Below are 242,500 nucleotides of genomic sequence, written 5' to 3' on the forward strand. Positions count from 1 at the left end.
GCGTGGTCACACACACTCACAGTCACACACACACAGTCACACACACACACACACACACACACTCACAGTCACACACACTTAGTCGCAGTCTAAAGCCCATCACACACCGTCTGCGGCGCGACGCATTGCCACGCGGCGCCGCCTGGAAAATAGAACTGTGTTCTATCGGTGCGCCGGGCGACGCTGCGGACGGAGCCGGTGTGTGGTGGGCTACACACACACATGCGCGGTCACACACACACTCACAGTCACACACACACACACATGCGTGGTCACACACACGCGCGTGCAGTCGCGGTCACACACACATGCACGCACAGTCACACACACACATGCACGGACACACACACGCGGACACACACGCGCGGGCACACACACATACACGCGCGTGCGCGCAGTCGCGCACAGTCACGCGCGCGCATTCGCGGTCACACACACATGCGTGGTCACACACCCACGCACGCATGGTCACACACAAATGGTAAATGGTGCATTTATATAGCGCCTTTATCCAAGGCGCTTTACAGAGATTGTGCATTACATTCACCCATTCACACACACATTCATACACCGATGGCAGCAGAAACCATGCAAGGCACCAACCAGCACATCGGGAACAATTATGGGTACAGAACCCCTAATTGTTCTTGCTCAAGGACACTTCGACCATCTGGGGACCCCCACAATCATCTGGGGGACCCCCACAATCATCTGGGGGACCCCCATAACCATCTGGGGACCCCCAAAAAATAATCTGGGGGACCCTCATAACCATCTGGGGGACCCCCACAACCATCTGGGGACCCCCACAACCATCTGGGGACCCCCACAACCATCTGGGGACCCCCCACACAACCATCTGGGGACCCCCCACAACCATCTGGGGACCCCCCACAACCATCTGGGGACCCCAACCAACCATCTAGGAACCCCCAGGGGATTCATGGTGGGAGGAGTTGCCTAGTTCAGGTATGCAGTGATAGGTCAGGCTAGAGGGGGTTAAAACAATGGGTGAAAGTGGTTGGTGAAGAGGAGAGCCTGAAGAAAAAGGAAGTGACACACTGACAGTGGGCAGAGAGAGACTAGCCTAGACAGAGACAGACAGAGACTCTGTACGTGTCTGTCTCTATGTTTATGTGTCTGTCTTTATGTGTACGTGTCTGTCTCTATGTGAACGTGTCTGTCTCTATGTGAACGTGTCTGTCTCTATGTGTACGTGTCTGTCTCTATGTGTACGTGTCTGTCTCTATGTGAACGTGTCTGTCTTCTATGTGTACGTGTCTGTCTCTATGTGTACGTGTCTGTCTCTATGTGTACGTGTCTGTCTCTATGTGTACGTGTCTGTCTCTATGTGTACGTGTCTGTCTCTATGTGTACGTGTCTGTCTCTATGTGTACGTGTCTGTCTCTCTGTGTACGTGTCTGTCTCTATGTGTACGTGTCTGTCTCTCTGTGTACGTGTCTGTCTCTATGTGTACGTGTCTGTCTCTATGTGTCTGTCTCTATGTGTACGTGTCTGTCTCTATGTGTACGTGTCTGTCTCTATGTGTACGTGTCTGTCTCTAGGTGTACGTGTCTGTCTCTCTGTGTACGTGTCTGTCTCTCTGTGTACGTGTCTGTCTCTATGTGTACGTGTCTGTCTCTCTGTGTACGTGTCTGTCTCTATGTGTACGTGTCTGTCTCTATGTGTCTGTCTCTATGTGTACGTGTCTGTCTCTATGTGTACGTGTCTGTCTCTATGTGTACGTGTCTGTCTCTCTGTGTACGTGTCTGTCTCTCTGTGTACGTGTCTGTCTCTCTGTGAACGTGTCTGTCTCTCTGTGTACGTGTCTGTCTCTATGTGTACGTGTCTGTCTCTCTGTGTACGTGTCTGTCTCTATGTGTACGTGTCTGTCTCTATGTGTACGTGTCTGTCTCTATGTGTACGTGTCTGTCTCTCTGTGTACGTGTCTGTCTCTCTGTGTACGTGTCTGTCTCTCTGTGTACGTGTCTGTCTCTCTGTGTACGTGTCTGTCTCTCTGTGTACGTGTCTGTCTCTATGTGTACGTGTCTGTCTCTATGTGTACGTGTCTGTCTCTATGTGTACGTGTCTGTCTCTATGTGTACGTGTCTGTCTCTATGTGTGTCTGTCTCTATGTGTACGTGTCTGTCTCTATGTGTACGTGTCTGTCTCTATGTGTACGTGTCTGTCTCTATGTGTACGTGTCTGTCTCTATGTGTACGTGTCTGTCTCTATGTGTACGTGTCTGTCTCTATGTGTACGTGTCTGTCTCTATGTGTACGTGTCTGTCTTCTATGTGTACGTGTCTGTCTCTATGTGTACGTGTCTGTCTCTATGTGTACGTGTCTGTCTCTATGTGTACGTGTCTGTCTCTATGTGTACGTGTCTGTCTCTATGTGTACGTGTCTGTCTCTATGTGTACGTGTCTGTCTCTCTGTGTACGTGTCTGTCTCTATGTGTACGTGTCTGTCTCTATGTGTACGTGTCTGTCTCTATGTGTACGTGTCTGTCTCTATGTGTACGTGTCTGTCTCTCTGTGTACGTGTCTGTCTCTATGTGTACGTGTCTGTCTCTATGTGTACGTGTCTGTCTCTATGTGTACGTGTCTGTCTTCTATGTGTACGTGTCTGTCTCTATGTGTACGTGTCTGTCTTCTATGTGTACGTGTCTGTCTCTATGTGTACGTGTCTGTCTCTATGTGTACGTGTCTGTCTCTATGTGTACGTGTCTGTCTCTATGTGTACGTGTCTGTCTCTATGTGTACGTGTCTGTCTCTATGTGTACGTGTCTGTCTCTCTGTGTACGTGTCTGTCTCTATGTGTACGTGTCTGTCTCTATGTGTACGTGTCTGTCTCTATGTGTACGTGTCTGTCTCTATGTGTACGTGTCTACGCAGCTAAGCTTAGCTATATACATCTCCTTACAACCGTACTCTACCGGATTTTCAATGAGAGTGGAGTGGTTGTTGTACTTTTTTGCGCATTTATGACAAAATATAATAATCGGCTCGATTATTAACTTTTACCACCGATACCGATATTAATAAAAAACATGAATATCGAAGCCGATAATCGGCCGTGGCCGATTATCGGTCGATCACTAATCTTGATGGTGTTAAGGACCAGGCCAAGAGCACAGAGTAGAGAGCACAAGAGTTTTCAGGACAACATCAACCAAGTATACAACAGTGTATAAAATGTTAACGTGTGATGTTGACACAGACAGACAGATACTCACGTTTTGAAATGAGTGTAGAATTAAACCCATCTTCTCCTCCATGTTTCACTCTGTAGGAAGTAGAACAACAATGCATCAATGTCTGACTGTCTAACACAACGTCTCCACTAGCTGACACTACAGTGTTTCACTCTGTAGGAAGTAGAACAACAGTGCATCAATGTCTGACTGTCTAACACAACGTCTCCACTAACTGACACTACAGTGTTTCACTCTGTAGGAAGTAGAACAACAATGCATCAATGTCTGACTGTCTAACACAACGTCTCCACTAGCTGACACTACAGTGTTTCACTCTGTAGGAAGTAGAACAACAATGCATCAATGTCTGACTGTCTAACACAACGTCTCCACTAGCTGACACTACAGTGTTTCACTCTGTAGGAAGTAGAACAACAATGCATCAATGTCTGACTGTCTAACACAACGTCTCCACTAGCTGACACTGCAGTGTTTCACTCTGTAGGAAGTAGAACAACAATGCATCAATGTCTGACTGTCTAACACAACGTCTCCGCTAGCTGACACTACAGTGTTTCACTCTGTAGGAAGTAGAACAACAATGCATCAATGTCTGACTGTCTAACACAACGTCTCCACTAGCTGACACTGCAGTGTTTCACTCTGTAGGAAGTAGAACAACAATGCATCAATGTCTAACTGTCTAACACAACGTCTCCACTAGTTGACACTACAGTGTTTCTCCTATCATTATCTTGGCCCTGAAGCTCACCCAGACATACTCACTGCTGCCCAGTTTGGATCTCATCACCTCCTCAGACTCCACCTTAACCCCTATAGCACTCCATTCTCCTTTTATACCTTCTTGATGCAATTTTACTATGCACATATCTTGGATATGTCTTGTTCTTAATTTAGATTATTTTTGTTGTTTAGAGTACACATTTTTAGAGTTTCTTTGAGGCACTGCATTGTTCTCTCTGCATGCATGACGTTGTGTCAGAGTGAATACACTGTAAAGGGAAACACTGCACTGTCCAACATGGACACAGCCCAAGTCTACTCACTTGCAGTTCTCCAGGACTGAATCATTCACCACGTTGAGGCTCAGGTCCAACTCTCTTAGGGAGGGATTAGAGCTTACAGCTGAGGCCAGAGCTTCACAGCATCTCTCTGACAAGAAGCACTGAGCCAGTCTGAAACACCAGATGGAAACATGAATGAATGAATGAATGAATGAATGAATGAATGAATGAATGAATGACACATTTATAATATGCATTATTACTGGATTTAAAACCTGCTTAAAGGACTCTCATGTCCCACTTGGGGTGCCTTCACACCTGGATGTTTTAGTTCCATTAAAACAAACCCTGAACCCCCAACATAATCATATTTGAACTGGGACCCCCCAAAAGACTTATATATTGAACTGGGACCCCCAAAATACTTATATATTGAACTGGGACCCCCCAAAAGACTTATATATTGAACTGGGACCCCCCCAAAATACTTATATATTGAACTGGGACCCCCAAAAGACTTATATATTGAACTGGGACCCCCAAAAGACTTATATATTGAACTGGGACCCCCCAAAATACTTATATATTGAACTGGGACCCCCCAAAATACTTATATATTGAACTGGGACCCCCCATCCTTGTAAGCATTAAATTAAAGGTGTAGTGAAATAGCCTTTTGTGCATTTTATTTTGAAGTTTCAGCCTCAGATGGCAGGATCTTAGTTTCTGAACCAATCAGAGCGTTGCATCCCTCCAGTCTATGGGGACGTAGGTCCGTCTCATGCACGACCACGTGCACGCACATGCACAGTGTTTTGTTTACAAGTGACAGAGAGACCTGCAGCAAAGCTAGGGGGTTATCTCTAACCTGTACACATGACCATATACATTATGTTAGCGTGATGATTAAGTTTAAAACGAGTCTGGATGTCATCTTGAATGAGATTAAAAACGGAAGATTTCTGTAATCAGTAGCAGCTGTGTTTGGACGGACGCGCAGGAATGGGACTCAAACGGGTGAGCTTCATTTGTATTGGCTTTCATTGATGTGTATCTCTACACGTCATCAGTCATCACGTTTTAGTTTTAATGAAGTAATTACATTTTTATTTGTATGGACTTTTGATATAAAAACACACACAAATGAGACTTTCGGCATGCATCCATTGTTAGGTATGCCAATATGATGACCACGGATATGCTCTAAAAGTGTTTCACTACACCTTTAATGTGAAAATATTACCAAACTACAAGCTCACAACACCTCACAGTGAGCTTGCAGGTCGGCTATTTTCACGATGTTTGGCTCTTTCCTCCGTAATATTAGTATTATTATAATATAATTTAGAAGGTCGATAACTGTGGCGTAGCTACAACGGGTCGCAAGTCAAAAATAGCCGATCTACAACTCCTCTACGCGTTGTGAGAAACTCTGTTATATGATGAAGTAGCCGATATTCGCCTTAAAGGGATATTACACTTTTAACCCATTCTGACCTGAGATCAGATTCTAAAAATGTCTTCTACATCCTGACAGTTTTCATTCTGACCTGAGATCAGATTCTAAAAATGTCTTCTATGTCAGTCGCTCTTCGATTTTTCAAAAATAGCTAAAGCATAACACCAAAATGGGTTCCCGCCTAAAACGGGTGAAACATGTTTGGGGTACTTTAACATCTACTCAGGGACATAGGCTTGGGTTAACATGATATCAAGCTCATTCAAACATTCTCACCACAGCATTCATATTATATTCACATAATACAGTACATAATGAAACAGAGGTGATCAAAATATGGTAAATGTATCTTACTTTAGAACTTCCAGTCTACAGTGTGGGCTCTTCAGTGAAGCACAGAGTCCTGAGTCCTGCAGGTCGTTTTCACTGAGGTCCAATTCTCTCAAATGGGAAGGATTAGAGCTGAGAGCTGAAGACACAGCTTCAACGTCTGTCTTTCTGAGTTTACAGCCAGCAAGTCTGTGAATGCAGATTAAAAAAGATATTATAAAAACAGATGATACCTAAACAATTATTTGAACTGAGGACACAATACCCTGACAAGCAAGAATTGTAGGCATTTCATTTAGTTTGACTCGGCTGCACAGATACATGTTGTGTTTGCGTCTTCCGTAATATTCTCCATTTTACCAAATTGGTTTTAAAAATATTTTAAAAGTCATTACATTGAAATGTGCAGATACTATTCTGTATACACTTAAACTGTATGTTGGTGTGTTTACTGTTGAGTGAGAAACCACACTAGTTGCACATTAAGCTAATCATCTGGGGACCCCCTTGGGGGTCCCGACCCTCAGTTTGGGAACCACAGGCCTAGACTAATATAATGATATTTGATTGGTACAGTAGGTAGATGCAGGATATTGATTATGTGTTGATCTGTTGCGTACTTCGGTAAAGCTTGATAACTGTGGCGTAGCTACAACGGGTCGCACGTATAAAATAGACAATCATACGAGCTCACAAGCGTTGCGTCCTCGACGCGTTGTGAGTTTGTACATCAGCTGTTTATGGTGTGTAATCCAGTTGTATGACGAAGTAGCTCAGAAGCTTATACATTTGCCTTAAAGGATTAATAGACTTATTACTTAAACATATTTGGGTAATTTTAACATCTACTCAGGCCCATAAGCTTGGGTTACCTGCATGATATCAAGCTTATTAATATTCTCACCACAGCAATCATATTATATTCACATAACACAGTACATAATAAAACAGAAGTGATCAAAATAAATGTGGTAAATGTATCTTACTTTAGAACTTCCAGTCTACAGTGTGGGCTCTTCAGTGAAGCACAGAGTCCTGAGTCCTGCAGGTCGTTTTCACTGAGGTCCAATTCTCTCAAATGGGAAGGATTAGAGCTGAGAGCTGAAGACACAGCTTCAACGTCTGTCTTTCTGAGTTCACAGCCAGCAAGTCTGTGAATGCAGATTAAATAAGAGAAATCAAAACAAATTATACCTAAATAATCATATCTGAACTAGGGAGACCCCTACCTGACAAGTACTTGGAATTATAGGCATTGCTTTCAGTTTCACTGATACATATTATGAAAATAGCCAAACTACAAGCTCACAATGCCTCACAGTGAGCTTGTAGATCAGCTATTTTCACAATGTTTGCGACTTTCTTCTGTAATATTTGACAATTTGGTTTTAAAAATGTTTTAAAAGTGATTTAATTGTACCTTAAATCCAAACCAAAGGGTCGGGTCGGGACAAAACCTTTTCTTTCTTTTTGTTTTTACATCAACCACACCAATGCAACTCAATGAGTTTCATTGGTGTGGTTTATCTTAAAAAAAAAACACTTTGTCCCGACCCGACCCTTTGGTGTGGTTTGGGCTTTAGAAATGTACAGATACTCTGTATACTGTACACTTATACTGTGGTTTGTCTACTTTTCAGTGAGAAAACAATGCTGCACATTAAGATAATCCTCTGGGGACCCCCTTGGGGGTCCAGACCCTCAGTTTGGGAACCACAGACCTAGACTAATATAATGATAATTGATTAGTACTGTAGGTAATGCAGACTATTGATTATGTATTAATGCGTACCACGGTAAAGCTCGATAACTGTGGCGTAGCTACAAGGGGTTGAACGTCGAAAATAGCCGATCTGCAAGCTCACAAGTGTTGTGCCCTCGACGCGCTGTGATTCAATTCAGTTCAATTCTATTAAAGTGTCGACTCACAATAAGTTGTCTCAAGACACTTTACATGTAGAGCAGAGAACCAACATAGATCCCACCCTGAGCATTAAGACATTTGGAGACAGTGAGCTTGTAGATCAGCTATTTTCGGTGCGCAACCACGTTGTATGTCGAAGTAGCCTACAATACATTTGCCTTAAAGGGATATTACACGTTCAATATCAAGCTTATTAATTCATTCTCACCACAGCATTCATATTATATTCACATAATACAGTACATAATAAAACAGAAATGATCAAATTAGATGTGGTAAATGTATCTTACTTTAGAACTTCCAGTCTACAGTGTGGGCTCTTCAGTGAAGCACAGAGTCCTGAGCCTTTCAGGTGGTTTTCACTGAGGTCCAATTCTCTCAAATGGGAAGGATTAGAGCTGAGAGCTGAAGACACAGCTTCAATGTCTGTCTTTCTGAGTTTACAACCAGCAAGTCTGTGAATGCAGATTAAATAAGAGATTATAAAAACAAATTATACCTAAAAAAAATATTTGAACTGAGGACCCAATACCCTGACAAGCAAGAATTGTAGGCATTTCATTTAGTTTGACTCGGCTGCACAGATACCGTAATATTCGCCAATTTACCAAATTGGTTTTAAAAATGTTTTAAAAGTAATTAAATTGTACCTTTAGAAATGTGCAGATACTAGTCTGTACACTTAAACTGTATGTTGGTGTGTTTACTGTTGAGTGAGAAACCACACTAGTTGCACATTAAGCTAATCATCTGGGGACCCCCTTGGGGGTCCAGACCCTCACTTTGTGAACCACGGGCCTAGACTAATATAGCGATATTTGATTGGTACAGTAGGTATATGCAGGATATTAATTATGTGTTGATCTGTTGCGTACTTCGGTAAACCTTGATAACTGTGGCGTAGCTACAACGGGTCGCACGTATAAAATAGACAATCATACGAGCTCACAAGCGTTGCGTCCTCGACGCGTTGTGAGTTTGTGCATCAACTGTTTATGGTGTGTAATCCAGTTGTATGACGAAGTAGCTCAGAAGCTTATACATTTGCCTTAAAGGATTAATACACTTTCAAACATATTTGGGTAATTTTAACATCTACTCAGGCCCATAAGCTTGGGTTACCTGCATGATATCAAGATTATTAATATTCTCACCACAGCAATCATATATATTCACATAATACAGTACATAATAATCAAAATAAATGTGGTAAATGTATCTTACTTTAGAACTTCCAGTCTACAGTGTGGGCTCTTCAGTGAAGCACAGAGTCCTGAGTCCTGCAGGTCGTTTTCACAAAGGTCCAATTCTCTCAAATGGGAAGGATTAGAGCTGAGAGCTGAAGACACAGCTTCAACGTCTGTCTTTCTGAGTTTACAGCCAGCAAGTCTGTGAATGCAGATTAAATAAGAGATTATAAAAACAAATGATACCTAAACAATTATTTGAACTGAGGACCCAATACCCTGACAAGCAAGAATTGTAGGCATTTCATTTAGTTTGACTCGGCTGCACAGATACATGTTGTCTTTTCGTCTTCCGTAATATTCGCCAATTTACCAAATTGGTTTTAAAAATATTTTAAAAGTCATTACATTGAAATGTGCAGATACTAGTCTGTATACACTTAAACTGTATGTTGGTGTGTTTACTGTTGAGTGAGAAACCACACTAGTTGCACATTAAGCTAATCATCTGGGGACCCGCTTGGGGGTCCAGACCCTCAGTTTGGGAACCACAGGCCTAGACTAATATAATGATATTTGATTGGTACAGTAGGTAGATGCAGGATATTGATTATGTGTTGATCTGTTGCGTACCTCGGTAAAGCTTGATAACTGTGGCGTAGCTACAACGGGTCGCATGTATAAAATAGACAATCTACAAGCTCACAAGCGTTGCGTCATCGACGCGTTCAACTTGTGAGCTCAGCTGTTTATGGTGTGTAATCCAGTTGTATGACGAAGTAGCTCAGAAGTTTATACATTTGCCTCAAAGGATTACACTTTCAAACATATTTTGAAAGTGGCCCATAAGCTTGGGTTACCTGCATGATATCAAGCTTATAAATATTCTCACCACAGTATTCATATTATATTCACATAATACAGTGCATAATAAACAGAAGTGATTAAAATGAATGCGGTAAATGTATCTTACTTTAGAACTTCCAGTCTACAGTGTGGGCTCTTCAGTGAAGCACAGAGCAGCTCCACTAGTCCTGAGTCCTGCAGGTCATTTTCACTGAGGTCCAATTCTCTCAAATGGGAAGGATTGGAGCTGAGAGCTGAAGACACAACTTCAACGTCTGTCTTTCTGAGTTTACAGCCAACAAGTCTGTGAATGCAGATTAAATAAGAGAACAAATGATACCTAGTTCACTGTCATTGAAATTAACTAAAACATCTCCTATCTAGTTATCCAGAGATATAGACACCACTTGACAACACAGAATGACTGTACAGAGGAAGATTTTGATATCAAAGACTTCAACCAGCAGTTGAAGGAGTGAAATGAAGACTGAACAACAACATTGCATATTTACTGCCTAAACGGTGTAAAGCTTTACAAACAAGCTGCTGGAGACCAGCATTCAGTCTCTATTTCTATTCCAGGTCTCCTCAAGCTGGGCCACAGATGTAGGCTTTACTGTTAGTTTGAATTTACCCCAATATTATATTATTGCATAACCTACAATATTATAACATTTCATAACCTACACAATGTTATAAGTCCAGTGTTGTTTTGGCAGCATTGATTTTAGTTTTAGTCATAGTCTCTTGAATAGCTTTCATTTAGTTTTAGTGACATATTAGTCACCTGGAATGTTTTAGTTTTTAGTCTAGTTTTAGTCGACTAAATGTCATAAGATTTTAGTCGACTAATTCTACAGTTGATTTAGTCGACTAAAATGTATTGTGGCGGGCCTTGATGCCGTCATAATGACAGATTTTTGCTGAAAATAGTCGCTCTACAAGCTCACAACAGGTCGCAGCATTGTGAGCTTGTATAAGAATTAGGAAAGAATTATCCAATGTGGTACTTTTTTCTTTTCTTTTTTGTTAACCCAAGAAAAGGAAATGAGCAGCTCCAAACGTTGCATCAAACATATGCACAGATATAAGAAGTGTCTTATATTATTAATATTGATCCTTTTCACAAGCAACAACTGTTAACTTATGCTCCTTTAACGGAGTAATTAAAATAACCATGGCAGTTAAAATATCATTATTGAATCTGGAGCTTAGACAAACTATGTTGCTTATAACTTAAGTTGTCCATGGATATTCAGCCATTATACAGCATTGATAATTTAATTCGCCAGCTACTACACTTAGGACAACATTATCTTTAAATTATTGCCAGGATGTGTGTTGTGCACCTTCATGCTAGACAGATGATGACACACACATGGTCCCTGGAGGATGAACCCTACAGATCATATCACACACATGGTCCCATGGAGGATGGACCCTACAGATCATATCACACACATGGTCCCATGGAGGATGGACCCTCACCCTACAGATCATATCACACACATGGTCCCTGGAGGATGGACCCTACAGATGATATCACACACATGGTCCCATGGAAGATGGACCCTACAGATCATATCACACACATGGTCCCATGGAGGATGGACCCTACAGATCATATCACACACATGGTCCCTGGAGGATGGACCCTACAGATCATATCACACACATGGTCCCTGGAGGATGGACCCTACAGATCATATCACACACATTGTCCCTGGAGGATGGACCCTACAGATCATATCACACACATGGTCCCTGGAGGATGGAGGATTAAGTGACTCCATGGCCTTTCCCTCTAGGTCAACTTTGTACCACTTTCAAAAGCTTTGGCTGCTTTTTATATTACATCGCATCGAGGGACTCCCTTTGATAATTAACCAGACCTACAAGCTGTCAATGTGTTGCGATGCAAAGCATTGTATGCTTATAGATCTGTGAGTGACACCTTTCAACTTGTTCTACTGAGTGCTTTCACCACAGTGAAGCGGATTTAACGTTGGGTATTTTGGCTGTCTTTTATGGTGTTAAAAGGGGCGTGGAACAATGCAGAACAATGCAGACAATACAGACAATACCACTAATCACTATTTGAAATGCAGACACCTTTTATGCCAACCTTCATTTATAATTATAGTGTTAACTGTAATGGCATTAATGGCATGTTTCTATTCACTTGACTACTAACCGAGCCTTTCTGCAGTTCCTCACAGCTGGGATCAGTCTCCTTCGCCCCTCCTCTGATGTGTTGTATTTGTCCAGGTCCAACTCTTCCAGAACCTCCTCTGACATCTGCAGCATGAGGGCCAGAGCTGAACACTGGGTCTCAGACAGTTTCTCTGTTCTGTTCTCTGACTTCAGGAACTGTTGGATCTCCTGATGTAGTGAGTGGTCGTTCATCACCATCAGACAGTTTGGGAACCACAGACCTAGACTAATAGAGTGATAATAGATTAGTACAGTCGGTAGATGCAGACTATTGATTACGTATTAATGCGTACCACGGTAAAGCTCGATAACTGTGGCGTAGCTACAAGGGGTTGAACGTCGAAAATAGCCGATCTGCAAGCTCACAAGTGTTGTGTCCTCGACGCGCTGTGATTCAATTCAGTTCAATTTTATTAAAGTGTCGACTCACAACAAGTTGTCTCAAGACATTTTACATGTAGAGCAGAGAACCAACATAGATCTCACCCTGAGCATTAAGACATTTGGAGACAGTGAGCTTGTAGATCAGCTATTTTCAGTGCGCAACCATGTTGTATGTCGAAGTAGCCTATACATTTACCTTAAAGGGATATTACACGTTCAATATCAAGCTTATTAATACATTCTCACCACAGCATTCATATTATATTCACATAATACAGTACATAATAAAACAGAAGTGATCAAAATAAATGTGGTAAATGTATCTTACTTTAGAACTTCCAGTCTACAGTGTGGGCTCTTCAGTGAAGCACAGAGCAGCTCCACTAGTCCTGAGTCCTGCAGGTCGTTTTCACTGAGGTCCAATTCTCTCAAATGGGAAGGATTAGAGCTGAGAGCTGAAGCCACAACTTCAACGTCTGTCTTTCTGAGTTTACAGCCAGCAAGTCTGTGAATGCAGATTAAATAAGAGATTATAAAAATAAATGATACCTAGTTCACTGTCATTGAAGTTAACTAAAACATCTCCTATCTAGTCATCCAGAGATATAGACACCACTTGACAACACAGAATGTCTGTACGGTCTGTACAGAGGAAGATAGACATTTTTATATCAAAGACTTCAACCAGCAGTTGAAGGAGTGAAATGAAGACTGAACAACAACATTGGATATTTACTGACTAAACGTTGTAAAAGCTTTACAAACAAGCTGCTGGAGACCAGCATTCAGTCTCTATTTCTATTCCCTGTCTCCTCAAGCTGGGCCACAGATGAGGCTTTACTGTTAGTTTGAATTTACCCCAATATTATAATATTGCATAACCTACAATATTATAACATTTCATAACCTACACAATGTTATAAGTCCAGTGTTGTTTTGGCAGCATTGATTTTAGTTTTAGTCATAGTCTCTTGAATAGCTTTCATTTAGTTTTAGTGACATATTAGTCACCTGGAATGTTTTAGTTTTTAGTCTAGTTTTAGTCGACTAAATGTCATAAGATTTTAGTCGACTAATTCTACAGTTGATTTAGTCGACTAAAATGTATTGTGGCGGGCCTTGATGCCGTCATAATGACAGATTTTTGCTGAAAATAGTCGCTCTACAAGCTCACAACAGGTCGCAGCATTGTGAGCTTGTATAAGAATTAGGAAAGAATTATCCAATGTGGTACTTTTTTCTTTTCTTTTTTGTTAACCCAAGAAAAGGAAATGAGCAGCTCCAAACGTTGCATCAAACATATGCACAGATATAAGAAGTGTCTTATATTATTAATATTGATCATTTTCACAAGCAACAACTGTTAACTTATGCTCCTTTAACGGAGTAATTAAAATAACCATGGCAGTTAAAATATCATTATTGAATCTGGAGCTTAGACAAACTATGTTGCTTATAACTTAAGTTGTCCATGGATATTCAGCCATTATACAGCATTGATAATTTCATTCGCCAGCTACTACACTTAGGACAACATTATCTTTAAATTATTGCCAGGATGTGTGTTGTGCACCTTCATGCTAGACAGATGATGACACACACATGGTCCCTGGAGGATGGACCCTACAGATCATATCACACACATGGTCCCTGGAGGATGGACCCTACAGATCATATCACACACATGGTCCCATGGAGGATGGACCCTACAGATCATATCACACACATGGTCCCTGGAGGATGGACCCTACAGATCATATCACACACATGGTCCCATGGAGGATGGACCCTACAGATCATATCACACACATGGTCCCATGGAGGATGGACCCTACAGATCATATCACACAGCATGGTCCCTGGAGGATGGACCCTACAGATCATATCACACACATTGTCCCTGGAGGATGGACCCTACAGATCATATCACACACATGGTCCCATGGAGGATGGACCCTACAGATCATATCACACACATGGTCCCTGGAGGATGGACCCTACAGATCATATCACACAGCATGGTCCCTGGAGGATGGACCCTACAGATCATATCACACACATGGTCCCTGGAGGATGGAGGATTAAGTGACTCCATGGCCTTTCCCTCTAGGTCAACTTTGTACCACTTTCAAAAGCTTTGGCTGCTTTTTATATTACATCACATCGAGGGACTCCCTTTGATAATTAACCAGACCTACAAGCTGTCAATGTGTTGCGATCCAAAGCGGGGTGCGCACGTTTTTCCGACACCCCAATAATCCGACAGGCAATAGTCCGACATGTGTCGGACCATTGTCCCCCATTCCGGCTTTTTACTCCAATGGTTAGACATGTCATTACCCGACAGAAGTTCTAGCAATAGTCCGAAAACCATAGGTTAGACGGGACAATAGTCCGACGCGGGAAACAGTAGATAAAGCGAAAATAGCTGATCCGCAAGCTCAACTTGCATCCCACGATGCTGAGCGTGTGTTCCAGTTTCAACTTCATTGAGCGTGGCCAGCGCCGCTGTGTGGGTGTGTGTGTGTGCGTGAGTGCGTTCGTGTGTGTGTACGCGTGCATGTGTGTGTGCGCGTGTGTGTGAGTGCGTGCGTGCGAACTTCGAGACTAGTTGTATGTCCGCCTGACAGTAGTGCATTACATTGTATTTTGATTTGAAATAAATAATGATGAATTGATGTACTGTTGTCTGTTGCTTGTGTGTGTGTGTGTGTGTGTGTGTGTGTGTGTGTGTGTGTGTGTCAGTGTGTGTGTTTTTTAGACAATAGACCACTTAGCACTTGATTTAACTATGAAAGAAATAAAGACTATTTAACTATGAAAGAAATAAAGACATGAAGGATATTGTCAAGGGGTTGGCAATGATTGACACACTTAATTGTTAGTAGAGATGATTATGGACGTGTCCTCCCTATAAGATACCATGACTCTCCCTCTGAATGAAAATGAAAATGTAACCTGAAAGTGACGACAAGAAGCAGATAAAATTGGAACTGGAAAATCAAAAATGAAGCTGTTAAATGTATCTATCTATCTATCTAGTAGGGGGTGGGGTGTAGGGATGGTGGTTCATTTTTGTTTATTCGCTTAAGGAGGGTATTATAGGTCTATATATTTTTAGGGTTAATTAGTAGGATTTTTTATTTCATTCAGAGGAGAGTCATGGTATTTTATTTATACTTTTATAGTGAAACATACATTTCATCCAGGGCGTACCCATTTTGACCCAAGTGTGTCAATCAGTGCCAACCCCTTGACGATATCCTTCATCGTCTTCATTTCTTTCATAGTTAAATCAAGTGCTAAGTAAGTGGTCTATTGTCTAAAAACACACACACACACACACACACACACAACAGTAGACTACATCTATTCATCATTATTTATTTCAAATCAAAATACAATGTAATGCACCACTGTCAGGCGGACATACAACTCGTCTCGAAGTTTGCACGCACGCGCGCATGCGACACACACACACACACACACACACACACACACACACACACACACACACACATGAAGGGGTTCCACTCCCGCCTCAATCTCTCTCTCTCTCTCTCTAAGCGCCGTGCACCTTTCTGACATAACAGTAGAAACGGCGTCAGTGGCGGAACAACATTGGGCCGGGCCGGGGGGTGAGACAGCACGACCGGGCCTCACCGAACCAGACTCCCAACAGCACCCCCCCCCCCCCCCGAACTTAAGAAAAAATAATTACGTTAACAGTTGCTGCTGAGCTGATCACAGTCACAGTCACAGATAGAGGCCGGGAAAGTGTTATATTTGGTTGATCGCGTCAATGCAATGCACACACGAGAGAGAGAGAGACGTAGATGTGTGTGATGAGCTGATCACAGTCACAGATAGAGGGAAAGTGTTATATTTGGTTGATCGCGTCTGTGTCTGTGACATTGCGCAGCAATGCACACACGAGAGAGAGAGAGAGAGAGAGAGAGAGAGAGAGACGTAGAGAGAGAGACGTAGAGAGAGAGAGACGTATGAGAGAGAGAGAGAGAGAGAGAGAGAGGTGCTGCGTGTTAAAAAATAAATAGGCTACTACTCATCTTTGTGTTCTGTTTCACCTTATTGCTGAGTGATCGCACACAGGGAAAAGCAACAAGAAGGGGTTTAGAATCGAAACAGTCCGTTGTGGAGAAAAGGAAGTCCACACATATGCACTCCTAAATTCTCACAGCGTGATTAGCCTACTAATGAGTGACAGGTGCTGCCACTGTTGTAGCCCTGGGCCGCTAGACCTTGGTAAAAGTCTATTATCGTAGCTGGGAAGCGTCTCAGGTCCCCAGCTTCTCTATAAAATGCACTATTTTAATCATTAAATAAAATTAATCCAACCAGATCGGCGCAGGCAAAACCCGAAAATGCCATAGTAGAAGAAATGACTGCCTGGTAAAATGCAGGGTACATTGCGTTATTAAGATGGCACAAAGTGTATTTTAGAGAAGCTGGGGACCTGAGACGCTTCCCAGATACGAAAATAGACTTTTAATAGACTAGCAGGCTTTGTGTTGGTGAGTAGTTACGTGGTTTTGTTTATTTGCTGGGTTTTGAAAACCCGCGCACGGGAGTGAGAATATCACCAGAGGGCTGCGGAAGGGACTTCCACAGGGCGTCAGAGAGAGACTTGCACTTTTGGAGCGTGGCTGGGATGTCTGTTGGAGAGAGTGTGAGACAGACTCCACGGTGCTTGTACAGTCCAGCGCAGTACATTCTCATCAGACATGATATTTTGCTAAAGTGTAGGCTATTATAGGCTATATAAGCTCTGTATCTGGTTAATTGCGGGATTCGTGGGGGCCCGCTGGTTTTATCAGTCGTGAGTGACTGTGTAAAAAAATCGTCAATCGATCATCTGACAGCCCGGGCCCCCCGGAGGTCCGGGCCGGGGTGTGACCACCCCCCTCACCCCCCCGGTAGCTCCGCCCCTGAACGGCGTTGTGCTGTTTGTCTGTCTTCCGTGTCGGACTATTGGCTTGTCTGATCTATGATTGTCGGACCATTGCTAAAACCTTTGTCGGGGGAATGTTATGTCAGACTGTTGGGGTGAAAAAGGGGGAATTTCTATGGTCGGTATATTGGATTGTCGGAATAATGACGTGTCGGAATTTTGGCTGTCGGACTATTGGTTGTCGGACTCCCGGTATGTCGGAAAAAAGACCTGTACCCTACAAAGCATTGTATGCTTATAGATCTGTGAGTGACACCTTTCAACTTGTTCTACTGAGTGCTTTCACCACAGTGAAGCGGATTTAACGTTGGGTATTTTGGCTGTCTTTTATGGTGTTAAAAGGGGCGTGGAACAATGCAGAACAATGCAGACAATACAGACAATACCACTGATCACTATTTGAAATGCAGACACCTTTTATGCCAACCTTCATTTATAATTATAGTGTTAACTGTAATGGCATTAATGGCATGTTTCTATTCACTTGACTACTAACCGAGCCTTTCTGCAGTTCCTCACAGCTGGGATCAGTCTCCTTCGCCCCTCCTCTGATGTGTTGTATTTGTCCAGGTCCAACTCTTCCAGAACCTCCTCTGACATCTGCAGCATGACGGCCAGAGCTGAACACTGGGTCTCAGAAAGTTTCTCTGTTCTGTTCTCTGACTTCAGGAACTGTTGGATCTTCTGATGTAGTGAGTGGTCGTTCATCTCCATCAGACAGTTTGGGAACCACAGACCTAGACTAATAGAGTGATAATAGATTAGTACAGTCGGTAGATGCAGACTATTGATTATGTATTAATGCGTACCACGGTAAAGCTCGATAACTGTGGCGTAGCTACAAGGGGTTGAACGTCGAAAATAGCCGATCTGCAAGCTCACAAGTGTTGTGTCCTCGACACGCTGTGATTCAATTCAGTTCAATTTTATTAAAGTGTCGACTCACAACAAGTTGTCTCAAGACATTTTACATGTAGAGCAGAGAACCAACATAGATCCCACCCTGAGCATTAAGACATTTGGAGACAGTGAGCTTGTAGATCAGCTATTTTCGGTGCGCAACCATGTTGTATGTCGAAGTAGCCTACAATAATAATAATACAGTACATAATAAAACGATAGTTACGTATGTAACTACGGTTCTATGAGTCCCGAATGACCGCCAGAGGCGGTGCTTTAAGCACTGAATACGTCCCTTCGCGCATGCGCAGTCGAGTATTTTATACCAACAATGTCAATTTTGACCCCGTGATGACCCCCGGAGTAGTCTATATCTTCCGGCAGTCACCTGGGGCTCAGTCCCTACAGAATCTTCTCGCGAGAACATGAGGATTCTGAGTGACAAGAGTGCCTCTGGCGGTCATTCGGGACTCATAGAACCGTAGTTACATACATAACTATCGTTCTATTTCGTCCCTGCTAACCGCCAGAGGCGGTGCTTTAAGCACTGAATGACTTATACCAGCCAAGTCACGAGGAATCCTGATTACAAACCTCAAAGGGTAGAACCGGAGGATTCGGGGAAGAGGACCACGTCCAATGGGTGGGGAGTGGCCACATTCACCCTGTAGAATCTTGAGAAAGTGCCTGCCGAAGCCCATTTGGCGGCGGCACAAATGTCCTCCAAGGGCACCCCTCTCATGGCAGCCCATGATGTGGAAATGCTCCTTGTAGAGTGGCACCGTACACCTGATGGTACGGGGAGGTTACTTACCTCATAGGCGTGGCTGATTGTGTCTACAATCCAGTGGGACAGGCGCTGCTTGGAGAGAGCGCCGCCTTTGTTCACACCACTATGGCAAAGGAATAGCTGCTCTGCCCGCCTGATGCGTGCAGTAGCTTCAATGTAGGCTCTCAGAGCCCGGACTGGGCACAACAGCTCCAGTTTGTCTGTCCCCTCTCCAGGTGGGGGGTTAAATCGAGCCAGCCTGATAGGCTGGTTGAGGTGAGCCTGCGACAGCACCTTCGGGAGGAATGCTATGTTTGGCCACAGCGTGACCCCCGAGCCGTCTGCGTTCCACCTCAGACATGAGTCACTGACTGACAGAGCGTGCAGTTCACTGACGCGCTTTGCCGATGTAATGGCCAGGAGAAGGGATGTCTTGTATGACGCCCACTTCACCTCGGCCTGTGCCAAGGGTTCGAAGGGAGGCCCGCACAGGGCGTCCAGTACCCGGTTAAGGTCCCATGACGGAGCTCTCGGAGCTCTCGGGGGATGCAACCTCCGAGCCCCTCTCAGGAAGAGGGACACCAGGTTGTGGCTCCCTACTGTGCGGTCGTTAATTGTCACATGGCGGCAGGATATTGCTGCCACGTAATCCTTCAAGGTAGAGGGGGACCGGCCCTTACCTAGTAGGGATTGCAGGAACTCCAGGATTTTGGGTACAGGGCAGTGTACTGGGTCTTCGCCCAGATCCCTACACCAGCTGGAAAACAGCTTCCACCTGTTGTCGTACTGTAGCCTGGTGGACGGCGCTCTGGCGTTCAGTATGGTGTGTCTCACCGGGCTGCTCAGCAGTGGCTCCGGCCCCTGAGCGGCCAGACGCACAGCTGGAGGCGTTGTGGGCATGGGTGCCAGATCCGGCCTCCCAGCTGCGACAGTAGGTCCCTCCTGTCGGGGAGGCGCCAAAGCGTTCCGTGATAGAGGCTGTGGAGCAGGGGGAACCATGTCCTCCCTGGCCAGAAAGGGGCCACCAGCAGGATGGTGTGACCCTCCTGAACGACCCTCTGGAGACCTGAGCGTACCAGAGGAAGTGGTGGAAATGCATAGAGCAGCTCCTGTGGCCAGGGGTGCGCCAGTGCGTCCAGGCCTAGAGGACTGACGGTTTCCGCTAGGGAAAACCAGCGAGGGCAGTGGGTTGACTCCCCTGAAGCGAAGAGGTCCACCTGTGCTCTCCCGAAGCGGGCCCAGATGGTGTGCACCACATCCGGATGGAGGCGCCATTCCCCTGACGGGGGCTTCTGGCGGGAGAGGAAGTCTGCGAGGTGGTTCCGCTCCCCTGGTATGTGCACCGCCCGTAGGCTGGTGAGACGGGGGGCCGCCAAGTCAGCAGGTCTGTGGACACCTCTAGTAGTCGTGCAGACTTGGTTCCGCCCTGGTGATTGATGTGGAATACGGTTGAGGTGTTGTCTGACCGTATGAGTATGTGCCTGCCTCTCAAGTATGGCAGGAAGCGTTGTAGGGCCAGGTGCACCGCACGTAGCTCCAGCACATTTATGTGGTCTCGGCGATCTTCCGCCGACCACTGGTTGCGAGCTGTCCTGCTCTGCCACACCGCACCCCAGCCCAGGAGGCAAGCGTCGGTGGTGACGATCTCCCTGCGAGAGGGAATGGACCCCATAGGGACCCCCCTCGACAGGTACACCCTGTCTCTCCATGGGGCTAGGGCGAGTAGACACTGTTGTGACACGGTTATCTTCTTGTGTCTGTGTCGCTCGGCATCCAACTGAAAACTGTTCAGCCACCTCTGCAGGGGGCGCAGTCGCAGCAAACCCAGGGGGACAACGGCCGCCACGGACGTCAGTTTGCCCAAGAGGCGGAGGAATGTGATGAGCGACAGCCGACTGCCTCTCCGGAACATGGGAAGAAACTTTATAATGTCGTCCACCCGGCGTGAGGACGGACAGGCTTTCATCGTTATGGTGTGTAACGCCAGACCAATAAATGTTGTGGTTTGGGATGGGATCAGGCAACTTTTTTCCACATTTACCTTTAACCCCAGCCGGGCTGCATGGGACAGGAGACGTGCTGTGTCCTCGGCTACCAGCGCCTGGGATGGCGCGCAGATCAGCCAGTCGTCGAGGTATGGAAGGATCTTGACGCCCTGCGATTGGAGAGGCGCCAGCGCCGCTGCCACACACCTCGTGAATACTCTCGGAGAGAGGGAGAGCCCGAACGGCAGAACTCTGAACTGCCAGTGGCGGCCTCGATAGGCAAACCGCAGGAACTGGCGGTGTTGCCGAGCAATGGGGACATGAAAATATGCGTCCTTTAGGTCCACTGATGTGAACCATTCCCTGTGGGCGATGGATTGCAGGACGTCCCTTGAGGTCAACATGTGGAACGGAATGACCTTCATGTATTTGTTTAGCACCCTCAGGTCTAAGACGGGGCGAAAACCGCCTGTCTTCTTTGGCACTAGGAAGTATGTTGAGTAGAACCCCCTGGGGTGCTCCCGGGGGTCTATTGCTTCGATGGCGCCCTTGGCCAGGAGGGTGGACAGCTCCTGGTCTAGGGCAAGGGCCTTTGCCGGGTCGGCTATAGTGGTCATTCTGACCCGGCCGGCTGTGGGGGGCCAGCGTCGGAACTGAAGCTTGTACCCGTGGGTTAAGGTGGCAATCACCCACGTGTCCGAAGCTTGAGCAGCCCAGTACCTGAGCTGCTGAGGTGTAAAGTATCCGACGGCCGGCCGCGTGGTCTCAGCGTCTGCCCCCCCGGCCCCTAGGGGCCCTGGGGGGGGGTCCGCCAGGGCCCGGGGCACGAAACTGCCTAGTAGAGAGCCGGCCAGGGTTATGGCCCTGCCTCTGTTCAGTCCACTGGGAAGTGCGCTGGCCCCAAGTGGGGGCCTGTGGCAGGCGAGCTCGGGTGGCGGCCGAGGGGCCTCTGATCCTGTTGGGAGGCCCCTCTGGGGGAGGCATGCGCTGTCGCCTCAGGCTTGACAGCTGCTCCTTGTCCTCCCTGGCCCGGATTGTGCGGTCCAGTGCTTCCCGCGCAGCTGGGCCGAATATCGCTCCCGGCACCACTGGGAGGCCGCGCAGGGTTGCCCTGGTCTTCTCAGTCAGGTTGGCCTGAGAGAGCCAGACTTGGCGCCGCGCCTGAACGAGAGTGGACATCATCCGTCCCAGCTCTCTTGACATGAGGCCAAATGCCTCCAGTGATGCGTCGCAGAGGGTGTTGGCGTCTGCGGGCTCTGCGCTCGCGTTGTTCGCCTGCAGAGATGCAGAGAGGGCGAGCATGAGGTGTGACAGGGAGTTGGAGATCCTCCCGGCACGGGCTCCTGCATCATAAGCCCTTATGAGGAGGTCATCGGTGGTCCTGCACTGGGGTCGGGGGCACCTGGTGTCCTGCCGTAGCGCCTCGTCGGGGGCGACTACTAAGGAAGCGATGCAGGGCTCCACAGCCGGCATGCGCTGCAGGCCGACTCCTTCCGGGTTGTCCATGGCCGCGAGGGCACGCCCATCGGCAGAGAGACGAGAACAAGCCTTCGAGTCTCTCCAGAAAGTGTGAAGCTCCTTCAGAAAGTCCTCCGAGTGAGGAACGGTAAAGCTAGAGGGGGCTGGCTTGTTCTTGAAAAAACGGCTTGACGGGGCTGACTCCGCCTGCTGCGGTCCAGCCAGGCTCTGATGATCAAGAGCCATGTACAGGGCGGCCCTCATGGAGCCGCCAGCCGTCTCAGTCAGACCGGTCTGGGCTGATGAGTACGAGCCCTGCTCAGAGGCCTCGGAAGCCGCCTCTGCCCCATCCGCCTCACTTTCATCATAGTCATGGAAGTGGGTGGCTGAGGTCGCCAGGGACAGTGTGTCAGGGTCCTGACCCTCAGGGATCAGGTGTGGCATCGGCGGAGTGGGTGGTTCTACGTCCTCCGGCTGGATCTCGGGCTGACGGGCCATGAACATGGCCCTCATTAGGGCCAGGTCGGCAGACATCTGGTCGACCTTAGATGATAGCCTATGGTCAGGCCCCGCCCTTCTCTTGGAAGCAGGGGTCGAGGTAGCAGGTGTGGTGGATCGACGCTTGGAAGCCCTGGTCTGGCGTTGAGTTAGCATGCCCAATGGGGGGAGCTCACCTTCCACCTTCTCCACCTGTGCCAACCTGGCTATCCTCACCTCCCGGGGCATGATGGTGCAGTTCATGCATGGGTTGTCGCCGAGTGCCTCCCTCAGATGTTGGGGGCCAAGACACCCAGGGCAGAGGTCATGCCCATCCTCTGGCCGCAGAGGAGCCTGGCAGGAGGTGCACAGGTGGTGGCGGGGTTCGTCCATCGGTAACCCGCAGATGTAGCCCAGAGCGCGGACGCTAGTGGTTGCTAGGGGTGGAGCCGTATGCTGGAGGGAGGGAGCGCGGACGCTGCCTGTGCCAGCAGAGGCTACTGTTGGCTGTGCTAAAGGCCGCTTAGCTGGAGGAAGGGGGCGCGCACGCCACCTATGCCGGCTAAGGGGTGCTTTAACAGCGATAGAACAGTGTATATAATATATAATTATAATAATAATACAATATATATAATATATAATTATATACAGTATATAATAATAATATAAATATATAATTATATATAGTATATAATAATAATAATACAACATATAGTTACATATATCTAATTTAACAAACAACAACCTATAAAGAGGCAGTGACTCTATGCCGAAATTAAAGTACACTCTTGAAAACAGTGACGACCAAATCAGTCAAGCTAATTCACATACTGAAGTACCCTCCAGATACGCCAAACTTAAACTATAAGCTTAATAGTATAGCATTAAATAAGTACACTACAGTACACAGAATGAGTGTTACTCGAGTTGCACCGTGCTGCGGCGTGCCGCGTCGCAGACACGGGCTAAACAGAAAATAAACAAACAATAAGCAATGTCGGCTGACGTGCTGGGAGCGGGCAGCGCTATGCTTGCCGTCACTAGCACTGCAGCATAGCATACAATTCAATTAAATTCATGCATTGGAATCAAACAGTGTAAGCTGGCAAAGAGACCCGAACTTATCCGTTCAGCTTTGACCAGTGCTGAACGGGACGCTATCAGGTCACCGATCGTAGCACGCAACCGTGTGTGTGGCAGGGAAGCAGCGCGCACGCAGCCTATGCGCACAGGGGTTGTTTGCTTACCTTTGTTAGTTCGTTCCCACGGGGAAAGGAAGATGTAAAGTCGATGATAAGAGTCGCAGTTCCTGGAGGGCGAACGCGCGCGTCGCTACTCCGACCAATAATGGTCACGGGACTACCAGCGACTCAATAGTTCTGTAACAATGCAGTTCAATTCTGCTGTAGAACTCTGTACTGTGTACAACTTGCGCAGCGAGAAGAAATTAGGGACTGAGCCCCAGGTGACTGCCGGAAGATATAGACTACTCCGGGGGTCATCACGGGGTCAAAATTTACATTGTTGGTATAAAATACTCGACTGCGCATGCGCGAAGGGACGTATTCAGTGCTTAAAGCACCGCCTCTGGCGGTTAGCAGGGACGAAATAGAACAGAAGTGATCAAAATAAATGTGGTAAATGTATCTTACTTTAGAACTTCCAGTCTACAGTGTGGGCTCTTCAGTGAAGCACAGAGTCCTGAGTCCTGCAGGTCGATTTCACTGAGGTCCAATTCTCTCAAATGGGAAGGATTAGAGCTGAGAGCTGAAGACACATCTTCAACGTCTGTCTTTCTGAGTTTACAGCCAGCAAGTCTGTGAATGATGATTAAATAAGAGATTATCAAAACAAATTATACCTAAATAATCATATCTGAACTTGGGAGACCCCTACCTGACAAGTACTTGGAATTAAAGGCATTACTTTCAGTTTCACTGATACATATTATGAAAATAGCCAAACTACAATCTCACAATGCCTCACAGTGAGCTTGTAGATCAGCTATTTTCACAATGTTTGCGACTTTCTTCCGTAATATTTGACAATTTGGTTTTAAAAATGTTTTAAAAGTAATTTAATTATACCTTAAAGCCTAAACCACACCAAAGGGTCGGGTCGGGACAAAACCTTTTCTTTCTTTTTGTTTTTACATCAACCACACCAATGCAACTCAAAGAGTTTCATTGGTGTGGTTTATCTTTAAAAAAAAACACGTTGTCCCGACCCAACCCTTTGGTGTGGTTTGGGCTTTAGAAATGTACAGATACTCTGTATACTGTACACTTATACTGTGGTTTGTCTACTGTTCAGTGAGAAAACAATGCTGCACATTAAGCTAATCATCTGGGGACCCCCTGAAAAACTTTACAGCCAGCAAGTCTGTGAATGCAGATTAAATAAGATATTATAAAAATGATACCTAAACAATTATTTGAACTGAGGACCCAATAACCTGACAAGCAAGAACTGTAGGCATTTAATTTAGTTTGACTCGGCTGCACAGATACATGTTGTGTTTGCGTCTTCCGTAATATTCGCCAATTTACCAAATTGGTTTTAAAAATATTTTAAAAGTCATTACATTGAAATGTGCAGATACTATTCTGTATACACTTAAACTGTATGTTGGTGTGTTTACTGTTGAGTGAGAAACCACACTAGTTGCACATTAAGCTAATCATCTGGGGACCCCCTTGGGGGTCCCGACCCTCAGTTTGGGAACCACAGGCCTAGACTAATATAATGATATTTGATTGGTACAGTAGGTAGATGCAGGATATTGATTATGTGTTGATCTGTTGCGTACTTCGGTAAAGCTTGATAACTGTGGCGTAGCTACAACGGGTCGCATGTATAAAATTGACAATCTACAAGCTCACAAGCGTTGCGTCCTCGACGCGTTCAACTTGTGAGCTCAGCTGTTTATGGTGTGTAATCCAGTTGTATGACGAAGTAGCTCAGAAGTTTATACATTTGCCTCAAAGGATTACACTTTCAAACATATTTTGAAAGTGGCCCATAAGCTTGGGTTACCTGCATGATATCAAGCTTATAAATATTCTCACCACAGCAATCATATTATATTCACATAATACAGTACATAATAAAACAGAAGTGATCAAAATAAATGTGGTAAATGTATCTTACTTTAGAACTTCCAGTCTACAGTGTGGGCTCTTCAGTGAAGCACAGAGTCCTGAGTCCTGCAGGTCGTTTTCACTGAGGTCCAATTCTCTCAAATGGGAAGGATTAGAGCTGAGAGCTGAAGCCACAACTTCAACGTCTGTCTTTCTGAGTTTACAGCCAGCAAGTCTGTGAATGCAGATTAAATAAGAGATTATAAAAATAAATGATACCTAGTTCACTGTCATTGAAGTTAACTAAAACATCTCCTATCTAGTCATCCAGAGATATAGACACCACTTGACAACACAGAATGTCTGTACGGTCTGTACAGAGGAAGATAGACATTTTTATATCAAAGACTTCAACCAGCAGTTGAAGGAGTGAAATGAAGACTGAACAACAACATTGGATATTTACTGACTAAACGTTGTAAAAGCTTTACAAACAAGCTGCTGGAGACCAGCATTCAGTCTCTATTTCTATTCCCTGTCTCCTCAAGCTGGGCCACAGATGAGGCTTTACTGTTAGTTTGAATTTACCCCAATATTATAATATTGCATAACCTACAATATTATAACATTTCATAACCTACACAATGTTATAAGTCCAGTGTTGTTTTGGCAGCATTGATTTTAGTTTTAGTCATAGTCTCTTGAATAGCTTTCATTTAGTTTTAGTGACATATTAGTCACCTGGAATGTTTTAGTTTTTAGTCTAGTTTTAGTCGACTAAATGTCATAAGATTTTAGTCGACTAATTCTACAGTTGATTTAGTCGACTAAAATGTATTGTGGCGGGCCTTGATGCCGTCATAATGACAGATTTTTGCTGAAAATAGTCGCTCTACAAGCTCACAACAGGTCGCAGCATTGTGAGCTTGTATAAGAATTAGGAAAGAATTATCCAATGTGGTACTTTTTTCTTTTCTTTTTTGTTAACCCAAGAAAAGGAAATGAGCAGCTCCAAACGTTGCATCAAACATATGCACAGATATAAGAAGTGTCTTATATTATTAATATTGATCCTTTTCACAAGCAACAACTGTTAACTTATGCTCCTTTAACGGAGTAATTAAAATAACCATGGCAGTTAAAATATCATTATTGAATCTGGAGCTTAGACAAACTATGTTGCTTATAACTTAAGTTGTCCATGGATATTCAGCCATTATACAGCATTGATAATTTCATTCGCCAGCTACTACACTTAGGACAACATTATCTTTAAATTATTGCCAGGATGTGTGTTGTGCACCTTCATGCTAGACAGATGATGACACACACATGGTCCCTGGGGGATGGACCCTACAGATCATATCACACACATGGTCCCATGGAGGATGGACCCTACAGATCATATCACACACATGGTCCCATGGAGGATGGACCCTACAGATCATATCACACACATGGTCCCTGGAGGATGGACCCTACAGATCATATCACACAGCATGGTCCCTGGAGGATGGACCCTACAGATCATATCACACACATGGTCCCTGGAGGATAGACCCTACAGATCATATCACACACATGGTCCCTGGAGGATGGAGGATTAAGTGACTCCATGGCCTTTCCCTCTAGGTCAACTTTGTACCACTTTGTACACCTTTTATGCCAACCTTCATTTATAATTATAGTGTTAACTGTAATGGCATTTATGGCATGTTTCTATTCACTTGACTACTAACCGAGCCTTTCTGCAGTTCCTCACAGCTGGGATCAGTCTCCTTCGCCCCTCCTCTGATGTGTTGTATTTGTCCAGGTCAAACTCTTCCAGAACCTCCTCTGACATCTGCAGCATGACGGCCAGAGCTGAACACTGGGTCTCAGAAAGTTTCTCTGTTCTGTTCTCTGACTTCAGGAACTGTTGGATCTCCTGATGTAATGATTGGTCGTTCATCTCCATCAGACAGTGGAAGATGTTGATACATCTGTCAGGAGAGACATCATCACGAGTTAACATCTCCTTCAGGTTCTGGATGGCTTTCTGGATCTCTTCTGGACTGTTCTCTCTCTGACCCAGCAGGCCTCCTAACAGACTTTTCTTTGTCTGACCCAGCAGGCCTCCTAACAGACTTTGGTTGGACTCCAGTGAGAGGCCATGAAGGAACCGAACAAGTAGGTCCAGGTGGCCATTTTTACTCTTCAGGGATTTTTCCATAGCAGCTTTCAGGAAGTCGGAGAGGGAGCTCTTACCTCTGTATTTTTCATCTTCCAGGAATGTCTTCAGTACCTTCATGTTCTTCTGTGTGAAACAGTGGTACAGGTAGACTGCAGCCATAAACTCCTGGATGCTCAGATGAACAAAGCTGTAGACCTTTTTCTGAAACAGCACACTCTCTGTTTTGAAGATCTGTGTGACCACTCCTGAGTACAGCGAGGCGTCTTTCACATCAAGACCACACTCTTCCAGGTCTTCTTGGTAGAACATGATGCTACTTTTCTTCAGATGTCTAAATGCCAGCATGCCCAGGTTCAGAAGAACTTTCCTGTCAGTCTTAGTGAGCTGCTGTTGAGTCCCCTTTTCTTTTGCTTTCTTTTTGACATCATGAGTCTCATCATACTTCTGATTCTTCCTGTTTGTCAGAGCCAACAGGAAGTGGCAGCACATCTCAGTCAGGGTCTTGGGCAGCTGTCCAATGGTGGTGTGTGTCCTCAACATGTCCAGCAGAACGGTAGCAATGATCCAACAGAAGAGTGGGATGTAACACATGATGTGGAGGCTCCTCGATGTCTTCAAGTGTGAGAGGACTCTGTCGGCCAGCTTCTCTTCACTGAATCTCTTCCTGAAGTACTTCTCCTTCTGGGGGTCTGTGAACCCTCGCACTTCTGTCACCATGTCAACACATGCAGGAGGGATCCGATTGGCTGCTGCAGGTCTGGTGGTTATCCAGAGGAGGGCCGAGGGGAGCAGATTCCTCTTGATGAGGTTCGTCAACAGAGCATCCACCGATGATGTCACTGTGACATCAGAGATGATTTCATTTGTGTCGAAGTGCAACGGAGACCTGCTTTCATCGAGGCCATCGAAGATGAAGCAAACTTTCCAGGCAGCGAGCTGCTCTGCTGTGACCTTCTTTAATGTTGGGTGGAAATCATGGATCAGGTTGAGAAGGCTGTACTGCTTATCTCTGACCAAGTTCAGCTCCCGGAATGAAAAGGGAACCACGAGATCTATATCTTGATTCTCCAAACCTCTTGCCCAGTCCAGAAGAAACTTGCGCACAGAGAATGTTTTTCCAATGCCAGCGATGCCTTCGGTCAGAACGCTTGTGCTGGGTGTCTTTCTGCCAGGGAGGAGGATCTTAAAGATTTCACAGCAGTTGATTGCATCGTCATGGAAGGTCTTCATGTTGGAAGCTGTTTCAAGCTGTATCACCTCATGTTGGCGATTAACCCCTTCACTCTCTCCCACTGAGATGTAGAGCTCTGAGTAGGTGCCGGTGACGGAGGTTCCAGACTCTTCCGTCATGTCGTCTTTCACTTCATCAAGACTGTTCACACTGTCCTTATAATCGTTCAAAATACTGACATCTGAAATGAGAAGAACATTTATGTTTTAAACATTGAGGTTAATTTATAACTTTACATGTATACAGCACACATTAATATTAAATACCTCCAGAAACTATGCAATTTGTTCAGAAAAACAGGCAAAAGTAACAACACAAGATCAGTTGTTTTTGTCCAGCTGTTGAGTTGATAGTTGTTCAGCTTCATTATATGCACTTGGATATAATTGATACAGACAATAATTATTTGAACATTTAGTCTATGATTTCAATTTATAAGCATGCATTTTCAATGAGTGCACATTCTTACTTTGTCCACCTGTGTTTTGACTGGGTGTCTTCAGTCCAGTTGTGGTTTGACTGGGTGTCTTCAGTCCAGGTGTTGTTTGACTGGGTGTGGTGAGTCCAGGTGTGGTATGACTGCAGTGCCAGAGACACACACACACACACACACACACACACACACACACACACGTGTCAACATATGCACGTGAAACCTGGTATATTCTTCGTCGTACAACATGGTGTTGAATGCTGAAAATAGCAGATTTACAAGCTCACAACGTGTCACGTCCACCACACGTTGTGAGCAGCTAGTTTCAGCACATGGAAATATGCAGGCTGAGCCGTTTAGAAACTTTCCCCTTCACAATAAAAGCACATCAGCTTTCACATTCATTCCATATAAAGGAAGAGTGGGCACGTGGGCACCTCAGTGTTAAATATCCTTATTGGCCATTAGGTTGAACATGCCCATGCAGAAGGGTGGGCACCTCAGTGTTAAATATCCTTATTGGCCATTAGGTTGAACATGCCCATTTCTGTTTCATATAGCCAAATGATAATAACGAAAATGCACTATAGGTTAATTCATTATAATAATGTCCTATAGAATGTGTGTGAGTGAGAAATATTCCATGTTATGTGCTTAATTTAAGGCATTTATGCTTTAGCCAAGAAAACCTTTGCTAGCCTTGGTGATAAGGTCATACAAAGAAAAAGTTGGTGCTACCTAATTTGTGGTGGCGCTACCAACTGAAAAGGTAGGTGGCACCAGTGCTACCTGTGAAAAGTTAGTCTGGAGCCCTGACTGTAACAGTTATCTCCTTAAAGGCCCAATGTCACGCCCCTCGGGGGATAAGAACGGCTATCCAACAATGCTATCATGATAACGACGTCATAGTGCCGATTAACTTTCCCCATCGACTTCTATGCGGGCTCGCCGGGCTTGCTGGCAGTAGTAGCATAGCAACTTATGCTACTATTTTGGTGTCACATTTAGCTTCATACTGGGTGAAAGTCTCATTCAAAAAAATTCGCTCGGAAATCTTAGTTACAATGACATTGAGTTGACATGTTTTTTGTTTTAGGGTAACTGTTGCATAATCGCAATTTCGCACTCGAGCCATGCCCCGGCGATCTAGCTCTCTGTCTCCCCCGCTGACATGCCCTCAACCACGGCTAAGTTCAGCCTGCTGCGGAGCCCTGCTCACAGGTTGAGTAGCAGCACTGCACCGGGCTAAAATGCATATCAGTCTTCAAATATCCTATGTACCACAACATTGTTCAAGTACGTGTGTTTATGCTTATTCATTGTAATAATCAATATCGCTATGATGATTTATCGCCGCGCATGTAGTCTAGCCCGTCTCAGATGCCCCCTCTCACCGCCGGCGGTACTGAGCCTAGTCTTCTGGTCATGCAGGCTGCAGTGCAGGCTGTTCATAGCACACACACACAGCACGCAGTGAACTGGGCTGTGTGTGTGTGTGTGTGAGAGAGAGAGAGAGAGAGAGAGAGAGAGAGAGAGAGAGAGAGAAAAAGAGAGCCCCCCTCCCCACTCGGCTCGGACAACCAGGCCGATAATTCATCATAGCGATATTGATTATTACAATGAATACAAACAAACACACGTATAGTTCACTTGAACAATGTTGTGGTAACTGACTACGGTATTACAGTGGGTGTACAGTCAGCCTGCAGCTGAGAGGGGAAGAAAGAAAGGGAAGAGAACAGTAGTCGCGCTGCGGGGCTCAGGGCTCTACTCAGAACGGGCAGACAGGGTTGTTGGTGGCCGGGGGAACGTGGGACTCGAGTCCGAAATTTGCACTTGTGCTGCAGTTCCCCTAAAAAACCCCACGCCAACCTCAATTGCATTCTTTCGGGCGGGAGTTTCGGGCGAAAAAATATATTTTTTCAATTACATTTATAACCAATATGACGCTAAATGTACCGTCAAAAACGCTAGCCTGACCTAGTAGCCACTTGTTGCTAGCGCCGTAGCCCATCGCGAACGCTTTCAAACTGTTTTCAGTCAGACCACGTGATGTACTGTACCACCCATATTCATTTTGGGGCATGTCATTGGACCTTTAACACATTCCGACCAGGATTACTGCATGTTTTACCTACCCTAGGACACGGGGAGAACATGTGAGGGTACCTACCCTAGGGGACACGGGGAGAACATGTGAGGGTACCTACCCTAGGGGACACGGGGAGAACATGTGAGGGTACCTACCCTAGGGGACACGGGGAGAACATGTGAGGGTACCTACCCTAGGGGACACGGGGGAGAACATGTGAGGGTACCTATACCCTAGGGGACACAGGGAGAACATGTGAGGGTACCTACCCTAGGGGACACGGGGAGAACATGTGAGGGTACCTACCCTAGGGGACACGGGTAGAACAAGTGCGTTGCCAGGGCAACCAGACACGCTGTCAGACAGACGACGCCTCGGGCAGCTGGGCCCGCCCTCGGCCTCGTAGTAGGGAATGTCTACGTGCCAAACCTCCCCCTCCGCCAGATTGAGACGATGGAACGACCACACCCAAATCAGCCATCGGCCACACCCGCAGTATAAAAGGAAGATTCAGTTCTGAGTCTGACAGCGGCTGGTTCACACACACGCTCACGGAGGCACGCACAGCAAATACCGTCGGGGGGGTAAGAAGACACACACACTTCAACCACCACCCATTCATGTATGTGTATATTCCTGCATGTGTTGACTGTCACTCTCCTCTCACCACAGGCTCTTAGGAACGGTCCAGGAAACGACAGAGCGACGGAGACTATCGGACTGTACGATTAAAACAATAAAGGAACAGGAGTTCCATTTCCACACATCTCGCTGCGGGAGGAAGGCAGCCCCGCCACAGCGACGGTGAAACCTCTATAATAAAGGTCGGAAAGAAACCTGTTATTATTAATATTATATTGAGCACTGTCTGGAAATACAGTCGCTCATTTGATTTGCCGAGAACGGCATGAAGATGTATGCTCTATCGGAGCTGAACCCCCGCTATCGGGAGAGAAGACCCGCTACAGTTAAAGATAAAGACTGATGACGTCACCCGAAGCAAGGGAACCCCGCCCTGTCTATCGTGTTAAACAGAGCCCTCCAGTGAGGAGCGTGCTATCAGAGACCGTATATACTGAATTGAAATCTAATGCTCTTTTCTCATCCTCCTCCTCCAGGCTGAGGAAAACGCCTGTGGAACAGACATTTGTGTGGAATATAATTTGCCCAGAAACCTACGTGGGGTTTCTCCTTCTGCCTATAATATAATTTCCTTGTTGATTAAAAAAAAAGCCATTGAATCTGCTACAATTCCCTGTCCCGCCTGGTCCTTGGTCGCAGACATTCCACAGTACCTACCCTAGGGACACGGGGAGAACATGTGAGGGTACCTACCCTAGGGACACGGGGAGAACATGTGAGGGTACCTACCCTAGGGGACACAGTGAGAACATGTGAGGGTACTATACCCTAGGGGACACGGGGAGAACATGTGAGGGTACCAACCCTAGGGGACACGGGGAGAACATGTGAGGGTACTGTACCCTAGGGGACACCGGGAGAACATGTGAGGGTACTATAGGGGAAACAGTGAGAACATGTGAGGGTACTATACCCTAGGGGACACGGGGAGAACATGTGAGGGTACCAACCCTAGGGGACACGGGGAGAACATGTGAGGGTACCAACCCTAGGGGACACGGGGAGAACATGTGAGGGTACTATACCCTAGGGGAAACGGGGAGAACATACAAACTGTCCCCCCTCTTGGTTTTATTTTTGATAAAGATTTTAAACTTAATAAACAAATCAGCTCCGTCGTTAAAACTCTCTACTTCCAAATTCCAATCATCGCCACGGTCAAATCCTACCTCCCCCTAAAAACAGCTGGAGATGGTTATCCATGCTTTGATTTCATCAAAAATAGATTATTGCAACTCTTTGTATATTGGCATCGACCAGGCATCACTCAGCCGTTTACAGCTAGTGCAGAACACAGCTGCCCGCCATCTCACCGTCAGTATAAAATATGTTATAGTGTATTGCATAAGAAGAAGAGACTGGAGCAGCACGGACATTTAGAGCCTTTTATTTAGGTGCTGAGTATACAAACGACTAACGTTGCGGTCTTCATCAGAGTCATGACTCTGATGAAGACCGCAAGGTCGAAACGTTAGTCGTTTGTATACTCAGCACCTAAATAAAAGGCTCTAAATGTCCGTGCTGCTCCAGTCTCTTCTCCTTATGCAACTCATGATGTCCTTGCACCTGTGAAGCACCGGATCAGCTGTTTCAGGCTTGAGGCGCGTTGGTAGACTCCCTTTATGTTATAGTGTATATTGTATATAGTGTTATAGTGTATATTGTATAGTGTTATAGTGTATATTGTATAGTGTTACAGTGTTATAGTGTTGTATATATTTATAGGAGGGTTGACATACTGTGAATCAGGAGGTCCAGGTTCGTTACTGAATTCAGGAGGATTTCCTTTGGACCTGTCACTCTTCACAGACAGAAGGCTGGGAGTTGGAGACTCTGCTCTGTGGTAGACACTTCTGGAATCATACAAACAGAAATAACAATACATAAACAACAGAGACAGTGAATAATACTACTAGAAATAATACTAAGTAAATAACAGACAGTAATTAGCATAACAGTAGCTTGTATTCCATGTAGTACAAACGGTGCAATGGAATGATTTGCCCAAGGAGATAAAGACAAGTGCCTCTCTAAACACTTAAAATTTAGGTCAGGATTGAGAAGGCATTTTTAGAATCCTGAATGGGTCTGTTGAATTAAACAATTGTAACAGTTATCTCCTTAACACATTCCGACCAGGATTACTACATGTTTTTGTGAGGGTACCTGCCGTAGGGGACACTGGGAGAACACGTGAGGGTACCTACCCTAGGGGACTCGGGGAGAACATGTGAGGGTACTATACCCTAGGGGACTCGGGGAGAACATGTGAGGGTACTGTACCCTAGGGGACACTGGGAGAACATGTGAGGGTACTATAGGGGAAACAGTGAGAACATGTGAGGGTACTATACCCTAGGGGACACGGGGAGAACATGTGAGGGTACCAACCCTAGGGGACACGGGGAGAACATGTGAGGGTACCAACCCTAGGGGACACGGGGAGAACATGTGAGGGTACCAACCCTAGAGGACACGGGGAGAACATGTGAGGGTACTATACCCTAGGGGAAACGGGGAGAACATACAAACTGTCCCCCCTCTTGGTTTTATTTTTGATGAAGATTTTAAACTTAATAAACAAATCAGCTCCGTCGTTAAAACTCTCTTCTTCCAAATTCCAATCATCGCCACGGTCAAATCCTACCTCCCCCTAAAAACAGCTGGAGATGGTTATCCATGCTTTGATTTCATCAAGAATAGATTATTGCAACTCTTTGTATATTGGCATCGACCAGGCATCACTCAGCCGTTTACAGCTAGTGCAGAACACAGCTGCCCGCCATCTCACCGTCAGTATAAAATATGTTATAGTGTATTGCATAAGAAGAAGAGACTGGAGCAGCACGGACATTTAGAGCCTTTTATTTAGGTGCTGAGTATACAAACGACTAACGTTGCGGTCTTCATCAGAGTCATGACTCTGATGAAGACCGCAAGGTCGAAACGTTAGTCGTTTGTATACTCAGCACCTAAATAAAAGGCTCTAAATGTCCGTGCTGCTCCAGTCTCTTCTCCTTATGCAACTCATGATGTCCTTGCACCTGTGAAGCACCGGATCAGCTGTTTCAGGCTTGAGGCGCGTTGGTAGACTCCCTTTATGTTATAGTGTATATTGTATATAGTGTTATAGTGTATATTGTATAGTGTTATAGTGTATATTGTATAGTGTTACAGTGTTATAGTGTTGTATATATTTATAGGAGGGTTGACATACTGTGAATCAGGAGGTCCAGGTTCGTTACTGAATTCAGGAGGATTTCCTTTGGACCTGTCACTCTTCACAGACAGAAGGCTGGGAGTTGGAGACTCTGCTCTGTGGTAGACACTTCTGGAATCATACAAACAGAAATAACAATACATAAACAACAGAGACAGTGAATAATACTACTAGAAATAATACTAAGTAAATAACAGACAGTAATTAGCATAACAGTAGCTTGTATTCCATGTAGTACAAACGGTGCAATGGAATGATTTGCCCAAGGAGATAAAGACAAGTGCCTCTCTAAACACTTAAAATTTAGGTCAGGATTGAGAAGGCATTTTTAGAATCCTGAATGGGTCTGTTGAATTAAACAATTGTAACAGTTATCTCCTTAACACATTCCGACCAGGATTACTGCATGTTTTTGTGAGGGTACCTGCCGTAGGGGACACGGGGAGAACACGTGAGGGTACCTACCCTAGGGGACTCGGGGAGAACATGTGAGGGTACCTACCCTAGGGGACACTGGGAGAACATGTGAGGGTACTATAGGGGAAACAGTGAGAACATGTGAGGGTACTATACCCTAGGGGACACGGGGAGAACATGTGAGGGTACCAACCCTAGGGGACACGGGGAGAACATGTGAGGGTACCAACCCTAGGGGACACGGGGAGAACATGTGAGGGTACTATACCCTAGGGGAAACGGGGAGAACATACAAACTGTCCCCCCTCTTGGTTTTATTTTTGATAAAGATTTTAAACTTAATAAACAAATCAGCTCCGTCGTTAAAACTCTCTTCTTCCAAATTCCAATCATCGCCACGGTCAAATCCTACCTCCCCCTAAAAACAGCTGGAGATGGTTATCCATGCTTTGATTTCATCAAGAATAGATTATTGCAACTCTTTGTATATTGGCATCGACCAGGCATCACTCAGCCGTTTACAGCTAGTGCAGAACACAGCTGCCCGCCATCTCACCGTCAGTATAAAATATGTTATAGTGTATTGCATAAGAAGAAGAGACTGGAGCAGCACGGACATTTAGAGCCTTTTATTTAGGTGCTGAGTATACAAACGACTAACGTTGCGGTCTTCATCAGAGTCATGACTCTGATGAAGACCGCAAGGTCGAAACGTTAGTCGTTTGTATACTCAGCACCTAAATAAAAGGCTCTAAATGTCCGTGCTGCTCCAGTCTCTTCTCCTTATGCAACTCATGATGTCCTTGCACCTGTGAAGCACCGGATCAGCTGTTTCAGGCTTGAGGCGCGTTGGTAGACTCCCTTTATGTTATAGTGTATATTGTATATAGTGTTATAGTGTATATTGTATAGTGTTATAGTGTATATTGTATAGTGTTACAGTGTTATAGTGTTGTATATATTTATAGGAGGGTTGACATACTGTGAATCAGGAGGTCCAGGTTCGTTACTGAATTCAGGAGGATTTCCTTTGGACCTGTCACTCTTCACAGACAGAAGGCTGGGAGTTGGAGACTCTGCTCTGTGGTAGACACTTCTGGAATCATACAAACAGAAATAACAATACATAAACAACAGAGACAGTGAATAATACTACTAGAAATAATACTAAGTAAATAACAGACAGTAATTAGCATAACAGTAGCTTGTATTCCATGTAGTACAAACGGTGCAATGGAATGATTTGCCCAAGGAGATAAAGACAAGTGCCTCTCTAAACACTTAAAATTTAGGTCAGGATTGAGAAGGCATTTTTAGAATCCTGAATGGGTCTGTTGAATTAAACAATTGTAACAGTTATCTCCTTAACACATTCCGACCAGGATTACTGCATGTTTTTGTGAGGGTACCTGCCGTAGGGGACACGGGGAGAACACGTGAGGGTACCTACCCTAGGGGACTCGGGGAGAACATGTGAGGGTACCTACCCTAGGGGACACTGGGAGAACATGTGAGGGTACTATAGGGGAAACAGTGAGAACATGTGAGGGTACTATACCCTAGGGGACACGGGGAGAACATGTGAGGGTACCAACCCTAGGGGACACGGGGAGAACATGTGAGGGTACCAACCCTAGGGGACACGGGGAGAACATGTGAGGGTACTATACCCTAGGGGAAACGGGGAGAACATACAAACTGTCCCCCCTCTTGGTTTTATTTTTGATAAAGATTTTAAACTTAATAAACAAATCAGCTCCGTCGTTAAAACTCTCTTCTTCCAAATTCCAATCATCGCCACGGTCAAATCCTACCTCCCCCTAAAAACAGCTGGAGATGGTTATCCATGCTTTGATTTCATCAAGAATAGATTATTGCAACTCTTTGTATATTGGCATCGACCAGGCATCACTCAGCCGTTTACAGCTAGTGCAGAACACAGCTGCCCGCCATCTCACCGTCAGTATAAAATATGTTATAGTGTATTGCATAAGAAGAAGAGACTGGAGCAGCACGGACATTTAGAGCCTTTTATTTAGGTGCTGAGTATACAAACGACTAACGTTGCGGTCTTCATCAGAGTCATGACTCTGATGAAGACCGCAAGGTCGAAACGTTAGTCGTTTGTATACTCAGCACCTAAATAAAAGGCTCTAAATGTCCGTGCTGCTCCAGTCTCTTCTCCTTATGCAACTCATGATGTCCTTGCACCTGTGAAGCACCGGATCAGCTGTTTCAGGCTTGAGGCGCGTTGGTAGACTCCCTTTATGTTATAGTGTATATTGTATATAGTGTTATAGTGTATATTGTATAGTGTTATAGTGTATATTGTATAGTGTTACAGTGTTATAGTGTTGTATATATTTATAGGAGGGTTGACATACTGTGAATCAGGAGGTCCAGGTTCGTTACTGAATTCAGGAGGATTTCCTTTGGACCTGTCACTCTTCACAGACAGAAGGCTGGGAGTTGGAGACTCTGCTCTGTGGTAGACACTTCTGGAATCATACAAACAGAAATAACAATACATAAACAACAGAGACAGTGAATAATACTACTAGAAATAATACTAAGTAAATAACAGACAGTAATTAGCATAACAGTAGCTTGTATTCCATGTAGTACAAACGGTGCAATGGAATGATTTGCCCAAGGAGATAAAGACAAGTGCCTCTCTAAACACTTAAAATTTAGGTCAGGATTGAGAAGGCATTTTTAGAATCCTGAATGGGTCTGTTGAATTAAACAATTGTAACAGTTATCTCCTTAACACATTCCGACCAGGATTACTGCATGTTTTTGTGAGGGTACCTGCCGTAGGGGACACAGGGAGAACACGTGAGGGTACCTACCCTAGGGGACTCGGGGAGAACATGTGAGGGTACTGTAACCTAGGGGACACTGGGAGAACATGTGAGGGTACTATAGGGGAAACAGTGAGAACATGTGAGGGTACTATACCCTAGGGGACACGGGGAGAACATGTGAGGGTACCAACCCTAGGGGACACGGGGAGAACATGTGAGGGTACCAACCCTAGGGGACACGGGGAGAACATGTGAGGGTACTATACCCTAGGGGAAACGGGGAGAACATACAAACTGTCCCCCCTCTTGGTTTTATTTTTGATAAAGATTTTAAACTTAATAAACAAATCAGCTCCGTCGTTAAAACTCTCTTCTTCCAAATTCCAATCATCGCCACGGTCAAATCCTACCTCCCCCTAAAAACAGCTGGAGATGGTTATCCATGCTTTGATTTCATCAAGAATAGATTATTGCAACTCTTTGTATATTGGCATCGACCAGGCATCACTCAGCCGTTTACAGCTAGTGCAGAACACAGCTGCCCGCCATCTCACCGTCAGTATAAAATATGTTATAGTGTATTGCATAAGAAGAAGAGACTGGAGCAGCACGGACATTTAGAGCCTTTTATTTAGGTGCTGAGTATACAAACGACTAACGTTGCGGTCTTCATCAGAGTCATGACTCTGATGAAGACCGCAAGGTCGAAACGTTAGTCGTTTGTATACTCAGCACCTAAATAAAAGGCTCTAAATGTCCGTGCTGCTCCAGTCTCTTCTCCTTATGCAACTCATGATGTCCTTGCACCTGTGAAGCACCGGATCAGCTGTTTCAGGCTTGAGGCGCGTTGGTAGACTCCCTTTATGTTATAGTGTATATTGTATATAGTGTTATAGTGTATATTGTATAGTGTTATAGTGTATATTGTATAGTGTTACAGTGTTATAGTGTTGTATATATTTATAGGAGGGTTGACATACTGTGAATCAGGAGGTCCAGGTTCGTTACTGAATTCAGGAGGATTTCCTTTGGACCTGTCACTCTTCACAGACAGAAGGCTGGGAGTTGGAGACTCTGCTCTGTGGTAGACACTTCTGGAATCATACAAACAGAAATAACAATACATAAACAACAGAGACAGTGAATAATACTACTAGAAATAATACTAAGTAAATAACAGACAGTAATTAGCATAACAGTAGCTTGTATTCCATGTAGTACAAACGGTGCAATGGAATGATTTGCCCAAGGAGATAAAGACAAGTGCCTCTCTAAACACTTAAAATTTAGGTCAGGATTGAGAAGGCATTTTTAGAATCCTGAATGGGTCTGTTGAATTAAACAATTGTAACAGTTATCTCCTTAACACATTCCGACCAGGATTACTGCATGTTTTTGTGAGGGTACCTGCCGTAGGGGACACGGGGAGAACACGTGAGGGTACCTACCCTAGGGGACTCGGGGAGAACATGTGAGGGTACTGTACCCTAGGGGACACTGGGAGAACATGTGAGGGTACTATAGGGGAAACAGTGAGAACATGTGAGGGTACTATACCCTAGGGGACACGGGGAGAACATGTGAGGGTACCAACCCTAGGGGACACAGGGAGAACATGTGAGGGTACCAACCCTAGGGGACACGGGAAGAACATGTGAGGGTACTATACCCTAGGGGAAACGGGGAGAACATACAAACTGTCCCCCCTCTTGGTTTTATTTTTGATAAAGATTTTAAACTTAATAAACAAATCAGCTCCGTCGTTAAAACTCTCTTCTTCCAAATTCCAATCATCGCCACGGTCAAATCCTACCTCCCCCTAAAAACAGCTGGAGATGGTTATCCATGCTTTGATTTCATCAAGAATAGATTATTGCAACTCTTTGTATATTGGCATCGACCAGGCATCACTCAGCCGTTTACAGCTAGTGCAGAACACAGCTGCCCGCCATCTCACCGTCAGTATAAAATATGTTATAGTGTATTGCATAAGAAGAAGAGACTGGAGCAGCACGGACATTTAGAGCCTTTTATTTAGGTGCTGAGTATACAAACGACTAACGTTGCGGTCTTCATCAGAGTCATGACTCTGATGAAGACCGCAAGGTCGAAACGTTAGTCGTTTGTATACTCAGCACCTAAATAAAAGGCTCTAAATGTCCGTGCTGCTCCAGTCTCTTCTCCTTATGCAACTCATGATGTCCTTGCACCTGTGAAGCACCGGATCAGCTGTTTCAGGCTTGAGGCGCGTTGGTAGACTCCCTTTATGTTATAGTGTATATTGTATATAGTGTTATAGTGTATATTGTATAGTGTTATAGTGTATATTGTTACAGTGTTATAGTGTTGTATATATTTATAGGAGGGTTGACATACTGTGAATCAGGAGGTCCAGGTTCGTTACTGAATTCAGGAGGATTTCCTTTGGACCTGTCACTCTTCACAGACAGAAGGCTGGGAGTTGGAGACTCTGCTCTGTGGTAGACACTTCTGGAATCATACAAACAGAAATAACAATACATAAACAACAGAGACAGTGAATAATACTACTAGAAATAATACTAAGTAAATAACAGACAGTAATTAGCATAACAGTAGCTTGTATTCCATGTAGTACAAACGGTGCAATGGAATGATTTGCCCAAGGAGATAAAGACAAGTGCCTCTCTAAACACTTAGAATTTAGGTCAGGATTGAGAAGGCATTTTTAGAATCCTGAATGGGTCTGTTGAATTAAACAATTGTAACAGTTATCTCCTTAACACATTCCGACCAGGATTACTGCATGTTTTTGTGAGGGTACCTGCCGTAGGGGACACGGGGAGAACACGTGAGGGTACCTACCCTAGGGGACTCGGGGAGAACATGTGAGGGTACTGTACCCTAGGGGACACTGGGAGAACATGTGAGGGTACTATAGGGGAAACAGTGAGAACATGTGAGGGTACTATACCCTAGGGGACACGGGGAGAACATGTGAGGGTACCAACCCTAGGGGACACAGGGAGAACATGTGAGGGTACCAACCCTAGGGGACACGGGGAGAACATGTGAGGGTACTATACCCTAGGGGAAACGGGGAGAACATACAAACTGTCCCCCCTCTTGGTTTTATTTTTGATAAAGATTTTAAACTTAATAAACAAATCAGCTCCGTCGTTAAAACTCTCTTCTTCCAAATTCCAATCATCGCCACGGTCAAATCCTACCTCCCCCTAAAAACAGCTGGAGATGGTTATCCATGCTTTGATTTCATCAAGAATAGATTATTGCAACTCTTTGTATATTGGCATCGACCAGGCATCACTCAGCCGTTTACAGCTAGTGCAGAACACAGCTGCCCGCCATCTCACCGTCAGTATAAAATATGTTATAGTGTATTGCATAAGAAGAAGAGACTGGAGCTGCACGGACATTTAGAGCCTTTTATTTAGGTGCTGAGTATACAAACGACTAACGTTGCGGTCTTCATCAGAGTCATGACTCTGATGAAGACCGCAAGGTCGAAACGTTAGTCGTTTGTATACTCAGCACCTAAAAAAAAGGCTCTAAATGTCCGTGCTGCTCCAGTCTCTTCTCCTTATGCAACTCATGATGTCCTTGCACCTGTGAAGCACCGGATCAGCTGTTTCAGGCTTTAGGCGCGTTGGTAGACTCCCTTTATGTTATAGTGTATATTGTATATAGTGTTATAGTGTATATTGTATAGTGTTATAGTGTATATTGTATAGTGTTACAGTGTTATAGTGTTGTATATATTTATAGGAGGGTTGACATACTGTGAATCAGGAGGTCCAGGTTCGTTACTGAATTCAGGAGGATTTCCTTTGGACCTGTCACTCTTCACAGACAGAAGGCTGGGAGTTGGAGACTCTGCTCTGTGGTAGACACTTCTGGAATCATACAAACAGAAATAACAATACATAAACAACAGAGACAGTGAATAATACTACTAGAAATAATACTAAGTAAATAACAGACAGTAATTAGCATAACAGTAGCTTGTATTCCATGTAGTACAAACGGTGCAATGGAATGATTTGCCCAAGGAGATAAAGACAAGTGCCTCTCTAAACACTTAAAATTTAGGTCAGGATTGAGAAGGCATTTTTAGAATCCTGAATGGGTCTGTTGAATTAAACAATTGTAACAGTTATCTCCTTAACACATTCCGACCAGGATTACTGCATGTTTTTGTGAGGGTACCTGCCGTAGGGGACACGGGGAGAACACGTGAGGGTACCTACCCTAGGGGACTCGGGGAGAACATGTGAGGGTACTGTACCCTAGGGGACACTGGGAGAACATGTGAGGGTACTATAGGGGAAACAGTGAGAACATGTGAGGGTACTATACCCTAGGGGACACGGGGAGAACATGTGAGGGTACCAACCCTAGGGGACACGGGGAGAACATGTGAGGGTACCAACCCTAGGGGACACGGGAAGAACATGTGAGGGTACTATACCCTAGGGGAAACGGGGAGAACATACAAACTGTCCCCCCTCTTGGTTTTATTTTTGATAAAGATTTTAAACTTAATAAACAAATCAGCTCCGTCGTTAAAACTCTCTTCTTCCAAATTCCAATCATCGCCACGGTCAAATCCTACCTCCCCCTAAAAACAGCTGGAGATGGTTATCCATGCTTTGATTTCATCAAGAATAGATTATTGCAACTCTTTGTATATTGGCATCGACCAGGCATCACTCAGCCGTTTACAGCTAGTGCAGAACACAGCTGCCCGCCATCTCACCGTCAGTATAAAATATGTTATAGTGTATTGCATAAGAAGAAGAGACTGGAGCTGCACGGACATTTAGAGCCTTTTATTTAGGTGCTGAGTATACAAACGACTAACGTTGCGGTCTTCATCAGAGTCATGACTCTGATGAAGACCGCAAGGTCGAAACGTTAGTCGTTTGTATACTCAGCACCTAAAAAAAAGGCTCTAAATGTCCGTGCTGCTCCAGTCTCTTCTCCTTATGCAACTCATGATGTCCTTGCACCTGTGAAGCACCGGATCAGCTGTTTCAGGCTTTAGGCGCGTTGGTAGACTCCCTTTATGTTATAGTGTATATTGTATATAGTGTTATAGTGTATATTGTATAGTGTTATAGTGTATATTGTATAGTGTTACAGTGTTATAGTGTTGTATATATTTATAGGAGGGTTGACATACTGTGAATCAGGAGGTCCAGGTTCGTTACTGAATTCAGGAGGATTTCCTTTGGACCTGTCACTCTTCACAGACAGAAGGCTGGGAGTTGGAGACTCTGCTCTGTGGTAGACACTTCTGGAATCATACAAACAGAAATAACAATACATAAACAACAGAGACAGTGAATAATACTACTAGAAATAATACTAAGTAAATAACAGACAGTAATTAGCATAACAGTAGCTTGTATTCCATGTAGTACAAACGGTGCAATGGAATGATTTGCCCAAGGAGATAAAGACAAGTGCCTCTCTAAACACTTAAAATTTAGGTCAGGATTGAGAAGGCATTTTTAGAATCCTGAATGGGTCTGTTGAATTAAACAATTGTAACAGTTATCTCCTTAAAACATTCCGACCAGGATTACTGCATGTTTTTGTGAGGGTACCTGCCGTAGGGGACACGGGGAGAACACGTGAGGGTACCTACCCTAGGGGACTCGGGGAGAACATGTGAGGGTACTGTACCCTAGGGGACACTGGGAGAACATGTGAGGGTACTATAGGGGAAACAGTGAGAACATGTGAGGGTACTATACCCTAGGGGACACGGGGAGAACATGTGAGGGTACCAACCCTAGGGGACACGGGGAGAACATGTGAGGGTACCAACCCTAGGGGACACGGGAAGAACATGTGAGGGTACTATACCCTAGGGGAAACGGGGAGAACATACAAACTGTCTCCCCTCTTGGTTTTATTTTTGATAAAGATTTTAAACTTAATAAACAAATCAGCTCCGTCGTTAAAACTCTCTTCTTCCAAATTCCAATCATCGCCACGGTCAAATCCTACCTCCCCCTAAAAACAGCTGGAGATGGTTATCCATGCTTTGATTTCATCAAGAATAGATTATTGCAACTCTTTGTATATTGGCATCGACCAGGCATCACTCAGCCGTTTACAGCTAGTGCAGAACACAGCTGCCCGCCATCTCACCGTCAGTATAAAATATGTTATAGTGTATTGCATAAGAAGAAGAGACTGGAGCTGCACGGACATTTAGAGCCTTTTATTTAGGTGCTGAGTATACAAACGACTAACGTTGCGGTCTTCATCAGAGTCATGACTCTGATGAAGACCGCAAGGTCGAAACGTTAGTCGTTTGTATACTCAGCACCTAAAAAAAAGGCTCTAAATGTCCGTGCTGCTCCAGTCTCTTCTCCTTATGCAACTCATGATGTCCTTGCACCTGTGAAGCACCGGATCAGCTGTTTCAGGCTTTAGGCGCGTTGGTAGACTCCCTTTATGTTATAGTGTATATTGTATATAGTGTTATAGTGTAGATTGTATAGTGTTATAGTGTATATTGTATAGTGTTACAGTGTTATAGTGTTGTATATATTTATAGGAGGGTTGACATACTGTGAATCAGGAGGTCCAGGTTCGTTACTGAATTCAGGAGGATTTCCTTTGGACCTGTCACTCTTCACAGACAGAAGGCTGGGAGTTGGAGACTCTGCTCTGTGGTAGACACTTCTGGAATCATACAAACAGAAATAACAATACATAAACAACAGAGACAGTGAATAATACTACTAGAAATAATACTAAGTAAATAACAGACAGTAATTAGCATAACAGTAGCTTGTATTCCATGTAGTACAAACGGTGCAATGGAATGATTTGCCCAAGGAGATAAAGACAAGTGCCTCTCTAAACACTTAAAATTTAGGTCAGGATTGAGAAGGCATTTTTAGAATCCTGAATGGGTCTGTTGAATTAAACAATTGTAACAGTTATCTCCTTAACACATTCCGACCAGGATTACTGCATGTTTTTGTGAGGGTACCTGCCGTAGGGGACACGGGGAGAACACGTGAGGGTACCTACCCTAGGGGACTCGGGGAGAACATGTGAGGGTACTGTACCCTAGGGGACACTGGGAGAACATGTGAGGGTACTATAGGGGAAACAGTGAGAATATGTGAGGGTACTATACCCTAGGGGACACGGGGAGAACATGTGAGGGTACCAACCCTAGGGGACACGGGGAGAACATGTGAGGGTACCAACCCTAGGGGACACGGGGAGAACATGTGAGGGTACTATACCCTAGGGGAAACGGGGAGAACATACAAACTGTCCCCCCTCTTGGTTTTATTTTTGATAAAGATTTTAAACTTAATAAACAAATCAGCTCCGTCGTTAAAACTCTCTTCTTCCAAATTCCAATCATCGCCACGGTCAAATCCTACCTCCCCCTAAAAACAGCTGGAGATGGTTATCCATGCTTTGATTTCATCAAGAATAGATTATTGCAACTCTTTGTATATTGGCATCGACCAGGCATCACTCAGCCGTTTACAGCTAGTGCAGAACACAGCTGCCCGCCATCTCACCGTCAGTATAAAATATGTTATAGTGTATTGCATAAGAAGAAGAGACTGGAGCAGCACGGACATTTAGAGCCTTTTATTTAGGTGCTGAGTATACAAACGACTAACGTTGCGGTCTTCATCAGAGTCATGACTCTGATGAAGACCGCAAGGTCGAAACGTTAGTCGTTTGTATACTCAGCACCTAAATAAAAGGCTCTAAATGTCCGTGCTGCTCCAGTCTCTTCTCCTTATGCAACTCATGATGTCCTTGCACCTGTGAAGCACCGGATCAGCTGTTTCAGGCTTGAGGCGCGTTGGTAGACTCCCTTTATGTTATAGTGTATATTGTATATAGTGTTATAGTGTATATTGTATAGTGTTATAGTGTATATTGTATATTGTTACAGTGTTATAGTGTTGTATATAGGAGGGTTGACATACTGTGAATCAGGAGGTCCAGGTTCGTTACTGAATTCAGGAGGATTTCCTTTGGACCTGTCACTCTTCACAGACAGAAGGCTGGGAGTTGGAGACTCTGCTCTGTGGTAGACACTTCTGGAATCATACAAACAGAAATAACAATACATAAACAACAGAGACAGTGAATAATACTACTAGAAATAATACTAAGTAAATAACAGACAGTAATTAGCATAACAGTAGCTTGTATTCCATGTAGTACAAACGGTGCAATGGAATGATTTTCCCAAGGAGATAAAGACAAGTGCCTCTCTAAACACTTAAAACTTAGGTCAGGATTGAGAAGGCGTTTTTAGAATCCTGAATGGGTCTGTTGAATTGAGCAATTGTAGAGGGTCCTCCTCAGGAGAGCTTTGATGCTTCGGTGTCCGTGAAGAGATGGATAGGAGAGGGAGGGACTCACACCCATGTGAAGTGAGGTGCTCTTATCATCATCATATGTCATATTTGGTGGACATTTGATCTAATTTCTTTAATTCTCAATAGCAAATATTGAGATCTGGGGGGACAAGCTGTTTAGCAAAAAAGGGAAGGGAAATGTTTATGGTGGACTGAATAAATTGGCATACAAAGTTCATTTTAAGTGCAATGTGTTAAAAAAGAAAAACTAGGCTTTCTCCATGGTCTGAATAAATAAGTTTCATATTTTATTGTTAAACCTTAACCCGGCATGTGATGAACTCTGCAGTGCTCAGTGCTCAGAAATGCAATGTCTTAATGCCACGGTTAGGTATGCACGTGACTAATGCACTGAAATGGAGATGTTTACAAGTGTAAATTGGTCTACTGAGTTATACTGTTTTATTAATACAATGTATTGCGTGATATATATTGTCTGTGCTCCTTACTTTTTGGGTAGGTGCAAATTTTTTGCTAGTGCTACTAACTTTTTAATTTGGGAGCACTGGTGCTACCAAGAAAAGTTAATTTCGAGCCCTGGGTTCACAGACATGCCGGTCTGAGAGACAGACAGCAATCACTAGGGCTAATTAGCCCTCTAAAAAAATAGAAGTCCACATTATGGCATCAGTGCAATTCGGCCAGTCATAGTTTTAAGCCAGATCACCTTAATTCATTATAATATGGGCAAGGGCAACTGTGTAGGCTGTAGGCTACTACATTGATCTCATCATGAGATCAATCAAGTTTGGTGCCAAATGTCCCACGAATCATTTTAATATGACGACGTCATATGAAATGAACCTGCACTTACATCTGATATATATATATATAGGCCTATAGGTGTCCATGATCAGAACACATCCATTCTGCATTCAGACAGATGACAGTGAGATGATATCAATCTAAAAGATGGACTTCCCCGCATGAATCAATGCAGCTCTGATAAATAAAGAAAATCGGATATCTATTTTACCTCTGCAGGTTATATTTTTCATCCATGATTCAGTGTCAGTCTCTCTCCGCCTATTCATGGTTTTTGCTCTCTTACCTGATAAAACGTGAACCTAGTGTGTCCTTGAACAAACTGAAGCTAAGAATAAGAATGACAAAAGAGTTTCCGTTGCTCTTCAATTAATAAAACGGTGGCATAGTCCCAGGTTTATTCACTCAATAGAGTAGGTTGTACAACATTGATACCTTTCACACTTTAAATAGTGCACCTCAAATAATTAATGGTTGTATGTCTTCTAAAGTAATAATGTAACGGCCAAATGAGTGTAATTGTCAAAATGAAGTTGTGACCATGGGGTGGCGCTGTTGGCTTTATAAGCGTCTGCTTCACTGGCATGGGTAGGGAGGCTTGACCCGGAAGGGCAATGGTTTTTGACCGCAGGTACGTTATGCTGTGGCGCAAAACATTTGTCTGTCTGAAATATTATTCATTGTTTGTGTCTAACTATGGTCTGTCTATGAAATCATGCAGATGCTGTACTATGGTGAAGACTGAACGGGTGAAGCAATAAATCATAAAAAGCATGAAGACCTGCCTGTGTTATATCATTGGCGCACTGACACACAGCCAACAGTACAAATTAACATCAGCGTGTCAGCCAGGTCCAACCACGGGATCACCCCCCTCAGTAGCTCCGTATAAGACGGACGCTCCTTTAATAAATAACGATAAAGAATATTCTATTGCCAAAATACTGTGTGGCTGATTCGGCCTTGGTCACAATTACACCAGCTTCCCTGAATAACACGGGACCTAATCGTAGCTTGAGAGGACGGATAAATACGATATCATTACGCATCTCCTTTACACCTGTGCGTACATTTTCGTTGTGAATGATGACCAGGGTGTACTATATTGTATAGTGTTATAGGTCCTCATTCACAACCGTGTTATTCAGGGAAACTGGTGTAATCACTTTGTGTGGATCGCCGGATGTACCCGTATGATGGATGTACCCGCATTTTTACCAAACGATTCGCCTTGTGTCGCCTGGTTTGATGGAACATCCACGCCCATTCCACACCATATAAGGCAACAGGAAATATCAAAATACGTCATCATAGCCTGCACAGATCAAGTTATACAACAGTGAACCGCGATGAGCTTGTAGAGCAGTTAATTTTGACAGGCAGGTCTCTGCACGGACAGATCTTCAAGCAAACAGCGCGAGTTATATGTAGGGCTATATAATTATAAACAAAACTTGCCAACTTGGCACGCATTGCTTCAATCCTTGTTAAATAAGTTCATAAATTATGTTAATAAGTTAACTGATGTTACAGTTACTTTCACTGTTTCACATAATGAGAAAGAAGTTCATTTGTACAGTTCACCACACGACCAAATACTATATTAAAACTCGCCAATGATAAAAGCCCTTACTGATGAATTGCCATGCACTGCAGGGTTATAAAATATGATCATTTTCCTTTGGCCTATTTGATTTATTGATTACTGGGGTGATTGATTCCCTGCCCTGCACTGTCAGATTTGGAAACACAGGACATATTTAATCCACCGGACCATGCAGTTTTGGTTATTTTTTTCTTTTCTTTTTTTTTCTTTTGGGATTAATCCGTTTTTGCACTATATTTCATCCGATCCAACATCAAGCCTGATCAAGATAAGAGTTGGATATATTCTGTGTGCCACTGGGGCGTCCGCATGTGACCAATATACATTATTATAAAAACGGCCTACTGCAGGCATTACTATACACGAAACAACGTGAGATTTGTACAATGCAGATATAAGTGCATGTTCTTATTATAGCCTAATTGTGAGTTTGTTTCTTAACATGCAGCCGATCCACAAGCTCACAACGCGTTGCACTGCGAGCAGGCTAGAAGGCTGCTGAGATCGTGAGCCGCATATACTGTATATCCTAATAAATAAATAAAAAGGCTCAGGCTTGCAGTTTCTGTATGGGACTCTAGGCTAACTTCATTGACCAATGCCTCTAGAATGCATGCATATACAGTAGGCATACTGCATATGCATGACAGATATATAAGTGATACTTGGCTTTTATGTACGCTATCGTTTTTTATGTGCTGACCAATGTTGGGGACACATGCCTACATATTTTATCTGAGATTTGGGAACTTTTTGTATGCCCTTTACACCACCCTGGAGCTGACACGGATATCAGCAGAGTTTCCGTCCAACCAACGTCACCGTCAAGTTCACGGAGATGCCCATGAATTCCCACGAAATGTGGGAATCCACGTAAATGCCTGTCCACTCAAGCTCTGCTCACGATATTAGCATAAACGCCGTTGTGAATGAGGACCATATAGTGTGTATATTGTATAATGTTATACGTCGTCATTCACAAAGGCGTTTACGCTCATAACGTTACGTAACGTGAGCTTAACGTGAGCGGACGGGCATTCATTCGGAATTCATGGATATCTCCGTGAACTTGACGGTGACGTTGGTTGGTCGGAAACTCCGCAAAAACCTCTCACTATGGCGTAGAAGGCATACGCTTGCGTATATTTATTCAGAAGGCTTTAGTCATCATGCTTAATCAATAAATGGTTCCCAAATCTCAGATAAAATATGTAGGCATGTGTCCCCAACTTTGTTCAGCACAAAGAAATGATAGCCTATATATAAAAGCAGAGTGCACTTGTATGCACTTGTATGCCTAAATGCATGCATTCTAGAGGCAAGTTAGCCTAAAGTCCCATACAGAAACTGCCCCTGCAAGCCCGACACCTTTTTATTTATTTATTAGGATATTTCTAGCATGCGCGATTGTGCTGCTCACTTGACAGCTTTCTACTTGCAGTGCAACGCGTTGTGAGCTTGTAGATCGGCTCTCGCTGACTCACGCTGCATGTTAAAAAACAAACTCACAATTATAATAAGAACATACACTTATCTGCATTCTGCACTGTACGGATCCAACGTTGTTTAGTGTAGTAATGCCTGCAGTAGGCCTATTTAAATTGTTTTGTTATGGAGCTCCTTTGAGTCAGTCTGACTGTGTGTGTGTGTGTGTGTGTGTGTGTGTGTGTGTGTGTGTGGGGGGGGACATCATGCAATGAACCTGCACTGACGAAGAGGATATAGGCTACCCGCCGTACTGTATATGGTTGAACATTTAAATAGCTATATGCCTACGTGTCCATGATCAGAACAAATCCATTCTCCACATGGCATTCAGACAGATGACAGTGAGATGATATTAATCTATTCCCCGCATGAATCAATGCAGCTCTGATAAAAAAGAAGTATCGGATATCTATTTTACTTCTGCAGGCGAGTGTGCAATTGTTCTTTTTTTTATAACCCTGCAGTGCATTCATCAGTAAGGGCTTTAATCATTGCCGAGTTGTAGGCCTAATATAGCATTTGGTCGTGTGCTGAACAGTACAAATTAACTTTCTCATTATGTGAAAGTAACTAACATCAGTTAACTATTAACGTTCTGACATTTAACAAGGGGTGAAGCAATGCGTGCCAAGTTGGCAAGTTTCGTTTATAATTATATACAACTCACGCTGTTTGCTTGAAGATCTGTCCGTGCAGAGACCCTCCTGTCAAAATTAACTGCTCTACAAGCTCATCGCGGCTGTTGTATATAATTTAAAGTTTGGGAATCCTCTGTGCAGGCTATGATGACGTATTTCGAGATTTCCTGTTGCCTTATATGGTGTAGAATGGGCGTGGATGTTCCAACTAACCAAGCGACACCAGGCGAATCGCTTGGGAAAAATGCCGAAAGGATACACTCAGCGATCCGCACAAATGAAGTGATTAAACCACGCAGGTTCCCTGAATATCACGGGAGCAAATCGCAGCTTGATCGGACGGATAAATACGATATCATTACGCATCTGTTTACGCATCAGTTACGCTGTGGCGTATTTCTCCTTTGTGAATGAGGAGAGGACCATAGTGTGTATATTGTACAGGAGGATTCACATACTGTGTGTGTGGAGGTCCAGGTTCATTACTGAAGTCATGAGGAAGTCCTGTAGACATGTCACTCTTCATAGACATGTAGCTGGGTGTTGGAGACTCTGCTCTGCGGTACAGACTTCTGGAATCATAACATTGTTTGTGTGAATGACATTGTCAATTCTTTTATTTTATTTGTGTTATTGTTACATTTCATTTTATTTATACAAGGGTAACATCTTTTGTTTCCTCTCACAACATTGCAGCGAAAAGAAAACTAAAATTGCAAAAAACATTATATAAATTGTTATGTTGTGGTTTTACTAGGCATGTAAAATACTGTAGTTACAGGGCCTGGCCAAGAGGGGGCACAAGTACACCAGATTAGGACTAGGCAGTCAGTAGGAGGCAGAGCCATATAGATTAATCTTAAATCCCTTTATTTTAGTTTTATACTAATAGTACAACATAAACATTACAGAGACTTTAGTTGTCACTGTACAATACTTACTAAATATACAATACAATAACGGGTGATAGTTTAAACATGGCTTTTTGCATACTGTACATATTACTGTTCACATACTATACATGCACACAAGCAGCCAGCCTGTCTACTGAACACCACACTGATTTGTACCACTTCATTCACAAACTGCACACACAGTAACTTACAATCTGTAGATTAACTTTGAACAGGATTGATACAACATTATTAGATGTTACGTCTTGTTTTTGTCATTCATGTAACTTATTAGCATGAGATCACATAGTTGTATTATAGTGTTGTGTATATAATGCTGCTGCATTGTCTGAAGGAAGCCAAGTTTTACTCTTATATACCTGTAGTGTACACAAGATGGAAGAATAAAGTACAGCATTGAACCTTGAATTGTATAGGAGGATTAACATACGTTGTATCTGGAGGTCCAGGTTCATTACTGAAGTCAGGAGGTTCATGACTCTTCATAGACACAGATGGAGGCCCTGCTCTGTGGATGTGATGTTTGTCAGCTCCTTCCTCCTCTCTCTCCTCACACCGACTCATCTTTGGTCTTCAGGAAATCTGTCAAGATTACAGTCACAATACACCATGAGGAAACAGTCAATGCTGGCCTAGTCCAGGCGCATGCCACATAATGCCACATAATAGGCTTTTATTGTCACGTCAGCTCGTCGCTTGTTCGAGTCCCGTTCATGACGACCTTTGCTGCATGTCTCTCCCCTTCTCTCTCTCCCTCTTTCCTGTCTGTCTTCACTGTAACTATCAGCAAAGGCACAAAAGCCAAAAAATAATCTTAAAAAAAAAGAGAGGAAATGTTTGCTGTTTGCAAAATCTCGGCCACTCCCTGACTCACACTGGCTCAAGCCAGCATGGTGGTGTTACGGTGGAATTGGTTGTCTACAGTGTATTTCCTGTGGAAATATGTGACAATCGTGTAGAGTCTACACGATTGTCACATATTTCCACAGGAAATACACTGTAGAGTGTAGACAATCACATAATGTCAGTGTCTGAATGTAAATCGTTGCGGTTTGTTTATTAGCAGAGTTCAATCTAGCGGTATTCTGGCAACGTATTTAAAGACTTCCATTATGTGAAGTCCACAAGATGGTCACATATTTCAGCAGGTCACATATTTCACCATAACACCATAATGCCACGCTGGAGTGATGGAGTGGCTGAGATTTAGGGTATTGGAATTTGGTTCTAGATTTCAGCGTAAGCCAATCAGAGACAGACACAAACGTATGTTTTCTCATGCCAGTAAATCTCATTTGAATTGATTTGACATGAGTTGAGTCTTGCCTTCTGGGGAAAGTACTCACTCACGCACGCACACGCAGGCGCTGTCTGTCACTGAGGCATGCATCACCATAGTTGTGAGGTGATGCACAAAAGCTGTCATGTGACAACATTTCACATGGAAACCGGTTGTAACATAACACCACCGCTGTGTGTGGCTGTGTGTGTGTGTGTGTGTGTGTGTGTGTGTGTGTGTGTGTGTGTGTGTGTGTGTGTGTGTGTGTGTGTGTGTACACAGATACAGGGCACTAGGTATTTCCGAACGCGCCCATATCGCTATGCTCACAGACCATTCAGACCAATGTGTATTACAATGCACGTTCAATGGTTCGTAGTGGAAAAACACTGTGGGAGGTGGACTTTCAGCCCGAACCCCGGAATGTGTATTATTCATAACTCTGCATGCACTGCGCGCTGACAGCAATGGTCCCGACCGCAGAGCAGAGAATGGCTCCGCGAGGCAACTATCTGGACATACCCACGCATTCAGGGAGATGTCCTCTACCACACCCCACTCTCCACTAAGCGGGAGAGGTGTAAAAATCACAGCAGCAGACCTTCTACTGGGGTCAACGCTAAAAAAAGTACCGTTTCCAGACCCAGAATGGACACTGGACAAAAGAGGCCTCCGCGAGGCAACTATCTGGACATACCCACGCCCCCTGTGCCAAGCCCCCTTCGTGTGTGTGTGTGTGTGTGTGTGTGTGTGTGTGTGTGCAATGTTCATAAAATAAGAAAACATGGAGTAGGCCTATGTACATACAACATGCAATGTACAGGTAAAACATGTTAGTGCAAACATTATCCAAACACAACATCAGAAAATGTACAACATGCAATGTGCAAAAAGTTCAAAATCCAAAACAAAATCACGCAGGTATAAAAAGTCTAAAAATAAAAACATCATTTCAACAGGTGGTCCGTGGACCACTGGTCAGCCGTGAAGGTATTGCATGTGGTCCCTGACCATAAATCTAATAATGTAGCAAAGTGAGGATTTGGCATTTTCTTCCACGGAACAATGCATTACTTTTGGCGGACGTGGAAGTGCATCAATGTCATCAGTTACTGGGAAGTCTGAGGTTAAGACATTCCACAGAAAATGTAGTTCTCAAAAAGGGTGCAGTCTACCAGCTTACCTGATTGAGTCATGTTTATTAGGAAATACTGTGAGTGTGCGGACTTGTTTGTGTGTGACTTGTTTGTGTGTGTATTTCCAGGGAAGAGGTGTGTGTGTGTGTGTGTGTGTGTGTGTGTGTGTGTGTGTGTGTGTGTGTGTGTGTGTGTGTGTGTGTGTGTGCGTGTGTGCGTGTGTGTGTATAATGCTGTTTGTTTCCACTTTGTTTGCAGTGATGTTTTGGCACAATGTGCTACTTTTGCATGATGTTTTTATTTTTAGACTTTTTATACCTGCATGATTTTGTTTTGGATTTTGAACTTTTTGCACATTGCATGTTGTACATTTGCTGATGTTGTGTTTGGATAATGTTTGCACTAACATGTTTTACAATATTATTTTGTACAACCTACAGTAGCAAAGCATAACATAATGGTTTGGAGAATAGGCTTTTTACAAGAGATAAGCCATTGCATACAGGTTCTTAAACTTTTTAATTTCAAGGACCCCCATAACTCTGAGAGTAAAACCAGATGGACCCATAAGAGTCCCATTTGATTCCATTTGTACAGTATCAGAGTTAAAAGTTATAAAAGGGTCCATTTGGTTCCATTTGTACTAGTGCACTATCAGAGTTACAGACTTGTAAGGGTCCATTTGGGTCCATGTGTTACACTCTCAGAGTTACAGACCTATAATGGGTCCATTTGGAACCCCCTCAAGGAACCATGAGGGTCCCTGGATCACACCTTTGAGAGCCACTGCTTTAAATATTATACATACATAACTAATATAGAGCATATTTGATCAAATTTAGGAGCCAAACCTTTTTGACAAATTGATTTAATTCAAACAGAACCGCACATGCACGCACACATGCACGCGCACATGTGTCCTCTTTTTGGTCATTCAGAATATGGTATGCCTAGCTGTAAGCCCTGGACCAGGTGCAGGGCTATCCACAAACGATCACGGGATCTACTGAATGTGAAGGGGACAAGGTTTGGTGACAAACTGACATATTGAGCTTATGACACACATATGGCAGCCCCCTAGTATTAGTACAGGCATTATATGGGAAAAAAGGGGTCAACCTCCAACTAATTGCAAAAAAAACAAACTCAGCTGATTTTGTATCTTACATTATGTCCTGAATAACATACAAAAAGTTGCCTGGAATTGTCTGAGGGGAAAGTTTTGAAAATGGCCTGTAAAGTATGACCCTCCAAAAACTGCCCTTTCTGATAGATTCCACTATGCTAAACCCTATAACAATTTGATAAAAGGGTTTACCAAACTTTTCTCAGTTGATCCTTGTGTATGTTTTCCTGTAGAATCCATTTCTGCAATGGACATTTTTGTATTGTGCATAATTAATTAGATAATTAACATAATTGACACATGGGCGGAAGTAACAGGGAAAACCCATATAACAATTTGATAAAAGCCATATTAATACGCAGCATTAATTGTAAACCTTCATAAAACGATTTTTTTAAATTAATTAAACAGACTCTTAAAACACCACACCACACCTTTGTTGATTTACTCAACATTGGGGCTAATATTTGTCAGCCCCAGAGCCTATAGTTCAATCACATTGGAAGTGGCTCGGGAAGCATCCTTTGGTTAGACATACTGTAATGTTGGTGAGGGGTGCGTTAAGACGACCGGATTAAGGTTGGTGAGGGGTGCGTTAAGGGTTAAGTTAGGTTTAGGTGTGCTGTCCCGTGGGAGGTTAGGTTAGGGTGAGGGTTTGAGATGGTTAACATCGGTAGACAACTTGACTGCGTGTGCGTGCGTATATCTTGATTTGTGAGTTCTCTTGGCACAGTACCATGGGTGTGTATGTACGCATAACAAAACCATGCTATGCTTCTATGCAACGATTGGTATGAAAAACATTGTTGAAGCTGAGAAGGGCCATGCCAGTGTCGGCTATGGGGATTAATGTGGTTGACACGCACTGTAGGAGGAGAAGATGAGTTCAGATATGTACCAGTGCCACTGTCTGCCATTTTGTTTAAAGCTGCATTACACCTCAAGCAGACTGTAATTATGAAACCTTTTAATTAATTGTCTGGTTTGGGTGTTATTTTGTTCATAAAGTGCATGCTATTCTTGTGTGATCCTCAACACAGGATTTGATATATCCAGAGTAACATTATTAGTATTGCCTTCATCACCAATAACCATGATAGTACAGCAGCTATCTGCATGCACCCGGGGGCATTACTATGCCAGCTTGTGCATGTGATCGACATTTGCATTAATGTTTTATTTTTGCCACGGACATGCAAAACAAGTGATCAATGATATTACCAGAACACAAATGTATAGCCTACAGTACTAATAGACTCTTGACGTGTCATATATTGTCTACTCTATTCCACTGCGCTACACATTTTAAAATAAGTCACTTATCAAAACTTATTTTTGGGGAAAAGATACAACACATTACGTCATGTTGTGACCTTGTAGATCAGCAATTGTCCTTTCTTCTTAGCCTATAATGACATGCCCAAAATCAGGATGTCAGGGTTAAAGTAGTTAGATATATAGTTACCCAACTAACTTACCCAGCAAGACTGGGAAGTTATCCACTGTAATGACTGTATACTGGCAGGTGGCCGTCCTGAGACAGGCATTATATGTGGCATAATGCATGGTCCAAGTATATTCCATGTTTGGGATTTCAATAAATGGGTCTTATACAGTAAGTACAGTTGCAGTCCGAGAAAGGGACCCTTAGCTGCAAAGGTGAATGGGTGTGCATTATACTTCATATTAGGTTATTGCAGATGGCCTTTCAGAGGACAGTGTTACTTGGGGACATGAGGAGACAGGAAGTTCTACAGGCTAAACTAGTTTTGTTTGTCAACGTAGCTTAAATAGTTGGTGTCAGTTCATTAAGGTGTGTACTCTAGGTTGATGAGACAATTGCAATGGAAACATACCTGAGATTCAAAACAGATAATTAAGTACATGATGAGATTTAAAGGAATGTTTCACTGTTCACTGTTTCACTGTGTTGTTGTGGAGCATTTGCTATAACAAAGTAGACTAGACCCCATGCAGTAGTGTCATTGCTGTAACTTGGTATCTGTAATGTGTTCTGTTGCTGCAGGGTTGCCTAACCCTAAGGAGGCAACAAGAGTCAGAATCAAGTACAAGCAGTGAAAGTCATACACTAAGATCGAGTTCAACGGGGTTCTCTTACAAAACTCATTGTCTCTTTTGTGGTACACCAGTTCAGCTTGTAAACAAGAAAAAGAAATATGGTGTTCTCGAAGTCAAGACAATTGAAACCAAGGATACACTTTTGAAAATCTGTCACGAACGAGGTGATGATTGGTCAGAGACTGTGAAGGCACGGATTCTGCATGTGCATGACCTACACGCAGCAGATGCAGTCTACCACCAGACTTGCAATGTGAATGTTCGCACTAATAAACAGATACCGCATTAGCGCATGACATAAACACACAAGAGTCCAAGAGGGTGAAGGCTGGCCGGCCTCAAGTTGATGAGAGGATAGCAGCATTCTATGAGGTTGTTAAGTATATTGAAGAAAATGATGATGAGCAGATCACCATAAATGATCTAATTGACCTCATGCAGCATAAGCTTGCACACAGTGAACATGCACAGGGATCTACAGAAGGACCAAATCCTACAGAGTGGGGATGGCAGAAATGTGATGAAGGGTTTGTGCCAATTCAGACAACCCTACCACCTGCTCCAGAAAAGCTTCTGCGGGTCATCAAGTGCAACTGCCAGTCTGACTGCAGCACCCTGAGATGCACATGCAAAAAGAACAATATCGAGTGCACTCCGGCATGTGGACACTGCAGACAGTGCAGAGGGTCCAGCTGCACTAACTCAATTCAGATGCACAATGATGACGAGGATGAAAATTACATTTTGTAGTGTCATAATGTGTGTGTGTGTGGGCATAATTTAACCAATCCTAAAGTGGATCAATATCATGACAAAAATTAACAGTAGTATATTTATACCTTTGTCACATACCTGATCTTTGCCTCAGACAGTAAACCTTTGTTGTTACATTCAATCTGAAAACTGGTGTCCGTTGGACATATGCTTGTTTTGAATGGGCCACTTACTGTAATTGCAGTTAAGAACCGCTCATCCAAACAAGTTCAAATTTGATACTGCATTTCCATGGGTCCTCAGCAACACACCTGTCAAATGTCGACTTCATACAGTGTTCGGCTTTCAAGATATGTAATAGCATTATGTAATAATAGTGTAGTTGGCGGCCATTTTGAATTAAAACTATAATTTCCCCCCATGCAATTACAGGCAACTTTTTTCCTCTCATTCAGGACACATTTATACAAATACAAATATCAGTTGAGTTTGGTTTTTTTGCAATTAGTTAGAGGTCAAGTGACATTATTACTGGACTATATCCCCTCTTCACATTCAGTACCCAGCTAACATTTCCCCGCTAGCTACCGCCTCCCGCTGTCGCCTTCACAGCGTAGCACGCCCGGGCTGGCTTGGACTTCCCCCCGCTGTCCGCGCGTCAAACGGTCGCGATCTGTTACTTTTTAATGCCTCGTGAATTTACAGCGATTTACAGTCCCTCCTCACGCTGACGTAAGGCTTGCCTCCCCCGCCCGTCTCTCTCTCTCTCTCAGACAAGGATGTGCATTATATGTATAAAATACATAATTTTTTAACTATTGAATATAATTAAGTGGATTCTTCTTCTACTTCTTCTTCTTGCGGTTATATTTATTATTATTATTATTGTTGTTGTTATTAATAATAATAATAATAATATGTACCTGCAGACTAGTATGTAACTTTAGTTCAGACTAGCCTACCTAGCCTGGAGCCGAGGCTTTACCCGGCATGCATTGCAGTGTTGTTGTTTTTGTTGAATCGACGTACGGGGGGGGAGGCAGTCGCAGAAGACAAGACTCTCCAACAAATGCTTATATTAGTTCTTACACAGTTTTTCTCCGGAGAAATTCAGTTGAAAGGTCAGTGTATTTTTATATCCGATATCTACCGTGTGTAGTGTAATTGCACGTGTTAAAATCGTTTCGATCTTTATCTGTGTATGTTTCCCTCTAGCTAGCTAGCCTAGCTACCTGGGCAATCTATTGTTTGGACGAGGGGATAAGGTTAGCATTAGCAAACGTATAACTCATGCTATTTTAACAGGTAACTTCTTATTGTGTTGATAAGTCCTTAAACACAATTATTCGAATTAGATAAGATTTGATACGTTGCTTGTGTAGACTACATAAACAGCATTTAGCTGTAAATCACATTTTTTGTCATTCTTTGTTTTAGAACTTCTCCTATGGTACCACATCAATACAGCATGGGGTCTGTGTGTATGTGGGGTCTGCAAGGCTAAATCTTCGTCAAATGTCTGTCTTGCAAATGTAAAAAATATCACATAGTAGGCTAATGTTTAAAACAGACTTTTTTTGTTATTCTATTATAGGTGCAGATGCAGTGACCAAAATGAGCATTGCCATGCAGGTACGTTCTTCTGAGCCATTTCTTTTACTCTTCTCTCTGTTGTCTCCTCTAAAGGAACTTTGCTAGGCCACAATTGCAAATAAAGATTTGTCTAATTACAACACATTTTGATTTAATTTGTCATTTTAGTCATTTTGTTGTTTTATTCTAAGCCTGATTTTTACACTTGGTTGCATGCTGAATATAGCTGGTCTACAAGCTCGCAGCACATTGTGTGCTTGTAGATCTTCTGTTTTCATCAAATTCATTTTTATGTACATACAATGTTTACCATTTTGTTGTTACTGTGATTTCAGACACAGGACTTGGATCTGTTGGGCGTACAAACGGTAAGAACATTTCTACCACTGAATTAAGGTTGCATGCTGCAAGCTCTCTTGCCTCAAGTTTGCTGTTACATTTGAAAGAAATTTGACTTGAATTTGATTTCATTTTACAGACAAGGTGACATGCTGTACAGAGCTGAGACATCGTTCTTTAATTTAAGGTAATTGTTCATTTTACCAAGGACAGAAAATTGGCACCCAACAATGTGTAACTGTGTACCATTGTTACCATCATAACATTTTAAATGACTGAGGTGTATTATGATGAGTACTGTGGCACTCTGTGCCACACTATGAGCTTGTAGATCTGCTATTTTTCAACAGATAACAGCTTTTTAAAAGTGATGGTAGGTAGGCCTATGATTAAGGTGAAAATAATTTATTTAATTAATTCTGTGATTTCAGACGAACTTTCGCTGGAGGAAGACCTATCGACTTCAAATGCAACCTCTGCTGGAAAGGCTACCACCAGTCGGGTTTCCCTGACCCTCTACTATACGCAACATCCAGACCTCAAGGAACGCACCCAGCTTTCCGTGCTTGGACATACAGACATGGGGACATACATACATTGCTACGCTCAGAAACTCCTGACTCCACTCAGAAGAGAATTGGTGTTTTAAAGACTTAAGCACTTACACTTGAGAACTGATGTCTTCTAAATCCTCACAGATTTTAGTTAAAACATTTGCTGCAAAATAATATATATTTACAGATTTGTGCCACATTTTCACGATGTTTCAAAATTAGCAAATCTACAAACTCGTTTTCAACAGCTTACAGCTTTTTAAATAATGGTTAAAGTGGCTAAAACCAGGGGATCTTGGACTTCAGTGACAGGGACCTGGGGTCTGAGAGCCGGAGACGTTGGACAGGGTGCATTTTGGAACTTCTGCTGGCGGCCACCACCAGTCAGGCTTCATAAAGGAAGGAAACGGACAGGCACGGCAGGCAGCTCATCAAATGGTGGTCCGTGGCTCAAATGCTGAATAACTTTGGCATGAAAAGGGTTCAAACCCACCGCTATAGGGGTTTCCTTGAATTTCTTGAATGTATGCTGCACGATTTCTTGCTCAAAAGGTGAATCTCGATTGTGTGTTCTGTTTATTGCTGTGTAACTGTTATTGCAACATTACTGGGCCTACATAACTAACTCCACACAGAATAGACTTGGTGTTTTATAGAAATTAAACTTGAACTGATTCCACAAAATGTCTTCTAAATCCTCGCAGATTTTAGTTAAAACGTTCACTGTGTTTGGGCCACATTTTAGTATTAGCAAATCTACAAGCTTGTGAGCTTGTAAATCTGCCAACAATCTAACAGCTTTTAAAATTATGGTTAAAGTGTTTGAATGGTATGACTGTTTTCTGAAAAGCCTAGATGTTTCTGTATCATTGGTGTTCAAACGATTTACTCCAATCTGAAAATATGTTGTTCCAGGGACCGCGCTACGAGCTTGTAGGTCTGCTATTTAGTTTTATCCTGAAAATGTGCAAATCTTTGAATATATATTGTTTCAGAGCAAACGTTTTTAAACTCATCTTTGCTTCTGGGTAGTCCCTGGAACAACATATTTTCAGATACTGTAGGTGTCTGCGGCCAATTTCATAATATTTCTGGGGTCCTTGACATAACATAATTTGAGAACCACTAATATAGAAACATAGGTTTTTCAGAAAACTGTGGAAATGTGGACACAATCTTATCCAACATGTTCTGGTGGTTTCAGGAAAGTTGGTGTTTTATAGATTTTAGAAGCCAGTGGTTCTCAGAGTGGTCTTAAAGTGCATTCTCAGCAAAATGACATAAAAATCAACCACTTGTATTCTAAACTTGGTTGTTTACATATTTTTTCTATGTGCCTAAATGATTTCATTGTAACCTTTTTTTTTCCTAATAAAGAAACAAAATTAAGTATACATTTGCTGCTTTATTATGTTTCTATAAATATGTGGGAGGGAGGTGAGCATGGGGGAGGATCGAGGATATATGGGGGGGGGGGGGGGGGGGTGTCATAAGACAGCTCCACGCTGTCCTGCTGCTGCCGTCGTAGCTGACGTTCGAGTCGCGGCAGAGAAGCGGGGCGCCGGCTACACGCGCGTCGGCGCGCACGGCACACGCTGATCAAGAACGACGCGGCCACATCGTGCGACGCGCCCGGCGGAGGACACGATCGGCGGCGCGCGGCGACCGCCTCCCGCAGGCGGCGCGCCATAACTTGCTAGCTGGGTAGATGTAGATCGTGGGGTTTGTGGAAAAAATACATATTTAGCTACCTGTTGGAATGCCCCCTAAAGCAGATTAGAGACATTAGTTCCAGTAAAGTGATTAAAAACACCTACCCGATATTAATCTTTAGGCTTGAATCCAATGTGGCAAAAGGGAGTGCGTGGTGTTCAGTTCTGTGTTGTTGTGTCAAAATGGTCGACTGTTTTAAAATGAACACACAAAGTAGGGAGTGTCACCAAAGTTCACCAAACTGGTTTTGCCAGTGTATTCACAACACATGTGTGTGTGCAGGGGCGGAGCTACCGAACTCTCAAATGTCAGCCTCTCTGTAAAACATCGAAATTAAATACTAAAGTCGGGTTATAACTGGCTGTCAATGGTGACGTAATTACGATATGTTTCAATATTGGTTGGGCAGGAAATGTATGTAAGTTGTAAGTTGAGGAGGTATATATATACGTAATTAAGATGTACGGTATCAATGCCGGGTTATAACTGGCTTTTGATGGTGACGTAATAAAGATAGGTTCCAGATTATATGTATACATACAGAATTCACCCGACACTGAAATAAATCATAATTACGTCACCATTCGTACCAGCACGACCACAATACTTGCTGTAGAGTGTAGACCAATGTTTCCTGCATGGATAGTTCTCGGTAGTGTAGCGGTGGCTGGGAGGTGTCTGGAGCGACCAGCTCTGGCAGGTTCTCCCAGAGGTCGTCGTGGCAACCGTCCCTCGGTAGTTATGGCCCCGGCCAGTGTAACAGGTCACGTCTAGCACTATGGATGGATAGGACAGGAAGGAGGAGATGGATGGACAGGACAGAAGTATAGGAGATGGATGTGTGAGCCGGTGGAAATATATATGTATTTGGTTTGTTGTAATTTTTGTGCTTTTGCTGTGCTATACTTTTGCATGTTTGTTTGAAATGTTTTTCCTTCTTTTGCTATATGAGTTTAATTAGAGTGAGATTATTGTCCAGTGATTTTGCTTTATAGTTTTGCTTATTTTGTGTGAGTTGCATGATTTATATATGTGTTTTTCCACTGACTGACATAGAACTCTGGCTGATGCCAATCAAGGACCTGCAGCATCAAGGACTTACACCTGGGTTGGGTGTGTTCCACCAGGAGCCCTATAAGACAGAAGAGTGTTTGTGAAAGAGAGAGTTTGTAGTGTGGAGTGGAGCAGACCATAGAGCTCCCATGGGCTGGGGCCAGAAGGAGGGTCGGGACACTCCAGCTGGGGGCCAGTGGTAGCCAGGAGCGGTTGACTCGAGATGGGCTGTAACCGCCGAGAGAGCCAGGCCTTCAACCGACTCCGTAAGTGCCACGACCACGACCCCTGGCTGCTGTGTACCCGGCCCGGCCCGGCTTGTGGGGGCGGTCGAGAGAGAGAGGTGAGAAGCAACCAGACGACACAGAGCGAGAAGAAAGGGTCGTGTGGCAGCAGAACTTAGTGAAACGAGAGGAGGAACGGAGGCAAGCTGAAGTACAGTCTTACAGAGAACGATACAAACCGGTTACACGCTGATTGTCGAGAGGGAACTTGACCGTGGCCGTTTGGAGAGAGATCGGGGGAGAGACGGAACCATACCAGCCGCAGAGAGGGCTGGCTTGAGCGAGTACTGCACGCCTCGTACAACAGGACCCAGGCTAATACCCTGGGTTGTGTGTAAGTAGGCTACCTATTAGGGCGGGTCATACTTTTTTTATTTTTGAAAATCAAAATGCTTGGGTGTCTATTTTGTGTGTTTTTTTCTGGAAAATTCAAATATGAAATTATTTTTTGGATAGGACAACTCTTACCTACATGAATTTGCATTTTTAAATCACTAATTGTACCCGTTCTACCTCATTTATAAGATTTAAAATCCAAAGGAAATTCTAACATCTGGGGTGTCTAAATTACTTGTTTTTTGATGGAGAATTCAAATATCACATTATTTGTTGGATAGAACAACTCTAACCTACATTATTTTGTACTTCTAAGTTGCTTATTTTGCCCGTTTTAACCTCTTTTTAGGATTTTCAAAGACATAAAGGACATCATTTATATTGACAAAGTCAAATCAAATTTACATTTATTGACAATTCAAGTGCATGTATATATCACTGGATAAAAGTACAATGATCAATCATCACTTTCTGAACTTTACAAGGTTGAATAAGTCCTGCTTTGACTCAGCTTTAGACATCAGCCTCCTGCTGGTCTCCTGAGCCCTGATTCCTCCATCCCTCTTTTCCAGAGAAGTAAATAGCAGAAGCCTCAGTCACCATTTTGACCACCCTCTCAATGCTTTGAGTGTGGCAAGGCCAGTTGGGCACCTCCATGGGGGTGTCGATGAAGTTCTTAATCTCTGAGGTGCAGGTGAGAGGTGGCTCTGACACACCTTCTGACCAGCGAATCAATCCACCAATGCTGGAAGCATCATGATTGATCGTCTGCACCTTGAGTTGTCTCCCAGCTGAGTGTCTGGGTCTCCTTCTCCCCTGATGGCCAGGATTCTCTCCACCCCCTCAATCCTCTCCTTCTGATCCTTCGAGCACAGTAGTGTTTGGAGGATGGCTTCACTGTGGGCATACCACGCAGATCTTGTAACAGTTGGCATCACAATGTTCAATACCTGCTTCCTCTGGGACTTGAGACAGTCCAGCTGAAACAGTATGTGCCTAGGCCCTTCAATCCAGGACTCCTTGACCTTCACATTGAACCAACAGGGATAATACACTCCAATTATGTATTCAACAATGTCCTTCAGTTTTGTCAGATTTTTTCCTTTCAGTCCATGCTTTGACACCCAGATCCTGAGAAGTCTGTTTGCTGTGGTGAGCCAGCGGCTGTGGTTTACTGGCCCGGCAGGCCAGTGGCAGGTTGACTTCAGTGTGTGTACTGTACTGACTGACTGACCCCAGGCCAGTGGCAGGTTGACTTCAGTGTGTGTACTGTACTGACTGACTGACCCCAGGCCAGTGGCAGGTTGACTTCAGTGTGTGTACTGTACTGACTGACTGACCCCAGGCCAGTGGCAGGTTGACTTCAGTGTGTGTACTGTAGTAGGGACAGTAAACCACAGCCGCTGGCTCACCACAGCAAACAGACTTCTCAGGATCTGGGTGTCAAAGCATGGACTGAAAGGAAAAAATCTGACAAAACTGAAGGACATTGTTGAATACATAATTGGAGTGTATTATCCCTGTTGGTTCAATGTGAAGGTCAAGGAGTGCTGGATTGAAGGGCCTAGGCACATACTGTTTCAGCTGGACTGTCTCAAGTCCCAGAGGAAGCAGGTATTGAACATTGTGATGCCAACTGTTACAAGATCTGCGTGGTATGCCCACAGTGAAGCCATCCTCCAAACACTACTGTGCTCGAAGGATCAGAAGGAGAGGATTGAGGGGGTGGAGAGAATCCTGGCCATCAGGGGAGAAGGAGACCCAGACACTCAGCTGGGAGACAACTCTGTAAGATCCAGAAGTACACCTGAGATCAATCATGATGCTTCCAGCATTGGTGGATTGATTCACTGGTCAGAAGGTGTGTCAGAGCCACCTCTCACCTGCACACTAAACACCTCAGAGATTAAGAACTTCATCGACACCCCCATGGAGGTGCCCAACTGGCCTTGCCACACTCAAAGCATTGAGAGGGTGGTCAAAATGGTGACTGAGGCTTCTGCTATTTACTTCTCTCTGGAAAAGAGGGATGGAGGAATCAGGGCTCAGGAGACCAGCAGGAGGCTGATGTCTAAAGCTGAGTCAAAGCAGGACTTATTCAACCTTGTAAAGTTCAGAAAGTGATGATTGATCATTGTACTTTTATCCAGTGATATATACATGCACTTGAATTGTCAATAAATGTAAATTTGATTTGACTTTGTCAATATAAATTATGTCCTTTATGTCTTTGAAAATCCTAAAAAGAGGTTAAAACGGGCAAAATAAGCAACTTAGAAGTACAAAATAATGTAGGTTAGAGTTGTTCTATCCAACAAATAATGTGATATTTGAATTCTCCATCAAAAAACAAGTAATTTAGACACCCCACATGTTAGAATTTCCTTTGGATTTTAAATCTTATAAATGAGGTAGAACGGGTACAATTAGCGATTTAAAAATGCAAATTCATGTAGGTAAGAGTTGTCCTATCCAAAAAATAATTTCATATTTGAATTCTCCAGAAAAAAACACACAAAATAGACACCCAAGCATTTTGATTTTCAAAAAAAAAAAAAGTATGACCCGCCCTACTACCTATCCACGCAGTACCTTGCCACGTTTATCCAGTTCATCATACCACTGTTGAAGTCATATTGACAGAATAGAAGTACTGGCCCAGATGTACTTGTGTGTTCACAGTGACTGACTGTCGTGACGTAAGAAGCAAGTACCAGGCTATCCTCCACTCTCCTGCACAAAGAACACTTTATTGAAAGAAAACCCCTACTGCTGCTACGGACTCCCTGTTGAATGCGTTGTTGCACAGTTTGATCCCGTTTTAAAGAAGTGATTGAGTTTTGTGTTTTTGTTATTATTTTGGTTAGGGTTCAGTTATAGTTATTTTTCGGATTTTCGGTTTTAGCTTTTGATATTGTCTTTTAGTCGGCCATATAGAGTGCCCTTTTGTATTAGATAAATAAACATTCAGTTGATATTGGTCGGTCTTTCCAGAGTTTTCTTTTAACTTATATGCTCTTTTTAACTGGTTTTAACATCGAACCTGGGTGTCCTTTTTATTGTTTTTAAGAGTTCCCTTTTACTCTGTTTTAAACCAAGGGTGGCGTAGGTCGGCTACACTTTTAACAGTCACACAGTACAGCGCACACGCACTTTTAATTAGTGCACTTTAAATGATACTACTGTGTTTCTAAATACCTTATTGATATAACCGGCTCCCGTCACAGATGCACAGGACAGGAAGGAGGAGATGGATGCACAGGACAGGAAGTAGGAGATGGATGCACAGGACAGGAAGTAGGAGATGGATGCACAGGACAGGAAGGAGGAGATGGATGGACAGGACAGGAAGTAGAAGATGGATGATGGACAGGAAGTAGGAGATGGATGCACAGGACAGGAAGTAGGAGATGGATGCACAGGACAGGAAGTAGGAGATGGATGCACAGGACAGGAAGTAGGAGATGGATGATGGACAGGACAGGACTAGACCAAGGGGCCAGCTAGGCACTCCAATGTTGAAGCGCTGGTCCCTAGTGGTAAGAGGAAGGACTGCAGGCGGACCCGTGGATTCTTGACGAGGAAACCCCGTGCAACCGAGCGCTCAATGTTAAAGCCCAGGTGCACTCTGGGTGCACTTCCGCATTTGGACACCAAAATTTGGTGTCCAAATGCGGAAGTCAAATGCTGAATCAGCAAATAGACGGTACTTCCGGCAGCCTTCCGGGTGCTTCAAAATGCCACTGAGCAACTTCCACTGACATGAATAGCGGAGGGGGCGGAGCTTCGCGCCAGTTTAGTCTCTATCCTTTTAATACTCTATGGACTAGACCTGTAGGTGCCCGTCGGCCACCGGCCTACTTGGGAACCTAATAATACCCGTTGTCATAGCACCCGTTTTAACTATCTGCCTGTCCCTTTTGTGCCCATACTGTATAGAGACTCGCAGTCCCGCCCCCTTTCATGACGACGCCAGGCCCAGGAAATAAATCCCAACGCATTTCCTCCATAGACATTTCAAAAAGTATTTATTTAAAGAACTCATAAGCGTCGTACAAAGCCAACCCGAGTTGTGACAAATCATGACAACAAACACAATATTTTGGACCAAACAAATAATTACAAAGAATATAAACAACAAAAAAAGTGTTGTAACCTGCCGTTATTTTTTGTTTTTTTCAAATTCTTTGTTTGGCCCAAAACATTGTGTTTATTGTCATGATGTGTCACGACTCGAGTTGGCTTTGTCCGCAGCGTAAACGTCTTTAAATAAATACTTTATATGAGGAAATTAATTGGCAAGTGTGGGGTTCCCATGTGGCAATCAATTGGCTGAGGCAGAGGCTGGAAATTGCACAGGTGAGAGGATTTAGGCTGACAAGCTGAAAATGCGGCACAGTGCAACACGTTTTCAGCTTGTGGATATTGCTGCTATTTTTGAATTGGAATCCTGAAAACTAACATTTTTATTATTAATATTTGTTATTATGGATATTATGGTTATTACTCGCGCAAGCAGAGCGTGCAAGTAATAATTTCGCCCGGTCTGTGTGCACCGTGCCAGCCAACCCGCCACTTGATGCGTATGCAAATAAAACAGCAAATTTGTGCCTGGTTTGCTGGGACCAGATTACATAATGACCATATTATATTATCTATATTTATATATATCTCTTATTTTCTCTAATCATGTACTGTAGAATAGATAACCAAGTATTCTAATCATGTTATTTGTTTTGTTGCCTCAGCCTAGCACTTTACCCGTCTCATATATTTATATGTTCACTCACTGTATTGTTTTTTGAGTGGTGCAACCACTCCAAGGAACAGCAATGTCCGTGTTCACCTATCTCAGGGTTCCCCAATTAATTTTCCTCAAGGGCCATATTTTGACTAGGGTACCAGGCTGGGGGCACCCGCGACATGCAGAGGCTACTGACCCTCATTTAATGCCATTTATATCTGGGATATAATCCCCCCCCCCCTTCTTCCAGGGGCCACAAGGGGGCGCCCGCGGGCCGCTAATTGGGGAACCCTCATTCACTAATCCATTATTATTATGATTATATAGTGGCACTGGCTATTGAAAAATCCTGGCAGATCTGCTCACATTGTGCTGTGAGCTTTTACATCTGCTATTTTTGGTTAGAAATGTATTTGTACATTTCTTTTTTTTTTTTTTTTACATACGCGGCCAAATTCATATTCATTTGGGGGTCCTTGAATTGAAAAAGTTTGAGAACCATCGACTGGTTGAGCAAATGTACGTTACTAGAATGTGAAGTGTCTGTTCTCTGTAGAAGCGGACAATGAGGGCCTTTGTTTTCATGCGGTAGTGAACTGAACTAACCTGACTCTGCCAGATGGGGGCGGTATTGAGTAACCATGTTCCCCAGAAACAAATGTGTGTAGCAAGCTTCTTGGATCTGGCAGCGGCAGGTTAGAAGTTAACTGAACAGGACTCTTGACGTTGTGCCGACATCTATTCTAGACCAAACGCACACATTCAATGGTTTGTGTGGAAGCCTTCGGGCCTGCAGGCCCAAAGAAGCCACGTTCTGCAGCTATACACTTTGAAAGCCACCATGCAGAGGAAAGATGTAGGACTTCATTTCACAGAGACATTCGTTTCCACAGCCTGATCAACAGCGGCAGAATGTTGAAGGCAGGTCAGATTTAGGCACTTGTAACAGATTCCCAATATACAAACCTATTATGGCTTTTATGCGAATGCAAAATCATCACATGGGTGCGATTTCTCAAGAGTTTAAAATGATCTGTTGCCCTGTCTATTAAGGGGTTAAATAATTTGAATGCGACATAAACATGACGTCACTTTTTAATGTAACAATGTCTTATATAACTTCATAATGTGTTTTGTGTGTGGAGAGTTCTGCTCTTCAACAGCGTAATCGGCTGAAATTAAATATTGTCAAGCCCTTGCTGACATTTTTAAAATGACAACACGTATATTATGTCACAATTCCAAATCCTCGAAACGGAACGATGTGATTCCGGTTAAAAACCCATTTCAATTTAAATCCATCTCTGATACTGGCAAAAAAATATATTTTTTTTCACATTTCAAGAGGGAAGGCATGGTTGTTTGCATATGGGTTGAAGTGTCCTGTAACATTAGTAAGCCTACATTTCACTCAAGTAGGCTACTGTACTTAAAGCCGCAGCTATATCTAAAGGCACGTTCGGAAATAGCGCACTGTGCAATGCAAACTAATAGGCCAGCGTGCTCCGGTGCGGTATTTCCGAACGCGTCCTAAAGCTGCACTACGAGACTTCCTTTTCTACTGCACAAGTGCTGGTTGAGCTAACAGAGCCTGCCTGCTTGCTCAGGGGATACATCTTGAATAGTGTCAGATCCTGTGTCTATAGGTGAGACATGACCTTCGACGCAATCTAAATGTCTCAATAGAAGAGCAGGTAGACAAAATGCGACCCAATTGTATGTTATTATATTGTATTAAAATACTCCACTATACAGTTGGACAAAAATACATTTTATTCATCCAAAAAAACATGGTTCCGTTTTAAGTACTTTACTTGATTATTTCCCTTTTTACTCCACTAGATCTCAGAGGCAAACATTGTACTTTTTAATCCACTACAATAGTTGTATCACTTAAACCAGAAACCGCAGATCTACAAGCTCACAGCGTGTTTTGCGAGCTTGTAGGTCTGCAATTCTCAGTGAATATATTTAATGTAGATCAAACGTAAAACAAATGTAGATCAAACAAATAACGTCGCTGTCACCTTGTTGGACAGTAATTATGTTCATGGATAGTTACAGTAATACATGTGTTCATTTCAAATGGATAGTTAGTTCATTTCAAATGGATAGTTAGTTCATTCCAAATGGATAGTTAGTAACTTATGTTCATTTCATATGGATAGTTACAGTAAATTATGTTCATTTTAAATGGATAGTTACAGTAACTTATGTTCATTTTAAATGGATAGCTTCAGTAACGTATGTTCATTTTAAATGGATAGTTACAGTAACTTGTTCATTTTAAATGGATAGTTACATTAACTTATGTTCATTTTAAATGGATAGCTTCAGTAACGTGTTCATTTTAAATAGATAGTTACATTAACTTATGTTCATTATAAATGGATAGTTACAGTAACTTATGTTCATTTTAAATGGATAGTTACAGTAACTTATGTCCATTTTAAATGGATAGTTACAGTAACGTGTTCATTTCAAATGGATAGTTACAGTAACGTATGTTCATTTTAAATGGATAGTTACAGTAACTTATGTTCATTTCAAATGGATAGTTACAGTAATGTGTTTGTGCAGAAAAACCTTAAATGTTCCTTGGCTTTTGGTTGTATATATCGCAGTGTTTCTCGGCCGGTGGGTCAAGTTTCTTTTTGTTTTGGGGGGGTGATGACCCTTTTATATATAAAGCAGCAACAATTGTGAAAATAGCCAATTGACAAGCTCACAACGCCTCTTAGATCGGCTATTTTCACAATATGCATCTGTGGAACCAAGTCAAACTAAATGTAATGCCTCAACTTCTACTGTACATTCCAAGAGCTTTCCATGGTGGGTGGTAGTATATTACAGTTAATAATTACAATAATTTAGACAGTATTCCTCTGTTTACTAAGTGAGTAAACAATGTCATAAGAGCAGCTTTTGATACCTAGTTATCTAGTCACAGAAAAATAAACCCCTCTCATCCCACTTTGAGGGATGGTTTAGTACTGAATAAAATAAATATCTAGTATTAAAAAAAAAAAAGATTATAGAAAAGTAACAGATAACCCTGATGTAGCTTGATATACAGTCATGTGCACAGGGGCTGGGCGATAAACCGAAAGAAAAAAAAAGGCCCTCTCAGGTGGCGCTTTAAAGGACAATGTCAAAAGGATAGCAATTCTTCCTGGGCCTATAGTGGCAATGTGCGTGCAGTTTCACCGCATTCTCACACTGCGTTCATGATTTGAGGCAATTCTGTTCCAAACGGAGCGCTCCAATCCACAAGCCAATCAGGATAGAATATGAAAAATCGGACGTGATCATCTTGAACACATGAGTCATGACTATAGAGATACAGTTTGGACAAAATCTCTAGGAGTAATATAAAAATAAATAAATAAATGCAAAAAATGGGCCTCCTGCCCTGGTGGTGAATTAACAGGCGGAGGTCAAACATGTGAGAAAGAGGCTCTGCTCTGGCACGCAGGGAGTGTGTTTTTCACATTTCCACGCCGGTCAGGCCAACGCTGCCGGGAAATTAGCTGTACACAGACGGGTGAGCGGACGGGCAAAAGACTTAGTCTCGGCCACGCTTTCCGCCTGGTGGAGGACCACAATTGTTCATTATTCACTAATTGAGGCAAAGGTTTGAAATAATCATAATATGAAATATCATATCGCCCCAGCCCTAATGTGCTAACCGGTACTCTCGAACCCAGATGTTTCTAATGTGGCTCAAATGGTGCATGGAAACCACAGTCTCTCCAGATAGACTGCTGTCTCACACATTTTTCTAATGCTTCCATCATGACACCACGTTTTAAAGTGGATTTTCCCAGTTATTCATCGCCAAATCTTCATGTGAACCCTCGCATCCCTGGTATTCTGGGGAGGGACATTAGCCGAACATAGCCAATCCACATGAAGCTCACAATGCACCGCAGACATGCTGGGAGCTTGTGGATTGGCCATTTTGGTGTACAGGGAAAAATACGCAGACCAAGTACAGAGCCAAAGGTCAAGTTCACAAAGAATTCAGGATTTTAACCCATTCTGACCTTCGATTTTTCAAAAATAGCAGACCTACAAGCTCGTAGCGCGCCACTCGGTGGCGCGCTATGAGCTTGTAGATCTGCTATTTTTCAAAAGCTAAAGCACAACACAATGCTAACACCAAAACGGGTTCCCGCACAAAATGGGTTAAGATGAATCCAATATGTAGTGTGGGTTCCCTGCTTCATCTCCCCCCTCTCCCTCTCTCTCTCTCTCTCTCAGCTAAGGGGTCCTTTTCCTGAAAAAATGTCCAAGGACCCCTCCTGGTCTACACGAAAGCATTAGAATACCGTGGAATCGGTTATCTAACTTGAGAGACCAAGAATACGTCCCTTTATGTGTGGCGTCTGAATTAAAAAAAAGTCAACTCTAAAAACGAAAGAGATTATTGTTTCAACTCTGTAAAAAACTATAGTCTATCGATGCACCGTAAAATTGCAAACAAACCATTTCTAATATACTATATATATATATATATATATATATATATCATAAACTTTTTTTTTTTTCACAGACTGTGTAGAAATGAGGTGACAAATGTGGGCTGGGGGTATAGGTGACGGGTAACCTGACGCTGCCAGATCCAAATAAGCTTGCTACACATTTTGTTTCACAGCTTGGGAACATGGTTACCCAATACCGCCCCCATCTGGCAGAGTCAGGTTAAGGCGACGGGTGGAGATCAATAGATGTCGGGACTGTGGGTCTGCGGGCCGTAGTTTCTCTCAAAGTAGCCTCCAGTGTAGAGCCAGTCCTCAGCGCCTGTGTGCGGATTTATCCCCTGATGGAACCACCTGGAGGAGAACACACATTTTAACCCATTCTGACCCGAGATCAGATTCTAAAAATGTCTTATTACGTCCCGACAGTGTGAATTGTTAACACATTCTGACCTGAGATCAGATTCTAAAAATGGCTTATTACGTCCTGACAGTGTCATTATTAAACCCATTCTGACCTGAGATCAGATTCTAATAATGTCTTATTACGTCCCGACAGTGTGAATTGTTAACACATTCTGACCTGAGATCAGATTAAAAAAATGTCTTATTACGTCCCGACAGTGTCATTATTAACCCATTCTGACCTGAGATTTTTCAAAAATAGCAGACCTACATTTTTCAATAGCTAAAGCACGACACGATGCAAACACCAAAATGGGTTAAAAGCTGAAAATCTGTAAGATGTACCGTACCGTTTGTAGTCCAGTAATAATGTAATTTGACCTCAAACTAATTGCAAAAAACCCAAACTCAGCTGATTTTGTATCTTACATATGTCCTGAATAACATACAAAAATAACGGCCATAGCCATAGCCAAATGTGCTGACCTCATCACATTTGTGATGACGGCTATGGCCATTATTAGCCCAAGGAGTGTTTTTATGCAAAACTAATGCTTGTAATGGACTCAGCATCATGAAAACACCCTAGTTTGACATGTCACATGAAATTATTTGCCTTATATAGGATGTCTATGGTGGCCATACTGTACAGGCAATTTTCAACACTTTCCCCTCAGACAATTTCAGGCAACTTTTTGTATGTTATTCAGGACATATGTAAGATACAAAATCAGCTGAGTTTGGGTTTTTTGCAATTAGTTGGAGGTTGACCCCTTTTTTCCCATATAATGCCTGTACTATTGGTCTATCCGGGAGTCCAGCCCAAGTCTCCCGTGTGAATATGTTGCTTTTTTTGCTATACATTGCTTTATTAGAGGTGTCACGGTACGCTTAATCCATCATTTGATTATTGAAACCCATTCTGACCTGAGATCAGATTCTAAAAATGTCTTCTATGTCAGTCGCTCTTCGATTTTTCAAAAATAGCAGACCTACAAGCTCCTAGCGCGCCACTCAGTGGCACGCTATGAGCTTGTAGATCTGCTATTTTTAAATAGCTAAAGCATAACGTAATGCTAACACCAAAATGGGTTCCCGCCCCAAAATGGGTTAAAACTCACGATTCGAGTAATTATTAGATTTTTATTTCATTTAAATTATTGGGATATCGACTCTTGATTCGTGAAGAAAAACACTAATATGTTAAACAATAATAAAATGTTTTAACGTTATTAGTAATCTAAACTTTGGGTTTCATCAACCGTCATTGGCATCAGATTCACATTCACTTCAGATTCTTCTAGAACACATTTAGACCTGGCATCTAAAACCTAACCTAATGTTTTCTGAAAACCAAGTTCAAATTCATAAATAATAATAAATAAATAAAATGTTACTACAGCATATGAGAGGCGCATGAGACACAGAGGAGGTAGCTCCCAGCATGCAAAGGTAAAACGCAGGTCTAAATGGGTTAAGAAGATTATTTTATATTCTTTCGAAAAGTTAAGATTTCTTCCCATTCCAAGTGGCTGTGACTGACTTCCAAAGTCTGCTCCCCTGGGTTAGACAGCCCGCCCTGTCGGAGATCGGCGGACCGTTCTGCAGTAGTTAAGGCAGGCAATCGATTCTACATAGCAAAGCACTTCTAGCGAGACACCTCCCTCATACAGTATATATTATTAAAAGATTTATTAAAATTATTAAAATGTTTGTAATCTATAGTTCTAGCTGAAAAGGCTTCCATGCGTTTGAGCGAGGGTAAATGCAGGCGGGGATATAGAGAACATTAGTTATTGAACAAACCATTGAATTAGATTTTTATTTCAAGCTATTTTTGGGAATGTTTTTAGAAAATGTGTTGAAATAATAATTAAACCCCCCCAAAAAAAAGTAGGAAACAAAAAATAAGAGACCGATAAAGATGTGTCCGCGACCCACACATGTTTGGGAACTTAAAGGACAACTTTAGTTTTTTTCAACCAAGGTTCATGTTTTAGGTTGTTTTTAGAGAAAGTAAAAGATGAGTGTTATTTTTTTCCCATTTGCTGCTTTCTTTCGTTTTAGGAATTTTAGCTGTTTTGTACAGGGGGGGGCGGGGGCATTCGAGCATGGTGCTAAATATGTATTTTTTTTACAAAATATTATGGAGATTTGTTTTTTTATTATTTACTATAGCCCTAATAAACCCCAGGAAATTACATCTGGCTACAAATAAATCACAGGATCTACTGAATGTGAAGGTAGCCTACTGGGGGGAAGCCACACTGTGTCATAGGCTCAATATGTCAGTTTGACACATTCAGTAGATCTCGTGATGTTTTGTGGCCAGATGAAATTTCCAGGGGTTTATTAGTACTATAGTAAATAATTAAAAGATAAATCGCTATAAAATGTTGTAAAGAAATACATATTTAGCCCCATGCTCGAATGCCCCCCTGTCAAAAACAGCTAAAATTAAATCCCTAAAACGAAAGAAAGCAGCAAATGGAAGAAAAAAAAGAACACTCATCTTTTAGTTTCTCTATTAACAACCTAAAACATGAACCTTGGTTGAAAAAAACTAAAGTTGTCCTTTAATAGATGGTGTTTAAAATAGATTTGTTCTAAAATTGGTTGGTACCAGATCATGGTCGCCGTCTAGTGTTGTGGCTGTGGGTCTCACTCACTTTTACGCAAATTCAGTAACAGGTTTTTATCTCTGGATGGTCCGACATGCTGGCTCCCTATAAGCCCACACGTTCACTCAGGTCCTCAGACAGAGCCCTCCTTGAGACCCCCACAGCCACATCTGATCACAAAAGGGTGTCAGGGCATTTGCAATCCGGGCTCCCAAACTATATGGAACGCCCCTACCTATTAATTTAATTTAACTGTGTCACGTTTTAAATCCCTTCTAAAAAAAACCCCCCACCTTTACGTTAAGGCTTTTTCTTAATTACCTTTTGCATACCTCATTCTATTTTGTGTGTGTGTGTGTGTGTGTGTGTGTGTGTGTGTGTGTGTGTGTGTGTGTGTGTGTGTGTGTGTGCTTTCATGCTTTTCCTTGCCGTCATTCAATGATATCTTGTTGTAGCATGTGACCACGTTTGTTGCTGTTTTTTTTACCCTGTTATGTAAAGCACTTTGTGACTATGTCTTGAAATGTGCTATATAAATAAATAAGTTATTATCATTATTATCATTATCTCAGACATGTAGCACAGATAGACTTCATCCCAAGGGCCATTAGACTGTACAATAAAGCACATACATCGGACGCGCTGAGTCGGCTCTAGCGGCCATCGCACCGCGTGCCTCCCCCATTTTAAGTGGGTTTTTTTCTACTGCTATAGTCTTTTCTCACCAAGTGGGCCGAGTGGCATAAACAAAAAAAGCCTCATATGCCTAAAAACTAACCTTTAAATAAACACTGCGATGAGAAGGATTCGAACCCGAGGCACTGGGATTGGAAAGCTAATGCGGTATCGGTTTAGCAGAGGCTTTGGGAGTTATTTAATGCGGTCCACTCGTGTGAGAGGCAGTCCCTCGTGTGTCACAGAAGGGGGCATAGACAAGTGTGTGCAATTTTCGGGGGGGGAAAGGGGCCTTCGCATCTTAACCCATTTTGACCCGAGATCAGATTCTATAAATGTCTTCTGCATCTCCTGACAGTTTTCTGAAAAAGCTATGTCAGTCGTTCTTCGGGTTTTTCAAAGAAATAGCAGACCTACTGTACAAGATGAGCTTGTAGATCTGCTATTTTTCAATAGCTAAAGCACAACACCAAAATGGGTTAAATTACCAATCCCATTGACTTTTGCTTAACCCCATCTTCTTGTTGGAACCGCAGTAGGTGGGTCATGGGCTTAGATGCCACCGGTCACTCGAGTAGATAAGACACCGTGGCAAAATCCAAATGAACGCAGTGTTATAACAGAGCACGATTCAAATCCAATTGAACGCAGTGTTATAACAGAGCACGATTCAAATCCAATTGAACGCAGTGTTATAACAGAGCACGGTTCAAATCCAATTGAACGCAGTGTTATAACAGAGCACGGTTCAAATCCAATTGAACGCAGTGTTCTAACAGAGCACGGTTCAAATCCAATTGAACGCAGTGTTATAACAGAGCACGGTTCAAATCCAATTGAACGCAGTGTTCTAACAGAGCACGGTTCAAATCCAATTGAACGCAGTGTTATAACAGAGCACGGTTCAAATCCAATTGAACGCAGTGTTCTAACAGAGCACGGTTCAAATCCAATTGAACGCAGTGTTCTAACAGAGCACGATTCAAACCCAATTGAACGCAAACAGAGCACGGTTCAAATCCAATTGAACGCAGTGTTCTAACAGAGCACGATTCAAACCCAATTGAACGCAAACAGAGCACGATTCAAACCCAATTGAACGCAAACAGAGCACGGTTCAAACCCAATTGAACGCAAACAGAGCACGGTTCAAATCCAATTGAACGCAGTGTTCTAACAGAGCACGTTTCAAATCTCTGCGACACAAGACAAGTGGTTTCTAGGTGTCGATTGAACCCACCTGGTGGACCATTCCTCCTCCTCCTTGGATCGCTCCTTACGGGCCGAGCGCTGTTTCTCCTCAAGCCTCTCCTTCTCGGCGCTTCCCGTGTCTACAGGGTAATGACATCATACAACGACATGGTATGACGTCACACAATGTAATGACATCACACGCGATGAGGTATGACGTCACACAAGGAGTCTCTATAATGGTGCGTTCACACACAACGGGCAGACACAAAGACGAGTGGCGAGTTGGTTCGGAGCAGCTGCATGCGTCGTTGTGTCTTTGCAACGTCGTGTCGCTGGCTTCCATCGGCAATGAATGGAGAGACTGCATCTTTTACATCTGCCTGTGTGTGAACACACCATCTGGCATCGGTTCTCAAGCTGTGGTGCTCGGGGGGCCCCCAGGATTAATTAAGGACCACTTCACCACTTTTCAACCTATCTTCATATAATAGGTCCTCACTAATAATCATGAAAAAAATGGCACGATTTATGTCACTGGAAGACGGTTTCTGAACTGCCCACAGCCCTCCTGTGAGACACAGGCCGAGTAGAAAAGAATTGCACCATTTTTTCATGATTATTAGTGAGGACCTATTATATGAAGATAGGTTGAAAAGTGGTGAAGTGAATGTAGAAGTTGAGGCATTGGATTTTGTTTGACTTGGTTCCACAGATAAATACTGTGAAAATAGCAGGTCTACAAGCTCACAACGCCTTGCAGATCAGCTATGTTCACAATTCTTGCTCTTTTTCATATTATTATATTATTTTATATATTGTATATTTGTCTGTCATTAAATGTTTTGATGAATTGGGTACAAAGGGTCCCAATAGCCATAGAGCTTTCTTGGGTGTTTAATAATCCCAGTAGCAGACCATGTATTGAACTGTACTTTCTTGTGCTGTTTTTGAAAACTGTTAAAACACCTTAATTGCCCTACTTTATATACCATGTATGAATGTACTTCTGCTTTATTGAGGGGCGCTAGCCCCTCCTATATTCAGCTATACACTATAGTGTAGATCTTTGTAAATCTCATTGACAATGAATGGAAAATTGACATACATTCACGATGTATAATGATAAGAGCGCCCCTCACTCATTGTTTTTAGTTCAATGTTTGTTTTAAAAACGCCCATTGACAATGAAGGGAACATTTACGGTCATCTTGTCCCCTAACACAAACATTAAATGCCATTAACAATAAAGATGAAATGTAATGTTTGTTTTACATCACCTAATCAACATCAATTAGACGTTAAATAAACTTTGATGTGATGTGATCACCTATGTCTCCGTTCTCCATGGCTCTGATGTCCGGTCTGAGCCTGCAGTCGGTGGCGGGCAGCAGTCTCTTCATGCCCGGCTCCAACTCGTTGAGCGTCAACGCAAAGCTGCTGAAGTTATACATCTGGACGGGAGCAAAAGGTCACAGGTCAACCCTTTTAACCCATTTAGGCCCGACGTCGAAATTAAACAAATGCCTTTTTTTTTTAAATGTTTTTTTTCCCCTGAAAAACCTCATGTTTCTATATCAGTGGTTCACAATATGTCATGTCAAGGACCGCAAAAATGTTATGCAATATCCCGCCGACCCCCGTCTGAAAACATGCTGTTCCAGGGACTCTCCAGAAGCAAAGATTTGAGTTAAAAACTAAAAAGATCTGAGGCACATTTTCACGACTTTTCAAAAACAGCAGACCTACAAGCTCGTAGGTCTGCACCACTGAGCTTGTAGATCTGCTGATTTTTTCAATAGCTGATTTTTTCAATAGCTAAAGCACAACAATGCAACAATGCTTAAAACACCAAAAGGGGTTCTCGCTCAAAATGGGTTGAACCTGGTGGCCCTAGTTTGGACGTAAAATAAAAAATCACACACACGTGTGAACTGAGTGGTGCAATTCCCCCCCCCCCCCCCCCTCTCTCTCTCTCTCTCTCATTAGAGACACAGCACTACCCCTCCCTCTGTTTCTGGCGCCCCCTACTGGTATAAATCAGTAACATACTCAGGCTCATGTGCCCAGGTACCTACACAGGTAGGTACGTACACGGACATTGCTGGTTGTAGGAGTGGTTGCACCACTCAAAAAGAAAAGTGTGTGTGTGTGTGTGTGTGTGTGTGTGTGGTTGGTACCTGTGCCGAGTGGGCAGGGCGGGGCGTTACCCTCCACAGTAAGGCACTTCCTGGTATCACAGTCACTGTTTCCTGTAGCTCTGGAAGCTCACACCCATCATCACCTTCTGCGCTGTGTTCCTGCACGCACACAGACAGACACACACACACACACACACACACACACTTCATAATCACCCATTTGTGGGTCGCGGACATATTTTTTTACGTAAGTAAATATCCTTGTATTTCTTGTTCCCCAAAAATTTGTTCGTAAATTATTATTAATGCGATTTTCTAAAGATTTCCACAAATGCACACACAATTCCCACGAGATGAAAACAAAATCAAGCTATTTTCACAAAATACTAGAATTTCACGAATGAAAATAAATAAACGAATGAGAAATTAAGTGTGGGGAAAATAGCAGATCTGTGAGCTTGTATATCTGCTATTTTCACTAGTTCTGGGGAGATTGGGGGGGGGGGGGGGGGAACCAAATGTCTCCTTTGGTGTCTTTGGAGGTAAAAGGTCTGGGAACCTGCTGTTACAGTACAACACAGGGCGGCGCCGTTTCTCCGGAGGCACAATGCACGTCACCATGCAGTGCAGGACATGACGCATTATGAATGGTCATACTGTACACTGGAACTGGACACCACTGGTTAACTTATGCTTCGTTCACGCCGTCGGCTGCAAAACATACAAAGCCACAAAGCGACGCAGACAAATCTCTCGGCGAGCAAACCGTTTGGAAATCTGAGTTAAGAGTATTGTTGTTGGCGCAGATCTACCAGCTACTATAGAACCACATATTTTTAATATACGAAGACATACGATCTCCGTTGGAGCCACTAGAGGCGAAATGGACTACAAATTCTAGGTAGGCATGGTTTGCTTCTCCCCCGACAGATTTTGTTATTATTGTGACAGCCTACTGCTGCACACTGTGACATCAAACTTGTCTTTATATAGAGAAGCATTTATTCATAAGCATTTTAGGTGTTGTGAATGATCCGATTGTGAATGTGAACGTTAGCAGAGTGCACACTGATATAGGATAAATAACGTGGCAAATCATGTCATGATTCCCATTTCCCATATCAGCCCCCCATCAACCAAATGGAAAATCATATTATTAAGCATTGGAACACACATTTTATTTATTTCACTTTTCATTTCACGTTATGATATTCATAGTCCGGCAGCCGGGGTTATGGGGTGAGAAATTTGGTACTGTATATAGTCTTTCTTATTGGCCTAAACTACTGTCTATATCCATACATTCATGAATCCACTTGCAGACCGGCTGTCACTATTGGGCAATGGTTTTTATAGGGGTTTCTTTTGTGACCCTACCATTAACAATCCCAAAAATGTCAAACTTTCCTTTTTGCTTTAAGGGGGTTTTCATGGTTCTAAATGCATGCCAAGCATTCGTTTTGCACTCCTTGGGCTAGAAATAGCCATAGCCGCCAGGACAAATGTGATGAGGTCAGCACATTTTGGGCACGTTTGGGCAAGTGGCTATGGTTTCTTTGTGCAAAACTAATGCTTGGAATGGATTCAGAAACATGAAAACCCCCTAGTTTGACACATCACATGCTACTTAAAGGAAAAGGAAAGTTTGACATTTTTGCCTGTTAATGGTAGGGTCACAAGAAACACCTATAAAATAAATGTCCCAACAGTGACAGCCGGTCAGCAAGTGGATTCATGAATGTATATAGACAAGATTTGAGGCCAATAAGAAAAGACTATACACCAAATTTCCCACTTTAAACAAAAGAAGCCGAATGCAGATGTACAGAGACTCTTGATTTCCTGATTTGTCTTGCTAAAATAAAGCCATTTTAGTATGAATGTCTTGGAAATAGTGTGTGCCTTGTGATGATTGGGTCTGCTTTTATTTTGTAGGGAGGAGGAGGAGGGGTACAGGCTGATATCTTGATGATTAACATTGACATTCTTCCGGTCTCTTAGCGGGGTGCTCCTCCATAGCATCTCGCAGGCTGCTACACTGGTACACTTTTATCAACAAAGTCATTCTTAGTAATTCTCCTTCAGTTCTTACATTAGTTACAACTAGTCCAAAACTCGCTTAACCTCAGATCAAATACCTGGATGTCGTACCCAACACCAAATCTGAGGCAGGGGGGAAAAAAACGTTTTTTTTGGGGGCCCTGGGCGTGGAACGATCTACAGACCAGATTATAATTGGCTTCCTTGATCCCCCCTATAGTGACTTTTAAGAGGTCTGCTCCTGCTTTGGCGAGTAGCAATTGCTGTGTTCTCAGCTTTATATTATCTTAGTAGTTTCTTGAAGTATTGTTCGTATTAAGTCTTTCTTAGTTTGTACTTGGTTTAGTGGTTAGCTATTTAGACTCTCTCCGAGCCTCCCTGGTAGTAGGTTTTTGGTATTACGGATGTCATTATGTTTGTCTTTGTCATGTCCTGTATTTGTCGTTACTGGCAGAGCTATATGTGTAACATTTATTTGCCTCTTCTCTTGGCCAGTGCGCACTTGTAAAAGAGACTATGGTCTCAATGTGATTTTACTGGCTAAATAAAGTACCAACGTACCAGAAAAGTTCACTGTAGCAAGATGGCCACCAGTGAACGACGCTGGAGACTCCGCCTTGCGCCATCCAGCCTTTATAATACAGTGTGTCTATGTGAATGGTAGCCTGTACCTTTGCAGCCGTTGGTGTGAACGCAGCATTTAGGGATGGGAATTCCACAACCGGAATCGTAAGTAATTAAAAAAGCTTCAAGCTAATTGAATGTCTTTCATCAGTGCCGGCATGTTTCATCATCCGACAGTAGAATATTTGCAATGTCATGCGTCTATACGACAGACAGGAAGCACTGCGATTCATTTTAAAGCCAGCTGCCGTCAATTTTATGTCCACCCCGGGATTCAAATTTCAAAACAACCCGTGCAAGGCCTAACAAAAGAAAATCAATAAGAAATCGTTGAATCACTGAAATCGATCCCAAAAGAAAAAAAGGAATCGGACCATGTAGAAATTAGAATGCATAACCCATTTTGGGGCGGGAACCCCTTTTGGTGTTTTAAACATTGTTATAATTTAGCTATTGAAAAATAGCAGATCTCCAAGCTCATATAGCGCGCCACCGAGTGTCGCGCTACGAGCTTGTAGATTTATTTTATTTGAAAAGATTTCTTTTTTATTTCGAGGTCAGGCTTAAATGGGTTAAAACTATTTCAGCGCCACCTGGTGGTCACCAGTTTTGGCTTTGGTTGCCAATTAGCCCATTATAAAAAAAGAAATAAAATGTCATTCTATTATGCATGTAATGTGCATGTCATCACCTGTACACCAGATTAGAGGAATTTGGATTAAAAAAATATATATATATATAAAAAATAAACTCGTCTTATCGTAAATGGCAATCAGTGCATAATTGGATTCAACTCGTCTTAACGTTCATGGCACTTAAACTGTTTTAACAGCATTTTGTATCATTTCCCATCCCTGACAACAGCAGTACGCCACATAAAGACATTATGAAACACACTGGACCTTACCTTCAGCGAATGCCTGTCAATGCATGTTAACGTGAAAGAAAAGTGCACAAATGTTTGATCAGTCAGACACACACACACACACAGATTACTTCACAGTACTTTGAAAGAGGAGAACTGAACCATGGGAATAATAGTTAGTATCACAACACAGTGAACACACAGCACATCGATCTGAGTCTGTACTGAAATTGATGTCCCGCCTGAAAATGTTAATATTATGAATGTACTTTATTAAAGAGCTGAATAGACCCCTGCTACTGAACAAACACTACACTACAGCAATGATTACTTCGCCTTGCTTGAGACCATAGACCCCGCCCACTCTCTGATTGGCCAAGCTTCACAAAGCTTAAAAGTGGCCTTACACTTTATAGCCGATTCTTTTCAATATCTGATAGCGCCACACACTACAGGATAGTCGATTGTTTTATCAGATTATTTCATGCAGCACACACACACTACACGGTTTTAAAACTCGGGCGCAGCGCACCCAAGGATTCTCTGCCCCCGAGGGAGTGGAGAGGAGAGGGGAGGAGGGGAGGAGGGGGGACGAGGAGAAGGGGGGCTGCGGGGGCAGAGCAAACATCAAACATTCTTGATGTTGATCGGGCCGATCTCGATGGCGCTGTGAGCGGCCCCCGAGCGGATCGGAGGGATTACGATTGGATCTTTTATACACTCACACTAGACGATAATTTATGCCCGAGAATCGCTCCCGATTGAGTCGGGCACCCCCCCACCCCGAGCGTCAACAATGCCCGATTATCAGGCTAGTGTGCGGCCACCTTAAGTCTGATAATCAGGCTAATAGAAGCTTCAACTTTTGAACTTTTTTGTTTTGTTTGTTTTAACCCAAGAATGTCACTGAGACCTTTAAGCCTGGTTTACATTTGGTCTTGGAACCGAAAATAGCCAAACTACGAGCTCAAACGTACTGTGCTTTGTAGTTTGACCAATTTCTGTTTCGACGAGAGACACAAGTATTAACCCATTTTGCGCGGGAACCCCTTTTGGTGTTTTAAACATTGTGTTATAATTTAGCTATTGAAAAATAGCAGATCTACAAGCTCATAGCGTGCCACCGAGTGGCACGCTATGAACTTGTAGGTCTGCTATTTTTGAAAAATCGTTAAAATGTGACTCAAATCTTTCCGAAAATTGTCATTATTTAGAAGACGTTTTTTTTTACGTCAGGCCTGAATGGATTAATTATGATTATGGGGTCATTACTCACCTGTCTCTGCTTTTTAGAGTCTCCAGTCTTCTTTTCTGTTTTCTTGTGTGTCTCATAAGTCTTGGGGTCCACACAGTACAGGCACTCTGTCCACTTTCCATACACCACATACCGCTTCTTCTTGCTGGCGGCAACAACAGAGGGACAAACTTCTAGCGTGAGAAGCACTGTGATTTATTGAACCCATTCTGACCTGAGATCAGATTCATACGAGGTTTCCACTGGACACACACTGGTCTGATTATAACCCATTCTGACCTGAGATCAGATTAAAAAAATGTCAGTCGTTCTTCGATTTTTCAAAAATAGCAGACCTACAAGCTCGTAGCGCGCCACTCGGTGGCACGCTATGAGCTTGTAGATCTGCTATTTTTCAATAGCTAAAGCACAACCTATGGGTTCCCGTTCAGAATGGGTTAAAATGTAATAAAAAAAATGGGTTGGGTTTTTAGCCCATTCAGACCACTTCAACCATTATTTTATACTTTTGACTATTCAAACATAGAGGATCTTCAAGCACATATCGCACCACTTCACGTCATGATATGAGCTTGTAGATCTTCTATTTTTGAAAAATCGATATTTGACAACTCTTTGGCTCCTTTTCCACCGGTTGGTCCCCAATGGGAAATGGTTCAGTCCATGAGCCAGAGCTCCAAAATTGTAACGTAAATTATGAATTGAGTGTAGCAAAACCATGCCTATATTAGATTGTTATCACCATGAAACTTCCCCCATTGAGTACTTACACAAAGACAGTGATTTATTGTACAAATTTAACATTTTTAAGTATGCAAATGAGGCATTATGTAGGAAAATATGCAAAATAATCGAAAATATGAAATAGTACTATACTGTGGAAGGGTTATCACGTATTAATTTACTTGTATTGATCCTATAAACAATTTAATATAGGTCTAGTTTTTCCCACCAATTTTGGAGCTCTGTCTCATGGACTAAAAACCAAAAAGAAGAACCAAAAACTCTCTGTGTGAGAGTTGCCAGTTTGTGAGATAAATAAGCAGTCAGGTCTAAGAAAACAAGCCAAAAAGAAGCGACTATGGAATTGTTATTATTATTTTCTTTGACAAAATGTGGAATATTATTTGAAACATTTTACCAACACCACAAATCTTGTATGTATGGGGGTTCCTGGCACAAAAGTATGTCTATAGGGTCCTTAGTTGGACAAATACTTTAATCTGGAGGTCCTTGACATGAAAATGTGTGGGAATCACTGGTTTAAACAATATTAGGAAACAATCCCAAATAAGCAACTACACTTTAGAAACAAGCCCAAATAAACAACTACACTTTAGAAACAAGCCCATATAAGCAACTACACTTTAGAAACAAGCCCAAATAAACAACTACACTTTAGAAACAAGCCCAAATAAGCAACTACACTTTAGAAACAAGCCCAAATAAACAACTACACTTTAGAAACAAGCCCATATAAGCAACTACACTTTAGAAACAAGCCCAAATAAACAACTACACTTTAGAAACAAGCCCAAATAAGCAACTACACTTTAGAAACAAGCCCAAATAAACAACTACACTTTAGAAACAAGCCCAAATAAGCAACTACACTTTAGAAACAAGCCCAGATAAGCAACTACACTTTAGAAACAAGCCCAAATAAGCAACTACACTTTAGAAACAAGCCCAAATAAGCAACTACACTTTAGAAACAAGCCCAAATAAGCAACTGCACTTTAGAAACAAGCCAAAATAACAACTACACTTTTAAAAACAAGACCCAAAAAATGCAACCAGCAACTACAATTTTTTACAAGCAACTTTACAGAAAAACAAGCCCAAAGTCCCAATTCTGGGAAGGAACCCTTTTTGGTGTTTTACCCCTTCAGGCCGGGAACCCATTTTGGGGTTCTGTACAGTATGTACACTGTACACTGTGTACAGTATTAAAAAAATGTGATGCTGCCTGCTATTTAACCCATTTTGGCCTGACCTCAAAAATGTTAAAAAAAAATCTAAATCCTCCAGTTTTATGAGATAAATATTTTCACGATTTTCAAAAATAGCTACATTATAACATAATGTTTAAAACACCAAAAGGGGAGTCGCGGTGAGTCGAAAATCTTTTTTTCACATTTCTAGTACGATACAATAAATACAATATAATGTAACACACGTACCTCTTGTCTTGGATGTAACCCTCCACCCTGTGCAGTTCTTTTCCAAACATGCCACAGGGCTTGAAGTTCAGCACACACCTATCTCCTGTACTGGAACACAACGGTATTCTGTCACTCACACACACACACGTCATTAGGCCGGGCATACTATTACATCACCACATGACCACACAATTACTGGAGATGATCGTAATTACTTTTGCCATAATCGCCACAGAATCATTTCCATGCATCTGTGTAAATGCATCTGTTAAAAAAAAAAAGTCACACCCGTGTGAACTGAGTGGTGCAACTCCCCTCTCTCCCCCCGCCCCTGCGGCACACATCTTTGAATATATATTCATTCAGAGCGAAAGTTTTTATATAAAAAAATTGACGCCAGGCCTAAATGGGTTAATGGCAATTATTTGTATAGTTGTGATGATGTTGCTGTTGTTGTTATCCCAAAAGCAGATCTACAAGCTCGTAGCGCGCCACCGAGTGGCGCGCTACGAGCTTGTAGGTCTGCTATTTTTGAAAAGTCGAAGAACGACTGACATAGAAAACATGGCTTTTTCAGAAAACAGTCAGGATGTATAGAAGACACTTATAGAATCTGATCTCGGGTCAGAATGGAAAACTGTCAGGATGTAGAAGACACTTTTAGAATCTGATCTCGGGTCAGAATGGAAAACTGTCAGGATGTAGAAGACACTTTTAGAATCTGATCTCGGGTCAGAATGGAAAACTGTCAGGATGTATAGAAGACACTTTTAGAATCTGATCTCGGGTCAGAATGGAAAACTGTCAGGATGTATAGAAGACACTTTTAGAATCTGATCTCGGGTCAGAATGGAAAACTGTCAGGATGTATAGAAGACACTTTTAGAATCTGATCTCGGGTCAGAATGGAAAACTGTCAGGATGTATAGAAGACACTTTTAGAATCTGATCTCGGGTCAGAATGGAAAACTGTCAGGATGTATAGAAGACACTTTTATAATCTGATCTCGGGTCAGAATGGAAAACTGTCAGGATGTATAGAAGACACTTTTAGAATCTGATCTCGGGTCAGAATGGAAAACTGTCAGGATGTATAGAAGACACTTTTAGAATCTGATCTCGGGTCAGAATGGAAAACTGTCAGGATGTATAGAAGACACTTTTATAATCTGATCTCGGGTCAGAATGGAAAACTGTCAGGATGTATAGAAGACACTTTTATAATCTGATCTCGGGTCAGAATGGAAAACTGTCAGGATGTATAGAAGACACTTTTATAATCTGATCTCGGGTCAGAATGGAAAACTGTCAGGATGTATAGAAGACACTTTTAGAATCTGATCTCGGGTCAGAATGGAAAACTGTCAGGATGTATAGAAGACACTTTTAGAATCTGATCTCGGGTCAGAATGGAAAACTGTCAGGATGTAGAAGACACTTATAGAATCTGATCTCGGGTCAGAATGGAAAACTGTCAGGATGTATAGAAGACACTTATAGAATCTGATCTCGGGTCAGAATGGAAAACTGTCAGGATGTATAGAAGACACTTTTAGAATCTGATCTCGGGTCAGAATGGGTTATTGTTGTTTCTGATGTTGCACTAACAGTACCTACCTGTGGTTGACCAGGTCCACGGTGCCATACTGCTCGATCCACATCTTCCCCAGGATGTGCACGCAGCACATTGGGTTGGTCCACGTGTACGCTTCCTTGTGTCTGTCAATTCACACAGGTGTGATTGGTTTGGATTGATTGAGATATCTATTAACAAACAGCTTGCAGGATCACGGTGCATTCCAAGCACAAGCTCAATACCAAGACCGTCAAACTGTGAGTCGGGCGGCCCAATTAAGCATTAAGCACTTGTTTACTACAGAACAGGAATTCATCATAAAAGGAAGCAAAAAGGGAAAAGAAACATATACAGTGAGGGGAAAGAGGGGGGGAAATATAACAACATGGCTCAATGGACAGATAGATACATGTTGGCTCAACTCCTCTCCAATCTACGCCAGCGATCTCCAACAAGGAGTTATTAACCCATTTTGGGGCGGGAACCCCTTTTGGTGTCGGCATTATGCTATGCTTTAGCTATTGAAAAATAGAAGATCTACAAGCTCATAGCGCGCCACCGAGTGGCGCGCTACGAGCTTGTAGGTCTGCTATTTTTTTTTTGAAAAATCGAAGAACGACTGACATAGAAAACATGGCTTTTTCAGAAAACCGTCAGGATGTATAGAAGACATTTTTTAGTGCGCACACAACTCACTTCAGCAGCTCCAACGTCATGGTTCCTCTGGGCTCCGCCTCCACGCTCTTCCCCCAGAACTTGAGCTTGGGGTAGATGGAGCCGTGGAACTCAAACTCCTGCTGCAAGGACTGAGCATGGAAGGCACTGACGGGAGGATGGTGGCTCACCTGCTCCGAGATCAGCCTGTACCCCTCCTCCTCCCTATACAGAATAAAACCACAGCCTGTAACCCCTGCTCCGAGATCAGCCTGTACCCCTCCTCCTCCCTATACAGAATAAAACCACAGCCTGTAACCCCTGCTCCGAGATCAGCCTGTACCCCTCCTCCTCCCTACAGAATAAAACCACAGCGTGTAACCCCTGCTCCGAGATCAGCCTGTAACCCTCCTCCTCCCTACAGAATAAAACCACAGCGTGTAACCCCTGCTCCGAGATCAGCCTGTACCCCTCCTCCTCCCTATACAGAATAAAACCACAGCCTGTAACCCCTGCTCCGAGATCAGCCTGTAACCCTCCTCCTCCCTATACAGAATAAAACCACAGCGTGTAACCCCTGCTCCGAGATCAGCCTGTACCCCTCCTCCTCCCTACAGAATAAAACCACAGCCTGTAACCCCTGCTCCGAGATCAGCCTGTACCCCTCCTCCTCCCTACAGAATAAAACCACAGCCTGTAACCCCTGCTCCGAGATCAGCCTGTACCCCTCCTCCTCCCTACAGAATAAAACCACAGCCTGTAACCCCTGCTCCGAGATCAGCCTGTACCCCTCCTCCTCCCTACAGAATAAAACCACAGCCTGTAACCCCTGCTCCGAGATCAGCCTGTACCCCTCCTTCTCCCTACAGAATAAAACCACAGCCTGTAACCCCTCCTCCTCCCCACAGAATAAAACTACAGCCTGTAACCCCTCCTCCTCCCTACAGAATAAAACCACAGCCTGTAACCCCTCCTCCTCCCTACAAAATAAAAGCACAGCTTGTAACTGTGTAACCCTCCTCCTCCCTACAAAATAAAAGCACAGTATACATGTACTGTATAAGTGTATGTATGCATATTTTGCAATAAAAACATCAGTCAATCAAGCTGCTTCAGGAAGCTCAACACATTTGTCTTCAATACCTTGTGAGTTCATACGTCTCCCCCAGCAGCGGGTTAAAGGGCTTCCCAGTCCTCTCCCACTGAGACGCCACGGAGGAGACGGCGAACGCTGCAACAAACTGTCAACAACAGACGGTTAGTTTTTTGTGAAAATAGCAAATCTACAAGCGCCACAACACGTCGATTGGCCCAGCGTTGCGAGCTTGTAAATCAGATATTTTCACTACTTCATTTTTTTTTTTTTTTTTATGGGATTTCTTAGATTTGTGTTTGTTTTAAACATAATATAAAAATATATATATATATATATTTAAACTACAAATCTTTTGAAATACACAATACCAAATAAATGGGATTTTTTTTTAAACAGTGGGTCAGGTACAAGTGGTGTTGCATGTTTAAACTAAATCATTATAACATGTTAGTGATGATGCACCTTCATGCGCTCTGTGGAGTCAGACATTATAAAAGGCCTATTCATACTCCAGTCTCAGGTGGAATCCCACAAGACCCACCGTTTTCGGTGGTCACCTCATCACCTAAAACTGAAGTATGAATACATATAGTGATGTACCTTCATGTGCTCTATGGAGTCAGAGTGTCGTACCTCCATGCGCTCTATGGAGTCAGAGTGTCGTACCTTCATGCGCTCTATGGAGTCAGAGTGTCGTACCTCCATGCGCTCTATGGAGTCAGAGTGTCGTACCTTCATGCGCTCTATGGAGTCAGAGTGTCGTACCTCCATGTGCTCTATGGAGTCAGAGTGTCGTACCTTCATGCGCTCTATGGAGTCAGAGTGTCGTACCTCCATGTGCTCTATGGAGTCAGAGTGTCGTACCTTCATGCGCTCTATGGAGTCAGAGTGTCGTACCTTCATGCGCTCTATGGAGTCAGAGTGTCGTACCTCCATGTGCTCTATGGAGTCAGAGTGTCGTACCTTCATGCGCTCTATGGAGTCAGAGTGTCGTACCTTCATGCGCTCTATGGAGTCAGAGTGTCGTACCTTCATGTGCTCTATGGAGTCAGAGTGTCGTACCTCCATGTGCTCTATGGAGTCAGAGTGTCGTACCTTCATGCGCTCTATGGAGTCAGAGTGTCGTACCTTCATGCGCTCTATGGAGTCAGAGTGTCGTACCTTCATGTGCTCTATGGAGTCAGTGTCGTACCTTCATGCGCTCTATGGAGTCAGAGTGTCGTACCTTCATGCGCTCTATGGAGTCAGAGTGTCGTACCTTCATGCTCTCTATGGAGTCAGAGTGTCGTACCTTCATGTGCTCTATGGAGTCAGAGTGTCGTACCTTCATGTGCTCTATGGAGTCAGAGTGTCGTACCTTCATGCGCTCTATGGAGTCAGAGTGTCGTACCTTCATGTGCTCTATGGAGTCAGAGTGTCGTACCTTCATGCGCTCTATGGAGTCAGAGTGTCGTACCTTCATGCGCTCTATGGAGTCAGAGTGTCGTACCTTCATGCTCTCTATGGAGTCAGAGTGTCGCACCTCCATGTGCTCTATGGAGTCAGAGTGTCGTACCTTCATGCTCTCTATGGAGTCAGAGTGTCGTACCTTCATGTGCTCTATGGAGTCAAGAGTGTCGTACCTGCATGTGCTCTATGGAGTCAGAGTGTCGTACCTTCATGCGCTCTATGGAGTCAGAGTGTCGTACCTTCATGCTCTCTATGGAGTCAGAGTGTCGTACCTTCATGTGCTCTATGGAGTCAGAGTGTCGTACCTTCATGTGCTCTATGGAGTCAGAGTGTCGTACCTTCATGCGCTCTATGGAGTCAGAGTGTCGTACCTTCATGTGCTCTATGGAGTCAGAGTGTCGTACCTTCATGCGCTCTATGGAGTCAGAGTGTCGTACCTTCATGCGCTCTATGGAGTCAGAGTGTCGTACCTTCATGCTCTCTATGGAGTCAGAGTGTCGCACCTCCATGTGCTCTATGGAGTCAGAGTGTCGTACCTTCATGCTCTCTATGGAGTCAGTGTCGTACCTTCATGTGCTCTATGGAGTCAAGAGTGTCGTACCTGCATGTGCTCTATGGAGTCAGAGTGTCGTACCTTCATGCGCTCTATGGAGTCAGAGTGTCGTACCTTCATGTGCTCTATGGAGTCAGAGTGTCGTACCTTCATGCGCTCTATGGAGTCAGACATGGTGCAGGCCTTCAGGATGAGCTGGGTGTGCTCCATGTACTCACACAGTCTCTGGAGGAAACTCAGAGGCTCGTTGAAGGACACTGGCATTGCTATTTTGGACAGCTCCTGTGTGATAATGAAAGGATAACACGGCGCCGTTGCAGCGCAATTCCACAAGACGGCGTCTCTTGCTTTCATCCACGACCACTACTACTACTCTTAACCCATTTAGGCCCGACGTCGAAATATTTTTAAAAAAAAGTCTTCTGAATCCTGACAGTTTTCTGAAATACCAGTGGTTCTCAATATTTCATGTCACGGAACCCAAAAATGTTATGTAAGAGGCCGCTGAACCCCATCTAAAAATATGTTGTTCCAGGGACCCCCCCCCCCCCCCCCCCCAGAAGCAAAGATTTGAGTTAAAAACGTCCGTTCTGATAAAAATATATATTCCAAATTTGCACCACATTTTCACGATTTGTGAAAATGTGGTGCGCTACGAGCTTGTAGATCTGCTATTTTTCAATAGCTAAATTATAACAATGTTTAAAACACCAAAAGGGGTTCCCGTCATTTCTAGACAAAATACACTTGTTTTTAACTGATCTTGAACAGGATATAGATGGAGACATTTTCAGTATTTCAGCCATTCGGAAAATCAAAGTTCATTTCTAGTTAAAGTGCCATTCACACTGAGCACTATAATGACATCGCTCACCGTTGTCTTATGAAATGAAAAAATATATACAAATGCAACACCCCCCCCCCCCCCCCCCCCCACGGAAGCAAAGATTTGAGTTAAAAACTTTAGCCCTGAAAGATATATTCAAAGATGTGCGGCACATTTTCACGATTTTTCAAAAATAGCAGACCTACAAGCTCGTAAGCGCGGCACACGAGCTTGTAGATCTGCTATTTTCTCATGCTTAAAACGTTGCGGAAACCCCAGGGTGCCGTGCCACAGCACACACTTTGAGAAAGCCTTGCTATAGGGCCTGTGCTGCTATACTCACCATGCCCATACATTTCTTCAGCATGTTCCACACACTGAAGTTGTTCCTGCAGATCATCGGAGCGGGCAGGGCTTCCCTGGTTCACATTCAAAACACAACTATGAGTGACTGTATAATATATCGAAGAAGTAGAGTAAAAATAAAGCAATCGACATTTAACCGGCTATGGAAAGGCCCGTTTAAAAAGGTGAGTTTTCAACAGTCCTTTGAAAATGTCCACAGAATCCACTGTTCTTATAGGTGAAGTGGGAGCTCATTCCATAGAGCCCATAGGGGCCAAAAACCTGCAAAGGCTCGATCGCCTTTGGTTATTCGTTTTGTCTGAGGAACAACCAGCAAAGCCTGCGATGTGGATCTCAGTGACCTTCTGGGGCACATACGGAGCAGGTCAGGAGGTGCCTGGGCCATGGAGGGCTCGGTGTGTAATTACTAGAATCTTTAAAATGTATTCTGTAATTAACTGGGAGCCAGTGTAGGGAGGCGAGGACGGGTGTTATATGACCGGATCTCCTGGACCTGGTCAGCAACAGCTGTGTTCTGAACTAGTTGCAGGCGATCTAATGCGGTTTTAGACGGACAGGTAAACAGAGAATTACTAATAATCAAGACGTGATGAACACAAATGCATGGATAATAGTTAGAGTTTCTAACTCTGGGTGTGAAACAACTGATCTTAGTTTGGCAATGTTACCAAGGTGATAAAAGCAGATGCGCGATACAGAATTGACGCGTTTGTCTAAAAGCATGGACTGATCTAAAATGATGCCACGGTTTCTGGGGTTGGTGCATTATGTGTTCTGTTTTAGTGACCCAAGGCGATCGGCAACGTCTGCAGCAACCCTACTTGGGGCAACAATGAGAACTTCTGTGTTGTCTGGATTCAGTTGCAAGAAGTTGCTCGACATCCAATTATTGATGGCTAGTAACACATTCATGGAGTATTGGTGATCATATTATTATCCCTCTTATCTGGTTTGAAAGAACAGTATAATTGAAATGAAATTGGCTCATAAAACAAGCACATAATCACACGTCTCAAGGCAAAATAATGCACAGGTCCCAGGTTTGAGTCACGGGTACTATAGTCCATAAAATGCAGCTTTAAATTAACCCATTTTGGACTGGATAAAAAAAAGAAATCTGAAAAACCCATGTTTCTATGTCAGCGGTGCTCAACCTTTTTCATGTCAAGGACCCCCAGAATTATCTCTATTGGGCCACGGACGCCCATCTCCAAATATGTAGTTCCAGGGACCCCCCCAGAAGCCAATATTTTGGTAAAAATGTTCGCTCTGAAATGTATATTCAATGATTTGCACCACATTTTAACGACTTTTCAAAAATAGCTAAATTATAACATAATGTTTAAAACACCAAAAGGGGTTCCCGCCCAAAATGGGTTGACACTGGAGTTTATTTTGTGCCACAGCGGTAAAGTAGCTTCCCACCCCCCAGGGTTCAAATCCACCGTGTCATTAATTAATTCACGATGTATAAAAACATCAAAGAGTCTCACCTGCGCTGCCACTGTCCGTTCTCCTGCGTTGTGGCGTGTTTACTGTTGAACACCCGAGCATCTTTAAAACTGACCTCCCCCTCACCGGAATCGTCAGACTCCAGTCCTGAAATATGTCACGACAAAAAATGTGATGCAGCTTGGAAGGAAGTCATGTTGTGAACATGTCAACGATAATGTCACATGCTCACATGTGTGCCACTGCCTGTGCAGACTCTACTCCACCAGACTGTGTAATGTATAGAAGTGGAGCAGAAACCTCTTATCTCCATATTTTAACCCGTAACTTAAAGGGACACTTATGTTAATGACGTTTAGAAGCTTTAGATCACTTTCTGGTCTCACTACCTTCCTGGACTACAATTCCCATAATTATTTGGTGCACTGCTCCTCCTTGTGGATAGGGGGGAGAGCTGTCTTACTGAGACAAGATGTAGTCCAGGAAGGAAGTGAGCCCAGTGTCCATGACATCAGAGACAACAGGCTCACTGCTACAATCTAAAATATCTAAAACCACATATTACACACATAAAGACCCCCAGGAAAGTGTTCTAAAGCTTCTAAACGTCATGAACATATATTTTTTTGCAAAAAGTGTCCCTTTAACACCCTACTTCAGAGGTTTTCAAACTGGTGGTTCCGGGGACCACTGGTGGTCCGTGAAGGTATTGCATGTGATCCCTTGCCATGCATTTAGCATTATTCTTTATCGACCACTAGTTGGGAAAAGAACTAGTTCATTAAGTGACCTGCAGTGATGTACAGTATGATGATATCAATGTCGCACACGCACGCACACACACACACACACACACACACACACACACACACACACACACACACACACACACACACACACACACACACACACACACACACACACACACACACACACACACACACACACACACACACACACACACACACACACACACACACACACACACACACACACACACACACACACACACACCAATATTTCGGTCTCTGGTCTCCAATTCAGCATGTCAAGAACTTCCACAGTAAGGGAGTTTGAATGTCAAGGGACAGTGAACCGGATTGACTGGTTGAGTCTATTAGGAAATGCCCATATAATCATGCAATCGCATGTGTCTGCCATCTACGAGTTCAATATGGAAGGTTAAGAGAACAGAGTAAGGGCAATTATGCCAGTTAAATTACTGACTGTTAAGGGCTTGATTTAATTCACCTCAAATTAACAAATTAACCTCGTGGTCCCTGGTTCAAAAATCTGTTGAAAACTCCTGCCCTACTTGATCATACTACAGTATCACAGCTGTAACGATCTTTTAAGTTTGACATCCGACTCACCTGTCTCAGCATCGTAGAACTCCTCTTCACTGGTCATAACTTTGATGTTGTCATCTACCACCCTCACGAATGCAGCATCACACCGTTTGTAAAGTTACGTTCTCGTCTACCAGGCTCCTGAATGCAGCATCACAGCCTGCAGAGAACAGGCAGCTTCTTACTGCACAGCAGTGGTGGTTGGGAAAGTAACTTTTACTTTACCTGAGCATTTACTCGACTATAGTTATCTGACAGCATTAGTCCCTGGTTACTTTGCAGATTATTATTACAAAACGACCTATTTTTATATTTAGGATGTTCGGAAGTAGACAATCTACAAGTACAAGCTCACAACGCATCACGATGAGACAAGCTTGTAGCACTTGGGCAGCTATATAGACCAAAATCATCATGGCATCACGTCTTCAGTATCAGTACCATCCTCCTGACCTGGCAGCGTTGCATTGGAGCAGTATTATTATTCATTAACCTTATTTCTGGAGGACTTGTATATATAAATATTGTTATTGACTATTGGAAATATATTAGTTTGTTGCAAATATTGACAGGTTGACAAACTACTACTACTAGACACAGCTAATGTTCTGGACACTTTTATTTTACATTGTGAAAACATCCCTATAGACATTTCTAACTGGAAATACCAGTTTGTTACATTCAAACATTGTGATCTAGACCAGATCACTGGGTCAGTAGTCGGGACCCATCTTTGGGTCACGTTACAACTTGCATGGGTCACGAATAAATATTTTTTTTTTTACATTTAACAAATCTAATCATTTCCATAAAATGTAGGTTCAATTAGTAGTTAGTAGTGAATTAGTAGTGAAAATAGGCAAGTTTTTCACTAGTTTGGGCCCCGGGCAAACGAGTTAAAATGTTTGGGAACTACTGGTTAGCTGAATGGGTCCCTGGTTCGATTCCCAGCCTCACTGACTGTAACACTATTTTTTTTATTTTGTGGTATCTATACTCAAGTAAATCTGAGCAGTTCTCAAACACTTTCATGTCAAGGACCCGCAATCTGACAATTATTAGACCTTGGACCCCCATTTGAAAATGAGGGTCAGTGTTGATTTGGTCAACTAAAGCTTTGACAAAAATGTTTGTCGACTAGTATTTTTGTCACTGACAAATCTAAATAAAAACGTAATTAAAGACCTTGATATTACCCTCAGAGAAGGGTTCGCACAGACTCAGACAACGGACTATAGCACGTGAAGGGGATCACTTTGTGTGGACTTTGTAAATAGTGCTATGGTGTTATTTAATATCACAGCGCAATAATCATCCTGAACTGTGGAGGGCAGTTATACACAACAGCGTCAACGTCACTGCCGGAAATCCCAACAGAAGAAGAAGCACAAATAAAAACTAGACTAAAATGTTAGGGAGTGACGACTAGTGGAGAAGAGATCTAGTAGAACTAAAAGACAAGTAATTTTATGCTATTTAAATAAAATAGCAGATCTACAAGCTCACAACCCATCATGCTAACGTCGTGTGAGCTAGATCGGCTATTTTCAGCATGCAACCCAAGTCTAAAACCAGCCTTTACGACGCCATCAAGGCACAGCCAAAATACATTTTAGTAGACAAATTCACGTCAACTAAAATCTTACGATATGACTTATGATCTTACGATATTCTATAAAACACTAAAACATTTCAGATGACTAAAATTTGACTAAAACTGAAGTGGAATTTTATTTTTAAAGTATATGACTCAAAATCTGCCGTCAAAATCAACACTTTTTGTGTCATTTGTATTTTTAAATTAGAATCACAATATAATCATAATCATAACTCAATCAAGAATGATCTGATTCTGAACAGCATTCTTATAAATTCTCTCGTCAGACTAAATCACTTCTGTTACTTCTTTGCTAACCAGTGAAAGAATAGAGAAATTAAAACTGTATTTTATTTTCTTATGTGTTGCTGGGGACCCTCTGGAACCCCCTCCAGGACCCATGGGCGACCCAGGACCACACTTTGAGAACCACTGCCACACTTAGAGTATAACTCTATGCTGCCACACAACACACTGTACAGTCACCCAGACACGCGCACGCACGCACGCACGCACGCACCCTCCAACAACAACAAGACCTTCTGGTAGTTAAAAACAAAAACGTGGTTTCTGTGACATTGAATAAATTACAAATAACTCTCTTTCTGTCTGTCGCTGTTGTTAGCTTTAACTAGTTAGCGTTAGCAGTTAGCTCTAAGTAGTGCCACCGACCCAAGTTACCCAACAACCTCAGCTGACGAGTATATTATTAGATTGTGTAAACATTATCAACACAGTAACACTGACACGTGCATATTAACGAAGGCATGTGGTGTAAACAACATGTAGATAGATAGATAGATAGATAAATAAATAAATACCTGCCGTGTGGGGAGGAGGAGGTCACAACAAAATGTTTAAAATATTATATTACCGAATTGACTTGCTGGGCGGAAGGGGGCGGCAAGGGCACTGTGATTGACGCGTCTGTCGGCCAAAGAAATTGAGAGCAATTCGCTTTTGTTGCATGGTTGCTGATCCGGTCTGGGTCCAGAATGGATACGGAAACTGTTGTGTGTCTCATAATGCGAACTATCTATAGCTTTCCCTTTGATCCTTTCCCTCCAACTATTCCCCAATCTCCGAATGACCGGAAACATTTGAAATTGTGGGAGGCTCTCTAACATTTTTAGACAGTTTATGCTCAAAGAGTACGTTTACTCAAGTACAATTTTGATTTTTCTTTTGTTGTTGTTGTTGTTGTTGTTGTTGTTTTTTTGTTTACTTTTACTTGAGTACTTCTACTCTGAGTCTGAGTCTCCACTAGGCTACTCTCTCAGTCAAGACAGAGTTGCTGTTTTCCCATTATATTTGCCATGGGATTCTCAGATTGGAGTTTATGATGAATTGAAAACGATGGACGGCCCTCTTGCTCTTGGCCTCTTGTAAACAAGTGTTATGCGTCATGGTGTCGTGACTGTCGTCCACTCACAGTTAACAGTTTTTGTATTGAGTTGTGCTTGAAATGTAGTGTAATTCTGCAAACTGTTAATAGGCCTACATACTTCAATCAATCAAATCAAAGGCTATATATAGCCTACATCTAACATCTCACTCAAATATAAAATATTGTACTTTACCCCACGTAGTGTATGAAAACTATACCGGTAATAGTTATTATGTTACTTTGTAGATTTTGGTTATTGCAATTTAACATACCGTTAACCATTTTGAAAATAGCCGATCTACAAGCTCACAATGTGTCGCAATGTAAGGCATTGTGAGCTTGTAGATCTGCTATTTGCAAATTACTTTCCCACATTTTATAGTTTAGTAAATTAGTAGGCTAAATAACTTTTGAATTTCGGACTTTAGCTTTTTTTAACAGAGTAGGCATATATTTCAAATAATCTGTGAAAAGTAAAAGTCTATATAGGCTACGTAAAAGTGCATACTACTAGCCTACTTTTTCCATGACTTCTTCCCACTGAGGGATGTAGTGACTGGAGGGACCGCCCAATAAGGCTGGTCCGGGCAGTGGGCGTGGTGTGGAGCAAGGAGACCACACTTCTCTGCATCCTTCTCTGTGATGGAGAGCATCAGATGCTGCTTGTAGGAGCCATTCACTCACTGCACGGGGACAGTCACACACTAGTATTAGTAGTAGCCTTAGCCTACTAGTCTAGTAGTAACCCAGGACGGATCTCTGACTGACTGACTGACTGACTGACTGACTGACTGACTGACTCACAGGATCGACCCGATCGAAGGAGGAAAACAAAACAACCAACAGGGAGATGATGAACAACAGAGGCAAGAGCGCACAGAGCGCACAGCGGTGCCAGACGCAACCCAAAGCGCAGCAGCAGACGGGCGCCAGTAGCAGCCAAAAGAAGAAACGGAGTTCATCATCATCATCATCATCATCATCAACGCCATCTAAAACTATCCATTGTGGTTCTTCATCTAAGATCAGTGTGACTGCAGATGCCCAGGTCGTTCAGTCCAAATCAGGGGGGATGAAGGTCGCATTAGATGCCACCAGTGCCGCCGGCGCCGACACGACAGACATTGAATGCCCAAAGAACCATTGCGCGCAGCAGAGGAAACTGTCCGACGGCAGTGTCAATACCTCGGACTCGGACTTGAGCAGAGACTCGGGCTGTGCGGACTTCTGCTCAAGTCCGAGTCCGAAGTCAGTCTCGTCGGACAGCGGGTCAGACGTGTCCGACTGCCCTCCTCCTCCTCCCACGGACACGAAGCAGCTCCTCCACGAGTCCCCGCTGCTGTTGCGTGATTATAATAATGACACGGAGACCACGGAGTCCAGCTGGACAGACGGCAGAGCTTATAGCCCAGACAGATCGCCACTAGGAGGGGGGGAAGGTGGTGATGTTGATGACACTGGGCCGACAGGGACAGCAGCACGACAGCACTGCAGTCCTAGACGAGACGGTCATGGGTTCCTTGGCTTCGGGGGACCGGGGGGAGGAGGGTTTCTCGGAGTCTTGGGGACATCCCCGGGGACATATTTAGACTCCGCTGCTAACGCAGCCGGAGGTCTCGTGATGATGATGGACGAGACAACGGAAGAGCTCGTCCGGGAGGTCGAGGACTTGAGATCAGAAAACGAATATCTAAAAGTAAGGCTACACATCGGTTTGTTGAGTTTTCATTTTATTAATTGCATTTGCAACTATATTGTGTTTTTCTATAGGTTATGCTTTGTTTGTTGAGGTGCGGTCTTATTTGTATTGTTGTTGGGATTATTTCACTTTAAATTGATTTTGCAGCCAGAAAGCTTGCTAAACTGTTGTGTGCCAGACGTGAGGGTTCAGGGTTAGGGGAGAGCACGTGACTCCAGGCTTTAGACTAGAGGAGTTCAAGACGATTTACTCTTAATTGTTCGTGTCAGTTCTTAATTGCTAACATGCGGCTCACCTCACATGGACACATCACCAGTCAACAGGCAGCAGACTGAGTCTGACTGAGATGTGATAGTGATTCACCAATTTCAAGGACCCCATTTGATTGAACTCTGCACATGGGAAAATCCCCCTGTGTACAAATCCATTTGGTTCCATGTGTACAGTGACTTGGTTCCATTTGTACACTCATTGTTGTTACAGACTAGACTGCAAGCTCATTAGGTTTAATTTGTAAACTCTCAGAGTTACAGTTACAGACCCGGCGGTGAGGGTCCAATGATTCCATGTGTAGCATTGTGTACAGTTACAGACCCGTATAAGGGTCCATTTGGTTCCAATTCCATTTGTACACTTTCATTTAATTTGTAAACTCTCAGAGTTACAGTAACAGACCTGTAATGGTCCATTTTGTTCCATGTGTACACTCTCAGAGTTACAGACCCGTAAGGGTCCATTTGGTTCCATTTGTACACTCTCATAGTAGCAGACCTGTAAGGGTCAATTTTGTTCCATTTGTACACTCTCAGAGTTATAGACCCGTAAGGGTCAATTTTGTTCCATTTGTACACTCTCAGAGTTACAGACCCGTAAGGGTCCATTTGGTTCCATTTGTATACACTCTCAGAGTAACAGACCTGTAAGGATCTAGACCTGTAAGGACTTATAAACTTAAACATTTTGGGGTTATATTATTGCCTAGTTCTGGTCCATAGCCATATAATGCCCTTACTGCTGTTGCATTAAGGCTATATGCCACTCTCGGCTTCCTGCCCTCGCATGGAATGCAGACCAGCCTCTCTGTAGCGAAAATAAAAAAATAACGTTTTCGCTACTCACCAATACAAAGACGGGTTGTGTCATTACAAAGTCTACTCTTCTTAGTGGACGCACTCTGACCACACGTATAAAATGCACTTTTTGGAACAGAAAGGGATTTGTTTTTCCACCGGAAGAAAAATACTTTATTTACTCCAAAGAGAAAACTTCATACTATAGATTTTTCCTTCTGGTGAAAAGAAAATCCCTTTCTGGCCAAAAGGTATATTGTATACGTGTGGTGGGGGGCTCAGAGTTTGTCCACTAAGCAAAGTAGGCTTTGTAATTGACACAACTCGTCTTTGTATTGGTGAGTAGCGAAAATGTTCTTTTTATTTTTGCTAGGGCGAGGGGAGGAAGCAGACAACAAAAAGCAATCTATACATTGGGTGCTTTTCTGAAAAAAAATTCTTCCACTGTACAAATAGGGAAAGCCTTCCGATATAATGTCTATATGTATATCGTGTAATGTATTGTATACTTTTGATTGCATACCTTTATGAATCTGTGCTCCAAACCATGTGATCATGGTGGTGAGTTAAATAAATGATGATGATGATGATGAGAGAGTGGCACAGCCTTAATGCAACGGCAGCACGGTCATTAAGTCAAGGTCATTAAGGGATATTATGGACCAGCCTATTTTGCCATACACTACAGTGCCATATACAAGTATAGCAGAAATAGCAGACCTACAAGCTCAAAACACGTATTCTGAGCTTGTAGATCTGTTTTGAATTTGAATGCTGAAAAGTAGCCAATTTGGACATATGAGGTATGCACCCGATGCTATGAATGAAACGACTTTAAATAGTAGACCACCCTGAGCACATTTATTTTAAAATGTGTCCTGTTTTTTTCCATTTTCCACTTTCTCTCACGTACCCCCTATAGTAGGCTACCTCTGCGTTATAGCCTGGCTTTGGCCAGACACATGACGTGGATTCGCTCAAACCTCCTCAACGGGGAGGAAGCGTGAGTGAATCCACGTTATCAGTCTGGCCCAAAGCCAGGCTATCTCTGGGTACGCCTATAGAGCGCTGCAGTCCAGGGCCCAGGAAATGATTCTCCGTTCATTTTCCCCACGGACATTTCAAAAAGTATTTATTTAAAGACGTTTACGCCGCGGACAAAGCCAACTCTTGTTGTCGTGACAAATCATGACAACAAACACAATGTTTTGGGCCCATCAAATAATTAGAAAGATGAAAAAAAACTGCAGCTTACAACACTTTTTTTGGTCTTTCTTCTTTGTAATTATTTGTTTGGTCCAAAATATTGCGTTTGTTGTCATGAGTTGTCACGACTCGAGTTGGCTTTGTCCGCGGCGTAACCGTCTTTAAATAAATACCTTTCGAAATGTCCATGGGAAAAATGCATTGGGAATCATTTCCTGGGCCTGGCGTCGTATACACTGGTCATATGAGATGGAAGATGTTTTGTCATGTTGTGGTGCGTTGTTGTCTATGAAAGGAGATGTGTTCTCATGCGGTGGTGCGTTGTCGTCTATGAAAGGAGATGTGTTCTCATGCGGTGGTGCGTTGTCGTCTATGAAAGGAGATGTGTTCTCATGTGGTGGTGCGTTGTCGTCTATAAAAGGAGATGTGTTCTCATGTGGTGGTGCGTTGTCGTCTATAAAAGGAGATGTGTTCTCATGCGGTGGTGCGTTGTCGTCTATGAAAGGAGATGTGTTCTCATGCGGTGGTGCGTTGTCGTCTATGAAAGGAGATGTGTTCTCATGCGGTGGTGCGTTGTCGTCTATGAAAGGAGATGTGTTCTCATGCGGTGGTGCGTTGTCGTCTATGAAAGGAGATGTGTTCTCATGTGGTGGTGCGTTGTCGTCTATGAAAGGAGATGTGTTCTCATGTGGTGGTGCGTTGTCGTCTATAAAAGGAGATGTGTTCTCATGCGGTGGTGCGTTGTCGTCTATGAAAGGAGATGTGTTCTCATGCGGTGGTGCGTTGTCGTCTATGAAAGGAGATGTGTTCTCATGCGGTGGTGCGTTGTCGTCTATGAAAGGAGATGTGTTCTCATGCGGTGGTGCGTTGTCGTCTATGAAAGGAGATGTGTTCTCATGCGGTGGTGCGTTGTCGTCTATGAAAGGAGATGTGTTCTCATGTGGTGGTGCGTTGTCGTCTATGAAAGGAGATGTGTTCTCATGTGGTGGTGCGTTGTCGTCTATGAAAGGAGATGTGTTCTCATGCGGTGGTGCGTTGCCGTCTATGAAAGGAGATGTGTTCTCATGCGGTGGTGCGTTGTCGTCTATGAAAGGAGATGTGTTCTCATGTGGTGGTGCGTTGTTGTCTATGAAGGAGATGTGTTCTCATGCGGTGGTGCGTTGTCTACTATGAAAGGAGATGTGTTCTCATGTGGTGGTGCGTTGTCGTCTATGAAAGGAGATGTGTTCTCATGTGGTGGTGCGTTGTCGTCTATGAAAGGAGATGTGTTCTCATGTGGTGGTGCGTTGTTGTCTATGAAAGGAGATGTGTTCTCATGTGGTGGTGCGTTGTCGTCTATGAAGGAGATGTGTTCTCATGTGGTGGTGCGTTGTCGTCTATGAAAGGAGATGTGTTCTCATGCGGTGGTGGCGTTGTCGTCTATGAAAGGAGATGTGTTCTCATGTGGTGGTGCGTTGTTGTCTATGAAAGGAGATGTGTTCTCATGCTGTGGTGGCGTTGTTGTCGTCTTTCTCTCTCTCCCCAGGACGAGGTGGAGGAGCTGCGGTGCGAGGTGGTGGAGATGAGGGACATGTTCCACCAGGAGGAGATGGAGCAGCTGCAGGCTCTCCAGCTGCAGGTGGAGCGCGCCAACAAGACGTGCCGCATCCTGCAGTACCGCCTGCGCAAGGCGGAGCGACGCAGCATCAGAGTGGCCCAGACGGGACACGTCGACGGGGAGCTGGTCCGGAGCCTGGAGCACGATATAAAGGTCAGCTCATGTTGCCAGGGGGGTCGGCCTTAACCCATTCATTCTGACCTGAGATCAGATTCTAAAAATGTCTTTTCTGCATCCTGACAGTTTTCCATCCTGACCTGAGATCAGATTCTAAAAATGTCTTCTATGTCAGTCGCTCTTCGATTTCTTTCAAAAATAGCAGACCTACAGGCTCGTAGCGCTATGAGCTTGTAGATCTGCTGTTTTTCAATAGCTAAAGCATAACGTAATGCATACACCAAAAGGGGTTCCCGCACAAAATGGGTTAAGGATCGGGAGGCCCTGTTTTTCTTTTGTTAGTGTGTATTATCGGACTTGAAAGCATTTTTTTTTTACGAAAGTAAAAGTATCAATGCTTGCAGTGTAGAAATACTCTGTTGCAAGTCCCGGAATTAAAAATGTACTTGAGTAATAGCACTAACGAAGTCTCAGGGCGAAACGTTTGCTAAGCTCACTATATGAGCACAGAGACATTTATTATCTATTTTCTGAAGTCTCTGTCTAAGGAGTCTTCTTTAATTATGTACAGTATGTCGTGAACAAGTCTTTTGCAGTTTTGCTGCCAATTGTTCTTTATAGTTTTTGAGACCACCGCGTCTGCACTCTGCAGTCAACCTGGAACGAAGGACAAAGAAAGTGCAACTTTCCTCTGTACTTTAGCACTGTGAAGAGTCTGGACATGAATGAACAAATAGTTTATTTTGGTGATTTACAATAACATGGTTAAATACTTCAGTTTAGTTTACATAAACAGAGGTGACAACGGAAAGTTGTAGTCTGAGGCTTATTATGCCTACCCTAACTTAGTCACAGACCAAACAAAACAGAGAAAAAAAGAAAACAAATCATTCAAAACTAAACAATACAGAAAGAAATATGCAATCGTACATACCCATATCATTTATATATATATATATACATATTTTGAATCTCATTTTCATATTGCATTTATTATTGATCAACAATAAATGCATGTTTATTTTTAGTATTTAAGCTAATAACTAGTATTATTATTTATCACCACTTGTATCATCATATTGATAATGATATGCTATCCAAAGTCACTCAAAAGACACTTCCTTCGCCTAAATTCTGTACGATAAAAATGTCTACTGTGCTGCCGTGACCCGCACAATCCGCACATGCTTTACAACTAACTCCATGCGGTAGTGCAGGGACGAAAGGTTTTCATAATCCTCATGGGGGCCCTGGCCCCCCCGGCCCCCACAGACTCTACGTCACTGCGGTAGTGTGCTTGCGTGCCGTGCCCACTGCCCGTCCTGCGTAACATGAGGTCAGGGTGCCCTATAAAAGATAATTGTGCCAGGGGCCTCCTTGAGTCTTAAACCATTTTGGGGGCGGGAACCCCCTTTTGGTGTTTTAAACATTATGTTATCATTTAGCTATTGAAAAATAGCAGATCTGCATAGTGCGCCACCGAGTGACGGTCCGTGGCCCAATACAGATAATTCCGGGGGTCCTTGACATGAAAAAGGTTGAGCTCCACTGACATAGAAATATGGGTTTTTAAGAAAAATCGTAGCATTTAAGAATCCTTTTGTTTTAATCGACCTCAGTCCAAAATGGGTTAATGGGGTCCCTGCTGGGCTGCCTCTGTGGTGTACAGTCAAACCGTCTGGGGGTCCAACCAACTCAGAACTGACTCATTGACGATAAACTGTAATTACACTTTTGGCTCTATGAATTGACCTTGCGGTGCGAGTCACTCTTTTCCCGTCATCATAAAAGCAGAGGAGCTCCATTGCTCTGGATTGCGCCGTGCTATACAGTCAAGTCAAGTGTTGCCATGTCTGCTTTATTATAAACGACTTTGGGATTGTTTTCCCTCGCGGGTTTCTTGGGCTTGTTTCTGAAGTGTATAGTTGCGTATGTGGGCTTGCTTCAGTTTAGCCACTTTAAACCATATATGCAGCGGCAGCTTGAAAATAGCAGATCTACCAGCTCACAACTCATCACGACATGTTTGTTGTATTGTGTCAAAAAATGGTGCATTTGTGAAACATTTTAGAACACAAATCTGTTATTTAGGGAGGAGGGGGGGGGGGGGGTAGACACACTGTACATATTAGTTTGGGAGTCCTTGACATGGAAATGTTTGAGAACCACTGGTTTAAACAACCGTAGACGATAAGTGTATTTTCATATAGACCTGGTTGCTTGTTTGTTTGCAAAGCTCTGGCCACACTGGTTTACAGTATGAGTTCAGTCACTTCCTTTGTGCCAACAGCCAACACACACTCGCATCGACCACAAAAATGTTTCATAAAGTGCAAATGTCCTTTTAATGCTTCCTTGGTTTCTGTTTTCAGGGAACTATAAGTGTAATTATAGTTTGAGTCGTTCGCTATAACGCAGAAAAAGAACACAGCAGTCGACAGCCACCAACATGATGCTTTAGTGTTCAATACTTTTTTTCTTTTCTTTTTCTTTTCCTTTTTTTCTTTATACATTTTATACATACAAGAAAGAATACTGTACAAACATTCGAAATGTTCAGTACTTTTACTTCTGCTCCACTACATCTCAAGAGGCAAATATTGCATATTTACTCCACTATAATTATTTGAAAACTTTAGTTACTTTGTAGATCTTTTACTATTACAAAACGTCATCATTACGCAAATGAGCACTTTTACTTTTGGTACATTAAATATTTTTTTATACCAACACTTTAGTACTTTTACTAAAGTCAATTCTGAATACGGAACTCTCACTTAGTAACATAATAGACTATATTGGGCCCTATCTTAGTAACATAATAGACTATATTGGGCCCTATCTTAGTAACATAATAGACTATATAGGGCCCTATCTTAGTAACATAATAGACTATATTGGGCCCTATCTTAGTAACATAATAGACTATATAGGGCCCTATCTTAGTAACATAATAGACTATATAGGGCCCTATCTTAGTAACATAATAGACTATATAGGGCCCTATCTTAGTAACATAATAGACTATATATAGGTCCCTATCTTAGTAACATAATAGACTATATTGGGCCCTATCTTAGTAACATAATAGACTATATATAGGTCCCTATCTTAGTAACATAATAGACTATATATAGGGCCCTATCTTAGTAACATAATAGACTATATAGGGCCCTATCTTAGTAACATAATAGACTATATAGGGCCCTATCTTAGTAACATAATAGACTATATAGGGCCCTATCTTAGTAACATAATAGACTATATATAGGGCCCTATCTTAGTAACATAATAGACTATATATAGGTCCCTATCTTAGTAACATAATAGACTATATTGGGCCCTATCTTAGTAACATAATAGACTATATAGGGCCCTATCTTAGTAACATAATAGACTATATAGGGCCCTATCTTAGTAACATAATAGACTATATAGGGCCCTATCTTAGTAACATAATAGACTATATATAGGGCCCTATCTTAGTAACATAATAGACTATATAGGGCCCTATCTTAGTAACATAATAGACTATATAGGGCCCAATCTTAGTAACATAATAGACTATATATAGGGCCCTATCTTAGTAACATAATAGACTATATAGGGCCCTATCTTAGTAACATAATAGACTATATAGGGCCCTATCTTAGTAACATAATAGACTATATATAGGGCCCTATCTTAGTAACATAATAGACTATATATAGGGCCCTATCTTAGTAACATAATAGACTATATAGGGCCCTATCTTAGTAACATAATAGACTATATTGGGCCCTATCTTAGTAACATAATAGACTATATAGGGCCCTATCTTAGTAACATAATAGACTATATAGGGCCCTATCTTAGTAACATAATAGACTATATAGGGCCCTATCTTAGTAACATAATAGACTATATATAGGGCCCTATCTTAGTAACATAATAGACTATATAGGGCCCTATCTTAGTAACATAATAGACTATATTGGCCCTATCTTAGTAACATAATAGACTATATAGGGCCCTATCTTAGTAACATAATAGACTATATAGGGCCCTATCTTAGTAACATAATAGACTATATAGGGCCCTATCTTAGTAACATAATAGACTATATAGGGCCCTATCTTAGTAACATAATAGACTATATTGGGCCCTATCTTAGTAACATAATAGACTATATATAGGGCCCTATCTTAGTAACATAATAGACTATATATAGGGCCCTATCTTAGTAACATAATAGACTATATTGGGCCCTATCTTAGTAACATAATAGACTATATAGGGCCCTATCTTAGTAACATAATAGACTATATATAGGGCCCTATCTTAGTAACATAATAGACTATATAGGGCCCTATCTTAGTAACATAATAGACTATATATAGGGCCCTATCTTAGTAACATAATAGACTATATTGGGCCCTATCTTAGTAACATAATAGACTATATAGGGCCCTATCTTAGTAACATAATAGACTATATATAGGGCCCTATCTTAGTAACATAATAGACTATATTGGGCCCTATCTTAGTAACATAATAGACTATATAGGGCCCTATCTTAGTAACATAATAGACTATATATAGGGCCCTATCTTAGTAACATAATAGACTATATTGGGCCCTATCTTAGTAACATAATAGACTATATAGGGCCCTATCTTAGTAACATAATAGACTATATATAGGGCCCTATCTTAGTAACATAATAGACTATATTGGGCCCTATCTTAGTAACATAATAGACTATATAGGGCCCTATCTTAGTAACATAATATACTATATATAGGGCCCTATCTTAGTAACATAATAGACTATATATAGGGCCCTATCTTAGTAACATAATAGACTATATAGGGCCCTATCTTAGTAACATAATAGACTATATATAGGGCCCTATCTTAGTAACATAATAGACTATATAGGGCCCTATCTTAGTAACATAATAGACTATATAGGGCCCTATCTTAGTAACATAATAGACTATATATAGGGCCCTATCTTAGTAACATAATAGACTATATATAGGACCCTATCTTAGTAACATAATAGACTATATAGGGCCCTATCTTAGTAACATAATAGACTATATAGGGCCCTATCTTAGTAACATAATAGACTATATATAGGACCCTATCTTAGTAACATAATAGACTATATTGGGCCCTATCTTAGTAACATAATAGACTATATATAGGACCCTATCTTAGTAACATAATAGACTATATAGGGCCCTATCTTAGTAACATAATAGACTATATTGGGCCCTATCTTAGTAACATAATAGACTATATATAGGGCCCTATCTTAGTAACATAATAGACTATATATAGGGCCCTATCTTAGTAACATAATAGACTATATTGGGCCCTATCTTAGTAACATAATAGACTATATAGGGCCCTATCTTAGTAACATAATAGACTATATATAGGGCCCTAGCTTAGTAACATAATAGACTATATAGGGCCCTATCTTAGTAACATAATAGACTATATAGGGCCCTATCTTAGTAACATAATAGACTATATAGGGCCCTATCTTAGTAACATAATAGACTATATAGGGCCCTATCTTAGTAACATAATAGACTATATATAGGGCCCTATCTTAGTAACATAATAGACTATATAGGGCCCTATCTTAGTAACATAATAGACTATATAGGGCCCTATCTTAGTAACATAATAGACTATATAGGACCCTATCTTAGTAACATAATAGACTATATATAGGGCCCTATCTTAGTAAAATAATAGACTATATAGGGCCCTATCTTAGTAACATAATAGACTATATATAGGGCCCTATCTTAGTAACATAATAGACTATATAGGGCCCTATCTTAGTAACATAATAGACTATATAGGGCCCTATCTTAGTAACATAATAGACTATATAGGGCCCTATCTTGAACTCTCACTTAGTAACATAATAGACTATATAGGGCCCTATCTTAGTAACATAATAGACTATATAGGGCCCTATCTTGCACCACTATCCCTAAACTTATTTGCCATTTTTTACTATTTTGAAAATCATTTTAAAATGGTTCAACTAGCCGATCTGCATCTACACGTTGTGAGCTTGTAGATCAGCTATTTGAAACTATTTTAAAAGGTTTTTCTAAGGGGTGGCGCAAGATATATAGCCCAAGTCTACATTGTGGTGTTGATACTTTTAACATCCCTTTAACACCGGGACTGCGTTGGCTATTAAAAGATAGAATATAAGCTCACAGTGCTGCACAAAGCTTGTACATCTGATATTTCCGAACAAACCTTTAATAATTTAGATTTTCTTTTTTAACACAAATCTCAGAAGGTATTTGTAGAATCAAGTACTCCATCCACCACTGGGTATATAGATCTCTAGGCGTCATATGGTTGCATGGGTTCTTCACACAGCTGCGCGGTGTCAGGATTCCCTACAGCAGTTTATTTGGGAATTGGATCCTGTGTGCCAAAGCGTTTATCTCCCCCACTCCCTTCCATATAGTGCTCATATCATCTGTGCTTAACCCATTTTGACCTGGGAACGATTTTAACAAATGTCTTCTAAATCTTGACAGTTTTCTGAAACCCCCCCCCATGTTTCTATGTCATTTCTGCTCAACCTTTTTCATGTCAAGGACCCACAAAAATGATATGATTTTGGCCACCGACCCCCATCTGAAAATATGTTGTTCCAGGGACCAGCAGAAGCAAAGGTTTGAGTTAAAAACTCGCTCTGAAAGAATATATGTTCAATGGTTTCAGGCACATTTTCACGATTTTTTTCTAAAATAGCAGAACTGCAAGTTCATAGTGCGGCACTCGGTGCCGCGCTATGAGCTTGTAGATCTGCTATGTTTCAATAGTAATGCTTAAAACATCAAAATGGGTTCCCGCCCAGTATGGGCTAAACCCCACTGCCTTCCATTGATGTCTTTGTTGTCGCAACAGGAACCTCTTATCTCCATATTCAAAATTTGTAGTGTTTTTTTTATTTATTTAAAAATACAACGCCCTGCTTGATCAACACTACTACAGCGTCACACAGAAGCGTCACATGCAGCAGATCTACAAGCGACGACGCGCTTCGAGCCTTGTCCACCTGCTGCTTTTGCTGATTTTGAATTTGAAATCCTGAACAGTATGACAGTTTTGGGACATGTGAGGTTTCCACACCCAACCCAGTGCGATATATATGCTCTCTCTCTCTCTGCGTTGCACATTCCTACCGAAAGCAATTCCTTGCATACGGAGCCTGTTTAATGACTGGGCCCGGAGGAATCTCAATGGGTTGGTGATGTTTAACCACATGATCCCTGGCATTCCTGTTCTGGAGCTGGCATTTGGCTAAAAAGAAAAGGAAAAAAAAAGGCGACCTACAAGCTCACAAAGCGCTGTGAGCTACAATAGATCATGTATTCTTCGTCAAACAGACTTGGTGTAGAGGGGTGAAAAGGAGAGGAGCTATTAAGCATAGGTTCTTTAGCTTTTAAGTGGTTAAGATATCTGTCGGGTGAAACTCAAATCTGTTACTTTTCAGAAAATAAAAATAAAATTAATTGCTGTCTTTGTGTGACCCGATCAAGTCACACGTTTACACAAAAAGTTAAAATATGGAGATAAAAGGTTTCTGCCCGACATTATAATATATAATGTCACACCCAGGGCAGGAATACATGGAGGCCATGAAGGCCAAGCTCGTGGGTCCCTCGGTTTGGTCCTATAATATCCTTCAACTCAATACAGACTACAGAATAATGTGCCACTCATTTAGGTCTAAAAACGCCTTGCTGTTACTGTACATAACTACCCCAAAAGGGGTTCCCTTCCAGTAGGGTTAACCCATTCTGGACGGGGACCCCTTTTGGTGTTTTAAACATTATGTTATAATTTAGCTATTGAAAAGTAGCAGATCTACGAGCTCATCCTGAATGGCTTATAAGGCTTATAAGGCCTTAAAAGGACACGGCTTATAAGGCCTTATAAGGACACAGTGGCACGGTGCCCACTGGCCAACAAAAGACAGCAGTATATCAGCATTATATGAATCCTTAAAAGCTCCTTTTAGTCCACAAGCCCGTCTTCAAAGGAGTCAAGTGACTCTCATTAGTCCAGGCCTGAGAGCGTATGAACTGTAGAGTTTTGTACAATTATTGGTATAATTTGTACTCAACCTACATTATAGTTATTAATATAACATCACTTTTATGTGACGGTAGATTTTTCTGTCCTGGCATTTGGTCTTAATGCCTTCAAAGTTTGCCCCTAAATGGACTCATATCTTATATCATACTGTACCTGTCTATCATACCAGGTTTATCAGGTTTTATTTCAACTTTATTTCAAGCTTATCTATCATTTTTAATAATTACAGTATTACCACTTTTCTTTAATCGTTATTATCTTCTTCGTTATGTCGCATTGTTATGTCTCCACGGAACATTTCCACCGACATGTCGCTGCTTGTACTCTGTATGCATGACAAATACGTTCTAACTGATTTTAACCCATTTTTTAACCCATGTTATGCTTTAGCTATTGAAAAATAGCAGATCTACAAGCTCGGGTGGCGCGCTACGAGCTTTGTAGATCTGCTATTTTGACACGACTGACATAGAAACACAGCTTTTTCAGAAAAGCGTCAGGATTTAGAAGACATTTTTAGAATCTGATCTCAGGTCAGAATGGGCTAATGACCAATGGACGATGTCAATATGACTTTTTTTTTTTTTTCTCCTTCTATTTGGGCCGCTTTCTATACGAGTTGGCATCGCGCTAAAAATAGCCCTGCAGGGGGCGCTCCTGCTGCTTCATGCAGGGGATGCATGTGAAAGGCATGTGGTGGATGGAATCCCGGGCATGTGGAGAGTGGCAGCGATCAGCTGCGGTCTGCCCCATGGTGGTGCCACCATGCCACCACGCCCAGTGGAATCCCAACGTTTTCGTGGATCAGGCCCACCCAGCTGTCCCATCTGGGTGGGCCTGCATCATGGGTGGACACCCGTCCCCCCGCTCTGCTCTGGCCCCCCGGGACCGCTGGCCTATAGCATGGCCACTACTGGCCTTCTGAAAGAATATTATATATTCAAAGATTTGTGCCGCATTTTCACCATTTTTCAAAAAAAAATAGCAGACCTACAAGCGAGCGGCGCGCTATATGAGCTTGTAGATCTGCTGTTTTTCGATAGCTAAAGTATTGCATAATGCTTAGTTAAAACACCAAAAGGGGTTCCCGCCCCGAGAATGGGTTATACTGCGTTGTATAGGCTCGAATCCCGTTCCTGACCACCTTTGCTTCATCTCTCTCTCTCTCTCTCTCTCTCTCTCTCTCTCTCTCTCTCTCTCTCTCTCTCTCTCTCTCACGCTGTTTCCTGTCTGTCGCCACACAAATGTTATCAATAACGGCATGAAAGCACCCCCAAAGAATTGTCCTTTTGATATACTGTACTACTACTATAGCCACTATTCATAGCCATTCATCCATATACCAGACCAGAGCTTTATTACTGAATCCGTCTTTAGGAAAATAATCATTGTTTGGAAAAAGCTAGATTCTGTACACTGTTTCCTCATGAAAGGGTAAGACTTATTACCGGCGGCGGTGGATCAGCGGTAGAGTGGCCGGATGCTCGAACCCTATGGGCTCCCCCCAGAGTTAGTGTCCAAGTGTCCTTGAGCAAGACACTGAACCCCTAATAATTGCTCCTGAATTATGCTGGTTGTTGCCTTGCATGGTTTCTGCCGCCATCTGTGTATGAATGTGTGTGTGAATGTAATGTAGAATCTATGTAAATAAAGCGCCTTGGATAAAGGCGCTATATATAAATGCACCATTTACTGTTTATGTATGGCTATTGCGTGTTGCGTTCATGTGATCAATATAGAGTACGCTACATTATTATAAATGAATACCAGGACACAATGGAGGTGCATCTGTGCCCAGTGACATTAAAGTATAAGCAATAATATGACATATAATAAATAATAAAAGATGAATCCCCACACCCAACATATTTGTCGGGGGAAAATACTGGCACGATCAAAATATGAGCGTAAGTCGCTTATTGAATCCGGTATACCCATTGAGAGACCGGACTGGGTAGAGATGTGTGAGATGCTATAAATGACCTGCCGTTGACTTCTCTCTCCCAGGTTGCAAAGTGTGTGTCTGTGCGCGTGCACGCCGAGCTGGAGGCCGTGCAGAAGAAGACATCCAAGCTGGAGGAGGAGAACGAAGCTCTGAGGGAGAAGATGGAGGAGCTGGCCGTGTCCAAGATGGTCCTACAGGCCGAGATGGACAAAAGCAGAGAGGTGAAGGCCTTAAGGCTCATAATACATACTCCAGTTTAAAGGGTTGGAAAACCACAGCGTTACGTCAGTCGCGCTGATGACCAGCTATATCACAGACCCACCTCTCTGTGTTTTTACTATCACCCCCCCGTTCACTGATTGGTCTAGAAGTTGGGTAAACCACACAGGTAGGCGGGGTCAATCCTTAAGGACATCACCGCGAGTATGATGGCCTCAACTCTTATCGTTTTAGGTGATAGCTTATCACCTAAAACGGCGATAACCTATCACCAAAAAGGCGAGTATGTATGAGCCTTTAGGGGTCGATTCAAAATCGATTCATAATAAATAGAAAAAAATGTTATTTTTTCTGGTTACAGTTACAGGAGTTTTCACTACATGGTGTCTGTGCTATGAAATGTAAGCTCACCCTAATCACAGTAAACATCATGTCTTCAGTCATTTTCAAGTCACTTCAGTTCAAGACTGGAGTATAGATTGTGATGAAATCCTATGTGTTGAATCGAGAATCATTTTGAATAGAAAATGCTTTTGAATCTGGAAAAAAAAATAGCTTTTGAATAAATAAATAAAAACGTCGATTTCGAATCGAATCGTGACCCCAAGAATGGAATGGAATGGTGGGACAGCCAAAGATTCACAGCCCTAGTAGGCCTATAGCATTTTAGTGTACTGTAACTCCCTAAAACCATTATGTCTTGACAGAGGCAAGCAGAGGTTCCCGGTTTGATCCCGGCCTCCCCCAGCGTTAGTGTTGAAGTGTCTTTGAGCAAGAAGAAACCCCCGAATCCCTACTTTGCTCTGCCATCGGTGTATGAATGTGTGAGTGAACGGGTGAACGTAATGCACAATCTATGCGCAGCGCCTTGGATAAAGGCCCTATAGATAAATGCACCCTTGACGTTGACACCTGAGTGTCTACCCCTTCTTTTCTCCCAATGTAGTCCTTATGTCAGTTCATTCCTCCCTCTGCTTATCACTGCTGTTGTATTCCTGAGAGGATGTGCATAGACAAAAATCACCCTCCCCACCCAGCTTCCCTTTCCCTGAACATGACCAAAGCGTTTGGCCAGACCGGATATGTATACCGTGGTGAATTAATCCATTCTGGGCGGGAACCCCTTTTGGTGTTTTAACATTATGCTACACTTTAGCAAATATAAAAAATAACAGCTCTACAAGCTCATAGCGCGGCACTCGGCAGGTCTGCTATTTGTTTTTAAAATCGTGAAAATGCGGTGCAAATCTTTGAATATATATATATTCTTTCACAGCCAACATTTTTCACAACTCAAATCTTTGCTTCTGGGGGTGTCCCTGGAACGACATATTTTCAGATGGGGGGGTCGGTGGCCAGTTGACGTGAAATATTGAGAACCACTGATATGGAAACATGAGGTTTCTCAGAAAACTGTCATGATTTAGAAGACTTTTTTTTTTCTTTTCTCGACGTTGGGCCTAAACGGGGTAAAACCTCTCCACGGTACTTTACCCCGGGCATGTTGCAGGGCAGGAATCTCAGGGAGACCACAAACAAAGGGCCATGTGGCCGTCGTTGCCCCTCCGTTTGGCCTTGTGCCCCTCAAAAGAATGGCATGCCCCCCCCCCCCATGCAGCCATGCAGCTGCCCCACCGCATGCGCCACCCAGCTGTCCCCCACCATGTCCCTGTCACTCCCATGTTACCTGACACATGATGACCCTGCTCTACTGCCTGCCACCATATATATACCAGCCACCATGGGCCTGCAGCTGACCGCTGCACTAGTGTGTGTGTGGGGGGGGGGGGGGTGTGAACTCTGAAGGCACAGCTGGCATTCTCCACAGGACAGAGAGAATGAAACGAGAGAGAGAGATACATACTGTAGACTAGAGTGTGTGTGTGTGTGTGTGTGTGTGTGTGTGTGTGTGTGTGTGTGTGTGTGTGTGTGTGTGTGTGTGTGCGTGCGCGCGCGGTTACAAAAATAGATTCCCCCTTTTTGTTGTTGTCGCAACCAGGCTAAATGTGGATCAGCATGTATTGTGGTGTTCAGAATGACACACTGACCTACATCCATCACTGAATTCATTAGTGAATTTAACCTACAGGCTACATCCATCACTGAATTCATGAGTGATTTAACCTACAGGCTACATCCATCACTGAATTAATGAGTGAATTAACCTACAGGCTACATCCATCACTGAATTCATGAGTGAATTAACCTACAGGCTACATCCATCACTGAATTCATGAGTGAATTAACCTACAGGCTACATCCATCACTGAATTCATGAGTGATTTAACCTACAGGCTGCAACCATCACTGAGTGAATGACTATATTAATAATTGATTGATTATCAAATGCCGCCAGTTTGAAACTAATTGCATTCACAATGTGTCACCTCTTCATACACCCTAGCACTTCACTCAACGGTTCCTAATGCTAGTTTACTAATGCAGATATATCTGGGTTACTTGGGATTAATTCCAGAAATATTAATAATATCATTTAGATATAGCATGTTGTTTAGACAGATGTTAGGTTCATAGTTTACCATGGTATACTAGTGTTTTCTGGATCTACAGTGCTCTCTCTACACTTTATACAGTATGTGAATATTTACCCTGTTTATTATTGAGTTCACGTTTACTCTGCTAATTCAGACGCTTTTGATAAAAGCGTCCGCTAATTACCAAAATGGTCAATGATAGGAGCTCTGATGTTGAATCTATAGTCTGCGGCTGAGTCCAGGATTCAGTGCTTCGCTGTCTGACTGACTGTGGCTGCTTGAGACAGCTGATATTGATACTTGAGCACACAAGACAGGACAACGAAACCCAACCGTTTAAAGACTTTCACTGTGTCTGCATTGTGTGTGTGTGTGTGTGTGTGTGTGTGTTGAATTACTATACTTGTGATGGCTAAATGTCCCCACAAGAATAGTAGCATTTGGGAAATAGATGTTGTGTTATTTAGACTCAGTTGTCCACGGCTATTTAAAACAAAGTTTTCATGTCATCACATCACGAGTGCGTGCGTGCGTGCGCGCGCGACCATGTATGCGTGCATGCGTGCGTGCGTGTGATGGTAAGTGTTGCCATGATACAGTGTTGCCCAAGTGGAATCAGCGAGTGGGTTTGCTGTGGTTTTAGTGAACAGCTGCGCATACAGGAATGAAAGTCTTTGGGTGTTTATGTTAGCATGACTGCTCACTTCCAGACCTTGACTAGAGAGAGCATTCCTCTGATGTCTATTTAAAACAGTGTGACCTCCCGCCATGTGTCTACGTCCACTAGAGTCTAGTGACTAGACAATGGCCACGTGCACGTGCACGGACACACACACACACACACACACACACACACACACACACACACACACACACACACGGACATTCCTCTCATGCTCAGACTCATAACATAAGCTAATTAGTATAGTATAGTATTGTAGAGGAGGTGAGATATTTCTGACTAATCTCCTTTCAGATCCTACATCAGGGAAGACTTAGTTGATTGATTTAATTAATCGCACAAATTATGCAAATAGATTTGTGCTGCACTGCAAGCTTGTAGATCTGCTATTTTTGAAAAGTCTTGTGTAAATCTTTGAATACCCATATATATATATATTTGAAGTTAACCCATTCTGCGCTACCGAGTGGCGCGCTATGAGCTTGTAGGTCTGCTATTTTTGAAAAATCGCTTTTTTAGAAAACTGTCGGGATGTAGAAGACATTTTTAGAATCTGATCTCAGGTCAAAATGGGTTAAAAAATATATATGGGTATTCAAAGATTTGCACAAGATTCTTTAAAAATAGCAGATCTACAGGTTAAGTCAACATTTTTTACTCAGATCTTTGCTTCTGGGGGGGAGGGGGGGGTCCCTGGAACGAGACCTTTTGGCGCTGTCGGCCAAATACATTTAATTTTGGGGCGGTGAAAAGGTTTGAGCACCAAATGATTTTCAGAGATGTGTTAGGATTTACTGTAGAGTGACATACCTGTATGGTCACTCAGGGCTAGCTCTGTATGTGTTTCTACTCATTTTGTATGTAGAAAATGGAATTCTGACAAAAAACCCTGCTCACGGCGCGTTGCAGAGCGACACGTTGTTGTGAACTTGTAGGTCGGCTATTTTTGCTGGATGCTATGGTTCAAGTGGTCAACCCGTTTTGGGCGGGAACCCCTTTTGGTGGTTGGTTCAAGCATTCTGTTCTACTATAGCTATTGAAAAATAGCAGATCTACAAGCTCGTAGCTGCGAGCTTGTAGGTCTGCTATTTTTTTTAAAGTCGTGAAAATGTGGCGCAAATCATTGAATATATATTTCAGAGAGAACATTTTTAACTAAAATATTAGCTTCTGTGGGACGTGGGTCCGCGGCCCAATAGAGGTAATTCTGGGGGTCCTTGACGTGAAAAAAGGTTGAGCACCGCTGACATAGAAACATGCTTTTTCAGAAAAAAGTTTTAGGATTTAGAAGCCTTTTTTTTTAATCGACCTCAGTCCAAAATGGATTAATGTTGATGAAGAGCTATTCATTACGTACGGCTGATAGATAACCATGTGCATTGTTTGAAACCCACAGAGTTCTCTGAAGAGGAGAGGAGTCAGGTCACCAAACAGTAAGGCTGAGAGGAGGCTGTCTCAACACATGGAGGTAAAGCGAGAAAGCACATCCAAATATTAAACAAATGGCGGACAAAGTACTCACATTTCCATTTCTTTATTGGCACACACACCAAAAAGGAACGATAGTCTTAAATGTGCATCGTTTGTCGTTTCTCAAAAAAAAAGGACGACAGCGCCGACCTCAAGTGCCAGCTCCACTTCGCCAAGGAGGAGCTGGCGCTGATGTGCAAGAAGCTGGCCCGGCTGGTGGCGGAGAGCGAGGGCATGCGCGAGGAGCTGGCGCGCTACCGCTCCGCCTACGGAGACGTGGACCACGCCCACGCGCCTGGCGGCGGCGGCGGCGGGGGGGGCGGGGGCAGAGCCGCCAGCTCCGCCCTGGCCAGGGAGGCCGAGGTCAAGGTTCACCTGCGTCTGGTGGAGGAGGAGGCCACGCTGCTGAGCCGGCGCATCGTGGAGCTGGAGGTGGAGAACCGCGGCCTGAGGGCCGAGGTGAGCGACGAGCGCCAGAGAGGAGGAGGAGGAGGAGGAGGAGGAGGAGGCGAGGATGAGGAGGTGGAGGTGGAGGGAGACCTGTCCCCCTTCGCCCAGCGGAGGGAGACAGAGGACAGGGGACATGGCGTGAAGACGCTGCAGCGCGAGGAGGAGGAGGAGGCGCAGAGAGTGGAGGAAGGTGAGGATGGGACGATAACGTTTATAATGATAAAAAAAAACACTCACAATAATCGGATATATAGATGCTGGGGGTTTCGGGGTGGTTAACAAAAGTGCCGTTTTTCAGTTTTAAGCAAATATTGATTATCGCAATAATATTGTTAAACCCATTCTGGGCGGGAACCCCTTTTGGTGTTTTAACTAAGCATTATGTTATACTTTAGCTATTGAAAAATAGCAGATCTACAAGCTCATAGCGCGCCACCGAGTGGCACGCTATACGAGCTTGTAGGGCTGCTATATCTTGTTTTTAATCGTGAAAATGCGGCACAAATCTTTGAATATATATTCTTTCAGAATTTGTTTATTTCGACGTCGGGTCTAAAACGGGCTAATCGCAAATTATCTCTGCCCACAATAATGGTGGCGTGTTCATTTCCACTCGGTCCCACATCCCTGTAGAGGAAGGTTCTTCACCAAGCCAGAGTGAAGAAGAAGAGACGCTGGACGCCGCCGTGTGCCAGATGACCCGCGAGGGGCCGGTGGGCGGGGAGAGAGACCCCGCAGACAGCCGGGACGACGACGGGGCCGACGTCGCCGACAGACGGGAGAGCACCGCCGCCGCCAGGGGCGGGGGAACGACGGCGAGCCACTACGACGAGACCCTCCTGGCTCTCAGAGGTCATTCCTGCGTCGTCAGCTCGGCCATCCACGTCCTCCTGAACGACCACCACCACCTCCGCTGCTCGTCGTCTTCTTCGTCCGACGCTCTCTCCGCGTCCGCTGAAGAGGCCCAGAGCGCTGCAGGGTTTCCGCACGGAGGGCCTTTGAAGGACACGCTGGAGCTTCTGCGAGCCATGCTGTTGGACTTCAGTGGCAGGGCGGAGGAACTGCTAACAGCGGGTGAGTTTGAGTTAGTTCGTTTTGTCTTTGTCGAGAATCTTCAAAGACAGCAAAGGTATAGCATAATGTGTGGTGTTTGTATAGTACACACACTGGAATAAAGCTCTCAGTCTTTTGTAAATGAATCATTTAACCCCCGAAGAAGACATATAATGATCGAATCGAGTGAATAGCCATTAGCCAAAGTATACAATAATGGTTACTGTGGTTTAAACTTTCCCCCCGGGGGTTTCAACAGGCGGGAGGATGTCCCTTCAAAAGGACGGACGTGCTAGTCTGGACTCTTACATTCTGCCCCCTGCTGGCGGAGGCCACGGCGCGCGGGGCGAGGCGGACACCGGTGAAGCTCCGCCGAGCGCCGAGGACCTGAAGGAAAGGGAAAAGCATCATCAGTCTGAATGGAGCCTCGTCCACGACGGCCACATAAGAGCAGAGCCCAGGATGGGCCTCACCTTCCAGATCCTCTGGGTCCTCCATCAGTGGTGTGAGACCAAGGCATCCGGACTGGAAGGCAAGGAGGTAAAGTACACAGCAACGTACGGCTTCGGTGTCATATGAGATTAAAAGCACTGGTTCTTAACCCATTCTGACCTGGGATCAGATTCTAAGAAATGTCTTCCACATCCTGACGATTTTTCAAAAATAGCAGACCTACAAGCTCGTGCCGTGCTCGTGCTATGATCTTGTAGATCTGCTATTTTGCAATAGCTAAATTATGACATAATGTTTAAAACACCAAAAGGGGTCCCCGGCCAGAATGGGTTAAACACCACTGAAGTGCCCTTGAGCAAGGCACTGAACACCCAACTGCTCCAGTGGAACTGCTCAGTTGCCAACTACTTGTTGTACTGGTCAGCTCCCAGTACAACAGTATCAGACTGTGGTTGTACTGGTCAGCTCCCAGTACAACAGTATCAGACTGTGGTTGTACTGGTCAGCTCCCAGTACAACAGTATCAGACTGTGGTTGTACTGGTCAGCTCCCAGTACAACAGTATCAGACTGTGGTTGTACTGGTCAGCTCCCAGCACAACAGTATCAGACTGTGGTTGTAATGTGTGTGTCTATGTGCCCAAGATTGTAAGTCCTTTTATAAGTCCTTATTGTATTATTTATCCATATTTTAGCTTCAGGATGCGTTTTGGTTTCTGTTTTGGACAGATTATTTTATTTGTATTAATGTTGTTTTGAGAGTGGAGTGAATGTCCTATGGCCACATGAAGAGCACACAGAGTAACACACATCCTCTGTTATTTGGTGCTGAGCCAAACTGTAAAAAACTGGTAATCTAGTAGCGGATCGCAATGAACTCACTGTTGAAAAATCCCCAAAAATATTCATTTAGCGACACAGCAGCAAAAAAAAAGAATCCAACATTTTGACACAAGGATAAAGCAGTGGATTATCTATTTGAATCCAGAACAGAGATAAAACCAGGCGTGTACTCCGGAGCCTGTTAGAAGAACTAGGAGCTGACATGACCAACGACGCTAAGCCTCCTCAGAGCACAACGACAGAGGTACGGAACAATTATTACTATGTCGTATATATTTGTTCAGGCTATAGGGCAGTGGTTTTGAACCCTTTTCACATCAAGGCCCGTTATTTATTCTAGCATTTCAACCATAATCATTTCCAAGTTCCAAGTATGAAGTCATTAGTATGTTGTCTTTTCACCGAATAAATGATGTTGTGTTTTGTTTTTCATGGACAGTGTGCCGTCAACACAATAATCTTTGACGAGGGGAAACACTCTGAAGCCGACAGGTCAGTTTTACTCCTCATTTTGCACACACAAATCTCCTACCAGCTGTTGCCAGTCTGTATCCCGTCTGAGTTCTCTGTCCCCCATTGGATAGAATTGGTATCCTGACCTGAAAATGCATTTCTCTGTTTAATAAAGAGACAGAGAGACATGGAGACCCCTGTTACTGAGCACTCTATAGCAATGATTACTATCAGAAGATTACACTTATTTTAACCAAAGACAATCATGTACCCTACCTTTAATAAATGATTAATTTGGCCATCTGAAAATAGTTTGTGCCAATGAGCAGCGTCATGCAAGATTTGTCAAACACTTTGCGTTGCCGATTGTGAGCTTGTAGAGCTGCTGTTTTAAAATAGTGGATACTACTTTAGGGCCTCTTTCATATCCACAGGTGTTACGCCTATACTGTATCTCTTATTTATGTTCACAGGTGTTTCAACTCCAAAGGGAAAAGACGCAGTCGGCTATACGCTCCATATGGGTCCAACCTGTGGGCCAAGAAGTACTACTTTTCCTTTTTTTACATAATCCTTTAACCCATTCTGACCTGAGATCAGATTCATACGAGGTTTCCACTGGACACACACTGGTCTGATGAACCCATTCTGACCTGAGATCAGATTCTAAAAAATGTCAGTCGTTCTTCGATTTTTCAAAAATAGCAGACCTACAAGCTCGTAGCGCGCCACTCGGTGGCGCGCTATGAGCTTGTAGATCTGCTATTTTTCAATAGCTAAAGCATAACATGATGCTAACACCAAAAGGGGTTCCCGGTCTGAATGGGTTAAGACCTGAGGCTGAATTTATAAATGTCAGTATTCAGAAAAAGATATGTTGCTATATTTTAGTCATCTGGAATGTTTCAGTTAGTCGAGTCGACTGAGTCGACATATATTTTGGCGAGCGTCGGTTGTAATGCCTGATTTTACACTTGGTTGCGTGCAGAAAATAGCAGATCTTAAAAATTACTCTAAAGTCTGGATTTTCGGTGGTGAGCTGACCACCGGAGCTGAAATAACGTTGAGCGGTGGTGAGTAAAAACAGAGATATGTTGTAGTTCGGTGGTCACCTAACCACCGAAAATCCAGACTATGTATGAGCCTTTAGTTCTACTGGATCTCTTCTGCACTAGTCCCTCTAACATATAGTTTTTTATCCATTGACGAAATTGTCAATATATTTAGTCTTAGTATCATACCTCAGTTATTATTTACTTTTCATAGTTTATCGTCAGCGAATATCTGTCACCGTAGTCCCAGAGTCTACGACATCAACACAACAGCGCTGCTGTGTGTCTGTCTGTCTGTCCCAACAGGAAGAACTGGGTGTATGTGAGCCAGGAGGCTGCCCAGGCAGACCGGGAGGAACGGGTGAGGACGTGGGACCACCCCGTCATGGCGCTCCACTTCCCCGAGCTGGACTTTGAGCAGCTGCAGGAGGTCAGGAGCCACACGGCCCCGGAGAGCACCGCCGCCCGGGTCTACTACAGCCCGCCGTCCGCACGCCGCGTCCACACCGCTCATTTACACAACAAGGTTATTATTATTTAGTACTGTTCTTTTTTTGCAATTACTTTACATTTTTTTGACTCGGTTGGTTTAAAATGTCCACGTTTTGGTTTTGATTAGTTCACAATGCGGGTTTTGCTGTAGTTTAGTTTGGTTTTAGTTTAGTTTAGTTTGCAGGCGTATGCAAAAGGCTAGAAAATTTCACATTTTTATGTAGACAGATTCTTGTTTTTTACTTCCTAGATGAGTATTTCTATGCATTTGTGTTCTTGCTCGCTGCAAATCGCTCTGGATTAAGAGCGTCTGCTAAAGGCCTGAATTGTAAATTGTAGTTTCGTATTTTTCATGATAATTGTTATGGATAATCAGGGGTGGGATTAAAAAAAAGCTCAGAAAAATTAACAAAATATAGCCGACAAGGTCGCAAAACGACTTGTTTAGTTCAAGTCTAGTTTTTATTTGTTGACGAAAATTGTCAATTATATTTAGTCACAGTTTTAGTCTTCATTTAGTTTTGATGTTGTTTTCGTCAGTGAAAAAAAAGGTAGTCGACGATAGAATTGTAGTCGACGAAAATGAACGCTTTGCAAACGGAGCCAATTGTCCCTGCGATTGTTCAGCTGAGGAACATCAGCCCCGCCCCCTCTGTGACCAGCGCCTCGGCCTCGTGGTGCACGCCCGCCAGCTCCCTGTCAGCCCTCTGTCTGGGCCTGTCCTCCAACCTGAGCGACGACATGAAGGAGATCACAGCCGGCTTCAGGTATCAGGTCCATTAAAGCATATAGAGTTCCATTATCTGTTCGCCATTTGAGCCACAGACCACCATTTGACCCAAAACCAACCTTTTCCCACAATTCCACGCTGTATTGATGTGGTGCCATAAGGAGAGATAACAGGCAAACGTTGATCAAAGTAGAAATTATTTTACATTCTCTTCAACAATAATTTAAGTAAGTAAGTTTATTAAGTATTACTTCATCTTACTCCTATCTTTTCGGATATGTTTAAATTACTTTCTCTATTATTATTTTTTTTTTTTTTGCTATATTTTAGTTTGATATCAATTGTAATTGCTTTCAAAAGTGTTGACATATTTGAAATAAACAGGCTTTTGTCTATAATGCATTATAATTGCATGTATGCATTATTATTATTATTATACATAACACACATTATAAACCTTATAGGCACATATAAATGCAGTATAATCCATTATAAATGTGACTTATAGACCCAGCCTTAATATACAGTGTTATACATTCTTGTTTGTTGTGCCAGTCCTGGCCTGAGGCAGCCAGTTCATTCTGCTTCACTGGAGAGGAGGAGAGCCAGAGGTCTGGATGTGTCCTGCTCAGCCACCCAGACTCACATGATGCAGCCGCAGATGGTGAGTCAGCAACCGCTCCGAATGTTATCAACCGATAAGCGCTAATCACCAATATGTTCTTATCAAGACCTTATAGAGTATATGAATATCACCCTGAGGCGAAATGGACATAATTTGTCATTGCAGCTCGAGCCCGTTGACTATCATTGAAGCACGTTCATGTTATTGGGCCCATGACCCGTGAACGAATGTTTCATACGTGAACGCGTGCAATGATAGTCAACGGCCAGCGCGTTCATGTGTTTGGGGCAAATCCATCCCAGAATGCACTCTGTTCCTATACCCGGAAGGAGGAGGGAAATCGCCTCATGCGCTTTTGAGCAACTTAATGCAAGTGGACGAGAGGAGAACTCGGGTGCCGTCTCTATTCATATATACTCTAAGATCAAGACCATGCAATGGAGGCAATATGGGCATTCCCACATACTGCCTATACCGTGTGTAGGCGACTACGGAACGCCGAAGTGTAATGACTGCCGCCTATAAAGCAACATTTGCTGTCAGAATCAACACGGCTGACCATCCATCCATCCATCCCTGTATAGGTGAGTGTCGGTCTGCAGACGGACGTCTCTCAGAGGAGGAGCAGCCCTGCTCGAGGACCACTGCTCTCTGCTCGCTCCACCTCCTCTCTGGAGAGGCTGGCCAAACCCTCCTCCTCTCTGGAGAGGCTGGCCAAACCCTCTTCCTCCTCCTCTCTGGAGAGGCTGGCCAAACCCTCCTCCTCCTCCTCTCTGGAGAGGCTGGCCAAACCCTCTTCCTCCTCCTCCTCCTCTCTGGAGAGGCTGGCCAAACCCTCCTCCTCCTCCTCTCTGGAGAGGCTGGCCAAACCCTCTTCCTCCTCCTCCTCTCTGGAGAGGCAGGCCGCCGGGAGGACAGAGAGACCCAAACCCTCCTCCTCCTCCTCCACCTCCTCCTCCTCCCCCAAACTCTACAGGAGACACTCGGCTTCCTCCTCCTCCACCTACTTCAGCACCTCCTTGCTAGCCGGCTCGCCAGTGACAGCCGTGGCAGCGTCCAGAGAGCGAGGCTCGTGGAGCAACGGCGTGACGCCATCATGGACCTCCTCCTCCTCGTCCACCGCCAACAACAGATCAGGTAGCAGTGGTGATTCCATCCACAAGACATATGAACTTAAGCTATGATGACTAAAACTAAGACAAATATGCTAGAGTAAAAACTAGAGTAAAATGTTAGGAGGGACAAGTGGAGAAGAGATCCAGTAGAACTAAAAGACAAGTCATGTTATGCTTGTTTGCATGCTGAAAATAGTATGTCGGCTATTTTCAGCATGCAACCAAGTGTAACCATGGACGGCAGTGACTCGGGGGTAGAGTGGGCGGTAGAACAGCCGGATGGCAACCGCCATGTCCCCAGTTCACACGGGTGTGATTTTTAATTATTGGTACCGGTCAATTCTTTTGTATATTTAAAGAAACACTTCACTCAAAACATTAAGCCTTGAATTCATGGAGCAAATAATTTAGCCAATAATCCAATATTTGACTGATCGAAGTGTGAGACCAATCTTAACAAGAGCAAAACCATATTTAAAACATTATCTTTGACCGTGGATCATCAATAAGCTCATCAGTGATTGGTTTCCTAACGCAGCGGCTACTGCAAATATTGAATTATTGGCTTTAGGAATGCGACAAAAACAAATAATATATAGTTTATTAATAATAATAGGTTTATTGTCATTTATATTATTTTTTGTAGTATTCCTTTAAGTTATACTGTTATACTGGTAATATTGTCGCTGTCGGTGAAAATATTTTATGTCCAAAACCACCTTTTTATGAAATTAATATTCAAAATAGTCCATCCACATTAAGCTCACGACACAATTGCCCTGTGAAAAAAAAATCAAAAACCTGAAAAATGGAGTTAGCTGGTTTCTGCCGGTCAGCGACAAATATGCTAATCTTCTAAATGCCTAAAATGGCGGTTTTCGGTGACACAGGCCTAGGCGGTGGAGGAGGACACAACAACAACGACGACAACAACGGCGGCGGCGCGCCAAAGAGCGACGGCGGGAACTGGACGGGGGGCGGGGGCCGGACCGACGCCACCAAGCCCCCCAGTAAAGCGGCGGCCGCCCGCTACGGCCTGGTGACGGAGTTCCTGCGCCGGGTCAGCGGCAGAGCGGCGGACAAACCCCCCGGTGGTGGGCCGCCGCCCGCCGCCGCCGCCCAGGGGTCCAAGAGCAGACACCTGGAGAGAGCGCCGAGCCGGGCGCCGCCCCCCGGTGGCCAGGCGGCCACGTTGCACCGCGACGACAACCAGAGGTTCATGAAGCAGAAGGAGGTGTGTGGGCGGGGCTGTTGAAGTTCACCATTAACAACACAGATAGTTGGGATTAACCATTTCATTGTGTTTTTTTCTGTTTGCTTTTAAGGCTTTGTAATTAAAAAAAAAGGGCACAGGGCAAAAAAACTGAAATATACCAAAAACTAGCATTTTTATAAATGTTATACTTTAAAAAGGGTAAAACAAAATGTCGAAATAGCTTACACAGCTTGTAGATCTGACCTGACCTGACCTTTTTTTTTTTAATGAATGAACATTTTTCAACATAGAAATGATTATGACATAATAATTGCGATTATCTCAAATAATTGCAATTTAGACGATTATGTTAATGATTGTGTGCCGACCCTAGAGGGAGGACAGAGCCAACGGGCAGCACCAGAACCACACCGCCACCAGAGGAACCGTCACCAGGAACCACAGCTCCGCCAGCGGAGGTACAGCAGAGGTACGTGGAATGCAATGCATGCAGCCACACATGTTCCATACTGGGTAAATGTTACTGTCCAGTGTCCACATAGCGGATTTGAATGGTATCAACCCATAATCACCAGTAGCTCTGGTCCATAGCTCGAATGCAGACCAGCCTCTCGTCTTTAGCGTGAATAAAAATAACGTTTTTGCTACTCACCAAAAGCACCACACGTTTATACGTGTGGTGGTGGGGCTCAGAGTGCCTCCACTAAGGAAAGTAGGCTTTCTAATGACACAACCCGCCTTTGTTTTGGTGAGTAGCAAAAACATTATTTGTATTCACGCTAAAGACGAGAGGCTGGTCTGCATTCATGCGAGTGGCGGAAGTTGAGAGTAACATAGCTCTAAATGCATGGCATTAGAGCTATGGACCAGAGCTAAATCACCAGTATGTTCTTATCAAGGCCATGCAATGGAGCCAGTATGGACATTTATACATATTGACGTTGTCCCACGTCACGTTTGGCACGTTGTTTCCGACTACTAACCCTATATTACTAACCCTAAATCAGACCACAAACCTAACCGGGCCTAAACTCAACCAGCACACATAAGTAAACATAAAGAGACGTTGTTGTATTGGTTCACAATGTTTCCGCATACTCGCGGTATAGGCAGTATGTAGGAAATGTCCATACTGGCTCCATTGCATGGTGATTATGATAATGTATCAGTGAAACGAAGAGAACCTTTGTGCTATTCATGTTTAAATGGGACGGTGTGTCTCTGTGCAGGGTGGCAGCGATGAGAGCAGCTCCAGCAGAACGTTGAGCTTCTGCTTCGCTCGTCCGTCTCGAGGCGCTCCGAGACAACAAGCCTGCAAACCCCCCCAGCGTCACAGAGTTGCAACCTCGCTCACTGGGACCAACGACTCCTGCAGTGATGTGGAAAACTGATCCCAAGGGATTCCGAAAAGAGACTGGAATGGAATTTAGAATTGGAGTTCTCGCGGTGATACAGTATACTTGAATGAACCCCAGCATTTATTTTATGGCCCGGCACATTAGCCAAAACTTTCCACAGTCCTGCATCTGACACACAGCCTGGCCCCGCTTTTCCACCAAAAGAACTTTGGTTCTAGAACTGCTTCTTCCGTTTTAGGAACCTATTTGGAACCTTTCCAAGGACTGTCTAAAGAGGACGGGACGCGAAGACCGTAAGGGCGCCGCCATGTTGCTCACATGGTGCTCCATGGAAGGAAAGAAACATGCGCAGTGGGCTTTATGCAGCCGACACTTCCTCGTTCAGCTTCCTTGGTCTCAACTGCGCATGTTCCTTTCCTTCCTTCCCGTCCTCTTTAGACAGTCCTTGGTGCTTTCAGGGAAACCGGCAGCCATTTTTGGGTTCCAGTTCCGAACCAACTTTGATTGGTTCCGCACCAATTCATTTTCTGTGTAAAACACTCAGTCTGAACTGGTTCAATATTAGGCGAAAAAATAACTGAACCGGTTGAACCACAGTGGAAAAGAGGCCTCGAGTGAGTAGACAAAAATGGTACCATGTTATAATGAGCAATAGTGAAGACCAATTATATGAAGACAGGTTGGAAATGGGCGAAGTGCTCCTTTACGATTAGAGAGATTAAGTGGCTACTGGCTAATCAGTGTTGTCCATGTAACCTTTACTCAGGAGGAGTAATGCTGTAAGTTACTAATTACTTATTCTTTTAAAAGGTTATAGTAGTTACCGTTCAAGTTATATCCCTATGATGACTTTTGACCCACAGACCCATGCCCTCATGTATGTACCAAGAAGGCACTTTGCTTAACAAGAACAGATCTACAAGCTGACAGTGTGTCACATTGCCACGTGTTGATAGCTTGTAGATCTGCACTTTTCTTTATGCGAGTACAAATAATAGGCTTAATATTTTGCATCACCATGCTCCATTGTCAATTGGAACGATTGACAACCGATGTTTATGCTTATTGTCAATACAAAATAAATGTATATAATTGATGTGATATTTTGTAGTGAACGACTTCTCATTGAATAAACATGTATTATTGTAAATGAAATGTTTAGGTTTTTTTTTAACTTGCAGACAGGCAAGCAAGTAAGTACATTTTATTTGTATAGCAGTTCTCACAGAGAGTTCTCACAGAGTGCAGAAATATGAACAAAGCAAGAAGAAATGAAATAATTAAAAACAACAATGACACATTCTGTACAATGGCAAACGAAACGGCAGACACGGTACACAGAGAAAATCAAAGACATTCCACTAACACAGCATTGTGTTTTTACGTCAGAGTCAGAGCTGCAGCTCTCCAAACCTGAGGAAGGGCATTCCAGAGTCTGGGAGCTACAGACAGAAAGGCTCTGTCACCTTAATTAGCCTGCAGCACCAGTGTTTAGCTCGTCAACTAAAACTATGACGAAACAATGTCAACAATTTTGTCAACAAATAAGAACTAGATTAAAATGTTAAGGAGGCACTATAGTGGAAAAGAAAGATTCAGGAGAACGAAAAGACATTTTATGTTTGGTTGTGCTCTGAAAATTGCAGATCTACAACGCCGCTACGTGACGCATTGCATGAGCTTGTAGATCGGCAAACATGTTTAAAATCAACTGTGGATTGTAGTCGACTAAAACTAGACTAAAACTCCAACTTTTCAGATGACTAAAATATGACTAAAGCCGAATAGAATTTAATTCAAAAGACATGGCCCGGTTTCCCAAAATGAAGCCTGTGAACGTAGACATTCCGTGCATAGATGTGCCACGCAATGGTAGGCCTCAGGCCCTTCTGAAAATGTATTTAAAGGACCACTTCACCACTTTTCAACCTATCTTCATATAATAAGTCCTCACTAATAATCATGAAGAAATTTTCTACTCTGTCTGTGTCTCATAGGAGACGGTTCAGAAACCGTCTTCCAGTGACCATCATCAATGGGGAATACAAGCTAATAGAAACTGCAGGCTTTCTAGTCCTGGAAAGTTGCAATGCGAAAATGGAAGCCATCGTTCTCACGATAATGAAAATCTAAACATTTTTGTAAAAAAATCTTGTTTAAAAACAAATCTGCCTAATGATGATGTCACTGGAAGACGGTTTCTAAACTGCCCACAGCCCTCCTATGAGACACAGACCGAGTAGAAAATAATTGCACCATTTTATCATGATTATTAGTGAGGACCTATTATATGAAGATAGGTTGAAAAGTGGTGAAGTGGTCCTTTAAGAATATTTGGACTGCTGGACAGCTGACAGTAGGCTCTCTTTACTACTTTACCCCCCCCCCCCCCACACACACACACACACACACACACACACACACCATTACAGGTCTGTAACGATATGAGTGTTCAAATGGAACCAAATGGACCCGTACACTGACTATACACTCTCAGAGATATGGCCGCGGGGTACTTGGAAATAACCAGTGGACAAGTGTGCCATCGTTTAGTGTCATAGTAAATCAGTCTATACATATTCTGAAGAAAACCTGCAGATTAAGTCATTAATTGGGTTTTATGATGAAAACATTATGACGTTATCATGCTCTAAAACTTTGCCAAAGACAAGGCCATTAACTAAGATGTACGGGACACATTTGTCGGGTGCAGTACTTAGTTTTTGGTTTGTGCGGACATATTGATGATGCGGACATATTGATGTCGATCCCTACACGTTTCTCTAGTCTAAACACTGCATCCACGTGTTATAGTATACCTGTAGACAGACAGACAGACAGACAACGTTTATTATTCTATCATATTATATTATATTAGTGTCCCACTTTCCCTGCGCATCATTGTATTTATAGGGTAGGCCTACTATAATAATGTATGAATAAAAAACACTTAAAAATGATGTACTATAATGAACTATAACTATAATAATACTAATATCCACATGTGGCGCTACACTCGAAATGTGAACCTTTCCGTCTCTACTACAGACATACACCCACCCTCTTGTTTAGATTTGTTGATTGTAAACAATCCGCGCAGCTTCCCTCAAATCAAAGGTTACTAATACTAATATTCCTCCTCCCCATTACCCTGTGCTTATGAGAACATTCCACAGTTCAAGACGAGTTCAGAGGATCTTTGTGATGATGTCTGAGCCGGATCATGACGGTAGAGAAACGGACGGGGTTTTTAGAAGGTTTGAGTCATTAGAAGTGGACAATGTGTACCAGAAGTTTGAGTCGTTTGATTTCGAGGGGAACAGGGTGTTTGTGGATGGGCTGGTGTCTCTTCAGAGGTCCAACATTGATGCCGATACTGACAAACTGTTGCAGATGAAGATATTCTTCTATAACAGGTACAGTCAGTATGTGTTCGATTTGTTATTATCTAGTCCTTTTTTACATTTCTAGGACCCACAGGTGGAGTTTCGTGTGGCTCTGTCTGGACAGAGAACAGAACAGCACATTAGGTCTCTTAATACACAGCACCTGTCCTTCATTTAATTGACACAATGTGTTGCAGGTGCGCCTGTGAGCCAGCCAGTCACCCCACTCACAGACAGCATAGATAGTTTTATTTATTTATTTTCTGAATGTTTTTTGAAAAAGTTAATAATAATTAAAAAGTAAATGTGGGAAACAAAAAACTGTCGCGACTCGCGAGCTACACAGCCCAACTGGCTTTTACTTCCTGTAGGCCTATCTGTGTGACGTTTTATTTTTTTATATCTATGGTGGCGACCACCTACGTCACGTAGGTGGTCGCCACCATAGATATAAAAAAATATAGATGCCCCATTGGCCGCTGCAGTCTTTTCCGGGACTTCCATTACGCACGCCGCTCATGCTTCCGCTAGAAATCTCTGGAAAAGAGCCGGAAGAGGCCTATATATGTCTATGGTCGCCACTTTAGGAGGCCAGTTGTAGGCTGGAGTCTGTCTATTCATTCCAATGGGAGAAGTGAACATGAACACAACAACTGAACCATTCTTCAGCCCCAAACGGTCAATAATTGGACCCATTCTTCTTCACAAGCCACATCATCATCCCAACATTCTGACACAGAATTTTTTTCACAGAGGCAAAATCTACTTTTCTCTGTCCCAGCAGACCAGTAAACATAGGACATGAATGAGATCTGCTTGCTACTTAGGAGACCATTTTGTGTACCATTCCGCGCCTAGTGGCGCAGTGTGTTGACTGGGCAATTCTCCTACCCGGTACCCGCAGGACCGACCTCCTGTTAGTCAGACCATTAATAACACTATCCCTAAACCTTCCCTAAACCTCACAGGAAGCAGCTCGTCGCGTTGCGGAGGTATACCTACAGTATAATATAGTGCTGCCAACGAATATTCCATAATATTCGAATGAATATTCTAATGTAAAAAAAAGAATAATCGAATATTTTAAATTAAGATTCGAATTTAAAAAAATAACAATAAAATTGCTGTTTGAGTTCTGGCGAGACTCTGTGCCACGTAAACTAAAACGTTATACAAAAATTAGGCTATCAAGATAATTATAAATCATTAATTTGATCTCGCAAGACTCATAGAGATCGCGTTTCTCAGCACTCAACTGCGGGCCATACAGGACCGGACCATATAGATGAAGAAAGAGAACGTTTTACAGCATATTAGGCTGCAATATTCATATCCATTTGTTCGAATACATGTGGTGCATGTTTTAAAAGGAATACGGTATTCGAATATCATTTTTGGCCAATTCTGGCAGCACTAGTATACTATCCCACACAGGGATACCTGGGACTACAGTTCTACACATGGACTAATGGTTCCTATCGTTCTGTTTGTCACCCAGGTTCATAGAGCCCATAGACCTGACGGGCTATAAACTCTGGCGCTCAGGGTCCTCTGCTGTGGATCATACTGCCGAAGCACTGGGGACAACGGGGAGCCACCTGTCACCTTCACGACCACACTGTGCCCAGAGACATGTGGACGTTGAACAGTCCCTTACAGCCTGCACTGTCCACCTGCCGTCCTCAGGGTCCTCTACAGCCACCCGGCATTCATCAGAGTCCTCTACAGCCACCCGGCATTCATCAGAGTCCTCTACAGCCACCCAGCATTCATCAGAGCCCTCTACAGCCACCCGGCATTCATCAGAGTCCTCTACAGCCACCCAGTATTCATCAGAGTCCTCTACAGCCACCCGGCATTCATCAGAGTCCTCTACAGCCACCCGGCATTCATTAGAGTCCTCTACAGCCACCCAGCATTCATTAAAGTCCTCTACAGCCACCCAGTATTCATCAGAGTCCTCTACAGCCACCCAGTATTCATCAGAGTCCTCTACAGCCACCCGGCATTCATCAGAGTCCTCTACAGCCACCCGGCATTCATTAGAGTCCTCTACAGCCACCCAGCATTCATCAGAGTCCTCTACAGCCACCCGGCATTCACCAGAGCCCTCTACAGCCACCCGGCATTCATCAGAGTCCTCTACAGACACCCAGCATTCATTAGAGTCCTCTACAGCCACCCGGCATTCATCAGAGTCCTCTACAGCCACCCAGCATTCATCAGAGCCCTCTACAGCCACCCGGCATTCACCAGAGCCCTCTACAGCCACCCGGCATTCATCAGAGCCCTCTACAGCCACCCGGCATTCATCAGAGTCCTCTACAGCCACCCAGCATTCATCAGAGCCCTCTACAGCCACCCGGCATTCACCAGAGCCCTCTACAGCCACCCGGCATTCATCAGAGTCCTCTACAGCCACCCGGCATTCATCAGAGTCCTCTACAGCCACCCGGCATTCATCAGAGTCCTCTACAGCCACCCAGCATTCATCAGAGTCCTCTACAGCCACCCAGCATTCATCAGAGTCCTCTATAGCCACCCGGCATTCATCAGAGTCCTCTACAGTCAGCACTGGCAACCAGCTGTCCTTTGCAGAGGTTATGCGTCTGGTTCAGGCAGGACAGGACGTTCCTGGCGTCTCCCACGTGGACGTACAACCCAGCAACCTGAACCCAACACCTTCTCAACTGACCAGGAGACTGAAACCATGGGAAACGTAGTCTTTCTGACGAGGAGAGACTGACACCGTGAGAAACGTAGTCTTTCTGACGAGGAGAGACTTGACACCATGGGACATGTAGTGTTTCTGACGAGGAGAGACTTGACACCATGGGACACGTAGTGTTTCTGACGAGGAGAGACTTGACACCATGGGAAACGTAGTCTTTCTGACGAGGAGACTGAAACCGTGGGAATGACTGTCTGTTCTCTACAATGACTGTCTGTTTAACGGTTAAACTGTATCCCATTACGTGGTGACTGTATTAAAGCACCCCCTACGGTGCACATATTTGTGCACGTGTTCGGGGGGAGGGAAGCCGGGCGGGAAGGGTGACATCGGTCAGGTACATCCTAAGGGCTGGGAGGGGGGCGGAGCCTGTCAGCAGGGAGTGTTGGGCGGGAGGAGTAGGCCCACATCCTTCCAATGGGGGCTCCTCACTGGCCGGTGATCCGGTAGGATACAACAGCAGTGACTGACAACACAGAAATGTGTGTGTGGAGGAATTAATTTGCATAAAAACGACTAAATTAGGGACAAAATGTGGGTACAAAAATAATTGCCTAGCCGCTACTCTATATGTATTAAAAAAAAAATTGTGAGCATAACATACATAATTTGAAGATGGTTGAGAGAGGGTGAGTTTGGAATGAAGCAGCTGTAAAAAAAACATTAAAGATTCTTATGGCGACATAATCTCATACGGGTGACGGACTGACGGCACAGCGTCCGTTTTGCGCTGCGACACTATACTGTAAGCTAGGGGTCTTCCATGTTTTTCAGGCCAAGGACTCCTTAACTCAGAGAGAGATGGAGCAGCGACCTCTGCATGTCATATTGTATAACATTGTGTTGCAGATTAAACTTTTGTGTATTCTGGGTATTTGGCTACACTACTAGTATATGTGACTTAATGGTGACCCCTTGTGGTAGAATGCTGATATTGTTTTTTGCTGTTTTTTCTTCCAACTGATGCTTGTCAGTCACAGACAGAGAGGTGGACGCCTTAATTAGAGCGACAATGGGGAGGGCGGAAGTGCGCCGTTATATGGCACATCCTCGGCCTCCAGTCAAGTGACTCACATCCCTTCCTTTCATTACGTTCTTTTGCACCAATGGCGCCAACACTCTCACTTGAGAGCATTAATGCTCCAGAGCCAAAGGAGGTGTCTACCTTTCAAGATTCAAGATTCAAGATTCAATAATTTATTTGCCATGTCAACAAGTTGATAGGAATTTGTCTTGGTTCATACTCAACACATATACAGACAACCATAGATACACAAACAAGAAGTACAGTACAATACAAAAACAAAAAAACCAGCAGCATAGGAAATTACATCCAGTTTTTTAAAGTGCTATATGCATATACTATGAGTTCAGATGTCTAATGGCTACGGGGTAAGTGCTATCCCTGAAGCGACATGTTGAGCTCTGGTCGGATCATACTTCTAATATCTCCTGCCTGATGGGAGGAGATTGAAGAGGTGATGTGCAGGATGGGAGTTGTCTATGGTCAGTCACACCTACTGTCCCACAATGCAACAGGACTGTAACAAATGTCCCATAATGCAATGGGACTGTAACAAATGCTGTTCAATGTCACTTAAGCCTTATGTGGGATGGATATGTCCAAAACGTTTTACTTTTCAGGATTCAAATAAAAAAAAATAGCTTGTGGATATGCTACTTTTGTGTGATGCTGTAGTACAGGGGTTTTCAACTGGTTGTGAATGAGGGACCACCACCACCACGGTGACTCGGGATCAACATGGGGACCACCGTTGTGTTGGGGTGGGGTTATGGGGCTGAGAAGCTTTTGTGATACTTGCTATGCATCCGTCCCACCCCACGAGAACCGTTCGCCCCACAGACTTCAAATTTGACACACGCGTTCCACACCCCCACAGGGAGTGCAGTGCCCGGTGTCGAGTCGTCGGACTGCACAGTTGTCCAGAACCGCCACAAAAGGCCTCTGCCCGGGCTCTGGACAGGGCCCCTGCTCAGGCTCCATATATGGATCTGGCCTGTTCTGACACCACAACACTTTATGATATTTGGGCATAGCCTGGCTAATAACCCAGACTATTAGCCAGGCAAATTTGGGCCTGACACAGAACTCCATATATAGGAATAAAGGGACACAGATACGGATACAGAAATCTCCATATATGGGCATAAAAGGGACACAGACAGATGGGTACAACGGGTATTGCATAGCCGGATGGGGCATGTATCTATTCTCCAACTTCCATCGTTACCGACTCGGTGCTCTACAGCCGGTTATTTCACTTTAATACTTGTGTAAAAGTAAAATGAGTGTTTATGCAACAACACCTCAGCATCATTGCCTCACGTGACCATAAACACTGGATGGATGACTTAATTTACTGACATTTTAATAATGTTCTTTAAATCATGTTGTAGCAACTAGCAAGTAACAATGCAACTCATGAACCAGGCATTCCTTACATACTAGTCACTGTTAAAAGAGGGCGCTGTTTTTCCCTTTATCTTTTGACGATTGGTTCTCAGATTGCTTACATACAGACCAGACCGTGTCTTCTCTACCGAACATGCGCGGATGGGATGTTTGACTGGCGTGTTTTCTGACCAATCACAGTGAAGGAATGGTCACGGTCAGCCAATCATAAACCTCATGCTCCTAAAGGCTTTACTGTCAGTCTGTCACTGCCGCTAACAGTCATTCATTCACAACAACAATGTGAGTATGTTTATGTTTTTTATCTGTATGATTATGACATGACATGAGTATTATGATCAATTGATCATTGTCTGTAGGTAATGCATTTACATAATAGTCTTTTATATGATTGTTTTTATCTAAATTGAACACGGGGTGCACGATGATGATCTCCCAGGTGCAGCGGTTTATTATAAGGCAATATTATTTATTCTAAGAAGACTATGTTCTATTATAAGAGTAATAAGAATACTTAGGTTCGTATGTAAACACAGTGTAAGTCAAGATGGTTTTAACAGAAATACAACTGTATACTGAATGACTAAGTATATATACATGGGAAATAAATGCATTTAAAGGGAAGACATTTGGTTCTTAGCCGAACGCGAATAATAAAAGCCTGCATGGGTACCGAGGCTATTTATTTGGTTCTATGTTATTATCTCTCTCTCTCTCTCTCTCTCTCTCTCTCTCTCTCTCTCTCTCTCTCTCTCTCTCTCTCTCATTAGAGACAGACAGACATACGTGTGTGTGTGTGCGTGCCGCGTGCGTGCGGTTGTGTAGACTGTAGAGAGACTATTTTGGTCATTTTAGACACTGTTAATTCAATGTATTATTGCGAACGCAGTGAGCACTTAGAGTACTATGAGACCTAGCAGATCATGTCTGTCCGTGCGTGCGTGCGTGCGTGTCCCCCCCTTTGTGCCCATATATGGAGCTACGTCCAAATATGGAGTGTGTTGCATCAATACGTCACCATGACTCAGCCATAACCATATAAGGAGTCCCCAAAGGCCAAAGCAGCTATACGTCCAACACCCAAATATGTACGAGCTGCGTTCGCTTCCCGCGTTTGCGCGTCTTACTGGTAATTATTATCTGTATTTATAATGACAAAATCAGACCTGTCTGAAGTGAGTGGTGCAGCAGCACCCCCTGTTAGTACCCTAAACATACATAGGGACAGACAGCTGGGCATTAAGTGGCTGAACCCTAGCTCTGGTCCATAGCCTTCTACTGCTTCGTTTCTGCCCTGCAGTAAGGCTATGTGACTTTCCGTTTTAAATCTCAAATCGAAATCAGACCAGCCTCTCCTCTTTGGTGGAAATCTCACAAACGTTTGACCTACTCACCAATACAAACACGGGTTGTGTCAATAGAAAGCCTACTTTCCTTAGTGGACGCACTCTGAGCCCCCCACCACACGTATAAACGGTACTTTTTGGCCAGAAAGGGATTTTTTTTCACCAGAGGAAAAATATTCTCTATGAGGCAGTTCTCTGGGCAATATCGGTAGAGGGCGCAGCGGAGTAGCTAAAAGTATTTTTTTCCCCGGTAGAAAACAAACAAAAGTATTCCATTTCAAATCTCGCTGGATAAATAAAGCGACTCAATAGCAACTCCCCGTCACTGCGCATCTAAAATACGAATGCTTCTAAAAGACTCCAGTGATTAATCCGATCAGATCTGAATTCCAGACATGTACTTGTTTTTTGGGGGCGGCTGTGGCTCAGGAGGTATAGAGCAGGTCGTCCAATGACCCGCGGGTCGGCGGTTCGAATCCCGGCTCCTCCTCCATGTCTACATGTCAAAGTGTCCTTGGGCAAAGACACTGAACCCCAAATTGCTCCCGATGTGCTGGTTGGTACCTTGCATGGCTTCCGCCCGCAATCGGTGTATGAACGTGTGTGTGTGTGAGTGGGTGGGTGAATGTAATGCACAATCTATGTAAAGCGCCCTTGGATAAATGCACCATTTATTATAACGCCACGGAGTATTTCAGCTCCCCATCTCCCGTTTGTTTCCCGTGCAGCTTCTCTCCTCCTCATCATCATGGCGTCTGGAGCGTTGTTCCCCAGCCTGGTGTCTGGCTCTCGGGGCTCCTCCAGTAAGTATCTGGTGGAGTTCCGTGCCGGGAAGATGAGCATGAAGGGCAGCACGGTGACCCCGGACAAACGCAAAGGGCAGGTGTACATCCAGCAGACCGACGACTCCCTCATCCACTTCTGCTGGAAGGACCGCACCACCGCCAACGTGGATGATGTATGTTTACGGCAATTTAGAATGTATATAAGGCATGTAGCAGACACTCTCAAATACAGAGCAATTTACAGTATATTGTGTGTGTGTGTGTGTGTGTGTGTGTCTGTGTGTGTATAAACTAAAATAAATAAAGATAAATGTGAACACTTAATAATATTTGTTAAATCATGTAATTAATTAGGACCTGATCATCTTCCCCGATGACTGTGAGTTCAAGCGTGTCAGCCAGTGCACCACCGGCAGGGTTTACGTTCTGAAGTTCAAGGCCGGCTCCAAGAGGCTGTTCTTCTGGATGCAGGTGAGTGAGGTGGTCTCTATACACGAGAATGTTGTTCATAGAAAACGGCAAAATAAAGTATCAGTTTGCTGGTGTCCCTTTAGACGAGAACGGTGTTTTCAGGAGGTGGAGAACGCAACATAGTGAAACCACCTCCCAGAGTGGAAATCTTTGAGATCGCCGTTTTATCCCTTCTCCGTGTAAACAGGCAAAACGGTGAATCCGCAAAACTTATGACATTACTCACGTTGGCTCACAGGAGCGCATAATATGTTTATTACATTGATGCAGAGCCATATTATGTGATATATGGAGTTCCTGAACAAGCCTCCCTCCTCGCCTACAAAGTGCTGCTCATCAGCGATGGTGAATGTAAACCATGATGTAAATAAAAGGCCTTGCGACAGGCGGCAGCAGCGTTTATGTAGCCTAATGTATTATAAAATATGTAACCATTCCGTGGCGCGCTCTGCCTGCCTGCATGCTCTGTGCTGCCTGTCGGCCTGTGTGTCACCCCGGTGCGTTAGCAGAAAGCAGGCAGCGAGCGACAGGCCACAACCACGTTGTGTTCTGGAAGCAAAACCCTGATAGGGTTGCGTGAAGGGGGAGCTGGCCTAAACTAAATCATGACAATTTTCTGAAAAACCTCATGTTTCTGTATCAGTGGTGCTCAATATTTCATGTCAAGGACCCCCAGAATTAGAAGTATTTGGCCGCCGACCTCCCATCTGATGGAGTTCAAAATGTTCGTTGTGAAAGTATATATATATATATATTCAAAGATTTGCACACACATTTTCACGATAAAAAAAAAATAGCAGACCTACAAGCTGGCGCGCTGTGAGCTTGTAGATCTGCTATTTTTCAATAGCTAAATTATAATATGAAGATAACATGTTTCTGCCCGACAGAATGTTTTTTGTTTTGTTTATTTCATTATTTATTTAACCACTTAAAGCAGCTATAAGCAATAAATCGTCAAATTTGTAGTGACCTTTTTATTATTTTATTTGTATTCAGACAGCCAGCAATGGGTAAAACGCTCCCAATTGTTTTTTGTCTCTGTGACACATCTAGGGGCCACAATCTGCATTCAAAGATTTTCCTAGAAGCTTTGTCATTGGTCGATTTGCCTGTCTACTTCCTGATCGGTTAGCTTCTAGGAAGATCTTTGAATATAAGATTGTGACCCCTAGATGTGTCAGGGGACCCTCCACATCCGGCACTACTTACTTCACATGGGTGTGATTTTTTTTTGAAAGAAATCTTCCTCCTAGTATAATCATAGTACCTGATGATCATGTTTTAGGGTGGAGAAAAAAGCACGGCACTCCATCTTCAATATAAAATAAATCAAAAGGTTCCTATCACACCAAAGATTTGGTCCGTCCGTCCCCTCCCCCCCACCCCCCTGTAGGAAAACCCCTGATCTAGATGTTGGTACCGCACGGAAGTGATGTAGAATCTGTTTTTATTTAATTTAAATTTTAAATTTTATGAACCCAGGAGCCCAAAACGGACAAGGATGAGGAGTTCTGTCGTAAGGTCAACGAGTATCTGAACAACCCCCCCATGCCTGGGGCGCTGGGCAGCGGGGGCAGTGGGGGGCACGACCTCTCTGCCCTGGGAGGTACAGTACTTTTATTTTTATTTTTTTCCTCCCCACACACACACACACACACACACTGTTGTCATTCGCTGTTGTAACCTGGCATCTAATTCATTTGTGGCCTATAGGGTTAGAGGAGTGCCCTTGTTGCCGAAAGGTTGCCGGTTCGATTCCCCGACCGGGCAGGAAATATCTGGGTGGGGAAGTGATTGGTCATCACTCACCCAACACCGCTGAGGTGCCCTTGAGCAAGGCACTGAACCCCCCGACTGCTCCCCCTGGAGCTGCTTTAGTGGCCAACAGTATCAGACTATGTGGTTGTACTGGTCAGCTCCCAGGTTTTAGTGTGTGTGTGTGTGTGTGTGTGTGTGTGTGTGTGTGTGTGTGTGTGTGTGTGTGTGTGTGTGTGTGTGTGTGTGTGTGTGTGTGTGTGTGTGTGTGTGTGTGTGTGTGCAGGGCGTTGCTGAAAATGAGCACCTGTGCTCAGCTACTTCCCTGGGTAAAATAAAGAATAAAATTAAAATGTCCGTGACATTTAGCTTAGCAGCTAACTTAGCTTTAGTCAAACCGTGAGCTGTCAGCTCTGTAGGCTAGCAAGAGACACAAGATAATGTGGCACAAAGCCTCAAACAAGCAGAGTGCATCATCTCATTATAAACCATAGCATCCCTACTCGGATTAGGTCATAATAAGTGGAGCATTTGGAACGTCATTAATTATTAGTGTTGTTGTGGATTTATGGGGATATTATCGATTTAGTCTTGTCCGTTTTTTTTGTATTGCTACATCCCTATATAAAACAAGCCTTTGAGCTTAATGCAGTACCACTTGTCAGCCAGTAGATGTCAGACCAGACCACAAATATATATGGGAGATCAACTACTACAACCACAGTTATAATAGTTATAGTTGTACAAAACAATACTTATACATTGGTCAAAATAACTTTGTATTAAATAAAAAGGTTAGGGATTGCAGCTTCAAAATACTACATGATTTCTTCCTATATTCAGCATATTACTCGCTGCTGCTAGAGTCATTACCCATACATATTTCTTGCCTTTCTTACCTCTACTATTTCAAACTTTATTTTTCGTGTTGTGTTTTTATTTCAAAGACCCTCAGTTCGATATGCAATAGACCACGGAAAGCATTATGTTATAATTTAGCTATTGAAAAATAGCAGATCTACAAGCTCATAGCGCACCACCGAGTGGCGCACTATGAGCTTGTAGGTCTGCTATTTTTGAAAGATCGTGAAAATATTGATTTCAGAAAACTGGAGGATTTGGAAGATTTTATTTTTTTTTAATTTTGAGGTCAGTCCTAAATGGGTTAGATACCATTCTGTATCTCTGGGACCCCAATCTATACCAGTGATTCTCAACCTGTGGGTCGGAACTCGGAACCCTCAGGCGGTTCCCCACATGATTTTTGGGGGGGTCCCCAGATGATACCTTCCTAAAAAAAAGACCATTACTGCATGAAAAGTAATCAACAAACTATAGCCTACTATACAAATCACACCCGTGTGAACTACATCATCTCATGAACAACTGAATTTTATGTGATTGGTTAGCCGATTTGCTCGTCTACATATGACGTACATTTTCCCTTCATTGTAAATGGCATTTAATGTTTGTGTTGCCACAAATGTACGTCATGGGGAGACAAAAGATGTATATAGCGCCCCTCAAAAATGGATCAAACATTGGCCAAATTGTCAAATAATATAAGAAAGAGGCAACATTTTTTTTAAATAGTCGAACTACAGCTTCGCAACTCACATTGCGAGCCGTTGTGTTTCACTATGTATCTGTGGAACCGAGTCAAAGAAAATGTAATGCCTCCGCTCCTACATTCCAAGTGCTTGTCAGGGTGGGGGGGGGGGTCCACTGCATTAGGCTGAGAGTGTGCAAACAGAACGTGAGGTCCATTCTAGTAATAGGTATTGTGTTGTTTTGATTGACAGGCGAGGGCGGTCTGCAGAGCCTGCTGGGTAATATGAGTCACAACCAGCTCATGCAGCTGATTGGTCCAACTGGACTGGGCGGGCTAGGTAAGACACACTTCATAGAAATAATGTATAGTATTATTATTCATAAATAAATAGTATAGATGAGGCTCTTGAAAACAACGTGATGATCAGTGATCACACTTAATTCATAACTTTCATAACAATAATTTGTGGTTGTCATACAATTCAAAGGCTAACCTGGACTCGTCTCACGTCACCGACACATACCATTCCTGTCTGTCTGCCTGTCTACGTGTGTGTGTGTGTGTGTGTGTGTGTGTGTGTGTGTGTGTGTGCAGGTGGTCTTGGAGCTCTAGCAGGTCCAGGTCTAGCCAGTCTCCTGGGCAGCAGTGCTCCTGCAGCCAGCAACTCCTCCACCAGGTAACGGAACCCTGCACACGATGTCTGGGCGGGTCTCCAGATGACAGAAAGAAAAGAAAGAAAGAAAGAAAAAGAGCATTACTGGATCAAGAATAATCGACAAACTATAAAAACTGGTTGGCCAAATTGTCAAATAATAGAAAAAAAGAGACCGAAATGGTGAAAATAGTCGATCTACAGTACAGGTTTGTACAACGGGGTTGGCTACTGAAATTCAGTTCATGTAACATTCCTTAAAGTTGAGTATTATTGATGTAATAATCACCAGGATATATTTTTTTTTAGTAAAATGTATGATCACTTAATTGCTTAATTGTGTACGGGGAAACTGAAAATAAAGCTTATTGTTTAAAATATAATAATAATAATAATAATAATAATTGCTCAGTCTTATAGCGCTTTTCCAAATACCCAAAGTCAATATGGAAACAAAAGAGGAACCAACTTATGAATGAAGATATTGACCACTTAATAATGGATGGTGACTGATCTAATCTTCTGTTCTCTCTCCTCTCTCTCTCTCTCTCTCTCTCTCTCTCAGTCCGTCCACAGCGGTCACGCCCACCTCCAGCGCCACGCGGCTAGGCTCCTCCCAGGTTCCCACTACGCCCATCACGCCCTCGGCGGGCGCGGGGGGGGGGCGGCGGCGGCGCGGGGGGCGGGGGCTCTCCCGCGGCCACCACGCCCTCCACGCCCACGGTGCCCTCCCTGGCGGCGGCGGGTGGCGGCGGCGGCGGCGGAAGCCCCACCCAGCCCATCCAGCTCAGTGACCTGCAGAGCATCCTGGCCACCATGAATGTGCCCCCTAGTGGACAAGGAGGTGAGGAACTCTCTCTCTCTCTCTCTCTCTTGAAAAGGGACGTCATTCCGGCTTCTTTTTTTTTAGACAGCTGGTGGATGGAAAAGAAGCTCCGCCCCCACCCACCCCCCCCCCCCCCACCGCGGCTGGCTGACTGACTGACTGACTGACTGACGCGGAGGAGAGCGTTTTGCCGGGGAATCTGTCTGTCGCTGTGCAATCCGACAATGTCCCTGTTTAATGTGAACTCACGTACAGTACACTGTGGCTTTTACTGTTCTAATCCACAGGATTAATCGCGTCCTTTAGGTGGAATTGTGTTAGTCTAAACTTTAGACTTACACTAGTAGCATGCCAAAGTTTGTGCTATTGCCATAGAGTCTATGGCAATAGCACAAACTTTGGCATGCTACTAGTCCTACATACTTAAACCTACCAACCCCATTCTAGCCTACTTAGGTTCATCTTACGGTGGACATGTTTGCCTGAAAAGGAATCTTTGAAAGGTGTCATAGTTTTAGAAATATAGTGCTTTCAAATGTGAGACTTTTAACATGGGGCTCAATGGCAGCTTTATAGGCACTCAAAAATCACATTCACCTAGAAACTCCATTCACACTTTTTATTATTCAGCTTACTGTGGAGACACATGCTGGAACGTTTTACTTTGAAATGTTTTGTAGTTTCTGAGTTATTTAACTTAAACGCCCAATGCATTCTCTATGGCAATAGCACAAACTTTGGCATGCTACTAGTCCTACATACTTAAACCTACCAACCCCATTATAGCCTACTTAGGTTCATCTTACAGTGGACATGTTTTCCTGAAAAGGAATCTTTGAAAGGTGTCATAGTTTTAGAAATATAGTGCTTTCAAATGTGAGACTTTTCTCAATGGCAGATTTTGGCACGTCAAAAAATCACTTTCACCTAGAAACTCCATTCACACTTTTTATTATTCAGCTTACTGTGGAGACACATGCTGGAACGTTTTACTTTGAAATGTTTTGTAGTTTCTGAGTTATTTAACTTAAACGCCCAATGCATTCTCTATGGCAATAGCACAAACTTTGGCATGCTACTAGTCCTACATACTTAAACCTACCAACCCCATTCTAGCCTACTTAGGTTCATCTTAGGGTGGAAAGGAATCTTTGAAAGGTGTCATAGTTTTAGAAATATAGTGCTTTCAAATTTGAGACTTTTCTCAATGGCAGATTTCAAAAAATCACTTTCACCTAGAAACTCCATTCACACTTTTTATTATTCAGCTTACTGTGGAGACACATGCTGGAACTATTTATTTGAAATGTTTTGTCGTTTCTGAGTTATTTAACTTAAACACCCCGAATGCATAAAGTGTTTTTTTGTGTGTGCGCATGCAGTGGACCTGGCCAGTGTGCTGACTCCAGAGGTCATGGCCCCCATCCTGGCCAACGATGAAGTCCAGCAGAGACTGATGCCCTACCTCCCGTCTGGAGAGTCTCTGTCCCAGAGCACAGAGGAGCTGACCAACACCTTGAGCTCCCCACAGTTCCAACAGGTACACACACACACACACACACACACACACACACACACACACACACACACACACACACACACACTAAAATATTTCATGTATTTCAGGTTATGAGTATGTTCCTTTTAACCCATTCTGACCCGAGATCAGATTCTAAAAAAATGTCTTCTACATCCTGACAGTTTTCTGAAAAAGCCATGTTTCTATGTCAGTCGCTCTTCGATCTTTCAAAAATAGCAGACCTACAAGCTCGTAGCGCTCTGTGGCGCGCTATGAGCTTGTAGATCTGCTATTTTTCAATAGCTAAAGCATGACATGACGCTAACACCAAAAGAGGTTCCCGCCCAAAATGGGTTTTAATCATCATATTGATGTATTTTAGACTATGAGTATGTACATTTTTATCATCATATTGATGTATTTCAGGTTATGAGTATGTACATTGTACATTTTTATCATCATATTGATGTATTTCAGACTATGAGTATGTTAATTTTAATCATCATATTGATGTATTTCAGACTATGAGTATGTTAATTTTAATCATCATAGTGATGTATTTCAGACTATGAGTATGTTAATTTTAATCATCCTATTGATGTATTTCAGACTATGAGTATGTTCATTTTAATCATATTTGATGTATTTCAGGCTATGAGTATGTTCATTTTAATCATAATTTTTTGATGTATTTCAGGCTATGAGTATGTTCATTTTAATCATATTTGATGTATTTCAGGCTATGAGTATGTTCATTTTAATCATATTTGATGTATTTCAGGCTATGAGCATGTTCATTTTAATCATATTTGATGTATTTCAGGCTATGAGTATGTTCATTTTAATCATATTTGATGTATTTCAGGCTATGAGTATGTTCATTTTAATCATATTTGATGTATTTCAGGCTATGAGTATGTTCATTTTAATCATATTTGATGTATTTCAGGCTATGAGTATGTTCATTTTAATCATATTTGATGTATTTCAGGCTATGAGTATGTTCATTTTAATCATATTTGATGTATTTCAGGCTATGAGTATGTTCATTTTAATCATATTTGATGTATTTCAGGCTATGAGTATGTTCATTTTAATCATATTTGATGTATTTCAGGCTATGAGTATGTTCATTTTAATCATATTTGATGTATTTCAGGCTATGAGTATGTTCATTTTAATCATATTTGATGTATTTCAGGCTATGAGTATGTTCATTTTAATCATATTTTATGTATTTCAGGCTATGAGTATGTTCATTTTAATCATCATAGTGATGTATTTCAGACTATGAGTATGTTCATTTTAATCATAATTTTTTGATGTATTTCAGGCTATGAGTATGTTCATTTTAATCATATTTGATGTATTTCAGGCTATGAGTATGTTCATTTTAATCATATTTGATGTATTTCAGGCTATGAGTATGTTCATTTTAATCATATTTGATGTATTTCAGGCTATGAGTATGTTCATTTTAATCATATTTGATGTATTTCAGGCTATGAGTATGTTCATTTTAATCATATTTGATGTATTTCAGGCTATGAGTATGTTCATTTTAATCATATTTGATGTATTTCAGGCTATGAGTATGTTCATTTTAATCATATTTGATGTATTTCAGGCTATGAGTATGTTCAGCAGTGCTCTGGCATCGGGACAGTTGGGCCCTCTTATGAATCAGTTTGGTTTGCCTGAAGAAGCTGTGGACGCAGCCAATAAAGGAGGTAACCATGTCAACGTTACAGACCTTTAGCTTAAAACCAACACATTATCTTTTAAAGAGTAACATACGTACAATTTGTCCGGCAGAAACCTTTATTTATTTTTTAACTTTTTGTGTTCTTTCGTGAATCAACGCCCCACTTGATCACACGAAAGTGTCACGGGAAAATGATACCTGGTTGTGTGCCAAAAGTACAAGCTCACAACCCGTCGCAGACTTGGAGATCGGCTGTTTTCGGAGAGCGACACCTATCACGGAAATGACTTGTCTATTAGTTCTACTGGATCTCTTCTCCACTAGTCCCTAACATTGTAGTCTAGTTTTTAATTCATTGCTGCACACGGATGTGTGAGTCCAACCCAAGGCTTATGAATCTATCGTGGAATGTGTTCTTTGTTTTGTCCACAGATGTGTGAGTCCAACCCAAGGCTTATGAATCTATCGTGGAATGTGTTCTTTGTTTTGTCCACAGATGTGGAAGCGTTCGCCAAAGCCATGGAGACGGAGACCAAACCCGACGAAGGCGAGGAGTCCAAAGACAAGAAAGAGGAGGATGAAGATATGAGTCTGGATTAGCTCGTTTTAAATCAACACTAATGCTTTATTTATTTAGCTAACTGCTACTGTGGGGTTTTTTGGTTTTTGTTTAATTTATTTTTTAAACATTGAATTATTCAGATGAAGTTCATGGTTAATAATGCATATGACTCCAGATTTCCATAAGACGTGAAGCTATTAATATCACGTGAAGCAGCATTTTAATAATATTAACAGCTTTCACTAGTACTGTGTTTATTCATATTTAGGGCTGTCACGATATTTTACTTGACATTTAATTGTCACACAAATAATTGAGATGAACGATTTAATTGGGTTTCTGCTGTTGAACATTGGAACATTAATATGAATTTAAATGTTAATTTCTGCTTGGCTGACAAATAACTTACATCATTTAATCACTTTATACTTAAACACCATGAATAGTAGAAAAAGCCAATCTACAAGCTCAAAGCCCATCATGGTGCGTTTTGAGCTTGTAGATTTGTTTTATCGATTATGCAAAACATTATTGCAATTATCTCAAAATAATGAGGGGATAATGTTACTCATTGAAAATCAGGTTATCCCCCCACACCCACTGCATTCATGTTATTGTATGGAATTAACACATTCATGTACATAATGCTGCTTTGGGGATTTTGGGTTGAAATTTGTGGGTTTCGCTTTAAATGTACATGTTTGCGGTTATAGATTGAAGTGAATCAACTTGTATTGTAGCTGCTTGAGATCTGCTACCCTGGTTAAGACAAAGGGAACATTAAAGAACATCAGTAATAATCATGACTTGTCTCTTGGTATTTGTCAACCATGTGCACAGTCAATTTACCCATGATCTCGATGTGTTCTGAGCCTTCGTATACACATCACAATTTGGCAAACTTGATAGTGCATGAAAAAGACATACTATGGTCGTATCATGTTTTGTAATAACCCAAATCTACAAAGTAACAATATTTGGCACTGAGATGTAGAAGTAGAGTATACGTAAAGGCACTGAAAACTGGAAATATAGTAAAGTAAAATGCCTCAAAAACATGCCTATATAAACATTATGTAAGTAAATGTACTTGCAACTTTCCACCACTGACTAATATAGGGATAGATGCCATTATGCCCCAGGTCTATTTTCCCCTTTTACATTGCAATTACATCACTCCATCAGGAGAGGGCGACAATGGATAGGCTATACAATGTATGGGTTATTAGGCCGTTGACTCGGTCACATTCCCTTGAGAGTTCAACTGGATATTTTGGCTAAAGTAAACTCCATCTTGGGACCAGAATTTCAAACCCCAAACCAAATAACTTGTTATATAGTTCCTGCTGTTTCTACATATTGCCAACAAAGTCACAGACTGAGGCGTTGACCTTTTCAATTAAGATTTTACATGCTTCTGAACATATATTGAGAGTATGACCACTACTAAAATAACGGGAAATGGCAATATCAATGCTTCCATGGAAGACATGCCAGTTTCTATAGAATCCAAATGACTGAGTTCCCAATCTTTTTTCTGGACCAGGGGCCACTCTAAAATCTTCAAAGCATTAGCAGCGAACCAATCTGATATCAATATTGAATTGGACTATATTTCCATGAAGAGCAGCAAAGTGAACTATAACCTTTGTTCAAATGGATCCAACGGACGGGAGTCATTATTGCTGCTTGCTACAATCTAGTACAAGACAAGGGCATTAATTTACAAAACGTATGTTGAATTATGGATACATGGTTCATGCCCAACACCAAAGATATAATATTGACATAGTATTCTCCAAGTTATACCAAAACAAAAGGCCACACACACACACGAGGTACACTCAATAAGATTATTTATGTTATTGTACAATCTGCATTTATAACAAATAATAAAAAAAGATTAGTTAAAGATGTACAGTATTTGAATGATCGCGCCTGGTGTGTCATACACATACACACACACACACAAACAACTCCAGTGATAGGAGGGGGCGGTGGGTGGCAGCGCCTGAGAATGAAGTCATGAACATTGAGTGTGTGTGTGTTAATTTAAGTATATATCCATGTATGCTTGTGTATATCTGTTCTCTTCATCGTGTGTGTGTGTGTGTGTGTGTGTGTGTTACTATACTTGTGAGGGACAGAGAAATGGACATTGAGAGGATACTTTTCCTGGTCCTCACAAGAGGTGGTTGTCTTATGGTTACCTATTTTTTTTACATTCAGGTTTGATTTAGACTCCACTTGTGCGCTGCTGTCACGCACCCCCCCAAAATAGTCGATACAAGCTCACAGCACAGTGTGAGCTTGTAGATCTGTTTTGGGTGCATGGCACCAATGCGCAAATTAAACTCAGGCTTTAGGTTAGGGTTAAAAATGGGCCAAAACAAAAACAAAAGATGGAATTTAGGAAAATTACCGTCTGAAAATGTAGATGTCTTAACAACTATAGTGTGTGTGTATGTGTGTGTGTGTGTGTGTGTGTGTGTGTGTGGCGCCAAGCGTTGGCGGGCGACTGAATGTCACGAGATGAGAAGATGGAGGGATGAAGTTGAACGAAAAAGAGAGCGCGCGAGAAAGGAGAAAAAGAAAAGGAGCGGGGAAACAGAAGGAAATTTGGAAGTTTTCATTCAGCAGAGAGTTTTGGAAGTGGCGACGGTTTTGATGGTCCTGCTTGGTTCAGATTTGACCCTTCTGGTTGGTTTTCGATGGGTAGCCGTTTGGATTCAGTTGGTGTAGTTTTTGAGCCTCTGGTTGGTTCTGATGGTGGGTGGGTGGGTGGGTGGACTGGGTTCAGTTGGTGTAGATCTGACCCTCGGGAGGTTGAGGCAGCTTCATGTTCTCCTTGCACATCATCAGTCGTCTGAGCTCCTGTAGAACCACCCGGATGCTGTACGAGTTCTGCCACTTAGCCAGCGCAGACACCGCCCTGGTATCCACCTGGGAAGAGAGAGCGGCAGGACCGTCAGCACATACAGCTGCCTTAAAGCTACTGTGGCGCGCAAACACCGGATAAGGGGGAGAAGACCGGCACAATCTAGGGCAGAGATGCCCACACTTTGACTTGAGAGCTACTTTCAAAATGACAAGCTCAACTAGATCTACCCACCCAAAAACATATTATCCAATGGCTGAAAATAGTTAATGTCCCTGAGTGGCTTTGGAATATAGTGGCGATGGGCCGATGGCGTTACATACAGTGAGGGAACATTTTGAATTGGTAGGGTTTTCTTGCATATAACTTTGTAATGCTACTGATGTTTGTGATACAATACTTTGAAAACAAAGTATTGCGTTGTGGGTTTGAGCTAACAGACCCCGTCTTAATACAAGTTGCAGATTATTTATTTATTTTTTACATTTAAATAATATATATTTTAGGGCATGTCATGTTGATCTACCACAGCCTTTGTGATCTACTGGTAGTCACAACCTACCTTTTGGGCACCCCTGATATCGAACGGATAATTCATATATGGATAATATGTACATTTGTAATTCATTGGCGGGAGTAAGACTTGACACTTTTTGTATATAATAGATTTCTGAAATGTTTATAGTAATTAGTTAGTAGGGAAATTAAAATTACAGTAAGGCATTATAAGCAAGGTATATATATATATATATATATATATATAGTTAACTAACTATCAAACCCACTCGAAAAACTAATTCAAACTAAAATTGTCAAAAACTAATGAATACTAAACTATAATGAAAAATCCCAAACTATTATAAGCAACACATTACTAAGTATAAGCCTGCATAAACAAATCTGATGTCATTGCACAAATATGAAGGATTGACTTTGGAGTCCATTTTGATTGAAAGTCCTAATGATTCCATTCAGTTTCCAAGTGGGGAGGTCCATATTACCTATAAAGTGTTTAGACAGTGAGTCTAGACATTGTAGAATAAACCTTTTCATCTCCTATGAAACCACACCACAAATAGTTTTCAGTCTTTTAGGAAACAAAGTCTTAAAGGGCAGCAGTGTCCGTGATGAGAGCAGAAACTGGTCTTTCACTGTCATTTTATCAGTACAAATGACTGCTTTTTATTTGAAAATCACACTTACCCAATCTTAGTTGTTCAGGTTTATATTTTTCTGCTTTGAAATAAATTTATTTTTGCCTTTACACTTTTCCATGATTTCTTACAGTATGTAACGAATTAACCCATTTTGGGCGGTAACCCCTTTTGGTGTTTTAAACATTGTTATAATTTAGCTATTGAAAAATAGCAGATCTACAAGCTCATAGCGTGCCACCGAGTGGCGCGCTACGAGCTTGTAGGTCTGCTATTTTTGACTATCACTGACATAGAAACATGAGGTATTTCAGAAAACTGTCAGGATTTAGAAGATTTTTTTTGACGTCAGGCCTAAAGAAAAGCAGGTGTGCTTCCTCTGGATACTGCCCTTGGTTAAGGAAGTGGGTGCTCAGCTATAAATACAACTTATCTCATAAGAAAAGCGGCACTGTGCTGCATTTTCCACTTTGGTGGTTTGAGTTAAGTACGGTATGTAACCATCAGTTCTCGCTCGACAGTAAATATCTTAGCTAAATACAAGCTGGCGTCACATCACGTTGAAGTAAGACACGATGTGAGCTTGTAGATCCGCTATTTAGCCGCCTCACACTACAGAAACAGGAGATAGGTGCCTGCCCAATGGGCCACATGACTTTGCATAAGTCGGCAAGGCCGCGGCGTTCTTACTTATTGCTCCATTGATTAGAAATTGATATTCCCAAACAACATCGACTTACATTGCAGGGTGATACAACTCTCAAAGTCATGCAAACACAGCCGATTCTGTCAATATATATATATATATGCACAGCCACATACACACACACATACATCACAAAACCCAATATGAAGAGTATTTAAGTTAAAAAATTTAACTTCTTGTTGATTTAGCTATCCGTATTAGAAGGAAGACCAGATCCGAAGTAGATCGTTGTTCTATTACAGCAACAGTACTTCTTACTTTTAATTGAGAAAATCAGTGTGTACTTCTTCCAGCCCTGTGCTGTAGCAACAAGTAGACATTCTACAGGAGCATTGCATTTTATCCATCAGGTTAGACAGGTTTGTACTCACCACGCCATTGGAGTTATGGACACCATTCAAGTTTATCTTCGTCACAAATCTGACAAACGGCGGCGTGTCTGGGTATCTGGGCCCGCATTCCACCTTAAGACTGTACATACGATTCTCATAGATTGTCTATGGAACACACACACACACACACACACACACACACACACACACACACACACACACAGAACAATGTATATCAGCTTTACATTAAAGGTATCTGTGCTGCTCTTGTGTTAAAATATCTCTATTCCTGTAGTAATCTTTGATATAGTGTGTTTGTTCAGCAACAGGGGTCTCCCCAGATCTTTAGAAAACACATTTTCAGGCTGGGATACCAATTCCATCCAATAAGGAGAGAACTCACACAGGATAGACAATTATAACTGGTGACACACAGAAATGGGCAGACGCAATTTGAACTGGAACACAAGCTGATAAATTATATTTGATCTCCTGATTGGATGAAATTGGCAACCCACCTGAAAATACTTTATTAAAGAGCTGGGGAGACCCCTGTTGAAATGGACCCTTACAGGTCTCCAACTCTGCGAGTCTACCAAATTAAATTACCCTTACTACTCAAGTGTAAAAATGGAATCAAATGACCCTTACGGGTCTGTAACTCTGAGAGTCAGGGTTCCTACACATTTGAAATTCCATACTTTATTCCAGACTTGCCAGGTGGCGCTCTTCCCTGGGTAGGGAAAGAGCGTCCACCTGGCATCCCCGAGAAAACAGAACAGCAGTAATAGTCTGGAAAGTGGAAACTAATATTTTTCCATACATTTTCCATACTTTTCCAGACCTGGACCGGTTCTGGAACTCTGGAGAGTGTAATAATGGAACTAAAATGGACCCCATACAGTTCTGTGACTTTGAGAGTGTATAAATCAGTTATTGAGGTCCTTGAAGTTAAAAACGTTTCCCCAACCACTGTGGTTGGTTGTAAAGCGGTAGGTGCGTGGATGGGCCTCACTCACCCTCGGGGGTCCGATGATCATCCCTCTCCACCGTGTTAAGGTCATGTCCTCGTCATCCTCCAGACCCCAGCTGACTGTGCCATCTCCCACGCCTTTCTGACCCTCTTCCAGCTCTTCAAGAAGCCGGAAATTACGAGGAACCTTAACGCCTGTGGAGGAAAGATAAACAGCAAATTAATCATCACGGGCCGGGCAGAAACCTTAAGGGCCCTATCTTGCGCCAACCCTTATCCCTATTAATTACTATTTTGAAAAACATTTTAAATGAGTTAAACTAGCCGATCTACATTGACACGATGCGAGCCTGTAGATCGGCTATTTCAACTATTTTAAAAGGTTTTACAAAATGGTAAAAAAAAAACAAGCTCGAATCACGGCACGAAGCGACGGGTTCAGAGCTTTGCAACCCCCCCCCCCATTCTGTTCATTTGAATCTTGAAAAGTAGAATTATTGGACAAGCAGGGCTTCCACGTGACAGACCGTAGCTCGGGTTATGGCCATTGGCCAATATTTGCCTCGCTGACTACAATCAGCATATCTGCAAATAATGAGTTGACAGCAATAATTATAATTAATGATTAGACCCATTTCATACCACAAAGGGGACAATTCTAGCCTGACACTGACTTTTCATTTAGTTTCACTTCATTATTCAGACTGAAAGCACTCCCCATGGCTGCAGTTTCTGGAATGGGCGTTGTCAAAGCAGCAGTCTTCGGCGATTGGTTCATAACAACCAATCAGAATAGTAGGAAAGCAGATGACGTCGTCAATCATGTGGCTATCGCTAACCTGGTTGCTAAGCAAACAAACGGTCAACGAGCGCTACTAGCATTTAAAAGTGGTAAAATGTGTTGGATGATGTTTATAAAACCTGTCGTTTCAGTAAAGAATCCATTTATCATAGGTCGATTTAATAGCCAGATCGATACGGTCGCGAGTGACCGCAGTGGGGGCAGCCATGTTTGTCGCGTGATGGGGCGGTTGGCCAATCAGCTGCTGCGATCAGATTTTTGATCGAGACCGAATCGCCAGGACATTTTTTTTTATTTTTTTTATGGTAGCGATTCAGTCTAGGACATTCCATTTTCAGCTTCACCCAGTTGGGATTCGAACCTGGGACCTTCCGTTTCCAAGGTGGCCTGTCTCTGGTACCCATTCACCTACTGGCTGCCCCCGTAGGTGATGTTTATCTGTTATGCATCCATTTTGTGCTGGCTATGTTGTTGGTTAGGTTATGAGTCATCTGAGCTTTACCTGATTTAGTATGTCTCCCTTGCACAAAAGGTGGAATAAATTAATAACAAAAAAACTAAAATAACTCTAATATCAGTGTTGTACCAGTATCAGAAAAGCCGTTACTATTTATATTATTTTACTAACTTGTATAAACTAACTTGTAGATGCATTATTAATGGAATTCAATTTAGATGTATTCCTAGATAAGTAGTAATAGTTCTCAAACCAAGTTCTAATTACAAGGACCCCCCCTAACTCGGTTGTACACTCAAGAGTTGGAGCTGTGAAGGTCCATGTGGAACCCCCTCAAGGAAACCTGAGGTGAGGGTCTCTGGACCCCTGTCCTAGAATTGTTTAATGACACAGATATTGGATAGGTACGGTAGTATTATTGACCGATGCAGGTTATGGGTATTGGAATCAGTAACATGTCCAACATAAATATTGTGCCTACATCCCGGAGGAAACCATGCAAAGCACCAACCTGCAGGAGCAGTTAAGAGGTGCAGTGTCTTGCTCAAGGACACGTGAACATCATCAAGACCGAGAATCATACCAGGATTGGAACCTTTCGATTCTCAAGCGTCTCTGACCACTGCCGCCCCTCAAAATTATTCAAAATATATGACATATCATTATTATGATATATTAAAGGTTCAGAAAGTGGTTAAAGCAAACAGTTTTACTGTTAAAAAGTTACAGCTCTACATTGTGATAGCAGTGGTGCCACAGGTAGAAAGCCCACTCATTTCTTCCCATACATTACCGAAAACTATTTATATAAGTTATTTTAAGCCTGGAACCAAGTCTTGCGGGGCTGCAGGCTCCTGGTGAATCATGGCAAATGGCAATACATTTGATATTGTGTCAAGATATTTTAAAACTGCAACAGAAAAAAGGGTAAATAATACTATAAAATATATTAACTAAAGATTATATATATTATTTTTTTTACACAGAACCAAATGTTTATATATTGCGATAGTAATAATTGCAATAGACTTCACTGTTCAGTAACGGTGTTAAATACCTCTATATTGTGATAATACCAATTGCTATAGTGGCTTTTTTTTTGTCTCTCCAGCTCTTTAAAAAGAAATGTATTATTAATTTATTTTTAGGTGGGTTGGCAATTTCATCTACCAGGAAAGAGAACCCCACAAACCAACTTCAAATTTGTTCCATTTACAAATGTCTCTGCTCAGTTCATCCCTTCCCATTTCACTTGGTTATCCCGTAGGGCCTGGCTGCAATCTCATGATTGGATGGAATTGGTGGGCTTCCTGAAAATATATGTCCATTTAGTGTGTTTGTTTGTTCAATAACACAGTGTCCCCGTCTCTTTAATAAATAAAGTATATTTTCAGGTGGGGCTGCACATCTCATTTAATCAGCTGAGAGTAACCATTTATCAGCTTAAATGTTCCGGTTCCAATTTGTCTGCTCACTTAAAATTTCACTTGTTTATCCTGCATCAGTTATCTCTCCTAATTGGATCAAATTGGTATCCCGACCTGTATTTGACTGGAAGACTCCTAATACTGTGAACACTGTAGCAATGATTAAGCGGTATTTAACACTCAATATCTCTCCTAATTGGATCAAATTGGTATCCCAGACCTGTATTTGACTGGAAGACTCCTGATACTGAACACTGTAGCAATGATTAAGCGGTATTTAACACTCAATATCTCTCCTAATTGGATCAAATTGGTATCCCAGACCTGTATTTGACTGGAAGACTCCTGATACTGAACACTGTAGCAATGATTAAGTGCTATTTAACACTTAAAAAGTTCCAGTACCTTTAATTCTACACAGATCATAAATAACCAACAGCCTTGTCACCAACAGCTTTCCCCTATCGTCCTCATTTCCACAAATTGATGATAAGTCGAGTCAAAGTATGTTGGTAATGACAAGGCTTTTATCTCAATGTGGGGTCCGGTTGGGACACCCAGGGGTCCAAATGGATCCTTACAGGTCTGTAACTCTGAGAGTACATTTTGTACACCGAGTAAAATAAACTCTGAACTGATTTTACACATTGAGATTAAGACTTGTATCAAATAATGCCCAAACTGGGGTCCATATGTTCAAAGCTGGTATATAAGTGCCAGGATTATATAGTTCTAAAATATTGCATCATTCTTGTTGCCACTGCAGTGAAGAACATTGGGTGTCGGTGTGTGATTCATTTAAACACATTTTTACACACCCTAGTTTAGGACGAGTGTGTGTCGCCTGCCGAACAGTGGATGGCCCTTGTCAGCGACGTACATTATACAACATATATTCGGCAAGCGACGCCGACAGGATGTTTTTATTATTATAGACGTCACGGGACAGCGATGCTTATGATTTATGCTGATCTACTTCTGCTTCTTCTGGGTCAAAGTGACGCACTTTTTTCAACGCCCCAAAAATGACGCCAATAACGCGACCGAACGACCGCGTGCGTTCACGCGTTTTTAGTTTTAGCGTTCGAAAATTACGTCATTAGTGTCGTGCGACATTTTTTTTGTCGTCGCGAGGGTCGCGTCGTCGTACGGCGAAGTATAAACGCAACAACGCCTACATGCAGCTAGCTAACGCTAGCTCGAATGCTAGCACACACACACGCACACCCCTGGCGTGAACTAGCATTATTTACATTAACATAACATATTAGCAATAGTGCTAATTATTAATTTAATTGCTCATTAACCGAACTCTTAACGTCCAAAAAACGACAGGTTTTACGTTACGACTCGGAACAAGAAGCAGCTTCTCTCTTGTGTTTCAACAAGCCACATCCAAACTGTTCGGCATTACAAATACTTTGTTGCATTTTAACACCGCAACGTCGCAACAACGGCTCCTAAAGGAGCCCGTACCGTGACGGCGTGCAGTTATATAACATTATAATAGCATTTCACTGTGTATTTAACGCGATAATAGTTTATTTATCTCGGTCTTGCTTTACCTGATCCGGCGGCGACCGCCATCTTGTCGCTTAATGGCGACGTGCGCGCGCACGCCGTTTTATTTTACAATAGAACGCTCGTGGTCGGTGACGCGCGCGGTCGCGTCTCTCTCTTGTGTGAGTGAGCCCTTTCCTAGTGTTCTAGTGTCCTAGTCTGCTGCTTCAATGCCTCCTCGTCTCCTCAATCAGGGGGTGGGTGCCGGGTGGGGTGGGCACTGGGCAACTTTGATCATGAATGGAGGGGAGGGGGCCACAGCCGCCACAAACAGTGGTGAACATTTTAAAATTAAAGTATTTATGCTTAAAGGACCACGTTTCACCACTTTTCAACTTCATATAATTGGTCCTCACTATTAAATGATCATGATAAAATGCCACATTTTTTTCCTACTCAGTCTGTGTCTCATTAGAGGGCTGTGGGCAGTTCAGCAACGTCACACACACATATATATTTTTTTAAACAAGATTTAAAAAATATATATTTAGATTTTTATTATCGTGAGAATGATGGCTTCCATTATCGTATTGCAATTTTTCAGGAATAGAAAGCCTGCCGTTTCTATTAGCTTGAATTCCTAATCGATTATGTCACTGGTGGACGGGTTTCTGAACTGCCCAGTCCGGGAATCAAAATGGACTTGCAAGTAAAAGTATGTAAAATGTACTTAAACTTAGTAGAAAGTACTCATTATGCAGAATGTCCTATTTCAGACAAGTTTTCAAATGTTTTCGACCCCCAAAATGATCTGTATTCGACTGTGGACCCCCATCTCAAAAATGTTTTGTGCTAAGGAAAAAAAGTAGTAAAACATTTGGACCCCTGGACCCGACTTTGAGAACCCCTGCTATAAACCCCATCACTCTCATGTTGCCCATGAGAGTGAGCTAGAGGCTGAGCAGGGGTGCTGGGGTGGACAATTATTCTTTCCAAGGGGCCAAATGAGAAATAGTAAATATTGTGGATGGTCGGGTCAAAAGGCTGAATTCAATTCAGCATACTATTCATTTTATTTCTATATAAAAAGCAGCAAATGGCATTGTTTTGACAAGCTGGTAAGAGTATATATGTTAACATATTAGGCAATGAAAAAGTGAGGTTGCCTTACAAAAAAAATATTTATTCATTTTACCAGCAAAAATTATAGGAAGTACGATATATTTTCCAAGTGACCTTTCACGGGCCGGTCAGAGTCAGCCAAAGGGCTGCATTAGAGCACTTTTGTTGACAAAAGTGGAAATACTGCCCAAAAATCTTGTTCTTTGATTGACTTCATTTTAAGTGAAGGTGGGCTGCCTGTAGGCCCTGGGCCCAGTTGCTCATGTATGTAGGCTACTAAATCATTCACATCAGTGGATGTAGGGTAGGAATTCTGCAGGATTGGGTCAGATGGATAACCAGAATAATGTGATTTTTAAATGTGTAAAAATAAAAATAAAGAGTGGGCACCTAAACTCTCTCTCTCTCCAGTATATATATAATTGGAAAATGCTACAAAACTATAACAAAAGAAAAAGGTGTGATAGTGATGTTCATATGAATGTTCATGTAATGCATACTTTACATTATTTCCCATTTCCAAAGCATAGGCTAGACCTATAGGTGCCCACAATGTTTATGTGCCCAGTGCCCACTGATTGATTGATTGAAGGTCCGGAGGTGCCCTTTGAGAGCGGTTTTGTCAGAGTCAAGGGATTCCCATCATGTCTTAATGGCTGTTTGTAGGGCGTTCCACATTTCGGTGGCATAGGAGCAAAATTAATTTAGTCCCCGTTTGTGCCGAATCTGGGTTGCACGGTTTGCTGAACTCCCTCTGGTGTTGTGGGTGTGGACTGCGTTGACATTAAGGAAGTATTTAGACAGGTACATGGGTATCTTGGTGGTGTAGCGAATCTTGTGGACCAGACCCATTGCAAGATGCTGAATCCTAAGCCATTCCAGCCTGTCAATATGGGCAGGGGTGAGGTGGGTTGGGGGAATGAGGCCAAGTAGTAACCTGACCAGTTTTTCTTTTTTTTTGGGGGGGGGGGGGGGGGGGGGGGGGGAGTCTGGAGCCTTGTTTAAAGGGCCTTAGAGGTGCATGCATAGTCGAAGAAACCTTGTACCATTTCATCACCGGAAATATTTTCCTCCAGGATGGAACCTAGGTATAGGTCATTTCATCTTTGCGTGTGATAATATTGTCATCCACTCTAACCACTCTTCTCTAAGACAGTATCCCATCATGGCTGAGACAGAAGCAAAGAAGCGTGGGTCGTCTCCAAGTTTGAGCTTTGATAGCACTATAATCAGTGACTGTAGTACAAATATGTTTTGTTTGGGAGTGTGTGGTTCAATAGTGTTAAAGCGGCACTATATAGCCTAACTTTTCTTTTCATGAATAAAATGTAATTTTGTCATCTGTATGGTAGATGTTAATACAATGCAACTTATATGGGGGTGGTTGTATTTTGACAATGAAACTATGATCTAATCTAAAACACATTTTCCAAACATAATCTTGGCCGATATCGTTACTTATTTAGGAAGAATCAATAAACCATCAATCATTTTTTTTTTACACCGTTTACATAACCCTGATTACATGCAGGCAATTAATATCAACCGTGTCTATGCAAGAATATTTACAACATCAAATATCAAACATCAAATATAAAGTCAATTTTGTACATCGAAAATTGTTTTAAAGTTTTGCCTCATGTTCATTTGTAAGACAGACCGGAGTTAGTAAAGAAAAACACATGGATGTTATTGAACCTTTTATTTAGCGTAATTATAAATAGCATTGTATACACATTATAAAGCCTCCCGGATGGAAGACAACAAAAAGGCATCAAGGTATTGTTTTATGACATCTAAAAGTCCTTCCTAACCATTACACATAACCGTTATCGTCATACCTAACCACCTTACATAACCATCACCACCGTCATAGACCAACAACATCCATAACACCTGCCTTACAAATTAAATGGCAAGTAATAGGACAATTTAATAAGTCAAATAGTTCCAAAGATTGCTAGCAAGATTAGCAATAAAATGTAGGAATTAAGGAGCATATAAGGCAGTAATAAAAGTCTAGGAACGGATCACTGCACAGTATGTACATTACACCAACAATGTTTTTATAATTTGCAGACTATAGGCTCTATGCATAACTGTAGTTCCAGGCAAAGAAGCTTGATTTAGAAAGATAAGACTACTAAGTGTGTGGTTAGGTTATTACCTAAACACTTTAGTATGCGTCCCATTTTATACAACTAGTTCCATTGGGCAACACATCTCTTTTCTTTATGGAGTGTCAATTCAACTGAAGTAAACCCTTTAAATTCACATGTCCCCACCCTTAAATGTTTTTGTCTTGAAGCAAGACAAACTAAAACATCCTCTCTCGATAACCTACTAGTTTGTTGCACTATGGCAAAATATAGGTGCTACAGTACGTCATTTTAATGAATAATGTTAAGATTATTACACAGCCCAACAAAAATCAGGGATGGAAAATGAACAACGTAATCTCTTCAGCACAGCAGTAAACAACTCAACGCTCCTTTACATTACAGAGAAGACGTTAAAAGGAAGTATTATGACAAATATCTACACCAACATTACTCCTGAAATAAATGTCAAGTTTTCCTCATTTCCAAACTATTGAAGGTATGTCGTATTACAACTTTCTAACCATTGTCATGTAAAAAGCATTTAGTTCAAATTAATTTAGACCTTACATTGCAGCAATTCAACTAACCCAAAGAAAGCATTTTAGATAAGCAGGGCATCATAAGGCCATAATGATACAAAAATTAAGTGCTCTCCTCTCCTAAAACAAAACTCACAAATGTTCAAGTGCATTTAACAGATACCAACATTCTTATAAAGTAAAACGGGATAAATGGACAGCAAGAAAGCAATATGCAAGCCTCAAATATTATTGTGCATGAGCTGATCAGCCATTAACATGCATTAATTTAAACTAGCACACATGGCAAACTAACCATCTTTCACAATACTCTACTTTTCTTAATGCTGGGCAAACTTGCAAAGTAGAACATAACGGAATTTTTGGTTTGAAAATAAACCCCTTTATGTCATTAATGAGCTCATTTGAATAGAAAACCCAGTAGAAGATCCAACACCCAGGTATTTCACCACGTCAGTCTTTAGTAGAGTTCCATGTTCTTTGAATTTAAAATAACCTTTTGGCCGTTAAATCTGGAGAGCATTTTGGTCAAATATGAGTGATGTGACCAAACAGAATAGGGCATAGCAGTGGCTTGTTTTTAAAGTGTAGTTTTTTGGGTTTTTTTAGACAGGAACAGGGGAAATGATAAAAAAATACTCCCTCCAAGATGTTTTTGAAAATAGAAGATCTATAGCTGTATATAGGTTAAAAGTGGTTTTGTTGTAGGCCGCTTCTTTAGGACTAGTTTTCGTAACCTAGGTTGCTCATTTCTTTCGCAAAATCTAGCAACACCAACTAGCCCCATTGTACTACAGAGTATAAATTCAACTTAAGGAAAGTCGGTGAGTGAATATTTTTGCCAACAAGCCAACATGCCCAGCTGTGTGCATGCATTACATGCTGCTAAGCCCATGTAAATGACATTTTTAAAACGTTGTCATGCAATTGTTTGGCAAGTTACATTTTAAACTAATATTTGCGTCCTTTGCAAATCAAGCGGTACAGAGAAAAAGGCTTTAGAAAAAACTTTAACTTCTGATATAAGACATATTGTTGACTGTTGAGGGCATCTCTATTTATATTACATTTACGAATTAATGACTAAAGCATGAAATAACTTTTAACGTTATGCATCTTTAGTTCTCGATTAAATTACTACTCGTTACTTACTACCAGCCCTCATGAATAACAAGTACACTTGTCAAGGCATTAATGTTGCACTTTGGCAATATTACTCAATGTGCTAAAAACGTAATCCTAACTATACAAAAAAAGAGGTGTGTAAATGGCACGTAGCAGATATGATTCATATCTACACAAATCCTAGTTAGTTAGCAATGACATCCACAAGAACATTACAAAAGTGTGCTGCTAATGCAAACAAACAAGCAAACAAGAGATGACGCACAATTACTGCATCCGTGGTACGCAAGGCTGCTGCTGCGACAATAAACACAAACCACCCGTTTACACAGTAGAGCAGTGGTTCTCAAAGTGGGGTCTGTCCGGGGACCCCACAGGGGTCCTTGAGTGGGTTCCAGGGGGTCCCCAGCTAAATACTTAGGAACCAAATGGATGCTTTACAGTTTACACTGTAAAGTTTACAGGTATGCAACTCTGAAGAATGGAACCAAATTGACCCGTGAAAAGGGTTATGTGTGGCGTCCTTGAAATGTTAATGTTTTTTTGAGAAACTATGCAGTAGCGTTGATGGTCAAACCACAGTGCTATACACAATAATCTGAGGGCTAAACAATTAGCCTACATCACCAAAACATACAAATTACAAGTAGATATTATTTGGCCAAAATCTTTCTATAAGCCGTCTAATCTGTCAAAATATAGTTTATTTATTTATTTTCTTATTTTTCGGTAGATAAAATGCAAAGAAGCCAGATGCGAGAAACAACTTGACCTGAATATCATTTTGTCCAAGCAGTTAGTTAACATTGAAAATAGTACAAAATAAAACCCGTTATGAAACTCTAAAATTGCAATTTTCTCATAAATGTATGCAACCTTCATTTAACCAGGAAAACCTGATTGAGGTTTCAAGACCTCATTTTCAAGTGAGACCTTTTTTGATTGATTGATTGAAATATTTATTAACAGTTTGCAGAATTACAGTACATTTCAAGCACAAACTCAATACAAAGACTGTTAACTGTGAGTGGACGACCCAATTAAGCATTACACTTGTTTACAACAGGGTCCACATTGTTCAATTCATCAAAACATTTAGAGACATACAAATAGACACCTGGCTTAACTAAGACAAGGCTTAACCATTCTGAATTAAGATATTCAGAATGATCGGCCGAGCCCTAAGTACTTTACTCCACACTTCTTTTTGTCATGTATAAATTATTAGTTTATTAAGCCAGCAGTTACTGGCAAAGATTAATAGGCGCATTGTCATTGTCTCTGAAAAATATGTAACTTTATTTGGCTTTGGAGAAAATAAACGCAGCAAAGCAACTGAGTTTGTTTCTTGTCTTTTTCAAGTAAATTTGTTGCACCGTTTGCGGTTTTCCAAAAAAATATTTAAAATCTTTTCTCCAATTAGCAGTGGTGTCGGTCTGTCTGTCCACACATTCTGACAGCGGTGAGTTCTGTTAAGGTCACAACAAAGTATCGGAACTCGACGTCAAGGGAATTTGAAGAGATTCCGCCATTTAAAACGAAGACCTCCGCTTGTTTGCCATGAACAATTCCCATCAAGTATGTACTCTTCGGAGAGAAAAAAAGCAGAGAACGTGTGCTGCTTGCTGCGGGACGTAAAAAGCTTTGGCAACGTGTTGGTTAAAGTTTGTCTGCCTGTTAAGATTAGCGAGCAGGCAGAAGAGAGACAGTAGTTGTGTGAGGTACTGCCGAAGGCCTTTGCGGGGGAGGGTGGAGGGTTACTTGACCTTCTGAGCCCAGTTCAGGTCATCTGAGCGCGGCTTCTCTCCGGTCACACTCTGGATCAGGTCCTCCACGCTCCGCCAGAAGCCCAGCCTCTCCAGGGGGTAGTTCAGCCAACCTGGCAACACAAACAGTCAACGAGTCATCAGCTCAAGTGAAGTCACGTCTATTTTCTACACCAGCTCCTTATTGGTCCCACTGCAGTAATAAGTGTTAGAAGAACCTGAGTCTACAAATGCCTTCTGAAATCAGTACGGTAGTTCTTAAACTTTTTCGTAAATTAAAAAATACAATTCTCTTTAAATAGAACTTCGACAAGTTCAAAATGCGTGGCCAAATACATATCATTTTGGGGGTCCTTGACCTGAAAATGTTTACGCTCCAGCTCAACTCTTATAGCAACATACGTTTTTTCACAAAAATGTAGAATCGGCGTCAGGTCATAATGTGTCAATAATGTATATATAACCTGTAGTGATGCAGAAGCAGGTCTCATGTTGTGTTGACCCATTTAGGCATGATGTCGAAATTTAAAAAAAAAGTCTTCTAAATTCTGACAGTTTTCTGAAATACCCATGTTTCTGTACCAGTGGTGCTCAATATTTCATGTCAAGGACCCCCAGAATTATGTGTATTTGGGCGCCAACCCCCATCTGAAAATATGTTGTTCCAGACCTACAAGCTCGTAGCAAGCAAAACAGACCTACAAGCTCGTAGCGCGGCACCGAGTGCCGCGCTACGATCTTGTAGGTCTGTTTTGTTTTTTTGTAGACTTTGTAGACTTTAGCTATTTTTCAATAGCTAAAGTATAACAATGCTTAAAAACACCAAAAGGGGGTTCCCGCCCCCAAAACGGGTTTAATAATAATAATAATAATAATGACATGTAAACCTGTGGTGATGCAGAAGTAGGTCTCATGCGGGGACACGTGATGCACACGGTGGTGCTTGCGAGGCAGGATGACGTGAAGGTCCTGGAGCAGGACCACCCAGCGAGGCAGCCCAGAGTAGGTGTGCGACCACTTGTGGATCTGGTTGGTCAGCGTCACGAAGATGGCCACAGCGAACAGGTAGCAGTACCACGGGTAGTTGCGGTAGACCTCCGCTAAAAAAATGAAAATAAATAGAGACAAGAAGATGAGTGGTTGGGGGGAGGGGGGGGGGGGGGGGGGGAGCATAGACTGTAAAAAATAAAAAAAATGCACAAAGCGTTTGCCGGGTCTGATATGGACGTAAAATGAAGCCAGTCACAGTCCTTGTATTGTAAATCGCCATCTTTCTAGATCCGTTTGGGCCCAGCTGAGCCATTGGCTGGCCCAGACAACGAGGCGGGACTTCCCCCCCCCCCCTTCTTCTTAGTTGGTTTTTATTTTGACTCAAACGGGGGGGTGGCTCCCGTTCATAGACTGTAACGGTAGCCACGCCCCTCAGAACATACGCGACTTTATGGTCTTTTTTTTTTATAAATGGGACCATAATTTTCCAAAAAGAATTGGAGATATGGGGTTTTTTGGGCCCAATGACAGCGCCACAACAGGCCATTATATGAACTTTCAGGATGTCCCGATTTCCTTAGTGGCTTCACAAAATATCTGTCTGACTTCCCCCCTGGGGAAGAGTGATTGTTTTTAGTTAAATATTTATTGTGTTTTTCTGTATTATAAAGGATTTCACAAACTTGCTTAACTCATTTTTGGCAGCCTGGGCCTTTTGGCAAAAACCTGTCTAACTCGTTCTTGAATCCTGCAAAGCTATATTATGAAGCTATAAAGCGGCATTATCTTTATACAATACACTATTGTCATTTTTTTTTAAATACTCAGCAAACCTATTGATATGAGGGGCTGTGTGCACACCGCAAGGAACATGTTTTTTGAGCTGCCAAAATGAATAGACTTTTAAACCACATGATCCCGAGTGTCTGTTCAGAGGGGCCAACATTTCGAAACAGCAGATTTTCTTGTAAATCGGCTACGGAGATATTGAGTTCAGAGCTAAAACAGGACGGCCTAGTACAGAGCCCTGCGGCAGAATGTTTTTGTGTGACTCCGTACTAGTTGTATGACCAAAGTAGGGTGTTATTTTACGAAAAGAAAGTTAAAACACACAAAATGTTTAAATATGGAGACAAGTCGTCTGTTCAACAGCAACAATATAACAACATGCTGAAAAACATAGGCATGAGAAATGCTGTGCATCTTTTTGCTGTCTCACCGGGGGAGAGGACCAGGAAGTTGAAGGCCATGCTTGCCAGAGGTACGATGGTCAACATGCAGTTGTCGCCGTTGGTCTCGATGAAGTCGTGGCGAGTGATGGCCGTGGGGTCGATGTGATGCTCCCTGAAGGGTCTGATGAAGGCCTGCATGCATTGGAACACGTTGCCTGTTAACGCCTTATTAAGACCTGAGGCACATTCTACAAATGCCTTCCGAGTCAGTAGCTGTCAAACTTGTTCGAGCCACCCCCAAATTGAAATGTATTTGGCTGCTGAATTCAAGTAAAGAAATCTCAGACCCATGAGTCTTAAAATGTGATTTGTGAAACAAGAGAGAAAGGACTCCCCCCCGCCCCCCACATTAGTCACGAGTGCCGTGTTTCATAAACGATTAGCATAATATCATATGTACAACTAGAAATGTCGCAACTTTGGGAAAAATGGTTGCCGCGACCAGCGCGTTCATGTGTGTTTGGGTCCAAACTGCAATACCAAATTCGGCCACTATGTCCATTTCGCCTCAGGGTTTCCTCCGGGTGCCGTCTGTATACTCCATGGAAAAATACATTTTGATTTTACAACTAACGGTTCAAGAGTTATAGGAAAAAAACGTGGGCTGTTATAGCGCCACCATGAGGTCGACTAATTCCTTTTCAATTCATTTTCATAATTATTATGAACCTCCCCCCCAAGTCTTGTAAATATGGCGCTTACGGTCCCCGAGGGAAACAAATACTTAAATTTGAACCTTAATAATTAGTCTTCAATCTTCCCATTGTAAGTCTACGGAGAACTAATTCATTAATATCAATTAAACTATACAACGGATCTCTTAGCAAAACACAAGCACACGATTCCCTCGAGTGTGTGCGGCAAAAACTGTGGGAGGAGTAGTGCGGCAAAGCTCATGTACAATAACAATAGTCTGGTTGCCCTGTTGGGGCAACCACACTAATTATGATATTTTTAGTATTTTAGATCATTACTATTTCCGGTGTATGACACGCTACCATAGAAGACATGCTGACTTTGATGGGACTCCAAATGACAGAAATCAGTCAGAGTGACTAGGAACTTTAATCAATGGACATATTGGCTCTATTATTCTACACATGGTTTCAGTGGCGTGCACAGACATTTAGAGGGGCAGGTGCTCAAATGAAAGAGAGGGCACCTTGTGCAGCGCGTGGAACCGGCTGGTTGCCTTAACCCATTTTGGGGCGGTAACCCATTTTGGTGTTAGCATTATGGTATGCTTTAGCTATTGAAAAATAGCAGATCTACAAGCTCATAGCACGCCACCGAGTGGCGCGCTACGAGCTTGTAGGTCTGCTATTTTCTTTGAATCGAAAGAACCACTGACATAGAAACATATAGCTTTTAGATTGTGGGGTCCTAAATAATATAGTAGAAGCGTTTTTTATCAAGAATTGATCAATGTCACCATGGTCCACACACTACAAATTAAGAAAAAAAATAAAACTTATTTTGTTTTTGAAGAGCACATTGCCAAAATGGAAGGGGGGTGCTCTAGCACCCCCTAGTGTCCATCTGTGCACGCCACTGCATGGTTTCCAGTCAAATAGGTGAGTGGTTTTGTGTTTGTGTGTACCTTCCCAAACACTGGCAGGTCCACAGAGCCCCACGAATCGGCCCCCCAGTGCACCAGGCCCGACAGGAAGTCTGCCGTGAGGATTCCCGTCACTGGAAGAGACATATACGAAACACAAACGGGACGTTATTATAGAATGAAATGGGCCACGACGAATACATTATTGGCAATCAATGATTTTTAATGTATCCTCGGCGATGAACATTGGGAAATATAGGCCTAAATAAATATAAGTGTCGAGTGCTTGACCCACTGTTTAGGGGAAACAACGAAGTACACACTCGGGTTCACGCAGAGTAAAAAAAAACATGCAATAATCCTGGTCACTAAACTGCCTCCCCCTGGCCAGCCGGGGCGCCTGATGGAGGGGAAAGGAACTGGATGGAATAACGTGTTTCTTCCACGCGCTTACGTCCAACCAGGGAAACTCCCCCCCTGTCAGGTGTAAAAGGAGCAACTTGGACACTCGGGCATGAAGGAAGCATGAGTTCAAGTCCGTTGCTCTCCCCTTGTCCCCCGTATATGGGGGACTAGGTTGGTGGAGGGTGTGCAGTAGAGCCCAGGATGACATTAGATGATTGACACAGGGGTGAAAAATGGGTTACAGAAATATAGTAGAAAAAAAAAGATTCACGCCGAGTCCGTTTGATTAAAACCGTTCCCGATTGCCTGGTCCCCCCACTGGCCATGATTCACATTGGCCTCGATTCTTCCGCACCCGGGTACACTATATATTCAACTTTGACATTGCAATCGATCCGTGTCCGAGAACACTTCAATCGGCCCTGAGACTATACCTCCATGTGGTCCCTGGGAATGGTCGGGTGATCCGCTCCGAGGAACGGTACGCATGCATTCACACTACCATCTGCCAAGTGGTTCCCGAGTGTGCACTCTGGATCATAGTGTGAATTTGTACACAATGCACTTTACTTGCAATGCAAGTAACATATTTAGGTGCTTTAACTTTCACTGGAGTATTTCCATTTTTCAATACTTTTACTTCTACTCCACTACATATCAGAGGCAAATATTGTACTAAGAAAAAAATATTTGAAAACTTTTTGAAATTATTTGAAAGAGTTACTACTAGTTACTTTCTAGATTTTGATTTACATTTGGTACTCCAAGTAGATTTTGATGCCGATACTTTTGTACTTTTACTCAAGTATATTTTGAATAGCAGACTTTCACTTGTATCAGGCAGAGTATATCCAGCCTACATTTGCATTATTGATGCTTTATCATTAAAAGAAATAAAGTAAAATTTCCACCAGCGGTGTCGTGTGTACTCACCGATGGCCAGCAGGATGCTGGTCACGTGACCCAGGTGGAAGTTGGCGAGGAGGTGGATGAAGTTGAACGCCATGAGAGAGAAACACAGGAGCACACTGATCCACTCCTGACAGCGTTTACCTTCAAAGAACATACCAGATGAAAAGACATGCGATGGATTAAAGGCAAAGCTAAATAGAATCTCACAACTGAAACTTTGTGTCAGGCCTAATGCCCTAATCTGCGATTTGTGAAACGCAGAAAGGAGACCCCCCCCCCCCCCCCTCCTCCTCCTCACACTAGTACTGCGTTTCATAAACAAGCAAAATATGTATTAAAAAAAAAAAAGTTTTGAAGAAAGCACAGAATAGATTAAAACTTTGACCTTTTATTAAATATCTTATAGTTTCCTATTCTAGTGCAGTTTGACCACCTCAGATACTCTTTAATCTTAACATGACTAATAACCAAAAATCTACAATGATTTTTTGCATCTTCTTCTTCTATTCCTTGCGGCTGTTCCCTTCAGGGGTCGCCACAGCGAATCACCTGCCTCCATCTCACCCCGTCCTCTGCCTCCTCAGCCAATCACCTGCCTCCATCTCACCCCGTCCTCTGCCTCCTCTTCTCTCACACCAATTTTCTTCGCTATACATTCATACATCTCCTCTTTATTTGGCCTCCTGCCTGGCAGCTCCAACTTCCAAGTAACCTCAGCATCCTTCTACTGATATACTCGCTATACTTCTCTGTAGTGTACGTACATGTCAATGCCCATCTCAGTGCAGCCTCTCTGGCTTCATCTCCCAAAGATCTAACATGCGCTGTCCCTTGGATGTACTTGTTCTTAATCCTATCCGTCTTTGTTAAGGCTCAGACATACTCCAGTTTGTGGAGATAGGCTATCACCGCGGTGTCGTTTTTAAAGGGTTGGAAAACTACACCGTTACGTCAGTCGCGGTGATGACCAGCTATCACCGCGGACACAGATCCATCTCTCTGTTTTTACTATCAGACTAAGTCTTTTCACTCTGGAGCTATCACCCCGTTCACTGATTGGTCTAGAAGTTGGGTAAACCACAGGGAGGCGGGGTCAATCCTTAAGGACAGCACCGCGAGTATGATGGCCTCAACTCTTATCACCGTTTTAGGTGATAAGCTATCACCTAAAACGGTGATAACCTATCACCAAAAACTGGAGTATGTATGAGCCTTTACTCCCAGAGACGGTAACATTTTAGTCTCTGGCCATGCCAGACTAATTATCGCCTAATTATCGGGTGTAGTCACCAGGACTTTTATGTGCTATTGTGCTATCCAGCTATTGTGCTATCCAGGGTTTTTCAAACATTCTGCATTCTCAAAGTGTTCCAGGGTTTTTCAAACATTCTATGCATTCTCAAAGTGTTCCAGGGACTTTCAAACATTTATGCATTCTCAAAGTATTCCAGGGTTTTTCAAACATTCTATGCATTCTCAAAGTGTTCCAGGGTTCTCGCACTAAGCAATGTTGTCTCTCTCTCAGTTTGCTTATGAAAATAGACGATGTATTGTTCAGAATATGAGTCCAGTCACTTGGATTACATCACTGGGCCAAGGTCTACAGCAAGCCTGCAGCACCTGATCATGACATAACACTGGCCACTCCAAAAGTCAACAAGGCATTATCAGTTTCTCATGTAGAGTTTATCACCCAGCCCCAAGTCTATACAATATCTTTACAACTGAGACAACGCTACAGTATGATGAAGACCACCTGATCTACGATACGTTTCCCATTGGACTGTAGGAAAGGCAATAGTGCGGCACGATTCGTTGAAAAAGAAGATCAAGCTGCATACACCGATGCAATCTCATTTCTAAATTTGAGCATGAATCATGCAGCACTAGTTGGCTGTCCAATTCATTTTAGTAACTCATGTTTTTGCTACAAGAGAGATATCATATTGTCTATGTCCTTCAAAGTTATTTCTAATGGTTTGAGCCTCAATAACCACTCTGATATAACCAGGCCTTGTCATTTCTTTCTGGACTTTGAAAGCAGTTTTGGCTGCAGCACCACAATGTACTGAGGTGGTGGGGGTGCTGATATGCATTTAATATTTGAGTCATTATAATACTGATGCTAGATAAAACCAGGCTTGTTTCCATTCCATGCCAGCTTGGAAAATCAACAATGGTGGAAATTGTAAACAAAGTGGAAATGCAAATTTGGAACTGAAATTGGAGACATTGATGACATCACGATGAGGACAAAAATCAGTTGAGCTTTAATTTCCATTAAAGCACCCATATGATATGAAAGCCTGATTGTTCAAAATTGGTTATTTGTGGGGATAGAAAACACATATGGGAGCCCCAAAAACACACAGGAAATTGAAAAAATAGAATGTCATGTTATAGGTCCTTTAAGAGCGGTTTAAGTCAAGCACTTTGATGTTGATGTCGTCTGTTTAAAGCCACAGTAGTTGGCTCCAGGTGCCACATTTTGAATGTAGTATAGTTCAGCAACTACAGACTAGTAAAGACAATAAATATTTTCATTGAAAAGACTGGAATCGTTTCACATTTGAGCAAGAATCATGCAGCACACTTCGGTGTGGAAGATTTATTTACAAGCGGCGGTTACAAACGTCAAAACAAAAACTCACTATGACTAGTGGGCCGGACAAATCTCCCCAGGGATTTTTCTTTTCCTGATTTGGCTGGTTTACAGGCTAGCACTAAAAGGCAGCTGGACCTGTTAATATAATGCTGCCCGTCTAGTTCTTACAACAACAAAACAAGAGCTTGAAAACTGTGACCCACATTCTGTCAGAAGCATACGCCACTGGTGGTCAGTCACTGACCAACACATAGGTGAACCACCTATGTGTTGAACCAACACATAGGTGAACACGGACATTGCTGTTCCTTGGAGTGGTTATACCACTCAAAAAAAATAAATTAAGCCGAAAAGCATCCTGAATCATAGCCATGTTGACAACGTTTGTAATAAACCAACCCATTTGTAAATCCATCAAGATTTGAGCGAGTTATGATTGTTTTAGTTTGAGCTGCCATAGAACATACTGTACCGAAGTAAGATGGGTGAACTACGTCAGAGATTCCGCCTTGAGCCATCTAGCCTTTATATATCTATGGATATACCTGCCAGACGAGTAGGATACAAAGGCTGAACTTGAAAGGCATTCATTTACATTCCAATGGGTTTACTGCGTTTACAGTATGCAAAAATGCTTACTGTCCCAACAATATCAAAAGTTACAATAGGAGGCAGGGCGTTTAGGTCCCAGGCACCTCAGCTGTGGAACCTTCTCCCGGCTTCGGTCCGTGGGGCTGACACGCTCTGCACATTCAAGACTAGGTTGAAAACCTTTCTCTAAGACAAAGCCTATAGCTAGACTTGTCTCCAGTACTCGCTCACCCGACAAAGTCATAAGGGTGAGTCATAAGGGGAACCTCCTGCCAAAACCTGCACCTGTGTCGTGTGTCTGCTAATAGTCGTACATCGTTTGTGTGGGTTTGTCTCCCAGCAGTGCTTGTAATATACACTATATAGGCTCCAGTAAGGCCTGCCACTAACCCAACATCCGGGGAATCCCTCCGCGGAGTCTCTTTTCGTCCTCCACGTCGTAGTTCCGTGGACCTCTAATATTAACCCCCAATTGACTGGCGAGTGCGACCGTGGACCAGGCCTCTTCATGGAGCCCATCAGAAGTGTGACCGTGGACCCGGCCTCAAGGAGCACGACCTGGACCAGATGTGGACCAGGCCCCTCCACGGAGCCCACCCTGTCTATCTCTCTTCTATTCCTTCTTCCTATCCCCCCCCCCCCCCTCTCTCTCTCTCTCCCGACACGGTCGAGGCAGATGGCCGCCCACCCTAGAGTCGGGTTCTGCCTGACGTTTCTTCCTAAAGGGGAGTTTATCGTTACCATTGTCGCAATATTGCTTGCTTTGGGTGGATCTTTGTTTGTTGTAAAGTGTCTTGAGACAACTTGTTGTGATTTGACACTTTAATAAAATTGAATTGAATTGAATTGGTGATTGAGGGTCGCGCTCTACCGCAAAGGCCAATCAGCTGTCCATTAATAGTTTTCAGGTCTCGTTTTTGTCCTCTTTTTTTGAGTGGTGCAACCACTCCCTTACGGACTTGTGTGTGGGTGGCTGGCTGGCTGGGTGGGTGCCTGCCTGCCTGCCTGGCTGGGTATGAGCATGAAAACAGCATGGTTATTTTTCACCACCTGTGCACAACCTAACACACACACGCACATATTAACTGTATATATGATGATTTCGGGTGTGCCACTACAGTACAGTAGAGAGGGTACAGTAGAGGGACCGGCACACAGTAACTGTCATTTCTCAACCGTTTCGGACACGCTGGAACCGGCCCGGCCCCTTGGGCACGTTCCTGGGGGTCTGTCAATTGTGACAGGCCTACAGTACAATGACGTTTTAAAGTAAACAGGACAGTTCCAGCAAAGCCGCATGTCAGGTATGTGTTGACTATTGTATATAAACAATAGTCAGAAGGACTAGGGGTTGGCGAAAGGGCCTTTCTGTGTGGAGTTTGCATGTTCTCCCCGTGTCCCCTAGGGTAGGTACCCTCACAAAAACATGCAGTAATCCTGGTCTCTAAAACTACCTCCCCCTGGCCAGCCGGGGCGCCTGATGGAGGGGAAAGAAACTGGTCGGAATAACGTGTTCCTTCCACGTGCTACGTCTGGCCAGGGAAACTCTCCCCTGTCAGGTGAAAAGAAGCAGCTTGGACTCCTCATGCATAGAAGGAGGCATGAGGTCAGTCCGCTGGCCCCCCCAGGTTGGCAGAGGAAGTGTAGCGCCCAGGATTACATTAGAATATTAGATAATTGGCACTGGGTGAAAAAACTGGGTTGTAAAATCGTGGGATAAAAAGCTACTGTCAGTGTACTGTTTGTTCAGTAACAGGGGTCTCCCCGCTCTTTAACATAAAATGCATTTTGAGGTCAGGGTACCAATTTTATCCAATCAGGATGGAGACCTCAGTCAGGATACAGATTAAAAAAGGGAAATTGGAACACTACAGGGAGACCTCTGCTATTGAGTAAACACTCACTCACAGCAATGGCTACCATCAGGAAGAGTGCTTTAACCTTTAAACAACAAAAGAAAAGGTTTTGTTTTGACCAAAAAAGAAGAAAAAACTATATCACCTACCATATAGGAAAACATATATATTAGCATACACTACCTTTAACTCATTGAACACCATTACAGTAAAGTAGAAAGTTCTCTGATGATTCTACTGAGCTTTATTCCAATGTGTTTTGTATATGCATTACTGATTAATTGAGTACAGTGTAGGACCACAGTGCAAACAACAAGCCCCCAGGGTTCTTTTGTATTATTCTTTTTAGCAAGCATTAACCTTTGAGGCTTTGACCGTACTACTGTACTGTTCAAGTTGCTCAAAACGTTCACTCTTATAATAATAATAATAATGATGCAAATGGCCCGCATTTAGAACAGCTGACAGCGTGTTGCAGGTTCGAATCCCCCATTCATCAATATAGGCAAAAACACAATCATAATAATAATAGCCCCAAAACGATATACAGCATAGTGATTACTGATTAGTCCAGTGTGAGTTCAGCTGATTCCCTATCCCTAGAATGGCTCTTGTTGTTTCATACAGTATTTCACATACAGAGCCATAGAACACCCTGCTTAATTTCTGGTCGGACGTAAAATGCGCCGCCTAAATGTGATAAATGCTCCGTTTGTACTCACCCATTAAATAATTCCAAAGACATGGAGTGAAATATTGTCCTCATATCCATATGAAAGTTCTGGCACAAAACGTGTCTTCATGAAATGCACACGGACGTATTTCTCTCCGGGTAAAGGGGAATGATAGCATGGACTTCATTTATCAAAACTTCCTCTGATCATCACAATCACCAATTGACCAGGGAAGCACAAATGTTTGGGTCACACAATTGGCAGGTCCCTTGCGACCTGCCAATTGTGTGACCCAAATGTTTGTGGGTAATTAATCACACCACTTGCCAACTGTGTGACTCAAACTTTTGTGTGTTCCCTGGTCAATTGGTGATGACGTCTGCGGTAAACAACAGGTAGTATTGGTAAAACCAGTCCATGGATCATTCCGGGCCCCTCGCCAGGAGAGAAAGAGTGTGCATCTCTTGAAAAAGGAGGAGATAATTGACTAAATACACGTTTTGTGCCAGAACTTTCACATGGATCTAAAACTAGAGGACCATATTTCACTCCACGTCTTTGGAATCATTTAATGGGCGAGTACAAACGGAGCATTTATCACATTTAGGCCGCCCATAATTTACAAAGTTAATTAAATGATCACAGGCATTCTAGGTCTACTGATTCCCCAACAACAAGAACACACTTTAAACATAGAATGTTTGAAAAACCCTGGAACACTTTGAGAATGCATAGAATGTTTGAAAAACCCTGGAACACTTTGAGAATGCATAGAATGTTTGAAAAACCCTGGAACACTTTGAGAATGCATAGAATGTTTGAATACTGTATTCGTCAGATAATAAATAAATAAATATCACAAATAAGTCCTGGTGACTACACCCGATAATTAGGCAGGGCATTTTTCTTTGTCTGGTTTCCAGGCTAGGTTGGAATGGGTGGAGAAAAGTGTCAAGTGTGATAGGAAAGGGTAGGTGTACACGACAGTGGTGAGACCAGCTATGATTTATGGTTTAGACTGAGACAGTCGCACTGAGGAAAAGACAGGAAGCAGAGTAAAAAGTGTCAGAACTCATCATTGTCTTTTATTTGTGCTTCTAGCCTACTAAGGTCTGATGCATTATTATGATGAAAACACACACACGCACGCGCGCACACACACACACACACACACACACACACACACACACACACACCTGTGTGTTGCTGTCTGCAAAATACCTACATTGTGTCATATACTATTGTATACTACTATAATAATAATAATAATAAAACTGACATAGCTCAGTGTATGTACTTACATTACTATAGCATAAAGACTAATGGCATTATAATTTACATATTATTACATACATTAATAGTTTGCCAGGTTTGACAAAGGAATCAAAGCAATAACGTCAAGTCAGAAAACATTACATCACATTTCTGAAGAGTTACAAAATAATGTAAGCCCAAGTTGGTCGTCGGTCACTGGTCAGTACGGGTACTACAAGTTCTATCTACACGCTCCGATCTACAAGCTCGCGTTGTGAGCTTGTAGATCGGCTAGTTTTCGGGTCCAGGGCAAGCATTTGGAACCATAGGGACCGCTTAAGACTCACTCACCTGATGAGTACAGAGTGGCCAGTTCCCGGGCCCCGGCGTGCTGTGGCCCCCATCTCTTGGCCCCCGGACCCCCCTGTGGCTCTGGTTGTCCTGGTCCCTGGGACCCCCGGGGTCCCTGAGGCTGAGGCGGGCCCTGAGGTTCCGAGGGGCCACCACACCCGACTGTAGCAGCGTCTTCCTCCATTCTTCCTCCTCTTCTCAACATGTTGTGTAGTTCCGCTGTTTGCTTTGCTTCTGGTGACTGGTGCTGGCCCCGCCCCCTTCCTTCATTCATGACAGACAGCAGCCAACCAGCGGATCGAACCACAGAATGCGTCACGACGCTTTGACCAATCACATTACACGCCCGATTAAGCAGCCACTGAGCAAAATTAATATTGTTTTTATTAAATAAAAATATAATTTTGATCAAATTTAAAGAATAAAAAATATTGTTGTTATAATAATAAAACATATAATTAATAATAATAACCACGTAACCATATGTATTGATTTTTATGTTTTAGTAGGCGGGGCTCCCGAGAATGCAGTCAAGTGATCTCGTATATTTTGACGGCGAAAGGCGGAGGACAAACTTCATTGAACCACAACATTAGCGAGTTTTGAAAGTCCACCAACAAAGAGAGTAATGAGACTTTAGAGCCAGATTGTGTTATTAAAGTCAAGACAGAGCATGGCGGACAAACGGGACAATACGAACTCCACAACAGCAGAGGCGCAAACAAACACACGGTAAGAAACTCCAAGTTGTGTTTGTATGAGTTGATAATATGTTTATAATATAATGTGTTTTAATTTGGCATCATAACATTGTGTTTCTCTTCTGTCTTCACAGTACCATTTCAGAAAGCACAACTTCATGTGGAGATGTTCCTCTTTCTCAATGTCCTGCCCTACAGGTCAGTCACTATATGTGTATTAGCCTACTGGGTTAAGTCAAAGTGGGTTTATTAATTTCAGTTTATGTTTGAGTTATTTGTAGGTAGGCTATACGTTTACGAGTGCACAAGTAGTTTTAGTTATAAATGCTGTTTGCTTTCCATCCAGGTTAAGCCCACATTCCATGGTTTTGATATTCAGTGTAGACTGGGGGTCAAAAACTGAAGAGAGATGGACATTGGACACAAAGAAAGACAATGATGATTTCCTGTTTTTGGCTAGAGACCAATTATTTGTTTACAAACATTGGGACTGGTCGCACGGTGACTGTTTCATGTAATCAATTCTCAACAGATGTTGTTTTGGAGAGTGCTGGTTTCAGTCCATTCAACCTCCTCTTGTGTGTTGGCTAGTGAGATGCACCGGGTATATTAAAGTGTAGGCTAAACGGTGCTGCGTTACTACTTGCCTATCGGGCCATGGCTCTTTAGTCGACTGGTAATGTACTGTGCCTTTGGACTGGGGAACACGGGTTCGCCTCCCGGCTGAGGCTACATTGGTGGCAGCGGTGTGTTTGGCTAAGCTCTACAAGTATGTTCCCGGAACGGCACAGACCTTAATCTATGTAGTCGACAGTTCTGTCAGTCTCTCTGGGGGGAAGTCCCCCCAGTCAGTCGAGCCTAGCTCCTGGCTGGTGCACGTGGACGCACTTCCAGGTGGGGCGGGACGCTGTCTGCCGGCGTCTGTTCCGGGTCTTTAGACAGCTGTTGAATCTAGGAGACATTTATACTTCAAAGCGCAACAGTGTTGCGCACAGAGAACAGCTGATATACAAGCTCGCATCGCATCGCGGGTGCGACTGTTGTGAGCGTAGAGGTCTGCGTGTGCGACACCATCGCGGGACGAAGCATAAATTATACTTGATGGGCCGCAGGTGCACGTGCAGCCATGGACAAACGGGCTCTGAGTCAGCGCAGGCACACCTGAACTTCCATGCGCGGCCAAAAGCCGCTGTCTGCCGGCGTCGAGCTCTTCCGGGTTTTTAGACAGCTGGTGGAAGCTTTTCCGGGAATCTGGCCGACGCTGCAATCCGCCGCGTGGGTGGAGCTTCATTTCCATCCACCAGCTGTCTAAAAACCAGGAAGAGACGCTGGCAGAGAGCGGCTTTTGGCTGCGCATGGAAGCTCAGGTGTGCCTGCGCAGCTGTATATGAGAGGCAGGGTTCTTGTGCTGCCGGTATGCGCGCGCATGCTGTGGCTTATCAGTGTGACGTCGTCTATATAGAAGTGTATTTATACGTCTCTAAATGTTATAATGAATTGAACATGGTGGACCCTATTGTAAACAAGTGTAATGCTTTATGGTGTCGTCCACAGTTAACAGTTTTGTATTGAGTTTGAGTTGTGCTTGAAATGTACTGTAATTCTCCAATCTGTTAATACATTCCTCAATCAATCAATCATTAAAGCACATAACGTTCCATGGTTTTCAGGCCATTCGCAGTAGCACCTGTTCCCATCGTTTTCATATTCATTGTACTGACTGGGGGAAGCAGTTTTTTTTTGCAATGGCTGCATAAACTTTGTTTCAAGATAAAACATTGAATAACATCTACATTCCATTTATATTTTACATAAATGCGTGCCACCTGGATGTGACTATAATGTGTGCTCTGTTGAGACACAGAAAGCCACTACATCACTGAAGGAGGAGGAGGCGCAAACAAGCACATGGTAAGAAACTCGTTTTTAAACAGCGTTACTGTGTACTACTGTTTGTAGGAGTTGGTAATGCGTTTTATTACTTAATGAGTAATTGATGTTTGTTGTAGGCGTTATTAATGTGTATTGCCAAATTGCTGTAAACAATAAATTTTCTCTCTCTCCGTCTCTCTGTCTCTCTCTCTCTCTCTCTCTCTCTCTCTCTCTCTCTCTCTCTCTCTCTCTCTCTCTCTCTCTCTCTTCGCAGCATGGCAGAGCTTGCAACATCAAGTTGTGGTGATGAGAACTGTGTTGGTGGTGATCTTTCTCGCTATCCTCTCTTACAGGTTTGATTGATTGAAAATTGTATTAACAGTTTGTAGAATGGGTACAGTTCAAGAAAGTACAGGTCAATAGAAAATCGGACGGATAAAACCAGAAAAAGCACTAAGACTTGTTTATGTAAGGGTCCATCCATTTTCAATTCATCAGAACATTTAAAGACATACAAATATACACAACACTGTTGTGGCTAATTCAACTTGTAACATCACTCTTTTTGTTTGATCGCTAATGCCTTATGTTACTGTTATCATGTATGCGTTGGCTTCAATATCCCTCTACTTTATCATTTCATAGAGTTGGCTTCCACCTGGGTATGACTATCATGTCGTCGCCTTTGAGGAGAAAACGACTGAAATGGACCACGGTGCATTTTGCGCCACTTTGCGCCTCCCGTTTAACACTGAAGAACACATTAAACGGTGGTTCCTGGAGATGAAGGACACCCCGGCCACATGGAGGGTCAAATGCCAAAGACCAGCCTGCACGACGAATATCTATAAGGTAAATGAAACCTGAACCACAAGCGCTCTTATTTCTCCATGATCTACACATCTCTTTGCCAAAACTAGCCAATCTACTACAAGCTGATATTAAGCACTCCTTTCCCCCCCCATCTACACATGTCTTTGCCAAAACTAGCCAATCTACAAGCCAATATACACATCACAAAACAAAAAATAGCCAGTAGGAAAATGATCATTTTGATTAACCAATCTGCTCGTACATATTTTCAGATGGATTACAAATGTCAGCACAATGTACAAGAGCGGTCCGCTACAGCAGGCACCAAAAAGACTTCCAAAAACACCAACTGTCCAGCTAAGTTGAGTGTGGTCCTGAAGGCGAGACGAGAGAGGTTGTCACGGTGGTGAGCTTTTCGGGGTCGTCCCTATGTTCCCTCAGCCCTATGTTCCCTCAGCCCTATGTTCCCCCATTCCAAAACAGACCCTATGTTCCCTCAGCCCTATGTTCCCTCAATCTGATAAGTGCAAGTGTAATACATGTAATAGTGTAATAAGTATACTGGTGTAATAGTGTAATAAGTATAATAGTGTAATAAGTGTAATACAGACAGCATTTTAGCCCCAATGAAATTAGCTGACAGCTTGTCTCGTCTCGTCTCGTCATAATAATAGGTTCATAATAATTACTCAAATTAATTAACTTATAATTATATCGGTCGGCTTCATGGTGGCGCTATAACAGCCCACTTTACGTTTTGGCTTATAACTCTTGAACCATAGGTTCGTTGTCATCACGCATCTAAATCAAGGAAGCAGGCACAGCTGCAACTCATCTTAATGTCTCTGAGCATTTTATCGGGTGCACGGTCTGGGGAGAACCTGTTAGGAGAATACCAGCACTCACGGAACTGTCCTTAACCCATTCTGACCTGAGATCAGATTCATACGAGGTTTCCACTGGACACACACTGGTCTGATGAACCCATTCTGACCTGAGATCAGATTCTAAAAATGTCAGTCGTTCTTCGAATTTTTCAAAAATAGCAGACCTACAAGCTCGTATTGCGCCACTCGGTGGCGCGATATGAGCTTGTAGATCTGCTATTTTTCAATAGGTAAAGCATAACATGATGCTAACACCAAAATGGGTGCCCGGTCAGAATGGGTTAAAGGAACTTTATTGTTTCCATAGGTTTTTAATCTGAGCATTTCCCAGAGTATATTTTTTCCTTGTATATATATTTTTTACCTTCCTTGTCTGGTTAAATTTGGTAATGTGTAAAAAGGCTGAGTCACACTTGTTGTTCACAGCACACACCTGACAAAAGACCATTGATATGAAATATTGAGACTGTACATGACCAAGACATCTCCGTTCAGGAAGGGTATGGGTATTTGTGATATGGAGTGCCGGAGCTAAAGGAAACCCTATTACTAAAGTACGGCTTTCCTTTTTGATGTGTGAGTTCTCCTGGCACAGTACCATGGGTGTGTACGCATAACAAAACCATGATGCTTCTATGCAACCATTGGTATGAAAAACATCATTGAAGCTGAGAAGGGCCATGCCAGTAAATGGTAAATGGTAAATGGTGCATTTATATAGCGCCTTTATCCAAGGCGCTTTACATAGATTGTGCATTACATTCACCCATTCATACACCGATGGCAGCGGAAACCATGCAAGGCACCAACTAGCACATCGGGAGCAATTAGGGGTTCAGTGTCTTGCTCAAGGACACTTCGACAGTAACTCTGGGGGAGCCCGGGTTCGAACTGGCAACCTTGCGGTTCCCATCCAGGCACTCTACCCCTGAGCCACCGCCGCCCCCAGTGTCGGCTATGTAGTTGACACGCACTGTAGGAGGAAAAGATGAGTTCAGATACAGTATGTACCAGTGCCACTGTCTGCTATTTTGTTTAAAGCTGCATTACTCCTCAAGCAGACTGAAATTATGAAACCTTTTGGGTGTTATTTTGTTCATAAAGTGCATGCTATTCTTGTGTGATCCTCAACACAGGATTTGATATATCCAGACTAAAATTATTAATATCGCCGCCACCACCAATAACCATGATAGTACAGCAGCTATCTGCACCCGGGGACATCACTATGCCAGCTTGTGAATGTGATATTTTTGCAAAACAAGTGATCAATGATATTACCAGAACACAAATTTAGCCTACAGTACTAATTGACTCTTGACGTGTCATAGTGTCTACTCTATTCCACTGCGCTACACATTTTAAAATAAGTAATTCATCAAAACGTATTTTTGGGGAAAAGCCGATCTACAAGCTCACAACACATTACGGCATGTTGTGACCTTGTAGATCAGCAATTGTCCTTTCTTCTTAGCCTATAATGACATGCCCAAAATTGGGATGTCAGGGTTAAAGTAGTTAGATATATAGTTACCCAATTAACTTACCCAGCAAGACTGGGAAGTTATCCACTGTATACTGGCAGGTGGCCGTCCTGAGACAGGCATTATATGTGGCATAATGCATGGTCCAAGTATTTTCCATGTTTGGGATTTCAATAAATGGGTCTGAAACAGTAAGTAGGCTACAGTTGCAGTCCGGGAAAGGGACACGTGGCTGCAAAGGTGAATGGGTGTGCATTATACTTCATATTAGGTTATTGCAGATGGCCTTTCAGAGGACAGTGTTACTTGGGGACATGATAATTGAGGAGACAGGATGTTCTACAAGCTAAACTAGTTTTGTGTTTGTCAACGTAGCTTAAATAGTTGTGGTGTCAATTAAGGTGTGGTACTGTACTGTTTGTTGAGTGTTATTATGATTTAGTTGTAATTGTAATTTGACACTTTGAAACACTTTCTAACTATTTACTTGTCCAGTTCTGCCCTCTTTAACAATTATGTCATGCCATGTTCTTTTCCAATGTGGTCATACAGTTGACTTGACTCACACATACCATGACAAATGTGGTACCGATGTTGCATACAATACCACAAATCTCCTGCAACATATTAATGAGCATGTCACACTGACACTATATATTTAAAATTGTCAATATTAAAACACAGCCCCCCCACCCCAAATCACCACCAGCCTCCACTGGAGGGAACATAGGGCTGAGGGAACTTGGGTACGGTCCCAGTTTTTCCACGTTCACAATAAATGTTGGAATTATTCCACATCATTGTTGCTGACATATCTTTGTGCTGCTTGTCTCGTCAGGACTAAGGAGGACCCACATTTGCAACAGTATCCGACTGTGGTAATTCTACATAACGTCCACAACCACAATGTATATTCGGCTGAAATTCTGAAACACAGAGATGTGGGAAGCGGAGCCACTGAGAAGCTAACCAAACTCTTTGAGATGGGTCACTCTATATCTTCCGCCATGTCAGTTCTCCAACACGACCTGCGAGCAGAGCATGGCGGGGAGTATATCCATGCTTCTGTTGACCGAGCCATATGCCCGGACCGTGGTTTTGCCGAAAGGTAACGTTTTAAACTTATGTTTAATTCTCAATTAAGCACAATCTTAAGAGCTCCCCTTTTCCGGGTTCCCACAGTCATGAAATTGGAAAACATGTTTTCCAGACCTGCATGGAAAAGGTTTGGAATTAATAAAACAAATGTTTGGATATGCATTGTTAAAAAAAATAAAAAAACATGTCCGTAAACACGGCTGACATTGTGGCCTAATGAGGATGTCACTTGACAAAAATAATAGATCTACATACAAGCTTGACGCGTTCCACGCTTCCACGGTGCGTTAGCTCGTAGGTCTGTTGTTTTTGAACAGGCGTATAGCCTACAGTAGGCCCGGAAATGTGGTAAAATATGTGGGAACCCTGCCTTTTTGTACAGACTCTACAAAAAACAATTCATGGCAGAGTTTGGTGTGAGGACAGGCCCAGGCATGCTTGCAGCACTGGAGAGACAGATAGAGCAGTACAACGATAGTTGTAAGCAAACCTGCGCCCAGCTGACATCAGCTTCCTGGCTATATTAAAATGTATTTTTTTCATATCCATAACGATGTCTTTTGCTTTGCATGTACCACCATGCCGTAGATAATATTTGAAGAATAATTCCACATCTGCTGTGTTTCAAGTTTTCTTGTTTTTAGGCACCCTAAGGTCCTGACATACTTACAGAACCTGTACTGCCGTCAGGCAGTATGCTCTTTGGCCACTCAGAATCACGCCTCCAGGTCTTAAGTTAAGTAATATAAGACCTAGTACTTAAGACACGCAAAATACAGCCCTGAAGCTCTTAAGGGAGAAAGTGGAAGTGATGCCTCCTCCCCATTTCTGTTTTGTCTTTACAGTCACGCATATTTATCCTAATTAAATTTAAATAATCAAAGCATATCTTGCTGCTGGGCAGAAATGCATAATTTTAATATGACAGCTTCCGTTAATCGGATTTGCGGGCAGTGTAGTTCCAGACTCCAGAGATTGTGGAATAGTTGTCTCAATTTATAGAGACTACCTGCTCACATCACAGCGGAAATTAATTGGTAGGCAGCATGCACGCCAGTCACTTCCTTTCTCACTTACTGCCTTCGAATAATCGATTAGCAAAAACCCTAATCGGTCAGATCCTTTAGAGCCGACAAGGAAACTTAACAAGCTGTGGTGATTTATCTTCTCCTGATGAAACCATGTCATGAGAGCTCTGTCTCTCTCCCTGAATGTGTGTGGACCGGGCCGGATGCCTGATTGATCCTGTATAGTGTATTCTATATTATTTGTCTTTTGCAGACTGTATAAAAAGTTGTTTAAGAAAGCCTGTTTGAGAGAGGAGAGGAGGAGAGATCTGGCTGCAAGCCTGCAGGAATACACCGGAGAGCAGGGTGAGGTTACATCTGCATTCTGCAAGTATATGCCATTTTAACCTTTCCTGTTGCACAAAAGGGATCTATTGAGCTGAGTTTCTTTTTTCTATTCTTCTGCTCTCACTCTACCTCTGTCCTCTCTACATCTACAATACTGTTTTTTTTTACACCTGTAAACATGTGACAATAAAGCTGACCGTGATTGTGAGGTATACACGGTACATCTCATAAAATGCCATTTCTATTGTATTTCCATTGTGCGTTCAGATCGCTCGAGCACACATGAGGAGGATTATTATCCATTAGAAGAACCCAACACAGGTGTGACTTTTTTTTTTACTGCAATACTCACAGAATGAACTCCCTTCTTCTCCCACCTTCACAGGTGTTACCAATGATAAGGACCCCCGTAACTCTGAGGCCCCTTTTCCACCGGTTCGGGAACCGGTTCAGTTCTTTTTGGTTCTTAGTCCATGAGCCAGACCTCCAAAATTGTAACGTTAATTATGAATTGAGTGGGCAAAACCATACCTATATTAAATTGTTATCACCATGAAACTTCCCCAGTTGATTGTAACTCCCTCCTTACTGGCCTACCAGCATGTGCACTTAAGCCTCTCCAGCTGATCCAAAATGCCGCAGCTCGCTTGGTCTTCAACCAGCCAAAATTCTCACATGTCTCCCCCCTGCTCCGCTCCCTCCACTGGCTCCCGGTCGCTGCCCGCACAGAATACAAAACTCTGATGCTGGCATTCAAAGCAACCAAAGGTATGGCTCCCCCATATCTTGCAAGTATGATCGAACCCTACAAACCCTCCCGCTCACTCAGATCAGCCAACGCAGGGAAGCTGGAAGTACCCTCACTAAAAACGCCGGGACAACGCTCCACACGTCCCAAACCCTTCTCCCTTCTGGCTCCAAAACTGTGGAATGCACTTCCCATTGCAGTCAGAACTGCAGCATCACTCCCAATCTTCCGCCGTAGTCTGAAAACCCACCTTTTCAGACTCCATCATGGCCCATAGCACTTACCCCACCCCCTTAGATAGCATTTCTGTAGACTTAGATAGCATTTGATACAGACTTATAGCATGTTATGTAGACAGCATAAGTGCATTGTATGTAGTCATAGCACGTCATAGTACATATGTATAGCATAGTAGTATCTATGTATAGTTTATATGTATAGTTTCATTATATAGATATTCCACTGTTACTTTCTTAGCTTACGCATGTTTCATGATAAATGTTTTCATGTGAGGTATTCCCATGCTTTTTTGTTCTTGCTTAATGTAAATCGCTCTGTATTAAGAGCGTCTGCTAAATGCCTAAATTGTAAATTGATTACTTACACGAAGATAATGATTTATTGTATTACAAATCTTAAAATTTTAAATATGCAAATTAGGAAAATATGCACACAAAAAAGAAATATGAAAAAGCTACTATACTGTTGAAGGGTTATCATATATTAATTGACTTATATTGATCCTACAAACAATTTAATATAGGTATGGTTTTTCCCACTCAATTCATAATTAACGTTCCAACTTTGGAGGTCTGGCTCATGGACTAAAATTAAGATTAAGATTAATCACATACCGGCAATCAAGATGCAATTTATATATCAACAAATCGATCTTACTAGCTTGTAGATCTGCAATATCTGAAAATATAGGGGGAAAAGATATGAATAGAGAAGAGAATTCCTTTACTGTATGTGCATATACCTGACAATAGAAATAATACATTTCTCTTTGTTTAAGGCACATTGTCTGCAGAAGAGGTTGAAGCCCAGTTGATGGAAGTATTTGAAGATATCAGAAATAAACTGAAAGACGACCCCACGAGCTTCCGTGCTCCTGTCATGTCATTCGTGGAAAACTATAAAAATGGAAAATGTGCCGCAATTTCACCAAGAAGCTACACGACGCAGAGGGGACGGCCTTCGAGGGCCTCGGGAAGAGACCATCCTTACAAGACGGTTCAGAGAACTACTCAAACAGGAGATCAACAGTGATGAGGAAAAGAAAAACACGTGGGTTGGGATCCGGGAACCGGATCCAAACATTGAGGAACCGGGGCACCCATATCAATTACAATAGATCGTATGCGCATGCATACAGTGAGTGGCAAAGTGAATTTAATGTTTTATAAAGTCATTTAATGCAATCAAATAGGACTTTTCTGTTTGGATGTATGGGCTGTCAAGGCCAGGAAGTAGGTTTTTCCCACTCTGTGGGCATTCCCGCATAACTTCCAGGTGTGATGACGATGTCACGCGTATACCCTCTATACCGGTGCAGGTTCTCAAACGAACACCATTAAATATGAGTCAGTGAGGGGCTCAGCCCCGCCCCTTTATGCACACTTTCCGTAAACCCAAATTCCAATACTCCAAATCTCGGACACTCGCTCACTCACACTCGCTCACTCCAGCATGCTGGTGGTGTTGCAGTGAAATTGGTGACCAGCTGAAATATGTGACATAATTGTAACGCTTAGCACCCAGAGCTGGAATCGAACCCTGATCTCCAACTCTGCAGACCAGGCAGGCAACAACTCCCTATATGGGCATAAAAGGGAGACATGTCCAGTGCCCAACGGGCACCGCTGTAGAGGGCACCCATGGACACCATTCTAGTACCCCTAAATGCTTTGATTCTGCCCTGCATTAAAGGAGAATTCCATGCTAGAAGGCTTTCTTACCTTTCTTTGTAGTTGTTACGTCCCCACCAAGAAGTCCAGGTGTTTTTTTGTGCAAAGACTCCTTATTGGCTATTTCCCCTACCATAAGCCCTCAATGAATTGCATTGAATTGAATGGGAATTGAATGGGGCTATGGGGTGTTGTGCTAATTTGCTTATTTCCATCGAAATACGTAGTAAAGTGAGCCGCTTGGGATATTATTTACATTATGAAGAGAGGATATATACAAAAAATATATAATTTTGAGCGATGGAAATAAGCGAATTAGCACAACACCCCATAGCCCCATTCAATTCCCATTCAATTAAATGCAATTCATTGAGGGCTTATGGTAGGGGAAATAGCCAATAAGGAGCTTTTGCACAAAATATCACCTGGACCTCTTTGGTGGGGACGTAACAACTACAAAGAAAGGTAAGATAGCCTTTTAGTATGGAATTCTCCTTTAATGCAGGGCAGAATCAAAGTATTAGGGCTATGGACCAGAGCTAGCCTAATGTGTAACATTAGTTATCCTGAACCAGGATCGAACCCAGTACAATAAATTACATGAATGCAAACAGAAGATGATTGGATTTTTACTTCAAAATCCACAAACAAAAGTGCAGTATAGGCTACTGTTACTAAAATAATATGAGACGTGTGGGTACGATATTTAGCTGACTTTTGACCCGAATACCCCTTTCATTGTCAATGGCAAATCTTGAGACATGTGGGGACAAAAGCTGTATATAGGAGGAGCTAGCGTCTATAAAAAATAAATAAAAAAAAACGAGTGTCGAGGAGGCGGTTTCAAAAAGGGCCTAAGTGTCATGAATGACTGACTCATCTTCAAAGTGCTGTCCTAGCCCTTGCTTGCAGCCTCTCACCCTCAACAGAGCCATGACCCTCAAGCACTTACAGCTGACGTCACTTAAGTGCACGAGGGGCAACCGCGGCCTTTTTTGTAACCACCTCCTCGCCACTCGTCCTACACACTTTGCACTCGGTATGCGCGTTCACGCGAGGCTGCGCCATATTAAGTGTCGTCCGAAACAATTAAAGCAGCCTTGAGTGGAAGTGCGGCTTATAAAGCCCTCAAGGGCGAGTCTACGCCGATCTAAACTCGATGCGACACGGGTGCTTATATAACCATGCCCCCGGGCAAGTTAAGTTTACTGAGGTTAAGGTTAGGTTTAGGTATGGTTTCACTGAGGCTAGTGTTAGGTTTAGGCTGTCGGCTACTGCGACTGGCCAATCACAGCGCGTCCTTGCACAACCCAGAGTGTAGAGTAGGAGAGTAGCGACGTGCTTTGATCTCGCCGCAAAGCGGGTGCCTATGGGCTATATATAGTTGCAAACATTGTGCCTATGGCTGGAACTATCCCATTGAGAAAGAATGAGGTGGGCAGTACGTAGTTCAGACAAGTCATTGGTCCGACAAATGACAACCCACATCATAACCGCAAGCACAGGACCAGACGCTAGTCCGACATGCGGATGAATGTCTGACTAATGCCCTGTCTGAAAAGCGTCCACCTCCCAGAATGAGCACTTCCGCATGCCATTGTTACAATGGGAGTCAACGCTAGTGTCGCCACTCTCTTACTATTCCACTCGGGCACAACCCGTGTAGGCTTTGGTATGACGCAGTGTGGTATGACGCAAACTCGATTGCCTTGTGCAGCCCTGCTCTGTCCGCATGGAAACGGCAACCTACAAATGTATAAGTACCACCACAAATAAATGACAAATAAACTGCTCCTAAACAATCTTCATCTGATGCAGAATAGACAACGCTCCAACTGATGTTCACAAGTGCTCTTTATTTACCCCCACCATGAAAAGCATCCACTCTGGTCTGGAAACGGCACTAATTTTAACCTCTGACACCAGTAGAAGGCCTGCCACTCGGAATTTTACACCTCTCCCGCTTAGCGGAGAGTGGGGTGTTGTAGTGGAGGTCTTCCCGAACGTGTGTGTATGTCACAACAGCTGCCCCGAAGAGCCGTCCCGAGTCCAGCATCCACTGTCCACTTTAAGGGATATGCACTCCAGTGAACAGCATTTATCCATTTAGATAATTTGTTAATGTGATTAACTGTCATAAATGTTAATAAAATACACAGAAACATGTTTTGTGTTGTATATTTTCGTTTAAATACTGAATGTATTGTTTTAATGTGCAAATTTATCGTTTTTGTTTACTTTAGCGTGTACTTTTATTCTGAAGAGCTCGGCCACCGGAAGTCTTGCTACCTTATATTTGCTGCCTTGACCAAACTACGTAACCGCGTATATTTTTGACGGAAACTGGTGAAGGACAAACTTCACTGAACCACAACAACAATAGCTGAGTTTAGAGGCGGATTGTGTTATTAAAGAAAGACAGCATGGCGGACAATAACAATACTAACGCCACAACAGCGGAGGCGCAAACAAACGCACGGTAAGAAACTCCTTGCGTTTGTACGAGTTGATATGTTTTACTTTAGTTTTGATTGATTTATTAACAGTTTGCTGAATTACAGTACATTTCAAGCACAATGATGAATTCCTGTTCTGTTCTTTGACTATATAGAAGCTAGAAGTGTATTTGTACGTCTCTAAATGTTTTTATGAATTGAACATGGTGGACCCTCTTGTAAACAAGTGTAATGCTAAAGTGGGTCGTCCACTCACAGTTAATAGTCTTTGTATTGAGTTTGTGCTTGAAATGTACTGTAATTCTGCAAACTGTTAATAAATATTTCAATCAATCAATCAAAACAAACTCAATACAAAGACTGTTAAAGGTCCGCTGACATGCCCCGAAATTAATATGGGTGGTACAGCACATCACGTGGTCTGACTGAAAACAGTTTGAAACAGTTTGAAACGGGGCTACGGCGCTAGCAACAAGTGGCTATAGGTCAGGCTAGCGTTTTTGACGGTACATTTAGCGTCATATTGGCTATAAATGTAATTGAAAAAAATTATTTTTTCGCCAGAAATGCTTAGTTTGAATGCAATTGAGGTTGGCGTGGGGTTTTTTAGGGGAACTGCAGCACAAGCGCAAATTTTGGACTGGAGTCCCATGTTCCCCCGGTCGCCAACACCCCTGTCTGCCCGCTCTGAGACCTCTCAGCCCCGCAGCGCGACAGTCGCGACTACGGACGGTCTGCTGTTGTCTGGCCGCTGTGAGAGCAGCGCGACTACTGTTCTTTTCCCCTCTCAGCCGCAGGCTGACATGTACACCCTCGCTCTCACTCTGTAATACCGTAGTTAGTTACCACAACATTGTTCAAGTGAACTATAGTGTGTTTATGTTTGTATTCATTGTAATAATAAATATCGCTATGCCGAGGCATAGTCTTGCGGACGAGATCATGAGCCTCTACGGGGGACTGGGCATGTGTGTACACACACAGCATAGCAACTTATGCTACTATTTTGGTGTCACATTTAGCTTGAATACTGGGTGAAAGTCTCATTCAAAAAATTAATTTTTCGCAACATTGTTCAGGTGAACTGTGTGTTTATGCTTGTTCATTGTAATAATCAATATCGCTATGATTATTTTATTTATCGCCGCGTCGCTCCGCATGACAACATACAGTCTAGCCCGTCTCAGATGCAGGCTGCACACACACGGACGGACGGACGGACGGACGTATAGTCTCTGGTCAGGTCCCCGCATTGAACTGGGCATGTGTGTACGCACACACACACACGGCTATAGTGCATGACAGCGGGGAAGAGAGCTACAGACGCCCGAGGCAGATTCCGTGCCATTGCGTGTGTGTGTGTGTGTGTGTGTGTGTCCGTCCGTCCGTCCGTCCGTGTGTGTGCAGCCTGCATCTGAGACGGGCTAGACTGTATGTTGTCATGCGGAGCGACGCGGCGATAAATAAAATAATCATAGCGATATTGATTATTACAATGAACAAGCATAAACACACAGTTCACCTGAACAATGTTGCGAAAAATTATTTTTTTGAATGAGACTTTCACCCAGTATTCAAGCTAAATGTGACACCAAAATAGTAGCATAAGTTGCTATGCTACCACGGCCACCAAGCCCGGCGAGCCCGCATAGAAGTCGTTGGGGAAAGCTTTCGCCACCCTGACGTCAGAATCATGATAGCATTGTTTGATAGCAGTTATTAGCTCCCGAGGGGCGTGTCAGTTCTCCTTTAAGTGTTAACTGTGAGTGGACGACCCAATTAAGCATTACACTTGTTTACAAGAGGGTCCACCCCAGCTAGCAAGTTATGGCGCGCCGCCTGCGGGAGGCGGTCGCCGCGCGCCGCCGATCGTGTCCTCCGCCGGGCGCGTCGCACGATGTGGCCGCGTCGTTCTTGATCAGCGTGTGCCGTGCGCGCCGACGCGCGTGTAGCCGGCGCCCCGCTTCTCTGCCGCGACTCGAACGTCAGCTACGACGGCAGCAGCAGGACAGCGTGGAGCTGTCTTATGACACCCCCCCCCCCCCCCCCCCATATATCCTCGATCCTCCCCCATGCTCACCTCCCTCCCACATATTTATAGAAACATAATAAAGCAGCAAATGTATACTTAATTTTGTTTCTTTATTAGGAAAAAAAAAGGTTACAATGAAATCATTTAGGCACATAGAAAAAATATGTAAACAACCAAGTTTAGAATACAAGTGGTTGATTTTTATGTCATTTTGCTGAGAATGCACTTTAAGACCACTCTGAGAACCACTGGCTTCTAAAATCTATAAAACACCAACTTTCCTGAAACCACCAGAACATGTTGGATAAGATTGTGTCCACATTTCCACAGTTTTCTGAAAAACCTATGTTTCTATATTAGTGGTTCTCAAATTATGTTATGTCAAGGACCCCAGAAATATTATGAAATTGGCCGCAGACACCTACAGTATCTGAAAATATGTTGTTCCAGGGACTACCCAGAAGCAAAGATGAGTTTAAAAACGTTTGCTCTGAAACAATATATATTCAAAGATTTGCACATTTTCAGGATAAAACTAAATAGCAGACCTACAAGCTCGTAGCGCGGTCCCTGGAACAACATATTTTCAGATTGGAGTAAATCGTTTGAACACCAATGATACAGAAACATCTAGGCTTTTCAGAAAACAGTCATACCATTCAAACACTTTTACCATAATTTTAAAAGCTGTTAGATTGTTGGCAGATTTACAAGCTCACAAGCTTGTAGATTTGCTAATACTAAAATGTGGCCCAAACACAGTGAACGTTTTAACTAAAATCTGCGAGGATTTAGAAGACATTTTGTGGAATCAGTTCAAGTTTAATTTCTATAAAACACCAAGTCTATTCTGTGTGGAGTTAGTTATGTAGGCCCAGTAATGTTGCAATAACAGTTACACAGCAATAAACAGAACACACAATCGAGATTCACCTTTTGAGCAAGAAATCGTGCAGCATACATTCAAGAAATTCAATGAAACCCCTATAGCGGTGGGTTTGAACCCTTTTCATGCCAAAGTTATTCAGCATTTGAGCCACGGACCACCATTTGATGAGCTGCCTGCCGTGCCTGTCCGTTTCCTTCCTTTATGAAGCCTGACTGGTGGTGGCCGCCAGCAGAAGTTCCAAAATGCACCCTGTCCAACGTCTCCGGCTCTCAGACCCCAGGTCCCTGTCACTGAAGTCCAAGATCCCCTGGTTTTAGCCACTTTAACCATTATTTAAAAAGCTGTAAGCTGTTGAAAACGAGTTTGTAGATTTGCTAATTTTGAAACATCGTGAAAATGTGGCACAAATCTGTAAATATATATTATTTTGCAGCAAATGTTTTAACTAAAATCTGTGAGGATTTAGAAGACATCAGTTCTCAAGTGTAAGTGCTTAAGTCTTTAAAACACCAATTCTCTTCTGAGTGGAGTCAGGAGTTTCTGAGCGTAGCAATGTATGTATGTCCCCATGTCTGTATGTCCGAGCACGGAAAGCTGGGTGCGTTCCTTGAGGTCTGGATGTTGCGTATAGTAGAGGGTCAGGGAAACCCGACTGGTGGTAGCCTTTCCAGCAGAGGTTGCATTTGAAGTCGATAGGTCTTCCTCCAGCGAAAGTTCGTCTGAAATCACAGAATTAATTAAATAAATTATTTTCACCTTAATCATAGGCCTACCTACCATCACTTTTAAAAAGCTGTTATCTGTTGAAAAATAGCAGATCTACAAGCTCATAGTGTGGCACAGAGTGCCACAGTACTCATCATAATACACCTCAGTCATTTAAAATCTTATGATGGTAACAATGGTACACAGTTACACATTGTTGGGTGCCAATTTTCTGTCCTTGGTAAAATGAACAATTACCTTAAATTAAAGAACGATGTCTCAGCTCTGTACAGCATGTCACCTTGTCTGTAAAATGAAATCAAATTCAAGTCAAATTTCTTTCAAATGTAACAGCAAACTTGAGGCAAGAGAGCTTGTAGCATGCAACCTTAATTCAGTGGTAGAAATGTTCTTACCGTTTGTACGCCCAACAGATCCAAGTCCTGTGTCTGAAATCACAGTAACAACAAAATGGTAAACATTGTATGTACATAAAAATCAATTTGATGAAAACAGAAGATCTACAAGCACACAATGTGCTGCGAGCTTGTAGACCAGCTATATTCAGCATGCAACCAAGTGTAAAAATCAGGCTTAGAATAAAACAACAAAATGACAAAAATTAAATCAAAATGTGTTGTAATTAGACAAATCTTTATTTGCAATTGTGGCCTAGCAAAGTTCCTTTAGAGGAGACAACAGAGAGAAGAGTAAAAGAAATGGCTCAGAAGAACGTACCTGCATGGCAATGCTCATTTTGGTCACTGCATCTGCACCTATAATAGAATAACAAAAAGTCTGTTTTAAACATTAGCCTACTATGTGATATTTTTTACATTTGCAAGACAGACATTTGACGAAGATTTAGCCTTGCAGACCCCACATACACACAGACCCCATGCTGTATTGATGTGGTACCATAGGAGAAGTTCTAAAACAAAGAATGACAAAAAATGTGATTTACAGCTAAATGCTGTTTATGTAGTCTACACAAGCAACGTATCAAATCTTATCTAATTCGAATAATTGTGTTTAAGGACTTATCAACACAATAAGAAGTTACCTGTTAAAATAGCATGAGTTATACGTTTGCTAATGCTAACCTTATCCCCTCGTCCAAACAATAGATTGCCCAGGTAGCTAGGCTAGCTAGCTAGAGGGAAACATACACAGATAAAGATCGAAACGATTTTAACACGTGCAATTACACTACACACGGTAGATATCGGATATAAAAATACACTGACCTTTCAACTGAATTTCTCCGGAGAAAAACTGTGTAAGAACTAATATAAGCATTTGTTGGAGAGTCTTGTCTTCTGCGACTGCCTCCACCCCCGTACGTCGATTCAACAAAAACAACAACACTGCAATGCATGCCGGGTAAAGCCTCGGCTCCAGGCTTGGTAATAACAACAACAATAATAATAATAATAAATATAACCGCAAGAAGAAGAAGTAGAAGAAGAATCCACTTAATTATATTCAATAGTTAAAAAATTATGTATTTTATACATATAATGCACATCCTTGTCTGAGAGAGAGAGAGAGACGGGCGGGGGAGGCAAGCCTTACGTCAGCGTGAGGAGGGACTGTAAATCGCTGTAAATTCACGATCGCATTAAAAAGTAACTGATCGCGATCGTTTGACGCGCGGACAGCGGGGGGAAGGCCAAGCCAGCCCGGGCGTGCTACGCTGTGAAGGCGACAGCGGGAGGCGGTAGCTAGCGGGGAAATGTTAGCTGGGACCTTGTTCAGTTCATCAAAACATTTAGAGACAGAAGTTAAGCATCAAAATATAATGTGTTTTGGTTTAAGCATCATAACATTGTGTTTCTCTTTTGTCTTCACAGTACTTCAGAAAGCACAACTTCATGTGGAGATGTTGCTCTTTCTCAATGTCCTGCCCTACAGGTCAGTCACAATGTGTATTACTGGGTTTATTCATTTCAATTTGTAATGTTTCAGTTATTTGTAGGTATAGGTAGGTCTATACAGTACAGAGTACACACATAGTTTTAGTTATAACTTATAAATGCTGTTTGCTTTCCATCCAGGTTCTGATATTCAGTGTAGACTGGGGGTCAAAAACTGAAGAGAGATGGACATTGCATTGAACACAAAGAAAGACACTGAAGCACATAATATAATAATAATACAATAATACAATAATGTTTTATTGTATTCTATTTTTGCCCTGTGAAGCACTTTGAGCTACATTTATGTATGAAAGGTGCTATACAAATAAAGTTTATTATTATTATTATAACATTCCATGGTTTTCAGGCCATTGGCACCTGTTCCCATCGTTCTCATATCTATTGGACTGGGGGGGGAACTGTTTTTTGCAATGGCTGCAGAAACTTTGTTTCAAGATAAAACATTGAATAACATCATTCCATTTATATTTTATAGAAATGCTTGCCACCTGGATATGACTATCACGTGTGCTCCGTTGAGGTGACGCAGAAAGAATTTGACCATCCTGCACTTAGCGCTACCATACGTCTCGCATTGAAGACCGAAGAAGAAGCAAAAGAGTGGTTTCTGAAGACACGCTGCACCCCTGTGACATGGAGGGTCACCACCAAAAAAGCATGTTCAGGAAAAAAGGTTATCTATAAGGTAATAAACCATTATGACTACACAACTAATTACAGCTGAGAAACACAACAATTTACACATACATTATTGTGGTACAATCAACAATGTGTTTGATATAATGTAATGTATGTATATGTTTCAGATGGTCTACAGATGTCAGCACCATGTGACAGTGAAATCAGACACAGCGAATAACAGAAGGACATCAAAAAACACTGACTGTCCCGCTAAAATGACGTTGACCGTCAAGCATGTCACTGGAGGAGACAGAAGAAAGTCAGAGTGAGTTTTATTTCAAATAAGTGCCGTCATTCGAATGAAACTATTCCACAAATTTTCAGGATAACATATTTTGTGTCGTTTGTCTGACGTATTTTGTTTTGTGCGGTTTGTCTCAGGAGTAAGGACCCACACATGCCACAGTTTCCAACTGTGATAACTCTCCAGAACGACCACAACCATGACATATATTCAGCTGCCACTATGAAACACAGAGACGTTGGACAAAAGGCCATTGAGACTTTAACCAAACTCTTTGAAATCGGCCACAATCCACCTTCTGCCCTGTCAGTCCTCCAAAGTGACCTTCAAGCAAAGTACGGTGACAAATATGTATATATTGCTGCTGACCGAGCCACCTGCCCTGACCTTAAGTTCTGCTACAGGTAAGCATGACTTTTAGAATATTTGTATTACTGCCTATAAACTTTCAACTGCCTATAAACTTTTAATTAGGAATATACTAAACATTGTTGTAAAGTTGTTTCTGTTTAATAAAATTGTGTTTGGGGGAACTTATCTCAAGCCCTTGTTTCGACCCGATTTACTTATATTCATCCTTTTCCTTGATAATTCAAGGTTTCATAGTCATACAATTATAATATTTAAAGTAAATTCCTTGCCGCACCTGGTTACATTGTTGGTGGGCATGGTCTTAGGGCCGATTCATACTCCTATTTTAGAGCCGAATAAAAGTCGGTTTGGCGCTGTAGAGCCTACAATGTGACATCATTTGAGGTTCGGGGGGGGCGGGTACCGTCCTAAAGTCGTCTCTTCGGCGGTGCTACTGAAAATTTCTGACGAGCCGAAATAATTTCGGCACTACAGCGGTAAAATAGGAGTATGAATCGACCCTTACTCTTGGCCAGAGGAACAGGTGGGCGTGAGGGAGCGCACGGCCATCTGGTATGCGAAAAACCAACCCTTAACGCACCCCTCACCAACCTTAATCCGGTCATTTTAACGCACCCCTCACCAACCTTAATCCGGTCATTTTAACGCACCCCTCACCAACCTTAATCCAGTCGGACCAATGCTATGTCTAACCAAAGTATGCCTCCCATAAAAATGTCACAATTGTTGCATTGTTTCATACTATGCTGATGAAGGCTTAACTAAACGTGTCTGTGATTTTCCTGTTTGTCTGTGCTGCACATAGATAGATACCTAAGATAGATTCTTTATTTTTGTGTCATGCACCCAAGGCGACCAGCCCACATGGACTTATAGGACACACCATACAAAACAGTCTGCCTTTTTCCCCACGTTTTGCATAAAAAGTCTGCTAAAGCAAAAATACCTTTCCTAAAGCAAAATTCCAGTTTTTCGTAGTCCAGTAACCAGAACAAGTTAACACAGATGGTTGTCATTTTACAAAATAATACATGTCTTAATTCTTCATATAATGGGCAGTAAAACAAAAAAAATATTTCATTTTCAATTTCTTTCAAATCACACACTAGACAGACTCTGTCCTCCTCAGGAGTACCAATGAATCTACCCGTTTCTAAAGCTAATGGTAAGGACCCAGAATGCAGCTGTGCACAAAAAGATCTCTGACTTTTGGATATATTTTGTGTAACATAAGGTTCAGGGCCATAATTATTTTTAATTTGTACCATAAATCAACAGCCCAACTCTCCTTATACCCAAGGAACATATAGTTCTGTATTTCATGAATATTACAGCATAGTCTGTTTAAATAAATGATGAATTATTCATAAAAAATAAAGACTTTACTTCATTGGCCCAGGGGTAACCATTAGAAATGTCCCAGTTAAAAATATTTTTGGTTAGTCTGTCATCGGACATATTAACAAGTCCATTCCAAAATCTCAACATCTCACCTTTGTGTCTGATATTTACGGGCATCCATCCCATATCGCCGCTAATAGCCAAGATAGGCGTGAGCTTATGAAGTCCAAGAAATGACCGTATGGCTCTATTTTGAATTGTGTTACAACTTTCATTGTCCGGAAAACCCCATACACCGGAGGCATAGTCCGAAACAGGGCATACACAAGACTGATATAATTGTGTATATGTATAGTCCTTACAGTCCTTACAGTCCTTACCTTATTCAGTACTGACCCCAGGGCTCTACCAGCTGAATCAGAAAGAACCTGCACAATTAATTAACCTGCGCAATTAATTAAGCTCATAGCACGCCACCGAGTGGCGCGCGCTTACGAGCTTGTAGGTCTGCTATTTTTTTTTAAAAGTGAAAATGTGTAGCAAATCTTTGAATATATGTATTTTGTATTTATTTATTCAGCACAGTATAAAAACAACACGGTGAACATATAAATATAAGAAGGGTAAAGTGCTAGGCTGAGGCAAAAAAGCCCAAGGGGCTTATACGAGGCCTCTACCTATGTAAAACACAATGAAACATTGTACAAGAGATATAGAATATTTAGAAAACATGATTGCGGCATATAAAACAAGAACAAAACTACAAAACAACAAGAACATGATTAGAATGACTGGTTATCTACATGATTAGAGAAAAGAAGAGATGATACAAAGAAATATAATTAAGTGATCTGATCAATTAAGTGGGTCCTATAAACGTATGTTTTTGTTGAATTTGATGAGATTCTTTCACGGCGAACATTTCAACTCAAACCTTTGCTTCTGCTGGTCCCTGGAAAAACATATTTTCAGATGGGAGTCGGCGGCCAATTACATATCATTTTTGAGGTCCTTGACATGAAATATTGAGAACCACTGATACAGAAACATGAGGTATTTCAGAAAACTGTCGGGATTTAGAAGACATTTTTAAAAATTCGACGCCTAAATGGGTTAATAAGGTCTATATAAAATAAATGATTGTCCTCTCTTTGGATAGTTCCGGTGCTGTATACGTTGCAGAAGACACATCCATTCAATCAGAATGTTGCCTCATAGCATGTGTGATCATACGTAGCTATTTGGCCAGAGAGATGCACCAGATTATTTTAGTCTAGCAACACTGTCGTACTATGGCGGATGAATGAGGCTGACGTCAAAATAAAAATAAAACGTTCGCTCTGAAAGAATATATACTCAAAGATTTGTGCCACATTTTCACGATTTAAAAAAAATAGCAGACCTACAAGCTCGTAGCGCGCCACTCGGTGGCGCGCTATGAGCTTGTAGATCAGCTATTTTTCAATGGGTAAAGTATAACATAATGCTTAGTTAAAACACCAAAAGGGGTTCCCGTCCAGAATGGGTTAAAAGTACCAGAAGTTCTGGCTATTCCTTTGTTACGGTGTGCACCCGGTAAACTGCATTGCTTGTTTTTCACGTCCAGTATGCACGCCAGTCACCTCCTGTCTCACTTAACTGCCTTCGAATAATCGATTAGCAAAAACCCTAATCGGTCAGATCCTTTACTTTAGCCACAAGGAAACAAGCTATGGTGATTCTATCTTCTCCCGATGAAACCATGTCATGGGAGCTCTGTCTCTCTCTCGCTGAATGTGTGTGGACCGGGGCCGGATGGCTGATTGATCCTGTATAGTCCATTTCTTTATTGTCTTTCTTTTGCAGTTTGTATAAAAAGTTGTTTAAGAAAGAAAGAAATGAGAGGAGGAGAGGTCTGGCTGCAAGCCTGCAGGAATACACCGGAGAGCAGGGTGAGGTTATTTATTGCTGGTTATATATCTGCATTCTGCACGCATATGCCGTTTTAACCTCCGATCGATCTACTGAACAGTGTGCTTCTTTCTTCTATTCTCACTCTACCTCTGTCCACTCTACAATAATTTTACCCACACTCACTTTTCTACGCCTGTAAACATGTGACAATAAAGCTGATAAAGGTGATTGTTTGAGGTACATCTCATAAAATGCCATTTCTCTTTTGTTTTCATGAGTGTGTTCAGATGGCTCCAGCACACATGACGAGCATGAGGGGGATTATTACCCATTAGAAGAACCCAACACAGGTGTGTCATTTCCCAGTGGGGATTGAACCGGTTTTCAGTTTTCTTTTTTTGTGTCGGTAACATGGGGAAGTCAAGAGACCTGTCCTGGCGTCCTCCCAGAATTAGGAAGAGTTATTCTGTGCATATACTGTACGCTATCGCTATGACTTGACTATAGCCTAGGGAGGCATACCATTTCCGGGTTTATGATCCAGTCAGGAGCGGATCGTAACGTACCGTACCTCATCAACACATGTTGTAGTCATCAGGCCAGAACAACTAAACCGGAATAAGTATTACCCGAAATTCTCCACTTCCATCATAATTCTACAGAGGCTGCCTGTGGAAGGTGCAGTTTGTTCCACGCTGTCGGCCCGTAGAAGCAAAAAGCTGCTTTCCCGTATTTTTCAGTTGCCATTTTTTTAGGCAGGCCAGCAGTGGAAGACCTTAGGGGGCGGTTTGGGACATATTTAGGCAGACGGTCATGTAGGTAGGAAGGTGCGAGACCACTGAGAGCTTATAAACGAGTAAAAGCTCAAACTGGAGTAATATGTTCTCTCATGATCTCATCTTAGTTTTAGTTAAAACTGGCTGCTGCATTTTGGACAAGTTGTAATCTGTCAGTTGTTTTCTTAGGCAGTCCAGAAAAAAGTGCATTGCAGTAATCAAGCCGAGAAAAAGCAAAGGCGTGGATTAGCGTTTTTGCATCGACAAATAGACAATTAGGCTCTGATTCGTGCAATATTTCGAAGGTGAAAAAAGGCAATCTTGGTAACATGATTAATGTGTGAATTAAAATTCAATTCAGAATCAATAATGACCAAAACAAATACCTGCTAAGAAATCTGCTAATAAAGAGCAGATCTTACTAGCTTGTAGATCTGCAATTTAAAGAAAATATAGGGGAAAAGATATGAAATGAATAGAGGACAATTTCTTTACTGTATGTGCATACCTGACAATAGAAATAATTAATACATTTTTCTTTGTTTAAGGCACATTGTCTGCAGAAGAGGATGAAGTCCAGTTGATGGAAGTATTTGAAGACATCAGAAATAAGCTGAGAGACGACCCGACGAGCTTCCGCGCTCCTGTCAGGTCGTTTGTGGAAAACTATAAAAAGGGAAAATGTGCCGCGATTTCACCAAGAAGCTACACGACAACGCAGAGGGGACGTCCTTGTAGCTGTACCTGCCACCAGAATGGGGTCCAAGAAGCTAGGGTGCGGGGGAAGGCCGCTCTCGGGGGGAGAAGCGGCCGAGCGGCTGGACGACCTTCGAGGGACTCGAGAACAGACCATCCTTACAAGACGGTTCAGAGAACTACTCAAACAGGAGATCATCAACGATGAGGAAAAGAAAAACATGTGGATTGGAATCCGGAACCGGATCCAAACATTGAGGAGCCGGGGCATCGGTTCCATGATACTGGTGATTCTCAAATGTTTTCGTTTCAAGGACCACCATAACTCCTGACAGTGTACCTCCGGGTTCCTTTTGTGTACTTACCCTTACAGAACTGTAAGGGTCCATTAGTAACCCAGACTCAGTGAACCACAACCATACAATTATATGTATGCTAAAACATATGAGTCTTCAAGGGAACCGTTAAGGAATCGTTAAGAGCGAATTCTTAAGGAACCGGAATCATTAAAATCCTAAAAGTTTCCTAACAGATTCCAACTCTATAAAAAGATTGTTTAAAGGAATATACCTAATATACATTTGCTGCCACAATGGTAACCGGAAGAGTAGGCACCGCATTGTTACATTTATTTTCATAATGTAAAACAATTAAATACTAAATGTACTATGGTCTGAACTCTGTCTGAACTAATGTGAAGTATACATGATTCGAACAAGCTTGATTCAACTTGAACATTTGATATTAAAGGTTATAACTTTAAACCGTTCTCAAAGAGCACCTCCGGATGTTTGCAATTTGAAACTTGTCCCAAAGTCGTGTAAACTTCCCCTTTTTTCATTTCCCCATACTGTAGGCCTACATGTTTCCCCTTTAAAAAAAAATATTTATATGATTCCCTGATTTGTATTTATTTATAGAAGTGAATATTTGTACGTCTTTAAATGTTCTGGTGAATTGAGAATGGTGTAGGCCTAACCTGTAAACAAGTCTTTGTGCTTTTCATGGTGTCATCCACACAAAGTTACCCAGTTGGGGTATTGAAATGTACCCATTCTACATACTGTGAAATACAAATGTCAATCAATACATTTCTGCTGGTAATAATGGCATAAACAAGGTTGAAGGGTAATTTGTCTTTTTAGATTTATTTTTTTAGTAATGTGAGAAACCCTGGAACTTTGGGAAGGCTTATAGGACTACGCCTTTTCGTTACACTTTATTTGTTAATGTCTGTCTTTATTGAGAGGATGAGGCAATTACTTTCCATAATGTGACTCACTGACTCCAAACTGCACCCTGGCCTAGACACTAGTAGACAGTGGTGTAACTGTAATATGAGCCAAGCTTAGTTCCTCTTTTTTTTAGTAGCCTATGCTTCTCTGTGTACTATGTTTTTGTATGGACGTGGTGTTGGGTGCCTGCAAATATGCACACATGGCATCAACGCATGGTGTTGTGTGCAGGCGCCCTACACTCTGTCTTTCGTTTTCTTTTCTTTTATCCCCCTGTTCCCCTCACTGTATATATACTTTTTTTCCCTTTTCGCTTCCTATATGATGAATTCCTGTTCTGTTCTTTAACTACATAGAAGTGTCTATTTGTTTGTCTCTAAATGTTTTGATGAATTGAACAATGTGGACCCTGTTGTAAACAAGTGTAAGGCTTAATTGGGTCGTCCACTCACAGTTAACAGTCTTTGTATTGAGTTTGTGCTTGAAATGTACTGTAATTCTGCAAACTGTTAATAAAGATTTCAATCAATCAATCAATCAAACTCTCGAGAAACCGTGTACATTTTGACGGAAACCCGCAGAGGACAAACTTCACTGAACCACAACATTGGCGAGTTTTAATTGTAAGACTTTAGAGACGGATTGTATTATTAAAGATAAAGACAGCATGGTGGTCACAAAGTGTGAGTTGTGTCAAGGACACGTGAAAACAGAGGAACTGGACACGTTAAAGGTGAGGATTTGTGTTAATGAGCGATCAACTGATTTTATTTGCTACGTACTGTACTGTGAAGTGTGAACTAGATTGAAATGAATCGGGGTTAAATAAATAGCTATTTAGTAGCTAGCTTTGTTATTGATTTAACTGCTTGCAAATTACAACATGGTACACTATAGCCTGCGCCCTGCGGCCCGTTTCACAAAACTTGGATTAGAGATTAAACCGGGATTTAACATTATCCTGGTTTAATATCCTGGATCAGCGATTAACCGGTTTCATGAAAACTGGTTAATCTTGCCAGATTTTTGCAAGAAGTTTGCCAGTTAACCTGGATGTGTTGAGGCTTGATTCAGTTTCATGAAAGTAATGCCACACTAGTTACCATGGAAACTAATACTGTGGATTTAGCCTATTCGGGAGAGGGCACATATCCCTACGCTCATTCTGTAGCTCCGAGATGAAATGAGCGTCAAAAACCAATGATTTTTGCCACACTTACCGGTATTCAATTATTATGGGTTTATGTTGCCTTGTTTTAATCGGTCTGCATTAAAGGACTCATCTAAGCACTATATACAAAATCAAAGAACCAAAGTGTATAGGCTGCACAACCTCATGACAGCTTGTGAGCTTGTAGATCAGCTGCTTTTATATGTTCCCCCAGAATAGCAAACCTATTCGAAGAAGAATTATTATATTATATTGTGAAGGTGAAAACATTACTAAATATTACCTTTACTCTTTGTTTTACAACATTTTACCAGCGTAACATTTCACCCACTATTGAACACTATTGAAACTATATGACCCACGGTTCACCAGTTTGGCCCCTGTCAGGGCAACAACCCCCTTCCCCAAAGGTAGCTCCCTCAGAGGAGGGAGTTATGGCCAAATATCACGATGCTACAATATCATTATGCTTACAATATTAAGATTTCTGTTACATTTATTATGACAATTTTATTCAGGAATTATGTTAGGTTTAGGCATACTGAGTTTAGGAATACATACGGTTTATTTTACTGAGGTTATTTAATTAATTTAGGATTACGAATAGCTTCAGGCATAGTTTAACTGCAGGTTATGCTGACCGTTCTGATGTCACCGGATTTGACCCGCTGGGGCAAGCATATACTTTTGGGCAAACATTCTTGTATGACTGAACACTGAGTCAATGTTGTTCTCGTTGACAGAAACTGTTTCCAGAGGCCTACAGCCTGGTTGTTTGCTCATTCCAGTCCTGTGGAGAGCATGGAGACGGAAATGCAGCACATTTTAAAGCTGCCCTCAAGTTGAAACTCTCCACCGAGGAGGAAATCCAGAAGTGGCTTGTGGACTTCCAGGCATCCTGCAATCCAAAACATATCCGATTTACGGGCCTACGTTTTCTAATAGAGGGTCCAAGTCTTCTAATAAATACAGAGTAAGGCACTTTATGATGCATCATTTAAAAGTTGCAAGTTGCTATCAGTATAATAGCCAAATTAGTAACTATTTTTAGCGCTCGGTTGTTGCAGTGGTAAAAGTGCCTGGCCACCACTGCAGAGATTGGGTTCGAATCCACTGTGGTGCCTCTGGCTTTGTCGAGTGTCTACGAATACATTTTGTCACTGACACGCATTCCTACAGAATGGGGACCTGTCAGCAGGGAGTGTTGGGTGGGAGGAGTAGGACAGAATACAATACAATACATCTACAATACATCATCCTGTTGGGCGTTCCTCATTGGCATTGAGCCAGTATTACAGTCATGTAGTCATATATATTCTACCATTTTCATTCAAAAATACTAAAGACGACACTCGTGTGGCAAAGTAGCATTAATTTGCAAACAAACAAGTTTAAATATGGAGATAGGGAGAGGAGGGATGATTATATGTGATCTGTCACTAACATGGTTGATTTGACCATATCATCTGTCAGGTGGAAAAACTCATAATATTATGTCCAAAACTTAACTTTTCAGGGTTCAAGCAATCTGAGAATCCCATCGTCAAATAACAGTCTGTCTTGAGAGACTAGGGTTCAAGTAACAAATGGCAAAAATTGCAGATCGCCTAACTCAAAACGCGTCACTTCGCGCCCGGTTTCGAGCTTGTAGATCTGATACTTTTGACAATTTTGTGTGACGCTGTAGCAGCTGTAGTGTGATCATTTGTAATTGTAGGGTATGCATTAGGTTACGAAAAACGCAAAAAGTTATAATATGGAGATAATTTGTATGTGAACAACGTTAGTTAGCCTACATACAGTCTAGAGCTGTTTGTTTGCAATAGTAAAGTCTGCCAGCATAATTATAGACATTCAGATGGCCCAGAATCTAGCTGGGGAAGATCTCGAATCATCAGGAAGTTTGTTCATGAAAATTCCAAATTTGCTACATTTACTTGATGCAAAACAACTGACATTGTCAGCATTAAACTTCGATATGATTTGTAATTTCTATTACAGTCCATTTGATATATTTTTGCCCATGATCTGTGGCTGACGTTTAGGTGGATTTAAGATGTGTCAGCATCATACTCGCTGGACTGGCACATACAGCAAACGGACAAAGAACACATTCTGCCGTGCCACTATGTATCTTATATTGAAGACGGCGTGGTCGGAATCAGAAAGGTGTTTTAGTTTGCAAGCAAGAACAGAAAGTCAAGGTTGGCCAATCAAATCACGCATTACATTCAGCATTGACATGTATTATTATGTAGAATTGGACTGATACTACTTTTTTTAAATTCACTCAATATCACAAGTTTTATTGCCACGATTTTAAAATCGAATCGTGATTTTCATTTTATCAGATTTATCAGAAAAAAAGTAACTTCGCAATAAATGGCAAAATGGAATCGCAATATAAATAAGAATCGCAATATAAATCGAATTGGAACCCTATACAACTATCGATCATCTTTGATTATTATCGATTGCTTTGTAGATTAATCGCATACCGGTAATCGAGATGCATTTGAATCTATTGTTTATATATCAAAGAGCAGATCTTACTAGCTTGTAGATCTGCAATTTAAAGAAAAATATATGAATAGAGGAGAATTCCTTTACTGCAAGGTTCCCCAACAGGCGGCCCCCGGGCCATTTGTGGCCCACGAGGCGCCCCCTTGTGGCCCCTGGAAGGGCTAATGAAAGTTACAGGCATAGACATAATTATATATTTTGGCTCTGGAGCGTTTGTGCTCAAGGGAGGGCAAAGAATTCCCCAGATTCCTTTGCTGAGCCCCGCGGAAGCATGAGCGTGCGTCACAGAGCGCATGTTTGGGTCTGTAACATAAGTCCCGGAAAAGACGCGCTGTGATTGGCCAGTAATCACTTGAGTGGTACCCTAGGCCTAGTGGCATGAGGCCCTTGAGGATTTTTCTTTTTGGGGAACCCTGCTTTACTGCATAATAATTCAGATTGTCATGTACATTTCTTTGTTTAAGGCACATCGTCTGCAGAAGAGGTCGAAGCCCAGTTGATGGAAATATTCGAAGACATCAGAAATAAGCTGAGAGACGACCCCGTGAGCTTCCGCGCTCCCGTCAGGTCGTTTGTGGAAACCTATAAAAGGCTACGGACGGACCGGCAACGCTTTGGTTTCTTCACAGACGCCGTTTCCCAAATGTGTCAATTTGGGAAACAAACCCCCAAACCTCAAATTGACGTCACATTGTAGGCTCTACAGCGCCGAACCGACTTTTATTCGCCTCTAAAATAGGAGTATCAATCGGCCCTAAGAAGCTGGGGGGGGGACGGGGGAAGGCCGCTGTAGGCCGAGCGGCTGGACGACCTTCGAGGGCCTCGAGGAGAGACCATCCTTACAAGACGGTTCAGAAAAGCGACATTGAGGAATCGAACCAGGCTTTATATCTGCTATATAATTGCAATACCGGTGGTTCTCAAACATTGACCTAGGAACGATTCTATAAATGTCTTCTAAATCCTGACAGCTTTCTGTCGTTCAGTCAAAAAATAGCAGACCTACAAGCTTGTGGATCTGCTATTTTTCAATAGCTAAAGCATAACAATGCTTACACCAAAAGGGGTTCCCGCCCAAAATGGGTTAATTTCAAAGACCACCATAACTCTTGAGAGTGTACAAATGAAACCAAATGGACCGTTGGGGGTCCAATTGGTTCCATTTGTGTACTCCGAGTTACAGAACTGTAAGGGTCCATAAGTAACCCAGAGGGTGCATCGGCCTCACTTTGAGAACCACTATATGTATGCTAAAATATGACTCGTTTAAGGGAACTATAGTGTTAAGTAATTGGACCGTTAAGAGGGAATTGTGAAGAATCCTAACAGATTCAAAATATCTGAAGCTTGTTTAAAGGAATACACCACAGTTCCTGACAACAATGATGTGGTGTGATGTGAGAAACCCTTTGAAGGGCTTATAGGGGGACCTCACCTTTTCTTTACATTCCATAACATGTTTATTACTTATATTTATTCGTTTTCTTTGTGATGGTCTTGATAAGGAGGAAAAGCCCATTACTAGTTGGAAATGAGCTTTCCATAATGTGACTCCACACTTCCCCCTAGTGGTGTAACATCTGTACTTAGTTACTTGGAAGTGACCTAAGTTTGGCATTATATTCTGACATTTTATTTTGTAGATGAAGATACATGTTTGAAAGAGATTTAAGTTGAAATATGTTAGAATTTTGATACTTGTATCTATGATAATGATTCAGCCCATGTTCCAAAACATACATTTTGGAGAAGAAGAAAAAGTTACCAATATGATTGAGTTGCCCACAATGTTTAGGTGTTCACTCTTGTATTGGCCCAAATGCCCATACCTATTTACTTCAATTTTGCAGTTTGCAGGACATTGTCCCTTGGAGGAATATACTGAAAGAGGTATTTTGTAAATGTATAAAGTTTTTTCTTAAATCTTTGTAAATGTATTTACAGTGCACAAATTAAAACATTGGATAAAGGAGAGAGAGAGAGAGAGAGAGACAAAAAACATGTAGCATGTTTTCAGTTTTCAGAATCATATCCATGTAAATGAGCCAGAGTTAGTCAGAACTTCAGAAGCTAATTTGTCATCTGTAGACCCTGAGCAGGCTGGTTAAAGTGGTATAACTATTAAAAAAAAACAGACATCAATATAATCCCACAATCTCATCAAAGGGGGTGGGGGGGGGGGGGCACACTAGACTCCGCAGTGTCTCAGCCAGTGTGAGCCTCCTAATTCCCAGCAGAGCCCAGCGGTCACTTCCACGGAATGGGTAGCTGAGCCTGAGAGAGAGGTGAGAGATTCACACAATTAGTAATGTCATCACATTAAGGCATACTAGGAGTGCCTTACCGGGTGCCGCACGCCAGCCTGTCTCTCGGGAGAGTCTCTGAGACAGGACGTGAGCCTTTTAACCTGCATGCCTGGGTGTGTGGACGCGCAGCAGGTGGCTCGTTAAGGTAGACGAGGAGACGACGGGCTGGGATGTACCTTCCTTCCTGCGCGGTCGAACGCGTCGTGCGACTCGTGCTAATAATTAAATAGGTTGATGCGGTAATTAAGTTGTCCGTCTCTGTTCCCTGGAGCGTCCCTTCCTTGGAAGGTTTTTCTCTTTTTTGATGTCTATGCCTGCTAACTAGACGTGCACCTCCTACGGGTCACACACACACACACACACACACACACACACACACACACACACACACACACAGGAGCCGAAGCACCCGCTGGCAAAATAATAAGCCAATAATAATAAGTTGCGGGGCGGGTGGGCACCTTAAAATATATAGGCTACTCTAAGGTTGGCACCCACTGTCGTTATAAGAAAACCTTCTGCCCTGTGTATAGGCTATATATAGCTGGCCATAATACTTGTCTGTGACCGACAAATATGGGTCCTGACCTAGCTCTGGTCCATAGCTCTAATGCGTTTCATGGCAGAATCGTAGAAGCAGAAGGCTATGGACCAGAGCTAGACCTGACCCAGTGTTTGGGAACCAGCTGCATTAGACCATGGACCTCGCTGTATATATATAGTATCATCAGTAGCTAGCCTATTAACTTAATTCTGAGAGCGTAGAAATTGATTTGTATGGTCTCAAAGTTACAAACACGGGTCCATTTGGTTCATAACTCCATCATTTTAGTGTATGACAATTAATGGTTCTCAGAGTGGGGTCTGGGGTCCTTGAAAGGAGTTCCAGGGGGTCCCCATACCATACGTAACCCCTATATATACATAGCCTATTTAAACATAGAAGATTAAAACCAGCTCATGACGCCTTGAGATGATCTGCTATTTTCAAACTATTTTTTTTAAATCTTGTATGGGGGTCCCCTGGCACAACATATTCTCAGAAGGGGGGGGGGGGGGTGTCCACACAGTCAAATAGCCTACACAGCCTATTATTATTTGGGGGTCAAGATTCACTGCTTTACATTGCTGGCCATTCACAATGTCCGAATAGGTAGCTTCTTTTGCCAATTAATATTCATACAAACATTTGTTATTGATTTTTTTATTTGGATATTGCAACTTGTACAGAAATAATGCGACCTACATTAATATCTTACGCAGAAATAATATTAGGGTAAGGGTTTGTCTATAAGTTTACTTTTTGTATTCTTATACTGTAGCGCCTAAATCCCTATATTAGGTGCGCTATATACTGGCTGCTGACGGTTGAGGATGAAGTTTAGACGCAAAAATCCTATACTTTGAATGCAAATAACATAAATAACAAACAGTCAAACGTGGTGAATGTCTGCACAGTCAGAAAACAGTTTGCCTACACCTGCTGCAATTCATTAGGGACAGGGTTAAATACCCTCCCTGTAACTATGGCAACCTATAGGCCTTGATTGACAAACTGGCATTGCCCTGTAGTGAGTGACATCACAGAGATGATAAGGAGGCTCTTATACACACCAGCCCCCAATTGCTACTGGTGCTGGCTGCCTGCTGCTGTCGTGCTGTCGTGCTTGACGTCCCGCGGTGGCACCCCTGCAGCTCCGGGTGCACCGTGCACGGTGATCAATCGCTTCAGATAACAGCAGCAAGAAGTTTGTAGACCAAATGTAACGCCCAAGTCCCTATACTTGGGTGATACTGGACTGGTTGCAGAGGAAGTTCAGACATGTGCGCCTCCAGAAACTGATGTCCAAACGTTCACCGAGTTTATATTAGATGATATTTATTCTGCTCAAAGTCCTATACTCGCACACAGGATACATGTCATCAGAACACAGTCTAAAAACACCTGCGCCTGATCAGGGCCAGGATTAAATACCCTCCCTGGCTGTAACCATGGCAACCTGAACTTGATTGACAAATGACAATGAAAACTTAAACAATGTGGTGGCTCAAATGGCTCTTACACTTACAATTCCTCACCACAAGGTGGGAGAATGTCCTCATATCTAAAAATGTTGATGCGTGCCAGAACTGCTGAGACTGAGACAGACTACTGTGATTTGGAGTTGGAAAGATAAGATAGTAGCCTAAGTTAGGCTGCCTAACTGTTGAATTATTTAACTTCAGTCTATTCTTTCAACCTTTGCACTAAATTTCCACTATAAATGTGGTGTTTTCTCCTTTTCTGTCAAGTGCCAAAAGTGCCAAAAGTTCCAAAATTATCTTCTTTCTTATTTTCCATGGTGTGTGTAAACAAACATAGTTATCTCTGTGTGTGTGTGTGTGTGTGTGTGCGCGCGCGCGCGTGCGTGCGTGTGAAAAAATACATTAATTCATGTGGGGATCAACAACATACACACAGCAAGTGGCCTACACAATTCTAGGCCTACATTCATTAAAACAATTATAATAAATAAGAACAAGCCCAAACAAAGTCGCTTATAATAAGCATAGCCTACTTGGCACAACAAACACTGAGCCCCCACAATGCTGTGTTGTTATTGTATAGTAGGCTAAACGTCCCAAATGTTCTTGTGGGTTTTTTTAGCAGATTGAAACATCACAACATATTTCGTGTGAGTCACACACGTCTGTCCGCTGACATGCACACCCACCACCACCGTTCACGTCACGCGCGTACCTGTCAAACAAACCTCAAAGCCCCGCCCATAGTAAAGGGGAGGGGTGGTGGTGGGGGGGGGGACGCACCATAATAAGAGGAGCTGTCAACATTCACTCAGCATTCTGCACTTTACACTGCAATAGCAACCAGCAAAAAGACATTTGGAAAAGTTTAACTGCGGGCCTAGATATCTAAGAAGACGTCTCATGTCAAACAGACACACGTTATAACTGTGTCATTTATTTACTTCAGTGTGTTTTTAAAGCTATAAACACCAGGCTATATATATTATATATATATATATATATACACACATTCAGAACCAGAGCAGACGCAGAGCCGATCCGTCGCGTTAATCCGGTGGGTGTTAAGATCCATGGAAGTGGCCGCCGCAGCGGGGACGGGGCTGTGCCAGGACCATCAGGACGGCTTCAGAGGCAGCGTGATCAGCCCCTCATACAGGCGGCTCAACGACTCCATGACGGAGCTGTTGGCCATCGGGGAGAAGACCGGGGATTTCTGCGCGGTTTACCTGGACCCAGCAGCGGGGGGACACGACCACCACCACCACAACAACAACATCTGTCAACAGCAGCAGCAGCAACCGCTGGCCGCGGCAGAGGCGCACCAACACCAGCAGCACCACCAGCACCACCAGCAGCAGTCGTTCGCGGTGACGGCGTACAATCTGCAGAACAACAACTACAAGAACTACGCGTTTATGAACGAGCTGGAGTCCAGCCAGTGCAGCAACAACAACAACAATAGCAGCAATAACTTTAAAGAGGAGCAACAGTACGGGCTGGGGTATCCGGAGCTGCACGAGAGCCGGGCGGTGGACTCCGTGTTCAGCCCAGAAGTTCTGGAGAGCCGCTACCGCTCCTCCGCTGCGGCCGAGAGAGACGAGTCTTCGCAGGAGGAGGGCGTCAGGAAGATGGAGGGCGGCGGAGGGTTCGACATGCGCTCCTACCTCCAGTACCAGTCCGGCCCGTGCGGCGGCGGCGGCAGCCTGGGCAACCTCTCCTCCTCCGCCGCCTCCTCCACGTGCTCCAGCCCGCCCGGGACGCCCGAGCCCTCGTCGGGCACGACCTCGGCCAACAGGTCGCCCTCCTCGTCCTCGCAGCACCACCACGCCGGCGGCGGCGGCAAGCATCACCACATGTCGTCCGGCAAGAAGAAGCGGCTGGACAAGGACAGCGACGAGTACAAGATGCGGCGGGAGCGGAACAACCTGGCGGTGCGGAAGAGCCGCGATAAAGCCAAGGTGAGGAACATGGAGACGCAGCACAAGGTTCTGGAGCTGGCCGCGGAGAACGACCGGCTGCAGAAGCGCGTGGAGCAGCTGAGCAGGGAGCTGACCACCCTGAGGAACTTACTGTCCGCCACCGGCCAGTGTTAGGCAGAGAACCGCTTCGTTGACCGGGCGTCGATTCATCGATTCCTCGGTTCATTGAATTCTCTTTTGATTGACTTGACTTGGATTGACCACTTAAAAATAATAACTTTATCTCTGTTTACCGCATTATTATGGGTTCATAAAAAAGTGGACAGTGTATAGGCTATCTCATCATGGACTATTTGCCCCAAAACATAGCATAGGCCTAGTCTATCTTGTATAGATCTGCTATTTTGAGGGCAAGGATTCAAGTGGACAATTTTTTGGGAAGAAAATGGAAGACACGAGCTGCCACTATCAGTTTACAAGGACACTTTGAAACGAGTGAAGACTTGATATGAATGACTTTTTATTGTATGTCACCTTTTTATTGTAATTTGTATGAATGCAGTATTTCCCCGTGCAGCTTTGACACACATAAGAGTGATTTCCCCCCCTTTTTTGTACATTTTTTCCTCCTTATCTGGAGCAATGGTCGTGCAAAGGAAGAGTTGCACTGCGGTGAAATGATGCAACTCATTGTAACAGTATTGGCAATGAATGCAATAGTCTAATTATTTAATATTCCCAAGTTGAAATGTTTAAATTGCATTTGATATTTTATTGAATTAAACAAATTTATACTTTGTATATTATGAAATTGAGTGTTTTTTTCCCCCCCCCCGTATTTTTTTGGTATCCTTTGGGAAGCGTTTTTTTTTTGCAGACACACAGACAGACAGCAGGGCTGGTGCATGCTTGTTTAAATGCTTGCCTCAGGTCTACCATGTAGGCACATGATTAAATATAGATGTTAAAAAAGAATAGTTTTCACTTTCTATTTGACACTATTCTTCACGCCAAACTATCATTTCAGACACACATTTCAGTCTGGGTGACGTGTGGACGATTTAGTTAAATAAACCAGCCAACCCCCCCCCCCCCCCCCCCCCCCCAGTTGCAGTGTAATAATAATAAGAATGCCACAGGGATAGGCTTCTATGTGGGGGTGTATAGTGTATATTTCATCAGTGCAGACAAAACTAATAGTTCTGCACAAATTATTGATTGTGACTGTGTGTGAGCACTCAGCAGCCGCTGTGTTTGTTTTACAAATATTGACAATGCCCCCCCCCCCATATCCTCAGAATAGGACAGCTTATCTATTGGCTTGAACAGCATGACTGGAACGTTATTCATATAGCCTATGCTGTGACACGCTGTCAGGAAGAAAGCTCTTATCGAGCTAAATGAACGCCTTACTTCATCATACTGCAGTGTCACACAACAGTATAGCAAACATAACAGATCTGTATATAAGCTCAAATGCCATGCGACAGATCAGCTATTCTTTTTTGCCATTTGTGAATTTTATAATCCTGAACAGTTTTGGACATGTGAGGGTTTCCAACGATATGCAAACATATCAGTAAGTTATTACCGTTATCTATACATTATAAGATGGTATGATGCTATAGATATATAAAGAAAATCACTGTCTTTTTCTTCGGGTATAGATTCACTTCAAAGGCTCTTCAGTCTCCACACACAAACAGAAAGTCATGCTTTTATATTGCTGATGTTTTCATATAGTTTTGACCATATCCTGTAACTCGGGGGGGGGGGGGGGGGGGGGGGGGGGGGGGGCATTCCATTGTGGTTTAAATACAGTTTAATCCAGTTAATGTGAAATGCTGAAAGCATGCAGGGGTCATCACCACTCACCAGACAGCTATAGCTCTGAAAGACCATAACAGGTCTGTAACTCTTGAGTCTGAGAGTGTTCAAAAAGGAACCAAATGGACCCTTATTGGATATCCCTATTTACTATAGGACTCCTAATGTACCGTGTCATAGTAAATACAGACAGACAGACAGACAGACAGACAGACATCCAGGCAGGCACATATTGTTAGCTTTATCTTTAGCACACTCAGCCCTGTCAGCAAACAGACATGCGGGAGGGTCCACTGGTCCAGAAACAGAAAGGGGTTCAAGGTCGCAGAGAAATTAATCAGCAACTAACTCCACGCGTGTGCCTGACCTGCAGGCTGACATACACAGGGCCTCTATAGCCAGAGGTGACAGCCACTTCAACACTATTTCAGCAAGTGGAGGAAGCACTGGACTTAAAGTGCCACTATTATGTTTGTTTTACCACTCCAAAACTCCAAAAATGTTCATTTTTCGGGAAATTAATAATATACATTTAGAAGGAAACAAAGAGAACCTTGTGTTTCTGAAACAATGCAACAACACTGCCTCATCAAAGTTGGTGTTGCAGTGTGACTTTAGATATAGTCGATTACTTGCATGAGAAGGAGAGAGGTGGTGGAGTTAGCTGCTTTAGCAGACAGTTTGAGGGTTCCAATGGAGTTAAGAGGTTTTGCCCAAAGCGCTTTTTAATACTTACTCATTGGTTCATTTTTTTAACCAACAGACAGACATAACGGTTGTTCAATAGCACTGATTTATGGAGATAAAGAAAACTAAACCTCATGAATGGAGTTAGGTGGTTTCCTCCCGACAGTGACGAATACAATCTGTATATTAGACTATATATGTTAATACAATAACTTACAATCTGTAATTCTGTATGGTAGACTATATGTTAAAGATGGAGTGCCACCCTAAAACATGATCATGAGGTATTATTATAATATAAGGAGGAAGAACTTTTTCCAAAAAGTGTACAGTATTTGTTAAAATCATGCTTTTAAGTGGACACGCACACCAGTTCATTAAGTATGCCTAGCTTGCCTGCATGATGGGTAGTGATCCACCTGAACTGAAGCCACAGCACCCACAGCTGTAGTTGTATGATAAAGGGGGAGGGGTTAGGGGAGGGGCTGATAGTGTGATGTCACTATATTACTGTTTATTTCATTGGCCTGTTTGACTGTCAAGGGTTCAGCCTCCAGGAAGAAACCCTAAATACAAAGTTAATACACCATTGCACATAAAAACTACTCCAGGGTGTCTAATGAAGTACTGTCACATCAGACACGTGAAAAACTGGAAAAATACAAAAATCACTTTAATACAATAACTTACAATCTGTATGTTAATACAATATCACTTATACAGTCTGTATGGTAGAGTATGTTATACAATATAACTTATACTTAAGTTATAATACTAATTTGGTCTCCCTGAGCCATTTAGATTGTGTCAAAGAAGGTCATGTCTCACCTAGACAGGATCTGACACGAATTTTGACCTGATGGACAAGATTCAATTCATCCCCTGAGCAAGCAGGCAGGCTCTATTAGTTCAATGCATGGTAAAAGAAATGTCAACACAGGAAACCGGGTTTAAACCCATTTTGGGAGGGAACCCCTTTTGGTATTGAAAAATAGCAGATCTACAAGCTCATAGCGCGCCACCGAGTGGCGCGCTACGAGCTTGTAGATCTGCTATTTTTGAAAAATCGAAGAACGACTGACATAGAAGCATAGCTTTTTCAGAAAACTGTCAGGATGTAGAAGACATTTTTAGAATCTGATCTCAGGTCAGAATGGGTTAAATGTGGGGTAGAAGAGGAAAGTTACATAACTTTACGTACAGCAATACCATTGTTTTACTTCGGTCAAAGCACAAAATAATCTGCTTAACAATATACTTAAAATAGCAAAAGGTAGTGTCCATTATGTGGAAAATGCCCTGTTTCAGAATCATAATGGATTATAATTATTGATCATTAACCACTTTTAATATTTTACTGTACATATCTGATCAAAGCTCACAACGCGTCGCAATGCGAGGTGTTTAGAGTTTGTAGATATTAGATATTTCCGAAACAATTTGGATGTTTTGTGATTTTATTTTAATGATCTAAATCTGCAAAGTAACTCAAATATCTATAGTGGAATAAAAAAATAAAGTGCAGTATTTGCCTCTGATAGTGTAGTAGAAGTGTAAAGTGTCAAGAAATGGAAATACTTAGGCCTATTTAAAGTTAAAGTATGTTGAAATCAAGTATAGTACTTGAATAATTGTACTCGGTTACTTGGTTCCCAACCTTTTTATACTGAAGTACCACCACCTCCGAAAATATTTGGCTTTCCAAGTACCACCATAATAACTGTTAAAATACAGGAGCGTAGACCTGCCCCTTTTTTGTTCTATTCCTAAGCCAACAGTGCTGCTGCTCTGACAAAACTCTGTCTAATCACTCATCAGCACAACTGATGATATTTCTAATGTGACTATTTAATCCCTTCTCAAATCTTCCCGTTAACAGCTATAGGTGTGCTGTCATGCCCATTTCAGCACGGATGGATAGCCAATCGCTTGGTCAGAAGAACTACCTGTAGTAATATCAATATTTCATTCCACTTTTGTCTTTTTTTCTCCTTTTTTGGGCACTGTGTATACCACCAGGGGGGGGGCTCAAGTACCACTAGTAGGCTACCAGTGGAACCTCTGCTTTACACCACTGCATATTGGATCTCAGCAGATCTACAACAACAAGGAAGCACAATCAGCTCCTGTCTGAATTAATATGCAGTGAGAGTCAGTACATTCACACAGTGTGTTGAGGAAAGGTGAATTGAATGAATGAATGTCTTGGCGAGACCTATAGATAAAGGTAGAGAACTCTGTTGATAATTAACATGAGCTGGGAGTGCTGCCGCTAACCACATGAACTCCAGTGTCCCTATTGTGAGCATAGACATAATTATAGAAAGGTAGACATACCGTCACGCCTCTGGGGCATTGTTGTGTGTCCGTATCGTATGTGGCGCTGCTGCCATTCTGAGCTCCAATATGGCGGCGGCACAGCATAGACGTGGCCTCCGTGCATGGCCTTGTGGTTAGAGTGTCCGCCCTGAGACTGGGAGGCCGGGATTCAATACCTGGCCGGGTCATACCAAAAGACTCTAAAAATGGGACCCGCAGTGTCTCCCTGCTCCCTGCTAGCGTCATGTCCAGGGGGTGTATACTTGTACATCAAGCTGCCTCACGCTACAGAAACAGGAGATAGGCTCCTGCCCCTATATGGGCCTCATGGCTACAGAAACAGGAGATAGGCTCCTGCCCCTATGGGCCTCATGGCTACAGAAACAGGAGATAGGCTCCTGCCCCTATATGGGCCTCATGGCTACAGAAACAGGAGATAGGCTCCTGCCCCTATGGGCCTCATGGCTACAGAAACAGGAGATAGGCTCCTGCCCCTATATGGGCCTCATGGCTACAGAAACAGGAGATAGGCTCCTGCCCTATGGGCCTCATGGCTACAGAAACAGGAGATAGGCTCCTGCCCCTATGGGCCTCATGGCTACAGAAACAGGAGATAGGCTCCTGCCCCTATGGGCCTCATGGCTACAGAAACAGGAGATAGGCTCCTGCCCCTATGGGCCTCATGGCTACAGAAACAGGAGATAGGCTCCTGCCCCTATATGGGCCTCATGGCTACAGAAACAGGAGATGGGCTCCTGCCCCTATGGGCCTCATGGCTACAGAAACAGGAGATAGGCTCCTGCCCCTATATGGGCCTCATGGCTACAGAAACAGGAGATGGGCTCCTGCCCTATGGGCCTCATGGCTACAGAAACAGGAGATAGGCTCCTGCCCCTATGGGCCTCATGGCTACAGAAACAGGAGATAGGCTCCTGCCCCTATATGGGCCTCATGGCTACAGAAACAGGAGATAGGCTCCTGCCCCTATGGGCCTCATGGCTACAGAAACAGGAGATAGGCTCCTGCCCCTATATGGGCCTCATGGCTACAGAAACAGGAGATGGGCTCCTGCCCCTATGGGCCTCATGGCTACAGAAACAGGAGATAGGCTCCTGCCCCTATATGGGCCTCATGGCTACAGAAACAGGAGATGGGCTCCTGCCCTATGGGCCTCATGGCTACAGAAACAGGAGATAGGCTCCTGCCCCTATGGGCCTCATGGCTACAGAAACAGGAGATAGGCTCCTGCCCCTATATGGGCCTCATGGCTACAGAAACAGGAGATAGGCTCCTGCCCCTATGGGCCTCATGGCTACAGAAACAGGAGATAGGCTCCTGCCCCTATATGGGCCTCATGGCTACAGAAACAGGAGATAGGCTCCTGCCCTATGGGCCTCATGGCTACAGAAACAGGAGATAGGCTCCTGCCCCTATATGGGCCTCATGGCTACAGAAACAGGAGATAGGCTCCTGCCCCTATATGGGCCTCATGGCTCGGCAAGGCTATACTCATACTTACAGCATAGACATAAAATAAAATAGATGCCTCATTGGAGCAACGTGTATTGGAGTGAGGGTGGAAGTGCGCCAGAAGTGCGGAAGGCACGCTATACGCCACGCTGACACTCAAGTGACTATACTGGCCAATCACAGAGCGTCTTTTCCGGGACTGTTCCGGAAGCTTGCCCTTATACTTGAGTACAGAATGCCCCAGAGCCGAAGGAGGCATCCACCTTTCCATGTCTATGCTGCCACTCAAAGTGACTACTGGCCAATCACAGCGCGTCTTTTCAAAACTCGGACTTGTCAGAATCATCACTTCCTCCCTCAGTGACATCACTTCCTCCCTCAGCGACATCACTTTCTCCTCAGTGACATCACTTCCATTTTCCATGTCACGGAAAAGACGTGCTGTGATTGGCCAGTATAGTCACTTTGAGTGGCAGCATAGATATTACAAAAATCACACCCGTGTGAAGTGAGGGGCGCTAATATATTTCATATTTCAAGTCCACAGCCATAGAGTAAGACAGAGTTACGCAAACTGCGTTCACTGTATGGGGGGCCAGTCCAATGGCGGCTCTCCTACATAGACTTCTATTGAGAATGGGGACAACCAGCTGGGCCGGAAGTAGGCAGAAATGCATTGGACTCGGGCAACAGCCCAGCTTTAATGATCTTAAATCCCTTTACTTTAGATAGTTTTGTAGTAATAGTACATAAACATTACAGAGACTTTGTTACTGCACAATACAATACTTTATAACAGTTGTCATGTTGCACACATGCTTAAAATAGCTCTTATTTGCGCCGCCCTCGTTGAAAACAATGTATTTCCAACTCCGGCTTGAACAGCGCTCGAGCGCTCAGTTTCTGCCCCCTCAATGTCGCAACTCTTCTATTAGATGGCTCTGTTAAAGTCTAACTCATGTTGATTAGGTGATGTAAAACAAACGGTGCAAACTCAAACATTAAATGCCCTTAACAATAAAAGAGACAATATGACGTAATAATAAGGCACATTATGACGTATACCTTTTCCCTTCATTGTCAATGGCGTTTACAAAACAAACATTGAACTAAAGACAAGCCTGTGTATAAAAAGAGATGCCTCATTGGCCGCTGCGGTGCGTTGGAGCGATGTGTGTTGAAGGAGGGGAGGACGAATCAGGGCTGGACTGGGACAAAAATTCGGCCCGGGCATTTTCGCGTGAATTTGGCCCAGACAGGCCCACCCACCACAACCCCAGCGCGCAGATAGCAGAAACTCTACCGCCCGCTCCGTCGCGGCACACACAAACAAACAAGCCCCTAATAATACCACCACTTTTACAGAACAACATATAGGCCTAAAATGATACAAACCAACAGACAACTACACAACTCTTTGTATAGGGTTTATTTGTCACTCACTGATACAGGTACAGTGAAATTATCATGATATGGCACTGGCAGAATGGCAGCACGCCCGGACCTTTCCTGGTGGCCTGCCGCCTATTGGCCTGCCCTGCCTGTCAAAAATCATGGCGGCTCCCCTACGGCCGCGGCCCACCGGGGAAAATGCCCGGTGGCCAGTCCAGCCCTGGGACGAATTTACACAGGGGGGGACGAAGTACGCCGGGAGTGTGGAAGGCACGGTACGTCACGCTGCCACTCAAGTGATTACTGGCCAATCACATGCGCTCTGTGGCGCACGCTAATGCTTCCCGCGGGTGCTTCGAAAGGAATCTCCGGAACGTTTTGCCCTCCCTTGAGCACATAATACGCCCCAGAGCCGGAAAGGGGCCGTCGTCTATACCTTTATATGTCTATGGCGTGCTGTGCCTCCGCCATATTGGAGAATGGCGTCCTCCATAAGAGAGATCGAGTAGCCGTACATGTCACTGAACCGCTGCAGTGGTGAATGAGGGGTCTAGTCTACCTTTCTGTGTCTGATTGTGAGGCTCAACAGTCTGCCAAAATACAGTGCAAATCAAGTCTGTGTAACAAAGTTTTAGAGGGTCTATAAGTGGTTAAACTGAACTGTATTTAAGCGTATTTAAGTATTCCTGCGGCACCCCTGGACTTGTTGTATAAGTGTCAAGTTCAACCACATAGTCCACAAAAGGTTGTTTTACTGGTAGAATCCACAGGTATAGTTCCAAGGCCAGCCTGGTGACAGGCTAGTGGTCTACGGTATTTCGGTGATCCATGGGCTATGAAAACGACCCCCAAAAGAAGCGACAAGGCCAAATGAGCACTTTTGGCTGCCTGAAAATATAGCCAATCAGTTCACAGTTCACACAAATCTTGTATGGGGGTCCTTGACACCAAATTTCATATTAACCCATTCTGACCTGAGATCAGATTCATACGAGGTTTCCACTGGACACACACTGGTCTGATTAACCCATTCTGACCCGAGATCAGATTATAAAAATGTCAGTCGTTCTTCGATTTTTCAAAAATAGCAGACCTACAAGCTCGTAGCGCGCCACTCGGTGGCGCGCTATGAGCTTGTAGATCTGCTATTTTTCAATAGCTAAAGCACAACATGATGCTAACACCAAAATGGGTTCCCGTTCAGAATGGGTTAATGTGGGGGTCCTTGACATGAAAATGTTTGAGAACCACTGGTTTAAACAACATTAGGAAACAAGCCCGCAAATAAGCAACTACACGTTTAGAAACAAGCCCAATTCTTTATTTATTTTTTACAAGCTAAGTTTACAAGCTACAGTACAATACAGAAAAACAAGCCCACAGTCGCTTATAATAAGCAGACATGGAGACACTGATAGAGTACCAGGTAATGTTGTGGTAATTGGGTTAGAAGCTAACCCAATTACCACAACATTACAGCTGCTATCTAACCGTTTACTGCTATCTGTCACACCTATCAAACCGTCAGATAGCACAGTAATGAAGTGTGGCCTCATGGGGACCCCCAGGGGTCCTTGAGGAGGGAGATCCAGGAGCCAGGAGACAGGTGGTCGTGGCAACAACTCATGTGATTGATTGATTGAAATATTTATTAACAGTTTGCAGAATATACAGTACATTTCAAGCACAAACTCAATACAAATACTGTTAACTGTGAGTGGATGACCCAATTAAGCATTACACTTGTTTACAATTCAATTCATTCAATTCATCAAAACATGTATAGACGTATACAGATAGACACTTCTATATATAGACAAAGAACAGAACAGGAATTCATCATAAAGGAGGTAAAAAGGGAAAAGAAACGTATACAGTGGGGGGAAAAGGGGGGGGGGGGCATAAAACACTACGACCATAATAAAACACTATGACCATATTAAGCCAATATTCAATAATAAAACAGGTTGTGAATAAACCAGAGAGGACCGGTGTGTGTTTTCTCAGGGCAGACATGACGAGACATGGCTGCTATGTTTACAGTCCATCTCCATTGCACTTAAAACAACACTCACTAAAACTAAACCTCCTCTGCCAGTTTTTCAAGACGGGGCACATTTACAACACTGGGGCACATCGTGGCAGTACTATAAGAGTCATCGTGACATTGTTATGAAGTATTATAAGACATGCATTATTATATTATGAAGCACTAGTATAAGATACTACACCATGTGGCATAAGTACTAAGACACGTTTTTTTTTAGGTTTATTTATTTAGCATATAGTACAAAAAGTAGACAATAACATATCAAAGAAACAAAAATACAATGCAAGGAAAGGAAGAATAAGCCAGAAGGCTTATATGGAATCCTTTCCTGAAGGAAGAGGTCATTGGTTTAAAAGATGAAAAGTTCATAAAGAACAGTACATAAATCTACAAGTTGGCAAAGGGGGGCAGCTGTGCAGTAAAGAAATAAAAACACAGACTGCACAAAAAACAGAAATAAACAATACAACAACAAACACACAAAAGAAAATATAACGCATCAAGGTAAAACATGTAATCTACAGAGAGGAGAAAATAAGATATTTCTTTAGATGTTTTTTGAATATTGGCAAGGATAATGAGGATTTAAGTGAAGCATCTATAGGGAGTTCCATAGATGAGGGCCTCTAAATTTGATGAAAGATTGATGTTTGGACGTGCGACAATAGGGTAATTCAAAATGATCTCTTTGCCTTGTGGGGTATAGGAGTGAATGTCAGAAGTAACACTGAAGAAATTGTGAAAAGATGATGGCACATTATTGTGAAATATAAGATGCATTATTATTACATGAAGTACTAAGACACAGTGTGGAATTATTAGAATACAATGAGATCACTATAACGACCACTTGAAAATAAAAAAATTGTTTGCGGTGACGGCGGCCTTTTCAGAGCATGTTTAGTTTAATGCTCAGACAATCCATTGTGTTCAATGGGACCAACGTAGTATACTATTAGTTCCCTATATGTATCGGTATCACAACAAAAACTTAAATAGTCAAGGTTTTTTACATTATGTAATTTTGTGTATTAACGCTATAGTATCGTTGAAATCTTGCACCGCCACTGTCGAGGTTGTCGAAATCCTTTCTCCAACGTCTATATAGTGAGTGGTAAAGTGAATTTAACGTCGTTTAATGTTGTTTTTTTCTTTTTTTTTTCAATTTTCTTATCCCACGATTTTGCAACCCAGTTTTCTTTTCACCCAGTGCACAATTATCTAATGTAATCCTGGGCGCTACACTTCCTCTGCCAAACTGGGGGGGGGGGCAGCGGACTGACCTCATGCCTCCTTCTATGCATGAGGAGTCCAAGCTGCTTCTTTTCACCTGACAGTGGGGAATTTCCCCAGCCGGACGTATACAGCGCGTGGAAGGGACACGTTATTCCGACCAGTTCCTTTACCCCTCCATCAGGCGCCCCGGCTGGCCAGGGGGAGGTAGTTTTAGAGACCAGGATTACGGCATGTTTTTGTGAGGGGTATATCTACCTAGGGGACACGGGGAGAACATGCAAACTCCACACATGTCAGAAAGGCCCTTTCGCCAACAAGTTTAATGTTGTTTAATGCAATCAGACTTTTCTGTTTGGATGTATCATGGGCTGTCAAGGCCGCAGAAGGTAGTGGTTTGCCACTCAGTAGGCGTTCCAGCAAAACGTGCAATATGATGATGATGTCACGCGCATACCCGCTATATATACGAATACAATTGGCCTGTGTTCGGGGGAGGGGAAGCCGGGCGGGGAGGACGGTGATATTTGTCACTGCACGTATTCCTATACGCGCTGGAGGAGGAGCCTGTCAGCAGGGAGTGTATATAGGTGGGAGGAGTATAGGACGAAGGCCCTGTTGGCATCCTCCCGGTGGGGGCTCCTCACAAGCTGGCAGGTGAGTCAGTATATGGGACACACAACGCAACGGCAGTTGATTGATTGATTGATTGATTGAATAATTTATTAGCCGTTTGCAATATGAAGCAGAGCAAAGGACAGTTCAATATACACAAGGTCTGCTGAGAGGAGTTTTAAAACCCAAGGAAACCTATGGCCTTGTTTCCATTGGAACTCAATTAATTAAAATCTGAGAACAGCAGTGACAACAGAGCAAGGGGGGGTATAACGAATACATTGGGATGCAAAGGGATAAAAAGAGCAACATATACTTCAGTCATATTTTATCATTCGATTCTTTAGTGCTTTGTCAATTGTTTTGGATTGGGGGGGGGGGGGGGGGGGGGGGGTGGTGCACTTGCAATATCCTCCACCATTCCTGTGTCAGAGGAGAGAGGGGAGAGATCGAGTAGGCTACACTGTATTTCTCAATACTTCCCATGCATGTGAAACAGTGAAATTGTTCGACATATTGTGCAACATCCCTCTGGTTTGAGCACATCTCTGTGTAGTTACGCCCTGAACACAAGGCAAAATGTTGAACTCATTACACACACCACTGTAGTCACTTATAAAAAAAGAACATTATAATAGTCGGGTATATATAGGAAACCTCATATGTCCAAAACGGCTTACTTTTCATGGACTTCAAAAAGGATCAAAAGTAGCAGATCTACAAGCTCTTCTGCCCAGGAAACCTTGTATGACAAAAGACATTTAATTTTGAATTATATAAAAAAAAAGGGTTGAAATAGCAGATACTTTGACTAGACTTGTACACAGATAAGTAGTGCTCTCAGCAGCTCATCGAGTAGATCAGCTATCAGAAACGTGTGTGTGTGTGTGTGTGTGTGTGTGTGTGTGTGTGTGTGTGTGTGTGTGTGTGTGTGTGTGTGTGTGAGAGAGGGGGGGGGGGTTGCACTGCAGGAAGGAGGCCATCGAAGAAAGAATGTTTAGAATGTTTGAATCCCTCTGTTTCAGAAGTGAAACACTGTCTGCAAGATTGATATAAACGCGCGCACACGCACACGCACACACACACACACACACACACACACACACACACACACACACACACACACACACACACACACACACACACACACACACACACACACACACACACACACACAGTCTTGGAGTCAGGAGTCAGGACACAACTGCAGGGAACTTCCCACTAAAACACATGGGACAACCTCTTTTTGGAAGTTTTAAGCCCAACCTCCTCTGTTTTTCGTACATTTACCGGCAGCTCACATGTGTGTCCGTAAAGCTGAGCTCCACGTTGCATCACAACCCCCCCCCCCCCCACCCCATACCTCCCCTCCCCCCCCCCCCCCCCCCCCAAACTGCCCTCCCGAAGACTCCGCTGATAAGGCAATGCAAACAGAGCAGTCCCCCTCCCTCCCTCCGTCCTACTCCTCCCCCCCTTTCATTCCAAATCGGAGTTTTTATATGAACATTTGGCTCCTTGTTATACTTTTTGAATTGTCCTTTCCCATAACATCATCAGAGTAATAATCAATAATTAGCAAGTTCGGCATTAGATTTTAATGAACCACTTATATACAACCTCTGGTCAGAGGTTTTCCAAAAAATAAATAATGAAAACGGCAGATCTACAAGCACATACAAGCTCGCACAGCTTGTGAGCTTGTAGATCAGTTATTTCCCCCCATTCGTTGTAAGTTTGTAACTTGTAAGACGAAATAAGTCATTTGGTTCTCAAAGTGGGGTCCGGGGACCTCCCGGGGTGACATGAGGGGAATACAGGTGGTCCCCAGCAAAAGTAGTTAATAGTTTTAATCAATGTATATGTTAATTGGCTGTTCAAAAATCACACCCGTGTGAAGTGAGGGGCGCTCTTATCATCGTACATCATCATGACGTAACATGTCGATTTGCTCAGACACATATGACGTAAATTCTGCATCCATTGACAATGGGAATGTAATGTTTGTGTAGGACGAAAATCTACACCAATAGATGAATAGAGGGTATGCACATGCATAAAGTGAATGGCAAGTCGAGGGGCAAAGTCAGTTTAATGTTGTTTAACGTCGTTTAATGCAATCAAATACAAACCTTTCTGTGTGGATGTATGGGGCTGTCAAGGCCAGAAAGTAGTTTTTTTGCCACTCAGTAGATGTTCCCGCATAACTTCCGCGTTTGATGATGTCACACATATATGACACGACAATATAGTAGATCTGCTATTTTATCAAATTTTGAAAAACATCAAAAATGGCTGTAATATTATTATTCAGCTTTTTGGATATATTCAAAAATAGCAGATACACAAGTTCACATAAGTGCGTCACTTGCGGCCGCGCTGTAGCCTATACATCTGCTATATTTTAAACCAATTAAAAGAATATTGTTTGGAATATGTTGAATGATTTCATTTCATTTAATATTTATTTATTTAATTTCAGTTATGGTTCTACATGATAATATTCATTTTACTTTGTACGTATTTTTTTTTTTACATATTCCATAGCAGAAAAGAAAAGGAGCAGGAAGAAGATACATCTTATTTATACCTGCCCCTATCATTAAAAAAAAAAAACATCTAATTGATGCTGCTATACCAACCATACCATTTTCGATTAAAAAACAATTACAGTTACATAAATCTTCTCTTCTGGAAGGTTTCCCTGGCACAAAACCGTTTCAGATGGAGTGTCCGAGGCCAAATAGCATACATTTGGGCAGTCGTGTAAAGTAAGTAACTAAAGTGCATTTACTTAAGTGGGGGTCAGCCAGGGTCTTGAGAACCACCGGCATACTATACTGAGACAAATGATGTGGGATCTCAAAAACAATTATAGACTGAGAGGTATACGTATACGTATATGTGATAAGCTGTTATAACAACACTACTGTCTGCCTGTCTGTCACTGATATTGCAGGGCCTGGGCGGCAGAGATACATTTATGCGACTAAAGGCCTGGAGATAAAAAGTGTCTGGTCCTTATCACTTGGTCCTAATTGTCTCTCAACAGACACGAGTCCCGGCATTGACTCACAATGTGAAGCAGCGTGTGTCCCTAAAGATAGATATCTATACCTGGATAAGCATCTATCTATGTATGTATTTATCCATATCCTCTCTCTCTCTCTCTCTCTCTCTCTCCCTCTCCAAGATACTGTGTCTTCACCAATAAGTCCAAAAAGCCAGCAGAAGATAGCTGTATCTTGTATGAGTCTAAATGCGCATGAGCTCCGTGCTGATGTCGTCATTGCAAGTTGGCTAACAACACAACAGGCCTCTGGGTTGACATGGAAATGTCTTGTCTTCATACTATCATTGCTGCAGCCTGTCGGGGCAGAAATCTCTTATCTCCATATTTGTATTTATTTATTTCTTTATTTGTAAATGAATATAGCCCTACTTGGTGATCATAGGTCTGCCACAGAGTCACACGAAAGCACCAAAAGTATAGCAGATCCTCCTCAAGCTCGAAACACAACATGAATCGCCGGGTTTTCGAGCTTGCAGATTTGCTACTTCTGATGATTCTTTTAGTCAACGTTGGCGTTTACCTGACTAAAGACACTGTTGTGATTCTTTCAAACTGTCAATAAAGTATTCTCTCTGTTTTGAATTTGAACAGTTTTGGACATATGATGTGTGCGTGCGTGCATATATATATATATATATATATATATATATATATATACACATATATATCCCCAACATAACAAAGTGAGGGAGAGAGGAATGAGGAACAAGCAAAACAAAACAAGAAACAGAAAAACTGACCACACACACACACACACACACACACACACGCACACGCACACACACACACACACGCACACGCACACGCACACGCACACGCGCACACGCACACGCACACGCACACGCACACACACGCACGCACGCACGCACGCACGCACACACACACACACACACACACACACACACACACACACACACACAGCGTTCCTGGGGGTCTGGATGTTCCGGAGACCCCCGCACAGTACACTACAATACAGTACAGTACAGTACAGAGCACAGTAGAGTACAGTAACTATAACAATAAATGTATAGTTGCATCGCTCAGTTCACACAGGTGTGATTTATAATAATAATAATAATAATAATCAAAATCTACAAAGTAATTGGTATGAAAGAAATAATTGTAGAGGAGTAAAAAAGTACAATATTTGCATCTGATATGCAGTGGAGTATAGAAGTAAAAACTGGAAATACTCCAGTAAAGTAAAAAAGAAAAGAAAGGAACTCAAAATTTTGTTCAGTACTTAGTAGTAAATGTACACCTGAGAGTCAGCCATATACATACAGGGGTCAAAGATGTTAAATCCCACCACAGGACAACCACAATCCCACCACGGGACAACCCCCCCCCCCCCCCAGAGTTCTACTAAAGGCCGGATAGGATTTGTCTATGTGTGTGTGTGAAAAAGAACAAGCGCATATATCCGCCTCTCATTGGGTGTAACAAACGGGAACCCAAGAGGACGAACTACCGTAAACCGAGTGACCAAGGCATGATCTGAACCCAGATTTCAACATCTTCCTTCAGAGTATATACTTCTGCTATTTGACAGCGAGGAGGAGGACGTTTGCGGCAGACGCACAAGCCCTGACGCTTGTGGTCAGCGCGTATACGTGGCAACCTGTTTGGCGGTGTTGTGAAACCCCATGAGGCAGGCCAGAAGACAAGACACCCTTGGCCTTCAAAAAAAAGAAAAAAGGAGAACTGTAAGGAAACACTTGCCATAAATATAGTGGTTGCAATACTTGCCATTAATATATATATATATATAGTGGTTGCAAAGGTATTAATTGGCTGCCTGAGTCCCGTGGTGGGAGTTCTGATCTGGTTTTGGTGAATGTTAATAAATCGTGAGCTTTAATTGACGTAGGTCTCGGCCAATGGCGGTATAAAAGTGTTAAGTAGTTCGGGTCACTTGGTGGGGGGCACTCATTAAAAAATAAGTGAATCCACAAAACTAGCATCATTTCTATTGTTGACCAATTTCTACCATAGCTCAACTTTCATTCAACTGTAAGCATAAAAAGTATAAAATAATATGGTTAAAGAGGGCAAAAATGATCGTGAAGCTGAGAGAACCAGTGCTCTATAGCATTGTTGAAATGACTTCTTCCTTTATAAACAAAAGATGGTTTGTTGGCAAATGAACCACACGGTCAGATAAGAAGTCACTTCCCTTGAGATAGCACCAGCATCAGATAGAACATGCACTGCTGTGTGCAGAAGAGCAAAGATAAAGCAAAAATACACAAGCTGTCGTTGTGGACGTGCCAGGGGTTGAAAAGCGTCTGGACATTTAGACATACCTCTCTAGACTCTAGCGACCGTAGTCAGAATCTGAATCATCTTTAGTAAAAAGAAAAAGTGGGTGAAATTCGTTTTTGTGCACAGTTCCCATCCCATCATGTAATTTTTCCAAGAAAACAAAGAAAGGGAAGAAGAGAGGGAGGGTGCACGGAGTTAGGAGATCATACAAGGCAAGGAAGAACATTTATAGAAGCTCGTTCCACACACAAACAGCACACTCGTAGTGGACACTTTATCAAGAAATTAGACCCCGGCAACTATACCGCCCTATTTCTATTCTTAGCTCCATCTCGAAAGTGATGGAAAAAATTGTCTATGAACAGGTTGAAAAGTATATCTTGCCACAAAAAAAATGATGTATGAATTCCAATCTGGCTTCAGAACATCCCACTCCACTGACACATGCCTCCTCTATTTGAGCGACCACATCAAACACGAGGTGGACGCTGGCAAATACTGCGTCATGGTCAAGCTGGACCTCCAAAAGGCTTTTGACACTGTGAACCACTCCATACTGGTTAACAAGCTAAAAGCAATTGGTTTTGAATGCACACCAGTGAGCTGGATCCATTATCCTACCTCGCCTCAGTGAGCTGCATACTTTACTGTTCCTAATATATGTAAACAACATGACATCAGCTTGTGACTGCAATTTGTTTCGTGTTCGCAGACGACTCAGCACTGTTGGTCTCGGACAGGAACAAACTGCAGGTTGAAAAGGCCCTCAGCTCTGAACTCGGTAGAATCTGCACCTGGCTCGCTATAACACACTATCTTTACAACTGGGAAAAACTGAATCCATTCTATTTGGATCAAATATAACCTCAGCAAGGCAGATGGCTTCTTGGTTAGAGTGGGGGACAATATTATCACACGAAAAGATGAAATTACCCACCTAGGTTCCATCCTGGAGGCAAATCTTTCCGGTGATAAAATAGCCACCAACGTAATCAAAAAGGTCAACCAAAGAACAAGATTCCTTTACAGGATCTCCTCACTGGTCAACAAAAACACCTTGAAGACGCTAACAGGAGCCCTCGTACAAGGTTTCTTCGACTATGCTTGCACCTCCTGGTACCACAGCACCTCTAAAGCCCTTAAAACAAGGCTTCAGACTTCCCAAAAGAAACTGGTCAGGCTCCTACTTGGCCTCACCCCCCGAACCCACCTCACCCTTTGACAGGCTGGAATGGCTTAGGGTTGACGACAGAGTACAGCACCTTGCAATGGGTCTGGTCCACAAGATTCGCTACACCACCAAGATACCCATGTACCGTACCTGTCTAAATACCTCCTTATGTCAACGAAGTCCACACCCACAACACCAGAGGGAGTTCAACAAACCATGTGCAACCCAGATTCAGCACAAACAAGGGACTAAATTATTTTCGCTCCTATATGCCACCAAAATGTGGAACGCCCTACCAACAGTCATTAAGACATGCGAATCCCTTGACTCCTTCAAACTTCAAAACTGCTCTCAAAGGGCACCTACGGACGGCTGCAATTCGAAACTGGCCCCCGTAGAATCTGAATCTCCACCCACCCGTTCCCCCTCACTGTATATGTTTCTTTTCCCTTTTTACCTCCTGTCGATGATTTCCCGTTTTGACTATATAGTTGTGTATATTCGTACGTCTCTAAATGTTTTGATGAATTGAAAATGGTGGGCCCTATTGTAAACAAGTGTAATGCTTTGGTTATGGTGTCGTCCACTCACAGGTAACAGCTTTTGTATTGACTTGTACTTGAAATGTACTGTAATTCTGCAAACTGTTAATAAGTCAATCAATCAATCAATCAAAAAAATTGGCTGCCTCTAGGCTCCGTCTAAGCCAATGGGAGACTTACCTATGAAACCCATAGTCTGAACGGCATAAAAACCCATATTCTGGAACGTGAAGCCGTATTGGTTGCATACTCTGAACGCAGCAACGTCAATGTTCATAAACGAGAGCTTGCTGCAGCTGACTGAGTCTAATATTTTTATTTTGATTGTCACATACTGTACATAACTTTAACATTTCTCTTCTTAAGACTTTTTCCTCATTAGCCTACGTTGAAATGATCATTAGAGACTCCCAGACTCCCTCCCTACTCAGAGTTTGAATGAATGTAGAATCATGTGCAGTATGTAATTTGCAGACAGCTGTGTGGGGCGACTTAATTTAACTGATGTATAAAAATGTATTGTTGAATATTTCATTCCGGAAAGGAGGGACACCCGGCACACCGCCACTTGCTGGGTTCAGAGCATTTATTGAAGAAGCTTCTTAAATAAATGCTCTGAACCCAGCAAGGGGCGGTGTGTTTGCTGGGTTCAGAGCATTTATTTAAGAAGCTTCTTAAATGAATATTTCACTTCAAAATAAAAATCCTCTCCCCTACCCCCGTTGTACAAATCATGAGGGAACGGTTCCAACAACGGAGGGCTGAGTTTCGATAAGCCACTGCACTGTTCCTCAAAGGACTCGGCTCAAAAATTCCTAGAGGACCAGAATAGTTGAGGGTTGTTTGGTTCAGCTCAATCAGCTGTAGATCCTGTTCTGTTTTTACTGCAAGAATATATGAAGCTCCGCATGACGGTGAAATAGTCTGTGTGTGTGTGTCTCATGTATGTGTGTGTGTGTGTGTGTGTGTGTGTGTGTCTCATGTGTGTGTGTGTGTGTGTGTGTGTGCGCGCGCATGCGTCTCAGAGAGAACGTTCAATCAAGTACAGTGCACAGCTTACAGTATATGAATACCAGGGGTGGCCACAATGGACGTGACAATATCAAAACAAGACTATCACAATACACGTTTTGTATTTATTTCTTTATTTTGCTGGTGAATGTTACAGGGGTGGATGTGGTGGTGCGAGGTATGAAATGAAAGTGTTCCTTGGCTTTTCTGTCTTCCACCTTCAATGGCTTTCTATGGAGAAATGAAAGTGACTTCACAGCTGACACGCTTCCTTCCCCAACTGTCTGCTTGACCTAATTCAGTGTGAAGTCCAGCAAGAGGCCTGCAGCGTACTTTGATTTACAAACTCTCGGAAAACGTAGACGTAGACTAAGTTAGAATTAATATAGAAATCCTGCAGTGTCGATAAGGGGGTTTGTGTTGTAATAACATTCTAAATCTACAAAGTAACTAAAGTTTTCATATAATTGTAGTGGAGTAAAAGTATGATATTTGACTCTGAGATGTAGTGGAGTAAAAGTTATAAAAGTATGAAACAAAATAATAATAAATGCTTGATGATGATGATGATGATGATGATGATGATGATACAGGGACAATCTCAATTGTTTGGTCATTCAATAGCTTTCCTTTATTTATCTATGACAGATGACAGACCATCTGATATGGCTCGTGGCTTCCTTCCTAAAAATCAGCATGCATGTCCTGCCAGTGTGTCCTCATGTGAAATTCAGACACATCGAGTGGCCCCTTTGGGCCCCCTTCGAAAGCCGTTTGCACTCCCCTGTTCGCACAGATCGAGTGTTCTGACATTATCCTCAGATATAGGCTCATTAGGCTGTTTCTCACCTGATTACATTCATAGCTACAATGCGATTTGAATACATAACTATTTATTGGACTGTAAATATAGTTGCAAAGCTATTGCATGCATGTGATGTTTTTTTTTCTTTTTAATTGTTTTATGCACAGAACTGATGAGTGGCTTACATTTGCGTATACACTGCTTTTGATTGATTGATTTATTAACAGTTTGCAGAATTACAGTACATCGCAAGTACAACTCAATACAACAACTGTTGACTGTGAGTGGACGACACCATACACTTGCATTACACTTGTTTACAATAGGGCCCACCATTTTCAATTCATCAAAACAATTAGAGACGTACGAATATAACACAACTATATAGTCAAAACAGGAACTCATCATAGAGGTAAAAAGGGAAAAGAAACATATATGCCAACAAAACACTATGTGTAATTGCGCTGTAGGAGTGTTTGCCCTCCCCTGAGCTGTGCCTTAATACTAATCCACTTCATGATATCTTTTTTTTCACCCAGTGTCAATTAATGTAATCCAGGGCGCTACACTTCCTCTGCCAACCTGGGGGGCCAGCGGACTGACCTCATGCCTCCTTCTATGCAGGAGTAGTCCAAGCTGCTTCTTTTCACCTGACAGGGGGGAGTTTCCCCGGTCGGACATAGCGCGTGGAAGGAACACGTTATTCCGACCAGTTCCTTTCCCCTCCATCAGGCGCCCCCCGGCTGGCCAGGGGGAGGCAGTTTTAGAGACCAGGATTACTGCATGTTTTTTTGTGAGGGTACCTACCCTATAGGGGACACGGGGAGAACATGCAAACTCCACACAGAAAAGCCCTTTCGCCAACCCCGCCTCTGGTATGGGCACCGATGACGCGGAGGAGGAGACACGCCGCCAGCGCCCACAGCTCGTCCCCACTCCCGCAGTGGGAATCGAACCCAGGACCTTCTAGCCGTGAGGCGACATCACTACCGACTGTGCCCCATCTTAGGCGCCTTTATAACTGTAGAGTCAGACAACCCTTATTCCCTGACAGCATTAACAAAAACGTGAATGTTTTGCTATACTGTTGACACAGACCCCTATACCATTGAACCTCTCTACAACAAATTGCAACAAGTTTGCAATATTTCCACATGCATCACACAAAGGATGTATGTCTGCACTTGTACAGGGTAAACAAACAGAGTCTAAGGCCTTTCACTACAGAAGCCTTGAGGAAGGTGCCCTCTAGCTTCCTAAACAATGTTTTCAGCTCGTCGGACACAGATTTACTGCAAAGTGTAAACAGCTCTCTTCAATCATAACGGTCAAATAACCTGTATAGGTTAAGGTTTGTTTAAACAAATTTGCCCCCCACCGATTGGACGGTTCTGTGTACAGTGGGGACCTCGTGTTTATGTATTGATACGTGTTGTTTTGTTGTGGGTGTTTTGAACAGCCCTTGAAGGACGAATATCCCTTTGTGGACAAATTGGACAATACAGTTTAATATTTAATATTTCTTTTTTTTAAAAACCCAGCTCAGTGGCCCATGTGCAGGTTAAGAATATCTGCCCTGAAACTGGGAGGTCGGGGGTTCGATCGCCGGCCGGGTCACCACACCAAAGACTGTAGAAATGGAACCCAATGCGTCCCTGCTTGGCACTACTCAGCATCCAAGGGTTGGATTGGATCACCTACAAGTGATTCCCGAGCGTGGCATGGCTGCGGCTCACTGCTCCACGAGATGGGTCAAGGAGAAGCACATTTCGCATACAGCATTGTATGTGACAAATAATAGGTCTTTATAACCTTTCATTATTACCGCTCATCTATCTGGCGCGGCAAAGGTGCGCGAGCATATAGCAGCAGATACAACTGTAAATGATGGCGTTATAGCTAAAGGTGCGAGGAAAGGGGATTATTAACCCATTTTGCGCGGGAACCCCTTTTGGTGTCAGCATCATGTTATGCTTTAGCTATTGAAAAATAGCAGATCTACAAGCTCATAGCGCGCCACCGAGTGGCGCGCTACGAGCTTGTAGGTCTGCTATTTTTTTTTTAATCGAAGAGCGACTGACATAGAAGACATTTTTAGAATCTGATCTCAGGTCAGAATGGGATTAAGGTGCGACGTGTCGACCGTGTGATCCGCATAAGGTAACCGTCGACCACCGGTAGAACCCACGGGTAGAGCAAAAGGTCAAAGCAGGCCAAACACAGAGACAACTCGGGTCCGTTTCACTTAGCATAGACATAGAGCACGTGGTTCCCAAACCCTTTCAGGTCGAGAGACCCAAAAAGAGAGATCAAGAGATGTTTGCCCCGGGCCGCGGGGGACCCAAACTATAGTGAAAATAGCAGATCTATACAAGCGGCACGTTCGTGTGTTTTTGTTTTGTGAAATGCATGAACAAAAAAGGGGGATGTTATGAAAAAAAATTGATCAAACTCTGTTACAGAGCGGCTAATTCCACTACAGTACTTATTATTTATTTATTTATTGGTTGTTTTTATCAGGGGGACAACAAGCCCAAGAAAACCGGGACGCTTTCTGATTGATTGAAATATTCATTAACAGTTTGCAGAATCACAGTACATTTCAAGCACAGACTCAATACAAAGACCGTTAACTGTGAGAGTGGACGACCCAATTGAGCATTACACTCGTTTACGACAGGGTCCGCCATGTTCAATTCATCAAAAATTGCTGCAGAGCCGTTTGGCGTCACCTCATTGGTCCAATGTGTGCTCGGCTGCCAGTTAGTTACTCATTAACCTGGAACTTCCCAGGAACACAGTCAGCCTCAAGGGAGGGGGTGGGGCAGTTTAAGATCATATTCAGTGGCAGGGAGCCAAGCAGCATGCCGGGATCAGGAAATTCCTGAATGAGAAACGGTACCGGATGGACACATGACTCAATGGGGGAATGACTCTGCAACTTTCCTTCTGACAGTTTCTCCAGTCGACCAATCGCGTGGCGGTTGGCTGGCTGTCAGCGGACCGTGTCATGGTTCATGATGTGGCAGAATGCCGAGTCATGTCCCCCCCCCCCCCCGGCCTCCCCCCGTTTTTTTTATTTATTATCGTGCTGGCAGATATTACTTTGCAAACAAGCTTATAAGTCAACAGGCCTAGAAAGTAACTAAACGTAGTTTAAATAGAACCATTATACAAACTTATCGTTGCTGTCGGGGCACAGAAACCTCTTATCTCCGTGTCTGTTCCCTAATTTAACGACCCTACTTGATCATACTGCAGCGTCACACGAAAGCCTGAAAAACTAGCTACTTTTGCTGTTTTTTGAATCCTGAAAGGTATAACAGTTTTGGACATTTGAGGTTTCCACCGACAGAGGCGATATTAAACATTTAATCAGCCCTCCTCTCAACAACGCACATTTTATATTGTCGCTGTCGGAACACTAAACCTTGTATTTCCATATTTAAACTTTTTTATTCGTCATGCCAGAAAATAAATAGTCAACTATATTTGGAGTATTTTCTGGATTTCTTGGTTTTAGGCTATAGTGTATTTTTTTATGACTATTGTATTGAACCAATGAAAAGTATCACCAAGGAGCTGGATTCATTGGAACATTCTTTTCCCATTTTAATTTCATTTCCCTAGAAAAGTATTCCGGTTCGGGGACATACATTAATACTGTAACATGTAACAATACACTGTAAATGCTTCTCCACCCTAAAAAAAAAAAACATCATCCCCACCGCGCACAAAGAGGCAGGGATGAGTCATGAACAAATATCTTAGATCTAAGATCTGATAACATTATGGTCCCCCGAGGTCCCCCAGAAGAAAAAAAAGAAACATTTAGCATCAGGGATATTCAAAAATAGCCAGATCCACAAGCACACAACGCGTTGCGTTGTGGGCTTGTAAAAATGTGCAAACACACAAATCTGTGTGTGTGTGTGTGTGTGTGTGTGTGTGTGTGTGTGTGTGTGGGGGGGGGGGGGTCCAATACGTATCAATTTGTAGGGTTTCCTTCAGCATATATACTCTGTGCCTTTAAGGTTGACTTCCGGTGGTGACGGAAGGCCACACCTTTCAACAGTACTTTTCCCTCCGAGCGGAGCGGAGCAGCGATACATGTGCAGTCAGGCAGCAGCACAGCCTCTTGACGTCAGAGAGAGAGAGAGAGAGAGAGAGAGGCCGAGGCCAGGCCTTTTTGGTGGTTACTGTTAGTACAGTAAAGTTATAGCTGGGACTGGGAGTGCTGTGTTGTTGTGGTGTTACTCACCACTGGAAGAAGTGATATGCATTCCGGTGCACAGTGTACCAGTCTGCTGTGTATCTGTGTCTCCCTCCCTCCCCTCTCCCTCTCTGTCCACTCTCTCACTAAAACAGGAAGTCATCCAGGAAGAAAGTACACTCGCAAGTTTTACTTTAACCCATACAGTGTATTTTGACCTGAGATCAGATTTAAAAAATAATAATCTATAGATATAGTCTGTTACAAGTACTGCAGAAGTCCTGTATTCAAAATGTACTTGAGGGAAAGTACAAACGTGTCTGCATCGAATTACACTTAACGTATACCACAAGTGAAAAAATACTCATTGAGTTCAAAATGCATAAAGAAATCCTTTTGAAAATAGCAGATCTACAATTAGGCCAATGAGTCGCATCGCAATGCTATTTTCAAATGGACAACTTATACATAGGGCTGTAGTGGTTAGCATGTTTTGTAATAATAATAATAATCAAAATCTACAAAGTAACTATAGTTACTAAAGTTTTCATATAAAAGTGGAGTAAAAGTACAATTATTTTCCTCTGAATTGTAGTGGGGCAGAAGTAAAATGTAAATACTGAAGAAAGTAAAAAATATCAAATATTGTACAATGCAGAACTTGAGTACACGTACTTACAGTAGGTACTTTACGGTCACCAGTGTCTGTAAATAAGTACCTGTGAGCATAGTAGTAGGCTATACAGTAACATATACCTGTTGCTATGCTCATGCACTGTACCTCATGCACCCACTGTATCAGTATATGGATATGTTTATGTGTTAAATATGTAGTTGATCGTTTTCCAGATCCAATTCTGCATGCTCATGCATTTGTGTCATCACTACCAATTATGCCCCGTGCTTATCCTGTCGGTGCTCTCTCTCCTGATTGGTATATCCTGACCTGACATTTGATTTTGAGTTTACTAAAGAGCTGGAGAGAGAAGCAGAGCTGTAGGCCTATATACATCATTCTTTATGCGTTCAATATTTTGCAGAACAGCCGTTTTCGTTTTTTTTTTTTGCACAAATATAGTGGGGGAAAAAAAAAAAACAGTTGTTGGTGGTTGTTGTATAATAATGTTGTTCCACAGCTGATAATTCCGTGCGAGGTTCTTTTGATCGCAGCGGTGATTGTTGTCATGGCGACCGCCAATGAGGACAGTTGTCCTTTTCTTTCACTTCCTCTTCCTGTCCCTCGTCATTGCGGCAACAGTTGTGTTTCTGAGGACACATTGTTTTGTTGTGTCACCATTGGTGGGAAGTGACCAAGTACAAGTTACACGGCACAGCAAAGCATTGGCGGCTCCATGGGCTCGTCACATGTGACACGCAATGTAGGTCATGGCCCCCCCCCCCCCCCCCCCCGCAAAAAAAAATAACCTCCTCGACCTAACTTCCTTCCTGTCGTGTACGTTGACTTGACGTAGGCGTG

General features: G+C 42.8%; 8 protein-coding genes and 1 long non-coding RNA gene across 14 annotated transcripts in view; 5 read left to right on the forward strand and 4 right to left on the reverse strand.

Moving 5' to 3' along the window:
- The window catches only part of LOC308315163 (protein NLRC3-like), a 34,146-nt gene extending 3,963 nt beyond the window's left edge, over window positions 1-30,183 (reverse strand). Inside the window, exons 1-10 of the mRNA XM_080763002.1 lie at window positions 30,079-30,183; window positions 27,941-29,790; window positions 26,276-26,391; window positions 24,778-24,942; window positions 18,033-18,278; window positions 8,822-8,840; window positions 6,999-7,129; window positions 6,037-6,201; window positions 4,266-4,394; window positions 3,238-3,287 (exon numbers count right to left, since the gene is read on the reverse strand). Of these exons, the coding sequence (XP_080619128.1) occupies window positions 3,238-3,287; window positions 4,266-4,394; window positions 6,037-6,201; window positions 6,999-7,129; window positions 8,822-8,840; window positions 18,033-18,278; window positions 24,778-24,942; window positions 26,276-26,391; window positions 27,941-29,728 (2,809 nt within the window). The 5' untranslated portion in view covers window positions 29,729-29,790; window positions 30,079-30,183. The remainder of the gene's footprint in view (window positions 1-3,237; window positions 3,288-4,265; window positions 4,395-6,036; window positions 6,202-6,998; window positions 7,130-8,821; window positions 8,841-18,032; window positions 18,279-24,777; window positions 24,943-26,275; window positions 26,392-27,940; window positions 29,791-30,078) is intronic.
- A 41,573-nt stretch (window positions 30,184-71,756) lies between these two features.
- On the reverse strand, window positions 71,757-100,271 carry LOC308316071 (oxysterol-binding protein-related protein 2-like). Of its 2 annotated transcripts, XR_013964115.1 has the most exons (15): window positions 100,204-100,271; window positions 97,810-97,945; window positions 96,478-96,583; window positions 94,962-95,037; window positions 93,940-94,074; window positions 91,838-91,935; window positions 90,737-90,919; window positions 90,082-90,183; window positions 88,483-88,572; window positions 86,321-86,444; window positions 81,555-81,674; window positions 80,705-80,828; window positions 79,424-79,514; window positions 74,151-74,836; window positions 71,757-74,079 (listed from the first exon to the last, which is right to left on the reverse strand). XR_013964115.1 is itself a non-coding variant. In XM_080764426.1 (14 exons), exons 2-14 carry the CDS (start codon window positions 97,844-97,846, stop codon window positions 74,725-74,727), a joined length of 1,398 nt encoding a protein of 465 aa, XP_080620552.1. In that variant the 5' UTR covers window positions 97,847-97,945; window positions 100,204-100,271; the 3' UTR covers window positions 71,757-74,724. The 2 variants fall into 2 exon arrangements, 1 of the variants encoding a protein (XP_080620552.1); XM_080764426.1 differs by having other exon boundaries at window positions 71,757-74,836.
- Window positions 100,272-101,619: 1,348 nt separating this feature from the next.
- LOC308315165 (uncharacterized protein) lies at window positions 101,620-132,349 on the forward strand (the record flags this gene model as incomplete). The annotated part of the gene is made up of 17 exons (XM_080763005.1): window positions 101,620-102,465; window positions 106,270-106,494; window positions 116,598-116,756; window positions 121,328-121,399; window positions 121,537-122,041; window positions 122,485-122,925; window positions 123,164-123,444; window positions 124,345-124,443; window positions 124,639-124,691; window positions 125,126-125,197; window positions 126,011-126,230; window positions 126,824-126,963; window positions 127,482-127,590; window positions 128,136-128,688; window positions 129,557-129,900; window positions 130,256-130,351; window positions 131,112-132,349. The coding sequence occupies 17 exons, from the start codon at window positions 101,620-101,622 to the stop codon at window positions 131,271-131,273; spliced, it is 4,377 nt and encodes a 1,458-aa protein (XP_080619131.1). The 3' UTR covers window positions 131,274-132,349.
- A 7,698-nt stretch (window positions 132,350-140,047) lies between these two features.
- Window positions 140,048-153,822, forward strand: LOC308315843 (proteasomal ubiquitin receptor ADRM1-like). Its single transcript, XM_080764045.1, is given in 11 exon segments — window positions 140,048-140,073; window positions 141,866-142,095; window positions 142,277-142,393; window positions 143,879-144,002; window positions 145,954-146,040; window positions 146,298-146,379; window positions 146,921-147,004; window positions 147,006-147,199; window positions 148,564-148,721; window positions 150,328-150,430; window positions 150,902-153,822. Coding segments are annotated over 10 exon segments (1,263 nt in total). The 5' UTR covers window positions 140,048-140,073; window positions 141,866-141,885; the 3' UTR covers window positions 151,006-153,822.
- LOC308315844 (ubiquitin-conjugating enzyme E2 variant 1) lies at window positions 152,807-180,506 on the reverse strand. Of its 3 annotated transcripts, XM_080764048.1 has the most exons (8): window positions 180,279-180,495; window positions 172,969-173,088; window positions 171,673-171,764; window positions 170,060-170,204; window positions 168,738-168,950; window positions 157,057-157,205; window positions 156,077-156,202; window positions 152,807-153,910 (listed from the first exon to the last, which is right to left on the reverse strand). In XM_080764048.1, exons 1-8 carry the CDS (start codon window positions 180,481-180,483, stop codon window positions 153,764-153,766), a joined length of 1,197 nt encoding a protein of 398 aa, XP_080620174.1. In that variant the 5' UTR covers window positions 180,484-180,495; the 3' UTR covers window positions 152,807-153,763. The 3 variants fall into 3 exon arrangements, with proteins under 3 accessions (XP_080620174.1, XP_080620173.1, XP_080620172.1); XM_080764046.1 differs by lacking the exons at window positions 152,807-153,910; window positions 156,077-156,202; window positions 157,057-157,205 and adding an exon at window positions 164,006-167,963 and having other exon boundaries at window positions 180,279-180,506; XM_080764047.1 differs by lacking the exons at window positions 168,738-168,950; window positions 170,060-170,204; window positions 171,673-171,764; window positions 172,969-173,088; window positions 180,279-180,495 and adding an exon at window positions 161,262-161,372.
- Window positions 180,507-182,795: 2,289 nt separating this feature from the next.
- LOC308315764 (uncharacterized protein) lies at window positions 182,796-191,226 on the forward strand. Of its 2 annotated transcripts, XM_080763894.1 has the most exons (8): window positions 182,796-182,890; window positions 183,126-183,204; window positions 183,497-183,703; window positions 183,937-184,070; window positions 186,874-187,143; window positions 188,415-188,506; window positions 188,756-188,809; window positions 190,255-191,226. In XM_080763894.1, exons 2-8 carry the CDS (start codon window positions 183,127-183,129, stop codon window positions 190,506-190,508), a joined length of 1,089 nt encoding a protein of 362 aa, XP_080620020.1. In that variant the 5' UTR covers window positions 182,796-182,890; window position 183,126; the 3' UTR covers window positions 190,509-191,226. The 2 variants fall into 2 exon arrangements, with proteins under 2 accessions (XP_080620020.1, XP_080620021.1); XM_080763895.1 differs by lacking the exons at window positions 182,796-182,890; window positions 183,126-183,204 and adding an exon at window positions 183,266-183,319.
- A 2,277-nt stretch (window positions 191,227-193,503) lies between these two features.
- Window positions 193,504-210,792, forward strand: LOC308315265 (uncharacterized protein). 2 transcript variants are annotated; one of them, XM_080763151.1, is made up of 9 exons: window positions 193,504-193,625; window positions 199,082-199,142; window positions 199,644-199,853; window positions 199,975-200,114; window positions 200,231-200,497; window positions 203,652-203,737; window positions 203,987-204,049; window positions 205,024-207,139; window positions 210,565-210,792. In XM_080763151.1, exons 1-8 carry the CDS (start codon window positions 193,570-193,572, stop codon window positions 205,377-205,379), a joined length of 1,239 nt encoding a protein of 412 aa, XP_080619277.1. In that variant the 5' UTR covers window positions 193,504-193,569; the 3' UTR covers window positions 205,380-207,139; window positions 210,565-210,792. The 2 variants fall into 2 exon arrangements, with proteins under 2 accessions (XP_080619277.1, XP_080619276.1); XM_080763150.1 differs by lacking the exon at window positions 210,565-210,792 and adding an exon at window positions 208,321-208,471.
- LOC308316361 lies at window positions 196,401-198,004 on the reverse strand. Its single transcript, XR_013964155.1, has 4 exons — window positions 197,967-198,004; window positions 197,645-197,677; window positions 197,487-197,534; window positions 196,401-197,242 (listed from the first exon to the last, which is right to left on the reverse strand). It is a non-coding gene; the product is annotated as an uncharacterized lncRNA (long non-coding RNA).
- A 4,469-nt stretch (window positions 210,793-215,261) lies between the features above and the next one.
- cebpb (CCAAT enhancer binding protein beta) lies at window positions 215,262-217,154 on the forward strand. The gene has a single exon (XM_080763616.1). It carries the CDS (start codon window positions 215,505-215,507, stop codon window positions 216,525-216,527), a length of 1,023 nt encoding a protein of 340 aa, XP_080619742.1. The 5' UTR covers window positions 215,262-215,504; the 3' UTR covers window positions 216,528-217,154.
- The last annotated feature ends 25,346 nt before the right edge of the window (window positions 217,155-242,500 follow it).

The sequence above is a fragment of the Protomyctophum bolini genome, assembly GCF_963924005.1.
Source record: "Protomyctophum bolini genome assembly, chromosome: 5".
NCBI classification, from domain to species: Eukaryota; Metazoa; Chordata; class Actinopteri; order Myctophiformes; family Myctophidae; genus Protomyctophum; species Protomyctophum bolini.

Excerpts from the sequence above, each read along its gene's own strand:
- LOC308315265 (XM_080763151.1), top strand. The coding sequence starts at position 193,570 with ATGGCGGACAATAACAATACTAACGCCACAACAGCGGAGGCGCAAACA. Across the intron at positions 200,498-203,651 it reads GACCTTAAGTTCTGCTACAG|TTTGTATAAAAAGTTGTTTA; the intron begins GTAAGCATGACT and ends TTTCTTTTGCAG. Across the intron at positions 203,738-203,986 it reads GGAATACACCGGAGAGCAGG|ATGGCTCCAGCACACATGAC; the intron begins GTGAGGTTATTT and ends GAGTGTGTTCAG.
- cebpb (XM_080763616.1), top strand. The coding sequence starts at position 215,505 with ATGGAAGTGGCCGCCGCAGCGGGGACGGGGCTGTGCCAGGACCATCAG.
- LOC308316071 (XM_080764426.1), bottom strand. The coding sequence starts at position 97,846 with ATGACCAGTGAAGAGGAGTTCTACGATGCTGAGACAG. Across the intron at positions 96,584-97,809 it reads GTTCTACGATGCTGAGACAG|GACTGGAGTCTGACGATTCC; the intron begins GTGAGTCGGATG and ends GACATATTTCAG. Across the intron at positions 91,936-93,939 it reads ACTCCATAGAGCGCATGAAG|TTTGTTGCAGCGTTCGCCGT; the intron begins GTACGACACTCT and ends TGTTGTTGACAG.
- LOC308315764 (XM_080763894.1), top strand. The coding sequence starts at position 183,127 with ATGGCAGAGCTTGCAACATCAAGTTGTGGTGATGAGAACTGTGTTGGT. Across the intron at positions 183,704-183,936 it reads GCACGACGAATATCTATAAG|ATGGATTACAAATGTCAGCA; the intron begins GTAAATGAAACC and ends ACATATTTTCAG. Across the intron at positions 188,810-190,254 it reads ATTAGAAGAACCCAACACAG|GCACATTGTCTGCAGAAGAG; the intron begins GTGTGACTTTTT and ends TCTTTGTTTAAG.
- LOC308315844 (XM_080764048.1), bottom strand. The coding sequence starts at position 180,483 with ATGTTGAGAAGAGGAGGAAGAATGGAGGAAGACGCTGCTACAGTCGGG. Across the intron at positions 173,089-180,278 it reads GGCCACTCTGTACTCATCAG|GTAAACGCTGTCAGGAGTGG; the intron begins GTGAGTGAGTCT and ends TGTTCTTTGAAG. Across the intron at positions 153,911-156,076 it reads TCCATAACTCCAATGGCGTG|GTGGATACCAGGGCGGTGTC; the intron begins GTGAGTACAAAC and ends CTCTCTTCCCAG.